We start from the raw sequence: 246,105 nt of genomic DNA on the forward strand, positions 1-246,105 counted from the left end.
GAATATCTCCAATTTTATACAAACTTCGGTTGCTGTGTCTGATTTCCTAAAGTTTTTATGATAATTGTTTTTCAATATGTATATTATTACAATAGTTATACCTGCAATTACATAAAGAATTATCACATAGGTATTATCTGTTGGTAGTTCATTTAAGATTTTTAAAAGTTTTAACTTTATGATTAAATGGTGCAAGTTTTCAAAAGAAAAGTTTACATTACTAGGATAATTTACATTTGGGTTTTCTATATCTAACAATTTGCATTCCCAATAAGTAAAGGGTTGAGGAATTACCCCGGTGAGCATGATGTGCGGTAATACATCATTACCCAACAGCAGCTCAATGGGCTGCGGATAATTAAAGGAGGGGTCTGCCAGGGGGGGGAGCTTGGAGATGGGGCAAACTGCAAGCAAAGGGCCGCGTGGGCAGCGGAGGAATGATATCCTCTAGGATGGTGGCATGAACCCGCAACAGGGGGGGGTCTCCGCGATGGGAGATAAAGAAGTGGGTTCGATACCGAGAGTGAGCGGTAATAGCGCCGCCGAGTGTGAGCAAGTCGGAGTAGCACTGGTGAAGGGGTGAGCGGAGGTGGTTTGCGAACCGGTGCGTAATGAGCGTTTGGTGGCTTCCGCGTCGATTAGAGCGCGCACGAAACCGTGAATGTTTTGATTCACAGCATGTACCGTGATGGTAGGCATAAGTGGGTATGGATACGCGGGGGGGGGTAAAGGCGAAAAGGATTGGCGGAAACCCTCATTCCGCGTCCAATAAGGGGCGGGGAACGCCGGAGCGGATATGCCTGCGAGAGGGGGGGAGTTCAGCCGGTTTAGGAAGAGCGGGCAAGGGAGGCGATTCATCTTCGGGCGTGGGGGGAGGGACAGTCCGCCCAGCTAAAGCGCGGCGGAGGAGACGTCAAGGCAGGTGAACGGTTTGGCGAGGTGGCAGTGGGGTTGCCCACAGCTGATACATATATGATACATTTAAATTTGTAAATATTTATGTATTTAAATAATTGTACATATTTATGTACTTGATAAAATTATAATAAATCTAAATGAAAATTATTAATAACATCTGTTGCTGTTTGTGTGTGATCCTCTTCTAAATTTGCATGCATGTATGCATAATCAGATCCAAAATCATATTCGATAATATCATCATCTGTGTGTGGTGGTACATTTGCAGTTGATGTATTTGTTAATAGCTGAAATAGTCCTAATGGATGTATTTCAGCTGTTAATTGTTTAATATTATTATCAATACGATGGGCCCAATAAAACCTACGAATGCGCGTGTGAAATTCAGGAGTTTTAGAAAATGGGTCTCGGTTACATGTGACAAAAACAGAAGTACGATTAATTAAGTTCTGAGATTCGTATTTAATATTTGCTGGTGTTGGTGTACCAGCAAATAGTAATTTAAAGTTTTGTAAAGCCATCGGTTCAACATTTGGTTCATCGAAAATCAGTAAATTACGACGTGGGCAATCCTGAAAAGGAAACTGAGAAAATCGATTGCTATTACCTACTTGCTATTATCCTGTATTAATCATTAGTTTTCCTACAATGTTGGCAAACCAGGTTTTACCAACACTAGGAGGACCACTAATTAATAGGCAATTACATTTTTGAGATTCATGTTTTAATAAGGAAAATAAAAAAGAAAGAAATGTAGCAGTATCGTGAGTAAACATTTGAAGTGATAGAATGGTGTATATGAATGTGGCTGAATCTGTAATGGACATTAATGTGTGTGGTGGTGGGTAATACTGAATATATTGAACAGAGTCAAGGTATTCTATCAGATATATTAATGTTTTCGTTGATAATGTGGTGCGGTGTATCTTTAGAGCATTTTGAAAGACAGGATCACGTTCTGTAATAAACTGAAATTCGCTTTCTAACCAAATGTTAGAGGAGGTTACGTCATGGTCTGGAACGATTACATGTGTTTGTAACCACCGGAAAATCGCCTCAATGGCATATTGCTTTCGAGACCAGATCCGGTGTCGGTTACTTTTTCCAGCTCTCGAAACAGTTGACGTAGTAAACGGACCGCACCTCCTTGCGAGGATCAAACAGATACCCATTCATTGAAAATCTTGAATGTTGGTTTATATAGAGTTTCACAGGGAATTTTTGTCCCTTCATTTTGTAAGATCCTGTATTTTGGACAAAAGAAATATTCCATACCTGTATAATTTACTGCTATCTCTTGATAACGATTCTCTGTCGTTCTAAATTGAACAGTTTTTGGTGTACACTTAATATATATATATATAACTTCACCGCGCGGCAAGGCTGTATATCCTTCACCACTTGTGTATTGGTATGCAAACTCTTGTGGTTTCGACTTAGCTATAGATAACATATTTAGAATAATCTTTCGGTTGGTCTGACATCGTGAATATTGTAATTTGTGAGACACAAAGTGGTCTCTGTCCCTCACTCCTCTTAACTATGCGCCGCTCTGCTTTTTTTTCCCTTCAGCAGTCCGAAGTACACCTTCACTCTATTCTATTGTTTTATGCATAAAAATACGTATTTCTTATTCTAGGCATGCATTTGATTTATAAATTAAATTATTTAAAATTAAAATTATTACTAAATTTTGTTAACCGAATTTTATTCGGTAACACCTCATTGGCTATAGACTACTTTTTCATTCTTTAAGTCATTATTATCTATTAGACCTATCTTACAATTATTATTTTTTACTTTTATTTCAATTATATTTAATCCTTTTTTAATTTTATATTTTCTTCTACTTTATTTATGTTTTCATTTATTTAATTTACTTTATCATTATTTTTATCCCTTATGTTAAACAATAAATTTTTTTGTCCCTTAACATACCTTAGCAAACTAGACTTAAAATCTATGGTAGCGTTAATGCTTTTGAGTGTTTCATAATCTAATAGTAAGTCATATCTGTCCGAGAAGGTGAATACGTAAAATTTAGTAGGTGTGTCAAGAGTATTGGGAAAAGTCTTGTCTAAAGCGTTCTGCAGGTCTACCCTTATTAATTCTTTCAGACACCCGTCTATTTAAATCTCCCTTATTTTGTACTTCTTTGGTTCCACTTTGATTTAAGCTCTCACATTCTTGCAAAACTTTATTACTATCTGTCTCAAGACATTGTAATTACAGTAATTTTATCTGTTTTAGTGTCCAAAACTAAATAACCCTTTGATTCATCAGCATTCCCTACAAATATTCCTTCCTTAGCATGATTGTTTAATTTGCTTCGTTTTACAGAAGGAACATAATAAAGGAGCTTTACTCCCGAATACTTTGAAACCACTCACATCAGGTTTTCTCTTATTTCACAATTCATATGGTGTTCTCTCACAAGTTCTTGTCGGAAGACAATTTTGCAAATATACAGCCGTCATTGCCGCTATACCCCAGTATTTTTGTTCCAAATTTGCATCATCTAACATAGATCGTATCATATCCAATAGATAGCGATTTCTCCTTTCAGCCACTCCATTTTGTTGAGGTGAGTACGGCACCGTTAATTCATGTTGTATTCCTTCCTGCATTAAAAAATTCTTCAAATTGTCATTTACAAATTCCCTACCTCTATCTGTACGCAATAATTTGGGGGTCTTTCAAACTTACTTTTTACAAAAATAAAAAATTCCTTTATTCTTTGGGCAGCTTCATCTTTATTTTTCAACATATAAATGGTGAAAAAACTAGATGCGTCATCAATTAATGTAAGAATATATAAATTATTACTAGGAGTAGGAACCTGCAACGGGCCACAAAGGTCTGCGTGAAACAGATCACCTACTGCTAATGTTCTATTTTCTGCTGTTTTAGGATATGCTTTATCAGCCATTTTCCCTTTCAGACAACTAATACATTTCATTTTTAACTGGCATTCTTTTATTGCTAATCCATAAACCAAATTTGTCTCGCTTCATTTTTTTAATAACTCTAGGGTCACGATGCCCAAACCTTCTATGCCACACATGTATGCGGTTTTCATGAATAATCTTTCACAGATTTTCTAGCCACGTCACCATAATTTAAAGCGTACAGTTCTGAATCTAGATATTCTTCTGCAACAACTTCATTACTATGTTTTACTTCACACACGCCATTTCCGAAGACTATGTAATAACTAAGGAACGGATTTTTATGTATTTAAAAATGCCAAATATTTAATTAAAATATGCATTTATTTTCGTCAATTATGTGGAAAATATGTGATTTTCTTAAAATATTTTCTGGAATATTTAAGTAAAATGGACATTTTTTTTTATGAAAATGGATTATTTTTTTGGGGGGGGGCAAGTTATAATTATTTATACAAGAAAAGAACATTTTTACAATTTATAATAATTTATTAGGAACAAAATAATTTGTTTTTACAAGTTATAATGATTTATACAACAAAGAACATTTTTACTATTTTTAAAAAGATGTGTTAAATTTTCAATTTTGAAAACTTCACTCTTCGAAATTGTTTGCAACCACATGAAATTTCAAATGTTGGAACGTAAAGTGACGACGATCTGGGCGTAAGATGGACTTGTAACGACTAAAAGATCGTTCAACATCTACAGATGTTATAGGTGCCTTGCTGAAAGAAGTTATCTCGTTGGTTGTAAAGGGTACACGATGTTCTGAGGTGACTTCTGTTCCACTGATAATATCAGAAATCTGGCAGATGGTCTCCCACCCTTTGTTCTTGCTCAGTACTTCTACCAGTTTTGATCTGATCAGATCTCCTTTACTCCCAGATATTCCTTCCACCTTTTCGATGACTTTTTTAACGTTGGACACGTTTTCTGTCAGTCGAACATTTTGGGACTCAAGTTGGGTAATGGCTTGTGCAAGAAATACGCAATTGTCAGAAATGAATGCAAGGTCGTTCCTTAAATTAGGTTTCTCGAATAAAGACTTGGCTGTATTTATCGCTACTGCTTCGTCTTCGAGATGTGAAAGGACATTCTTGATTTTATTGTAGTTTTCACAGTAATACTGAGCTGCTTCCAGCCAAGTACCCCATCTTGTCAATATTGGTTCTGGTGGAAGGCACAAGTCTGGATAGAGATCTTTTAGCATTTTAATGCGACTTGGTGCTTTTAAGAATACTTTTTTAACCGAGGAGATTAAGGAATCTACGTCACTGAACAAAGATCGGAAAGTTTCTGCTACTCGATGCAAGGCATGAGCAATACACGTCACATGAATTATCTTAGAATAAAATACCTGAATAGATTGCCCAGCCTTGACCATGTTGGGGGCAGCATCAGAGAGAAACAAAAGAACTTTTTCGTTCAAAACTCCTCTGGGCCATAGGATATGCATTGAGGCATCGAAGAATCGTGAAATGGTGGAATGTTTGCATTTTTCGAGAACTTCACAGTTCAAAAGGAATGGCTTTGAATCCACATCAGCATCACTGTCAAGTTTTCCAATAACTGCATTGGCAATATACCTGCCCTCAACGTCAGTGGTTTAAACAATTGACACCTAAATCTTTGATATGTTCTCGAATTTTGGTTAGTGTATCTTTATAGATATCTTCCAGGTAGTTCTTCCGCAGAGTGCTCTCGTCAGGCATTTTTCCCCAATATAGGTCTCTAACAATCCTTTGAAATGAGGATTTTTAAGTTTGTGGAAAGGGATATCTGCTCTAACCAAAGCCCGACACAGATCTGTACTCAGAGTAGACTTACTTGCTGATGGAGATGTAAGGAGGGCTTGATAGGACGTCCTCTCTTTCTTTCTGTTTTTATTCTCTATGTGCGATCCGGTGGCAATATGTTGGGTGACTTGGGAACGTTGAGAGCAAGAAACGCGCTTGTCACAAGCTGTGCAGTACAAAATGTCTCCATCACTTCGAAAAAGTTCTGCTGGAAACTCGCGAAGATATTTAGCAACCAGTTGTTTGTTTGAGGCCGATGTTCGTGGCATTTCACCCAAAAAAGAATACACTAAGTGACCGAACGAAATGAATTGGACACTTCAACGAACGAGCTGAAAGAACAGTCAACGTCAGACAACTTCAAAGAACTAACAAGTGCCCGTCACTGTTTAGCAGCATTCTGTGTAAATTACAATAAACATTGTACCCACTGTGATTCACAGCCCTACAGTCTGTGGTTCCTGTCAACCACCTCCCAATTATGAAAATATGCCCAAAATGAAAAATATGTACATATTTTGATTAAATATGTAGAAATACGATATTTATTTATTTTAATCAAATATGTATAAATATGCGATAACATCCAAATATGTGGAAATATGTGAAATAAAAGTAGACTCAAACTGCTTAAAAAGTGTAAGTATGAATACTTCTAGTTGAAAAACGTCTGTAAATTGGCTAGAAAAAAATATGTAAATACATACGAATCCGTTCCCTACTTATAACACTTATAACAGAAATATAATTCAAAAAATAAATTTTATCAGACTAAGACACGATAGCTAAAAATTACATTAAGCGAAGTGAAACATGAGATCACCACTTGGCGCCCTTTTTATAAATTTGATGACTCTATCTAAAGGTATTCTGAGTGGAGTCCCGGGTTTCGGCACCATGAAGAAAGTTTGAAGGGCTATTAAGACCTTCCTAGACAAGGACCATATCGGGGGGAGCAACAGGAGAATAATGGGAAACAGATAGATAAGGGGAGATCAATGTGGTGGACGCCACAGCCACTCAAAATACCTTCACCTTAAGGAAATACCAGTAATTTATTAGCAACACAATGTTCAACATAAAAGTTATTGTTGATTAACTCAGTTAGCTTATTATTCACAAATTATATACAGAGTTACAACTGACCTGCCTGGCAGTCTTTATAATATCCCTTCTTATTTTTTATTGGGGAGTTGGTTTATTAGTGTATGCACTAATAAAACATTAATGTTTGTTTAGTGATCTGAGGTTTAACCGTGTTGTCTGTGGATATAGACATGGGCACAACTTGGGTGTGATAATTTCTTGGGTGAATTGTCTTAAATGTTCTTGTAGGAGTGTATTGTTTAGGAATAAATTTTGGTTGTTGGTTAGGAATGAATTTTGAAATTTGATTTCGATTAAATTGGGGTGTATTTAACTTGCGTTGTGTGACAATTGGTGTTTTATTGTTTTCTATATTGTATTCATTTATTAATATCTGGTACGCTTCGTTTAGATTACGCGGGGTTCGCGCTCTTATAGAAGTGCCTATTGGTTCTTTAATACCTAAAAGGAATTGTCTTAGTGCCAGTTTCTCGAAATTCTCGATTAAAATTTGCCTCTTCGGAGTTTCTATTACCGATCCTACGATTTGGCTAGAATACTGGTTTGTTAGTTCTTTAATAGCAGAGTAGAATTCTAGGTGGGTTAAATGATTTTGGTTGAGATTACATAATTCTCTGGTGATAGTTAAGTCATCTTTACCAGTTGTAAAAGTGTTTGTTAGTGTCAATTTTAATTCTTCCCAGTTCTGTATAATTGAAGAACTGATTTGCTCTTTTGCAGGGGATTTTATTTTGTTTAAAATAATTCTCATTAAGAGTTTATTTTGAGGGTGATTTGGTTGAGTAGATGTAGCGAATAGAGCGATTATCTCTTAACATACTTCTATGAATTCTTTTAGCATTCGGGAATCTCCGTTAAACTCGGGGATGATATTGATGTGTAATTTGTCAATTTTGGGCAAATTGGCTCCTTGGGTTGGAGGGTTTGACATTACTGGTGGGTTAGGCATTTTATTTATTTAATTTTTTAATTATAATTGTTTAAGATTGATTTATACGAATAAGGATGTACCTTTAATTAAATTTTAATTTTAATTTGGATACGTGGTTAGTATCACATGCACATTTAAGGAATAAAAATGTTTGGCTACTATTACAATGATATAATTTTAAGTAACTCACGTAATTACTAGGATGGACTTCATTGGGCGAAGACCAAACGGCTCTTGATGTTGGTTGTCTTGCTGCTTATGATGTTGGTTGTCTTGCTTCTTATGATGTTGGTTTCCTTGTTGTAGACTGCTTTGAGAGTGCCTCCTTGTTCTTCAGATGCTCTTTCAGGATGTAGGCCTTTAGAAAGTTGTGGGTTGCCCTCGCCTTCTCACGATGTACTCAGCTCGGGGTCCACAGGATCTTCCTTTGTCGTCAAAGAGTTGAAACTCACGTACAGGAAAAGCGATGCCTTCTCGATGTACTACGATGGTTTGTACTAGGTACTACTACTGTGTATCCTAAGTACGGTTGCCTAGTCCTAGGTACTACTGATGTGTATCCTAAGGACGTTTGCCTAGTCCTACCGATTGCGCCAGTTATGTTTTTCTTTGGGGAAAAACCGTTTTTAAAAATTGCAACTTTATTAAATTACAAGAATATATCGGTCTACGTTAAATATCAAAACAGTACATACAACTTAAGGGTATTAAATATGACAGAGAACTGCCGGAAGCGACCTAATTAAGATGCAGAATCAGAGTGGAGCAGCACACAGCTGTAACCATAAACATAGCAACTAGTTCTATTGCCCAGTTACATTATCCTCCCCTTTGAAAAAAAAGTGGACTCCACTTTTCAAGCCCCGGGGAGGTAGTTGACTGTGCAGCTTCTGGTCCACGCCTATTCCACTCCGCATGGACAGCCGACCCTTGAATGTTCCTGGTCCATGTCTTCGCAGTTGATGAAATGTAGGTGTGCCCCGTTGGTGAGCAAGTTGCCCCATCTTGGTCCTGCGTGCTCTGTCACTGCCTTCCAGATTCGATTCTTCACGCGTCTCATCCTTTAGGTTACGTTTTCGGAGTTGAGTCGACTACGCGAGGCACTCTTCAGCACCATAACCTCTTCTGCTCAGAGACCTTCCTCCTTTAAATGGCTGGCAGATTAGGTACCTAGGCTGGATTCCTGGGTTGCCGAGACATTCTCTTTGCTGGAACTCCGCTCGCGAAACATTCCATTTCATCTTGATTTATGGGTCCTCTCATTTCCCCCACGGCCATCTCTCCGTCCACACCCCTACCGGCCGCACACGCCTATCCATATCAATACTAATAATCTGGCTTTTGCTCCATGCGCTTATTCAAATAGTTTTGGGGCCAATGAAGGTGATTGGTATGAGAATGGAATATAGTAGTTATTCTTCAGTCATCTTCATTCATCCTCTATGTGCTCTCGACGACGTCTCGGCCGTAGATTGACTCTGGGAGGCTAGAGTCGGCGGATAAACTGGAGGTGGTGATGAGGATGATAAAGGCCTCCTTGGTGGGCGGGGAACAAAACGTACCGATTTGGGTGTGTACCCTTTTAACTGCTTGGGAGAAGAGAGCGCCTCTACTTGGATCCCCTGAACGGGAGAAGCAGGACGAGGTTGAAGTAATGGGGAAGGGGAAGAAGAACTGTGTCTAGGAATGGGCTGTACAACAGGGCTGGACGAGGATTGACCAAAGGTCAATTTTGGCGAGAACCTGTCTTCCTGGTCCTTTAGAAAATCCAGGACCTGAGAGCTGGTAGGGAGTGAATCAAAGGATCCTAAATATTTCTTCCTAAATTCCTCTTGAAGGGCAGGGGAGAGGACGGAGAGAGTGACATGACAAAGTAGGAAGTCCAGGGGATGCGGAATCTCGCATTGATCTAACATGATCTGTCGGCGTGACAGCCATGCTATACAGTTGTCAATGCTAGGGTCCTCACCAGGGAACTGCAGGAAGGTCTCCATGATGGCACTGGCGATGCGCAGCCTACCCTCATATCGGGAATCGAGTATTTCCCACGCGTAGGCATAGCCTTCCTCGGAGGACTGAGCGTTTTGTATGATGGATAAAGGGGGGCCCCTCAAGGAGGATCTGAGGGCGTCAAGCCGCTTGGCGGCAGACAGGGATAACTTGTGGACCTCAGACGTAAAGGTCGATTTGAAACTTTTGTATTGCAGGACATCTCCATAAAAAGGGGTTATATTGGGAATGACCAATTCTCGAAGTTGCCGTCGGGCTAATTCAATAATAGACTCGTCCGTCACTGTCCGTCACTGAGGAGAACCTTGACACCTCGAGTCAGAGTGGCCAGGGGGAGCTGTGGCCAATAAGGGCATTATAATGGCTAGCTGCGCCGATTCAGCTAGCTCATGGCTTTCAGACAGGGATAAAGCGAGGGGACCACTGACTTCTGGGGGCAGGGCGCGCAGCCACTCCCATGCTTCCCTGTCCACAGTCTGGGACAGCAAGGAGAACATGGAAGAGTACTGACGACTGAGCTCCAAGGCATGGGGGGAACTAGGGGACAGGTCACGAACCTTTCGCGACCAACTATCTAATCTAGCTATCACATGTCTGCATCTGACTGCATGTATGTCAGAACTGCGATCTGACTGTGACTGAACTCGAGGCGTTTCTTCCAATTCGGGGGGACTGGGAGAGACTGGCGACAGTGGAGGAGTAGCTTGAATTTGTTCTTCCATTTTACACAATGGGGAGGTGCACGACAAAAACGGGCAACAGGTTGCAATAAGCTAGATGTAAACAAATAAAATTAACCAATGGCCTGACTACAGGCAACACGAATACCATAAAATAATGTATGATTACAACCAACGCAAAAACTATTTCTATTCAAAGATAGAAATAATTAAAAATAAGTTGAATTAAATGTGTCAACTAAACACATTTACATCCAAGGCTGACTGGGTCAATTATACAAATATATGTATGTATGTGAGCACACTTGAACTAATATTATAATTACAACCACTACAAAACAAAGCAAACTATCTCTATTTAAAATTAACAGTAATTTAAAAACAAAATGAATTGAATGTATCAACTAAACACATTCACGTCTGAGCCTGGCTAAATCAGATATATATATATACTTTCAAATAATAGTGGTTACTAGCAACACAAAGGCTGTTTCAGTCTATAAAATGACAACAGGGAAATTAAAAATAGTGTACATACGACAACAAAACGCACAGGCAAGTGCTAAGGCGACTTTTCGCTCCTTGGTATAACTGGCGACAGGCCAGACAAATAAAGGCGATGCTGAGGTATTCTGGGTGGAGTCCCGGGTTTCGGCACCATGTAAAAAGTCTCAAAAAGGGGTTATATGAAATGTCCAAGGCGAGGACGAAATGTGGGAGAGCAGTTCAATCTAATTATGTTGTATGGAAAAGAGGGGGAATGAAATGTGGTGGACGCCACAGCCACCCAAAATACCTTTGCCAATGCCTTACAAAAAATAACAAATATTTATTGATAATACACCACCAATTGGCTGGACAACACAAATAAGTACATATAATATTGTTTATCCTTCCTGACGGAGGGAATGTTAATGCTAACAACTTTACAATATTCTTGCCTGGCGACAAGGGAAATCTCTCCACATGGGAGTACAAATAAGTACGTATAATATTGTTTATCCTTCCTGACGGAGGGAATGTTAATGCTAACAACTTTACAATATTCTTGCCTGGCGACAAGGGAAATCTCTCCACATGGGAGTACAAATAAGTACGTATAATATTGTTTATCCTTCCTGACGGAGGGAATGTTAATGCTAACAACTTTACAATATTCTTGCCTGGCGACAAGGGAAATCTCTCCACATGGGAGTACAAATAAGTACGTATAATAATTGTTCACTTACTGAATTAAGACCTATACAAGTGAGGGGGCAATTATATGCCAAGACAACATAAATGACAATAATGGATGAGAGGGAGTTATTCTCCACTGACACTTGTATTAATATTTTTACACCAGGCTGGCTACGCTGGTTAAACCAGAAACACATTTACAATTTGTAAAAGAAAAAAAAAAAAAAAACCGAACTTGGCACTATGACGCTATATATATAAAACTTATATTTCACACAAAAAGGACGCTTCTAATTTCCTTGTGAAGTCAAGGACAACTGCCTGAGACCGGTCACGTACGCAGTCCCTCCTTCCAGACCTCCAATGCAGCCAACCCCCCACTGCATCACTCTGAATTTCCCACAAGGGGGGCCGCACCTCCTTACGAGGATCCAACAGATTCTGAGAACGAAATTTAAAGAAATAATTATTATTTTGTACAAAAACAACAAATAATCTATTATGCTCTGTAGCAAATCCCATTTGATTACAGATTCTTACATCTTCTCTTAAGACTAAGGAAAATATGTTCTTCTTATCAGCCACATTTAATATCCGTATTCCGGATGGTTTCGATTCCATGTGCGCAGGTCCATCATAAATTACTTCGTACTCCTTTTCCTCACATGATTTATGACTTAATTTCTTGGACCATGTTATATGTCCACTATTTTCCGTTAGGCAAATTTCAGTGCTATATTTACATTTGGCTTGTAAAGTAGGAATATGTATCTCATCTTTCTCCAAATCTACAACTCCTTCTTGTATAGACAGCAGTGTTTCAACTTGCACTTGAACTATTGCCTTATCGTATACTTTATCATTCAGTCTGTATACTGCACCTTCACAACTATCGTCACTATATATCACCCCTGCCAACATTACATGAAATCTCAAGCGTCTATTAAGCGGAATTTCTGAAGCAATAACACGACCAAATACAGTCGAACCTCGCTTAACGAGCATAATTCGTTCCAGAACCTTACTCGTTAAGCGAAATACTCGTTAAGCGAAACAATTTTTTTCATTTAAATTAAAATAAAAGGGGATAATTGGTTCCATGCAAAAAAAATATTGATAAAATTTTTTTTTATAACATTTATTTCGAAAAAATTATATACATACTAGCTGACCCGGCCACGCGTTGCTGTGGCTAAAGTTTTTGTTATATTACATTATAGTAAACAATCTAGGAGGAACAATAAGAGAACATCAGTCACGGAGTCCACTATGCTTTTTCACACAGATGGTATTTGTAAAAAAATATGGTGATCTCCTTATTTGACTTTCTACTACTATAACCCTTTAGTACAATGAAATTATTTACGAACAAAGACGAAAATGTTGATGTTGGTATACAAATTCACTGGATTGAGATTTGAAGGGGAAGTACGTTGAACACAATTAATTAAAATGTTCTTACACTTGATATTAAGCAGAAATCAATAGGTACAAAATAAAAATTTATCAGATTTATTATTTCCATTTAATTTTATAACAAATATAAGTATATTACAGTATAATACAGTAAATAACATGTGACGCTTAAACTCATGAATGAGGTAGGCAAGGCAGACAGTCTTAAACTTTTAAACATAAATATCTATTTTTTTGAATTATAAATACTTTCAATTTCAATTTAATTTAACACCAATCGGTGCCCAATGTTTTTGGTTAACCTGTCTTTAGCTAACACAAATAGATTCGACGGTTTCCCAACACGTGAACACGCAACATATAGTTGCCCATGAGAAAAACATGGATTTTCCAAATCTAAACCACAAATGGACATTGTTTGACCTTGAGATTTATTTATAGACATGGCGAAAGCTAAACGAATTGGAAACTGTAGCCTTTTGAAGGGTATGGTAGAATCTGATGGTATCATCGGAATACGTGGCAGCAGGACCACTTTTCCTTTAAACTTCCCAGCCAAAATGGTTGCTTCAAGAATGTTTCTGGTGATCTTTTTGATGACCAAACGCGTACCGTTACATAATTGAGGTGGATTCAAATTACGGAGGAGAATAATAGGGGAACCAATCTTTAATCGAAGATTATGTGGTGGCATTCCAGGGATATCTAATGAATTTAAAAATTCAATCGGAAAATTTACACTTTCATTTTCATCAACAACAGTATCGATTGATTTAAAAGACATCAGATCGCCTGGTAACAACTGTTGTATCTGGAAGTTAATTTCGTCAACATCAACGTTTTTGGCTGCCAAAATCGCCCGTTGACTAAGCCATTCATGATTCAAATAATTATTCTGTATATCCGGGAAAATACTCTGAATCAATTCATTTTTATCTTGAACAACAGTGCAAAAATTGTCTGGTAGTTTAATGCATTGCGTATTTGGTTGCAGTTCTATTTTACCGTTCCCAATATCTAGTAGTTGTTCGGAAAATATTTGTGCTGATGGATCATTTTGCAATTGTACTCGCATATTTATGGTCAATCGAAGTGTTTCAACACTTCGCCATAAGAATGATTGTTTCAAACATGCATTAATCTCATCCGCGAAAGTAGAGCGAGGTATAACCGGTAAGGTCTGCCGGAAGTCACCAGACAAAAGTAAGATAGCACCACCGAAAAGTTTATTATTGCTGTTTAAATCTTGCATAGTTCTGTTTAATGCTTCAAGTGAATATTTGTGTGCCATTGTGCACTCATCCCAAATTATTATAGAACTCTTCCGCAACACTGCAGCTATTCCACTATTCTTTTTGATGTTACACATTGCATCTGGTTTATTATGAACGTCCAATGGCAGCTTGAATGTTGAATGTGCTGTTCGCCCACCATCCAGTAAAGTAGCCGCAATGCCTGACGATGCTACTGCTAATGCGATTTTTTGTTGCGACCGTATTTTGGCAAGAATCAACGATATTAAAAATGTCTTACCGGTTCCACCGGGTGCATCCAAGAAAAAAAAACCGCCTTGTTCAGCAGCAACAGCCAGCATAATCCGATCATAAATAATTTTTTGTTCTGCTGTCAGTAATGGTTCACTGTTCATGATAATTGTTGCTAAACTTCCATGGTCATATTGGTTTTCTCGTTGTAAATCGGTATTGACTAAGTCGGTGGCTGGACGATTAGGTGATGGCATACCATAATGATTAAGTGGTAAATTTGAAATAAGAACACATAAATCCTCGATCAAGACCAATGCTTCATTGTACATCTCTGGTGTATAATCTATGTTTTGGCATTGATTTGTTTGTCTAATTCGGTGCAAGATGTCTTCTGTCATATAATTTTTATATTTTTCCCACAAAGTTTGTGCTTGCGAGGGATAACATGTCGTCAAAATAATTGCAAACAACTGACGAATGTTATTCGGTGTTGATGTCAACGCAGCATCAGCAAGCGTTAAGTCCCAATGGTTATCGTCTTCTAGCAATTGCAGTTCACGACATGCATCCTGGTATGTATTGAATACTCGACCATTAACTGTTCGTAAAAATTCAAAAGACGTTGGTCCGGGAACATTCACCAATAACAAACGTAAATAGAAGCACTCACGTTGCTTTGGATGTACCGTGTAAAGTCTCCCCAATGTCTTAGCTTTGAATATGCCTATAATGGAAGGATGTGGTTTTCCTTGTTTCCGTGGCTCCCATTTTTTACTGGATTTGTTCCATGTGAAATAACGTGGAACATCACCAAACACCAATGTCTTCGCGAATTGGCCAAAAACATCAGGTTTTTGACACAATGTAAAAAATTCAGTTAGAGTCGTTTTCGGAGCTTCGAACGCTCTTTGGAGAACATTTTCTTCAGTGAAGTATACACGTTGACCGTTTTCAAGATGTATTGCCAGATGTTGGACAGCAGGATCTCTTTCGTGGATGGGAAAGCTGAGAATATGCCAAATAGCTTCATTGCTGCTAATGTATCTGCCCATTTGGTATCGTGCTATTTCGTCATTTTTATTTATGTTTTGTACTTCAAATATGGCCAAATCACTGCCTTTGTTTACATATTTACAAATATACTTAATTGATTTAACAGAACTGCAAAGCTCAACATTGATATGAGCTTTGTAAGTTTTTGAAAGTAGTGGTGAGTATGGTACCACCCACTGATTATCAAACTCAACTTGATTTGGAAAGTTCGGCAGTCGCATTGTAAATGTGTGGCCACCATTCTCAGTACTTCTGCGGCGATACATTGGATAACCATCAATATCCGTGATCGTGTCATTCGTATGCGGCTTTGGGAAGTTTTTTTTACATTTTCCATTTTCCATGCACGGTGACGTCATGTTGAAAGCACCGCATGGCCCATGGATCATGTGTTTGGTGACAATATCAAATAATTCTTGATCAATTAATGGGTCTGGAATTTCGGCTGAAATTATTTGATCGATTTCTTCAGGACGGATTCTATCTTTAACCCTTGTGTGCGCACCCGGTTACCCGGGTGCCCACCACTGCTCATTTTTGCATGTAAGTGGATTAAAAATGAAAATTTCGCTTTGTACGCCTGGATCGTCGTTATTTAACTAATTTTTAAGCAAATGGTGCATTTGGAGATTTTTAAGAATGTTTTTAAGCATAAATAATTTAGTTTAGAGCATACATATGCCGCGGACGCACCCGGTTACCCGGGTACCCACCATAGAAAAATTCAATTTTGAGTGAACTATTAGCTTTTTTTATTAATTTATTTGATTTATGCACGTGAGATGAGTTGCGTAATGATAGAATATATGAAAATTTATGTAAAAAACCAAAAAAAAACATTTATTTATTGCATTCTATGCACTTGGCAAAAGTTATCGCATGTTCATCGCAAATAGGCCTATCACATTCGGAGCAGGCCTTTCGTGTTTTCCTTCTCTTCTTAATTGTTTGTTTGTAACAAATATGGCAGGAACCGATAACTTTCTTCCTTCCTGATGCATCTCGTTGAACTGACGGACCTGGATCAGCCTCCACTGGATTTACTGGCCGACCGATTACACTTTCAATAGCGATCTTGGTGCTATAATTTCTCATTATTTGCACGTTATGATATCGATCCTCAATCATTGGCGTTGCAAGTTCTTCGCTCAATTGGTGTAGAAATAACCGTCGCTGGTTGGTTTTTTTCGGCAGCATCTTATTATTTTCATAATAAATGAGGTAGGCAGCGAGTGAGGCAACGTCTAACATGTTGAAAACATAACTACCGGCCATCTCAAAGTGCGACGTTGTGTAGAGTATCTACTAATCATTTGGTCCATCGTGTCGACGCCAGCTTTATATTTATTGTAATATGTGATAATATGGGGTTTCTTCTTAGCATCATCGTTCACAGCCATGTCGGAATGCATCGTTGATATTAAAATAACTGCTTCATTCTTCTTCGGTACGTAGGAGCACAGCGTTACTTTTTCGTGGAATCCAAACATAGTAGAGTATAGTTCTCTCGATTTATTTCGAGCCATCGCACTTGGAATGTAAGGTTTATTTTTCTTCAAAGTGCCAACTAAAGTTAACTTCCATGAAAGTAAATGTTTGGCAAGTGGTAAGGTTGTAAAATAATTATCCATGGTAGTATTTCTACCACTGCCTCGGTACGCGGCTGCAAGTTCTTTTACTATTCTTTCTCCTTGATGTTTCTCTCGAACATTACCTGTTTTGCCTGTGTAAATGATGCCGTGCAAGGGATAGGCATTTTCAGCGTCGCAAACCCACCAAATCTTGATTCCATATTTGGCTGGTTTCGAAGGTATGTACTGCGTAAACTTTGTGCGACCGCGAAAAGGATAAAGTTGTTCATCGATCGTTAAATTCTCCGTCGGCTTGTACATCATAGATAAATTTGCGTTGAGCATTGTCCAGAGATCACGGATCGGAGCTGCTTTGTCTTCTTTTGCGCGTTGCTGGCGTGTATTGGCGTCGTCAAATCTAATAAAACGCATGATGTTTCGAAACCTATTGAGCCCCATTGTCGCTCGATAGAGTGGATATGAATTTGAATGCCACATAACACTTGTATGATCGATGTTAGAATTATTAACACCAGAGCAAATCAAAATGGCCATAAATGAGTACATTTCTTGTACAGTAACATGCTTCCATTCTCGCTTCGAATCTGGATGCGCTGCATTGAATGCTGCGTAGACTGACAAAGCCTTTTTATTTGTATGTCGAACGATAATATCTACCATACTAACTGTTCTTTTTCAAGGATTGCATTTATTCTAAACTTCCAGTTCGTGAAATTATTCGACGAGAGTATAGGAACAGGCAAAATAAGCTCTGACATTTTTATAAACAGCACTAATTGAAATGATTCAATTAATCACGTAACACTAATATACTTTTAATTTAGAATAACCTGTTATTAATTAATCGGTTTTAATACTTAGAAAACGTGTATCAAAGTTAAGCACAAGAGCACTGACACACAGAAAGTTGCACAGAAGAATAAAAGACCTCCAACAACGGCCAACATAACAATAATAATTTTTCTTAACAGTTACAACCTTGAAGTATTACGAACACAAAAACAATAGGCCTCTTTTTTACCACGATCAGAGCACACTGTAAAAACTCTCTCAGGTTATCCCTTGTTCACCTCAGAAAAGGTGATCAACATCGATAGCCATTAACAATCGATGTGCCCTAGTTAATATTCACGGGTTCTTCTGGGGGGCTAGACGCCATCATTGCTAGCGCTCTCTACAGTGCCATTGATGGCAAAGTATGATGGGGACTCTGTTTTATAATTATAAACCTTGTTTATTCTATCGTTTTTCAGGCTGTGGCTGATGCGAATTGCTAGTTTATCAGCAATGAAGTTGGTTGGTGGACACGGTATACCGAGCGATGAAGGAACATTTCGCCATTCTTCATTGAATTATTTGTAGGAACCAAGACGATTGTACATTCCTCAAGATACCGTGTTACCTACAACTGATATTTCTGCACCCTACGTTTTCATAGCAGATGATGCTTATCAACAATTTGTTGAAACCTTACAAAGGAAGAAATTTGACTGCAGAACAAGAATATTTCAATATAAGACTTTCGCATGCCCAACGTGTTGTAGAATGTGCATTTGATATAATTAATGCCAAGTTTAGTTTATTATGGAAACCTTTGAAACGTCACCACACTTGGCTGACAAATTTATTAAATGCGTATGCGTAACCTTATGTTAAATATGGAAGGTAACAACAATTAAGAGATAGTAAACATTCCCTCAGCTCCTTCACCGTCTCAGAATGAAAGAAGAACAAACAGTAGATCAACTAATAGCGCCTTTTTCGTTCGGGATGTTTTCAAAACACATGTTTGTAGAAACAGAATATGATTAGTTTATTGCCATATATTGAAGAGTTTCTAAAATAGTGTAAAAATACCCTACCGCTAGAAAGAATGGAGACCTACATATTAATAATCAATTATTTCAAGTATTTAGATGAAAGTTAGAATTAAGGAAGTGATCCTTAATAATAATTGGAAGATAATCCAATTAAATGTAGCAAAAATGACATGTATTTTACCTTCGAAAATGTGTACATAAAGAAGCACGTTTACTTTCACACTTGCTGTATTCATTTCTTTGGCAACATCCTCCCATTCCATATCCAACACAAGTTGTGATTTAGAGGATCCTTTTGGTCCCACAGAGGTAAAAAAAAAAGAAGAAAAAAGTTACTTTAAGTTAAAAATTAATAGAAATATATGCAATATATTATATATTGTCCTGACTCAGTTTTCTTGTTTCACCTTTGGCTTTGATTGTATTATTAGGACGTTTTACTCCTTCGCTGAAGTCGGCGTCCAAATTTTGAATTGCAAAGGGACCTTGACGTACCAGAAATACTCTTGTATTGTCGTCAATTTTGTTAGGCCATAATCCAATATCTTTCATAGAAATAGACGGAATAATTTGTGCAGCAGATTCTTCATCAGAACTTGATGAACTTTCTGCTTCTTCGCCAGTATGTGAAGCAGGTCTTTCCTCTTGAACAACATTGGAAAATGTTTTTTCGCCTTCGAGGGCTGCTTCTTCGCCCGTATTTGAGGCAACAATACTAAAAGAACTAAAAGTTGACTTATGGGAGATATATTTGAGTAGTGCTCCAGTATTTTTAGTCTGTATTTCCTCCCTTCTCTTCCTTTTCTTTCTAAATGACGCACCACTTTCTTTTACTCGTTTCATCCTAGGGATATATAATAAAAATATAACTTGTCGAAAGTCGAAATAAATAGTATATTATGTATAGAAAACGGCAAAGTCATTTTACTACTCTGAATAGCATTTAGAATAACATCTATATCTATAATACGTAATATAATATACTTACCTATAATAAACTCTCCAAATGCACTGGCACCCTAATAATTTGTTTCACTCTTCACTGTTAAAAGATTGAATCGCGAATGAACAAAATGGTTTATAAGCAATTTATCATTCCAAATACAATTCTTCAAAACGGACTGAGTATATTTATCTATTTGCGATTCCTGAAATTGTAACTTCGTCAGTATTTTTGTTTTGTCTCGTTTAGATTTTGTTGTTTGAAAAAGATAGTTCTTATGCCGGCGCCCTAATGCTTTGCAGACCTAGCAGACCGCCTTCCGCCGGCCCTGCTTTTCAAAAGAAAAATCGATCATCGATGATTTAAAAAAATATTAATATATCACTTCAAAGTAATCATATAAACTTTTCAAAAGAAATGACATTTATAAACTGATATCAAAAAATTTTAGTTAGGAAAAATTGCCGAACAAAATCGTAAAGATCCTTTTACGAATTCAACGAATTTTAATGAATACAATAAAATAAAATTATTATCTTGTTCTTGAATTAGAATTCAAAATTTACACTAAAATGCATTTATATACACCGAGGAATAATATTCGAAATCATATAGTTAATCATAATTTATATAAATCAAATATTAAACTTATAATAATCATAATAATCATTTATTATTCAAGAAAGAAAATAAATATGAAATGAATAAGTTGCTTTTTACAACTATAAGTAAATATAAAAAATGCCGCCCCAAGGTAAGTGCCGCCCGGTGCGGACCGCACCCACCGCCCCCCCTAGGTACGCCACTGCTTAAGACTAATTTAATTGATTTATTTACAATCCATTAATGATAAACTTGCCTGGCAAGAATCCAATACGTAAAGCTAATTAAATGGATTTATTTATAATCAATCCATTGATTCAATATTGACAATTGACACATTCATTTTATATGATTCACAATTGCTTACTTAACTCAATGACAAGTACACAGACATACAATTAGTTCAGAAAAACTTAGGCTAAGACGACCGATGCTTAGAAAACTTTCTATGACCAAGAAAAGTATAGCGGATATACGCACAAAAAAAAACGACACAACTACTTCGTCTGTAAAGTCAAGGACAACTAACTCTCACTCCGTCACGTACGCCGCTCCCCCTCTCCTTGCAGACCTCCAACGCAGCCAACCGACGATCGACCCAATCTTAAATTTTGGACAAGGGGGCCGCGCCTCCGTGCGAGGATCAAACATCTTGCAGACCCCCAACGCAGCCAACCGACGATCGACCCAATCTTAAATTTTGGACAAGGGGGCCGCGCCTCCGTGCGAGGATCAAACATAAGTAATGATCCCAAAACGGTGGAAGATTTTTATAAAACTCAAAAGTTATCTGGGCCAGGAGTTTTATTTAATTTACAAACTTACAAAGCTTGCTGCAATACATCTAAAGAAAAATACTAGTTTCCAATTGTGGATTAATATAAAGCGTTTTAGGTAAATGAACTATCTTAATAGGTGTTTGGTGGTGTATATCCTATTGGAGCTACCACCAATATTTTGATTAAGAAAGTGTAGAAAATTTATTAAAACGTTACCAGAGTAGCCAAAAAAAAAAGTTTATTTATTTAAAAGCACAAAAAATACATGAATTTTATAAAAACGCAAGTAATCAAGTCTAGAACATTCGGTGCTCAAGCGGGAAAACTGAACAGTAACTAAGAAGGTTGAGGTATGGTTATAAACCTGTAGCGTTGCCGCCACACACTCCCTTCCCAGTGATTACGGAAAGGTACTTAGCAGGGAAACGGACCTTTCTGCCCGATCTTGTGGTTGGCTCTGGTGGATGTGATGATGCAGGTTTAGCTTCTTGTGGAGTTGGTCTGTTTGTGGTTTCTGCAGAGGTCGAATCCGGAACTGACAACGAGGAAAGTTCACTGAGTGTAAAGGCTGGTTTGAGCCTATCAATCGTTACTTGTTGTTATTCTTTCGCTGTTTGTAAGCGGAATGTTTCAGCTGAACGTTGCAACACCTCGAAAGGACCATCGTATACAGGCTGCAATGGCTTTCGAGTAGCGTCGTGTCGAATAAAAACGTGGGTAGAAGTCGCTAGTTCTGGGTGAAGGAAAACCTTGCTGGATGAATGGTGACGTGTCTTAACTGGCCTGAGGGATGAAGCTGATGAACAAACGCCGGAACGTCCACCGTCTCGAAGCTGCAAGTGTTTCCGCTGAAATGTTTGATGGCATGTGAATTGCAGAAAGTCTAGAGCAGGTATCGGCTGGGACGTTGGCTGAACCAGGTATGTATTGGATATCTGTAGTAAACTGGCCAATGTAATCAAGATACCGTAGCTGACTAGGAGAAGCTTTATCGGGTCGCTGTTGGAAAGCATAGGTAAGGGGTTTGTGGTCCGTATGGATCGTAAAACACCTGCTTTCTTGGAGCAATCGAAAATATTTCACAGACATATACGCAGCAAGTAATTCTCTGTCGTACGTGCTGTAAGTTTTCTGTGAGGTAGATAGCGATTTTTGATACTTTTTGGCGCTTGGATTCAAAAGGATTTGGCGATACATCTTGACTATATCGGCAATAAAAACAAATTGATGTACGCGTAACTTGGTGATAACTTCGCCTATATCTAGCTGGAGCTTTGGGCCAGCAAACAGATGATCATTTAGCGATCCACCTCGAGTGCTGCATGATGCGTCAAATACAACGCGTAATTTCATCTGGCCATTTTGTTCTTTATATACTGCATGGTGAGGAATAGTGTAAAGAGAAGTGTCCGAGGGGGCTACCTTCATGTGGCCTAATGTTAGGTATTCCATCATGAAGGCGTGATACTGTTTCTTTAATGAGGCGTTTCTTGCGAGCTTGGCTTCCAAGTTAAAAAACCGGTTTAGCGCTTGCTGCTTGGGGTTAACCAGTTACAGATGGTATCTTTAAAGGACAATGACACTATGTAGCGTCTCTCACTTTCAGTAGAAAAGAGTCTACTATGAGTAGAAAGCAAGTGTTCTCTTCCTCTGACACAATGCGTGTTTTAGGTAGTTCATCCACTTCCCAAAACTTTGCCATGATGTTCTCCAGGACACTAATGGAAGGTGCTAATAGAGTGGATGACTCTTGGCATAAGGTGGAGGTTTTAGTGGGGCCTGCTGCCACAAAACCAAATATTGTTGGAAGGAGTTTGGGAGAATCAGGACTTAACGTGAGAGGCTTCCCTTTAATTATGTCGTAGAATAGATCGCCACCTAGCAAGAATTCGCTTGGGGCTGGCTTCCAGAATTCTTCGTCGGCGAGCACATATGATCTATACAGTGTTAACAATTCCAGAGGAAGGTGCTTATGAGGGAGAGGGCCAGTAATGCGCGAGACTACGATGACCTCTAGGGCAAAGTCAGCGCGAAGATCCGAATAGAGCGCTGAACGAATGTGGCAGGAAGGTTTGCCCAATATGCCACTAAGAGGTGCCTGACCAATGCAGGATATGCATTGTGCCCAGGGCTCCGGGATCAAGCCTAACCTTGTAGCGCAGTCAAGGGTCATGAAAGAATGCTGACTTCCGTTGTCGATGACTGCGCACACCCTTTGGTAATGGCCTTGGGCGGATTGAACTTCAATTACAGCTGTGCCCAATAGAACCTCAGTTTGACTGTTTTAACATTTACAACCTCCTATCGATTTCATCTACCGTTCTACTACACTCCCTTCTCAGATCTATCTCCATCGGAAGTTCATCCATTTTCCTTTTCTTTTTTTCCTCAAACCCATATTCACCCCAAAAATTTCAGTGGGGATATACGCGAACCGTAACATAGTTTTCAGCGAATGATTTGTCTGGCCTAGTCATGGTTGACAAATCCCTATCAACTCACGAAACGGTTTACCTTCAGCAATGGTGTAAGATATATCCTTCAAAGTTTCCATCCAGATTGAGTTTGCGTGATTCATGTTAAAGGTGTGAATAATTTTCTTCGTATATTAACTGTGGCTGATGAGAATTGATGTATCTTTCTACTGTGTTATTTCCATACCTATGTACTCGTAGTATTTACTGGCTTCTCCCCAGGTAGCTTCAAATGTTGTGTTTAATTCCAACGTTAGTTGTTCCATTTCATACACATTTTCTCCTATTAATAGCCCATCATCTACGTAGAATGCAATTATAATTCCTGATGACTTATTAAGAAATACACATGAATCAGACTTTAATACTTTAAAATTATTATTTTCAAGAAAAGATTTGAATTTTTCTCCCCATTTTCTTGGAGCTTGTTAGTCCATAAAGACATGTCTTTAGTAGGCACATTTTGTTTTCACTGCATTTCTCAAAGAAACCTCCAGGTTATGTAACATATACCATCTCTTCATCTAATTCTCCTTAGATCTTTAGATCAAACTGAAGTATTTTAAAAATTTTCTTTGAAGCACGAGCAATGAGAATGGCTTCTGTAAGATCGTTTTAGGGGCTAAATGAAACGTCCAAGGCGAGGACGAAATGTGAAAGGGGGGAGACCTCAGTAAATTAATTTTTTATGTTATATTGAAAAAGGGGAAATAAAATGTGGTGGACGCCACAGCCACCCAGAATACCTTCTCAAATGTTTTACAGAATAACACTGATTTATTGACAAATATATATACAAGTTCGTCACCAACCTGTCTAGAGCAGGGCTTCTTAAACTTTTGTCATTCACGACCCCATTTATGATTGCGAGTTTCTTGACGACCCCATACAAATATAAAAGAAAAATAAATTAATATTTTTTGATGATTTATTTATTAGGTAACAATATACATATAGGTACATATGAAAATATAATATAGTTTTAGAATTCGTTTTGAAACATACAAAAATCTAAAATTAAAAATTGCACAAAAAATTATAAAATTGTATTTATTATAGTTTCAAAAATAAAAGTGGATTCTGAGCGTCTTAATTCGCTCGAATATATTCAAGTAGTTGCGTGGTAAGTATTAAATTAAAATATAAGTAAAAAATTTAATGAGATGGATGTGCCTGTTTTTTATTGCATAACAAATCAAATCTTGGTGGAATGTTTGAAACTGCTGGACGTAAGACCTCTTCAACATTTTTTAGCGCTGAACGATATTGGGATTTAATATGTGTTAAAGCTGAGAAAGTAACTTCACATAAATATGTGGTGTTGAATGGCAGAAGTACATTTAACGCCATATCAGCGATTGTGGGAAATTCAGTTCTAGTTCCGATCCAGAATTCAGTCAAGGGCTTTTTTTGAAATTGTAGTTTTAAGTTTGAGTCACTCGAAAGCTCAGCAAATTCCTCTTGAGCTTTAAGTGGTAGGTGATCAATCTCACTTAAGCCAATCCAAAACGGCTTTTGAATCCAAACTATTTTTTGGAAATCAATATGTACGGAACTGTATTTCTAGCGCTTTTAAGTGATCTACAATAATTTTTGCAATAAAAGTTTTACAATGAATTTTCTCGATTATAAAATTGTCGACACTGGAAAACATTTCGAACGAATTTTTTTCGACCCTACTTTTCCAAATGTTGATCTTTTTAATAAAACTTTCAATTTTATCATTTGAAGTAAATATATCGCAATTTTTTCCTTGAAGAGACAAGTTGAGATCGTTTAACTTCGCAAAAAATATCTGACAAATAACACAGCTTGGATAGCCATAAGTCATTTTGAAAAAAAGCAGCAAGTTCACATTTTCATTCGGTTAAAAATATTTCGATCTCGTCCTTTAATAACAATAATCTTCTTAAACTTTGACCTCTTGACAACCATCTTACTTCTGCATGTAATAACAAAGTTGTGTAGTTGGAATCCGTATCCTTACAGAGATTTGAAAATAAGCGGCTGTTAAGGGCATGGCTCTTAATAAAATTTATGATCTTAACAGCATCCTGAAGCACATCGTTCAATTCTGGTGCTAATTTTTTTGCTGCAAGAGCCTCTCGGTGAATAAGGCAGTGAGTAAAAGTTATATGATCATAATGAGCAGCTTGAAAAAATGATTTAAAACCAATATTTTTGCCCGTCATCGCTCTTGCACCATCTGTGCATATTCCACAGCAATTTTTCCATTCTAAACCTTCTGCTTTTAAAAATTCGTCAACTTTACAATATATGTCTTTCCCTGAAATGGTTATCCAATTGACACTTGGAATAGTTTTCCGAGTCCGGACAGACTCACACTTTTTGACACCAAAAGACGCTATAAAAAATACACAGAAGAAAACTGGCGAACAGACGCTAAGTAAAATTCTGAACATATAAATTTCACACAAGTGTCTTCCTTTTAAAGTTAAGGACAACAGCCTGCACTTGGTCACGTACGCATAGTCCCTCTCTCCTTCCAGACCTCCAATGCCGCCAACCCTCAATTGCATCAACTTAAATTTCCCACAAGGGGGGCCGCACCTCCTTGCGAGGATCCAATAGCTTCTGTTGCGTAGAAACGCAGTTGTCACGTTTAGAGTTGAGAACAATTTTCCTCCATTCAACTTCACAACAACCTCTTCATACCCAGGGATGGGATGTTGCGGAAGTATAATCTGGAGATTTACCGTACTACTGAAAGCTGCGCATAGGCGGATATCACTATTTGGTTTCCGCACTGGCACTACTGGAGTTGCCCATTCTGAAAATGTGGTCTTACTGATGACACCTTCTTGTAAGGAGTTGTAACTCCTTTTTTACTCTTAGCAACAAAGTGAATGGAACAGGTCGAGCTCGTCTGCGTCGTTTTTTAGATAAATGTTATCATTTTTAACAGCCTTAACGCAAGTTTCAAATAATGAATCGCACTTATTTAAGAGTTCTTTCACGGTTGCATCGGTTTGGATACTATTGACAGTCGCGTCGTAGTTGCTGATTGGCAATATGTTTACTTGCCGGATCCAATCCTGGCCCATTATAGGAGAATAGTCCTCTTGAACAACGAATAACTTTAATTTTTTTGTGGTTCCCTTATGTTGTACCTTGACGGTGGTATCGCCCAGTGGTCTTATGATATCCTTATTGTAGCGTCTAAAAGATACTGCTGTTGGGTTAAGCTTGCCACTGCCTAAACTAGGTATCGTCTTAAAAATTGTATTACTTAAGGTCGTTGCCGCTGAACCGATATCTTAATCCGTTTAATCTTGCATCATTGGGATGAGTTAACGCATTAAGGACTCCATCGAAGAAAACAGGCCGGAACTCCATCAAGGTCTCGAAAGGAGTTTGGCTAGTTGTAGCGTTCTCTGAGTGGTTCAAGTGGCACTCTGCCTCTTCCATGCTTCGGTCCCAATTCCTCTCAGTCTTCGCTGTGGCTTGTATAATGGGAATCAAGGTCGCATTGACTCTTACCACTTGGCCATTTGACTGAGGGTGGCGGACTGAAATCACTCTGTGCACAATTTCATTACTCCGATAGTACTCTTCAAAAGCTTTCGAAGTGAATCCCGTTCCTCGATCAGGCACAATTTTAGTTGGTAATCCATAAGCCAATACGAAGGACCTCAAGCTTCTTCAAGATGTATTGCGCTGAAGTATTTGGTGTAGGGTACAACTTCACATACTTGCTGAGATTATCGATGATTACCAGAATGTAACTATTACCTCTTGTACTCTTCACCAGGGGCCCGATATGATCCAGATGTATCACACTAAATGGTTAACGTCCCGGTGGTATAGGGTTCAATTCGCCTGGCCTCTCGCATGTCGGAATTTTGTAGACTATACATTCTGGATAAGTGAGTATATGGTATCTCACAAATCATCTCATTCCGGGGAAATAATAACGTCTCGCTATGTTACTAATAGTCCTGTCAATCGAGAAATGGCCCACAAGGCCGTGAAATTTGACCACTATAGCTTTACGCATCCTCTTGGGGACCATCCACCGCAACTGCCCCGTCTCCCCGTGAAAATATAACATCCCCTCCTTCAGCCGAAAGTTCTTTAAGCGTTTTCTTCGATCTTCACTCAGTTCACTACAGGCATTCTTCATCTCCTCAATTGTTTGTCGCAATTCGGGATCACTGTACTGCATCACCCTAACGTAGTTTTCTTCACTCATGGTCAATACTACTTCTAGGCGATTCTCCAAAATTTCGTCCCATGTTGCGTGTGGTTCGTTTACTGGAGCTCTGCTCAGCGCGTCTACGTGTTCCATTCGCGTACCTGCTCGATGTTTAACTTCTATGTCATATTCCTGCAACAGTTCATAGCACCTCGCTATCTGTGAGTTCTTGGTTCTGAAACTGTTCAGGTAGACCAGCGTCTGACAGTCGGTCACGACTACGACATGTATTCCCATCACTAGGGGTCGTAAGCGATCCAAACACCATACCACAGCCATCAGCTCCAGTTTCGACGAGTGGTATGTTTTCTCCACATCCGTTGTCTTCTCACTCACGCAGTAAACCATTCTCATCTTCTCATCCTCTCCTCGATGTAGTAACATTCCAGCCAGACCAATCGCAGATGCATCGGTGTGCAGCTCCATATATTTCCGTGGGTCAAATAGAACTAGTATTGGTTCCCTTACCAGGACCTCCTTCAATTTTTGAAAACCTTCTCCTGTTGCTTTCCCCAGATAAATGGTTCGCTTTTTCTAGTCAGGCAGGTGATGGGCTCGGACACCCTAGCAAAATTTTGTATAAACCTCCGGAAGAATCCGACCAGTCCCATAAAACGTCGTACTTCATGCCCATTGCCTGCGGCGGATATTTGGAGAAAGCTTCCACCTTCTGGACACCAGGTTTGATCCCTTCTGCAGACAATTGTACACCGAGGTAGTTCACCTGTGACATTCCGAAGTAACATTTAGAAGGTCGACTTGAATACGTGATTGGTCTTTCTGCACCACTACATTGTGGAGTCAGAACCGCACCCAGCGCCACATTGGACGCATCTGTCGCCAGAATGAACGGCTTTGAACTCTGTTCCTTAGTAATGATGTCAAAGGTTTTGCTAGATCGGAGAACCCGGCAATAAAATGGCGATAATACCCCGCAAGCCCCAGAAATCAATCAATAATCCTTTATTTTTATAAACAAAACAAAATTATTACAAAATACAAAATATAGGAAATTGCGTGGCTTATAGCCGTCTGCAGGAGTTAGCCTTTAGGTCAAATAAGAAAAAAAATGCATTAATAAATAAAAATAAAAAAAAGGTACAGGCATCGTCCAAACACCTCTCCAAGTAACAAACCATGGAGAAGTATATTGGTAGATGATCGGAGAAAGATTGTGGAAGCACCTGAAAGTCACCGATTGTAGAAATGCAGCACAAATCATTCACCGAACACCCCAGACCACCGATGAAAGCAAACTGGCGTTCCCTGCCATTTAAAATAAGCAAGCCGAAGTCATCGCAACGCTCCAAAAATCTAGACCCATTTCCGTTAACTATTTCATCTCTTGACCGTCTAACTGGCGATCATAATGTAGGATCTAAAATTAGCTCTTCGGAAAGAGTCTGGAAGCTACCCATCGCATTTACATCTCCCACTAAGATAACATACTCCTGGGATAAAACATGTAAAAAATATTTAGTTCATTTAAGTTATTCAACCAGAAACTGGGATTTAAATAGACTGGTATTACATTAAATCATTCCTATTTATAGTAACAACTATTTTACCTTCTGAATAATTGTTGAATGAGGGACAATGATAGACCTTCCAAGGCAATTTGGGAGAGCAACACAAATAAAATAAAATGACATCAAATAGAGGAAAGGGAAGGGGGGGGGACGCCACCAACACTCAGAATACCTTAGCTGATTTAGACAAATACAATAAAATTTTACAATTTTGACTCATACAAAACGGATCGTGACCTATAAATTATATCAGTTCAAGTGGGACTAGCAGGGCATGGCTAGTTTACTATCATTCAAAACGATTTTCAGTTATCAATGAAACAATCATTATACCTACTAGCTTACACTATCCCCTCCACTGACAAACTCCGTTCCAAGCTTTTTTTTTCTTTTTTTTTTAGTAAAATTGATTTCTGTTCAATTAAATTTCACCACTGATTGACGATGGAATAAAACAAAATTACACAATTATACTATACGAAACCTAAATTCCAACCTCACTGTTAATACGTCGTAAAATTGAAGAGAGAGGCGACGGAATAGACTTTGAATTAAAACAAAAAAAAGGATGGGGCTAGGTGGGGGACGCCACCAACACTCAGAATACCTTATAGCAAAAAAAACAAATATTTATATATTTACAACAATTGAGATTCTTACAGTTTAATGGCACAGACTTCCTGACGTTATGTATTTACAACAATTTAAAATTCTTACTGTTTTATAACACAGACTTCCTGGCGAAGGGATTCTCTAAAGTTACTAATAAAAAATGACATACATAGAGGAAATGGCAATGTTAAACAAAAAGGGGTATCATCCAAATGACAGGTTGGAACGATTTCACTAGTCCAGACAGACTCACTTATTTTGTAAACCGAAAGAACGCTATATAATATTCGGCACACACACTTATACCCATGAGAACTCCTTTTCAAGTCAAGGACAACTGGCTCGTGAATAGTCCCCCTCTCTTACCAAGACGCAGTCCAGCACGCCGACCTGCCCTTGGTCACGTACGCCAAGTCCCCCCTTCTCCCTCCAGCTTTCCAGTTCAGCCATCTGACACCGGGCGCACAAGACACAACTTCGAGTCAGGGGGGGGCCCTTGTTCGGGGATCCAACACTCACCAATTTTATTAAACTTTAACTTATTAAACGAAAAATAACAAAATATACAGAGAGTTCTGTACACTACTACGACCAAAGACCAGCTCCCACAGAAATCCTTTTACCTCTTTTGTATTACCGGGAACTCTGTATCGCTTCACAGCCGCGATCTTCTCTGGATCCGGCTTTACTCCATCCGCGGTCACCAAATGGCAGAGATACTTTACTTCCCTCTGCGCAAAATGGCATTTCTCCAATCGAAGTTTTAAATTGGCTACCTACAATCCGTTCCAACATCTTTCTTAGTCTAGTGCAATGTTCTTTCAACGTAGTCGAATTTAAAGATGATTATATCATCTAAGTAGATGAAACAATTCTCCAATCATGTGGGCTAGTAGTTGGTCCATTATCCTTTGAAAGGTCGCGGGCGCATTCATCAGCCCAAATGGTAATTTGTTTTATTCGAAATGCCCTCCGATGGTAGAAAAAGCAATTCTCTTGTGGTCTTCGGCATGAATGGGAATTTGGTGGTACCCATACGCAAGATCCAACGTCGTAAAGTATTTGCAGTTTCCCAAGGACTCTAAAGTTTCCACAATTAAGGGTAATGGGTACGTATCAGGCGTTTTTATCCTATTAAGGCAGTTAAAGGTACATAATAAAAGGTTGTATACAAACAAAACTGTTATATTACATAAACATAGGAAACTCATATAGCATAAAGAAAATACAAAGAGCAAAAGTAACTACGCAAAAAACATGAGACAAACTAGTGAGATGTTAGAGGCAAGTTGACCAACAAGTACAATCGATTATATACTAAAACTTTTTCTAACACTCCCTCAGAGTTTTATTTATCACTTCGGTATAATCATCTTCATCGTCAGAGTAATGAATCGAGGTCCAGGAAGCGCTTTAGTTAATATGTCTGCTAACTGCTCCTCACTGCTGATGTGAAGGACTTCCAATTCACCATTACTCACTTTCTCTCTAATGAAGTGGTATCGTACGTCAATGTGCTTACTTTTAAAATGGAACTCTTGGTTTTTCGCCAGGCGGACTGCACTTTGTCGATATAGAGTTTAGGCTTGTCAACATTTGAGGTTATTTCTTTTAGTAATCTCTCAAGCCAAACAAGCTGTTTTGTAGCTTCACTTGCTGAAATATATTTTGCCTCCATTGTTGATACCGATACGCTCTTTTGCTTTTGGCTCGACCAAGTCAGTATTGATCCTGCATATACATCTTTCATTAGATACGAGTTATGTGGTTCCAATTGAATAGCATAAAAGACCTTTATGCTTAAATGGAGATTTAAGAGAATTTATAGAAGGACACTTAGCTGCAAAATGCCCAATTTTATTACATTTAAAGCATTTAACTTTTTTATGTTTGTCTTGAATTTTATTTTTATAAGACACAGCTTCAAGTGCAGTACCATCAGCACTATCTGAATGACTAGGCAACCTCATTTCAATAAGTCTGTTATGTCATTGTTTGGTAACTGGGTAACAAACTTAAAACACATATTGAAATATACAAAATATTTATTCGACTATGTTTTTATTGTATAAAATAACAACAGCTAGACGCAAGAAGTAATTGAACTAAGTACAAACATAAAATAACATTTACCAATGAAGGTTAGGTTGCAACCTTTAAGTATTACGAATACAAAAACAATAGGCCTCTTTTTTACCGCGACCAGAGCACACTGTAAAAACTCCCCCCTCGGTTATCTCCTGTTCACCACATAAAGGGAGGTGGTCACTAGTTAATGGCTATGGATGTGCCCTAGTCACTATTCACGGATTCCTCTGGGGGGCTAGACGGCATCATTGTTAGCGCTCTCTGCAAGTCTTAACCACTCTATTAGTAGATTACAATTTCTTTCTTCCATTAATATACTTTCCTACACATTTTTAAACTCAAAGTATTCTGGCGGTAGTGTACTCATTATTCTACTTAACAATAATATTTCAGGTAACTGAACTTTAGACAATTTGTTGAGTTCATCATTAATCTCTGCAAATAGCCTTTTCAGACGAGAAATATATGTAGCTACGTCTTCAGCAGAACCTTTCTCTATTGAGAAAAATGATTCTAAGCGCCTATTTAATTTCTGTCCAGAACTTTGCTCATAAATAGACAACAATTGTTTCCAAATTTCAAATGATGATTTACATGTAGCAGTAATATCATCATTGTTATCGTTCATATTGGTCACCAATATCAGTAGATATAAAGTGGGGATCCTGGCGCAGGGGCAAATGAGCCAGGCCCCCCAGCCGCCTCTGGTTTACAATATCCTTACCCCTCTCCCTAAACATTGTGCAGGTAGTCCCCCTCTACCCCCACCCCTAACTCTTCTAGACAGGGCAAGTAGAGGGCAAATGAGCCAGTGAGAAATAAAAAAATATTTTTACTTGGTGTATTCGATCCGACGACTCTGGGCACCAAAAGCCGACGCTTTACCATCCTTGACCATAGTGGTAGTCTTGTGTATGGTTATGAAAGATGTGAATCTTATGTTTTGCGGTCGGTTCTCTGTGGGGGATTCAAGTTTTGTGGGCCGGGGATCCGGTTTTGTAAATGTCAAGGTTACGTAGGCGACAGTGGCTGGTGGCAGGATTATTCCAGCAGTTATAATTTATAGTTTTGTTTACTTCAAAGTCTTAATTCCTTTACCGGCGAGTATAATAAACAGGATATATTTGGTTAAGATGATAAATATTGGAAGAACTTCAGGTAAATACGACAATTGGAGGAGAGGGGGTCGTTGAAACTGCTTCGTGGATAGCATAGCAATCTAAAATTTTACCTAAATGAGATCCGGTTTTGTAAATGTCAAGGTTACGTAGGCGACAGTGTTATTGCAGGTGTGCGCGCTGCTGGAACATGTCCGTGCACAGGAGGGTTATAGCACCGGTGGTGTTGAGATCCGGTTTTTAAATGTTAAGGTTACGTAGGCGACAGTGGCTGTTGGAAGGGTTTTTCCACCAGTTATAATTTATAGTTTTGTTTACTCCAAAGTCTTAATTCCTTTACCGGCGAGTATAATAAACAGGATATATTTATTTTATCTTAAAGAAACATATTTATTATAGTATGGTAAAAACTCTTGCCATTAGCAATAAATTTGAATCTTACGGCCGTCATGTGGCGGTAGTTAGATTAGAATTTAAATTGGAAATCGTTGTTACAGTTTTTTTTTTAAGTGGTTTGCACATCCAACTCTAAAAAGGTTGCTCCGGTTGGTTTTTTACTTTTATTCCAAGTCTTAGAGAGGGGGTTCTCCGGCGTGTATAAATAGGCCGGGTTTAGATGGAAGACATTGCACAACACCTGCTCATACCGGATCATAATGTAAGTAGAAATAATTTTCTTGTTTTTTGGTTTGTTTTTTTTTGGTTTAATTGTTCAGACATGTATAAAGTTCAATAGTATTTTGTTTTGTTTTTTGTGGCTAGGGATCTTTGTCAAGCACTCAATTCTGCGAGCACTAAAGGTGCAGTCTACATAAAACCAGCAGATTTAATATCAGGAAGGAAGTATAGAATAAAGGAGATATGAGTGCTGGACACCAGGTACGGGAAGTCATTGAGAGTGACTATAGCATACGACCAGGGGATCGCACATCTCTTCCTGCCCAAGAGGATTCTTCAGGCAATCGATGAACAGTTAATTAACAGTTATAAAGGTAATCTTAACCTCATTTATCTGGGGGGAAAAGGAGGGTCACAGTTATACAAATTTGTAACTGTGGCTGATAAAGAAACGCAGGCGGGATTGGAAGAAGAGGAAGAGGAAGAAGAAGAAAAAATTCTTACAGTTTAGATAACTCATGGTGTAGATGTTGTGACAAAACTGAACCGGAATTATTTAACCCGTACATATATATATATATATATATATTAAATGTTTAGGCTGTCATAAATTTCGTCCACAGAAGTGGTGGTGGTGGTGGTGGTGGCAGTGGTAACTTGTGTACTTTGCTTATACCATAATTTCTTGACAAGTCCATGAATATCATTTATGATATTATCTCGTTCATTACATTCAATATCGAATAATGATAATGGATTGTTTAGAGTGCCAACGGAGGATTCTAGAAATTCATTGTATATATAGAAAAGATCGTTTGCTTTAAAATATAAACAACCATCTATACCCTTAAAAGCGGTGGAAACGTTACGTGGTATCCCGGGGAAAACATTTGATATATCTCCCACATAATGACCCTTCAAATCATCACATTCGTTTATTTCATTTACAAAAAAACTATCATATATAACATACGTTTTTCCCTTATTCACGTTAATTACCGCATTTACATTACCATCTCTTAGCAAAGAATGATAACTAGGTCGTGATTTTAAACGTAATACCATATGATCTAAAAGGTAAACCTGACGGTTTGCGATTAAAACTATATCATTGTTAGAACGTTGGTAAATGGCAGAAACTTTGACAAAATTTTTAGGTAGAAAATCTAACCATCTCATTATGGATAATGGTCGTGTAAAGTCTCTAATATTTCTTAAATTCTTCTGCAGAGGTATACTCCATACTAATCGTCTGTAGAAGAAATAAATTCGTTTATTTATTACCAGAAAATTGTCAATTACATTTTTAAATTGACAAATATCGGCTAGTAGCGGTTGAAAAGGAGGTATTGGTTTAGGTGTCGTCGTCGTCGTTGTAGGTTTTATAACAGTCATCTTCTTCTTCTTATCACCATACAACAATTGTATAGCATCAATTTCTGGAGTTTGAAGATCAATATCGTCAATGTGTTTGATAAAATCTGGGAAATAATAGTATGGATACATTATGGAATTCTTATGCGATGTATGTTGTAAGCCTAAAGCGTGTCCAATCTCATGAATTAAAACTGAATATAAGGATAGCTCGTCATCAGCAGGTATCATCAGGGCACCATTCCAATGTTCATTTTCATCTACATGTATTTCCACTTGTTCTCGATCTTCACTGGGAAACTCAGCGTGTGCTAAGACACCGCCAAGTCCATCAAAATCTTTAAAACAGAAATTCCATCTATTTGTAGTGCAAAGATGTTTCCTACTGGCAAAGGAAATTGTAATGTTTGGTTTATGTTGATCATGGTGAAAACCTAGTCCAGAATGTTTTGACCAGAGAGAAAAGGCTTTCTCTGCTACTACAAAATATTTAACTGGATAAATTGTCCAAGTTAAATTTTGTCCACCCCATTTTTATTTACTTCTATCGACCATGAAGGGGGTGAAATTATCTTCAACACCGCATCTAGATCTATTCATAAAACCTATTGTTTCTTCATTCTGCCCATCTGCCGGTAGAGAGTGTATAGTCTGGAATAGTTTTAAAGCGCTGCTAGCTGCTGTTAAAGAACTATCATCTTGATTCAAATAACCATATATTTGTAGATAATTAATCGTAGAGTTGTTGTAGGATAATGCGTAAGGTAAACAAAACGTAAGAATTAAGTATCTTATCATGTTGACCGTATGCTGCGTGGTTTACAAATGAATGAGGAAACACACAAGGATCGATATAAATAGAAGACAATTAAGAGAGAGAAAAAAATATATATATTTATTTAACCGTACAAAGTGTTTAATGCTTGCGAAATTTCATGATCTAACATAGCTGCGTAACCACAAATGCATGTATCAGGCCCCTCTTCACAATCTTCATTTGCCCAGACACAATTTGTATAATGAAATCCCTCAGTTGTACTCCTTTGATTACATTCCTTGGCTATTTCCTCCAGGTCTTTAATGGCTGACTCAACTTTCACAAGTAAAGCAGCCTTATCGAAATCTCCAAGATTTACTTTGATCCTGTCTGAATCGGCCGTATAAGGGGTGTGAGATGATACTCTCCAGGGAATGTTCACCTCTCCAAGGTGTTCCATGATGATGATGTTAACTGTACGAAAGGAACGAGAAAATCTAGTATTAGTTGACTAAATCCTTTGCATTTATCCAAGATGGTTTGGGGAATCCCCACCATTTCACGTACACCTTATCATGTTTTCTACGCAATATCTTCTCCACAAGATATACATCTTTGAATTTAGTTTTCTGTAATTCCTGCGAATAAAATGCTCCTTGTATAGGTTGTTTGGACATATCTTCTAAAAGATAAGTGTAAGGTATTGTCCTGCGTACAGCTACAACTTTAAATATTTCAGCTGACCAATTTGGTGTAAAACCTCTGGAGAATACGGTTCTATTTTTGGAAATGCGAACATAATCTCCTTCCTTAAAACGTGGTTCACCTCTTTGCCTCTTCCTCCTCCTCTTCATCATCAATATCTCATGCGCGTTACTCTGATTCACTTCTGAAGGTTTCATTCCTATGGTACGGTGAACTGTATTGTTATACTTGTCTATTAGACGAGATAAATGACCAATATATTTGTAACTACCTTGGAGGCTGAATAAACGATACATTAATCCTTTAAATGTTCTATTAAATCGTTCAACAATGGCACATTTAATTTTGCTAAATGTACTGTAGTGATTAATTTGATATGATTTCATAAGCTGCTTGAAATGAGCATTGTAGAATTCCTTGCCATTATCTGTTTGAATATTCTCTGGAATGCGTCCACTACTGCTAAGAATACGTTCCAAAGCTTTTACAATATCCTTTCCTCCTTTAGACTTTACCGGCTCTACCCAGGCAAACTTGGAAAAACAATCAATCACTGTCAATATATACTTGAAACCCTTATTTTCACGCGCGTAAGGCAGGAATTCGATGAGATCCATTTGCCATAGATCATCCAATCCTTTTAAAATAGTTTGTCGTCTAGGATAATGCACTCGTGATGGTTTGTGAAGTTCATCAACTATTTCCTCTTTGATGTTTGCCATCACGTTTCTAGAACTTTTTCCAACAGAAAGGCTGTAACAGGTGTATGCGGCGGCAATAGACTTATTCTATTGTTCATAACTTCAAATATACGATTTACAAAGGTGGTTGTCGACTGTAGTCGAGATTGATCGTAAACATTCAACAGGTATGATTTTGTGACCAGATCTTCTCTATCATTCACTAATTTTGTAACATATACTCTCATATATTCCTCTAAATCAGCCAGTTTTACATAATAGTTTTGAAGGTGTCTCTTATTAACTGCGTCATAAATGTCCACTGGATCGTCTATTCCAGTGAGTCGTTTATGTTTAAATTCAACGTACTCCTCCTCCTCCTTCCTATCAACGTGTAATGGACTCTGCGACCACCGTCTGCCAAATTTATCTATTGTAGACATGTGACCTGTGCAGGCAAAACTAATGACAATTCCATAGTTTTAGTAGATTATATTAGCTTCTCTCAACTCCTCTACAATAGATTCTATTTCATTTTCATGCCCGCTATGACCTGCAAGTTTAGAGGCAAACAGAATCTGCCCCTGACCTGTTTTGGCGATTGCACAACTCCGGACCCAGTCTCTCGTACAGGGGAAACAACGCGAGGTTGAGGAGTAGGAGGAGGAAAAACTTGACTAGGAGTAGGCTGGCCTACGGAGACAGGTACTAACCAAGGGTCAATTTCGGTGCAAATCTGTCTTTTTGATCTTTGAGAAAATCAAGCACCTGGACACTGGTGGGTAGTACATCAAATGAACCTAAATACCTTTTCCTAAATTCCTCTTGGAGGGCAGGGGAAAGGACGGAAAGAACTACGTGACATAACAGGAAGTCGAGTGGGTGCGGGATTTCCAAAGAGTCCAGCATAATCTGTCGACGCGACAGCCACGCGATGCAGGTCTCTATGCTGGGATCGGCACCCGGAAATTGCAGGAAGGTCTCCATTGTGGCGCTGGCGACGCGGAGCCTTCCTTCATACCGGGAGTCAAGCATCTCCCAGGCATGACGGCAGCCCTCCTCAGAAGATGTGGCGTTTTGGATGAAGGATAAGGGGGGGCCTCGTAGTGAAAATCTGAGCGCTTCGAGGCGCCTGGCAGCACATAAGGACAACTTATGGATCTCGGATTCAAAAGTCGACTTGAAAGCTTTATAGCGAAGGACATCACCCTCGAAGGGGGTTATACTGGGAATGATCAACTCCTGGAGCTGTCGCCGAGCTAGCTCAATGACCGAGTCCTCAGTCCCTGGGACGGGGGACCTTTGACTTGGCGGGGTGGAGTGAGTTACGGGGGTTGCTGCTAATAAGGGCAATACAATAGCGAGCTGAGCTGACTCCGCTAGCTCGTGGCTTTCCGACAAAGACAGGGCAAGAGGGCCACTGACATCAGGGGGCAAGGCACGCAACCACTCCCATGCTTCCCTGTCCACAGTCTGGGACAGCGTGGAAAACATGGAAGAGTAAGTGCGACCCAGCTCCAAGGCCTCAGGGGAACTAAGGGGTAACTCCCGGACACTTCTCGTCCATTGCTGCTTGCACCTGACTACGTGCACATTGGAGTCATAGTCTGACGGAAACGGGACTCGGGGAGTTTCCTCCAACGCCGGAGGACTGGGGGAAGCTGGAGTGAGGGGAGGGGTGACTTCACTTTGTTCCTCCATTTAGTCTGAAGGGGATTGAACAGTAAGGGCCCACAATGAAGCTGAAAGAAAATAATAAAAAACGATAACAATTGTATCAGCAAACGCTGATGAATGTACATAAAATGAAGAGGATACAATACAAAAATGAGTACAATAATTAAAGTAATTTTAAGAGGAATTGACAGTTTCCTCAACAGAGGCAGCCCAAACAAGTAACTATTAAAAGAATACATCAAGCACAATGTGCTAACTAAATTACAATAATAGTACACACTATTGATAGCATAGAAACAATTGCAATAAGACCAAAAAAAAAAATATGCAATTCAAAAACATCAAAATTACACACTATACATTAAACCAAAACATAAACGAACAACAAAAATAAACTAACATGTGCCATGCACATCACCCAGAGGTGACAATCAACAAGAAAAAAATTTTTTTTTTTTTAAATTAAAATTCACTTAAAGGTACTCTTTTTTTATTATTATTATTTAAAGGTATCTCAAATGGTTCCCGGGTTTCGGCACCATGTAACACATTCGAAAGGACTAATTGGTCCTTCCAAGACCCTGACGATCTTTGGGAGAGCAAAAGGAGTAAACTATAATTAGAAGACAATAAAAGGGAAATTAATTGTGGTGGACGCCACAGCCACCCAAAATACCTTCAAAAAATAACAAATATTTATTTATTATAATAATTAAAATTCTTACAGTTAGACCTTCGAATAAGAAAAATATTTCCTGATTTAATAATCCCAGACTAGGGATACTGACCAGGGACTGCTAATTATTGCAACTATACAAAACTATTTTTTAAGAGATATGCTTCCTAATTATCAATAATACCTGACAAGGTATAATGACAAGGGACTGCTTAACTATTACAACTATACAAATTATTTTACGACAAATGTTTTATATTAATTATTAATCCCTGACGAGACAGGAGAGCTCTAGACTAAATACGTATTATAAATGTTCAGGACTTACATGAACTGGCATTACATAATTATTACTATGGTCATGACCAAATATGAAATTAAACATCCAATGAACACAAAAAACTATCTTAGTGACCGGATCACAAACACGAGGTTTTTCACATAACCGGAAGAACGCCGACAGTATATTCCGTTGTTGAAGCCCACAGACACAGACAACCATAAAAAACCAATTCCTTCGTCAAGTCAAGGACAACTGCCTGCACTTGGTCACGTACGCAGTCCCTCTCTCCTCCGTCCAGACCTCCAATGCAGCCAACCCTCCACTGCATCAACCTAAATTTCCCACAAGGGGGGCCGCACCTCCTTGCGAGGATCCAACAAATGCTTTCCTCTGCTTTCAACTCTTGCAGCAATAGAGAATCATGTTTTAGAGGCGTTTCCTCCTCCTCCTCCTCCTCCTCCTCCTCCTCCTCCTCCTCTTTCTTAACAGGTTCCACTTTAACCATTGCCTCCTTCTTCCTCTTCTTTTTAACTAATTCCTGAAGCGGTGCAGTAATAGGTCGAAAACTGGTTTCCAACTTCTCCTGAGATAACTGCAAACCACGTTTCGTACTTTTAAATTTATTACGCAATATTTGAGAAGTTTGAATAAGTTGTTTAGTAAGTTTAGGGTCCATGACTGGTACTGATGAAGAGGTTGTTGCAATCAGTCTATATATAGATAAATGTATCTAATCTTTTCCGAAATCTCCCCTTGTTTACATCTCTTGGCTTATCAATGGCTACAAACCCGTGAGGCTCATCTCAACAGGCGTGACATATTTGTTTGAATTTTTCAAGGAAATATCCGGCGAACTTATATGATCGCTATAGACATGTCTCAAATTTAAATCATCCTGTTTGAATAGCATAATAAAATTGGCATTATCACGTATAAGATGTTTTGGTATTCGAGCATAACTCTGTGTCAAGTAGAAACAATCAATGGATCTGTGCCGACTCATACTGAAATACTGTCTAATAACATCCTGCTGATCCATAGCAATGTCGTCGAAAATAATAATGGAGTTTGTTTTAGCCTCTTCAGGCGTGGGCACCTGGTTAGTATCGTTTACTGTGGAAAACCCCACTTCCGGCACCCGTTTACAAACCTCTTCCAAGTATAAATACTTTTCCTGTTGTAACGATCTGTTACATACGTAAATATTTTCAAATTTCAATCCATTTGGATGTAGAATTAAACAGGTGATTAGGTTGGTTTTACCCGAACCAGATGTTCCACAGATCAATGCTCTTATACTATTCGGCAAGAGGACACCATGACGACTGGCCAAGTTCTCAACATCAGGTAGTAGATTATAAATTGGTAATCGTTCACTTTGTTTCTCTAGGCGCATGACTAGCTCTATATATATAAACGCTCACGTAGCAAACACTTTTATCATTATGAGAAAGAAAACCGTCGGGAGAGGAATTATAAACTCAGTGATTGACAAACTACCATTTGAAGCACACATTCCCGGTTATAATTATTGTGGTCCCGGAACTAAACTAAAAAAGAGATTATCACGAGGTGATAGAAGAATCAATCTTTTAGACGAGGCTTGCAGAGAACACGATATTGCGTATTCTGAAAATAAGGATCTAGAGGTAAGACATACGGCTGATCGTATACTTGCGGAAAAGGCTTGGCAAAGAACAAGTGCTAGTGACGCATCTTTGGGCGAGAAAGCAGCAGCCTGGGCTGTTACAAACGTTATGAAAGCTAAAGTGAAATTGGGTGGTGGTGGTGGGAAACGTCGTAAAGGTGTTTCCGTTAAAGATGTGATAAATGCAGCTCGTATAACTTCACCGCTATTGTCCATTAGTGATGGTTCAAAGAAAGCGCTGAGAAAGGCTAAACGTTACATTAAAAATAAAACTAAAATAAGGAAAATTCCAAGAGTGTTACCAGTGCCTAGAACCGGTGGTATTCTACCATTTTTAGTGCCTTTATGCAAAGGACTTTCTGCGCTAGGAAGTTTAGCTGGAGGCGCTACGGCAATAGCAGTCAAGAACACTCAAGAGGCGAGAGATCGTTTGGAGGAAATGAGAAGACATAATAGAAAAATGGAAGAGCAGCAAGTTGGCAGTGGATTTTTTCTCAAACCCTATAAAACTGGTTATGGTTTAGTCAAGAAAGCAGAATGACTACTCCCTCCTCCTGACAGAGCACTCACAAATATAGATTTGTTAAAATTTGCCAAAGACATTCTTCATTTTAGAGGTGTATATATGCGCGACACCCTACCAAAGGATATTAAAGCGGATGAATGTGCCATTGTGAATTTAGATTCAATTAGAAACAGCGGTACTCATTGGGTTGCGTATAGTAAAAAAGGTAATGAAATCACCTATTTTGATCCATTTGGAAATCTTAGACCTCCATTAGAGCTTTTACGCTATTTCAAAAACTGTAAAATTACCTACAATCGTCAGAGGTATCAGCAGTGGAATACGCCTTATTGTGGACATTTATGTTTAAACTTTCTCTATAATAATGCCTAATCTGGTGTAGCGAGGTTAGTCATGTCGTTCACCTTCACGCTGACTGGTACATCCAGTGTAGTAATGACATATTTTCTCCCATTGATCTATCATCAGAAGGTTACAGCATCGGTCTCCTCAGCCTACAATCCTACAATTCTATACCGAATATAATTCAAGATGTAAACAATAAATTTCATTATGGGGATGATGGTAGAGTGATTGAAATTCCTACTGGTGCGTACGAGATTGACGCTATTGCGGACTACCTAAAGAGAAACATTAAATCTCCAGATTTTATCAAAATCAGAGGTAATGTGAACACGTTAAAGGTTGAACTAATGTGTTCGCAACCGATCCATTTCAACAAGGAACATTCCATTGGTCCGCTACTCGGATTCACTAAACATAGGGTGTTGGAGAAGATGGTGGTTCATCAGTCTGATGAACTAGTGAGAATACATAATGTAAATACGGTGGCAGTTAATTGTAATTTGGCCCTAGATTCCTATAGAAATGGAGAACCTGGACATACAATATATGAATTTTCTCCTACAGTTCCTCCAGGTTATAAGCTAGTACAAGAGCCCAGTCCGGTCATTTATTTCCCAGTCACTGGAGAGAGAATTGACAATATTACGCTAACTCTCACGGATCAAGATAACAATATAGTGGATTTTCGTAAAGAAGAGATTACCATACGTTTACATTTAAAACAGAATGGGCTTTGATTACCAAAGGAGAAAAAGTATAAAAAGCGGTAGCGATAGGAGTAAACATACAGTACTGCTACCCGCAGGACGAGGTTAACACCTGCAAATATCAAATTTCTTCAGAGAATAGGATTGGTGGTAAAGCGGCGGCGGCGGCGCAATGGAAGAGATATTAAACGTGAATGATGAAGTAGTTTTCGACGATCGCATCACCGACTACCAATGGCATAATCATATGCCCATTAATAGTTCAATGAACAATTCTGACGAGATCATCATCTTCATTCAACAACAGGACATATTCACCGTTCCTTCAAAGAGTTTTCTCTACATTCAAGGGCAGGTGAAAAAGAAGCTGATCAAGATGTTAAATTAGTGAGAAATGCCTTCTTGTTTCTCTTTGATGAAATCAAATATCAGTTGAATGGAGTTTTGATTGACCATGTCCCTGGAATTACCACCACTCTTAAAGGTTATGTATCTTTTACCAGAGTCAAGGTGGAAACATTGGAGATTGCAGGATGGAAACCTCCAAGTATAGATGTAAATCTAACTGACGAAGAGGGAAATTTCGATTGTTGCATTCCACTGGATACCGTCATGGGCTTCTTTGAAGATTACAATAGAATAATTCTACAGGGTAGGCATGAACTTATTCTGCATAGAAGTAAAATTGATAATGACTCAATGCTTGCCGCTCATGCGACTACAAAGGCTAATTATAGAGATCAAGTCTATCCAATGGAGGGTACCGTATGTGAAAGTGTCTGATCAACAGAAATTAAAGTTTCTAAACGTTGTCAATAGGGGAAAGACCATTCCCATGGCATTTAGATCTTGGGACCTTATTGAATATCCAACTCTACCTGCATCTACTAAACATACATGGGCTTTGAAAACTAGCACAAATTTGGAAAAACCACGCTATGTTATTGTAGGATTTCAAACAAACAGGAAACATAATTTCACTGCAGATCCTACAATCTTTGATCAGTGCAACATTACAAATGTGAAACTATTTTTAAATTCACAAGCATATCCCTATCACGACCTAAATGTAAACTATAACAAAAACTACTACAGTTCCATATATTACATGTACCAGGATTTCCAAAATAGTTACTATGGAAGAGAAAACAATCCTCTATTGTGCAAACATATGTTTAAGGATCTTGCACCCGTTATTGTGATTGATTGTTCACGTCAATCTGAAGCTATTCGCTCATCCTCTGTTGATATAAGAATTGAGATGGAATGTAGTGAAGCCTTCAAGGCCAACACCACAGCGTACGCATTAATTTTGCACGACACATTGGTCGAATACTCCCCTCTACAAGGACTAGTCAGACGTATTTAAAACCAGTTTTTTTTTTTTTGTGGGGTATTGCTGGATATATAATGCGGCTGCTTCCAGAGAGAGTCAGTCAGTCAGTTCATCAGTTACAGCAATGAACGGTGTAGTTATAAATTTTCAGGCTTTTCTTTTCAAGAAAAAGTTTATAGTTAAGGAGGTCACCCTTATCGATCTCCTTAATTACACAGTAATTGCGCATTGGCTACTCAAACCGCCAGAGGAGAAGTTGGAAGAGGGCAGAAGCTACCCAAACAAATGGCTGGAGAGCAATCTCCATGCCATAGAATGGACCAAAGAGGACGTAAGGTATGAAGAATTTACTACATTACTCCAACAAGTTACCCAAGATTTCAGAGCAATATTCGCAAAAGGATACGACAAGTGTAAACACTTGGGGAATATCCTGGGAAGAGATGTTCTAGACTTGGGCGAATTTGGATGTCCGTCGTTACAGAAACTGCCAGGGGCTACATTGTTTGAAATATGCGAGGATACTCATTCCTATAGAACGCAGTATTGCTCGCTAAAGCAAGCAAAACAGTTGGCTTTTTGGATAAATGCAAATCTGGACAAGGTGAACTTGGAGCAAATGGATGCAAGAATTGAAACCTTCAGCAATTATGATGGTGAACTGGATGGAAATCTACTCGCCATCCACGGATATTATCACTATCGGAAAACAGTTACATGCTTCTTTTATGGCAGTGAAGTAAACATCAAGAGGAGGAGAAGGAGGATGTGCCTCTGCTGCAGCCATTGGCAATACTGCGAGTGGAAGAAGACCTGTTTATAATATTTTTTTTTTTTATGTAAATATTTTTTTAATATGTAAAACACTCAAAGTCATTATTTTTAACATTGATGCAAGCCTTTTTCCTCTCAATCACTTCCGGTAATGCTATGTAGGAACTGCCCTTGAAGGAGAGCGGTGAATACTTGTTAATTCGTAACCGCAGGCCATTAACCTTTTTCAATGACCATCCGCTTTTCTTCATTTGAGCTTCCTCCTTTTCCACAATGATTGAGGCAAATTCCTCATCGATAAACTCTGCTACATCTGTTGCTTGAAACACCGGCTTGTTTTTCGTCTTAAACGATCTATCAGTTTCCTCATCGAGAGTATTTACAAAAACACATTCCACCATTATGTTAACTTTAATTGCAGTATAACTTTCAAGTAGTTTTTTAATTTTGTCTATAATTTTACCTCTAATGTTTGAGAGAAATTCATGCAGATCTTGACACGTAACGCAGCTAAAGAACCAAGATTTCAATCTATGTTTAAACGCAGTTTCATACTCAATCTCTTCCCGTTGATCAGAATATAATTCATCTTTTTTCGGTTCCCATAGGTGGAACTTCTTCTTCTTCTTCTTAGGTTCCTCAGGACAAGTTGTTTCATGTCTTATACCATTTGCATGGCTGAGAAATTTTTTCCTACAATATTTACAAGTATAGGATTTTGAACAAGTTAGTCTATGCCGTGTTAAATTTTTCCCACTACTAAAAGACTTTTTACATAGTTCACATTGAGCTGTTGCTGCAAGTTCCATGTTTTACCACGGACTGACGGTCAAAACTTTTTTTACTTTATTTTATTGTTTACAAACAATAACCCACCCTTCTTTAAAGGCACGGTCAAAAATCATTTTGTCTAATTGCTTATCACAAAAAGCACATGACTGGGCAAGCTGAATTGTCACCAACAAGGACTTACATAAGGAGCATTTTATATTTTCCCTTTTTTTCGAACGTTTACGTAAAATGTGAGTACTTTTGAGGTCTAAGAGGTCACAAACATCATACGATTCTGCACAATCGTCACATATGTTTCCGTCTTTTTTAGTTATGTACACACTATACCTAACACATACATAATTATCTACTTCTAATATGTTCTCTGAATTCATAATTGTTTTACAAGAGTAAATAAGAACAAAAAGAAAAACCCTTCACCTAATCGCGTCTAGAATGAAATATATATTTTTACAAGAATAAAATAACCCTTCACCTAAAACGCGTATATTATAAAACATGTCTTAAAGAGTCACTCCTAAACGCGTCTATATTTGACATCTATTCTGTGTCTTGACGCACCTACAATAGACATGTCTTATTACGTTTTAATTATTCTTCTTCTTCCTCTTCCCGCCTGCGTTTCTTTATCAGCCACAGTTACAAATTTGTATAACTGTGACCCTCCTTTTCCCCCCAGATAAATGAGGTTAAGATTACCTTTATAACTGTTAATTAACTGTTCATCGATTGCCTGAAGAATCCTCTTGGGCAGGAAGAGATGTGCGATCCCCTGGTCGTATGCTATAGTCACTCTCAATGACTTCCCGTACCTGGTGTCCAGCACTCATATCTCCTTTATTCTATACTTCTTTCCTGATATTAAATCTGCTGGTTTTATGTAGACTGCACCTTTAGTGCTCGCAGAATTGAGTGCTTGACAAAGATCCCTAGCCACAAAAAACAAAACAAAATACTATTGAACTTTATACATGTCTGAACAATTAAACCAAAAAAAAACAAACCAAAAAACAAGAAAATTATTTCTACTTACATTATGATCCGGTATGAGCAGGTGTTGTGCAATGTCTTCCATCTAAACCCGGCCTATTTATACACGCCGGAGAACCCCCTCTCTAAGACTTGGAATAAAAGTAAAAAACCAACCGGAGCAACCTTTTTAGAGTTGGATGTGCAAACCACTTAAAAAAAAAACTGTAACAACGATTTCCAATTTAAATTCTAATCTAACTACCGCCACATGACGGCCGTAAGATTCAAATTTATTGCTAATGGCAAGAGTTTTTACCATACTATAATAAATATGTTTCTTTAAGATAAAATAAATATATCCTGTTTATTATACTCGCCGGTAAAGGAATTAAGACTTTGGAGTAAACAAAACTATAAATTATAACTGGTGGAAAAACCCTTCCAACAGCCACTGTCGCCTACGTAACCTTAACATTTAAAAACCGGATCTCAACACCACCGGTGCTATAACCCTCCTGTGCACGGACATGTTCCAGCAGCGCGCACACCTGCAATAACACTGTCGCCTACGTAACCTTGACATTTACAAAACCGGATCTCATATAGGTAAAATTTTAGATTGCTATGCTATCCACGAAGCAGTTTCAACGACCCCCTCTCCTCCAATTGTCGTATTTACCTGAAGTTCTTCCAATATTTATCATCTTAACCAAATATATCCTGTTTATTATACTCGCCGGTAAAGGAATTAAGACTTTGAAGTAAACAAAACTATAAATTATAACTGCTGGAATAATCCTGCCACCAGCCACTGTCGCCTACGTAACCTTGACATTTACAAAACCGGATCCCCGGCCCACAAAACTTGAATCCCCCACAGAGAACCGACCGCAAAACATAAGATTCACATCTTTCATAACCATACACAAGACTACCACTATGGTCAAGGATGGTAAAGCGTCGGCTTTTGGTGCCCAGAGTCGTCGGATCGAATACACCAAGTAAAAATATTTTTTTATTTCTCACTGGCTCATTTGCCCTCTACTTGCCCTGTCTAGAAGAGTTAGGGGTGGGGGTAGAGGGGGACTACCTGCACAATGTTTAGGGAGAGGGGTAAGGATATTGTAAACCAGAGGCGGCTGGGTGGCCTGGCTCATTTGCCCCTGCGCCAGGATCCCCACTTTATATCTACTACTAATTTCACTTGTGCTAAAGAATCTAATTTTTTTCAGTTCTTAATATTAGTCTCACCTTCTAAAGGACATTTTGTTTCACCAATAGTGATTTCATTAACTTCGTGATGTTTTAAAAGTAATTCTATCTGCCACTTCCATCTCGGCCAGTTGAGTCTATCCAACTTTTCAATAGATGAACACTATATTACATTATAACTACATAATTCAGAGATTTCCTGGGCCCATAACCAGTTAAAGGTACATAATAAAAGGTGGTATACAAACAAAACAGTTATATTACATAAACAAACATAGGAAACTCATATAGCATAAAGAAAATGCAAAGAGCAAAAGTAACTATGCAAAAAACATGAAACAAACTAGTAAGATGTTAGAAGCAGGTTTACCATCAAGAACAATCGATTATATACTAAAACTTTTTCTAACAAAGGCCCCTGAAATCTGTACAAACTCCCATCTGTAGTCTTCTTTGGGAAAAGAATAACTGTGGCCGACCACGGGCTACTGGAAGGAGCGACCACACCTTTGCTCAACATCTGACTTAGATGTTCTGATACGATTTGGCGCTGATGGGACGGGACACGATAGGGTGATGTAGCAATGGGTCCCCCTTGCGTTTCAATACGATGAAACACCATTAATCGATACCCCTCGCTGTCAGGTTCCTCGAAAAGATGAATGTATTCCTCCAATACCTCCCTTTCAATTCAATTCCTTGCTTTCCCACCTTCCTAGATCCTTCGATTTTTGTTAGCATAACCTGCCTACCACCCAATACCCCAGTAGCGCCCAAACGTTCCCACGCACTAACATTGCCTCTTGTCTATACGGATCTTGCCCCCAGTCAGATTGACCAGCCTTACTCATATTTTCTGTCTCACCGGCCGATCCAGACTTCTAGCTATGCGAAGTCCCTTCTGAGGTATACAAAATTATACGGGTATTTAAAATACTTTTTTGTTTATTTATTTTTATTTTTCTTACCTATGTACTTATATAATTTTCTTTTAAGATGGTGATTTGTCCCTTATCTACAAGGGTGTAAGCAAGCCTAACAACTTTTACATGATTGCATTCGAATCATCCAAGCAACAGGAGGAACCAGCGAAGAAGAAGCAGAAGAAGAAGAAGACAAAAGATTAGTTTTTTTTTGTAAGTCCATTAAGATTATGCCTAATCCAGCCTGTGATAAATGTGGGAAAAGTTTCTCCAGACCGTACGATTTAAAGAGACATGTTGCGACATGTTCGCCAAAGAAATGTCCAAAATGAGGTAGTACATTCCCCAATTTGCTGGCATTATTAAATCATGTCTCTTTAGATTGTATTGCATATGACGATGATGATTCAACAACACCCCCAGTTAGGACTAGAGGAAGGAATGTCCAAAATAAAAAAAAATATCGTCTATTATCGGTTCCTTTACAAGATGATGTAGTGATTACTGCTTTATATAGATCGGCTCAAAATATCTGCATTAAAAATACTAATAGTATAAAAGACCCCATGCTATTTTTACAAGATAAACACGGATTACTTCTAAAGTATTTAACTAAAGCCAGAGAAGATCTATTGATTTTTAAATCATCCATCTTCGTAGAATGTGTTTATAGCCGATAAAGGAATTCCGATCTTGAACAATATACGGATGCAAATTTTAAAACCTCGATAGAAATTATCGACGTTAGTTCCAGCTTAATTCACTACCTTCAAAGAACCTTTGCAAAACTTATGAGTGAAATTCAGGAATTTGAAACTAGTAGATCAGGTTGGAAATTACATTCCGTAGATTCCCTTCTCATTAGATTGACTAAATATCGCCCGTTATGTGGAAGAGCGTATATTCCTTTACAAAGGAGAAAAAGAAATTGCCAATAAAGAAGCAATCGTCAATATATTTAATACTAACGATTTTTGCTTTAAATACGCCATTCTATCTCGTCAACTGGAGAAACCCCACTATAATAACCATGTATAAAAAACTTAACCATTATTATAATTTCGATAATATTTTTTTTCCCACGCCTTTAAAGGATATACTTAGATTTGAGAAAGATAACAATGTATTGGTAAATGTTTATTCTCTAACCGAGAAGGAGAATCAGGTTTTTCCTCTAATGGTTTGTTCAAATTTGGCGGCTGTAGAGCACTTCGACCTTTTATTTCTTCGCAATGGAAATACCTCTCATTATTGCCTGATAAAAAATCTCTCTCGGCTTGTGTCTTCCCAACTTCGTAATCATCATTGTTGTGTTGTTATGTGTAAACGTTGCTTTAAATCATTTAATCGCGATTATAGAACAGTAGATGGGAAAACACCTGAGAAACGATTAGCAGCACATAAATTTTTCTGTAATCAACACAAACTATGTCACATTCGGATGCCCTCGGAAAACACACAATTACAGTTTACAAACTATCATCATAAACAACACATATCCATAGTTATGGATATTATAAGTTGATTAACAACTCTGTTTTTGGTAAATGTATTGAAAACAAGAGGAAACGTTTAACCATTAAGATTGTCACATCTGAACAAGCGTTGCTAAAGTTGTCCAAAAGAGCAAACTTTAAGGATCGAACAATTTTTAATGATAACGCTATTGCTGTTCATCTGCACAAAGAGTCCATTTACTTTGATCGGCCCATTTACGTTGGATTTTCCATTTTAGAACTTTCCAAACATTACATGTATCATTTCCATTACCAGGTCATGTTAAAATACTATACTCCTAAATCATTAACCCTCCTCTATTCTGACACTGACTCATATCTCTATAAAATCGAAACCGACGATGTCTATGAGGACCTAATAGAATTAAAAGAGCATTTTGACACTTCCAACTACCCACCTACACATAAATGTTTCTCAAATCACAATAAGAAGGTGTTGGGCAAATTTCCCGATGAGACTGGTGGTGATCCCATTAAAGAGATGTTTGCATTAAGGCCGAAAATGTATAGCTTTAGAATATTTAAACAAGGAATTATAAAGAAGGTGAAAGGCATCAAACGAAGTGCCGTTAATAAGATCACATTTTCCGACTATCTAAATATTTTACATAATAGAGATTGTGTTCTATATTCCTCGTTTGAAACCATTCTGTCTAAAAAACGCCAACTATTCACATTTGATTGTAATAAGATGAGTTTGTCCTCTCTTGATGATAAACGTTTTATTTTAGGCGATGGCGTAAACACGCTTCCGTTTGGTCACTATTGACCAGACACATAACATGCACACTGTGGGAGAATGTAGGTGATTTATCAACAAGGCGATAAACTTACTCAGTCAACGTTTATTTCACAATAACTAGGCTTGCTAGTAAACATCAACAAAAAATGTTAGCAAAAAGTGTTATCTTATATCCTAAAAATTCGAATTCATCCTTCCCGAATAAGCACTTGTTCGGGTTTAAGACAATACCGTGTTCCTTTAATCTGTGAAAAACCTCTCTTGTATTGTTGTACGTTCTCTGATGCCACTGGGATGCCGTCGAGGTAGACAAAACAGTAGTCCAGGCCTCTAAAAATTATCTCAGGAAAATCCTTAACAATGTTCGCAAATGGTTGGTCTTCTGGAATCGCTGATATACTGGGTGAAATCACCTTTACGACTATCCTTTCGATGTCAGTCCCGTCTGCTGGTCGATAATTTGACGACCTTTAAGGTCCACCAAGAGTCCGTAATGGAACATTAAATCTGCGCCAATTGTAGGCTTGGGAACCGCCGCTACAATAAATGTCCACGTGAACGCCTTGCACAGTCCTATATCCAGTCTCATCTGTTTCTCGCCATGTGTATCACGGTGCCGTTGGCGGCGTACAACGGAAATTCCTGCGGCGTCCGTTTACCCGCTGCAGATGGAAGGATTACTGACATTGCTGCACCCGTTTCTATTAAGTAGGTCATTCCAGAGCGCCTATCTTTAATGAACAAGCGGGGTTGCGTTTGTGCGGTACTGGGTTCCGCCACTCCCAGCACCTCTTCTAGGTACCCGGGTCTTCTCCTCGTCCTTCCTTATTTTGCCAGTTGCAAGGTTTCTCACATTTTTGTGCCTTGTCCCCAAACCTATAATGGTAAAAGCACAACCAGGATGACTGCTGCGGCCCTCGTTGCCCGGATCTACAGCGGGACCTGTCCCGAGATCTCTCTCTTTTTCCTCTCATTTCGTTATGTTTTACTTGTAATTTCAGTTCAGCCACTTCCTGGGATAAGCGCTGCATTTCTTGAATCAAATCCTCGGTTGGGCTTGGTTTACGGACAGTACAGATATCCGCGGGGACGGCCACTTCATGAATTTTATCGGCTACGTCCGCCAATGCAAGCGGTTCAGTTTGTCCTGTTGCTTGTAAAATCGCTTGCATGTTTCATTGCTCAATCATTGCCTTGATCGGATCCACAACATTTTCACCATATCTTTTGCTACCGTATCCCCTGCTAATAACTGCATCTGGCGTAACAAGTGGGAAGGCTTCTCATCTCCCAGCTGTTTACCTTCGAGCAATTGAGTTATTCTCTTGTTTTCCGACTCTGCAAAGGTGTTAATTAGTCTTTCTTTTAAAACTTCATAGGGGTAGCTGGCAGGCGACTTGCTTGAGTACATCGAACTCTAAAATTGGCACGATTGTATGGAATTTAGTTTCACTGTCGGTTATATTTGCCTTTATGAACACGGATTCTACCTGTCCAAACCACAATTCCGGGTCGCTCTTCCAGAATGGCGGAATTCTGTTAGTAGCTGAAACTACTCCTATGTCTGGAGATACTGTTAGCCCTATTTCGGTGGAGACGCTTTTATCTTTAGAACCCATAGCTAATAATTAGAAGGAATAAAATCGTTAATGTACACTAATGTTTTTTTGAGGAGCCAATTAGAATGCAGGATTTCTTTTTGGCCACGCCCACCGGCCAATCATCGAATTCGACGAGGGTTTAGACCACGCCCCTCCCCCTCCCCACCATTGTTCCCTTCCCCTCTAAATCAGCGAATTCGACGACACTTCCTCTAACCCCCCCCACCAGATGGCGGACCTCATACCAGCTGTTGTGCACAGCTTGCTCTGACCAGCTGTTGACCACCACAGCTGTGCTCCGACCAGCTGTTAGCTCCAAGATGGCGGACCTCATGCCAGCTGATGACCTGACACGGATGGCAAATTAAAACATCCTTCTGCTGAAGTGATGTTGAGAGCATCGCTTTGAGGATAGCACCAGCCCCAGTTTGTAATATACTGGCAGCCTGCCTTAAGTGAAACCAGCCCTTTCGTATCTTATTTCATCAAATAGAAATGCAAAAGCATTATTGGTCATTTTGGATGAGACAGGAACTGCAGAGCCGTCTTCCTTTAAAAACTTGCCTTCCAAGTAGAACAAACTTTGACTAGGTAGCGTATATAGATCTTGATGTTGTACACTAATGCGTATTTCGCCGCCTGGTAGTAGTTTTGAAGAAGCATATGGATAATGGGAATGCAATTCTATGCACTCGATTGAATTGTCAAACTGACATTTCTCTTCCAAATCTAACAGTTCCATGATGATGATAGAACTTAGTAACCTGCAGACTGAAGAAATCGAATACTGCTGTTGGTCAGCGAAGTTCGCTCGGCAACTGTTCTCATTGGAATGATGCTCTTTTTCTCCGCAACTGTCCTTTTATCGCCTCTTCTAAAGTCTAAACCCATCTCAGTCTATTGATCAACTGACCAACTTCATTTGTGAGCCTCTCTCTTTTATAAGACATCCAGCAGGAAGAGTAGACAAAGCTGACCGCAGTTGTTAGTGCTAACTTTCTGATACTGCTTCCGGTTCCATGAAATTCGATTTCCCTTTACATAACGGACAAATTCAGCAGGGGGATTGGCACTACTGCTATCGAAGAATTGAACATATTCACCTCTCTTCTTGTAACAAACCCAGTGAGTACCACTGCCAACACTGCTATCCAAATTAAAAATGGCTCGTTCATTTTTCCATGGTTTCTTTGGAAATTCATCAATCATGAATACTCCTCTGAAATGAGGAATTTTATTTGATTTTGCCAACTTAATTAGATCAAAATTACTTAGCCGCAGGCGAGGTAGTGTATCCAGCATTCCTTTGGCTTTTACACTCAATTTTGAAGATTTGCCACCCATCCGTCTAGGAGTGGGGATGATTCTCTTCTTTTTCTTCTTATCTTTAGCACGTCTCATGATAAACTGAATCGTTGTTAGTTGTTTCTGGCTTTATATATGAACATTTTTAACATTCTCCCAACTGTTGTGTGAATTATCTAAGCCCAACCATTTCAACAAAATTCTATCACCTTTCCGTTTAATAACCTTCTCCACTAGGTAACTGTCGGGATGTTTGGCCAGCTGCAGTTCCTCTTGATAGAAACCTCCAGCAATCATTTGCCCCTTATAATCTTTCAGATGATATATGAACGGTATGGTATTTTTCACTTCAGCAACTTTAAATATTTCTGTAGACCACGAAGGGCAATAGCCTTTAGCAAATTGCGCTTTATATTTGGATATGCGTACATGATCACCAGCTTTGAAATTGGGAATACTGGCGTTTTTCAAAGTTTTCTTCCCATATACTTCACGTAACAGCTGTTCTTCTATTTCTTTTCCCCGTACTGAAGCCGGTGCCATTTTAATCGTTCTGTGTTTAGTGTTATTATATTTGCTCAATAGCGATTTAATGTCGGTTAACCATTCGTACGATCATTGGAGACTAAATTTTTTCCACATTGCCGCTTTCAGAGTACGATTGAATCTCTCCACTATTGAAGGTTTTAAGTTACTATAGGTAGAATAGTGATTTATACCGTTCACGTTCATCAGCCTGCCAAATATCTTGTTGTAAAACTCTTTTCCATTATCCGTTTGCAAATTGTTTGGCTTCCGATCGGCTAATACTTCCTCGAATGCTTGACTCACTTCCAGGGCTGTCTTATTCCTCAGAGGGATCGCCCATGCATATTTGGAGAAACAATCAATCACGGTCAATAGATATTTGTGACCTTTATTGAATCTAGCATAGGGTATTAGTTCCACCAGGTCGGCTTGCCACAGGTCATCTAAGCCCTTCAGAAGGACTGCTCTTCTCTTAAACACTCTTCTTGCTGGTCTACGCAACTCGTTAACGATCTGTTCCTTAACAGAGGCCATGATGAAATAAAGCTTGTTTATGCCCACAATACGCTATTTTATACCTCCATCTCTCAGCTGAGCTTCAATACTTTTTATTTCCGCGCTGGCATTGTTGGTACCAAGTAAGCTTCTTAATCGATCTACAAGCATGTTAGGATCTACAAATCCAGCACCTCTTTTTGCTGAAAACAATTTTGAAATCACATTCTTGTATTTCATGTTTGTGTTCAGAACTTAAATTGGTCCGGGAGGGCTGTGCCCTTCTCTATGAGCGTTCGTCTGTTGCAGGATACTCTTATAATTGATATAATCCGTCTTTTTCACCAGAGACAAGTTTGGGTTTGTCATGAATAATAACTCGAAAAGACCTGGTGTGCCGAAATAGGTATTATCACCAACAGATAGAATATCTTTGCTGATGGAGACCACTGTGTCACCAATACTAAATCTCCGCCCGTCATAAACCACACCATATATCATATCCAAGTCCTTGATCTCATTTTTGATAAAAAAATTTATATATTTTGAGAACATTTCTCCAACTTTCTTCAAATATTTTGCTGAAATTTCCTTCCCTTCAGGCGTTTGTGCTTGTTCTCGTACCTCTTGAAGCGGACTGGTTGCTTCAGCAGAAGCAGAAGAAGATAACTTTAGTACTTCCGGTCGCTTTGTGGTTGAAAGTTCTTCATGCCATATTTTTGATAATCTTGACGGTGGTGTAGTAGCCGACTCCAGCCTCAGAAATTTTAGTCTCTTTGGCGGTGGAAGGGGTGTTTCACAAGTAGCTACTTCCGGTTTAGGAGATTGTTTTAATTCAAGTGGTGACTTTTCCTGCTTTTCCACCAATGCTTTCAATGGACTCAATAAAGGTTGATATTTCATTTTCAAATATTCATCGGTCTCTTCTCTGTTTCTCTTCAATAAATTACACTTTTCTTGAATCGCCTTTCTGGTTTCGATTATTTCACGCATTACAACGTCACTAGTTGACGCCTCCATGGCTCAATGAACAATGATGTTCAAGAACGAGGTTAAGGTATTATATAGGCTTCGAAACCTTTACGATACCTTCCCTCAGTAATCTGTCTATCTTTGTCCAACACTAGAAAGCCAAATCTATTTTCTTTCCAGCACCTGTGGCAAATTTTTCTGAAAGTTTTGAATTCCATGTCGGAATTGATATGGTCATCGTAAATTCTTCTCAAATTTAATTCATCTTGCCGAAAGAGTATTAGAAAATTTGCATTTTCTCTTACTAAGTGCTTAGGAACTCTAGTATAACTTTGACTTAGATAAAATATATCAACTCCACTGTGGCGCCCCATACAAAAATAGGCTCTTACATTATCTTGCTTGTCACATGCTATATCATCGAAAATAATTATTGAATTTGGCAGGGCCTCTTTAGGGTGGGGGAACTTGAGAATTGTCTTCAAATTCAAAATAGCCAATATCTTTTAAAGGATCTAAAATTTGAGCTAGCTTCCGGTACTTGAGCTGTTGTAATGACTTTGCAAACAAATATATATTTTCATATCTCAACCCCTTTGGATCGAATATTAAGCTCAACATCAGGTTAGTTTTCCCACAATTAGACGGTCCGCATATTAAACATCTAATGGAATCTGGGAAAAGCGGACCGTGTTTGGAACATTTCTTGGAAGAGGCCCTGTAGTCAAGGTTTTGCACAGAGAGGGTATGATGTTGCTTTATCAAGCGCATGATGAAGAATAACAAGAATAATAAGTAAATATAATAAATAAAATAAAATAACAATAACAATAACAATAAAAAAAGTAAAAATAAATAAATAATATATTAAAATTAAGATAAAATATATACAAAGCATGCATACTAACTATAAATAAAAAAAGTATATAAAATAGAATTTCACGCCACCTTTTTTTGTATGTTTATTTATTTATTTTTTTGTTTCATTTTTTTTCTAAATTTAAAGTAAATTTAAATGAAAAAAAGTGAAATAAATGAACTTAAAAAATTTGAATGAATAGAAAAAAACATAATAAAAGGAATAAATAAAAATAATGTTTTATTAAGAAATTTAAATAAGTTAAATAAATAAATAAATAAAATAAAATGACCACCACCTTAAACTAACCTAACTACTTGACTAATATGTACACTATATACAGCACCTAGAAACGAGGCTACACAGGTACATTCGCTATAGCAAAGTGGCCATGGGCAAGAGTATGAACGCGATCGACTAGATGTCGTTTGTCGTCGTGGGGCGAAAGAGATACTTTTTTCTGTTCAACGGAAAAGAGTTGGTGCTCTTTTGAAATGATTGTTCTAAAAGAGGTGGTAAACTCTTTTCCGTCGAACAGGGCAGCCACATAATCATCAAAATTTATTTTCCTTTCCACAGCTGCCTTTTTTATCCCTTTCGCCCGTTTTAACTCTTGTCCCCGGATACGGTAAAGCGTACATTTTGGCGCGGAGGCCCACGAATTCAGTTACAGGCTCAGCAATTCAGTTACAGGCTGGCCTCGTCCTTGAACTTCCCCAACACTTTTTTGTTTTTTGTGCAGTAAAGTATATGTCCGTTAGGGTAGCCTGAAGTGTCCAGTTCGTTCATTATTGTTGTTAAGTCACTGTAAAAGTCTTCCGTCTTAATTTCGTAAATATAACTATCTGTATCAGAATACAGTAACTTAAGTTTGTCTGTATCGTACCTTTCGAGCATAGTTTTGTAGTGGAACTCGTACATCCGGACTTTGGACAGATCAAGTATGGACATTCCAACATAAATCGGTTTGTTCATCGTGATCTGCTCAAAGTCCAGATGCACTGCCACTAAAGTTTCTGTATATACTGTCCGGTCCTTAAAAGTTGGTTTTGCTATAAGTTTTCTCAGTCGTCTTTGATCAGTCACCAGTTCTATTTTCGTCCGTTTGCGTACGTCTTCCATAAATTTTCCAAAAACGGCGTTATTCATAAGTTTGTAAAAGTCTTTGTCAAAGTCGTTCGTCCCTGTTGTCTCATGTGAGTGTTGAGGTCGATGTAGGAACGAAGCCAACGGGACTGCCTGAATCGCAGCGCCCTATGTACGCGTACAAACCGGAGACCTAGGCCCATGGCTTGCTGCAAATTGACGAAGTGGACAACGTATTTCTCCCTGTTGGACAATGGAGCCAACAGTTTCTTGGTAACTTGTCCCGGAGGCACCCTATTCTCCGGGAGAAGGGGGAAATCGTTGTGCAGTTCGTGCAATTTGCTAGGATACTCTAAGTTGGCTTCAGCAATATACCCGAAGGGGCCATCTTCTTGCATATTGCCCCAGTCTAGAGTATCCGGATCCTCTACCCACTCGAAACCTCCAGAAGGAAGCGGCTTTGACATTGCCCACCCGTACAAATTATTTGCATCTAGGTAGGTAATGTATTTCGATTCCTCAAGGGGGTCGCGATCTGGGTTGAGGTATTTATTATCAGCTTTGCTATAGCGATGACTGCATTGGCAAATGCCGCCCCTTATGCCCCGCTCAATCATTAGGAGCTGGTCATAATCTGTAAGGAGTTCTAATTGTATCCCTATACACTTCAGCATGGCATCCCAAGCCAGTCCTGGGGCCGTGAAATACCAGGCAGGGTCCAGCGAATATGCTCTTATGCAAACATCTCTGAAATTTTCAAAGATGTCACATAAGAGCATTACGTCTACTTTAAGGTAGAGCTCGCTGTACCCCCCTAGGGTTCTAATATCGAAGGCCTCCCAAACTGACTGAGCATGCTGATAGTCTTCGTCCGAGATATGGCATTCATTAAGGGTGCTATAGAATGCCCCCTTAGGGGGTAGAACCGTCTCCCTAAGTTTCTCGAACGAGTCTGTGTAATCGTAGGGATACACTCCTTTTCTTATGACCAGATTCATCTTGTCTGCAGGGAAGAATTTACCCATATCTATAAATTTGTTCTTGGGCAAATTCTTGGACAACCTATCTAAGCTGGAAGACAAGAAGCGGAAGGTGTCCACAAATCTGACGGTTAGAGCGCCCACTTGTTTGCTAAAAGAGATATATTTCTCTTCGCTGTTGGGGATGACGTCAATGCGACTTGTGTCACACCCCAACTGGCGTAGAATAAAGTGGGCGTCATATCCGCTCAGATTGTGGGAAGGAAACGAGGAGTGCGGTATAGGATATTACAGGAATTGTGAGCAGGACCACGATACATACCACTGATGTGATCGTGATCCGCCACCTTAGGATTGGATCTAGAGAAGGATTTGTGACAAAGATAGCATGTTTGGGACTGTTTGAAGTCTTCCAGCTGAGATGGTGTCAGGGGTAGCATTGGCCTCTTTATGGAGTGTACTCTGGTGTACCAGAGCCACCTTCTCGGCCACTGCCTTTATGTATGCCATGAATTTCTCTGCAGAATCTTCACCTGTATAAATGTAGGGTTCTGCAGGGAAATCGGCAGGAAGACAGTGGCGTATGTCTTCTACAACTTTAATATAAACGCAGAAGCTCATTGGAAGGTGACTCTGATAGGGAGTCGTGTAGGTGCGACTCGAATTGCCATCACTGGGAATTTTTTTTAAAACAGATTCAAAATCAGCGTAGATTACGATGGGAATCCTCATCTGATTTTGCACTTTAGTAAAAGATACAGTTAGAGGAGACCCATCGTCATTGCATGTTGGCAGGACAATTCGAGTCGCTCTGTTCTCTCCACAGTACTCCATATGCGCCTTCACCCGCTCAACGATGTTCACGCTGTCGATGTTAAAGTGCGTGAAGCATCGCTTATAAACGTGTACCCTTTGATCGTGCTCAGTAATCTGACGGGCCACTAATTTATTAAAATCTTTAATATAGGTATAGTGGCTCCGTCCATTTTCCATCATTAGGAGAAGGAGGTCGCGATGGTCTTCCTTCTCCTGCTTCACCACCTTTAAAGGGTACACGTTTCCTTTCTCTCCAAGGGCGAAAACATTGATGCTTATGTTATTAAATTTCTCAAATTTGTTCACCTCATGGAGAGGAGTGGGGAAGGAAATGCAATTAAAATTGTACCTGTGTTCTAAATTTTTATATTTACTTTCACGTTCTGGATGAATAGTTACGAGACGGGAGAGAATGGCATACTTGAAACACTGATCATCATTATTTTGCACATTTATAACTGCTTTTCGATTCGCAATGTGGGGAGGTAAAGGGATGTAGCTGTTACCTCCCATGGACTGGAAACGGTTCACCCTTAAAAGGACCCCATCAAACCCTTTCAAAAACCACCCGCTCCCCTTTAATGTGGACTCCTCCATCTCAGTCACTAATTTCTTAAAACTTTCCTTTAAGCATTCTTCGATGAAGGAGTCTTCGTAAATTACTTTGTTCTTAGTCTTGAAGGCGCGATCACAAGTTTCACCTTTGATGTTTTCAAATGTCGCCTCCAAGACCAAGTTGTACTTGAGGGTAGCGTCTTCCACGCATTCTGTAAGTAACTGATGCAATGTGCCTAACTGGGCATTTAAGAATTCCATTGCATCGACTGCTTCAATACACGGGAGAAAGAAAGTTCTAAGAGTCCCTCTGTGCGCCGTTTCCACTTCATATATACTTCCTTTGGCGGCATCTATACGGGCTCTTTTAGACATGACGGTCAGGGTTTCATTGCCACAACGATACATGTGCGCAGTCAACGTATTTTTAGAAGAGAAACCCTCGCAGCAAATTCTGTAAAGATGGCGTTGACTGCGCGATATACATGTAAGTTCATGACAGTTCTTGTTATCTTCCCTTTTAAATACTTAACAACAATGTTGGCACTCCATAATTAGTAAAATAAGAATATAAAACTAGAATAACACAAAATTACTAAATAAATAATTGTATATATATATAAGTTATCTGATGAGTAACGTATGAAGCCTTTTTAAAAAAAGGCTTTATTTGATTTACAACAAATATTTCACCGTTAATACAAGTAGATATCCCTTTATGAAATACTATGATTGCTTACATGCAATGCACAGCTTGAACTACAATTTTCTAAGTTATTAAATAAACAATTATATCGACTAAGTTAATTACAATTTAATTTATTTAATTACTAAAATATTTAATATTATAAATTACCGGAAATACCTGGCAGAATAGCGATCGCGGCGGCACTCACTGAACTTGGTAGCACTGAGAAAAGTCGTGGACACGGCACTTGGTGAAGAACTGCACTTGACATAGAGATGACCTACTTTATAGCTAAATGAGGATGCTGCCTTCAGCACTCCTAAGTAGGTCATGCGTCAGTGGTTTACGTGCATGTAACTCCTCCACCCCTAAATGGGACTTCCGCGGGAAGTCGCTGAAGAGTGGCGGTAGTCTGTTGATTGGCAGGAGTCTCCCGGTTCCTGAAGATGCGGGATATGAGGATGTAGCCGCAGAGACTGAATGCCAAGAGGAGTATCCATGGATTTATTTTAAAGGTGTAGAAGGTGTGGTCTCCCTCAGGTGTGGCATAATTGGTAGCTAGCTTGGCGAGCTCCATGGTTTTCATTTTGAGGGTGATGGGTGATGTTCTACTAGGTTCCCAATGTATCTCGAGATCTTGGAGAACAGTTGGGTGTCCTCTCGTCTTAGCCCAGGGGAGTAATTCTTGATTTTTGTAGTAAACCTTGTGGCTCGAGTCTGGCCTTATTAAGAAGATTCCCTGGAGGGTTCTGTGTATGGTGGAATCATTGTGGAGGATCTGAAGAGACTCTTTCCTCAGGAAAACTGCTGCATATTGATTTGCTTCAGGGATCCATTGCAATTGATTTTCTGTTATGTCCAATCTGGTGTACTCACACTTAGTTGTAGTTTCGTGAGTCAGGATCTCTTGTTCGCACTCCAAATTGTGGTGATCCTTATCCTCAGCTTTACAGAGATGTAGGTTATTGGTGATTGGTCTGCAGGGTCGCTGCATTCCTTTGTTTACTTGTCCTTTTAATATGTACTTAACTTTAGGTATCACGGTACTGTATTCTGCAGGTATTATGCTTGGTATTGAGTATAAATAATATAACGAAAATTTTGGTTTCTCTACTATGGGTATATCTATCATATATACAATTTCGTTTTCTTCACTAAATTTACAGGATACAGTTACAAGTTTTATAATAGTTAACATATTTACTCTAGCTAGTTCTACTGGAAATTGATTGGTATATTGGTTAGCGATCTGCCTTAGACTTGTGTACAATTCGGTGCTAGATATTATGCTAGGGTGTAGCACATTGGTCTGACAAAATGCTATAGAATTTTCAATTTCCGTGACAGTAGTTAATATCATTTCGTATAGTATATTAATTTGGTTTAGGGTATCCAATAAGTGGTACAATTCTTGGAAATTATTTAATTGGTTATTGAACTGGTTTAGGTTATCTGCAACCTCTATACCGGTTTGCTTAATTACCTCAATTATATTGTTGTACTCACGTATTAGATCGTTATTTACACTGGCTTGTGCCTTGATTTGGCCTTGTAAGGCTTTATGCTCCAATCGTAACTCATCTAGTATGGCGTCGGTGCGTTCGCCATCCATGGCGTCCAAATTTCCGGTTATACCCTTAATCACGGTACCGAGGCCGTTAATGATTCCTCTTTTTGTTCTCGTAAAATTGTTATAATGCATTCCTACCACCTCGAGTTTTTCATATAAGTTATTTCTAGTAAAATTTATAAACTTACAGTGATTAATTACTGTACGCATGCGGTATGCGTTACTTCCTACTAATTTCTCTGCCCGTAGGGTGCTAATGCTGCTATTTTCCATAGTTTGCAAGGTACTGGTGTATAGCTCGTCCGCAAATTTTATTTGGTCTATCAATTTGTTTAAGTTGTAGAAGTGTACGAGCGTGTGGGTAGTCGTCTGTACGCGGGCTTCTCCCATGTTTATGGGTAGTATCCCTGGATTCCGAGTAATATCCTGTATCGTTAGTCCGTAGGCGGCTGCGAGTGACCTGCAACAGGCACACTGCGTTTTAGGTGTTTGGGTGGTTTTCGAGGCCTTTTTATGTTTGTTACATGTATCTTTGTTTGGGTGTTTGCGTGTTGTGGAATAATATTGGCGGTTTTATGTTGGGGATTTGTGCTGTGTATGGTTTCACGTTTGTATCTATCTTTCGTTTTGTTCATCTTCTGTCTATTACGTACGTAGACGTCTTTGGGTATTTCAGGAGGTTCTTCGCGTGTTTGGTTGCGGTGTTCAAGTGTTTTAAGCTTTGCTTTCTCGTTCATGTCGCGTATATGAGTGTATAGAATTTTGGCTTTGTCCTTGTGTCGGGTAGTGTAGTTGTTCGTAATTTAAGTGTCTAAGTCCATGGCTAGGACAGGGTTAGATCCGATATGTCCGTTGAGTACTTCGAACGGGGTTAATTTCGTTACTGAGTGGATACTGTTGTTGTAAGCTAACACAGAATAAACTATTTTCATCGCGGTGTCATCTTTATTGAACTCTTCGCGGTTTTTTAAGATTCTTATGTGTTCTATTAAAGTGGAATGAAATCTTTCGGCTATGCCGTTGGATTCAGGGTGCTGTGTACTGATTAAATGGAGTTGGATTTTATGTAACTCTAATATTTCTTTATCTATGGAATTGTTGAATTCGAGGCCATTGTCCGAAATTACTTGCTCGGGTAGTCCAAATTGTGAAAAGAACGTGATTAACTTGTTTGCAACCTCTGGTGCTTGTGCTGTCCTTAAGTGGTATACTTGTGCGAATTTTGAGAATGAATCGCTGATCGTTAGGAACTTCTGTCCGTCGATTGTGATGCTGTCTATATGCAAAATCTCTATGGGTCGAGTAGCTGTCGGTGTATGATTAAATTTTGGTTTTATCGGTGCTCGGTCATATTTTGTTCGTAAGCATATGTCACATTTGTTTATGTGATTCCTAATGGTTTCTCTCATATTCGGCCAATAGTATGTGAGTCTTATGTGGTTGTAGGTTTCGTCAGTACCTCGGTGGTTTGTCTTTCCCACATGATAATTTTCTATGATTTCCTCCTGTTCCTGAGCCGTAATTACGTCCAATAATTTTTTGTTGAATTTAACTAGTATTGTGTCGTCAGTAAAGTGTGCGGCTGTAATTGCGGCAAATTGGTTGTAGAAGTCTGTTTCAAAGTATAGTCCATATTTTGTGCGTGGTTGTACGTATTCTTTGACAAATTGTATTATCTCTGTTTCTAAATTTTGTTCTGAAAGTTCCACATGAATGCGGGTTTTTGTTCCAAATAATTTGGTTACTTTTGGCGGTTTCGGATTTTGTTTTACTAGTGCTAGCATTATTTGATTATTACTGAAGTTAATAGGTGCATCCATTATAGGAATAGTTAAGGAGGTGTTTCCTTCAAAGTTCGTGTGTATTGTGTTGTCTGTGTCTTCAATTATCTGTATGTCTGGATCCTCCGTCGGATCTACATTTACTGCTATGGATTCAGTATCTATTGGTGGTTCTGCTTGTTGTATGGCTGGTTCTGGTGTTGCACAGCCCTGTTCTATTAAAGCATTTTTTATTAGCTCATCTATTAAATCTTCCGTCTCTTGCGGGGTTGTGGTGGTTTCTTTCATGTGTAACTCGATGCGGGACAACGCATCTGCTACCTTATTGTCCTTTCCCCTTTTATAGGTGATCTCGTAGTCGTATTCCTCCAGTCTAAGTCTCCATCTCATGAGTTTGGAGTTAGGCTCCTTCAATGACATTAGCCATTGAAGCGGTCTATGATCACAATGGAGCTTGAACTTCCTGCCGAATAGGTAGGGTCGGAAATATTTCGTTCCAGCCCTTATGTATATAAGTTTTCAATGATGTGAAGTCATGATCGCATTCAGTCGCTTCTTTCAAAGCATGAATTTCTTCTTTAGGTATAGGTAAATATTCTTCCAGTGTGATGGCATGAACAATTTGTGTCATGTCCACATCTTCTGGTCCAGTTTCCTTAAGGCTGAAACGTGACAGCATGTCAGCGATGAACATTTGAGAACCAGGTATATATTTTAAGGTAAAGTCATATTTGAGAATTTTTAGCTGCATTCGTTGAAGTCGTGCAGTATTTTTATGAAGATCATTTTGCACTATCTTTAATAGAGGTTTATTGTCGGTATGAATGATTACATTGTCATGACCATAAATATAATTATGGAACCTATTAAGGGAAAATGTTAGAGCGAGCATTTCTTTCTCAATCTGGCTGTAGTTTAGTTCAGCGGAATTTAAACTGCGAGAAGCAAATGAGACTGGTTGTCCCTTCTGCATTAAACAACACCCTAAACCATGTTGACTACTATCAGTTTGTATCAATACTTCTTGATTAGGATCGAAGATTTTCAAAGTTGGTGCATTAGTAACTAACTTCTTAAGACTATCAAAAGCCTTTTGCTGTTTTAACGTCCAATTCCAAGGATTTTTCTTCTGGAGAAGTTCTCTTAACGGAGCTGTAACTTCTGAGTAGGAAGGAATAAATTTGTTTACAAAATTTACTGCACCAAGAAAGCTCTGAAGCTCCTTTATATTACATGGCTGTTCAACTTCATTAATCGCCTTTACTTTGGCATAATCAGGTTTAATACCTTGTGGTGTAAATACGAGGCCCATATAGCTAACTTCATTCTTTTTATATTGCAGTTTGTTCTTATTGAACTTCACATTATTTCTTCTTGCTCTTCTTAGGACAGCTTCTAGATTGCTATCATGTTTTTTTCCAGACCTTCCTGTTATTATTATGTCATCAAATAGAACCTGCACTCCATCTAGATCTCCAAATATTTTTGAGTTTTCTCTGTGGAATATCTCTGGAAAACTAGAAAGGCCATAGGGCATACGTAAATAAGAAAATCGTCCAAATGGGGTTATCATTGTACACATTTTGGAAGACTCTTCATCAAGTTCAAATTGATGAAAACCTTCTTTCATGTCTAGAACAGTGTAATATTTTTTCCCACTTAAGTTTGCAATTAATTCTTCTTGAGTTGGAATACCATAGTGTTCACGTTTGATATATTTATTTAAAGGTATTGGGTTAAGGCACAGTCTAACACTCCCATCTTTTTTTTCAACAATGACAATATCATGAACCCAGTCAGTGGGCTCGTCTGTTTGACGGATTATTCCAAGTTTCACAAGGCGATCCAGTTCATTTTTTAACTTCTTCTTAAGAAATTCGGGTATTCTACGAGTTCTTTTGACAACAGGTATAGCTTCATCACGCAGTTTTATTTTAATTTTAAATGGTAGTTTCCCTATTCCTGTAAATAAATCAGAGTTCTTATCTATAAACCTATCTTTATTTAAATTTATTACTTGTGGTTTCGCACTAATTTTATTATTTATTGGATTAGTAAACTTTTTATTAACAATTTTTGCTGTATTGCTTGAGTCATTATTATCGGCGTTAATTGTATAAAGTCTTTTGAGAAGTCCTAATTTTAGACATGATTTGGCACTTAAAATAGGAGACGAATCATAGTTCACAACTATAAAATCTAAACACTCATTTACTTGTTTATAAGTACATTTAAAGTTTACTTTACCTATTGGGTGTGTTGTAAAACCTCCATAAGACCTCAGTCGAACATTCGTCTTTTCAATTTTGGATGTATCCTGCAGATTATTATAAATGTTTAAAGGCAAAATATTTACGTCAGATGCTGTATCCAATTTAAAAGTAATAGGGTTCCCTGCAACAAATATAACTTCTTTCCATATTTCACTATTAGTTTTATAAGATGCATTAATATTATCGCAAGCGAGTTCAAGTTCCACACTCTCACAATTAAAAACTTCTGTCTCACTTGAAGATGTTTCGACTTCATAAACACTTTTCTTTCGGTTTTTTAAAAAACAACCTACTTCGAAATGATTTTGGCGCTTACAAAATGAACATGTTTTCTTAAAAGCCGGACCTGAACGAGGTTTATGTTTGGTACCGCATTTCTTACAATCATAATATTTTACGTCGGTGTTCTGAAGTTTATTTTTAATCTTTTTAGTTTGTTTATTAGCGAGTTTTCTGGTATAATTCACTTCACTTGTTAATTCATTATTATTATGATTAGAAATCTCTCTCTTATACGTTTTTCCCATTTCGGCAGCTCTACACAAAGCAATAATTTCTTCTAAAGATTGTTCTTTAGTTTGTTTTAAGAGATTTTTTTGCGCTTCCGCATCATTAACGTGAGCTATTATGTTATCTTTAATCATTCTCTCAGCATACGAAGTTTTACATATGCCATTTTCACAAACAAAATTACACTTTCCTGCTTGTTTTTTCAAGTCCGTCACATAATTATCAAAACTTTTCCCAACTTCATGTACAATCTTGTTAAATTTAAATGTTTCTATGGAGTAATTAACTGTAGGAACACAATACTCATCAAATGATTTAAGTACAATTTCAAGTTCCGTTTTTTTAGCCTCAGGAAAAGTATTAAAAACATCAACTGCCTCTTCACCCATATTTGTAAGCAATAATGCAATTTTATGCTCTTCATCCTTTGATTTAATTTTTCCTGATGCTTTCATATTTAGCATAAACATCTCTTTCCATTTAGGCCATCTGTGTGCAAGACTTGAGTCGAAAACTATCGGTTGCAATCGGAATGACTGGTCACTCATCTTGATTAATAAAGACCTTATTACTATTTCGTTTTAATTATTGAAACTGTACCGCACTATTTTCCGCACAACAAAACACCTGACACCATGTATTGTTATTACGTTATTATAATTATTAATAGGTGATGGGGAGAGCAAGTACACATGTAAAGACGAAGCGTTACTTTATTACTCCTATAACCTTCCAGGAAACCTACACAAGAGTTAGCTAAAATATAGATGGTGTTACTTTATATTACAGCTCACACTATCGCTAAAAGTTCACGTTCGATTGTGGATAGCCGTGTTTCTGTTTCATTTAGTGTTCGGCTGGCGAAAGCCACTGGTAGGTCCGCGTTGTCCGTCTTTTGGCTCAGGACGGCGCCTATGGCTACGCCGCTAGCATCTGTGGTCAGTGTGAATTCTTTAGTAAAATCTGGGTGTTGTAAGATTGGTTCGTTTGTCAGTACCTCTTTGCTGGCATTGAAACTAGTTATGTAGTCGGGGTCGTCAATGTTCATTGCGGCTCCCTTTTTTAATCTTTTCGTCATCGGTTTCGTGAGGGTCGCAAAGTTGGGGATGAACCGTCTGTAGTAACCCAAGAGTCCTAGGAAACTCTTGATTTGTTTTGTGGTTTTTGGTAAAGGAAACTTTTGGATTGCTTTTATTTTGTCTGGATCGGGTGTGACGCCTTGTGGGGTAACTTTATGCCCTAAATAGCCTATTTCTCTCTTTACGAATTCTGTTTTATCCGGCTGTATCTTGAGATTGGCTTCTTTCAATCGCTGGAATAATGCTCGCAGGTCGGTTACATGTTCTTTTAAACTTGTCCTGAATACAATTATATCATCAAGATATACTCGACAATTTCTGAGTCCTATTAGGACATTATTCATCACGCGCTGGAACGTTCGCGGGCTGTTTTTCAATCCGAAAAGCATTCTCAGGAATTCAAAATGGCCATGGTCAGTGCTAAAGGCTGTTTTCTCTGTACTTTCCGGCTCCATTTCTACTTGGTGGAATCCGGAAGCAAGATCTATAAGTGAGAAATATTGGCAACGCCCTAATTTGTCCAACAGTTCTGTTATGTTGGGAATTGGATAGGGGTCGTCTATAGTTTTCTCATTTAGCTTTCGGTAGTCTATTACAATTCGCCACTTCCTCTTTCCGGATGCGTCCATTTTCTTTGGCACGATCCATACTGGAGAATTCCAGGGCGAGTGGGAATGTGCGATTATGCCTTGTTCTAACATTTCCTGAATTTGTCTATTTATTTCCTCGGTATGGATTTCGGGATATCGATAGGTTTTTGTGTATACCGGGGTCTCGTCTGTGGTACGGATGTGGTGTTTTATTCGGTTAGTGAAAGTTAGGGGGTTTGACTTGAGGTGGAATATATCCGAATATTCCTTGACCAAGTTGCCTATTGCCTCGGCTTCCTCTGGATTCATATGTTCCCTTCTAATAGGTGGGAAGTCTACTTGACTTTTCTCTTTACTCATTATTATATTATTGATTTCAAACTCTCCTAGCGGGATTACTGGTAACGGGTGATTTAGCGTAAACGTCACGGGTATACATGCCGTGTTTATGGCTCTACACCACGTCTTATAATTTTTTATTTTAACTATTCCTTCTGGGATTACTATTTCTCCCACTCTTATTTCCGGTATCACTGCTTCTCCGGTTTTTATATTTTTTATCCGTATATTTATTTTTTTCTCTTCCTGCGCTTGTAAATTATAATTTTCTACGACGTCCTCCCTTTGGGATCCTTGGCTATGTACCTTAGCCTCCGGCCCTAGGGGTTCCGTTTTATAATATTTGATTTCTATAAGGTTTTCTCCTATCTTTAATTTATTTTCCCTGAAATTTATTATTATGCCTAAATCCTTAATTAAATCAAGACCTAATAGAAGGTCGAAGTCGTTATGAAAATCGAAAAGGAAAAACTCCGCCGTTGTCCGTTTACTTCCGGTGAGTTCCTCTAGCCCAACTTCTGTGCTATAATTCTCTTTCGTGCTTCCGTGACGCGTTGTGACTTCAAAAGGTTTCTTTTTTATGCTTTTCTCGTAATACTTTTTAGCTATGTCTTTTTTGATAAAAGATTTTGTGCTTCCAGTGTCGATGAGTATTCTAAAGTCGTTCTGTCTATCTGTTATATATGGTAATTCATTTTCTCTATTAGTTAAATTTAGAATTTGGAACTTCCTAAGGGGTACTTGCTGTCAGTGAGGCGGTGTGTCTCGTACTTGGACTGGTGGTATTTTCTCCTCTACGTCCTCAACCAAGGGTTCTACGTCATTTACGTCTAGTTGGTTGTACTGAGGGCGGTATGTATTTCTAGTGGAAATACTCATGGGTGTTTGGTCATAGTAGGCGGGGGCTGTTTGTCTGTGTGTGGCGTGTGGGCCGTATGGGCCGTGTTGCGGGTTCAGCTGCGTACTGGGGTACGGTGCTGCCTGGGGTGTCTGCTGTATTCGGGGTTTCGGTGCCTCTATCTGTGGCAACCGGGGTGTGAATTGTTTCTGACTGAAATGTGGTTTTATAAAGGTCTGTTGTGGCGGAAATCTGGGATTTGTGATTGGAATGGTCTCGCTCTTGGTGCGTTGCTGCGCTGATGAAATATTGACTGTTTGTTTGTTAAGTTATATTGAAAGTCGTTTGTGAGCGTGGAGAGGGCTGTGTTTAAGTCTGGTGGATTCTTTGCTTTTAATATTGATCCTATGGGCTCGTGTAATCCTTTTAATAGAGTCCGTAGGGCTAAGCCTCTCGCGTGCGTGACATTTTATGTCATATTCCATCTGGGTTCGATGATTCCGGAAATAGCTTAGTAATAAGTTTAGAATTTTCTGAATCTTTTGGTAGTAGTCTATGGGAGTGTCACCTAACTGTTTTAGGTTCACTAGCTCCGCAGTGAGTGTGTATTCGTCACGTTTGTCTGAGTATGCATTCAGCAAGATTGTCTTTAAGTCATTAAAAGTGTTATATTGTGAGTTATGAATGATTGTGGCTGCTGGGCCTTTTATCTTTGCTAGGATGGACGATTGAAGGTATTCATTCTGGAAGTCATTTGGGTTCACATTTAAAAATTTGGCTACTAATTTTTCTGATATTTCTATAAAGCGGGCTAATAATTCGGGTTCCCCGTGGAATTCGGGAATCATCTCTACGTATTCCTTTTTCAGTACAGGGACGGCCATCTTTGAATCTTTAAATTTCTATCGTTTAAAATTTCTATATAAGATCGCGTGCGTTTATTTAAACGTCAATTAACTAGTTACACAATGGGAAACTGAAAGGTAGTATATAATCACAAAAGATTGGGAGTGTGCTGGAATTGTGTAATAGGACACGATACCGTATAATGAGAAAAGGTTTTTGACTCCTTGGTTTTGGAACTCTCTGCCGTTATCCATTTGAATGGAGGCAGGTAGAGGAAATAAGGAAAAGTAGATTTGAAATTTCTCTTGGATTTCTATAGCGTTATGTGTTGATATAGGATAGACCGTTAATTTTTTACTGAAAAGGTTAATTATGGTGAGGAATTTTTGAGAATTAAAGGTGAATACATCAGCCGCTAATTTCTCGAAGGGTTTATTATTATTATTATTAAATAGGGATTATTTTATTATTTATGACATTTATTTATTTTTATTTGTTTTATTTATTCATGTAATTTTTAATTATTAATTAAATTATTAATTTTCTTAATTTATGAGTAATTATTTTATTTCTTATTACTTTACTGGTATCCAGCGCGTTTAAATAATTTAATTTTCAATATACTTGTATTTTGCGAGATTTAGTTATTTTATTTTATTGATTACCTCGTATTCAGCGAGTGTAAATCACTGATTTATTTAAATTTTTAATTTTTGTTTTTAACTCGTATTACGCACGTTTAAATAATTTTTATTGATTTATTTACTTTAATTTATTATTTTATTTATCCGTTTATTCCTTTTATGTAAACCTTATCCGGTCCGTCTCATTTTTTTCTCTCTCTCTCTAACCCTAACGTTTGGGTCCTGAATCCCTGGATCGAAAGGGTAATTTCTTCCTAGCTTATCTAGAGGGTCGGTTATATTATAAGAGTACTTAGCGTCAAGAGTTTTATTGTTTAATTTTCCGTAATCAATAGCTACTGTCCATTTCCGTTTACTGCTATTATCTAAAATTTTAGGTGTAACACACGCGTGTGCGTTCCAAGGGGAATGCGACATTTGACTTATTTTTGGTTCAAGCTTTTTGTTAATTTGTTTTTTGGTTCTTGGTAGTGGAAAGTTTTTTATAGTTTCTACTTTGTCTGGGTTAGGTGATATTCCCTTGTTAGAAATTATATGTCCGAGGTATAATAATTCTCTTTTAAAGAATTCGGTCTTATCTAACTGAATTTTTAAGTTATGTTCTTTTAATTTTAAGAATACTTTTTGTAAGTGTTTTAAGTGTTCTGTTAAGTTGTCGGAAAAGATGATTATGTCATCCATATAGACAAGGCTATTTGGGGAGTCTGCAAATAATATGTTCATTGCCCTCTGAAATGTTGGGGGAGCGTTCTTTAGTCCAAACGGCATTCTGAGGAACTCATAATGTCCTGTATCCGTACTGAACGCTGTCTTTGGGATTGAATCAGGATCCATCTCAATTTGGTGGAATCCTGAGGCCAGATCAATAGCTGAAAAATAAGTGGCTCTGCCTATTCTACCAAATAGGTCTTCTATGTTTGGAAGTGGGTACTTATCATCTATTGTCTTTTCATGACTTCATGTGCATAGATTAAACATTTAGCCTTACCGTTTTCTGTTTTAACCAACCCTTTACCTATTTCTATTTTATCGTTTTTAAATTCGTAATTATCTATTAGTCCGCATTCACAGCGATTTTTCACGGGTATTTCTACTATATTGTAGCCCTTTTTCAAATTTATTTTAATTTTTTCTTTTTTATTATTTAAATTATTTAATTTTTCTTTGTTTAATTTTTTTCCTTTATTTTTATTTATAATTATTTTCTTACCTTTCTTTAAGCCTGTTCATTCTTCATTTTCTTCCTTAATGCTAAATAATAATTCTTTTATACTACTGTCATGTTTTAGTATGTTATGTTTAAAATCTACAGATGCGTTTATTAGTTTGAGTGTTTCGTAGCCAAGTAGGAAGTTGTATCTTTGGGAAAAAGGAAATATATAAAATTTTATCATTAAGTCACGTTGGTCGGGGAAGATGGTGTTTAAATTTAATAGAATGTACTCGGATCCTGATTGTTCTCCAGTCGGAGTTTTTACCAGAAATTGTTCTTTGTATATCTTCGTGTTAGTTGGTACTGTTGTGGGGTTTATATAATTTTTTTGGGAGCCTGTGTCCACTAGCCATTTGTTGTTATCCGTGTCTAGGAAATAGGGTAGTGATTTGGACAGGTTTTTAACTCGAACGCTAAGGGTTTGGGGGGTGTTGGCCTGGGCCAATTTTTAAAAAATGGTCCGTCAGTTTAGCTACTGTCTGTGTTAGTTGCTCCACTTGTGTTTTTAACTCTCTTACTTCGTTGTTACGTCGTTTTTCTGTCACGTTTAGTTCTTGTGGTTTGATAGTTCTCATAGATACTGTGTTCTGCGACAGTGGGTTAAAAGGTCTGCTGTGGAAATTATTTGTATGGGACCTTTGAGGTGTCCACATAGGATAATTACTTTGAGGATTCTGACTTTGGTGGGAATTTTGAGGATAATGATGATAATTTTGAGGATAATGAGGAAGATTCTTAAATGTAGTGTTTGAATAGTTATTTCTGTTGTATTGTGTAGTGTTTTGATAATGCTTTCTTGGCTTGAGGTGATTATTACTATGTGTGGAGTACTGGTTTATGTCAATTTGTGTTAGTCAATTTTAGTTGATTTAGCACTATCCCGCAATCGTTGATTATTTTAGCCCTAGTGTCATCTAAGGTTTGACATTGTAAGGATTGTAGGTGTGCACCCAGGGTTGGGTGTATTCCGTGGAGGAATATCCTCACTAGGTGGGCATCTAGCTGTCTCGTAAGTTCCGTTAATACTATTCCTGAAAGTCCGTCCAATTTATATCTAGTTAATATTACAGTACGCTTTTCGTCTAGTCGGTTTAAAAATTCGATTGGATGTTCTTTGGGTTTTGCCCTCATTCGATTTAATTCTGAAAAAAGATCGGGTACGGATCTGTTATCTGCAAAGTTATTTCTCAACGACCTAATAATTTCGTTAATAGTCTGACAGTTGTTATTATAGATTACAATTTTCACAGGGCCTTTGATCTTAATTAATGCAGTCTTTACTAAGAGCCAATGGTTGGTTTCACGCTCGTTGATATTGGTCTTACAATACGTATCAAAAAGTTCTTCGCACGTGTTTATGAAATGGTACAAGTCATAACTTGTGCCATCGTATTCGGGAATACATTTTAAGATATCTTGGGTTATGGGCTTCGAAGTCATCTTGTTATTCTTTATTATAGGTATTGTATTTAATATACCTGTTCTCCAATGTTTAGTATGAGTTCGTGATGTTGACTGTTCTTCGTCGGAGGAGTCGTCAGTAGTCTGCTTAAGTTGCTTGTGTTGCAGCTGGGAGTTCACCAGAGAGTGTTTTCTTTCTTGAGTGAGACAATAGGTCGCACGTCTGCCAATGTGGTTTCACTTCCGCCGTGGGACAATAGGTCGCACGTTGATGAAGTTCACTAATGGGATGAATGATCACACTAGTTGACCGCAATAAACAGTTCCACCGTGGGACAATAGGTCACACGTTGATGAAGTTCGCTAGTGGGTTAAATGATCACACTAGTTAACCGCAATAAACAGTTGACACTGAAGCCAATGTTATTCTCTAAACTATTGACTTTGCAGGTCCCTGTTCGGGCGCCAGTTATGTTAAAGCGGTGAGAAATAAAGTTTTTAAAAAACAACTTTATTTCAGGGGAGTACACAATTGGGAAAGATTACAACACTTCCTTAGCAAAACTCACAGTACAATGTGTAATTAAAGAAGTACGTAATGGGAGTGTCTCTCATTCGTTGCTTCCAGGGGTATATATCCTATTAGCCAGCGTCTTATCTGTGCAGGTGGCTATCTGTATGAACAGCGTGCATAACTGTGGACGGAGGCGACTAGCAAACATACTTTACTGTAAATTTCTTTTATTAACCATTAAATAAAATCCAAGGCCTAAAGACCGGGAATCGAACCCAGTACCACAATACATATTAGCTTCGCAGGTCTTCTAGAAAGAAGTACGTTTACTAATTCCCCCATTTCCTGTTCAAATGACATGTTGTTTGCTAGTACAAGTGAAAAAATCCTCTTTAAGTTGATTTAAATAAACTCACTATTCAACAATACTGGTCGGAGCACAGCTGTGGTGGTCAACAGCTAGTCAGAGCACAGCTGTGCACAACAGCTCAGAGCACAGCTGTGCACAACAGCTCAGAGCACAGCTGTGCACAACAGCTGGTATGAGGTCCGCCATCTTGTAGGAGAAGGCCAACGAGTAGGAGGAGGAGGGGAGGGGTAAAGGTCAGTGCCATGTAGTAGGAGGAGTAAGGCAAGGGTGGGGGTAGAGAAAGTGTCGTCGAATTCGCAGATTGGCCGATTTAGAGGGGGAGGGGGCAAAAGTGGGGAGGGGGAGGGGCGTGGCCTAAACCCTCGTCGAATTCGATGATTAGCCGGTGGGCGTGGCCAAAAGAAATCCTGCATTCTGATTGGCTCCACAAAAAAGCGTCCCAGAACCGCCATTTTCCCTCTGAAAAATGGCTTGAGAATATAAAGTAATTCAATTGTCAATAAAAACCAAAATCAATCATTCGGAACAATAACTAATAATAGTATTAACATGGCAATAGCACACATATCAAAGGTAAACAAACAACGAAAAGTTCCTAAAAACAAAATTATTTAAAATACATATAAAAATAGGAAAAGAAAAAAAAAACCTTAACACCAATTTTTAACAACACAAATACTACAAAGAAATGATTCTTATATAATCCCTTATAAGTTATTTCTTTTATTTTAATAATAAAAATGTTTTTTCTTTTTTTTTTATTAATATTAAAAACCATATAAACCCTAATGTTTTTGTTACCACAAGATCACGTCGGGGTCACCAATGTGAATGTAGGTGATTTATCAACAAGGCGATAAACTTACTCAGTCAACGTTTATTTCACAATAACTAGCCTTGCTAGTAAACATCAACAAAAAATGAGCACAGTACCATGTAGACAAAACTCAATCAAGAACTGAAATAAGAAAAAAAGTAAAGGACATGTACTTAACTACACTCACTAATGAATACATATATCTCTGCACTGCGGATTTTTGTAGTGTAACCCTCTCCTAGGTTATATATCGATCTCAGGTTCGATACAGATCCTAGATGACGTTACTGATTATGGGGCTCCCCCACAACACTTTAGCTAATCTATGTTTACACTATACATGTGATGAGAGGTATTTTCAACCAATGTCCCTGTTTGATTTAAGTATGATTGAAATATGTAAGCATGTAAATAAAAGAAGCGACATTTCCTTATTGGAAATACCCAAAACTAACAAATGTAAATTAATCGATGCATACCCCTATTATTGTATAGATACTTATAAAAAATGTTTTATCGATTTGTATTGTTTTGAAAATATCGAATTCAATGCTGGTAAACGCATGTCTATGTCAGATTATATTGCTATATCGTTTTGTTTTCCAAATAATACATCTTTATTTTTACAACATTTTAAATCGATTAGAATAACTATTAAAATGTGTTATTATAATATATATAGGCTTGTAAAAAAAAAATGAAATAAATCTTATATTTAAAACATTTTTGTTTTTATTAATAATCGCCCCCAAATATTTTTTAGCAAGCGCAAGGTAAAGGTGTAGCGCACCGCCCTCTTACCATCCAAAAAAGTGAGGGCAAAGGTAGGTCCTAGTGGGAAATGCGCGTGTGTCGTCACATGCCACACCCTCCAATATTATTGTGACGCAGGAGGTGCGCATGCATTAGGACAGGACAAACATGTGACGTACGCGGGGCCCCTATCCTCCTCATCCAGTTGGACGGCATGAGGGGTATGCCTTGTGACGTAGGACTTGCGTTCCGTGTGACGTAGGAGATGCGCTAGAAGGAAAATATCTCTATCATTTTGCGTCATCGTGACGTATTGTGTCGTAGTGTTGACGTCACACCTCTATCCCCCTCACCCATTAGGACCACAAAATTACGATGAGGTGTATGACGTCATGATAACGCAATGTGAGGTCATCACTTCCGGCGCAAAAATTCATCCTCATATGCCCAAAACTATACTACTAGTGGTATTGTGAAAGTGCCAAGCTATAGAATGTATTGGGCAAGTGATACCAGGTATCCTCTAATTGCGGATGCAATGAGCAGAAATCGTTTTTACAAACTTCGCACATTTGTCCATGTGAATGATAATACAAACTTTATCTCTGACCCAAATCACCCTAATTACAATAAATTATACAAAACCTAGATGGTATAACCTTTCCTAGATGGTATAAAAGAGAACTTCTTGAAAATAGAAAAGAAGAAAATCTGTTAATTGATAAGGTGATCGTACCATTCAAAGGACATTCTCGTCTAAAGCAATACATAAAAAATAAACCTCACAAATGGGAATTTAAAATATTTGCGCTAGCTGGGAGAAGTGGCTTAATGTACGATTTTTTTGTTTATGTGGGAAAGGGTACTGTGCCTGATCATGAATTCGGGATAAGTGGAGATGTTGTTCTAGAGCTTTGCCAAAAAACTAAAACTACAAGTTGTTTTTTGATAACTGGTCTACATCCCATCAAATATTAGTGGCACTCAAAGAAAAAGGATATTTAGCTTCAGGAACTGCAAGACCTAATAGGTTGCCTGGGTGTAAATTTACCGAAGATAAAGCATTGCTAAAACAATCACGGGGAAGTTTCGAGGCTATGTTAGATAATTTAAATAAGTTTATGGCAATCAAATGGATCGATAATAAATGCGTTCATGTAGCCTCCAATTTTTCAGGAATTAATCCAAAAAGTACAGCAAGAAGGTGGTGCCAGAAGGAAGAAAAAAATATATAAAGATAGAACGCCCTAATATGATTGAAGAGTACAACAAAAATATGGGCGGAGTAGATTTGAATATGTTGGTTTCGTTGTACAGAACCAACATTAGAGTTAAAAGGTATAACCTCCGTATAGTGTACCATATACTGGATATTTGTGTAGTAAATGCTTGGCTACTAGACGAGATTGCGAAATAGAACGAAGCAAACATGTGTCACTCGTATCATTTCGAGCCGACATTGCTCATGCTTTGCTTTCTGCCGGAGCAACTTAAAAGAGAGAGGCCGTCTTCAGCGAACGAAACAGAACCTCAAAGGAGGAAATACTCTAAAGCTCCGCGCAGTGAAATTGTGCACGACCGTGTGGACCACCTTCCAAAATATCTAGCCAACAAAACGAGATGCAAACATTGTTCTAAACATTATAGTCGTGTACAATGCGTCAAATGTAATGTCGCATTATGCATCACTAAGGATAGAGACTGTTTTCATTCTTTTCATCTAGTGTAACATTTTTCATAAACGTACCTCGCTTTTTATGCCATTATTTCTAAATTTTTATAATTATAAAAGTATGTATTAGGTACATATATATAATTTTCTTTTTGTATTTTAATAAATAAAGGTCATACAAACTTTGCCTATTTGTGGACAAATGATGCCATATGTGCTCATTTTCTAAAATAAATTATTTTCATTCTTTCTAGCTGGTGCCCAATGATGCCATATGGAATCATTTTCCAAAAAATGTTCAAAACATTCAAAATGGAAAAAAATATTTGATTTGTTCATTTTAAGCATTATTTATTATAGTAAAAGAAGTTTTTTTCTCTCTCTCTCTCTGTGTAATAATTCGGTCCGGAAAGGGTTAATTTATTAATAGGTAATGTTTTACTTACGACTTCCATTTTACTTTGATTTGACTCAGTCAAAGTAACAATCTTCTGTAAAGTAACTTCGGGCTGATAATTAATATATTTTATTACAAATGAATTTATGAAGTTGGCTAGACTTCAGTGGGCTGGACATGTGGTTAGGATGAGGGACGAGGACATCCCAAAAAAGGTGATGTATGAGCTCCTCCGTAGAGCCTTGAGAGTTTGGAGGCCGAAGCTGCGCTGGACGGACGGTGTTGCTGGTGATGCGAGGTCGATGTTGAATATCGCCAACTAGAGAGCGGCAGCGCAGAGCAGAACTGACTGGGGATAACTGGTTGAGGAGGCAATGAATTGTGGCGCCGTTGGATTTCTGGGTCTATAACCTGATAGAAAAATCACAATGTTGTATTTCTGAATGGTTTTATTTTTTAAGGAATATTACGTTGGAAGTAAGGCATATTGATTCTATAAAACACTCGTAGGGTAACAGTATAATTAACTACTACCTTGTTTTTTTTTAGGATATATGTACCTTTTGTTTCCAATGCAATCTACTGACAAGAATTTAAGTTAAAATTTCTTTTTAACACTTAAACGTTAAGTTGCAACGTTATTATTATCTCATCAACATTACCTTTGAATTCCAAGAGATTCTAAGAAAACTTATTGGATTCCACTGCAGCCGATTTGGTAATTGAAATTAAAATCGATCTACTGTGAATCTATCCGACATATACTTCTGCAACTGAATACTTGCCAATAATTATACTTATCAATTCAGGTTTGTATATAACAAAACAATTTATTTGTTACAATTGTTATCCCACAGTCAGGGAAGAGTTTAAAAAGTTCAAACAAGAAAACAAACAAACAACTATACCACAACTTTATTTTTATTAAACAAGATAAACACCAGATACATAGATCACACTCATCAACGAAACCCAACCTTAAGACCGCTTCTCATAACGTGAAGATAACCCAACCATATCCTGCCTTCTTTCCCTTAACTATCGAAGGGATCTACCAATCGATTAGACAATATTTTTTATTTTAATAATGTTCGCCCCTTTAACATTCGGCCATTCTGCCCGCTAATTGTCCTCAATTAGCCTCGTGATGTCACTAATGGCCTATTACTCACTATACCTCCTAGGTTTGATCTTGCTCTTCTTTCCAGCTGAATTCTTCCTTCTTCTTTGTCAGCCTAGTAATCGGTTCAGCCATCCTTGCGAAATCGGGAATGAATCTCCTAAAATAGCTTACCAATCCAATGAATCGTCGCACATCGTGTACATTTCGCGGCGGGGGGTACTGTGTAACCGCCTCCATTTTCTGGGTTCCAGGTCGCACAACATCACTGGATAGCTGTAATCCGAGGTATGTCACCTCTGGCATAGCGAATTGACATTTGGAGGGTTTCAACGTTAGCCCTCCCTTTCTCAACGCCTCTAATATTTGACGAAGTCGCTCCTTCATGTCATCGTAGTCTCTCGCCGGAACTAAGAGATCGACCATATAACAGACAGCCACTGAGTTTTTCAATGGTCCTAGAATCGCATTCATCGCCCTCGTAAACTCATAAGGCGCGTTCATGAGCCCAAATACCATCTTTTTAAATTGCCTGTTTCATCTGGTGTGACGAAGGCCGTTTTCCCCTTCGCTTGGTCGGAGAGGGGCACCTGTAGATAACCGTGGGCCAGATCCAAAACGGTAAACATCTTGCTCCCGGCTAATCGTTCTAGAATCTCGTCTAGATGTGGCATGGGAAAAGTCTGCTTGACCGTCAGCTCGTTCAACTTGCGATAGTCCACCACAAGTCTATACTCTCCCGACTTCTTTTTTATAAGGAGTACTGGGCTTGTAAAAGCCGATTTCGTCTCCTCAGCTATTCTGTTTTCTTTCCATTCCTGAACAATTCGTTTTATTTCCTGTCTCTCACCCCAACTGGTTCTATATGGTTTACAGCATGGAGGTTGACTTCCAGGCTTCAGTTGTATGTCCATAGGGTCGCACCTCGCAGTTCCCAACTCAGTGATATCAATTGCAAAACAATCGCGGTATTCATTCAATAGAACAATTAATTCTTCTCGTTCTTCTGCAGTCAGTGTCTCGGATATATTTAGCTGCTCTTCCGTCAACGGCATCCTTGGTTTTACTATATCTTCGCTTATCTTGTTCACCCCAACTTCTGCATTTCTGGCAATCACTTGTCCTTCCACAATCTGCTTCTCATTCTCCGAATGGTTGGTGATAGGTATTTGCAAATGGAGATTATCTACCCTGGCTTCTATAAACATGCAGCTCTTGGCAGGCACCTCTACCGGTTTTGTGGCCACTACTTGGCTGCGAATCTTCTCCTGTAATTCTATTTCCAAGAAAGGAAATCTGCCTGACTTTCCGAAGCTGACCTTGTTTCCGAGTTTCACCATTTCCACTTCGGGGGCTTCAGTCCAATTTCTACCAACAATCAGCTCATATGGTTGGCATCCGTCGGCTACAATGAACAATTCCGTACCTTGAACATGAACATCATCAATAGAAAGCTTTACAACAGCTTTCCCCAAGGCGTACGACACAGAGCCTTCACCAAAGCCATAGACAGGAGCTTCACACGACGTAATATGCACTCTGCAACGAAGCGCGGTACTCGCCCTCATTATACAAACACTGCTGCCTGTATCAATAAAAGAATCTACTTGGTAGCAATCATCAATTACAGCTTCTTTTTTATACCTTTCGACGAAATCGTTTTGTGGCATCCTGGTTAATAATGCCTTTTCTGGACAGTCAGCCTTTAAGTGCCCGATTTTCTTGCACTTGTGGCATATTTTCTCTCTTTTGGGTGAAGGGCAATCCCTAGAGATGTGTCCTACTTCTCCACAATTGTAGCACTTTGATTCGGTCTTCGTGCAATTGTTCGAAAAATGACCAGTACCGCCACATCGGTAGCATCTAATTGTTTGTGGCTTGGCCTCAGCCTTATCTGTCACGGAATCCACTTTAAATGGCGGCCCATCTTTGTTCCTTCGACTTGTTCCAACACTGTCTCTAACGCTTCTCTCTTTTCTCACACGCTCTTCCCTAACCTTAGTCAATTTCTCCAAGGCTACAAGTGACTCCAATAGCTCGTCTTCATTTTTATGCTCTTTCATGAGTAAATGATTCGCTACATCCCGAGACCATAGTCCTTCAAGCATTAATTTCTTTACTTCGGCGAATGGTAGGTCTAAGCCTGAGCATAAATATATCTTCTCATGGAAGTATTCCACTGCGGACTCATTTCTGTATTGCATTCTATCGTACATTTTCTTCCAACGATCAACTTTGTCACATTCACGAACGAAAGTACTGTTAAATTGTCTTTCAAAATCTTTCCAGTCCTTAAACTCTCTTCTCAGGTACCAGAATTAGGCAGGTCCCGCTAGGTGAACTCTAGCAATTTCAAATTTCATACCCTCAGTCCATCCATGAATTTTACCAACGCCATTAATCGTACGCAACCAGTCTTTTGCACCGCTTGTTACCTCAGTACCCTCAAATTGAGGTATTTCTTTGTTAAGGTCTGGCATGATTTGTACGTCAGGTCTTCGCTCCACAAGTTGAGTCAGAATATTTTGCTGATTTACTAATATGCGAAGTAAATCCTTATTTTCATGCTCATCTTTTACCGGGATACAGTGTGGACAAAACCACAACACTTCCGGACTAGCAAGTACTTTCTATTTCACCTCCGTCATGCCAGGAATACATTTACTGTGCCACCAAAGGCTACACTTTCCATCACACAATATAGATGGTTCACCCTCATCTATTTTGTTTTTACAGCCTCCACAGTTTTCCATCTTCATTTAATTATTTTTATTTATTTCTCTATTTAATTATTATTATTATTATTATTATTATTTTAAACTATATATAACTTTAACGAATTTATAAATTTATCAACAAAAGTATCTAATTACCTGCCTGAAGATTTACTGGCACCAGAAACAATTTAATTGTAAAAGTCAATTGGTAAACACATATACGTAGTCAGTAATAAGTAATAAGTAATCCCACTTCTGAAATAATGTTATCTCACAGTCAGGGAAGAGTTTAAAAAGTTCAAACAAGAAAACAAACAAACAACTATACCACAACTTTATTTTTATTAAACAAGATAAACACCAGATACATAGATCACACTCATCAACGAAACCCAACCTTAAGACCGCTTCTCATAACGTGAAGATAACCCAACCATATCCTGCCTTCTTTCCCTTAACTATCGAAGGGATCTACCAATCGATTAGACAATATTTTTTATTTTAATAATTTTCGCCCCTTTAACACAATTGAAAAAGAAATCAGTTTCTACATTTAACTGTGATTCACTAAAAAAGTACAGTATTTGTGACCAATACTCTGCATACAAGGTGCATCGAACATCGAACATATTCTTCCCTTACTGATCAGAGGTTTAATGCTATCGATGTGCACACTACATCGATTTAAATACTCAATAGTGTGTAAACATTTTCATTTTTTTTATCCACTTTTATTTTTACCCTAATCCCCTTGGGTTGCAATATATTGTTTCAGATAAGAATGTAATTATTAACATTAAAATCTTAATAACGTTTAGAATTGGGGGAATTTACCTTCGAGGGCGCGGAATCTTAACTGGTTTACTTTATAACCGCTTATTACCTTCCTATGGTGCAATTACTTGGCGGTTGTGTGTACTCGCTGGGATTAGAACGTGTGGTGTACTGCACTTAATTCAGAATGAAAACTTTCTTCGGTTGGATAATTACTTTGATTTTTTCCATTTCTTGTGGGTGTGCATCAAAACTTAATGTTCCAAGAGTCCTATTACCAGTTTTTAGAGATATATCAGTAAATTTCACATTAGAAGTTACCGGCATTGGTTGTTACAAGTGGTAAGATGTTTTTTTCTTTAACCGTGCACAGGGATTTGACTATAAATATTAAGTGATCGTTTATTTGTTTGATTAATTATATTCCAGGTCAAGTTCTAGGCCTGATTTAGTTTCAGTGTCTATTGCACCTGGTCTTAAATGTTCACGAAATGCAGTGGTTAAAGTAGTGACTTCAGAAATGTGTAAAAATACGGCTGTAGTATTAGCTCAGGAACAAGACTTAGGACATATTTTACGTGCGGATGTCATCTTAGATGTTGTTAATTCCCTTACAATGGTTACAAAAACAAGAAAGCTACATCTGGATGAACCTCCAGAGTTATTTGAAGTTAGAGCTCTTGATAAATATGGTGAGCATTTTATTTTTTATTTCGTATAATCTTATCATTTCGCAGATTTAAGTTTCCAAAATCAATGTTGCAATCCAGTTTAAACTTTTTTTCTTACATCAACAGCGATGAAAAAATTGAGTTGAATTGGCTTATAGGGAAATAGCAAATTAGAGAACTTTCATATTTTATTTACTATTCAAAGCAATGAATTGAACATTTTCTTATTACTATTTTATTTTTATAGGAAACATGTTTACGTCGTTGCTTGGTGCAGAATTCCAGTGGTTAATTACTAACCTAAAGGGGTCATCGTCAACCATGGCGAGAGTAATGCCATTTAGAGAATCTACCTACGAAACTCCAGAAGCAATAAAAGAGTTTGAGAAATCTGGAAAACAGGGTTATATTGCACTACTGGAGGGGTTACACATGGGCTCTGCCAAAGTATGATATTTTATACAAGGTTTCCTTACAAAAATACAAATTTAAGTATTGTTATAATTAAAGTCCAGATTATTGGTGAATATATATAAATAGCATTAGAAGAAGTATTTTGGATCTTTTATTTCTTTTAATTAAATGTAAATTGATAATATTTTCAGACCACTTAAGATGGTAAATTTTTTATCAATTTGTTTCCGTTTTAGGTTTCAGTAAAACTGCAACATCCAGAATATGACCAAGTTCCGCCTGAAGTAGTACATATTACGATAGTAACCAGTCTAATTTTAGAACCAAGTCATGCGTTAATAATGAAAGGAGATATTATTCATTTCAGGTTGTTACAGGTAAAATTCTAGTTTTTAAAAATATCCATTAGCCGAATTACAAATAGTTGTAACCTCCCTTTTAGTGATGCGCCAAAAATTATTCTTACGTATGGCGAAAATAAATCCTCTGAATAAAAAAAAAAAAAAAAAAAAAACAGCATAAAATGCCATGTTGCGTGGAACTTGTACAAAAAAAGTTATATTTTTACCTTTTTGTTATATATTATATATATATGAACAAAACGAACAAAATATTTGGAGTTTAATTTTAAAACAACTTACTAATCAATAACTTTTTCCCTAACTTAACATTAAAATGCTGCTCCATTCTGCTCTCTGTAATTGCTCTAATCCTCTTGTGCGGTTCCTCGCCTCCTCTGACATCCCTAACAATCCTTTTCGCCGACTGAATCGCCAGTGGCCCCGCGACTTCCTTGCATTCTGAAGACCTAAATATACTCCTTAATAGCCTGTAGAGAGTGCTACCGCTGGGTAGTTTCTCTCCTCCTACCTCTCACCCATTCATTTATCTTATATATTCCTTTTTACTTGTTGTGTATACATATATACAGATTGTAAATAACGAATTAAGTTTAAAAAAAATACAATAAGGAGTATTAAAGAGGTCAATAGCAATTAATGTCAACTACTGTGAAATAAATTATAATTTTTTTGTAGGTGAAAGGTGGAAAACTAATTGAAATAGATACACTTCATACAAAATACTACCTGAAGAGTTTAGATGAGAGTATAGCCTCTATTTCTGGATTTGAAGTGAATGGCTTAAGATTTGGTCATGTTACCCTCGAATTATATGATTTTGCTGTAACTGAAAATATGCTTGCAATTGCTGAAGCCAAACTGGTAGTGGTTTCTCCATTAGAATTAACATTATCTGTAATTCCTGATTTTTCTATTATTACTGGAGAACCGGCTATCATTTTGTCAAGAGTATTCTCTAGGTTAGTGGAAAAAAAAAAATCATGTGGTTCTATTTGCTTGTAGAATATGTATATTTGTCTAAATTAAGAGTTTATGTTTCATGAGTATCAAAACAATTATTTATTGATAGTGCTCACACATTACTTTATGTGGGCTATTAAATAAAGAAAAGCATTTGAAAATAGAAATAAAAGAAAAAAAGATAAAATCAGGAGATGTTTAGGTTTTTGTTTTTCTTTTTTTAACGCCCTAGAAGACTCTTCAGAACAAAAAAGAGAATAAAGCCACATTTTCATGAAATGTTTACTTATAAAATATATCCGTATTATAGCATCCGCTTACTTGAATTCTTTTGCCAAAAAGCAAAGTGTTTACGAAGTTACATAAATTTTAACATTTGCCTTTCAGTGAGGGTCAGGAAATTCTGTTGGGAGATAAAGCACACGTTTCAATTGATCTACCTCTAGACATTTTTGTTGCTTCGTCACATTCTGTAAATGGATCTATAATTCATGGCAGAGGTCGCAAAGCTGGAAACGGTATAATCAATGCCACCCTAATAACACCTAGTAGAATTGGAAGCGAAGCACTTAGTACTTCCACTCATTTATATGTTTACCCAGAATTAAGTGTCTACCCTTCACCATTGATATTTCCCTGGCATCCATCACTAGCTGGAAGGTAAGGTTTACGCCAGTAATTTTTTATTTTTTTACCGTCTTTCGAATTACAAAATACTAATTGAAGGATTGATTTAGTAGTTCATATTTCGTTGAAAGAGAGAGAAAAAAAAAACTCATTTGAAGGTAATAATAATGTCTTATTTTAGTTATTCCACTACTTTGAAAGCATCTGGCGGAGATGGGACTTATACGTGGCAAACTGAAGAAACTTCTGTAGCCATCGTCAATGATGAAGGTACTGTAGTACCTACTGGTCTTGGCAGTACCGGTATACATGTGTATATGAAAAGTCATACCTATGGGTGGGCTAGTGCAGATGTAATTGTTATAGAACCAAGCAACTTAGAATTAGTGCGGCCACTGACCCAAGTTGAAGTAAGTTTGTGTATGATTACTATTATTTTAAGATCTGTTTATTTTGAAGTTCGTATTTAATGGGATATAGACAAAAAAATATATCTCGGTAATTTTTTGGTCTAAAGTTTAAAATCATCAAATTATAATCTTTAACATTAATTAATCTAATCTGCAGTAATTAACTGCTCAGTCGTTCTAAATCTACTAGAAAAACCAAATGCGTTTTAATTAAATCACTTACAGAGTTCATATTGCCGTATACATTCCAGAAATGGGGCCTCTCCCGTGCTGACTTACTACAATAGAAAAAAATGTCAGTTATCTTATTTCAAACAATTGCTTCATTTACCAACCAATTTCTGTGACATAGCATAAACCGCACTTCTTCATTTCTGAAAAAAGTATTTAAAACCTCGTTGGCTGGTGGCTTAAACTGCTAGCAAAGCCAAACGATCAAATTCCCAAGCTTTTTACAATAGTTTGGTTGAACTTATATATTGTAATACTATGTCCTACAATTGGTGTCCTTGTTTGAGAAATTATCTTATAATGATTTGAGTGGTGGGTATCTGGATTAGTCAGAGACATGAAGTAGTTTCTCTGAATTATTATAGATTGTTGGAGTCCTTTAAAATTATGGTAATCTCCAAAAAAATGTGGAACGAATTGTCGACTCATCATTTAATAATTACTATGGAAATATTACCACACTGGGTATTTCTGAACCACAATTTGTGTTTCCTTCTCTAATAAACGAGTTAATCACACAAATTTGTTTAGAAAGTAAAAATCTCTTCGTTTATTTGTAACAAGAATGAAGTATGCATTCTCAGATGTTAAATATTGGGAACTTTATAAATCTGACATTCATTTGACGAAATGCTGTTCCTGATTACTTGCTCTCTTTTACAAAAATTTATCGATACATATCTCACTCAAAGCACAATTAAATCTTTGCTTGTGATAAGTGATATAATTTATATTTTATTACCTGTACTGTAATAAATATTTTGTTGATCACGCATAAAAAAAAATCGTGTGAATTTTTTCTCCTGATTCTTAACCACTCTTGAAATAAACTTTTTTCATATTAGTCCTTTTATTTTATCAGTGCACTTAAAAACAAAAAACAACTTTTTTGTACATCTCCTTTTCTTTTTTTAACCTGTATAATCATTTAAGTAATTTTAACAAGTGTAATTTCTGTTTTCCTTTTTAAAATGACCTGAACTGTTCATATTTATGCAATAGTGGTAAACAAATAGGTGAAAACATTGTCAGTTTCTTGCTTCCTCCAGATCGATCCAGGAAACGTTTGAAACACATACGTGCCAAGGAAACGTTTGTTACACATAGAGAGGCCATAGAACCTGAGTTTATAAAATTTAGGATGTAGTGTGTTTAACCGAATTTACTTATTGCACATTATGTTACTAATATTTATTAAGAATGTTAATTTAAAAAATAAAATTGTGGCATAAAATCATTTAATTTACAAGGGATAGATAAAGCAAATAACTTATGAAACAAACATTGTAAATAGAGTTTTCAAATAGTTTATTTTTGCATTAAATTTCCTCATTATTTCTTTATTTTAGAACATAATTTTGTTTATATTTTAATATAAATATGCAGGTTGGTGAAATGGCCGAAGTTTATATAATTGTGACTGGACTTCATATTTTTCCGAACGGTACTGCCAAAAAATTTGCATTTTCAAATTGTCAACACATGCAGTTTAATATTAAAATTGATACTGGCTTTACACATGATTCTACCATTCCTAATGAATCTTTAACCCACGGAGCTTGTGCTGTAGTTAAAATAATTAGTGCTGAACCTGCAATTTCAACAGTAAGTATAAAGTGTAATAATTATTTTCTCCTTAGTCCATATTCGTGTATAAATGTAGATCTACCTAATTGAAATATTTTTATAAGAAAATTAGATTCGAAATTCATTAAGATATAATTTGCGCTATTTACTGTTATTTTAGTGAAATGTGTGCTTGTTTTATTTAATTATTATTAACTTATGGATTGAATTTATAGAGATCACAAAGTTATAGGCTAAGGCAAGACGGGAAAACAAAACTTTAAGTATAATTTGTGTTTTCTATCTCTTATTGCTTGTATCATGAAACTTCAGTAATGAAGACCAGATAAGAACCCAAACCTGTAGCTGGGGGAAGATTATTAAGCATATGAGAATATCAGTGGTCGAAATAGTTTATCTGGTTTTCAGATTTGTGTGTCATTTAAAAAAGAAAATGGAAATGAAATTGAAAAAAGAACCGTGGTTGCAGCTTACGAAAAGTTAAGAGTAGTTGAACCTATATCAAAAACTACTACACTTGCCGTTGGTTCTTCAAGACAGGTTGTTTTCGATGGGGGTCCGATACCCTTCCTTTGTAAGGTACGTGAAGAATTTCAACTCTCTAAGCTCTTTAATTCTGTAAGCTAATTTGATAAGTAAATTTATGTGAATTGTACATAAAAATTCTCTTTGTTTTTTCAGCTAACGAGATCAGTTACATTAAGCGCTCAAAATACTTGGTCATATGATTTTCTTGTGGATAGACATAATCATTATGTGATTAAAGTTACTTGTGAGAAACTTGGAATGGGGAAATTGACTCTTTCATTGAAGGCTGTGGAAAACTGTAAAGATACCACCGTTGTAGGTATGGTAGTTTATATTTATTTTATTAATAACAATCACGACGTGCTATTTTATATCAAGGAAAAAGATTTGTCATAAAACAAATTTAAAATTTAATTATTAAGGTATTAAAAATTTGTATAATTGCAATGAGTGCGATAGCTAAAAAATACTGTATAGGTCATCTGGAATAGAGAAAATTTGTATCACCTGGAGAAAACTTGTTTATAGCTTCCCTGACTTTCAACATGTTTAGATACTTTTTTCTGGAATAAAAATATTTAAAAAAAAAATTCTTTTACACAATAATGGAATTTTTAATTAATATAAAAGAAAAAGTGTTGGTGCAATTGTATCTGCTATACAAGTATCTTGTAAGTAAGGCACTGACTTAAACGCTAATGCCATTTAAAAAAAAAAGAAGGTAATATGGCGCTGGACTAACAGATTTAGAGCTTAGTTTAATTCCAGACATGCTATACTTAAATATCCTTATCTTAGAAGTCTATAACCTAGAGTCCGTTGATGAACATTTTCTTTGTATCTTGGCAGATACTGCGTAGAGATCGGTTGCGTACTGAAAACAACTGTGAACTTGTCTTAGATAAGAACTATAAAATATTGAGTGATATGAATAAACATTTCTGCTAGAAGCATATTTTCTTTCAGTAAGAAAAAAAAAATCTGGAAATTCCTGTTTCGCATGAAATAAAATAGTTTAAAATAGGCTAATTTTTCCAACTTTTTGAAACTTATTTGAAGGCTAATTTTATACTTTTCAAAATACTTTGGTATAATATGCTGTTTTGTTTGCCCGATAACGGTACTTTAGTGCAGCCAATTACGTTTCATCTGTGTTGCAATGTCAGTTTTTATTTTTATGTTATTAGGGTACTTTTTAGAGTTTTAAAATGGGTTCTCCGTAAATAATGTATATTGTACATATGTTATATGTATATATTTTGAAATTCTTTAATTTTCTTCTTCATAAGTTATTATCTTTTTTTTGAGGATGTAATCGAGTTTTATGCATTTATTTTAATTTTTATATTAATTACATATTATTTTGATACTCAGGGCAAAAATATTCTGCGTCATTAGAAGTTATGTGCGCTTCACCCTCTGTAATAAGATTAAAGCCGTTTGTGGTTACTGCTTGCCCTCGAACACACTCCAATGCTATATATGTAAACAAAAATTCAGTTGTGGAATTTATGCTTATAGTAAGTACATTTGTGTTTTGTTTTTTTTAATACTTAGTAGCATTGTTCGTTTAATATTTGTTTTATTAAGTTGTCGAACTTCGGCATTTTGTCCTTCATACATGCTTTTACTGCGAAGGTAATAATGAGTCACTGGCAGATTTCAGCATGACTTCCTTTACTGAGCTCGATCTCACAATAAACCATTTTCTTTTAATGAACCAGTTGTGTGAAAGGTTATATTACTATTATAAATTACTGATAAGCATTATTTGTTCTTGCGGTTACATCATAAAATTATTATTATTATTATTTGAGTTTGCGAACAATATAAACACATTTATACATTTAGTATAAAAAAGAAAGCTTCTGTAGTTGTTAAACTTTTTTTTCATTTCCTGATCGTTTATTGCAAAAACACAAGTGTCACATTTTTTGGGGGATTGCAAAAGTCCTATAATTATCATCACTACATCAGAAATTTTTCAATGAATTATGTTGTGGATATATTTGCCAAAACACAATCAGAAAGTTGCTTAGTGCTAGCTATACCGTTGAATATATATGAAAATATCTTTTGAGATCAATCAAACAATTTTATGAGAACAACCCAATGCTAATGGCCACAGATTTGGATCTTAATAATCACAGTCATAAAGTATGTTTGCTAGTCACCTCCGTCCACGACACCAAATTGGTAGTTGGACGTTAAGCCCCGCCTGAAAAAAATAGGCGATTACTTTACTTGCTTTACTAATAGATAATACTATAAAAAATGCAATTAGTGATTTACCGTTGAATGCTTAAAGTAAACAGATATACTTTATCGTGCCATACAAGTAGATACTAACAAGAAGATGTTTTGCTTTTTTAGATAATGGATGCTGATGGCCACAAGTTTGACAATGCAACTAGTTTACATTATAAATGGTCAGCGGATAATTCCCTCGTTGTCATTGATGAAACAGAGACTGTCAATTTGAATTACACACATAAGTCTGATTATATTGCAAGTATTTTTTTTTCTTTTTTCTTGTACTTCTAAATATTATTTCCTTATTTTAATTTTGTAAACCAATTATAGTTTTTCTTTTTTGTCAATAATATTAAACTTAATTTTAAGAAACATGTATTTCTGCTGTCCCAAAAACAAAAGTGGCAATTATTTAGTGTTAGTGACAAAATGACAATAGCAAGTATTTTGAAAGTAGCATTTTTAAATTTGAACACTTGAAGATAATGTATATGAAATATCCTTTAAATGTATTATAAAATGTTTTAAATGGCATACATGGAGACAAGTCAAAAAAATCCATTTTATTTTATTATTACTTCAATAAAATTTCTCTTCATCGTTAGTCCTATTTTATAGCAACTATTATTTTATCAATTTTATAGATACCCGGAGAGCATTATAAAGCTGTTGAAGCGCATGATAGAACAGGAATTGTCCACATACAAGTTGCTTGCCAAGAAAATCAGGTTGATGCTAATTTTGAAGTTATAGTGGTTAACGAACCAAAGATTGTACCAAATCAGGTGGTGATTTTTAACCATCCTGACAATCGTATCCGACTTACGGTTTCAGAAGGCTCAGGTACGAAGTGTTTTAGATCTTTAATTAGTCATTACTTATATAATATCTCCTTAACAAAAACTTACAGTTTTAAAAGTTAAGTATAAGGGTTGATTAAACGCCAAAAGGTACACAAATCAGCAGTTCCCAACATTTCATTAATACTTCATTGATATAATTTAAGTAATTTTACTGCATTAACTTTTCCTTCACATTTTTTAGAATTTATTAGATGTCACAGACCCTTATGCTGGCCATTTTCGTCTACAAAATATTTACTCAAGTAGCACACCATTTAACTTAGATTGACTGTAATATCTATTTATCTATAATAATCAAACTATTAATCACAGGTGAAAAAGAAAACGTTATAAAAAATATAAAAAAAATAAGAGGCTAAAAAATTCATAAACTTTTTTTACATCAATAATTTTATGTATTTATTTTTATTTTTAAATAAAAATCATTGGTTTAAGTTCATTCTTCGATTAAAGTAATTGTTATTTTATGTTGTAGTCAAACGTTTGTAATAATAAGTAATAAATAATCTGGCTTTATCGCAAATAATATAGTTTTCTTCAATTACATTCTCAATCTAGGTGTTCTTCCCACAATGTTATATATATGTAATATAAAATAAAGAAAATAAAGATATGCATATTTTTAGGACAGCTAATTATTCCAGTATTTTACCATAAGTAAAATTAGGGGGACTAAATTAAATTACAATTGAGAAATGAGTAAATATTGTTGAATAATCTACTTGTTATTAAATGTATGTTATTTGTGCTCACGAATATTTCGGTAAGGCGAATTTAAGACTGAAATATTGTTTTGAATCCTCCGTGATTGAAATTTAAAAAGTGGCCGACTCTAACTTTGTTTTTTTCTACTTTAACATGCATGTATATGTGACTACTCAGAATAATTCATCACTCATTTTATCATAATTATAATAAAAAAATGTTATGAATGAACTGGCCAGCATAAGGGTCTGTGACATCTAATAAATTCTAAAAAATGTGAAGGAAAAGTTAATGCAGTAAAATTACTTAAATTATATCAATGAAGTATTAATGAAATGTTGGGAACTGCTGATTTGTGTACCTTTTGGCGTTTAATCAACCCTTATACTTAACTTTTAAAACTGTAAGTTTTTGTTAAGGAGATTTTTGTACCTTTTGGATAGATTTTCCTTTTTGTCTATTTGCAAAGTTACGTCTGCTTTACAGATTTTTTAAAATTTGGAATAAGCTATTCTATCATTATAACCTGATAAGGTGTTAAATCGGAACCGTAACTACCACTGGAGAGATCTTTTTAAAGAATGATTATAGTTACGGTCCCCAAACCATCCTCAATAACCATTTTTTTGAGAAAGCGTTTTGAATAAAATAGGAAGGTATTTGTACGTAAATAGCAAAATTAAACTGCGATTTCAGTACTTCCTTTTAAGAGGAGCAAGAAAAATAAACTGCGATTACAGTACTTCTCCCTAAAAGGCAAAGATTTTGAATCGAACTACAATTCATTGATGTAAATCGGTTCACTCATTGAAAATTTTAACGATTGCAATACTTCCTCTTAGTAGGTGTAAGAGCATGATGGCACTTCACAGCCACGTAGAGGAGCTTTAACCACTTCTTCTTACTAAATTTTATCAAAATCGGACTAACCGTTATAGAAATATTGGTAATAATAGTTTTAGAAAGGGCCTTACTTGGGTGGGGCAAACTCCCCTCCTTATGAGGCACAGCGTCGAGACTTTTAAAGTGCAAATCTGTACAAAATTTCGATTCGAATGACACTTTATTCATGAAAATCGGTTTACGTTTCGATAATTTGAAACGATTGCTATACTTCCCCTTAACAAGTGTAAGAGCAGATCGTCGCTTTAATGTTAGGTAGGGGAGCCCAAACCCTGTCATCCTACCAAATTTTATCAAAATCGGGCTAAGATTTACAGAGTAATTAATGATAATAATTTTGGAGGGGGCCTTACATAAAAGGGGCTAACTCCTCTCCCATTCCATGTACAGCGTCGCGACCCCCAAAAGGCACATCTACATAAAATTCCGAATCGAATGACATCTCATTCATGAAAATCGGTTCACGCGTTTAGGCGCTACGTTGTTTACAAAAAAGGTAACAACAACAAGAAGAACAAGAAGAACAAGAACAAGAACATTTTTTGAAAATGCCGTTTTTGCTCATTTTGAGCATCTTTTTTCTCAATATCTATCAAATCTAGCTTGTTGGAAAAAAATTACAGTCATAAAGGAGGATTTGCCCTATATTTTAAAGAAAATTTGGGAATTTTATCTTTTATAGAAAAAGAGAAAAAAATTGTCAAAGTTGGGTGTTTTTAAACCTAACGCTTTTTCGTGCAGTTTTTGATGATCAACCCTTATACAACTGTCCTACCGGACAGTTTTAATAATCATTATTGTAAAATGTATTTCAATTCTTGTTTTGAATTTCACTTTTATAATGTTGGAGAAAAGGAATTTTAATAATAGTGACATAAAATAATTCATTGTGTTATTAAAACTGTCCGGTAGGACAGTTGTATAAGGGTTGATCGTCAAAAACTGCACGAAAAAGCGTAACGTTGAAAAACACCCAACTTTGACAATTTTTTTCTCTTTTTCTATAAAAGATAAAATTCCCAAATTTTCTTTAAAATAAAGGGCAAACCCTCCTTTATAACTGTAATTTTTTTGCAACAACCCAGATCTAATAGGTTTCGAGAAAAAAGTTGCCAAAAATGAGCAAAAACCGCTTTTTCAAAAAATGTTCTTGTTCTTGTTCTTGTTGTTCTTGTTGTTACCTTTTTTGTAAACAACGTAGCGCCTAAACGCGCAAACCGATTTTCATGAATGAGGTGTCATTCGAGTCTGAATGTTATGTAGATGTGCCTTTTGGGGGTCTCGACGCTGTACATTAAACAAGAGAGGAGTTAGCCCCCTTAATGTAAGGCCCCCTCCAAAATTATTATTACTAATTACTCTGTAAATCTTGGCCCGATTTTAATAAAATTTGGTAGGATGATAGGGTTAGGGCTCCCCTACGTAACATTAAAGCGGCGATCAGCTCTTACACTTGTTGAGGGGAAGTATAGCAATCGTTGCAAATTATCGACACGTGAACCGATTTTCATGAATGAAGTGTCATTCGAATCGAAATTTTGTACAGATTTGCACTTTAAAAGTCTCGACGCCGTGCCTCATAAGGAGGGGAGTTTGCCCCACCCAAATAAGGCCCTTTCTAAAACTATTATTACCAATATTTCTATAACGCTAAATCCGATTTTGATAAAATTCAGCTCGAATAAGTGGTTAAAGCTCCTCTACGTTGCTGATGCTCTTGCACCTACTAAGAGGAAGTACTGCAATCGTTTAAATTATCAATGAGTGAACCGATTTAAATCAATGAATTGTCGTTCGATTAAAAAATCTTTGCCTCTTTGCCTTTTAGGGAGAAGTACTGCAATCGTAGTTTATTTTTCTTACTCCTCTTAAAAGGAAGTACTGAAATCGCAGTTTAATTTTGCTATTTACGTACAAATACCTTCCTATGTTATTCAAAACGCTTTTTCAAAAAAATTGTTATTGAGGATGGTTTGGGGGAACGCAACTATAATCATTCTTTAAAAAGATCTCTCCAGTGGTAGTTACGGTTCCGACTTAACACCTTATCAGATTATAATGATAGAATTGCTTATTCCAAATTTTAAAAAAATCTGTAAAGAAGATATGTAACTTTGTAAAATAGACAAAAAGGAAAATCTATCCAAAAGGTACAAAAATCTCCTTAACAAAAACTTACAGTTTCAAATGTTAAGTATAACGGTTGATTAAACGCCAAAAGGTACACAAATCAGCGTGTACCCAACATTTCATTAATACATCATTAATAGTCAAGTAATTCTACTGCATTAATTTTCGTTAATAAGTTATTTTTTAGAATTTATTAGATGTCACAGACCCTTATGCTGGCCACTTCATTTATAATATTTTTTGTTATAATTATGATAAATCACATATATATGTACATGCATGTTAAAGTAGAACAAGACAAAGTTAGAGTAGGCTACTGTCTTGAATTCGTCTTACCGAAATATTCGTGAGCACAAATAACACACAGTTAATAACAAGTAGATCATTCAACAACAATTATTGATTTCTCAATTGTAATTTTATTTAGTCCCCCTAATTTTACTTATAGTAAAATGCTGGAATAATTAGCTGTCCTAAAAATATGTATATCTACATATATATGAACAAGCATGTTAAAGTAGAAAAATACAAAGTTAGAGTAGGCTACTATCTTGAATTCGTCTTACCGATATTACATATATACAACATTGTGGGATGAATACCTAGATTGAGAATGTAATTGAAACTATATTATTTGCGATAAAGCCAGATAATTATTATCTATTATTATAAACGTTTGACTACTTCATAAAATAACAATTGCTTTAATCAAAGAATGAACTTAAACCGACGATTTTTATTTAAAAATAAAAATAAATAAATGAAATAAACAAAATCATTGATGTAAGTTTTTTATAAAAAAAAGTTTTGAATTTTTTAGCCTCATAATTTTTTTTTATTTTTTGTAACGTTTTTCTTTTTAACCTGTAATTAATAGTTTGATTGTTATAAATAACTAGATATTACAGTCAATCTACAGTGCTACTTGAACATATTATATTTTGTAGACGAAAATGGCCAGCATAAGGGTCTGTGACATCTAATAAATTCTAAAAAATAACTTATTAACGAAAATTAATGCAGTAGAATTACTTGACTATTAATGAAGCATTAATGAAATGTTGGGTACACGCTGATTTGTGTACCTTTTGGCGTTTAATCAACCCTTATACTTAACATTTGAAACTGTAAGTTTTTGTTAAGGAGTCTATAATAGTAGTATCTTGGAATTTACTTTTTTAAACGCACTTATATTATTAAATATATTTAACGTAGATTTATTAATGCAAATGGGTTGGGTTTGCGGTACTGGGGAATTTCGTCTTCCATCTACACCTAACAGTAAACCTAACAGTGATGTTGATGAAGTTTGAAATCGATCAGTTAATTTATCGAGCAGAGTGGTTTAAACATTTATCTAATAAAATAATTAATAGTTCTTTATAGCAAAGTTATAATGATTGACTTAGGCGAAACAGGAAAATTCGATGATTAGGACACACATTTAAATTTAAATAACATTTTTTGATACTTTTTAATAATTTTTTTTATAGCGCCGGTTCACGCTTTAAAAAGTCATAAAATCATACAGTCCATTTGATAGTTGCATTTGACGGAAATACTTCTAATGTTCTTACCTTTAACTGGGTTTTTTCATTCGTCCTTATATTATTCACCAATGAAAGTATTCGAATTTTTTAAAACTTCGCGTCGACTTTACAAAATAAGGCACAAAACGCCTATTTTAGAAAAGAAATAAAGTTAGAGGACAGAGCAGTGAAATGAAATACTGTCCTCTATAAATGAAATGTATTGCTGATTTAGGTACCTTTATTAGTTTAATCAACCCTTATGCTTTTTTTAAAGTTTAAGTTAAGGAGATAAGGGTTGACCATCAAAAACTGCACGAAGAAGCGTAACGTTAAAAAACACCCAACTTTGACAATTTTTTTCTATTTTTCTATAAAAGATAAAATTCCCAAATTTTCTTTAAATCTTACTCCAAACCCTCCTTTATAACTGTAATTTTTTTGCAACCACCCAGATCTAATAGGTTTCGAGAAAAAAGTTGCCGAAAATGAGCAAAAACGACTTTTCAAAAAATGTTCTTGTTCTTGTTCTTGTTCTTGTTGTTGTTGTTGTTGTTGTTACCTTTTTTGTAAACAACGTAGCGCCTAAACGCGTGAACCGATTTTCATGAATGAGGTGTCATTCGATTCAATATTTTATGTAGATGTGCCTTTTGGAGGTCCCGACGCTGTACATGGAATGGGAGAGGAGTTAGCCCCCTTTATGTAAGGCCCCCTCCAAAATTATTATTACTAATTACTCTGTAAATCTTGGCCCGATTTTGATAAAATTTGGTAGGATGATAGGGTTAGGGCTCCCCTACGTAACATTAAAGCGGCGATCAGCTCTTACACTTGTTAAGGGGAAGTATAGCAATCGTTTCAAATTATCGACACGTGAACCGATTTTTATGAATGAAGTGTCATTCGAATCGAAATTTTATACAAATTTGCACTTTAAAAGTCTCGGCACCGTGACTTTTAAGGAGGGGAGTTTGCCCCCCCCCCAAATAAGGCCCTTTCTAAAACTATTACCTTAACAAAAACTTACAGTTTAAAAAGTTAAGTATAAGGGTTGATTAAACGCCAAAAGGTACACAAATCAGCAAGTACCCAACATTTCATTAATACTTCATTGATATTATTTAAGTAATTTTACCGCATTAATTTTCATTAATATTTTTTAAGAATTTATTAGATGTCACATACCCTTATGCTGGCCATTTTCATCTACAAAATATTTGTTCAAGTAGCACACCATTTAACTTAGATTGACTGTAATATCTATTTATCTATAATAATCAAACTATTAATTACAGGTGAAAAAGAAAACGTTATAAAAATAAAAAAATATGAGGCTTAAAAATTCAAAAAAATTTTTAAAAAATGCTTACACCAACATACATCAGTGATTTATTTATTTTTATTTTTAAATAAAAATCGTCGGTTTAAGTTCATTCTTCGATTAAAGTAATTGTTATTTTATGTAGTAGTCAATCTGGCTTTATCGTAAATAATATAGTTGTCTTCAATTACATTCTCCATCTAGGTGTTCTTCCCACAATGTTGTGTATATGTAATATAAAGTAAATAAGATATGCATATTTTTAGGACAGCTAATTATTCCAGTATTTTACTATAAGTAAAATTAGGGGAACTAAATTAAATTACAATTGAGAAATGAATATATAATTTTGAATAATCTACTTGTTATTAACTGTGTGTCATTGTGCTCACGAATATTTCGGTAAGACGAATTCAAGACTGAAATATTGTTTTAAATCCTCCGTGATTCAAATTTAAACAGTAGCCGACTCTAAATTTGTCTTTTTCTAATTTAACATGCATGTATATGTGACAACTTCAGAATAAAGGGCACATTAAAGAGAAATCAGAAGAATAATTTGGAATAGAGTTAAAATAAAGTACCTATTTATACGAAGATATAATATACATTTTATCACAATTATAACTATTATGAATGAACTGGCCAGCATAAGGGTATGTGACATCTAATAAATTCTTAAAAAATATTAATGAAAATTAATGCGGTAAAATTACTTAAATAATATCAATGAAGTATTAATGAAATGTTGGGTACTTGCTGATTTGTGTACCTTTTGGCGTTTAATCAACCCTTATACTTAACTTTTTAAACTGTAAGTTTTTGTTAAGGAGATTTTTGTACCTTTTGGATAGATTTTCCTTTTTGTCTATTAGCAAAGTTACGCCTGCTTTACAGATTTTTTTAAAATTTGGAATAAGCTATTCTATCATTATAACCTGATAAGGTGTTAAATCGGAACCGTAATTACCACTAGAGAGATCTTTTTAAAGAATGGTTATAGTTGCGGTCCCCAAACCATCCTCAATAACCATTTTTTGGAGAAAGCGTTTTGAATAAAATAGGAAGGTATTTGTACGTAAATAGCAAAATTAAACTGCGATTTCAGTACTTCCTTTTAAGAGGAGCAAGAAAAATAAACTGCGATTACAGTACTTCTCCCTAAAAGGCAAAGATTTTGAATCGAACGACAATTCATTGATGTAAATCGGTTCACTCATTGATAATTTTAACGATTGCAGTACTTCCTCTTAGTAGGTGTAAGAGCATGATGGCACTTCACAGCCACGTAGAGGAGCTTTAATCACTTCTTCGTGCTAAATTTTATCAAAATCGGACTAAGCTTTGTAGAAATATTGGTAATAATAGTTTTAGAAAGGGACTTATTTGGGTGGGGCGAACTCCCCTCCTTATGAGGCATAGCGTCGAGACTTTTAAAGTACAAATCTGTACAAAATTTCGATTCGAATGACACTTCATTCATGAAAATCGGTTCACGTGTCGATAATTTGAAACGATTGCTATACTTCCCCTTAACAAGTGTAAGAGCAGATCGTCGCTTTATTGTTAGGTAGGGGAGCCCTAACCCTATCATCCTACCAAATTTTATCAAAATCGGGCCACGATTTACAGAGTAATTAGTAATAATAATTTTGGAGGGGGCCTTACATAAAGGGGGCTAACTCCTCTCCCATTCGATGCACAGGGCCGAGACCCCCAAAAGGCACATCTACATAAAATTCCCAATCGAATGACACCTCATTCATGAAAATCGGTTCACGCGTTTAGGCGCTACGTTGTTTACAAAAAAGGTAACAACAAGAACAACAAGAACAACAAGAACAACAAGAAGAAGAAGAACAAGAACAAGAACATTTTTTGAAAAAGCGGTTTTTGCTCATTTTCGGCAACTTTTTTCTCGAAACCTATTAGATCTGGGTGGTTGCAAAAAAATTACAGTTATGAAGGAGGGTTTGGAGTAAGATTTAAAGAAAATTTGGGAATTTTATCTTTTATAGAAAAAGAGAAAAAAATTGTCAAAGTTGGGTGTTTTTCAACGTTACGCTTTTTCGTGCAGTTTTTGATGGTCAACCCTTATACAACTGTCCTACCGGACAGTTTTAATTACCAATATTTCTATAACGCTTAGTCCGATTTTGATAAAATTCAGCTCGAATAAGTGGTTAAAGCTCCTCTACGTTGCTGATGCTCTTGCACCTACTAAGAGGAAGTACTGCAATCGTTTAAATTATCAATGAGTGAACCGATTTAAATCAATGAATTGTCGTTCGATTAAAAAATCTTTGCCTCTTTGCCTTTTAGGGAGAAGTACTGCAATCGTAGTTTATTTTTCTTACTCCTCTTAAAAGGAAGTACTGAAATCGCAGTTTAATTTTGCTATTTACGTACAAATACCTTCCTATGTTATTCAAAACGCTTTTTCAAAAAAATTGTTATTGAGGATGGTTTGGGGGAACGCAACTATAATCATTCTTTAAAAAGATCTCTCCAGTGGTAGTTACGGTTCCGACTTAACACCTTATCAGATTATAATGATAGAATTGCTTATTCCAAATTTTAAAAAAATCTGTAAAGAAGATATGTAACTTTGTAAAATAGACAAAAAGGAAAATCTATCCAAAAGGTACAAAAATCTCCTTAACAAAAACTTACAGTTTCAAATGTTAAGTATAAGGGTTGATTAAACGCCAAAAGGTACACAAATCAGCGTGTACCCAACATTTCATTAATACATCATTAATAGTCAAGTAATTCTACTGCATTAATTTTCGTTAATAAGTTATTTTTTAGAATTTATTAGATGTCACAGACCCTTATGCTGGCCACTTCATTTATAATATTTTTTGTTATAATTATGATAAATCACATATATATGTACATGCATGTTAAAGTAGAACAAGACAAAGTTAGAGTAGGCTACTGTCTTGAATTCGTCTTACCGAAATATTCGTGAGCACAAATAACACACAGTTAATAACAAGTAGATCATTCAACAACAATTATTGATTTCTCAATTGTAATTTTATTTAGTCCCCCTAATTTTACTTATAGTAAAATGCTGGAATAATTAGCTGTCCTAAAAATATGTATATCTACATATATATGAACAAGCATGTTAAAGTAGAAAAATACAAAGTTAGAGTAGGCTACTATCTTGAATTCGTCTTACCGATATTACATATATACAACATTGTGGGATGAATACCTAGATTGAGAATGTAATTGAAACTATATTATTTGCGATAAAGCCAGATAATTATTATCTATTATTATAAACGTTTGACTACTTCATAAAATAACAATTGCTTTAATCAAAGAATGAACTTAAACCGACGATTTTTATTTAAAAATAAAAATAAATAAATGAAATAAACAAAATCATTGATGTAAGTTTTTTATAAAAAAAAGTTTTGAATTTTTTAGCCTCATAATTTTTTTTTATTTTTTGTAACGTTTTTCTTTTTAACCTGTAATTAATAGTTTGATTGTTATAAATAACTAGATATTACAGTCAATCTACAGTGCTACTTGAACATATTATATTTTGTAGACGAAAATGGCCAGCATAAGGGTCTGTGACATCTAATAAATTCTAAAAAATAACTTATTAACGAAAATTAATGCAGTAGAATTACTTGACTATTAATGAAGCATTAATGAAATGTTGGGTACACGCTGATTTGTGTACCTTTTGGCGTTTAATCAACCCTTATACTTAACATTTGAAACTGTAAGTTTTTGTTAAGGAGTCTATAATAGTAGTATCTTGGAATTTACTTTTTTAAACGCACTTATATTATTAAATATATTTAACGTAGATTTATTAATGCAAATGGGTTGGGTTTGCGGTACTGGGGAATTTCGTCTTCCATCTACACCTAACAGTAAACCTAACAGTGATGTTGATGAAGTTTGAAATCGATCAGTTAATTTATCGAGCAGAGTGGTTTAAACATTTATCTAATAAAATAATTAATAGTTCTTTATAGCAAAGTTATAATGATTGACTTAGGCGAAACAGGAAAATTCGATGATTAGGACACACATTTAAATTTAAATAACATTTTTTGATACTTTTTAATAATTTTTTTTATAGCGCCGGTTCACGCTTTAAAAAGTCATAAAATCATACAGTCCATTTGATAGTTGCATTTGACGGAAATACTTCTAATGTTCTTACCTTTAACTGGTTTTTTTCATTCGTCCTTATATTATTCACCAATGAAAGTATTCGAATTTTTTAAAACTTCGCGTCGACTTTACAAAATAAGGCACAAAACGCCTATTTTAGAAAAGAAATAAAGTTAGAGGACAGAGCAGTGAAATGAAATACTGTCCTCTATAAATGAAATGTATTGCTGATTTAGGTACCTTTATTAGTTTAATCAACCCTTATGCTTTTTTTAAAGTTTAAGTTAAGGAGATAAGGGTTGACCATCAAAAACTGCACGAAGAAGCGTAACGTTAAAAAACACCCAACTTTGACAATTTTTTTCTATTTTTCTATAAAAGATAAAATTCCCAAATTTTCTTTAAATCTTACTCCAAACCCTCCTTTATAACTGTAATTTTTTTGCAACCACCCAGATCTAATAGGTTTCGAGAAAAAAGTTGCCGAAAATGAGCAAAAACGGCTTTTCAAAAAATGTTCTTGTTCTTGTTCTTGTTCTTGTTGTTGTTGTTGTTGTTGTTACCTTTTTTGTAAACAACGTAGCGCCTAAACGCGTGAACCGATTTTCATGAATGAGGTGTCATTCGATTCAATATTTTATGTAGATGTGCCTTTTGGAGGTCCCGACGCTGTACATGGAATGGGAGAGGAGTTAGCCCCCTTTATGTAAGGCCCCCTCCAAAATTATTATTACTAATTACTCTGTAAATCTTGGCCCGATTTTGATAAAATTTGGTAGGATGATAGGGTTAGGGCTCCCCTACGTAACATTAAAGCGGCGATCAGCTCTTACACTTGTTAAGGGGAAGTATAGCAATCGTTTCAAATTATCGACACGTGAACCGATTTTTATGAATGAAGTGTCATTCGAATCGAAATTTTATACAAATTTGCACTTTAAAAGTCTCGGCACCGTGACTTTTAAGGAGGGGAGTTTGCCCCCCCCCCCAAATAAGGCCCTTTCTAAAACTATTATTACCAATATTTCTATAACGCTTAGTCCGATTTTGATAAAATTCAGCTCGAATAAGTGGTTAAAGCTCCTCTACGTTGCTGATGCTCTTGCACCTACTAAGAGGAAGTACTGCAATCGTTTAAATTATCAATGAGTGAACCGATTTAAATCAATGAATTGTCGTTCGATTAAAAAATCTTTGCCTCTTTGCCTTTTAGGGAGAAGTACTGCAATCGTAGTTTATTTTTCTTACTCCTCTTAAAAGGAAGTACTGAAATCGCAGTTTAATTTTGCTATTTACGTACAAATACCTTCCTATGTTATTCAAAACGCTTTTTCAAAAAAATTGTTATTGAGGATGGTTTGGGGGAACGCAACTATAATCATTCTTTAAAAAGATCTCTCCAGTGGTAGTTACGGTTCCGACTTAACACCTTATCAGATTATAATGATAGAATTGCTTATTCCAAATTTTAAAAAAATCTGTAAAGAAGATATGTAACTTTGTAAAATAGACAAAAAGGAAAATCTATCCAAAAGGTACAAAAATCTCCTTAACAAAAACTTACAGTTTCAAATGTTAAGTATAAGGGTTGATTAAACGCCAAAAGGTACACAAATCAGCGTGTACCCAACATTTCATTAATACATCATTAATAGTCAAGTAATTCTACTGCATTAATTTTCGTTAATAAGTTATTTTTTAGAATTTATTAGATGTCACAGACCCTTATGCTGGCCACTTCATTTATAATATTTTTTGTTATAATTATGATAAATCACATATATATGTACATGCATGTTAAAGTAGAACAAGACAAAGTTAGAGTAGGCTACTGTCTTGAATTCGTCTTACCGAAATATTCGTGAGCACAAATAACACACAGTTAATAACAAGTAGATCATTCAACAACAATTATTGATTTCTCAATTGTAATTTTATTTAGTCCCCCTAATTTTACTTATAGTAAAATGCTGGAATAATTAGCTGTCCTAAAAATATGTATATCTACATATATATGAACAAGCATGTTAAAGTAGAAAAATACAAAGTTAGAGTAGGCTACTATCTTGAATTCGTCTTACCGATATTACATATATACAACATTGTGGGATGAATACCTAGATTGAGAATGTAATTGAAACTATATTATTTGCGATAAAGCCAGATAATTATTATCTATTATTATAAACGTTTGACTACTTCATAAAATAACAATTGCTTTAATCAAAGAATGAACTTAAACCGACGATTTTTATTTAAAAATAAAAATAAATAAATGAAATAAACAAAATCATTGATGTAAGTTTTTTATAAAAAAAAGTTTTGAATTTTTTAGCCTCATAATTTTTTTTTATTTTTTGTAACGTTTTTCTTTTTAACCTGTAATTAATAGTTTGATTGTTATAAATAACTAGATATTACAGTCAATCTACAGTGCTACTTGAACATATTATATTTTGTAGACGAAAATGGCCAGCATAAGGGTCTGTGACATCTAATAAATTCTAAAAAATAACTTATTAACGAAAATTAATGCAGTAGAATTACTTGACTATTAATGAAGCATTAATGAAATGTTGGGTACACGCTGATTTGTGTACCTTTTGGCGTTTAATCAACCCTTATACTTAACATTTGAAACTGTAAGTTTTTGTTAAGGAGTCTATAATAGTAGTATCTTGGAATTTACTTTTTTAAACGCACTTATATTATTAAATATATTTAACGTAGATTTATTAATGCAAATGGGTTGGGTTTGCGGTACTGGGGAATTTCGTCTTCCATCTACACCTAACAGTAAACCTAACAGTGATGTTGATGAAGTTTGAAATCGATCAGTTAATTTATCGAGCAGAGTGGTTTAAACATTTATCTAATAAAATAATTAATAGTTCTTTATAGCAAAGTTATAATGATTGACTTAGGCGAAACAGGAAAATTCGATGATTAGGACACACATTTAAATTTAAATAACATTTTTTGATACTTTTTAATAATTTTTTTTATAGCGCCGGTTCACGCTTTAAAAAGTCATAAAATCATACAGTCCATTTGATAGTTGCATTTGACGGAAATACTTCTAATGTTCTTACCTTTAACTGGGTTTTTTCATTCGTCCTTATATTATTCACCAATGAAAGTATTCGAATTTTTTAAAACTTCGCGTCGACTTTACAAAATAAGGCACAAAACGCCTATTTTAGAAAAGAAATAAAGTTAGAGGACAGAGCAGTGAAATGAAATACTGTCCTCTATAAATGAAATGTATTGCTGATTTAGGTACCTTTATTAGTTTAATCAACCCTTATGCTTTTTTTAAAGTTTAAGTTAAGGAGATAAGGGTTGACCATCAAAAACTGCACGAAGAAGCGTAACGTTAAAAAACACCCAACTTTGACAATTTTTTTCTATTTTTCTATAAAAGATAAAATTCCCAAATTTTCTTTAAATCTTACTCCAAACCCTCCTTTATAACTGTAATTTTTTTGCAACCACCCAGATCTAATAGGTTTCGAGAAAAAAGTTGCCGAAAATGAGCAAAAACGACTTTTCAAAAAATGTTCTTGTTCTTGTTCTTGTTCTTGTTGTTGTTGTTGTTGTTGTTACCTTTTTTGTAAACAACGTAGCGCCTAAACGCGTGAACCGATTTTCATGAATGAGGTGTCATTCGATTCAATATTTTATGTAGATGTGCCTTTTGGAGGTCCCGACGCTGTACATGGAATGGGAGAGGAGTTAGCCCCCTTTATGTAAGGCCCCCTCCAAAATTATTATTACTAATTACTCTGTAAATCTTGGCCCGATTTTGATAAAATTTGGTAGGATGATAGGGTTAGGGCTCCCCTACGTAACATTAAAGCGGCGATCAGCTCTTACACTTGTTAAGGGGAAGTATAGCAATCGTTTCAAATTATCGACACGTGAACCGATTTTTATGAATGAAGTGTCATTCGAATCGAAATTTTATACAAATTTGCACTTTAAAAGTCTCGGCACCGTGACTTTTAAGGAGGGGAGTTTGCCCCCCCCCCCAAATAAGGCCCTTTCTAAAACTATTATTACCAATATTTCTATAACGCTTAGTCCGATTTTGATAAAATTCAGCTCGAATAAGTGGTTAAAGCTCCTCTACGTTGCTGATGCTCTTGCACCTACTAAGAGGAAGTACTGCAATCGTTTAAATTATCAATGAGTGAACCGATTTAAATCAATGAATTGTCGTTCGATTAAAAAATCTTTGCCTCTTTGCCTTTTAGGGAGAAGTACTGCAATCGTAGTTTATTTTTCTTACTCCTCTTAAAAGGAAGTACTGAAATCGCAGTTTAATTTTGCTATTTACGTACAAATACCTTCCTATGTTATTCAAAACGCTTTTTCAAAAAAATTGTTATTGAGGATGGTTTGGGGGAACGCAACTATAATCATTCTTTAAAAAGATCTCTCCAGTGGTAGTTACGGTTCCGACTTAACACCTTATCAGATTATAATGATAGAATTGCTTATTCCAAATTTTAAAAAAATCTGTAAAGAAGATATGTAACTTTGTAAAATAGACAAAAAGGAAAATCTATCCAAAAGGTACAAAAATCTCCTTAACAAAAACTTACAGTTTCAAATGTTAAGTATAAGGGTTGATTAAACGCCAAAAGGTACACAAATCAGCGTGTACCCAACATTTCATTAATACATCATTAATAGTCAAGTAATTCTACTGCATTAATTTTCGTTAATAAGTTATTTTTTAGAATTTATTAGATGTCACAGACCCTTATGCTGGCCACTTCATTTATAATATTTTTTGTTATAATTATGATAAATCACATATATATGTACATGCATGTTAAAGTAGAACAAGACAAAGTTAGAGTAGGCTACTGTCTTGAATTCGTCTTACCGAAATATTCGTGAGCACAAATAACACACAGTTAATAACAAGTAGATCATTCAACAACAATTATTGATTTCTCAATTGTAATTTTATTTAGTCCCCCTAATTTTACTTATAGTAAAATGCTGGAATAATTAGCTGTCCTAAAAATATGTATATCTACATATATATGAACAAGCATGTTAAAGTAGAAAAATACAAAGTTAGAGTAGGCTACTATCTTGAATTCGTCTTACCGATATTACATATATACAACATTGTGGGATGAATACCTAGATTGAGAATGTAATTGAAACTATATTATTTGCGATAAAGCCAGATAATTATTATCTATTATTATAAACGTTTGACTACTTCATAAAATAACAATTGCTTTAATCAAAGAATGAACTTAAACCGACGATTTTTATTTAAAAATAAAAATAAATAAATGAAATAAACAAAATCATTGATGTAAGTTTTTTATAAAAAAAAGTTTTGAATTTTTTAGCCTCATAATTTTTTTTTATTTTTTGTAACGTTTTTCTTTTTAACCTGTAATTAATAGTTTGATTGTTATAAATAACTAGATATTACAGTCAATCTACAGTGCTACTTGAACATATTATATTTTGTAGACGAAAATGGCCAGCATAAGGGTCTGTGACATCTAATAAATTCTAAAAAATAACTTATTAACGAAAATTAATGCAGTAGAATTACTTGACTATTAATGAAGCATTAATGAAATGTTGGGTACACGCTGATTTGTGTACCTTTTGGCGTTTAATCAACCCTTATACTTAACATTTGAAACTGTAAGTTTTTGTTAAGGAGTCTATAATAGTAGTATCTTGGAATTTACTTTTTTAAACGCACTTATATTATTAAATATATTTAACGTAGATTTATTAATGCAAATGGGTTGGGTTTGCGGTACTGGGGAATTTCGTCTTCCATCTACACCTAACAGTAAACCTAACAGTGATGTTGATGAAGTTTGAAATCGATCAGTTAATTTATCGAGCAGAGTGGTTTAAACATTTATCTAATAAAATAATTAATAGTTCTTTATAGCAAAGTTATAATGATTGACTTAGGCGAAACAGGAAAATTCGATGATTAGGACACACATTTAAATTTAAATAACATTTTTTGATACTTTTTAATAATTTTTTTTATAGCGCCGGTTCACGCTTTAAAAAGTCATAAAATCATACAGTCCATTTGATAGTTGCATTTGACGGAAATACTTCTAATGTTCTTACCTTTAACTGGGTTTTTTCATTCGTCCTTATATTATTCACCAATGAAAGTATTCGAATTTTTTAAAACTTCGCGTCGACTTTACAAAATAAGGCACAAAACGCCTATTTTAGAAAAGAAATAAAGTTAGAGGACAGAGCAGTGAAATGAAATACTGTCCTCTATAAATGAAATGTATTGCTGATTTAGGTACCTTTATTAGTTTAATCAACCCTTATGCTTTTTTTAAAGTTTAAGTTAAGGAGATAAGGGTTGACCATCAAAAACTGCACGAAGAAGCGTAACGTTAAAAAACACCCAACTTTGACAATTTTTTTCTATTTTTCTATAAAAGATAAAATTCCCAAATTTTCTTTAAATCTTACTCCAAACCCTCCTTTATAACTGTAATTTTTTTGCAACCACCCAGATCTAATAGGTTTCGAGAAAAAAGTTGCCGAAAATGAGCAAAAACGACTTTTCAAAAAATGTTCTTGTTCTTGTTCTTGTTCTTGTTGTTGTTGTTGTTGTTGTTACCTTTTTTGTAAACAACGTAGCGCCTAAACGCGTGAACCGATTTTCATGAATGAGGTGTCATTCGATTCAATATTTTATGTAGATGTGCCTTTTGGAGGTCCCGACGCTGTACATGGAATGGGAGAGGAGTTAGCCCCCTTTATGTAAGGCCCCCTCCAAAATTATTATTACTAATTACTCTGTAAATCTTGGCCCGATTTTGATAAAATTTGGTAGGATGATAGGGTTAGGGCTCCCCTACGTAACATTAAAGCGGCGATCAGCTCTTACACTTGTTAAGGGGAAGTATAGCAATCGTTTCAAATTATCGACACGTGAACCGATTTTTATGAATGAAGTGTCATTCGAATCGAAATTTTATACAAATTTGCACTTTAAAAGTCTCGGCACCGTGACTTTTAAGGAGGGGAGTTTGCCCCCCCCCCCAAATAAGGCCCTTTCTAAAACTATTATTACCAATATTTCTATAACGCTTAGTCCGATTTTGATAAAATTCAGCTCGAATAAGTGGTTAAAGCTCCTCTACGTTGCTGATGCTCTTGCACCTACTAAGAGGAAGTACTGCAATCGTTTAAATTATCAATGAGTGAACCGATTTAAATCAATGAATTGTCGTTCGATTAAAAAATCTTTGCCTCTTTGCCTTTTAGGGAGAAGTACTGCAATCGTAGTTTATTTTTCTTACTCCTCTTAAAAGGAAGTACTGAAATCGCAGTTTAATTTTGCTATTTACGTACAAATACCTTCCTATGTTATTCAAAACGCTTTTTCAAAAAAATTGTTATTGAGGATGGTTTGGGGGAACGCAACTATAATCATTCTTTAAAAAGATCTCTCCAGTGGTAGTTACGGTTCCGACTTAACACCTTATCAGATTATAATGATAGAATTGCTTATTCCAAATTTTAAAAAAATCTGTAAAGAAGATATGTAACTTTGTAAAATAGACAAAAAGGAAAATCTATCCAAAAGGTACAAAAATCTCCTTAACAAAAACTTACAGTTTCAAATGTTAAGTATAAGGGTTGATTAAACGCCAAAAGGTACACAAATCAGCGTGTACCCAACATTTCATTAATACATCATTAATAGTCAAGTAATTCTACTGCATTAATTTTCGTTAATAAGTTATTTTTTAGAATTTATTAGATGTCACAGACCCTTATGCTGGCCACTTCATTTATAATATTTTTTGTTATAATTATGATAAATCACATATATATGTACATGCATGTTAAAGTAGAACAAGACAAAGTTAGAGTAGGCTACTGTCTTGAATTCGTCTTACCGAAATATTCGTGAGCACAAATAACACACAGTTAATAACAAGTAGATCATTCAACAACAATTATTGATTTCTCAATTGTAATTTTATTTAGTCCCCCTAATTTTACTTATAGTAAAATGCTGGAATAATTAGCTGTCCTAAAAATATGTATATCTACATATATATGAACAAGCATGTTAAAGTAGAAAAATACAAAGTTAGAGTAGGCTACTATCTTGAATTCGTCTTACCGATATTACATATATACAACATTGTGGGATGAATACCTAGATTGAGAATGTAATTGAAACTATATTATTTGCGATAAAGCCAGATAATTATTATCTATTATTATAAACGTTTGACTACTTCATAAAATAACAATTGCTTTAATCAAAGAATGAACTTAAACCGACGATTTTTATTTAAAAATAAAAATAAATAAATGAAATAAACAAAATCATTGATGTAAGTTTTTTATAAAAAAAAGTTTTGAATTTTTTAGCCTCATAATTTTTTTTTATTTTTTGTAACGTTTTTCTTTTTAACCTGTAATTAATAGTTTGATTGTTATAAATAACTAGATATTACAGTCAATCTACAGTGCTACTTGAACATATTATATTTTGTAGACGAAAATGGCCAGCATAAGGGTCTGTGACATCTAATAAATTCTAAAAAATAACTTATTAACGAAAATTAATGCAGTAGAATTACTTGACTATTAATGAAGCATTAATGAAATGTTGGGTACACGCTGATTTGTGTACCTTTTGGCGTTTAATCAACCCTTATACTTAACATTTGAAACTGTAAGTTTTTGTTAAGGAGTCTATAATAGTAGTATCTTGGAATTTACTTTTTTAAACGCACTTATATTATTAAATATATTTAACGTAGATTTATTAATGCAAATGGGTTGGGTTTGCGGTACTGGGGAATTTCGTCTTCCATCTACACCTAACAGTAAACCTAACAGTGATGTTGATGAAGTTTGAAATCGATCAGTTAATTTATCGAGCAGAGTGGTTTAAACATTTATCTAATAAAATAATTAATAGTTCTTTATAGCAAAGTTATAATGATTGACTTAGGCGAAACAGGAAAATTCGATGATTAGGACACACATTTAAATTTAAATAACATTTTTTGATACTTTTTAATAATTTTTTTTATAGCGCCGGTTCACGCTTTAAAAAGTCATAAAATCATACAGTCCATTTGATAGTTGCATTTGACGGAAATACTTCTAATGTTCTTACCTTTAACTGGTTTTTTTCATTCGTCCTTATATTATTCACCAATGAAAGTATTCGAATTTTTTAAAACTTCGCGTCGACTTTACAAAATAAGGCACAAAACGCCTATTTTAGAAAAGAAATAAAGTTAGAGGACAGAGCAGTGAAATGAAATACTGTCCTCTATAAATGAAATGTATTGCTGATTTAGGTACCTTTATTAGTTTAATCAACCCTTATGCTTTTTTTAAAGTTTAAGTTAAGGAGATAAGGGTTGACCATCAAAAACTGCACGAAGAAGCGTAACGTTAAAAAACACCCAACTTTGACAATTTTTTTCTATTTTTCTATAAAAGATAAAATTCCCAAATTTTCTTTAAATCTTACTCCAAACCCTCCTTTATAACTGTAATTTTTTTGCAACCACCCAGATCTAATAGGTTTCGAGAAAAAAGTTGCCGAAAATGAGCAAAAACGGCTTTTCAAAAAATGTTCTTGTTCTTGTTCTTGTTCTTGTTGTTGTTGTTGTTGTTGTTACCTTTTTTGTAAACAACGTAGCGCCTAAACGCGTGAACCGATTTTCATGAATGAGGTGTCATTCGATTCAATATTTTATGTAGATGTGCCTTTTGGAGGTCCCGACGCTGTACATGGAATGGGAGAGGAGTTAGCCCCCTTTATGTAAGGCCCCCTCCAAAATTATTATTACTAATTACTCTGTAAATCTTGGCCCGATTTTGATAAAATTTGGTAGGATGATAGGGTTAGGGCTCCCCTACGTAACATTAAAGCGGCGATCAGCTCTTACACTTGTTAAGGGGAAGTATAGCAATCGTTTCAAATTATCGACACGTGAACCGATTTTTATGAATGAAGTGTCATTCGAATCGAAATTTTATACAAATTTGCACTTTAAAAGTCTCGGCACCGTGACTTTTAAGGAGGGGAGTTTGCCCCCCCCCCCAAATAAGGCCCTTTCTAAAACTATTATTACCAATATTTCTATAACGCTTAGTCCGATTTTGATAAAATTCAGCTCGAATAAGTGGTTAAAGCTCCTCTACGTTGCTGATGCTCTTGCACCTACTAAGAGGAAGTACTGCAATCGTTTAAATTATCAATGAGTGAACCGATTTAAATCAATGAATTGTCGTTCGATTAAAAAATCTTTGCCTCTTTGCCTTTTAGGGAGAAGTACTGCAATCGTAGTTTATTTTTCTTACTCCTCTTAAAAGGAAGTACTGAAATCGCAGTTTAATTTTGCTATTTACGTACAAATACCTTCCTATGTTATTCAAAACGCTTTTTCAAAAAAATTGTTATTGAGGATGGTTTGGGGGAACGCAACTATAATCATTCTTTAAAAAGATCTCTCCAGTGGTAGTTACGGTTCCGACTTAACACCTTATCAGATTATAATGATAGAATTGCTTATTCCAAATTTTAAAAAAATCTGTAAAGAAGATATGTAACTTTGTAAAATAGACAAAAAGGAAAATCTATCCAAAAGGTACAAAAATCTCCTTAACAAAAACTTACAGTTTCAAATGTTAAGTATAAGGGTTGATTAAACGCCAAAAGGTACACAAATCAGCGTGTACCCAACATTTCATTAATACATCATTAATAGTCAAGTAATTCTACTGCATTAATTTTCGTTAATAAGTTATTTTTTAGAATTTATTAGATGTCACAGACCCTTATGCTGGCCACTTCATTTATAATATTTTTTGTTATAATTATGATAAATCACATATATATGTACATGCATGTTAAAGTAGAACAAGACAAAGTTAGAGTAGGCTACTGTCTTGAATTCGTCTTACCGAAATATTCGTGAGCACAAATAACACACAGTTAATAACAAGTAGATCATTCAACAACAATTATTGATTTCTCAATTGTAATTTTATTTAGTCCCCCTAATTTTACTTATAGTAAAATGCTGGAATAATTAGCTGTCCTAAAAATATGTATATCTACATATATATGAACAAGCATGTTAAAGTAGAAAAATACAAAGTTAGAGTAGGCTACTATCTTGAATTCGTCTTACCGATATTACATATATACAACATTGTGGGATGAATACCTAGATTGAGAATGTAATTGAAACTATATTATTTGCGATAAAGCCAGATAATTATTATCTATTATTATAAACGTTTGACTACTTCATAAAATAACAATTGCTTTAATCAAAGAATGAACTTAAACCGACGATTTTTATTTAAAAATAAAAATAAATAAATGAAATAAACAAAATCATTGATGTAAGTTTTTTATAAAAAAAAGTTTTGAATTTTTTAGCCTCATAATTTTTTTTTATTTTTTGTAACGTTTTTCTTTTTAACCTGTAATTAATAGTTTGATTGTTATAAATAACTAGATATTACAGTCAATCTACAGTGCTACTTGAACATATTATATTTTGTAGACGAAAATGGCCAGCATAAGGGTCTGTGACATCTAATAAATTCTAAAAAATAACTTATTAACGAAAATTAATGCAGTAGAATTACTTGACTATTAATGAAGCATTAATGAAATGTTGGGTACACGCTGATTTGTGTACCTTTTGGCGTTTAATCAACCCTTATACTTAACATTTGAAACTGTAAGTTTTTGTTAAGGAGTCTATAATAGTAGTATCTTGGAATTTACTTTTTTAAACGCACTTATATTATTAAATATATTTAACGTAGATTTATTAATGCAAATGGGTTGGGTTTGCGGTACTGGGGAATTTCGTCTTCCATCTACACCTAACAGTAAACCTAACAGTGATGTTGATGAAGTTTGAAATCGATCAGTTAATTTATCGAGCAGAGTGGTTTAAACATTTATCTAATAAAATAATTAATAGTTCTTTATAGCAAAGTTATAATGATTGACTTAGGCGAAACAGGAAAATTCGATGATTAGGACACACATTTAAATTTAAATAACATTTTTTGATACTTTTTAATAATTTTTTTTATAGCGCCGGTTCACGCTTTAAAAAGTCATAAAATCATACAGTCCATTTGATAGTTGCATTTGACGGAAATACTTCTAATGTTCTTACCTTTAACTGGTTTTTTTCATTCGTCCTTATATTATTCACCAATGAAAGTATTCGAATTTTTTAAAACTTCGCGTCGACTTTACAAAATAAGGCACAAAACGCCTATTTTAGAAAAGAAATAAAGTTAGAGGACAGAGCAGTGAAATGAAATACTGTCCTCTATAAATGAAATGTATTGCTGATTTAGGTACCTTTATTAGTTTAATCAACCCTTATGCTTTTTTTAAAGTTTAAGTTAAGGAGATAAGGGTTGACCATCAAAAACTGCACGAAGAAGCGTAACGTTAAAAAACACCCAACTTTGACAATTTTTTTCTATTTTTCTATAAAAGATAAAATTCCCAAATTTTCTTTAAATCTTACTCCAAACCCTCCTTTATAACTGTAATTTTTTTGCAACCACCCAGATCTAATAGGTTTCGAGAAAAAAGTTGCCGAAAATGAGCAAAAACGGCTTTTCAAAAAATGTTCTTGTTCTTGTTCTTGTTCTTGTTGTTGTTGTTGTTGTTGTTACCTTTTTTGTAAACAACGTAGCGCCTAAACGCGTGAACCGATTTTCATGAATGAGGTGTCATTCGATTCAATATTTTATGTAGATGTGCCTTTTGGAGGTCCCGACGCTGTACATGGAATGGGAGAGGAGTTAGCCCCCTTTATGTAAGGCCCCCTCCAAAATTATTATTACTAATTACTCTGTAAATCTTGGCCCGATTTTGATAAAATTTGGTAGGATGATAGGGTTAGGGCTCCCCTACGTAACATTAAAGCGGCGATCAGCTCTTACACTTGTTAAGGGGAAGTATAGCAATCGTTTCAAATTATCGACACGTGAACCGATTTTTATGAATGAAGTGTCATTCGAATCGAAATTTTATACAAATTTGCACTTTAAAAGTCTCGGCACCGTGACTTTTAAGGAGGGGAGTTTGCCCCCCCCCCAAATAAGGCCCTTTCTAAAACTATTATTACCAATATTTCTATAACGCTTAGTCCGATTTTGATAAAATTCAGCTCGAATAAGTGGTTAAAGCTCCTCTACGTTGCTGATTTTCTTGCTCCTACTAAGAGGAAGTACTGCAATCGTTTAAATTATCAATGAGTGAACCGATTTAAATCAATGAATTGTTCGATTAAAAAATCTTTGCCTCTTTGCCTTTTAGGGAGAAGTACTGCAATCCTAGTTTATTTTTCTTACTCCTCTTAAAAGAAAGTACAGAAATCGCAGTTTAATTTTGCTATTTACGTACAAATACCTTCCTATGTTATTCAAAACGCTTTCTCAAAAAAATTGTTATTGAGGATGGTTTGGGGGCCGCAACTACAATCATTCTTTAAAAAGATCTCTCCAGTGGTAGTTAACACCTTATCAGGTTATAATGATAGAATAGCTTATTCCAAATTTTAAAAAAATCTGTAAAGCAGATATGTAACTTTGTAAAATAGACAAAAAGGAAAATCTATCCAAAAGGTACAAAAATCTCCTTAACAAAAACTTACAGTTTAAAATGTTAAGTATAAGGGTTGATTAAACGCCAAAAGGTACACAAATCAGCGAGTACCCAACATTTCATTAATACTTCATTAATATTTAAGTAATTCTACTGCATTAATTTTCATTAATAAGTTTTTTTTTTAGAATTTATTAGATATCACAGACCCTTATGCTGGCCACTTCATTTATATTATTTTTTTGTTATAATTATGATAAATCACAAATACGTACATGCATGTTAAAGTAAAGATAAAGTTAGAGTAGGCTACTGTCTTGAATTCGTCTTACCGAAATATTCGTGAGCACAAATAACACACAGTTAATAACAAGTAGATTATTAAACAATAATTATTCATTTCTCTATTGTAATTTAATTTAGTCCCCCTAATTTTACTTATAGTAAAATACTGGAATAATTAGCTGTCCTAAATATATGCATATCTTATTTACTTTATATTACATATATACAACATTGTGGGAAGAACACCTAGATGGAGAATGTAATTGAAGAAAACTATATTATTTGAGATAAAGCCAGATAATTATTACCTATTGTAATAAACGTTTGACTACTTCATACAATAACAATTACTTTAATCGAAGAATGAACTTAAACCGACGATTTTTATTTAAGAAATAAAAATAAATAAATAAAATAAACAAAATCTTTGATGTAAGTTGGTGTAAGCATTTTTTTAAACAAGGTTTTGAATTTTTTAGCCTCATATTTTTATTTTATTTTTTATAACGTTTTTCTTTTTAACCTGTAATTAATAGTTTGATTATTATAAATAACTAGATATTACAGTCAATCTACAGTGCTACTTGAACATATATTTTGTAGACGGAAATGGCCAGCATAAGGGTCTGTGATATCTAATAAATTCTAAAAAATAACTTATTAATGAAAATTAATGCAGTAGAATTACTTAAATATTAATGAAGTATCAATGAAATGTTGGGTACTCGCTGATTTGTGTACCTTTTGGCGTTTAATCAACCCTTATACTTAACATTTTAAACTGTAAGTTTTTGTTAATTAAAGTTTAAGTTAAGGAGATAAACCCCTAATGCGTTCTTCACTTTATACTTCTATAGAATACTGCTATTGTATTGTAGTCTACTTTTATATGAACAGTTGTTCATTTTCCCGCGATTAAAAAAAACTGTTATCCACTTATAAAAGGGATTTTAATTTAATCTAATTTCTTTTTTTATTAATTAAATTTGTTTTTCAGGTTTTTATAATATATCAGTAGAACCATCTCATATTGCAGAAGCAATTTATGACCCTATCGAAAAAACTGTTGTTCTATCCCCTTTATCAGATGGAGATGGAATTTTATCTGTCACAGATTATTGTATATCAAGATTTACTCTTTTGATATACTTCAAGGTATGAAAGTAACTTGGTTTGTTTCAATAATTCTACTTGATTGCACTTAAGAAATAAGATGTTTTAAAAATAGAAAACTGTCAGTCAGGAAAGTTATTGTAGTTTAGTTTTTCTTATGAGTTTGCAGTACCTGTTTTTCTTTTTCTCTTTTCAACGTTGAAGTGGTAATTTATTGAATAGTTTTCAAACTTAATCAACTTTGCCTCTGTCCAAAATCACTTTAAATCGAATGGGGGAAAGCCATAACTTGTAAGTGCTTGGCAAGCACTTCCTGCAGCAGTTTTCTGTGTTTTCGATGTTATTAATTTAGGCCTTTAGATTATGAAATCATCTGTGATAAATAATTATTTTCTTACATCTAAATATAGGAAGTATTTTTTCCCTTTCCATGAATTTACCAAGTTTTAGTTGTATAATTCTTCCTCTTTAATATTTTGGCCGTTGAATAAAAAGTAAGTGCATAGTTAGGACTCCCGAATTCGAAACCAGTTTACTGCTTTTAAATTCGTTTCTTCCTAGAAAAAGCCTCTACAACTTATGGTCTAGTGAGTTACAGTCTTGTCAATAATTTGGAAACCCTGCACGGTGGCCTGGTATCTCAGTATTGTTATCCTCGACGGAGCTATAATTACGTTTTTACTTCAGAAAGAGAAATTAATAAGAAGGGGAATTTTTCTAAGTTTATAATTATAATCTGTTGTTAGGGGATTAAATAAAATTATTTTTTATGTATGTATTTTTATTTTTAGGTTGTCAGCGTTGGATTTCTAAAAGTAGATATTCCCGAAAAAGTTGAACGAGGATCTAAATTTGAAGCTATTGTACAATTATTCTTTCGAGAAGATTTTCCGCTTAAATTTCCAGATTTGGATTTACAAGAAACTGAAATCTCATTAATGGTAAATTTGCCAAATATAGCGGAAATAATTCATACCAATGTTGACCGTAATGCTGACGTTGTTCGGTGAGTGGTTTATTTTATTTAGTTTTTCATTTTGAAATTAATTCAATTAATTCCATTGAGTTTATAGCGTTAAACTGAAAAATCATGAAATGATATTTTTCTGATTATTTCAGTACTAAACCTTTAATTCTAGGATTTTATAGTTTACTTTGTAGACTTGCTTTAATTTTCTTAACTGTCAGCTATGTATCTTCTAGATAGATTTTTCTAATCGCATCAGCTTGGACTCGGTTTTAAAAGTTTTAGTTCCCCCTCCTCACCAAATGATAGGAATTTTTCTGTTCACTACTCACGTCGTCGTATTTTAAATGAAATTAGCGTCCCAAGAAACAGTTACTCGTTTAATTTCTTCTCTTTTTTTCATTAAAGCTAATTCTGGTTAATTTGTCAGCCTTGTTGTTTCGATGCTTGCTTAAGTAGGCCCTTTCTTAGATTGTTGCAACCAATCCCTTGTCTTACTCCTCTCTTCTTTATGAATTCTGAATCAGTCTATCCATTTTAGCATGAATTTGCGAATTAGAGTTCATAGATTTCATAATTTTATTATTTAGGATGTTCATCTGGTTTTTACTGAGGCGATCTACGATAAGGATTTTATCCGTCATAGTAAGCATGTTTATATTATATGAGCCGTTTATTTTGAAAGTGGGGCAAGTCCATTTTTGAAAAAATGAAGATAATGGTAATTATAGATAAAACTTAGTATGAACCTTTTTACCTGTAAACAATTTAGAGTCAAAAAATTTCAGAATCCTAATATTTGGAGGATTGAAGTTTTAGCTCTTAACAATATTGTAAATATGGTTAATTTGAAAATGGTGCAAGTTCATCTTAAGTTAAAATTATTTGACCGTACAGCAAAATTTAACTCCGGTTGCTATATGGTGAAGCAAATGTGATGGTTTAATATCATGTCTGAAATGTAGGGTGTTTTTATCTATGTTTCTTTGATATTGGTAATCGGTGATTGTTCAATATTTCATAAAATTTATTATTATTTAATAATAATAAGTACATCTTAATTTTGTGATTCAATAATATCATCATCCGGAAATTTTAGTACTATTGGAAACACTCTGAAAAACTGTAAATTGTTTAACATTCGACTTATATTATCGGCTATCAAGTAAGCTGTGTTGTTTTGTGCTCGGTGTACGAAAAAGTTTCATTATTTGAAAATTAATAACGGATTGTGGTTTATTTTTTTAAAAAGAAAAAATGGCTGAAACCGATTACAACGGTAATTATAACTCTGATGCATCTGAAAGTGAATTTGGTAGGTAACAAAAATAAAATAAAAATACTTTTCTGGGTAATAACGCCATTTCAATAAAATCCTCATTTACAAGTAATTTTATTATTTTTATTATGTTTGTAGAAATAAGTCCCATGAGAATCGGTAATAAAGGAAGAATCTTGGAATCAGAATCTGAATACAAGGCAATTCGGACCAAAATGATTCAAAAAAAGAAGAAGAATAGTTGAACTATTGATTAGTATTTTGTTTGTATTGTTAAAAATACTGATACGACTGAAATATTATCCATTTAAATCAACGATTACAATAATTCATTAATTTTGAAAGTGCAAGTCCATTTAGTTATAATAAATCTTTATTTTTTTCTTAGCCAGCACTTGAAACACTATTGGATTATAAACTTACATTATCTAACACCACAAAATACAAAAAATATGTCTATTAATATTTACCAATATTTTTAAATTTATTGAACCGCAAAACCTTAAATATCTCGAAATAACAAAAAATGGACTTGCCCCACTTTCATAATAAACGGCACATATCTCGTACCGGTTTCAGACCTTGATCCATCATCAGAGGTAGATTAATCAGTTTAATGTAGACTTTTTTATTTCATTTATGTTTCCGGCTCGCACTGTATTGCCTGACTCGAAACCGGTCAATAAACTGGATACAATAAACATGCTTATTGATAATATAAAATTAATTTGTTAAAATAAACGATATTATCCAGCACTGCGAACTTAACCACATTTTTATTTTACCTATGATTGCCGTAGATATAATTGCTAAGCAAATTCATTTTCAGACACTACATTAAAATTATTGAGTGTATTTTTCTAAGTTTAAAATTTATAAGTAATTGTCTAACAAGTAATTACCATTTCAATTCTTCTTTCACGAGTTAAAATACCTGGATTGTGTTGTTAAAAATTAACTCAATTGTTGGACCTTCAATATCTTAATGAGATGACTATAATAATTTAAACTGCTGAAACATTCTTAGAAAATGTTAATGGAAAAATGAATCTAATTCCCTACAGATTTACTCTACGAGCCCTGGAAGTTGGAGAGACTTCAGTGGAAGCAAGGTGGAAAGAGATATTTAGTCAGCAGTACAGTTTACAGGTAATTAAAAATTTATTCACTTTCATTGGATGTTTCATATGGTATTATATATACATATATGATAACTTTCTAAAATGTTTGTATGTATGACTTTAACTTCTCTGAAAGTAAATATAATTTATTTATAAAGTTTATTTTCTTTTCGGATGGGTTTATCTTTTTCAATTTATGGTAATTTTTGGCATATTTAACTAAATATAACCTCACAACGTGCCTAAAAAATTACCTGAAGTAGTTTTAAATAAAAAATAAATAAATAATAGAAAATTACAGTTCAATGTCCGGTGAAGAACAGTGTTGTATATCCTGCGAGCATTTCCAGACACCTGGGAATGTAGTAAAAAAGGGTCCATTCGCTAAAGATTATAGAAGTTGACGTGCCCTAATTTTATATATAATTGAGATTTAAGTGCTAGGCAGTTCATTTCATTAATTTCATTAACACGGAGATCAAATTAACTTGTAACTTAAGGCTTATCTGCTTATCAGATTTCCCTGTTGTAAGAGAGGAAATTAAACTTAAATAAATGTGTTTTCCTTTCGTTTAGTAATGTAAATTTTTCTGAAAAAAAAACTTATTCTATTGCGATAGGTGTTTTCTCCTGTGAAACTATCACCAAAGCCTTTAGTACTAGCAGTAGGAGCTGAGATTCAGTTGACAGTTACTGGTGGACCTTCACCAGATCCTGGTTTACAATTTTCTTCGTCAGATACTGGAATTGGTATAATATCATCTTCTGCTGTCGTTAAAGGATTACATGTTGGTATGTGAGTTATTATTATTTAATTAACTAGTTATAAATTTCCATGTTTGCAAACTACGTTTAAAAACTACTTCAGACTAAAAAAATTATGGATTTATTATTTAAGAAATAAGCATTAATAAAACTCTAGTCCGTTTCATAATTTTGAGTACTCAATAACTAGAAACTGCTTTGTTCATTTTTATTTTTTTCTAGGTTCTGCAGTGATTACTGTCACTTCTTTTGCTAAACAAGGAAGTATTTGTAGTAAAGATAGTGTCGATTTGACGGTAGTATTACTTAGTGGAGTTCAAATCGTAGTGCCTATCTTGCAACTCGGAATAGGACGTTCAATGCCTGCTTGGCCATCTGGAATGCCTGCTTTTCTCAGTCCACTAGTACTTGGCTCTATTAATCCACCGCTTTCATTTAAATGGTCTGTGTCTCTACCAGGTGTTGTGCGTCTAAAAGATGTGTTACATTCAACTAACATAGAGGTATATGTTATACTGAAAGTGGAATTTTATATTTTATACTTGTAATGGTTGATAGTAATTTATATATTTTTGTGGTTTCAGTATTCTTCTCCCAATTTCCTTGAATATATTTAAACTTCCATATTTTAACATTCCTTGCGTTTTTGTTATTGTTTAAAATTCTAGATCACTAATGAAGACCGTTTGTCAATGCACATCCTGGCATTAAAACCTGGAAGGACCGCAATTTTCTTAACTGTTACTGGTCGAGGTCCAGATAGGAATCCCATTGCATTCAACTCTTCCGTTGAAATTGAAGTAATCGAAACTCTAGAATGGTACACACCACCTATTAGCCATGCTACTCTTCTTGTTGCTCCAAATACACATTTTACGGTCAAAACAAACAGAGACTGGGTATGTATTTCTTATCTATTTTTAAAAATTTATAATTGAAGAGAATTATTGACCCGGCATGAAAGTGTACTGTTTACACAGGTCCGTTCTAACACTCGAAATGGGTAAGGTGTCTGAATAGTTACCTCATATTATCTTTTCTGGGTTAAGAAGCAAATGGATATTGTTTTTAGTGGATATAGCAGTACGCAATACAGATAGAATCCCGAGACCCGAGACCTTACAGGGCCAGTTAGTTCAGCAGCTCCCAGGGGGCTACTAAATATTTTACCCTCGGGAACAAGTGTGGTCCTGTTGCTGCCTCCCTGTGTAGACACTTTACTAGACTTGCAGCACCTACCTTCCTACCTCTTCCCATGCTTTCCCTTCTTGTAACTCCCGTTTGCGATGGTCAGTGAAGTCCTCCGGTTTAAAGATTGATTTTTTTTATCTACACATTGTACTACCTTCAAGTGCCCATTTTTTTTCCTTTTCCCTCACAAGAGTTTTTGGGTCAGGTTTGAAACCACACATCGAAGATTATTTGGGTATCTCCTTATCATTTCCTGCAACTTTATTTTCCCAACAACTTCTGGTTTTTCTCTCTCTTGGTCCCCTTTTTAGCTCATTTTCTTTCTTAGTCCATCTACTCGATATTTTTCTGTTCGTTTATTTTAAAAAATAAAGTAAATTCCCAACAACTGTAAATATTTTAGTTTAAGGAAACCTCCATTCCTTAAATAAATAAACTTGGATTGGATGCTTTAGTTAAAACATAATGTTAAGCTAAAAAGCATTTCAATAAGCATTGTAAAACAAAAGCAGTAAAATAAAGCTGTTTTATTGTGTGACGTCGGCTCTTATTTTTCTCTCTCTCTTCCTCTCAGCATCCCTCCCTCACCATCCCTCTGAATTTGAGTGACGTCCCACAAGAATACCTCTCTGATCTGATCTGATCTCTCGGGTATCTATTTCATCAATTAAAAATTATTACATTTTAGAAAAGATATTTAGGTCGGCCCCGGGATCTCCGTGTGGGAATCTAGTTCGATAACCACTGTGCTAATCTCTTCCCTTATATTATTATATATAATTATTATTGTTATTATTATTATTATTATTATTATTACAGGAAGAAAGTATACTTTACCAAGATTTAACTGTGTCGGAAGCCAGTGGAACGTCATTTAGAAAGAAAACTAATACTGCTCTAGTTACTAAAGAGGACATTGTAGAAGTTGATCCAACAGGTACTGTAGCAGTTGGACCAAAACCTGGGTTGGCAATTATTATGGCCAAATCAGAGAGTCATGATACTCTTACTCAGCAGACGGTTGCCTTCATTCTACAGGTAATAAGAAAAAAGAAATTCCAGTCTAATATCAGTTAAAAAATTATCTATTGATGTAACAAAGCGAAATAATTATTACCTGATTGTTAGTTGGGTGCAAAGTCCGCCTGAAAAAGAGGCATTACTTCTTAATGTGATTTTTTTTTCTTTAACTTTTACTGTAATTGCAAGTAATTAAAAAGAGAAAAAGGAAACATCATAGTTTTTTTTAGAAAAGCTTGGACTATTGGTTTAATTGATGGTGTAGATTCTTCCTCATGAGAAAAGTACACTGCTTCTTAGTTAAATTCAAAATATCGTCGCAATGCCGAATCAATCTTTTGAAAAAGTTCAATTTAAAAAAATTTGAAGAGTTCTCTGATGGTTTACCGCCTCACCACTTCTTGGCTTGTCACTCTTCTGGTTTCAACGAGCACTACCGATACAGCAAGCACAAGTCCAGTCTCATCACCTGGAATATGTTAAAAATGTGATTAGGTCCGCAGTGCTGGAAATATCTTTGATTTTATCCGTCTTAGGGCATGTTTATTGTTTTCCTAATCGGTTTCTCCTCTGATGATAGATGAAAGTCCGATATCGATCCAATATACAATAAACATACGTCCTACTAAGATATAATCAAAGAAACCAGAATATGCTTCAGATTCCGTTACAAATAATAAATTTAGCCTTTCGCCCAAGGTTATCCATCCATCCGCCATTGACCACAAGCCTCCGTCCTTGAAAATTTATAAAAAAATTAACTATTTCGGTACAAATACCTACCTCAGAAGAGTGGTGGGTACAGATTGATAATGACATGCAAATCGTGCTTTAATAACTTGTTGACGAGGCCTAAAGCGCAGACGTCCACCTAGAGTTTTTTTCAGTGCACTTCCAGCCTCCGAAGAGGGTTCTCAAACAAGAGACATTCCCCGTGATTATGTATTTATTTATTTTTTGGTTTATACATATTTACTCTTGGTTTTTGTGCTAACTTCTCACTATTTTAGGTTAAACCAATTCACTACATAATGGCAAATGTAATTACGGAACTCGATGTATCAGGAGAAGCTTTGAATCATTTACCTCAAGGATTAAATCTTGTACTTAATATTACATATCATGATCAATATGGTACAGTATTCTATTCTGCACCTGCTTCTATCCATGGAAGAGCTAATCGCTTTGACAAGGTATACTTACTTTCTCATCAATTTGATATAGCTTCCATTTTGTTTTTTAAATGAATTATCGGAGCTATATTTCCAATGACTGTATTGCCATTGTATGATCTAGATCCTATACAGGTTATCCACTTAATTCAAACTTGGATATATTCTTGTTCGCAGAACAATCTTGAGCAAAATATGGACAGAACTTTGAGTGAACTCTGTCGCAGAAACAGGAACTTTAATTGAATTTACAACATGCATCTTTTGTTTCTTTTCAGATACATATTTCTCTCACTACCAATAACAGTTTAGACGTCAGCCTGCAGAGGAGTGGTTCGACGGTAATCAGTTTGTATGATGATTTAGCGCCCAGTATGAATGATTACATTAAACTTCCTGTCGGCAACCACATTCATCCAAATAAGGTTCTTTTATTTGATTGGATTTTATTTTTTTGCTTAATTATTTAACAGTTTCACAAGAATTAAATTATCCAAATTAAGAAATAACTAACGAAAATGCTTAGGTATATAATTGTGTGAATAGGTGACTTTATTTTTATCCCTGATTCTTCTTTATTTTGCATATTAAACATTATCACTAGATAATAAAGTAAGAAGGACAACTAAAGTTCTTTGATGGAAACACATTGGTAAAGTTTCGGATCATTTCATTAATAGGCGTGGAAGAAATCAGTCAAAACAAGTAAATCTTCATTTTGCTATTGTTTTTTAAATGGACAGTTTTGATAACCATTACAGAAGTAAGTTAAGCAACATAACATCGCTGCAGCTTTTGAAAAAAGTAGTAAAATTCCATTTTAACTGTTGTAATAATGATTACAACACTACCGGACGGTTGAAAATAATAAAGTAGGTTTTGAAAAAAGCAGTTGTGGTCTGCCCCATTTCTCTGTTGTAGAAATGCATCTAATTCTTAAAACATATAAGATTTTGAGCATATCTAACAAAGTAAAAAAAATAAATAATATCTAAAATATATTTGTTTAAGGCTTATTTCAAATACCAGTAGCATAAGAGGCTAAACCAAAAATACTATTAAAACATCATCAGGGTTAGAATTTAATATGATGCCGTTTAAATTAAGAATTTCTCGCTAGAATTGTAAGTTTTTGCAGGAATAGACGATTGCTTAGTAGCTTCAACATCAGAAGAAGAGCATAGACGGCTAGTTTTAAATTTCTTTCTATTTAGAAGAAACTTTTTTGTGTGTTCATTTATTTAGACTTGGATGTCTGTGGGTGAAATGATCTGCTTTTGGAGTCCTGTTGGAGGAGGTCAGGCAGGAATATGGACTGCAGATAGTGATGTAATATCTGTAACAACTTCTGGTCTGGTAGTTGGTAATCGTTTGGGGACGGCAGTATTAACTTTTTCATTCAACAAACCTCATGCGAATATTTTATCTTCCGTTGCCGTTGAAGTACTACCTGTTATAACGGTAACATTAATATTTTATGTTTTAACAGCGTTCTATTATTTATAACGTAACGATTTGACGATTTGAAAATTGTAATTTTATGTGAAACAATCTCATTCACTTATTGGAAACAATAAATTGGCAATGTAATCTTAATTATTGAAATTTTTATCCTCAGTTTTCTTGATATAATGTTTTATTTATTTATTTTTTCAATTCTCTTTATTTTTTTAGGTTCAATTTGGTTCAAATCTTCCGTCATTGACAAATTCAGAAATTGGTGCTACTTTTGTAGTACCAATTCGTTTGGTGAATGAAAGAGAACGTCGAGATACTGTTGGCTTGCGATCAGGAAAGTGCCATTCTGAAGATAAGATCGATACTACCACTTCACCTTTTTCTTGCGAACTACGTTTTAACTCTGTTTCCGTGCCATCATCAATTGACGATGTTTTCTCTGTTCGATATAAATTTGATACAAAAACTGGTTAGTTATCTAAGTAATTTATATGTAATCATAGTGGCAGCGGCTGGACATACAGAAATTTCCATATCACTGCAGTGTTGCGATTGATCATGCTGATAATGTATGTTCTAATATAATATTTTTAAAGAAGTCTTTTAAGTTATTAGTCTCTCTTTAAATCAGTTATATTATAATTCTCATGAAAATTGGTGTTTAATAATGTATTTGTACTACTCTATTTTCTGAAGAAGCAATAATTCTTGAAAACCTTAATCGCTATTAATCCATAAAATTTGATTGATAAGGTCCACAAAGAAGAAATCCAAATAATTATTATGTATATTATTAAAATATTTTAATAATATATTTATTTGAATAATTTAGGTTGTAAAAATATTGATTTTTTTATACCTCGGTATGCAGACGGACGAGGGCATTTATTATAAGTGATGTTTTGCCAGTGGCCAAGATCGCATTGTTGCGTTCTAATATTAGAATTTAACTTTTAAGATCTGTGGTCTCTAGCATTAATGGAATGTTATATTACTTGCTATGAATCAGCTTTCTACAAATCATTTTTTATCGTTTCAATTAAGTTTTCAATCCTGCGAGCAATCAATTTTTTTCTGGCCAGTTTAACATTTTTATGCCATTTTTCTTTTATTAGTTTTTTGAATGCAACTTATTGCTTCATAGGTCCTACTTTTTATAGGTTATCCTATTTCCTTTTTAAACAGTTAGGGAAATCGCCTGTAGCAAATTGTGACAATAATTTATTTATCTTTAATTATAGATTATCTACAATAGAATTTGGCCTACTTATTAAATCAATTTACTTTATAAATTATTAATACTTTTAGTAAAATAAAATTTTTTTTAGGTGAGATGGTGTGCGAAATAATGGTAGAAACAGGTCCAACTCATGAACAAAGCTTGTTGAATACAAATGTAACACTAAGAGTAACTGTTCCTCATGTAACTCCAGAATCTGCCGTATTACAATTCAATCCAGCATATTTCCTTCATGCTCATCATCTTTATTTAAGTCAGGATCTTCCGCAGACTTACCTTGTATTGACAGCTAACCCTCACATCATTCAGCAAATACAAGTTGGTGTTTTTTTTTTTTAAAAAAAAAAACAGTTTTAACGTGATAAGCAAGGAACCAAATATATATATTTTTATCATGCCCTTGTAATCTAATAATTATTTACTAAATATTTTTACTAAATAATTTAGTAAATATTAGATTAGATTATTACATTTTATTGTGAGACTATTTTTTCGTTATTTTTGGAAGTCTAGTCTCAATTTTAGAATTTTTTCTCAAGGGTTTATTGAAGAATGTTTCGGTCGTTAGTATATAACCTGCGAGAAAATAGTTCAAATAAAGTATGAGACTATACTGGTATCACACTTCAATTAACTATTTATTTAATGACAAGAAAATTTTACTTCTTTTAATCCTTCGATAACGTTAGTAATAAAAAGTGAAATTAGAATATTACTATGAGAATAAAATTTTAACTTTTAAAATTATTGTTTCAGATTGATTCATCTGAGCCTACTTTCTTAAGAGTTGGCGTCGCTACATTAAAATTCAAGCACACCTACAGTATTTCGGTTAGCGTTGATGGATCATATTGGGCTAGAAAAATACGCCCTTCCGATTTTTTTGTGACTATATACTCACCACTTACGCATCAACGATCGAAGGTATGTGTAAATTTTGCTACTTATCTAAGTTTCTTTAAAATCCTGGTTTAAGTATTATAGTAGTTTAGTAGTTTGAATAGAAACAATTTGTAGATTTTCAGATCAAACAGCTGTGAGTTCGGCAAAATATGCTAACTTCCCTCTCACATAATAGTTACCATGATTTTTTTGTTTTTAATTTTTAATTTTTATTATTCTCTTTTCATTAATTACATTATATTAGTTCCCTACATTCTTTTAATGGGTGGAAACAAAGCTGTCAACAATTTCCTGGAATAATTTCAATAATAAGGATTAATAAGAGGGGATGGATTAGCTACGTGGTTAGCGTACTCGATTCCCACGCGGAGGTCCCGGGTTCGAATCCAGCAGTTTTCATCACTATGCAATAAATAAATTTTATATTCGTAATTCCATTATAAAACTAGATACTAACTTTAATAAAAAAAATTATTAGCTTCGATTAACTTGTTCCATCTTAGCAGTACGCGTTCGGAAACGCTCAATCAATAGAGTTATGAGTAAGATGAACTCCAATGCTCTTTTAAGTAAAAGTAAAAGTAAGTAAAGGTATTATGTATGTCTATAAATAGTATACAACAAATTTCTTTTTAGTTAAGTTGATTTTATTCTTTTTATAACATTTAATCATTTCTGAGTTACTAATATCCGGCGTTTTAATCCAGAAAGTACATTTTATTTATACTTTTAATCTTAAAGTAACCTTGAAGTAAAGAACTTTCGTGTTAGAAGATGGGTTCCCTTAGAAAAGGAACCTATCTATTCATACTAATGGGAGCTGAAGTTGTGAATCGCTGATTAGCTTTTATTGTCGTTAGGCAAAACTGTGATAATTGAATTAAGATTTAGTTTCTGTGGATGTTGATCCAAAGATCATCCAGAGCAACTAGTTTTTGATTATAGTGAAAGATTATACTTGATTAGAATTTGACTATGTTCAAAGCGCTAGAGTGAATGAGAACTCAATAATAAGGACAATCAGTAGGGATGTAGAGTTGGTCAAGTCAGTATTAGGAATTCAGAAAATATTCACGCCTAATTTTAAAGTAAGCCCACATTTTACATAAGGATTTCTAACTGATGAAGAGGCCAAGTAAAGACTCGAGCCTTTCTACATGGATTCAGTATAATAGCTTAATGTCATCTACGACCATCTCAAAGAAATGAATATCTCATATGAGTAACCTCAGACTTGGCTACTTACAATCTTTCACTGCATTTGCGCTACAGAGATTGTACTTGTTATGATTCTGTGTGATGCGTGGAGTATCGTGAGCGGAAAATGATTTTAGTTCAAGAACCGTTTTGAGAAAACTATGTTATTCTTAAAAAATATTGATATGAACTTAAAAGAATTAATTTATCGTAATTTGTAACTATATTTATCGAGTTTTATGGTTTAGTTTTGTTATATTACATTATGTTTGAATACTGTTGTGAATACTAGTTCACTGCAGTCTGGAATTTATTCAAAATATTGATTTTTATTGTGTAAAAGTATAAAAAAAATTTTTTGCTCAGGTAACTGTCATCTTAGAAAAAGATGTGATGAAGAGTTCCAATCAATTTTCATTTTATATGGCATTAACTGAGTTCATCTCTCAGAGCAGATTCTTGTTGTTGTCAGCTTTTGCCACGATCGTGCTAACTATTCTCATTGGATATTGTAAGTTACATTATTATTATAATGCATTTTATCTGAAAAACAATAATATTCCTAATTAAAAAAAAAAAAAGTTTCAGATTTTCATAATTGTTTCGGTTTTAAGCTAGATCCAAATGAAAACATTTGGTGTGAACGCGAACATTGACACCACTTTTTCACATTATAATTCTCGAAGGTGCTTTTTCTTTCTTCGAGCACATATTTCTTCGAATCTTATGGATACTAACATTATCCAAATCGTAAAGCAGTACAGTAAATTGCATTCAAAGGATATCCTTCCTCTTAACTGACCCAAAAACTACTTTTTCTAGAAACAATACTTGAAATAGAAACTTTAATTTACAGGTTACGGTATGCGGGAAGTACAAAATACACGAATCCCAACATCAGATCGTAAGTATATCCTTTTCTTTTCTTTTTTTATAATAAAAAGTAATAATTTTGACAAATTCTAAAATCTGGATTTTTTTTTAAAGAGTTTTATTTAAACATAGTACATTATGTTTAAACTTTGTGTAGGATTTCCTCCCAAATCTTTAATTTTCTTTCAAGACATTCATTCCGCCTTTTAAAATAATTCAGCAGTGTATACAGTCAGCCATCTTAAAATTGCGTAAAATATCCTTACATTTTCTTGTACAGTTTTCTTTCCTGGTTGCTTTGGTTGAAAAGTAACTTAATTCCAATTGTTTCAGGAGTTCCCAAAAATTGCAAATTAAATAATTTTTGGGTTCCTATTATGCAATTTAGGTTCACCACTCGAATCAATTTTTATTTTTGTTCTTATAATCTTCGCTCACTACCCCAATCCTGAGGTGCCGAAAGAGGAAGTCTCCAGGGATATATATGGTGTTGGAGTGGCAATCTTCTTGGGAAGAGGAATCAAGAGGACGGCCAGCCTTATCACAGATTGTTGGTGCATGGATAGGGAGGTCCTTTGGCGAAGTAGATTACTTCGTTACCCAATTACTTAGTGGTCTCGGGTATTTCTGTGAGTTTTTTAAGGAAGATGGGGAAGAGGACCAGTGGTGAGTGCGGCTATTGTCCGGGAGTGCTAGACGATGCCCACCACACCTTTTTTGTGTGTGAGAGGTGGGGTTGTCTCAGGAGAGACTTGGAGCATTACCCCTGCGGGGATAATACCGACTATGCTCAATAGTAGGCGGTGACGGACATGTGTGGCACGCTTCATTAGGGAGGTGCTGATTGCTAAACAAAGGGAGCTGGTCGAGTTTGGCGGGAGGACCCTTTGATTGGGGATAGAATAGGAGCCTAGCCTGATGTAGTGCTGCATAAGCGAAACCAGGCTAGGCCTGGTGCGGGGGAGGTGTTTTAGCCGGAAGGCTGCCTCGGCGGGAGTCCGGCATGTACATGCGTTAAAAGCATAAGTACTATTACTATTATTATTAGTACTCATTTTAAAGGAACACATATGTGCATCTTATTTAAGTTGTGTAGTTCAGTTCTAAACATATAAAACTTATGGATACCAAGTATTTGGTATTCTAAGTATTTTCATCTCCATCAAGCTACATTGTCAATTATCTTGAATTATTGTGGTTCAAAGAAAAACTTCTGTGGCGTGTTGTGGCATTCCATAACTTAGGATGTGTCATTGTGAAGTTAATTGTCTTGTTTCATCTTAAAGAATTCTTTGGTTAATGATAGGTAACACTAGCTAGACATTGGCCTTGACCAGTTGTATTCATTATGTTTCCTTCACTCTACTTTCTGCATAGGAAATTACTCGTTCCTGTTTTCAAACTATTTTTTCTTGAAGCATCTTTTAAATGTTACCTGCCATTTGATTTCCTTTCAGGTCTTCACCTATCTAAAAAAACACATTACGTCTGTGAGATATATGAATGCTCCATTCCCTACTGTCTACTAAAGCCTGTTTTTTTTTTTTTCGCTCATTCATTAGTTTTAAGTTGTAACATCTGAGTTAAGAATAAAATTGAGTGAATGCTTTACATTTTTTCTTCTTTTTTTCAGAATGGTATTTTAGAACGCCTACTCACAATGAATTAAGAGAACATGTAATGGCTAATCTTAAACAATGAATCACTTAATACTGATAATTCAGTTATTTGTAAAAAGTGTAAATTAATATTTAGTTTTTGTACCGGATATTGTAAAGAATTAAATCTAGTTTTTATTTTATTTTCTGTCATTGGAAAATTTTGTTTCTAAAAACCTGAAAATTTTGAAGTAGGAATATTGTTTAGTGTTTATATTTCAGTGTTACATTGTTCGTTCTTAATGATTAATGTTTCTCAGTGTTCCTTAATATAATAATCGTTTAATTGATTTTCGTGATTGCTTTTTATGAAAACTAAATACTGATGTTAGGTTTCATTTTTTTTTTTGAGTCAAGGGACCACACTCACCCTAATTTTTGTTTGTTTGTTTTTTGTTTTCTTTTGAGCGATTAAAATTTTTACAATTATGTGTACTTACAAATTATGTGACTATGAAGCATGGTGGTGTATTTAACACCACCAAATTGTTTGAAATCATTAAAAAAAATGCTATCTTATAGGCGGTCAAAATTATCAGAAAAATATTACTACATAAAACTCTAATTGGAAGTTTATCTTTTTTTATTAATTAGCAAAACTGTAATAATTGGGTCTATTGAACCATTATACAGATTTATTATTTACTTTTTTTGGTGTTACTAGCGTGTACGTTGAGACTTGGGTTTTTACTTGAGACTGTATTAGGCGAAAATACAGTAATTTCAGCTTGCCTCACTTACTTCGCATAATGATTACTATTAGTACTTTTTATAAAAATGTCAAGTTCAGAGTCAATTTTGTTTTATTAATAATCATTAAGGTATTTTGTATTATGTAAATAGGTAATATTTATATAATTTTTAATATTGAAACAAATATTTAATTTTTAGTTTATTTTTGAAGTTCAGATTTTTTTTCTATGAAACGTTATGTCATGCCGCCTGTTGGGCATGGGAAAATGCGTCTCGATCACAGCGGCGTAGCAAGCATGATACGTATTTACCGTGTTATCATTTGACCGTCACATTGGTTTTCTTTTGTCGCGTAAAATGTGTCACATTTGCGCCTCTCAATATGCAGTTTATAGAAGGTTAAATGAAAAAAGTTTATTCTAACTTTGTATTTTTTATTGTAAAAATTGTACCTTTGTTTATAATTGTATATAGCAATATAAAAGAAATAAAATTTTTGTACTAAACAAATCTAATTCATTTGCCAATGCATCAATAATGCTACATATTGCTATCTAAAGTATATTATACCTAAAGTATATTTTATTATTAACTGGAACAGTGCTGCCCCTGGAAACATTCCTTTTTTTATGTTCATGGGCATTTTAAAATTGTTGGTCTCTCTACATAAAGCGCAGTTGACCTGAAATAATACAATAATTACATTGTTAAGCGGTAGTAACTGAACAAGAAATGTATATTTTGAGAGCCTTCTTTAATGTGACAAATTATTAATTGCTCAGTGACTCATGGGCATCTTTTAGCTGGTGGAAGAAGACCTAGGTGCCTTTTTTAAGAGAGGGAGGCTAACTGTGGCCTATATTCTTGAAGAGTGCGGAGGCTCTACTACCAGAGAGTCATCGAGCAGGCCTACACGTGACTTGCGCGCCGTTTTGAAAGAGGATTCTGTACTTATTGCGAGGTTATTTGCTTTTTAAAAAAAAAATTCGTTTATTCCACACGTTTAGGTTCTGATAGGTTAAACTGTATGTAAATAGGAAGTGGAATATCCAGTACCTCCTTATTAGAATGAATGCAATGAGTGAAAGTGATTGTTTGAATGTATTTATTGGCATGTATTTATTATGATAAATGAAGTTATAGGATGCCAGTTGTTTTTATGTAGTTTTTTAATATAGGTTTAGGTTTTAGTTTTTTTCTGAGGCGAAGAAAATTTAAACAAAGTACTTCACACAAATTACTAGTGACTCCAATCGATTAGGTGGATGGGTTATTCATTTATTTATTTCGAGCGATTGGCCTTTCTTTATGTAGTCCACCTAAAGTATACAAGAAAATAAAGGATGGTGCCAACATATCAGCAACTCTCTTCCCTTCGACAATTGGAATCGATGATCAAAGAACTGAAGAGTAAAAATGTGCCCCAGCAACCCTCGGCTGCTGATCAGTTACCTAGACAACCATGGTTTAAGGGAACTGTCACTAATAAATGGGTTGTTACGACAATAAGCAGGCTGAGAGCGAACCACGCGGTGTGCGGATCGTCTCTTCACAGGATCAACAAAAGGTCCTCTCCTCTTTGCGTAGATTGCAATGAGGAGGAGAATTTCAAACATTTAATAATGATATGTCTACGTTATGTGGTAGAAAGGAAACGAATGTTTGACGGCATGTACAGGTATTTAGATGCACCATTTCGCTACGAAATTCTCCACCAACATCTATGTGCTTAAATATATAGCAGAGCTAGTAATGAAATATGAATGTATTTAAAAGTTATAGAATGAATGCAAGAAAATGATTACAGAAGGATTACGAGACTTTAATTTCGGTTAAGCAATAAGGATGGCAGGAGCACAGAGTACTGATCCATCCATTAGCTGTAGTTTATGTAAATAGTTGTATATAGTATAGTAGAGGGTTGAATGTGTGAAGCGAATGTATTTATAAGTAAGAATGGAGAGTGAGTGATGTTCTAGTGATAAGCACCTAGACGATGCTGGCTGAATGGCGAAAGCCAATGCCAAAAAAAAGGCAAAAAAAACCTCGGCTCCCTACTACTTCTCAGTGGAAGCTGTAAAGGATGATGTAGCGGGGAAAGAGAGGTGCCATCTTAGCACGAGAAGTTAGTAACGAGGCGGCGCTAATGATCAAGCTGTCGATGCGCCGGAAAAAAATTTATTTGCTCAGTGTTGCTCGTTCGTAAAGGGAATATTACTATCTAATATTAACAGCGTGGAAAGCAAAAAACTGGATCATTGACTTTTATTTAATTATCAAAGGTCTAGCTTCAAACCCAACAAATCATTCAATAATTTATTCAATAATTATCTCAAAATCATATTTGTTTCCTTTTGGTTTCTAATTCGATCCTTTCGAAATGCCAATTGGCAATGCATTAGTTTCCAAACCCACTTTCATTGAAATCCTTAAATATATTCCTCACTATGACGGACCATCATATAAATTACCTAGTTTTATTACCACAAATAGAATACAAAATGGTTTAATTTGGTTGTTTGGTACTTGGCTTAATACTTGGACTGCTAGATAAAATGCTACGATTTCTGCAGTCTTACGCAAGGTGTGAGTTTAGTTAAAATTATGAATGTAGCATTCTTTATAAATTTCCAGTATTTTCCTCCATGAACATTTTTAACCCTTTCCCGGCTCGCGCCCAGTAATGCTCAGTTTTCATGTGAAATGATTACCTCTACGGTCTCTACTTTACATCCGGCACTTGGTAAATATTAGTGACTCCCAACCATTCCATCATATTGGAAAGTAAAGAAATATACATACCTACCACTGTTGTTCTGGTAGCTTATCTATTATTTTATATGTAAATACATATATTGAACTCGGGTTTCTAATAAACTTTTCCTTTGCCCTGAATAAGAACTTCCAACTTTTTTAAAAAAACAAAATTAAATTTTACTGAAACATTTAGTACTAACTAATTTAGGAAAGCAACATCTGATGTTAAGAGCGCTCTTTTTGCAAAGTAAATAACTACTTAGCAATAATTAGTTTTCAATTCTTCCGCTAGATCGCATTAACATGTAGATTTCATGTTTTTAAGTTCATACGAAATATATAATTATTTCCATTTTATGCCCCTAGTTTAAGTAAATTTTATATGTGCATAAATTAAATATAAAAATATTAAGAAGTGGAAAAGTATGTGGTTACATTATATTGAATCATTGGAGTACGTGGACAAGAGGAAGTCGTAGTGACTTGTAATCATCACTGACTACAGTTTAAGGTTAGTGGACGCTTTGGTTAGTTGCATCATCGTGTCGTTTTAGCATGTGTTAATATAAGTTTATGTTGGTAAACCAAAGTTTGAAATATTTATGCCTATTGGCTCACACTTTAACCATTTAGTTTCCTATTTTCATCTTTCAAAGGAAAATAAAGGTAGGGATTTAATTTCACTATATATGAATATTTCTAATAGAGTCTAGTCTTTGGGTTAGTTTTGAGAGTTCTTGAAATTTAGATTATCCTTACTATCCGATATTCAATTATGAGTCTTAAAACATTTTATTTAAACAACAGCTGCTTCTCTAACAATACCAGTTGTTTGGATATGTTATTTGAAAGTACTTTATTCTACCTTCGCTACCTCCATATTGAATTTTTTTTGGCAGTATGGTATGGCCGTCGGTTTGCTGTTAAAAGTTTGTTGGAAACAAGAATAAATACTTAACATCGGGCTTGAAATTGATTCCATAAAAACTAACTTTTAAAAGTAAAAAAGTACAAATTAGTTAAGAATGAGAAAGATCAAGTCGATATCCTTAAATTATTATCAAAATTGGGATTTGACTCTCTAGTAGCGAGTTTAAAACTAATTATTAATTTGGTTATTCTTGATTATGAATGTATATTGGTTTAGTGACCGTAAAAATATTATATTAAGGATTCAAATTGGCGAGGAATCGGTCCAAATAAGAGTACATATTTCTGTAACTCAACCAATACGCATAGCCACGCCCTGAAGAAGGCAATATATTTGTCGAAACGTTGGAAAACGAGTTATTGTTTTTATTTGTACCGATCCTTAATATTCTTGATTGTATGTTATTTTCTTAGTTTTTTAAAGTGTAATTATGATTAAATTATATTACCGTAATTATTTCATTTATAAGGACCTGGATCTAAATGTATGTAACAAAATGTAGTAAAATAATTTTTTTCTTTGCGATGAAATGCGTGGATTCATTCAGTTATATTTTCAATGAGAGGCATATTTAAGGTTATCATCGGCATGTGGTATCTGGATCAGGATTTGTTGGTCGAAGCAGATTGTAAGCATACATGAAAACAAAAAATACTAAAATAGAAGTATATGAGATAAGAGCCTCAAGTTTGAATTGTAGATTAAGCATTTGAATTGCAAATAATCCCTTCTCATATTTTTTCAATATTTTAATGTCCAGGTATCAGTCAATTGAAATTCAATGGATAGATAACTTATTCTGAAACAGGAGAGTTAAAGATATTGAAGTAATCCAACTGCTACCTAGTCAGTTTTCTAGTAAGACCGAGAAGTAAATTTAATTATGGTACAACAAAATCATGCAGAATTTCTAACCTGCATCAGTTTGGAAGCACCTGTAGTGGAAAACGGTGGCCAGAGGGTAAGTAACAGTTACATTTTTTGTGAAAATGAAGGTCAAAATTTACAGCTTATAATAATTGTGAAGAATTATTCTATAAAATATCTTTACATTCACCCAATTAGTAAAGTTTTATTTAACTTTTTCCCAAAATTGGGCCAAATTTTTAGCTGTTATATCCAATTGTTATTACATCTGGCACTTATCTTTCCCTTGTCCCTCAAGCAAAGTGGTTGAAATGAAACAATAATAGTAGGCACCACAATTTTCTTGAGTTCTTTTATCTTGTTAACAATGGAAATTTAGGTAAGTATAAAGAATAGGTGCCGGAGGTGTGGCCTAATTCGAAGTGATTCTGATTCGCTGTTACCATATAACCCGTCATATTCAAATCTAAATATAAACTATTTCTTTATTTTATATTTACATTTAAATCTGGCGGGTTATATGGTGACAGCGAATCAGAATCACTTCGAATTATTAGTTCAAGATTGAAAATTTTATTTAAAAAATTTTCCCTTATTTTTAAAGCAGTTGAGAAACATGATTCATAACAATTATAATACGAGGGTAAATATAACGGTAATTTTTTTTTTTTTTTTAAATTTATTTGATAACTTTATACACTTATTATTGTTTTAACATTTTTCAATATAGTCTCCTGCGTGATCTACATACTTTTGCTACTGATTTGGAAGTTTCAGTATTCCCTGGTCATAGAAAGTTTGAGGGCGAGTAGTAAGCCAATTGCGCACGTGCTCCTCGACTTCTTCTTTGCTCTCAAATCGTTTTCCTCCCAGTGATTCCTTCATAGGCGCGAACAAAAAATAGTCACAGGGGGACAAGTCATGGCTATAAGGAGGGTGCTCAAGGGTTTTCCATGCCATTTCTCCCTGTGTATCCCTTGTCAAAGCCGCGGTGTGAGGCCTGGCGTTGTCGTGGAGGAGAATGACATCTCTGATGGGCATGTCTCGTCTTTTGTTTCGATAGGCGGCTTTCGCCGACTGTAGCAACTGACAATAGTAAGCCGCATTCACTGTACGTTGATAATATCGAAAATTGTCCAATAAATCTCCCCTAGAGTCAAAAAAAATCGTTTCAAGGATTTTGCCAGCAGAGAGACAAGTTTTGGCTTTCACAGGGCAACCTTCATCCTTTCTCCGCCACTCCTTAATTAGTCCAACTTTGACTAGCAGTGAGTGTGTAATCTTGCTAATTAAGTGCTTCTTTTGTGTTAGTAAGTTTTGAGTAAGTTATCTATTAGTTTTCTAATTATTGATTTAATTTTTGGAGGAGTATTTTCAGAAAAATATTCATTACTATCGCTTTAAAATAGTAACTGTAACGTGATGTTAGTCCAGTTCTTAGGAATGTTTCTCTTATGTTACAGAATGGGCGTGTCTATTGCCTCTTCTTTACTGAGTTTGTAGAGAGTTAAAGTGCACACAGTACTGACAATCCAGCCGGCTACATTCCCCACCATACTGAATTCTTTTTAACTCAAGGTTGTTTTCCCCACTACTTGTTTACAAGCATTTTAAAGCTTACATCCCCTTCTTTAAGGGTTTTAATCTTTTTAAATCTCCTTATAATTAGTAACTTATTGTATTTCCTGTGCATTTATTCAATTTTTTTCAATAATTAATGCTTTTAATTATGTTTAATTAGCCTAATGTTTTGGGATTATGATAGCTAGAAAGAAATACTTTTTAAAATAATTTATTTTTACGTCTTTATAACAAAAAATTACAAAATATAAAATATGTCTTATAAATTATGAAAAATAGAAATAACTATAATGTTTTTTGTGTGTGATATATTTCAAAGCATGGGACCACACCCAGTCCTTCATTGCATTTATCACAGTAATATCTTGTATCCTTTCTTTTCTGCGCTTTTTACATACTGCGCAGGTTTTCCGTGGGCTTTTTACTTTTGGCGAGTCAGGTATTAGCTTTGGGAAATGTCTCTCTGTTAATCTAAATGGTGCGGATTCTGATGACCGTCGCCCGGATTTTTTCCTTTCTTTGTGGTGATTCTCTAAGATTTTTTATTAGAGGATCATTTGTAATATTGGTGAGAGTGTTGTCACTAAAATGAAGAAAACTCAACAGAAGCAAATATCTGTCTCTTGCCATTATTTTTGTAAATATTGGCGTCTCTAGAAGAGTATCTTGGGTCCAATATTCTGAATATTTTAATTTCTTAATTCTAGTCATAAGCATTGATATCGCCAAAAAACAATACATTTCATCTGTATCGGTATCAACCCATCTTTTTAGTCTGGATGAGATCCGACTCACTTTTTCTATGCACAAATTACCATAATTATTTGTTTCAATACAAATGATTTTTATTAATCCTAAAGTAAAAAAAGTAGTGAAATAATTATAAATTGAAGTTTCACTATCTACCTTAATTTTTGGACCAAAATTAGTGCCATCAAATTTGTGTATGGTTGGGTTCAAGTCTGTTACTTTCCACGAAAAATAATTTTCATAATCTGTCTGCCTACCTGCTGTTTCCTCATCAGTCTCATCAAAAGACTCGGAATCAGTTGAAATTGCAAGCGGAGACGGAGGGAAAGTTGATGGTCGCGGAGCATCCGGTTCCTTGGATGTAGATGGTCTAGGCTGATCATCAAAAGTTGATGGTCGCGGAGCATCCGGTTCCTTGGATGTAGATGGTCTAGGCTGATCATCAAAAGTTGATGGTCGCGGAGCATCCGGTTCTTTGGATGTAGATGGTCTAGGCTGATCATCAAAAGTTGATGGTCGCGGAGCATCCGGTTCCTTGGATGTAGATGGTTTAGGCTCTTCATATCCTTCTTCTGAAGAAGAAAATTCTTCTTCACTATCACTTACTGTCAAAAGTTTTAAAATTTCTTCTTCACTTAGTCTTTTACCAGCCATAGTTTCTAAACTGAAGAAATAAACTAAAATCTGAACTGTAATAAAATAATCGGAAATTCAAACTCACTAAAGTCAATAAATTCAAAGTAAAAACTATAATAAACTATCCGAACTTCTAAGAATAACTAGAAATAAAAATTAAAACAATAATACTAAAAATAACGCAATAGAAACTAATAAATAAACGCAAATAATAACTACTAAAAATTCAAAAAGTGTAACTAAAAAATTGCAAATAGTTGGTACTTGAACGAAAGCAAACGCAATAGTGATAAAAATATGTATGCAAGGGTGTTATCCACCCTTAACATGTGTTCATAGTCGTAAAAACATAAACAATACAATAAAAAAAAAAGGATCAGGTAGAAAAACTAAATCTAAAAAGGAAAAATAGGGTTCTAGCAGATAGTGGAAAAATCAGTCTGTGTACGAAACAATAAAATTTAAAAACACAAAGTTGCTATCTATTGCCATTCCAGTAAATTAAAAATATTGTCGATACCATAGATTGTATAGATGTCGTTGGGAGAATTAAAAAAATAACAACACACACACACAAAAAATGCCATCTATTATCATTGTAGTACATTAGAAATATTATATAGAATGTATAGATGTCGCTGGAAGCATTAAAAATTCATCCACATTTAACTGGGAATAGTAAACAAACGAAAAAGCACCAACCGGATAAATGGGTAGTTAGTACCAGGAGAAAGTCGGCCGGCACCGCATTAATGGGGTGTTAGTACCACCAGCACGTCAAGTCAAACCGCATATATGAGTAGTTAGCACTGAAGAGGAGTATTAGAGGAGGATAAATTTGAAAATTTATCGAACAAAGTATTGGCTATGATTCCCTAAACTAAAGAAACAATCCTATGGAGCAATCAGTGAAATGAGAAGCTATCTTTCTTATGGAAGGGAGCTCTGGTATGAGTAAAGAACAACAGAGAATATTCTCGAACTTGTTTATTGGAAGCGAACAGTTACAGAACTGCAGTATCCTGAGCGCGCTAGAATTGTGTACTCTATCGCTGTGATCCATTTATCTACTTGGCGTTACTACTCTTAGTGAACCCTAATCTCTTTAAGAAGTCTGGGCCTTTATTCTCTAAAGATATTGTTGTTTTATTTTCATACTCATCTTGTCGTAATGCTACTACAGTACTACACCATTAGTTATAGCATTCTTCACTGGTTGGTCACATGCTTTCCCACATCTATAGATGAATCGTTCATATGACACTAAATAATGTGGAACTCTAATTATATTTGATATTTTTTTTTTTTGGCGCATCGACTCTAAGGTCATTAGCGCCCCTATATTAGTTATTCTTGGCTGAACAACTTATAGAAAGACTGATTGGGTATTTATTATTGTGAAAACACATGTTTTCATATCTTCAATTGATACTGCTATTTTATTTTCTGTTGGTAAGGAATAATCAAAACCAGTAAGGGTTTAGGTCATCACAATTGATCAAATTTATAGGTTAAAAGCCAAATACTAAATATAAGGTGACCAACTATTTTTTGTTCAAAAAGAGTACACTTTGCAAGTATTTCATAGGTGAAAAAAAAGAAGAAAAAACGTTAAAAACTTTATTTTCTTTTAAAAACATATTTTTCTTCGGAGTGGATTTTTTTTGCTAAATGAGGGTGTTTAGTTAGTAGCATCTCTTGGAAGAACACACACCAAGTTTCAGCCAGATCGGTCTATTTCTTTGTGTTTGGCATTCGTTTGAATCGAGGAAGTCGAGTGATTTTCAAAAAATGGACGAAAAAGAATTTCGTGTGTTGATTTTAAACACTACTTTATGAAAGGCAAAACGCCTCAGGAGACTAAAGAGAAGCTTGATAAACATTATGGTGACTCTGCACCTTCGATTAGAACAGTTTATAAGTGGTTTCAAAATTTTCGGAGTGGCCATATGGGCACAAGTGACGCTGAACGTTCTGGACGCCCTGTTGAGGTTACTACTCCAGAAATCATTGATAAAATCCATGATATGGTGATGGATGACAGAAGAGTGCACAGCCATATGTGCGCGCGAAATTCAAATGACCGTCAAACTCGTGTCTGGTGTTTGCCCTGTCCTCTGACGTGCCGGAAATGGCAAGCAATATGCGCGCGTGAAATTCAAATCACTGTCAAAATAATTTTAAATATTTAATGATTAAAATTGAAATTAAATAATCTAAAAAAATGTTTTAGAAATACAAATGAGTATAAAATTATACAAATGAGTACTTTCAGAGTACAGGATTTGAAAAGAGTACGGTTTGCGAAAAAAGAGTACAAAACTCAGTAAATGAGTATAGTTGGTCACCTTACTAAATAAGAAAAAGTAATTAAAGATACGTAATTTAAAATGAATATCAAATAAAGCGCTAATCCAAAGAACGCTCTTACAATAAGCTTTGATAATATCGGTATCACTGTCGCAATCATACATCATATAGTTCATCTACTTTGTTATGATGATCTTAATCGCAACCACTAATAGGCGCAACACTCCTGCTAGAACTACAAAAACTAGTACGAAATTTTGTACCTCTCCGTAATTTGTAATAACGTTGCCTATAATATCGGGGACGATAGTAACTTCGAACTAAACGGCGACGACGTTGGTTAAAGACATCCGTATTAGTAGATGTAGTAGAAAGGTCTTACGAAACCTGAAAACAGGAATGTTCCGCATAAACAACTTTAACCCGATTTACAAACTCTGGTAATGTATTCTGATATTTATTTTCGATTATCGCAATACTTCCTATTTATTCAATCCATTTCACCATTTTCAAATCGAGATATTCTGAATCACTATCGCTATCTAATAGTGGTAATTCTGTAATACATTTTTTTAGTAATTGATTTATAACAAAAGTGATAACTGATAAGCATTGAATAGATGTTGTCAACGCGTAAACGCGGACACCCTAAAGCGGGGCGTTAGTTGGGGCGCTATGCGTCAGCGGATGAAGCGGAAATGGCGAAGCAAGGGAGAATAAATGGGAATGGGTCACCCGGAGGTGCCCACACCGGGGTAGAAACAGTAGATTAAAGATAAGAAGATGTTACACTTACCCTTGATGCCGGAAGTGAAGTTCCTGAAGCGTAGCGGGGGCCGGGGGGGGGTAGCGGAGCAGTCAGGAAGAGACAGGGTGGCGGAAGGGAAGGTAAGCCCCAGGATAGAGACAAAAAGGGGCGGTTAGAATAGTGGCAGAGGGAGGGGGGTAGAGAAGCAAGAGTAAAGGGGGTTAGCGGAAGGGCGAGAAGTCTGAGGGGCACTCAGGAAAAGGAAGTTCCAGGTACGTACCTAGCGTAGCGGGGAGGGCAGGCCAAGGCCCAGGGAGAGCGTAGTGGAAGGAATAGCAGGATCCGGAAGTGAGGACAGTGAGGGTCTCTGGAGCAGAGCGAGGGGGTTTTTGGGGGGAGGTAAATGCGTTGAGGTTACTTCCCTGGTGTCCGCTGGATGCGGGAAGACAGTTAACAACAGCGGAGCGACAGCGGAAGCGAAAAACAGCAAGTGCGTAGGAATCACAGCGTGGGCGTTGGATGCACAAACAAAGCAGCGCAGGTTGTCTCTATTACAGCAGAGAGCAGACTGACTAGGAGAGGTGAGGGAGAAAGAGTAGCCGTAGCAGCGAAGCACTCCGAGCCTCAACGGGGAGACTCGAGCGGGGCAGGGCACGCGGTGCAGAGGGGGGTATCACACACACAGACGCAGGAGCTCCCGACAATGTTGCCGGATTGCTTTCGATGCTGCCAGATGGCTTCTCATTCAAGCAATTCCAACCGAACAGATGTTATATTACGTCTTTTTCATTTTGGCTTAATTTGATGAACAGTCTTGCAGACAGTTCCACCACCATAAATATTCTTAATCGTTTACATTTGTTTTTTATTATTTTGAACATGCACGACTTGTATAATCAACGGTCGAGACGAAGCTACTTTTCTTTGACATCAGAAAAGAACATAGATTGGAATACCGATCTAAGTCTTCCAGAACCAATGCCCTGGTCGGCCATCCATCAGGAACGACTACATCAATATTGGTGAGTCGACCCTGCTCATAAACTGCGCCCGGAATGGGATTTGCAGATATGAAGGCAGCACTGTGAGGGGGGGTAAGGTCCAGCGGAGGGGAGGGGCAGTCCGCCCACTGGAGGGGACCGGGGGGCGAGGCAGACCGAGCCCCCTCGACGGACAGCGGGGATGTGGCCCGAGGCGGCGGAGTCGACGGAGCGGGCGAGGGCGAAGCTCGAGCGCGCGGAGGAGTAGGCGGAGCAGTCGGGGGCGAAGCCCGAGCGCGCGGAGGCGGAGACGCAAGGGCACGCGGAGGCGCCGCTGAGCGAGAGGATCCCTTCCCGGAGCCCTCCGGATGTACCAGCGTGTGATGTGGCCACGAGCAGTGCAGACACCGGTATGGGGATCGGCAGGCCTCGGTGGAGTGCGCGGCAGACAGGCAATTCCGGCACAAGGCCGTGTCCACTGCGAATGCGCGACGCTGAGGAACGGGTAAGGCCTTGAAGCCCGCGCATTGGCGGATGGAGTGCTTTCCGCCGGGGCAATACGCGCATTTGTACCCACTGGGGGTCGCGGTCACGGGAGGGGTTGGCGGAGCGCCCGCGTGAGAGGTGGACTCGCGAGGTGTAGCTGCGTATGCGGGGGGAAGCGACTTCAGGGGGGACTCGCGGCGCTGCGAGCGCGCGGAGACAGTGGGTCGGCGAGGGGGGGTCCGAGCCCGAGGAGACAGCGGTTGAGGGGGGGCCAGGCGTAGCGCATGCAAGGTGTTCCGGAGGAACACCTTGAGGTGGCCCACGGTGGGGAATTCCACATCAATGTGGGCTCTCTCGAATCTGCGGAGCGTCTCCGGATCCACGTGGCGCGTCAGCAGCACGAAAATGACGAAGGCCAGCAGATCCGGAGCTCGAATCTCCATGAGAGCCTCCGCGCTCGCCATCCCCTCCGCCAACAACTGCTCGAGCTGCTCCGCGGACGGTGTCAGAGGGGGGGAGGAAGAGACATCAACTGCGTGATCAGCTGCTGCGCCAGCCGTCGACGATTGTCGTAGGCTTGGCGCAACGCAGCCGTGAATTGGCCCTCCCCCAGGGGGATATGCTGGATGATGGCCCTGGCGTCCCCCCGCAGCGCGTCACGGAGATAGTGCAAGCGCTCCACGTCAGTGAGCCCCGCCTGCTGCATGACCAGCGCGGTGAAAGTGTCGCGAAAGGCCACCCAGCGGCGGAAATCCCCATCAAAGCTGGGGATCGATATCAGCGGCAGGCGGCACCCGTGGTAAGCGGTGCGGGGGGGGCAGAACCCCAGGGAGGGTTCCGACCAGGAGCTGTCGGATCTGTTGGTGAAGTGTCTTGATCTGCTGCACCCCCTCCACCACCTGATCCTCCGACAGTCCGTCGGGAAGAGGGTCAGAGTCCGTATAGGCCTCCGCTCGCTGGAGGAAGGCATTCAACTCCTCGGCCGCGTCCTCCCGATAGGCTGCGATCTGCTCCGCAGCCTGGGGATGCTCGCGGCCGACCTCCACGATTTGTGCGCGGAGGTTAGTGAGGTTGACCCGCGCACACCGCACCAATCGACTAATGGTGGCGGAGGTCAGGGCACCCGCCCCCTTGTCCCGCTTTGAAGTCATTCCCTTCAAAGCAGGCAAAACGAAAACAGGGGGGTTCAGCTAGCGTAACTCAACCACCTCACCAAATCCGGCCCGTAGGACCAAATGTCAACGCGTAAACGCGGACACCCTAAAGCGGGGCGTTAGTTGGGGCGCTATGCGTCAGCGGATGAAGCCGGAAATGGCGAAGCAAGGGAGAATAAATGGGAATGGGTCACCCGGAGGTGCCCACACCGGGGTAGAAACAGTAGATTAAAGATAAGAAGATGTTACACTTACCCTTGATGCCGGAAGTGAAGTTCCTGAAGCGTAGCGGGGGCCGGGAGGGGTAGCGGAGCAGTCAGGAAGAGACAGGGTGGCGGAAGGGAAGGTAAGCCCCAGGATAGAGACAAAAAGGGGCGGTTAGAATAGTGGCAGAGGGAGGGGGGTAGAGAAGCAAGAGTAAAGGGGGTTAGCGGAAGGGCGAGAAGTCTGAGGGGCACTCAGGAAAAGGAAGTTCCAGGTACGTACCTAGCGTAGCGGGGAGGGCAGGCCAAGGCCCAGGGAGAGCGTAGTGGAAGGAATAGCAGGATCCGGAAGTGAGGACAGTGAGGGTCTCTGGAGCAGAGCGAGGGGGTTTTTGGGGGGAGGTAAATGCGTTGAGGTTACTTCCCTGGTGTCCGCTGGATGCGGGAAGACAGTTAACAACAGCGGAGCGACAGCGGAAGCGAAAAACAGCAAGTGCGTAGGAATCACAGCGTGGGCGTTGGATGCACAAACAAAGCAGCGCAGGTTGTCTCTATTACAGCAGAGAGCAGACTGACTAGGAGAGGTGAGGGAGAAAGAGTAGCCGTAGCAGCGAAGCACTCCGAGCCTCAACGGGGAGACTCGAGCGGGGCAGGGCACGCGGTGCAGAGGGGGGTATCACACACACAGACGCAGGAGCTCCCGACAATGTTGCCGGATTGCTTTCGATGCTGCCAGATGGCTTCTCATTCACGCAATTCCAACCGAACAGATGTTATATTACGTCTTTTTCCTTTTGGGCTTAATTTGATGAACAGTCTTGCAGACAGTTCCACCACCATAAATATTCTTAATCGTTTACATTTGTTTTTTATTATTTTGAACATGCACGACTTGTATAATCAACGGTCGAGACGAAGCTACTTTTCTTTGACATCAGAAAAGAACATAGATTGGAATACCGATCTAAGTCTTCCAGAACCAATGCCCTGGTCGGCCATCCATCAGGAACGACTACATCAATATTGGTGAGTCGACCCTGCTCATAAACTGCGCCCGGAATGGGATTTGCAGATATGAAGGCAGCACTGTGAGCAGCACCTGCAGTTAAATTAACGCAAATGCTACGCAAATTGATCGCGGCCACCTCAAAAGCTGAGGTTTCCCTTAGACAATCAGTGATGCCAGGAGGCAGAACAGTCTGATATGCGCCCTGGTTGTGTTCGAACCAGCAAACACCAGACAAGACATTGCTCACTAGCGAGAACGTCAAACGATATTCTTCGACTAGTGATGAAACCGACGGATCAACATAGATGTTGGTTTTGTCGATCAATGAGGGAAACGGTGGGTAGCAAGTATTTCATCCATACTGATAACACTATGGATGCTGAAGTTCTGCTGATAGCATCCATGCTGATTTTATTATTATTATTATTATTTTCTTTAACATTAAATACTTAACACATTTAGACTTATGAAATGAAAGTATTTGCGGCCATGCCCAAAATACTTTACATCCTTGACATTGCTTAATCTCTGGGTTCATCTTTGAACATTCCCTAATATGGTCAGTTGTATTCCTTTGTCTATATTCCTTGGCTATTTCCTCCAGGTCTTTCTTGGCTGAGTCAACTTTCATCTGTAGAGCAGCCTTAACGAAATCTCCAAGAACTACTTTGATGCTGTCTAAATCGGCTGTATAAGGGGTGTGAGATTATACCCTGTAGGTGTTCCATGATGATGTTAACTGTACGAAATCCCTATGATCATCTACTTCTTCTTTCACAACCTTTAAAGGAAATAAACTATCATTCTCTTCTAGACCGAATACGTTTATGGAAATATTATCTGTATGCTAGAAAGCGGAGTTGGAAATGTTATGCAATCAAAATTATAGCCATGCACTAAATCATTGTATTTACTCGCGTGTGCAACATTCTTGGTCACAATTTTTCCAGAATGGAATATCTAAAACACTCAAAAGTAATTATTTTTAACATTGATGCAAGCTTTTTTCCTCTCAATCACTTCCGGTAATGCTATGTAGGAACTGCCCTTGAAGGAAAGCGGCGAAAAAAATTCTCAACTATATTTCTAATCACTGAACTATTTAAAAACTCTCTCCAAATGCATCCACGAGTTTAGCTACCGGTCTAATAGCTTGTCCCCTCTTTCCATCTCCATCGGAAATCAGAAGAAAGACGACCAACATGGCTATCTACATAAGCAACGGTTGAAAGAATTTTTTTTTCGCTTTTTTTTTTTTGCATTGGCTTTCGCCATAGAAAGAGTTTTGATAAACGAAGTGAGGTTTCTCTTCCAGATCAACCAACTCAATTCATTCTTTAAGGACTTCATTTTCTCTTTGGCTTCAATCGTGATAATGCTTTTGTTTTCGCTTTCAGGGGTAACTCCTTGTCACACCAGTGGATGTAACTCCACATATGACGGTTGCCTAGCGGATATTTCAACCATGGATCGGGGACCCCACTCTGGACGCGGATCTTATTCGTCACGATAAGCCCTCAACTCCATCGTCTACTACTTCATTTTATAACTACCTCCTTTTCCACAATTATATTGGCAAATTCCTCATCTACAAACTATGCTAAATTTGTAGCTTGAAACACTGGCTTCTTTTTCGTCTTAAACGATCTATCAGTTTCCTCAGCGATGGGTATTTACAAAAACACATTCCACCATTATGTTAACTTTAATTCGTAGCCGAAGGCCTTTAACCTTTTTCAATGACCATCCGCTTTTTTTCATTTGAGCTTCCACCTTTTGCACAATTATATTGGCAAATTCCTCATCTACAAACTCTGCTAAATCTGTAGCTTGAAACACTGGCTTGTTTTTCGTCTTAAACGATCTATCAGTTTCCCAGCGAGGGTATTTACAAAAACACATTCCACCATTATGTTAACTTTAATTCGTAGCCGAAGGCTTCATTAGTGCTGCACGGATCAAGATACGCTTCTGTCGCTGCAGTACCGCTTCGCGAATGGTGTAGAGCTGCACTAACTTTGTAATTCTTAATTTTGCTTAGTTCTAATGCAACGCGGCTCATCAACGGTGAACAGTAACAAAACCTACGATTTTGTACATCATATACACACCTATACCTAACACATATGTACATAATCATCTACCTCTAATATGTTCTGTTCAACTGAATTCATACTTTTTACAAGAGTAAATAAGAAAATAACCCTTCACCTAAACGCGTCAATAATAAAACATGTCTTAATGAGTTTATAACCCTTCACCCCTAAACGCGCCTATGTTAGACGTCTATTCTGTGTCTTAACGCGTTTCCAGTAACCCTTGAAACACTGGCTTGTTTTTCGTCTTAAGAGATCTATCAGTTTCTTCATCTTCATCACCCTTCTTTATCAGCACGGTCAAGAATCATTTTGTCTAATTGTTTTAGACAATCATAACATGACTAGACAGACTGTATTGTTACCAACAAGTACTTACATAAAGTGCATTTTATATTTTTTGTTTTTATCAAACGTTTTCTCTTTCTTATATTGGGGACATATATTCACGTTAGTTGCCAAATGGCTAGCACTGCCGCAATTCACACACTTAGGTGTGTTATCTTTACATTGAGATGCTTCATGATTCTCCCCACATTTCCCACATCTTACATTCCCTTTACATTGGTCTTTAAAGTGACCAAATCGTAAACACTGTTTACATTGTATAACATTTTGAACGTAATTGTGCACTTCGCATCTTACGTAATGTATATACACGTATTGTGGTAACTGCTGTCCCCTAACCGAGAACAAAACCGACTGAGTGGGAACGAATTTTGTTTCTTTCGTATCCCTGTCTATCACTTTTCGCTTTAATCTTCTGATTTCTATTAGCTGGTATTCAGCCCCTAATGGGCCCCTCATAACCTCCTTTATCTCCTCTTCTGTCAGATCCGTGTCTACATCCCTAATTACTCCCCTTCTCTGCAATAAATATCTGGGTATGTATACTCGGAACCCCTTTTCCTTTAGAATTGCGGAACTCACTAATCTGTTGGCCGCTACCCCATTGTTCATCTCAACTCTCATTCTATTTACGCCGAGCTTTTTAATTCCGTCGATACTTTTGGCAATGTCTATGTGTTTTTCGTATAATAGTTTCCCAACTGACATTGGGTGCACCCTCGAAAGCCCCTTTTTGTCCTTGTTAGTGCTTTCCACTATAACATAAAAGGGTCCTAAATCCGTACTTTGATATGCCATATTTGTGTATCCATTTGTACTTTTGTTCGCCTTGGTGTAAATTTGTTCATCACTTACCTTGTTTGCTTCTTGGTTGGTGCTTACCTCAGTCAGTTCCATAGCTACCTTCACATCCGGTTGGCGCAACATGCTTCTAGTGGTAGGGACCGATCCACTCTCCGTCCCTTTACGCTTTCCAGCCACGTTCACCACCTTCTTGACTGCCTTAGTAGGCATATTTGAGATTTTTATTAATATTTTTGAATTTTCAAAAAACGCTTTGTTATAGTTGCTAGTGTTTCCACAGTAACTGACATTAAACTTATCGGCTATCGATAAAGTTTCTAGCCCGACAAAGAATACCTGATTTCGGTTGTTAATCCAACCTACAGGTACGTCACGATAATGATTGAAGTCGTAGCATGCCCAACACGCTTCGTCATTTAGGTTATTCTTCTTAATACAATAACCCATGACGCGCATGGCATTAGCTAGGCGTACATCTAGCTTGCTATGGCTGGCTACACGTCCGACAGAGTCACAGTACATGCGGAGGCGGTTAAATTCTTCATTAGTGCTGCACGGATCAAGATACGCTTCTGTCGCTGCAGTAGCGCTTCGCGAATGGTGTAGAGCTGCACTAACTTTGTAATTCTTAATTTTGCTTAGTTCTAATGCAACGCGGCTCATCAACGGTGAACAGTAACAAAACCTACGATTTTGTACATCATATACACACCTATACCTAACACATATGTACATAATCATCTACCTCTAATATGTTCTGTTCAACTGAATTCATACTTTTTACAAGAGTAAATAAGAAAATAACCCTTCACCTAAACGCGTCTATAATAAAACTGAATTCTTCCAAAAGAGAAATTTAATCAGGGAAACGAGAGAGATAAAATTAGAATAACCTCTTTAAATAACACATACCGCTAGATCATCAATACGTAATAATAGTTGGGTAAGAATAGCAACGTTAACAAAGCAAAATCAAGGAAATAAGAAAAGTGCTGACCGATTAATGACCTGCTAATGATCGCTGAGTTGGCACCACGTGCGCTCCACGTTGTCCGGCTGACGGATTATTCTGCTAACAATTTTATTATTTGGTTTAATTTATTAAAGAAACAACGGCTAACTGAAAAGAAAGAAAATTTCCTCGAACCTCAAATTCCCACCTGTCTCGGAATTAATAGGGGTATGACTCGTCCACCGTACCACTGCTAACTAGGGTTCGCGGTGTATTCTTGCAACACCCCACACCTGACACCAATTGTAAGGAGCTGGCCGCCCTTGACGCGCGCGTTTTGAGGAAACGGGTAGTGGTCACTCAATTACAACTCCAGAGAATTACAGAATTTATTTAAAACAAAAAAAAAAAACACAAACAAATTATCTACAATTAACCAACTGAATTATACCCAATGCTTCATCCCTTACTTATTAGATAAACCAACCAAGTTGAATATTACCATACAATTATATATCTAACATCGCCTCTAACATATTCCAATAAGTATCTCAACACATCAATAAGTTAAAATTACATTCATACACATACAAGTAACCAATTCAGTCCTCGCAACCACTGAGCCGACCACTCTGGGGCTCAACAAATACCGCAATTAAAGTTCTACTGGGCTACAACTTACCAGCCACCAGCCAGCCGACGAACCCCTTTGGCAGCATGGGTCTTCCTTCCGCCGAAAACAACTGATCTCCTCCGCAAGACCACTGGCTCCTCCGCAAGGCGGCTGGCTCCTCCACTAGACAACTGGCTCCTCCGAAAAACAAGTGAGACCCTGGCCAGCCAGTAGCCCAGTTTTATATACGGTGTCGACTCAGCGGTTCCCACACCTTTAGTCCGCTGATCCACAAAGTAATTTAATTATTAATTCTCTTCCTTGAGAAAATTTTATGTAACTTTTCCCAATTCATAGATCTTAAAACAACTTACATATTTACATAACGCTAATTTTAAAATAAGTAATGAATCCAAAATACAAAACTAACCCTGAAAATCAAATAACTAAATTAAAGTTCTATCTGATACAAAAGCTGGACCCTTACAGTAAATAAGAAAATAACCCTTCACCTAACCGCGTCTATAATAAAACATGTCTTAACGAGTTTATAACCCTTCACCCCTAAACGCTCCTATGTTAGCCATCTATTCTGTGTCTTAACGCGTTTTAATTATTCCTTGTCTTTTTCTCCTTCCAATTCCAGCTGTGTTCTTTTATCAGCTACAGATTTAAATCTATATAAGTGCGACCCCCCTTTTTCTCCCGGATATACAAGGTTAAGATTACCTTTATAGCTTCCTATTAATTGCTCGACAACTGCCTGTAGAATTGTCTTTGGGAGAAATAGATGTGCAATCCCCTGGTTGTAGGCGATTGTTACTCTCAACGATTTCCCATATCTTGTGTCCAGTACACAATATGTTCGGTTCAACTGAATTCATATTCTTTACAAGAGTAAATAAGAAAATAACCCTTCACCTAAACGCGTCTATAATAAAACATGTCTTAATGAGTTTATAACCCTTCACCCCTAAACGCGCCTATGTTAGACGTCTATTCTGTGTCTTAACGCGTTTTAATTATTCCTTGTCTTCTTCTTCTTCCAATTCCACCTGTGTTCTTTTATCAGCTACAGATTTAAATCTATATAATTGCGACCCTCCTTTTTCACCCGGATATACAAGGTTAAGATTACCTTTATAGCTTCTTATTAATTGCTCGACAACTGCCTGTAGAATTGTCTTTGGGAGAAATAGATGTGCAATCCCCTGGTTGTAGGCGATTGTTACTCTCAACGATTTCCCATATCTTGTGTCCAGTACACAATATGTTCTGTTCAACTGAATTCATATTCTTTACAAGAGTAAATAAGAAAATAACCCTTCACCTAAACGCGTCTATAATAAAACATGTCTTAACGCGTTTTAATTATTTCTCGTCTTCTTCTTCTTCCAATTCCAGCTGTGTTCTTTTATCAGCTACTGATTTAAATCTATATAATTGCGACCCTCCTTTTTCTCCCGGTTATACAATGTTAAGATTACCTTTATAGCTTCTTATTAATTGCTCGCAACTGCCTGTAGAATTGTCTTTGGGAGAAATAGATGTGCAATCCCCTGGTTGTAGGCGATTGTTACTCTCAACGATTTTCCATATCTTTTGTCCAGTACATCTATTTCCTTTATTCTATAGTGCCTTCCGCAAATCAAATCTGTTGGTTTGATGTATATGGCTTCTTTGGTACTCGCAGAATTCTCAGAAATGAAACTTACATCTAAAAGTATGCGCTGGGAGTAATGTTCTATTGGAGGGTCAGCCAAAATCGTGCAGATCTTAAACTGGTATATTTACTTTTTGTTAATTTAAAAATTTACTCCGCTCGTGTACAAATAAATCACAGTCAATTGTTTGTGTCTGCAGAATGAGTTCAAAGTCTTCATACCTGTGATCCCCGTCGATATGTCCTATGCCATGATGGTTGTTTTCTAACCATCGGACTCTATTTCACACCGTACATTGCTATCGGCCGCTACCAGCCGTACCGTCAGCAGTTTAGCTTAACAATTGCATTATTTTTTTTTACTAATAATTCAATTATTATTTACAAATATTCACAAATTAAACGCCCTCCTTTTATTCCCCCCCCCCGTTAAAGTGGTTTCTACCGCCTTGCGGGGGACCCACCACTCACTTGACACTTTTCAACTCACCCACGTGCTATCCGGTGCTTCGCGTCTTCACGCTCGGCCGATAGGGAACAAATGGTGCCTCTGCATTCGCTGGTGGGTTGATCCCAGGATTTCTCTGGTCCACTGCGCCGATGGGTGCCCTCGTGCCATGGCGGTGCAATTCAGCTTGACTGGCTCGAGCAAACTGTATAACCACTGTTAAATCATCTGGTTTAATTTTATTGTGTCTTGATGGTAAAAACCTTCTAAATGAAGGTGTTGAAGTTCTACACTGTGTTTTACAACTTGGTGAATAACAGTGCGTAGAATGTTCATTGAATGTATGAGTTTTTAAATCTGTGGAAATTTGATAATCACCTATCATACGACTAACTGATTCTATATCTGATGCAGTTACTATGTATGCTGATTGTCTATACAATAATAGGTTTTGATGTTTATTTAAATATTCAGACATATAACATAGTTATAGGTATGTCATCCTTTATAATTTCAAATACATCTTTTATAATGTCAGAGGGGTTATTAATGTCTAAAGTCAACTATGTTGTATTTTTTTTTTTTTGTAAGATTTGACTATTTTAACCTCCCACGCTTCAGATATAAACTTCACCAGCTTCACCTTTAGGAACCAACCACCAATGTGTATATGTGCATGTTCTTATGAAAACACATTGATTCACATCCTATTGAATCTTGATTGCAATCATATCCATTAATTGCAAAAGTTCTGTTTCCAAATCTTCTGTATTTCATGCCTTTATAACATCCACCTTCCCAACATTCGCCACCACCTTTGCAGTTCCAATATGAATTTGTGTGTATGTCATAATCTGTGGTCAAGTACATTTTTTTATATCTTAATTTGGATACACTTTCATGTATTTTAATTTGTAAGATTTCTCCAGCTATATCTTTGAAACAGATAGATTCATCTGTTTGTATAGGAAAGCTACACATGCTCAAATCTTTACACTGTGTATTGTCACAAATCTTACCATTAGTCATTAAATATAGACTAGTATTACATCCAATACTAGGATCTATTACATTGGTTAATAATAATCCAGTTGTAATTATATTGCTAATAGATGTTCTTCTATTACCTAAATTATAATAATTTGATGCTGTTAAGTCATTATTATTGATACTAAAACTATCATCCTCTTAGCCATTTCTCTCATTTCATTGAAATAATTGTCATATTTCTTCAATCCGAGATATTTGTAATAAGTCTCTTCTGCCCATTTATGTAAGTAGCATCTATACTTTTAGAATCCAATACTAGAATCAGATACAAACGAAGGAAAACTGTGATAAAAGGCTTAGATGATTTACACCAAATAGACCTAATATATTTTAGGCAATATGCAAAGGTTAATGGAAATCATAATTACATTTTAACCGTAATCGATTATTTCTCCAAATATGCTTGGGCTGTGCCGGTGAAGACAAAAAATGCAAATGATGTCACTAATGCTATGAAAAAAGTATTCCAACATGAGAGAATACCTAAGAATATTCAATCGGATCAAGGTTTAGAATTTTATAATGCTAAATTTAAAGCGCTTGTGGAAAAATATAACATAAATCATTATAGCACATATACAACCATGAAAGCGGCCTTAGTGGGGAAAGATTTAATATAATCTTACTAGAAAAAATCTATAAACAATTTCAGTATAATGGTTGATATAAATATTTGCAAATATTACCACAAATTGTCGATGAATATAATAATACATTGCATAGAACGATCCATATGATACCTGCAGAGGTCAATAAAGGAAATGAAAAACTATTATTGAAAAATGTCTATCGAAAGGAAAGCGGTCGCAGCGCCAGGTGGAGCAGACGCTTTACATACGAGATTGGTGACGCTGTCAGAATATCCAAAACTAAAAATATATTTGCTAAAGGATATAAGGGTAATTGGTCAACGGAGATCTTTTATATTTATTCCGTACATAATACAGAACCTGTTACATACACATTACAAGATGAAAATGGTCAAATTATTCAAGGTAAATGGTACCGTGAAGAATTAATACCTGTAAAACATGATAAAGTTTATTTAATTGAAAAAGTATTGCAACGGAAACGACCTAATAACGTGTAAGTCAAATATCTTAAGATGAAGAGTTGGATTAAAAACAAATACCTAATTTTATAAGTGTTTATTGCTGTATATCTACACACAATTATCATTTTCCTCAACAATAGGAGGAAGAAGTTCATTTGTAAATGTATTTTCCATTGTAATTATTAACATTAAATTGTGTAAATAATCGTTAATTAACCATGCATTATGTATAATTGCCATTATTTGGGCCTTATTTAAATACATTTCTTGAATTACCGAATGTGTTTCCTTAAGCGTTACCAATTTTCTAGTTTTATGCGTAAGATACATGGTCAGGGTAGAGTCTTGTAAGAGCGGTACATCCACATTCCCAGCCTCGCTTTTCCTCCTCCTTCCAAAATATTGGAGAATTGCACCAAATTTCTACGGTAGTTGATATAGTTGATACCATTTTGGAAGTGATAGATTAATTTCCATTTTTTTTCTTCACAATTTGCACAACTGCATTATAGTTGTCCGCCTGTTTGGTTAGGCCGACGGAAACTTTAAAATGTAATAAATGAAAAGAAGACATGACGGCGCCTGCGTATTGTGATAAAAAACAGGCAAGTGTGTGTGTACAAGTGTGGTTTGCGGTTAGCGCATCCAGTCAGTACATAACAGGAAATTGTGTGGCCAACACTGCGCGCGACAACATGCCGTCTTTGATATTTGCCGCCAAATTGCTAGGGAACAATGTCTCTTAATAATTATTACAATGCTGGAAGAACACTGGACTTAATTGATTAATCATACAAGACTATAAAAAAAAGGGAAAAATGTCTTTTAATAATTATTACAATTTATATAACTTACATGTAGTTGTATAACAAGATGACCATGGTCATGACCATGAACAGATAAACATATAAACCAACAATGTGAGTTAATTTTTCAATACACCGAAGCGTGCTCGAGGTTTCTACCACAAAAACCGGAAAGACGCCAACATGGCGTTGCTATCACACATAGACACCCAGGCATATATATCACAGCACATATGTCTCCTTCGTCAAGTCAAGGACAAAGTTCGCAAGAGTGGTGGATTCAGTGCGGTGCGGAAGGCAACAAGCAACCATTATCCCTACGTAACGTCGGCTTCTTAAAAACTCTAAAATATAAGGTGAGCCGATATGGATTACGTATTAAACATTGATCAAGAGGTTGTTTTCAATGACAATATTGAAAGTTAAGAATGTCATTCCTATACACCATTCAACACTTCCGGTTTATCCAATAATGATGATATACGCATCACCATGTTCCAAACCGACGTGTACACATTACCCAGTGAAAGCTATCTCTTTATTGAGGGAAAATTGGAGAAAGGTGCGGCGGAAGGTGCCACCTATGCTAAATTAATAAACAACGCTTTAGCATTCCTATTCGACGAGCTACGATTTGAAATAAATTCCGTTGAAGTAGACAGTATTAGAAATGTGGGTATTGCTAGCACGTTGAAGATCTATTCATGTTTTTTCCCCAATCAAATTAGAGCTTTAGAAAATGCGGGAATAATATAATTAATATATTTGAATAATTCAAATAAATAATAAATAATAATTCAAATAATAATAATGCTGATAATATGACCGCAGCAGTCATTAATGAGAAGGACCAGAGATTTAACGTCTGTCTACCTATCAGCTATCTACTAAATTTCTTTGAAGATTATGAGAGGATATTGGTGAATGTGAAACAGGAGTTAATTTTGTAAAGATCACGTAATGATTTGGACGCACTTGTTGGTGGTGCAATAACTGCTAAAGATTGTACCATTAAATTGGAGAAAGTTATTTGGAACATTCCACATGTTAAATTGTCGGATAAGGCAAAATTATATATTTATAAAATAATTGAAAGCGGCAAACCCATACCGCTTGCCTTCCGATCTTTAGAATTGCATGAATATCCAAATTTATCTACAACTAATAAAATCTCCTGGCATGTGAAAACGTCAAATCAATTACACAAATCAAGATATGTAATTCTAGCATTTCAAACTGATAGGAAGGATAATATTACTAGAAATCGTTCTGCTTTCGATTCAGCGTATATTCGTAACGTTAAATTATACTTGAACGATCAACAATACCCTTATCATGATATGTAATTGGACTTTACATCGGGCACAATTGTTTCCCTACCTATGTTATTTTACCGAATAGGTCTTCTATGTTGTACTTGAATAGCGAGAGGTACTGTTGTACAATTATTCCATCTAAACTCAGCCACTTTGTACAAGCTTGCCATCCCCACTTAAAAAAAAGAATTCTTGAAGGAGTACGAAGTAGATAAGCCGTGAACCAACCTGTCGGTTGTGGCCAAATAACCCTCCTATGAACCAATGGGAGACTGGTGAGAGGCCTGGCTCATTTGCCCTGTGCTAGGGCCCCACTTAATGTCTACTCCCGTGTCCAGACAGGAGCCCAGTTTGTATACACAAAATCACCATTTTTGAATATTTTGAACCATTCGAAACACTGTGTTTTACCAAGAACATGTTAAGCTTCGACAAGCATTCGATGCGATTCTGCAGCAGTTTTCTTCAAATGATAACAGAAAACCAATGCTGTCCGCAAATCGTAGCTTATAGGCACAAAACTCGACATGTTTAAGGTTATTGAAAAATATACCGGTGTATGGAACTTTGGTTGTTGTGTGTTGAAAATCTTCGTCAGCTGTTAGAGGGAGGGAGATGATGGCGCTGCAGAAGCGGTGTTACGATCCCTCAACTGATGGCTAGCACTATCTAACTTCTACACCATAATAAAAGATAAAAGATATAAAAATAAACATTCAAAAAATAAAAATTGAAACCAATAAATGAAGTAATCATAAAACATAAACATTTTACGTATATTTGCAGTGTTTTCTACGTCTTTTTCATTTTCACTTCATTTGATGAATAGTTTTCTAGTATCGGCAATTTTAAATCTGAAAATGCAGCTGCAAAGGATTGCATAGGTAGTTTGGCTGGAATGTAGAAATGGATGCGAATCACCTCAATTTATGGTCTGCTGGAAGTAAAGTTTAGCTACCTGGGGCTATAAAGGGTAGCAAAGTAGGCGAAGGGCTTAAAGATCCTTGGCTCGACGGCACGGAAATTCAACTCCGCACGCAAGCTTGGGCGATTGGGGTTTTATTTTACAAATTTGAAACGATAGATACAAAAATACTAAGTAATAGATAGAGTAGCATGGAGCTCTATCCGTGTAAGTCTGAGGCCTTAGTTTTATTTTACAGTAAGTAACATTTCACAACTCACCTCTCAAATTAAATAACCACCGGAGTCCGGAGCTCGTTAAGAGCTTAAAGCTGGTAGATTGCAATCAGTCCTAACTAAATTCACGCGAAAGCACAAGCTAATTTGCAGGTGCCTTGGTAGCCGAGCGGTTAGAGGTGAGGCCCGTAAAGCTAATTAAAACTGTTGTTTAAGGCAGCTGCAATTCCCGACTGGCACGACGTGTTGATTTTGAAGGGCTACGTTGGTAAGCAGCTTGAATCCGTGCGACATTTTCTTCAGATACACGAGGGCGGCCAGGACTCTTTCCTTTACATACACAACCTGTGTCAACAAACTGACGGTACCATCTGCGAATGTTCCATCCATTCGGAGGATCAATTTGGTACCTCAACCGGAAACGTCTTTGCACTGTAATCACGGATTTACACTTCGCAAGCTCAAGAATACAAAAGCTTTTGTGCTGTGGCGTAGCCATTTTACAACCTCTGTGAATAGTATTCACTGAATACGTCATTGTAACCAAGCACAACTGACATCTGGGGGACATGGACACAAACTAGACAATGCACTCGTTCCTCCGATACCCGCAGCACACCGCTACTATCGATAGTTTACTAAATATATCAGTTTGAAATACGTATATTCTTTTTGGTCCGCCCTGTATTAATATTATTATTATTAGTAGTAGTATTATTATTGTTATTAATATTTTTAATATTATTAATATATATAGTATTAATATTATTAATACTTCCACCGCACAACATTAGTGGATACTATGCTGGTTAGCCTAGGACCTATGGGAGGAAGTTTCCTGCTTTGTTAGGGTCTGTGCTTAGAACCAAAAAGAAGGAGCTAGACCGTCTGTAAGATCTACGGCCCAGACAAGATGTAAATTTGGATAGTTGAATTCAATACGAGGCACCACCCTGAAGTAGTGCTTATGGCGGTTCCGGGGTGGACGCTTTTTTAGTGGATAGAGCCCCACACACTGTCTTTATCTGGCAGGTGCCTGTGGCATTTTTCCCCCTCGGATAAAAAAAAAATTATTAATATTGTCAATCAGTTATTTACATTAACATTATTAATACTACTGTTGTTATCAGTTACTAATATTAACATCATTATTGTCATTATTATTATCGACAATATTGTTGTTGTCAATCAGTTATTAATTTACACCATAGTGCCTGGCGAATATACTAAACAAAAAAAGGAAAAGTGGCAACAGCTATCAACAGCCGGAAACAATGCGTCATCCTAGACGGTTAGATTAACAAGCAATATGTACTTACAAATAGTCCAACAATTATGCACGGAATCTGTACTATTCTAGACTACTGTGCGGGTAGTTTTTGACCATGCACCACGCGCTCGCTACTCGCTACTTGCTCCCGGCTGCTACCAGCTGTGCCGTCAGCAGTCCAGCCTATCAGTTGCATTCTTAATAATAATTCAATATTTATTCACAAATTAAACACAACTATTTCACAATCCCTTTACAATCCTAACTTTCTTTCCATCTTTTTTTAAAATGTTTTTATTATATTTTGTTGTGTACCCTCCATTCGCTTCAATTTTTTTCTGAAGACCAAGGTCTCTGTTCTTTTCTATTTTACTCATTATTGTTCGAGCTTGCAACATATAAAAATTGCTGTGAAGAACGCTGTCGCGCTGAGGAGCACGAAAGTGGAAGAAAGTGCAAGTAAACAAGATACCAATATGTACATGAATAATACGTTTAATTATACTTCACGGTAGAAAATCTTAAATTACCCCATAATTAATAATATGTATAGCTAGATTAAAATGTAATTAGTATTCAATAAGATTGGGTAAATATGGTTATGGTAGCTGTTTGTCATCACCTATGTGTAATAGTCTCCTAGAACTTGGTGGCGTCCTTATTGGTGCGGAAGGGATCGGTGGATATAATGAGGTGGCAGGATTAATCTCTGACAATTCTTTATCAGTTGTCGGCTTCCCTGGCTCTTGACGTCGCGAGAAAATAAAGTTAACAATTCCTTCTGAAAAGAAGCAACATACTCTCCAATTACATTTACCAAATGCTCCCTTGAGTGTCAAATAATTGAATATCCAGTCCAATACCATTATAAAAAGTTTGTATATAAATACCACTCCTATAACAATTGATGTCCAGTCACCAACTTTTTGGAGACCTGTTGTAACTTTTGAGTATATACTGGTGGTAAATTTTTGAATAGTTTCACCGCTAAAAAGATTGTGTATGTCACCTTCCGGTAAGTTAATGTTTTCGCCTTTATATTTTCGTATGACAGAACTATCAAGCGATTTCTGCTCACCAGCAAAGAGCATTTGTTTCTGCAGAGCTTCAACTTCTTTTACACCATATAATCCGGCCTCCATTAGTTCATGCGGTGACTCATATACCCATGTGGTATTCGGATTTGGGTCGAGAACATGTGGGTTGTGTACTTTTTGCGGCTTAGGATATAAAGAGAACCAGTTGTCAGTTATCTTAAAAATTACTGGCAGTAAATTGTTACATTCTATCTCTGTACCTACTGTTTTGAGTATTCTGTTTCTTGGACTCAAGTAATAGGTGGTATTTTTATAACTAACCGCTGCCTCTGTATAACAGGTGGTTGTTTCTGTAACGCTAACCTCAACTGGAACACATCTGATTAAATGGATAACTTCGCCTCTAGTTAGGGCGCATAGCAAGTAAACGCTCCTACTTGTATGTTCATGGCGCCGCTGAGGCAAAAGTATTATGCAAAATTGTCCTTAATTCTTAACCCCGACATTGTTAAAGGCGACGGCTGCGCTGATGTAATCTGATTAGATTTAACAGGTTGTTGTGAGGAAAGGAAAGTAGAGGAAACTATTCCTGCTATATAACAGCATATTATCCTTAAATGGTGGGTGGAGTTTAGCGATGAAGCTTCATTGCAGCCACCATATTCTATGAGTTAAGTGAACTTAAAGGAAATAATTTAAATATGTTAACCGTGTGACAAGTGAATGTAAATTGCAATAGCTTGTGGTGGAGAATAGAAGAGCCTTGTGGATTGTTTGCTGTGTGTTCAGCACTGCTAAAGAAGTGGTGCTCGTGAGTGCAGAAGTTGACTGTTATAGAGTTTGTACACCTTTAAACCCGATTATCAACGGAAACGTCCGCAGAGGACATGTGAATGGAGGATGGTGTAATGAAAGTATGTATCAACTTAAGTGTCAGGCTGAAGCTTGCAGCCATTTATTAAAACATTCACCTAACACAAAAACTTCTTGTACAAATTTTTTTATAATTTTTAGACGCGTCTAACTAAAAAAAAATTCTTGTCTACACTTTAAACAGAATAGTTTTTAATGAATTAAATATTAACCGAATGAAAGTATAGTAGTATTTTTCGGGGGAAAAAAATGCACTGCTTTAATTTCTTTTATACTAGATACAAAAATTGACAAAAAATGAATGAAGGTCACTGGCGTGGTTTAACAGCCCCTAAACCATGAATGAAGGTCACTGGCGTGGTTTAACATCCCCTAAACCATGAATGAAGGTCACTGGCGTGGTTTAACAGCCCCTAAACCATGAATGAAGGTCACTGGCGAGGCTTAAATGCCCTTAAACCTGAATGAAGGTCACTGGGCATTGGTTTAACAGCCTCTAAACCGATTGAATATATTTTTGCTGGCAATGTTTAAAGTTTAAGATAATAATTTTAGTGCACATTTTAGATATTCACAATAGTAATGATTTGGTTAATGAAAATACACAATTTTTAAAAGGAATAAAGTAATTAAAATGAAATTTATATTTTTTTAAATTGATGACGTTTTTTTTATTGGTGGTATTCTCCAAAATTATTTAGTGTTAAGAAATTAAATTGGTACAAGAAGTTGAACCTTAAACAGCGTTGGATCAAACATACTTAAATTTTCGCATATAAAATAATTTACTTCGTTACAGCCGGTCGAACTTGCCTCCATGACCATTTCCCTGTGGTAAACCTACCTCAGATCAACCGAAGACAAATTACAGGCTTGCCCACTTCTTCCAATCGTGGCTTACTGGTTTCTACTACTTCACTTACTCTTTTATTCTCTAGACTAAATAATCTAGTTTTGCAAAGAATCTCTAAAAAAAATCCTTGCTGTTGAATATCAGGAATTAGGATTTCCTGAAACATTTGTTGAGAACCTCTATAAGCTGAGCAGTCGTCGCCCTTGCTGATATTAATCCAAGTTTTGAAGGGCCTTAAGACTTAAGTATGGATAATGAATCTATAGGCTGGAAGCTTTGGCATCTTTTGGATAAACGTAGTGTGAAATCTTTTCAAAAAAAAAAAAATTCCTGATGCAGAATTAGTTGTAAACACTGTATTATTAAGCGAAAGATACAGTGTTTTCCTAATTAAATCATTTTTTTAATGAACTTATTTTTCCGTAGTATAAAGTTTAAATCCCCAAGCCTTGTAATGTGCATAATAATGAAAACGAATGTTTTATGGCTTTAAATTCTCTTAATAGAAAGAGAAACCTTGGTCTTCCATAATCTGATATCAAAAAGATGTTTCTAAATAATTGTTGAATTCTGTTAACATTTAGGATTAAACTAGCGAGGATTCGGTCTAATTAAAAAACTCAACTCAGTTGTACAACGCTGTACGTGTATAATTGTATCTTTTTGTACTTTTCTGTGGCAAATCACCGGAATAAGAATACGCTCCAATGCTATTTCTTGGTTTCTCTCATCTGAAATAATATTATTGACAGTGGGGAATTCTAGCCGAAATTCATGGCTCTGAATAATATTATGGCGGGTTCTCATCAATTGCTACATTCGTCCTAAATTCTAGCAGACCTTCATAACTCTGTCGCTGGTGTTCATTTATACAAGTTTTCTAGAGATGAAACTTCTATAACTTCTATCACTACCCTGTCATCAACAGTTCCTAGAAGTTACCATCGGTGAATCGCAGCACTCATTAACGATATGCTTTCAGTAACCTACGTATCCAAACTGTCTTGGAGTTTACAGCTAGAGTTTCTCCTTGATAAATCGCACCTTGCTGCATAGCTATCTCGGATACGTTAACCGATGACTCGGTTTCCTGTCGACAAAACTACCTCTGCACTATAACATCATTGCATGTGAATTATGCTTTACATATTACCCAAACTTTGACTGGCAGTGAGTATGTAATCTTGCTAATTAAGTGCTACTTTTGTATTAGTAAGTTTTAAGTAAGTTATCTATTAGTTTTCTTATTATTGATTTAATTTTTGGCGGAGTATTTTCAGAAAAATATTCATTACTATCGCGTTAAAATAGTAACTGTATACGCGTAGGCGTTGATGCCCAGAGGCGAAGCGTAAGGCAGAGCGCACTGCGCACCACAACGGTTTAGAAGATAGTAAATTTAGCTGGAATAGCCAAGCTAAAATAATTCTATAATATAATATAGTCTAAAATAAGACTACAAACGACCGGAAATAATAGAAATTTCCTTTAATAAGAAAGTCTTGATAATATCCAAGGGGACGTCTTTCCGCCTATTTTCAAGGCCTTGAGAAACATAAGTACTCCAAGTAACCAAACATCTTTTGACAAGATTTTTAATTAAAATCATTATATTTTAAATAGATGAGAATACATTTCTTAAAGGCAGTTGTAAGTAATCTTGCTGTTGATTAGTTGTTACTATTATATTAGAAGTTTTAAGTAAGTTATCTATTAGTTTTCTGCAATTACCTAATACGTATATGGAAGAATGATTTCAGAAAAAAATAAAATTAGAAAAAAATTAAAATACAAGTATTATTAAATCTAAACATTATGAATAATTATCCTCATAATGATGTAATTCAACAAGATTTAGACAAAAATGCTATAACTAGCAAGATCTGTCTCGAAGTAGCATGTCTTTGAATCTGGCTCTGGAATCTACTTGAGCCTTTGGTAAACATCCGATAACATCCTCTTCTGGTACATAAGCAACTTCACGTGTAACAGTGAATCGGGAAGTAAATCCATGTTTCTTCGAAAATTTCACATCAAAGCCACTTTTCTTCTCAAAAAAAAAAAAAATCTAGCACTGCCAGGTTTATTACCATGTATTTTTGCCACAACATGACAATTTTCTGTAATAGCCACATTATCTAAATAGTTTCTTAACCTGTGTGCAGAAGGAATGAGACACAACATTTATCACTAAAATAGCGTCCCATCTCTCCTGCAATGCTCTGTCCCATTTCTCCTGCAATGCACTACCAGAATAAAATAACCTAAAACTAACAGTCTTTGATCATTTTGGCTTCACACTTATTCCTCCATATTTCAAAAAATCCTGATCTTTTAAACTATATAGTAATTTTTACTCTACCTTTAATACTTTAAAAATGACAATCTTACAAAGAAATTGCAAAATAAATCAAATGTACTTACAGATATAAAAAACGTTTGCTTGTCCAAAATGTTGTAGCTGCTCATCCACCTCAATGAACTGTACAACGAAATAACACTTTTGCCAACATCTGATCCAAAAAATGGAGGGAATTTAAATAGTAGATTTTGAATTTCACTAAATGTACCATCCCTCCACATCCATCCCTACATCACGGCAGTAGTAGGTAATCTTGCTGTTGATTAGTTGTTACTATTGTAAGGTTCGCTGAGGTTATACGGAGTTGATTCAAATTCAATAACACTTACGTTGTTGTTATTTATTCCCTTATACACAAGGACTAAATCACCATCCTAAAAAGAAAAATATATTTATATTTTAAGTACTTGGATAAGAAAAAAAAAGGAAAAAAATAATTTTGTCTACATGCCTTTATAGTTTTGAATATCTTCATCATCGATAGAGTTTATAAATCTTTTTGGCAAAAAAATTGAAGTCAACGCATTATCATTATCATGACTGATATCGCAGAACCATATTTGGTATTCTCAACTCTAGTAAATGATGAGATCATATATGGTCGATTTATCTCTAAATCAGGTAGTCTACTTGTCGATGGGTGTTGTAGTTTTTTTGTTCATCACTCATTCAATGTTCTACTGGTCTTTTTAATTTATGGTAAGAATTGGTTTATTTATAAGTTATTAGTAGTATAATTTAGGGGTTCCAAGGACGTTTTTTTGCGTCGGGATCGACGACCTCGCAACGCGTCACCATGACGTCACAAGCAATGTGTGGCATTAGCGAAATCCTCTTGTTGTTGGTGGGATAGTGCGTTCATTGGAATGATCACCTTATACATGGCTTCCACAACTTTAACAACGGAATGTAAATATTCCATAAATTGCTCGACCGCATCATCGCCCGTATATAGGAAAATGTCTTTTTGATAGCTGGCTAGCGTAGAGACCACCTTAGCCCCCACACTGCAAACCTGGTGTTTATGTATTTGTTTGGACCATGATGTGGATGAAAGTCCCGGTGCGCTGTGTACGGGTAAAAGTAGGCACTCAAAGTCTGCATAGATAACTACGGGTGTGTGTTATAACTATGTATGTGTATGTGTATGATAACTATGTATGTGTGTGTGTGGAAATATTATCGAAATTATAATAATGGTTAAGTTTTTTATACATGGTTATACGGTACGGGTTTCTCCAGTTGACGAGATAGAATGGCGTATTTAAAGCAGTAATCTTCAGTATTGCATATATTGACAATTGCTTCTTTATTGGCTATTTTCTTTGGTAAAGGAATGTACGCTCTTCCACCTAAAGGGTGATATTTAGTCAATCGGAGGACAAGGGAATCTACGGAATGTAATTTCCAACCTGATCCACTAGTTCCAAATTCCTGTAGTTCGCGCAAAAGTTTTGCAAAACTTCTTTGAAGGTAGTGAATTAGGTTGGTGCTAGCGTCGATAATCTCTATCGAGGTTTTAAAATTTGCATCCGTATATTGTTCAAGATCAGAATTCCTATATCGACTATAAACACATTCTAGGAAGATGGATGATTTAAAGGTCAATAGATCTTCTCTGGCTTTAAGTAAATACTTTAATAGTACCCCGTGTTTATCTTGTAAAAATAGCCCCAGGGTCTTTTATATTATTAGTATTTTTAATGCATATATTCTGAGCCGATCTATTTAAAGCGGTAATCACCACACCATCCTGTAAAGGAACGGATAATAGGCGATATTTCTTTTGATTTTGTACATTCCCTCCTCTAGTCCTAACTGGGGGTGTTGAATCATCGCCATCGTCGTCGTCGTCATAACAATCTGAAGAGACATGATTTAATAATGACAAGTTGACCATGAATCTGCAGTTGGAGGAGGAAGTGGAAGAAGATCAAGAAGAAGAAGAATAGAGTTTTGTTCAATATGGTGAAAACAGCAGGTGTTATCAGCTTCTGCAATCGAATAACTTATATCCCTGGTTAAACCTTTTGCCAACTAGGTATTAAATTGTGCTAAAATTTAACACAAGCATTTTAAATGTTCATTTCCTTGTAATTCTATTTTTCGTTTTACAATATGTTAAAGATTAACCTATTTGGGGGGGTAAAAACATTAACAAATTTATATATTTGATTTTTTCAATTATAGCACCCAATTGATTACTCTGTAATGATTTCATTGACAAACTTTTTATCAAACGTGTATATTGTAATCTTGATTACATCCGTTTATAGATTGTTGATTCATCACACAAAACTAGAAAGCCTGTTTTACCTAAATTAGATATTACTTTTGATAAAATTATATGATGAGGATTTTGTATGATAAATAAAACATTATGCCATTTAGAACGTAATTTTTATTGTATCACCTGTGGAAACAAAATAATTTCCCAATTAATATAATAGAGACAAACATACTTTAGTTTTATTTTACTAGATTATCCTCTCTCACCATATGTGTGTATTATAGAGGGCGATTTTGGCGGCGGGGGTCCACGCTGTGTATAAATAACAAACATAATTAGGAAAACTAGAAACATACACATATTTCAGCTTTAACCATTGTTAGAAACACTCACATGAAAGGCACCAATAACCCTAAACAGGCTGAACACCTCCTCGGCGGTGTCCAGCTTGCCGGAATAAATATCAACGCTCCGCACCTGGAGCACATATACTGTGCAAACATATGTTTGCTAATATTAGTAACTATTTGTTGGAAGTTTATAATAATAATAATAATATCAGAGGTACTTACAGTAGCCATTCGAGTCCCATCCATGGTTTTTATATTTACTATCACCTCCTCGGCGGTGTCCAGCTTGCCGGAATAAATATCAACGCTCCGCACCTGGCGCACATATACTGTGCAAACTTATGTTTGCTAATATTAGTAACTATTTGTTGGAAGTTTATAATAATAATAATATCAGAGGTACTTACAGTAGCCATTCGAGTCCCATCCATGGTTTTTATATTTACTATCACCTCCTCGGCGGTGTCCAGCTTGCCGGAATAAATATCAACGCTCCGCACCTGGAGCACATATACTGTGCAAACATATGTTTGCTAATATTAGTAACTATTTGTTGGAAGTTCATAATAATAATAATATCAGAGGTACTTACAGTAGCCATTCGAGTCCCATCCATGGTTTTTATATTTACTATCACCTCCTCGGCGGTGTCCAGCTTGCCGGAATAAATATCAACGCTCCGCACCTGGAGCACATATACTGTGCAAACATATGTTTGCTAATATTAGTAACTATTTGTTGGAAGTTCATAATAATAATAATATCAGAGGTACTTACAGTAGCCATTCGAGTCCCATCCATGGTTTTTATATTTACTATCACCTCCTCGGCGGTGTCCAGCTTGCCGGAATAAATATCAACGCTCCGCACCTGGAGCACATATACTGTGCAAACATATGTTTGCTAATATTAGTAACTATTTGTTGGAAGTTCATAATAATAATAATATCAGAGGTACTTACAGTAGCCATTCGAGTCCCATCCATGGTTTTTATATTTACTATCACCTCCTCGGCGGTGTCCAGCTTACCGGAATAAATATCAACGCTCCGCACCTGGAGCACATATACTGTGCAAACATATGTTTGCTAATATTAGTAACTATTTGTTGGAAGTTTATAATAATAATAATATCAGAGGTACTTACAGTAGCCATTCGAGTCCCATCCATGGTTTTTATATTTACTATCACCTCCTCGGCGGTGCCCAGCTTGCCGGAATAAATATCAACGCTCCGCACCTGGAGCACATATACTGTGCAAACTTATGTTTGCTAATATTAGTAACTATTTGTTGGAAGTTTATAATAATAATAATATCAGAGGTACTTACAGTAGCCATTCGAGTCCCATCCATGGTTTTTATATTTACTATCACCTCCTCGGCGGTGTCTAGCTTGCCGGAATAAATATCAACGCTCCGCACCTGGAGCACATATACTGTGCAAACATATGTTTGCTAATATTAGTAACTATTTGTTGGATGTTCATAATAATAATAATATCAGAGGTACTTACAGTTGCCATTCGAGTCCCATCCATGGTTTTTATATTTACTATCACCTCCTCGGCGGTGTCCAGCTTGCCGGAATAAATATCAACGCTCCGCACCTGGAGCACATATACTGTGCAAACATATGTTTGCTAATATTAGTAACTATTTGTTGGAAGTTCATAATAATAATAATATCAGAGGTACTTACAGTTGCCATTCGAGTCCCATCCATGGTTTTTATATTTACTATCACCTCCTCGGCGGTGTCCAGCTTGCCGGAATAAATATCAACGGTCCGCACCTGGAGCACATATACTGTGCAAACTTATGTTTGCTAATATTAGTAACTATTTGTTGGAAGTTCATAATAATAATAATATCAGAGGTACTTACAGTAGCCATTCGAGTCCCATCCATGGTTTTTATATTTACTATCACCTCCTCGGCGGTGTCCAGCTTGCCGGAATAAATATCAACGCTCCGCACCTGGAGCACATATACTGTGCAAACATATGTTTGCTAATATTAGTAACTATTTGTTGGAAGTTTATAATAATAATAATATCAGAGGTACTTACAGTAGCCATTCGAGTCCCATCCATGGTTTTTATATTTACTATCACCTCCTCGGCGGTGTCCAGCTTGCCGGAATAAATATCAACGCTCCGCACCTGGAGCACATATACTGTGCAAACATATGTTTGCTAATATTAGTAACTATTTGTTGGAAGTTCATAATAATAATAATATCAGAGGTACTTACAGTAGCCATTCGAGTCCCATCCATGGTTTTTATATTTACTATCACCTCCTCGGCGGTGTCCAGCTTGCCGGAATAAATATCAACGCTCCGCACCTGGAGCACATATACTGTGCAAACATATGTTTGCTAATATTAGTAACTATTTGTTGGAAGTTTATAATAATAATAATATCAGAGGTACTTACAGTAGCCATTCGAGTCCCATCCATGGTTTTTATATTTACTATCACCTCCTCGGCGGTGTCTAGCTTGCCGGAATAAATATCAACGCTCCGCACCTGGAGCACATATACTGTGCAAACATATGTTTGCTAATATTAGTAACTATTTGTTGGAAGTTCATAATAATAATAATATCAGAGGTACTTACAGTAGCCATTCGAGTCCCATCCATGGTTTTTATATTTACTATCACCTCCTCGGCGGTGTCCAGCTTGCCGGAATAAATATCAACGCTCCGCACCTGGAGCACATATACTGTGCAAACATATGTTTGCTAATATTAGTAACTATTTGTTGGAAGTTTATAATAATAATAATATCAGAGGTACTTACAGTAGCCATTCGAGTCCCATCCATGGTTTTTATATTTACTATCACCTCCTCGGCGGTGTCTAGCTTGCCGGAATAAATATCAACGCTCCGCACCTGGAGCACATATACTGTGCAAACATATGTTTGCTAATATTAGTAACTATTTGTTGGAAGTTCATAATAATAATAATATCAGAGGTACTTACAGTTGCCATTCGAGTCCCATCCATGGTTTTTATATTTACTATCATCCTTGCTTGCTTGCTTTTATATACACCTTATCAATGTAGACAACACCATGTCCCACTTATAGCCTGTCAGTGAAGACACTATTCCTGATACGTGCAATTGCTGTCATATGTCTAGTTTTTATTTCATCTAGTTTACAAGCCAAATAGATAGATAGATGAGTCTTTATTAATTTCCACAATATTACAAAACTACTTAAACAAGTGCATAAGACAGACTCAATGGCCTAAGCCGTCTGAGGAGTCTTATCAATTTACCTTAACAAACCAAAACATATCTTAAAACATAAATGCAATATAATAATAATAATAGAAATAAGATTAAAAAAAGAAAACAAATAAAAACTAAAAATATTTTATACCTCTTTGATGTAGATAATTAATAAGTAATATAATTGAAAAGTGATATTTGATAAGTAATATTACTGTTATATATTTAATAAATTTACAAGCCAAATATATACAACGCTATTTATGTAAAACTAAAATTATTTACCTTTTTAGACAAAAACACTTCGATGTAATTACAATGGTAAAGTTTATCTAATTTGCTAATAATATTAAAACACAATTTAAATAGCGAAAGTCTTTATAATCGCTTTTTTGCACAAATATCTACGATAATGTTTCCAATTCCTAGTTTAACGTATAATAGCATAAAGTCATTGCATTCTTCTTACTATTTGTTAAGCTGGAGAAATCCTGTTGAAATTGGCGATAGAAAGGGTGTGACATGACAAGCTTCCATTCTTCCATTTTGTTGCCTGTCTAAGTCGCGATCGTAATACAACTGAACACACTTGTGGTGTAGTTATAAAAACAAAAAAAAAAAAAAAGAACAAATTTATTTTTTTTATTATTTAATCATAACCCATTTTACTAACATTCTTAAATATGTTGCTAATAGATATACACGGGACATGTCCTTTGATTTAGCAGGCACAAGGTCAGGGTGTATTATTAATTATGTACACAAAAAGATCGGTGTGTGTACGATCCTTGTTTTTTTTTTAAAAAAAAAGACGTTATTCCCCAACCTTACTCCAGATAACACATTATTATTATTATTATTATTATTTCATCATTTTACAAATTTTTTACAACAGTACATTATCTATTTCTAAGTATATTTGTCATTATGTAGTTATTTAAATAATTATTGTTATACGGCGTCATAGATCTTAATGCAATAGAGATAGCCTTCAGTATGTTGCAGGATGACTCATTGCACCTTCTAACTGACCATGTTAATAGTTATCATCAAATTAAACACAATAATTATTCTGCACTCTTTTTTTTATATATTTTTTTTTTTTTTGTATGATTGACAATCACCCAACATACACGTGCGGTTTGTGTGTCACTCAACTCATCACCTCTAATTTATCTAAAACAAATTTCATTTATTGACATAATCGAAAGGAATAAAGGATCTACAGCATTTTTCACTTCGTATAGGAAAGATTTTAAGGACTTCAGGTAAAACACGACACTCTTAGGGTACGTTCACAACGGAGCTGTGAGCATAGATGATAGCGGAGATGATAGCAGTGATGCATCAGCGCTTATAGAATAACCTAGTACATTCTTATGTGAGCGTGCACAACGAAGCTTCGACTAGTGACTCATACTCGCTGGTATAAACGAGCATAGATGATAGAATTGAATTTTTCATTTTTCTGCTAGCTGAACTCCAGTATCGGAGCTTCAAAAATGGAGGTAGAAAAATTAATTAGTGCTGTCTTTACTCATTATTTTTTGTTATTATTTTATTATTTACTTTTAAACAATATTTTGTTTTTTAAATCGTGCTTACATTTATTTTTATGTGTATTTATTTGTTTTTCCTCAATATAACCTTACCTCAGAGTTATCACTAGTTTTTCTTCTATAGTTATAGGATTTCCATGACAATTTTTCCTACGTTTTCTTAATTTTGACCTTATTTTTTCTAAAATTTAGTCAAATGTGATTGGACCCATCCTCACATATTCAAAAAAAACGATCCGGATAATTTCTAAGTTCCTTATATAAATAGTGAAATTCGCCTAAAGAACTTCGTTTTTTATTTATGGAATGTACATGATATTTTCTAAAGCGTTTTTTCTTTAAAATATACCTTATTGTTGCTGATGAACATAAAAACTCTTCTTCACTACTCGGACATGTTGCATGTATCACAGCTCCGTTGTGCACACTAATCAGCGATTATATTTTACTCTATCAGTTATCATCTCCGCTATCATCTATGCTCACAGCTCCGTTGTGAACGTACCCTTAGGACTTCAATTCAATGGAGGAGAGTGGGTCGTTGAATCTGCTACGTGGATAGCGTAGCAATCTAAAATCTTACCTATATGAAGACGTTATTCTCCAACCTTACTACAGATAACACATTATTATTATTATTTCATCATTTTACAATAGTTATTTTTTACAATAGTACATAGGATGTACACGGGATGTGTCCTTGATTTAGCAGGCACAAGGTCAAGGTGTATTATTAATAATTTACAAAAAAAAAAAAAATAATTGGGATAAGGATAGATGCGCGCTCCTCGTGCATGTGCATTTTATTCCATATTATGTCTCTCTCTCTTCCCCTCACACTCTCTCTCTCTCTCTAGCAGAGGATGAGGAGGAGGGGTATACCTTGTGACGTAGGACTTGCGTTCCTTGTTACGTAGGAGGAAAATACCTCTATTAATTTGCGTCATCGTGACGTATTGTGTCGTCAATAACCCTAACCCCTCGTCCATCTGGACCATAAAATTAGGAAAAATGTACGTACATTAAAAGTGCGTACGCTGTTTAATTGATTCACTATTAATGTAATATGGGTAGGCTACTTTTTATTTAAATTGTTTCGAAACTTATGCTGTGTCCTTCGCTAAATGCTCTTGTAAATAAAAGTGTATCTAGTTCAATACAACACCAATCACAGTTTTCGGCGTTTGTTGTTACTGTTACTTCACAGTAAGAACAGTGATAATTCTTTAAGTCCTTTGATTTATGCTGAACTGAATGTTTGCTTTTAAACGATGCTATAAGATTAATATTCAAACTATTAGAGCAATGAAAATTAAGCATGAACGATTTATTATCAGGGTGAATTCCTTTATATACAAGATTATATGATAAAGGTTGATAAGTTTGAATCATTATGTCGGTTATTTTAGACGCAAACTGCAAGTAACATTTAATATTATCACTGTCTTCAAGAAGAACGTTAATGGCTAATCCATGCTGTGTGTTACCCTTATTAATTTCGATGATTCTACTGGGTGTCCCGAATTTAAATGTCATAACTTCGGGAGCGTGTAGGGGATCGATAAACTAAAAGAAAAAGTGGTATAGAGATATGCTCGTTTTTGCTTCGTTTTGTAGAAAATCGCAAAAAACATAAAACGTAGTTTTTATTTCTGTACTTATTTATTACTTTTTAATTCATATTTATTTGTTCGCGTTGTCACTTGCCTAATGTAAATATTGTTCAAAATGTTGCCCTCTTGCAGCAATGCAAGCATTGCATCTAGTACGGACAGCTCGTGTTGCAGCCAAACACTGATTTGGTGATATTTGGTGTACTGCAGCCACGATTCGGTCTTGTAATTGCTCTCTTGAGTTGATTGGTAACGAATAAACTTCCTGCTTCAGGAGACCCCATGCAAAAAAGTCCAGTGGTGTCAGATCAGGCGATCGGGGTGGCCAAGATACTACTCCTCCACGTCCAATCTTCGTGGATAATGGTTGTTGGATAATGGGATAATGGTCTAGCCAAGCTCGAGTAGCTCTGCCATAATGAGCTGGACACCCATCGAGCTGGAACCACATTTCGATGCGTTGCTGCAGGTTGATATCTTCTAAATAATTAAGCAACTCGTTCTCCAAAAAGTCTGTATATATCTGGCTGCATTTAATCTGCGGGGTAAAAAAAATGGTCCCACTACAGACTCGTTCAAAATTCCGAGCCAAACGTTAACAGCAATTCATGCTGGAACCTCCATTCCCTAACAGCCCGTGGATTTTCATCAGCCCATATATGACAATTTCTTTGATTCATAATTCCTCTTCTTGTAAACGTAGCTTCATCCGTCCACATTATTTTTGATGGAAAGGAATTATCATTATTAAATTGCTCAAGATACCAATTACTAAAATTCAACCTCTTAAAATAATCCTCAGGTAATAAATTCTGCACCCTTTGAATGTGATACGGGTGGCGGTTATCATCTTTCAAAGTTCGCCAGATTGTCTGCCGCGGCACTTGTAATGCAGCTGATGCTCTCCGAACGCTGGTCTCAGGGTTGTTATCAAAATGGTGCAGAATACAATTTTCTTGCAAATTGGCTCTTAACGGATCTTGATGAATTGAAAATGAGCCGGTCTCTCGCAGCCTATTAAAAGTCATCGTAATGACTCGCCGATCCGGCACTCTTCTATTTGGAAATCGGCGCGCATACTCTCGCACCGCCTCCACAGCATTACCGTCGCAGAAACCATACACGAAAACCATATCAGCATATTCAACGTTAGAATATGTACGCGGCATATTGTAACAGAAGTAATTCACTCGATGGCTTCTGATGAGTAACTGACGAATTTATAGGAGAAAGGCAGAAATGTAAACAAACAAAAAAGCTTTTACCAAAAAACGGAATATTATTGTTTCCGTGTACGATTTCAATGAATGCCAGAACGATGAGTCATTGCTGCAAGAGGGCAAAATATTTTGAACAAAACAATATTTACATTAGGCAAGTGACAACGCGAACAAATAAATATGAATTAAAAAGTAATAAATAAGTACAGAAATAAAAACTACGTTTTATGTTTTTTGCGATTTTCTCCAAAACGAAGCAAAAACGAGCATATCTCTATACCACTTTTTCTTTTAGTTTATCGATCCCCTACACGCTCCCGAAGTTATGACATTTAAATTCGGGACACCCGTATAATTTTTATTTATTGTTAGATCTCTTATAGATTTCACTACAAAATCTGATTTACAGCTGTTTAACGCAGTCATCTAAAACAACATTTCGCTACTATTAAATTAGCAAATTTTCATTTAAATTAAATATTCTATATTTAATAGTAAATAAATAGTCTTACCATATATGCAGGAAGTTCAAACAAGTTGAAAATGCACTGGCTTAATGTGATTTCTTGCAGTATATATATAGTAAATTGGTGGCCTTATTATATCTTATGAAAGCAAACTAGATTATATCATATAAAAAGCAAACTGTCGTACTTTATTAAAGTTACAACTGCATTTTACATTCTAATGTATGATGCAACAACTGTTTTAACATAGTGTATAATATACTCGATGAAATTCGTGTACTAGCAGTACATTCATTTTTTATCCTTTATTCGACGGAAGTTATAGATAAATTATTACTTTTTAATTTTTAAGTTATGTAAAATTGCACCTCGGAAACCTTCAACTTTTAAAACCTGTCTAATGCAGATATAATAAATTTTGTTTCAGTTAACACTGAGATAATGGTGGGGCGGGGGGTTCGATTCACACACACGCGTAAAACACATAGACTTACGTAAAAACAACAACAATCTTATAGTCGAAGATTTCTACCAGTTATATGAACAAGGTCCAGTTAGTGTAGTGGTTAGCGTGCGCAATTCATACGCTGAGGGTTGCCGGATCAAATCCTGGCCCAGAAATTTATTAAATTTTATTTTTCTAATATTTAATTTCCCCTCTCTTCCAGGCCTGGTCATCCGTGGGGGGGTGAAAGGGAAAAGTAAAATTTAATAATCCCCTCACCATCCCTCTCTACGTGGCCTGGATGGCGGCCATGTTGCGCAGAAACTGTGGCCAGGATCCTACTTTTCTCCCTATATTTTCATTGAATAAATGAAATTCATCTTTTTCACTTGGGCTTCTATTGATGAACAGTTTTGCAGAAGTGATATTGGCGGGTCAAAGACCCGCAAACCTATAATTTTTTTAATTGCACTGTAGAATTCTGAGATGAGTAGGTGATTGTTGTTAATTCCTACAAAATGCCTCACAAAAGAAAAGTGCGCGAATCAAATTTGACCTAACGATAAGAGTTGAGGGGTTAAAAACAAAACTTGCAACTTTGAAGTAAAATTCTAACATTAGATTGGAAAATAAAAATTAATTTTACATAGTTCTTATTTTATTAATTTTTTTTCCTAACAAAATTTGTGTGTATGTATATTTTCATTAGATAAATAAAATACATCTTTTTCACTTGGGCTTCCACTGATGAATAGTTTTGCAGGCAATATAATATAAATTGATTTGTTGCACTCCGTTTCGATTTTGTCCAGGGCATATGCGTCATTAAAAGCGTAAAGAGTTTTTACTTGGTCATTAACACTGAGTAGTATGTATGTGGCCGTTCTGAGACGAATTTTTGTGCAGCAGGAAGTGACATACCCCTCGCCCAAATTTTGTGGTCCAAATGGTTACACCTTTCCATTAGGAGCGTGCGTGCTTGTACTAAAATTAAAATATGGGGTAATTATTAATAAAACAAATTGTTTTAAATATATATATGTTTTATTTCATCAATTATTTTTTTTACAAGCGTATATATACAACAGTATTATGTAAAACTAAAATTATTTACCTTTTTTTTTAGACAAAAATACTTCGATGTAATTACATTGGTAAAGTTCATCTAATTTGCTAATAATACATATTTTTATTATTATTTATTAGTATGAGAAAAATGTACGTACATTAAAAGTGCGTACGCTGTTTAATTGATTCACTATTAATGTAATATGGGTAGGCTACTTTTTATTTAAATTGTTTCGAAACTTATGCTGTGTCCTTCGCTAAATGCTCTTGTAAATAAAAGTGTATCTAGTTCAATACAACACCAATCACAGTTTTCGGCGTTTGTTGTTACTGTTAATAATTCTTCACAGTAAGAACAGTGATAATTCTTTAGGTCCTTTGATTTATGCTGAACTGAATGTTTGCTTTTAAACGATGCTATAAGATTAATATTCAAACTATTAGAGCAATCAAGGCATAATAGTCCGAATTTAGACTATATAAATTTAGATTTTACACAAGTGTAATCAGATGCGCTATATACACCCATGATATTATATAATAATTACTATAAAACTTCTAAATTTAATAATAAATACAAAAATAAAATTTACTGAAGGTTAATTTTAATAATCAAAAATTAAATTTTTAAGTTACGTTTAATGAAAATTAAGCATGAACGATTTATTATCAGGGTGAATTCCTTTATATACAAGATTATATGATAAAGGTCGATAAGTTTGAATCATTATATCGGTTATTTTAGACGCAAACTGTTTGGGCAAGTAACATTTAATATGCTTTATTATCACTGTCTTCAAGAAGAACGTTAATGGCTAATCCATGCTGTGTGTTACCCTTATTAATTTCGATGATTCTATAATTTTTATTTATTGTTAGATCTCTTATAGATTTCACTACAAAATCTGATTTACAGCTGTTTAACGCAGTCATCTAAAACAACATTTCGCTACTATTAAATTAGCAAATTTTCATTTAAATTAAATATTCTATATTTAATAGTAAATAAATAGTCTTACCATATATGCAGGAAGTTCAAACAAGTTGAAAATGCACTGGCTTAATGTGATTTCTTGCAGTATATTTATAGTAAATTGGTGGCCTTATTATATCTTATGAAAGCAAACTAGATTATATCATATAAAAAGCAAACTGTCGTACTTTATTAAAGTTACAACTGCATTTTACATTCTAATGTATGATGCAACAACTGTTTTAACATAGTGTATAATATACTCGATGAAATTTGTGTACTAGCAGTACATTCATTTTTTATCCTTTATTCTTTGTGTGTATGTATATTTTCATTGGATAAATAAAATACATCTTTTTCACTTGGGCTTCCACTGATGAACAGTTTTGCAGGCAATATAATATACTCGTAAATTGATTTGTTGCACTCCGTTTCGATTTTGTCCAGGGTATATGCGTCATTAAAAGCGTAAAGAGTTTTTACTTGGTCATTAACACTCTTCAAAATGGATGAGAGGCATAGTAGGGGGCATTTCCCAAGGTCAAAGCCTGCCGTCCTGACGTACCTTAATTCGTCGTCCAGTAATATGGATGAGATTTGAGGCGGGACGTTACATCCTTCCATTAGGAGCGTGCGTGCTTGCGTGCGCGTACTAAAATTAAAATATGGGGTAATTATTAATAAAACAAATTGTTTTAAATATACGAGGGTGAATCAAATATAAACGAGACTTTTTTTTTCTGTAATTTATTTTTATTTTAAACGCAAAAAGAATATAGTTTATTTTTATACATAATCTCCTGATTTGGAAACACATTTTTCCCAGCGGATAGGCAGCTTTCCAATTCCTTCCTCGTAGAAAGATGCAGGTCGTGTTTGCAGCCAATTGCGCACGTAGGCTTCAACCTCAGCATCACTATCGAATCTTTGGCCTCCCAAAGCTTCCTTGAGAGGGCCAAACACATGAAAGTCACAGGGTGACAGGTCAGGACTGTAAGGAGGGTGTTCCAATGTTTCCCACCCCAGTTGCTCCAATTTTTCCCTAGTCAAGGCTGCTGTATGGGGGCGAGCATTGTCATGGAGAAGAACCACTTGCCTGATCGATAGGTCTCGTCTTTTGCGGCGATATGCAAGTCGGACCTCACTCAAAATATCGCAGTAGTAGGCCGCATTAATTGTCCTGCGCTCGTGCAAAAAATCGAAGTGCAGCAATCCACGCTGGTCAAAAAAAATGGTAGCCAAAACCTTGCCAGCCGACAAACGTGACTTGGCTTTCACTGGTCCAGGTTCTCCTTGTTTTCTCCACTCCATACTCGCTTGTTTAGATTCTGGGGTGTAGTGGTGCACCCATGTTTCATCACAGGTGATAATGTGAGTGAGAAATTGGTCTCCTTGTTTCTGGAATCGTGCAAGAAGACGCCCACACACCTGAAGACGTTGCAATTTCTGGTCAGCTGTGAGAAGGCGAGGAACCCTTACGCACACCTTACGGTACCCTAGTTCCTCTGTGACTATGGAGTAAGTGCTTCCATAACTTATCCCGACCTCACTTGCAATTTCAGAAGTGGTACGACGTCTGTCATCTTATTACTTATTACACAGTATTATGTAAAACTAAAATTATTTACCTTTTTTTTAGACAAAAATACTTCGATGTAATTACAATGGTAAAGTTCATCTAATTTGCTAATAATACTATTTATTAGTATGAGAAAAATGTACGTACATTACAAGGGCGTACGCTGTTTAATTGATTCATTATTAATGTAATTGGGGTAGGCTACTTTTTATTTAAATTGTTTCGAAACTTATGCTGTGTCCTTCGCTAAATGCTCTTGTAAATAAAAATGTATCTTGTTCAATACAACACCAATCACAGTTTTCGGCGTTTGTTGTTACTGTTACTTCACAGTAAGAACAGTGATAATTCTTTAAGTCCTTTGATTTATGCTGAACTGAATGTTTGCTTTTAACCGATGCTATAAGATAGCGCAGAAACTGGTGTCAGGATCCTACTTTTCTCCCTACTATTGCATTTTTCGAGAACTTCACAGTTCAAAAGGAATGGCTTTGAATCCACATCAGCATCACTGTCAAGTTTTCCAATAACTGCATAGGCAATATACCTGCCCTCAACGTCAGTGGTTTCATCAATTGACACCCAAATCGGTCCATCTTTGATATGTTCTCGAATTTTGGTTAGTGTATCTTTATAGATATCTTCCAGGTAGTTTTTCCGCAGAGTGCTCTCGTCACGCATTTTTTCCCCAATATAGGTCTCTAAGAATCCTTTGAAATGAGGATTTTTAAGTTTGTGGAAAGGAATATCTGCTCTAACCAAAGCCCGACACAGATCTGTACTCAGAGTAGGCTTACTTGATGATGGAGATGTAAGGAAGGCTTGATAGGACGTCCTCTCTTTCTTTCTGTTTTTATTCTCTATGTGCGATCCGGTGGCAATATGTTGGGTGACTTGGGAACGTTGAGAGCAAGAAACGCGCTTGTCACAAGCTGTGCAGTACAAAATGTCTCCATCACTTCGAAAAAGTTCTGCTGGAAACTCGCGAGTAACCGATAATAGACGATATTTTTTTTTATTTTGGACATTCCTTCCTCTAGTCCTAACTGGGGGTGTTGTTGAATCATCATCGTCACATGCAATACAATCTAAAGAGACATGATTTAATAATGCCAGCAAAGTGCGGAATATACTACCACAGTTTGGACATTTTCTTGGTTAACATGTCAAAACATGTGTCTTTAAAGTGAGCAAAGTGCGGAATATTCTACCTCATTTTAGACATTTCTTTGGCGAATATGTCGACATGTCTCGAATGCAATCATATAAAAGTTGTTGGTGTTGCTTATTCCCTTGTAGATAAGGGACTAATCACCATCTTTAAAAAAGCATTATTTTAAGTACATAGATAAGACAAAAAAAGAAAAAGAAAAAATTATTTTAAATACCTGTATAATTTTGAATATCTTCCTCATTGATAGAGGTTATATAAGTTTTAGCAAAAAAACTGATGTCAGTGCACCATCGTCATCATGTAGCATGACAGATATTGTGGGACCATGTTTAGTTTTCTCCACTCTAGCAAAAGAAGAGATCAAATAAGGTCTATTTACCTCTAAATCTGATACCCTTTTGTACAATCTGTTGTGGGTGCTTGTTGATGGGTGTTGCAGTTTTCTCAAGAGTTCATCACTCATTGTTTTCCTACAAAATGTTCAATTTTTTTGTGGAAAAAAATTGCATCACTAACAAAGCAACAGCCGAAAAGGTAAAAATGATTTACGTTTGGACATTTCTTTGGCGAACATATCGCAACATGTCTCTTTAAAATCTTATGGTCTGGAGAAACTTTTCCCATATTTATCACAGGCTGGATTAGTCATAATATTAATGAACTTACAAAAACTAATCTTTGATGGTCTACTTCGCTTCTTCTACGACGGTTCCTCCTGTTGCTTGGATGATTCAAATGCAATCATATAAAAGTTGTTGGTCTTGCTTATTCCCTTGTAGATAAGGGACAGATCGCCATCTTAAAAGAAAATTATTTTAAGTACATAGGTAAGACAAAAAGGAAAAATAAAAAATTATTTTAAATACCTGTATAATTTTGAATATCTTTCTCAGTGATAGAGGGTATATATCGTTATGGCAAAAAAACGGATGTCAGTGCACCATCGTCATCATGTAGCATGAGAGATATTGCGGGACCATGTTTAGTTTTCTCCACTCTAGCAAAAGAAGAGATCAAATGAGGTCTATTTACCTCTAAATCTGATACCCTTCAGTACAATCTGCTGCTGATTGTTGATGCATGTTGCAGTTTTCTCAAGAGTTCATCACTTATTCTAGAAAATGTTCAATTTACAAAAATTGCAATAGCCAAAAATGTAAAAATTACAGGGTGGGGCAAAAGGTATGAACCGGTTTTAAAGGGATGTAAAACAAAAACAATTCAACTTACAGAAATTATGTTTATATTGTTTAATTCAGTACAGAATCTAGTTTTTTACATTAAGTTTGAAAGATGATATCACGTAGGTGGCGGCCGTCAGCCGCGATGCACTCTTGAAGGCGAATTCTGAATTTTTCAACCGCTCTTCTGCACATTTCGATGGGTATTGCCGTAACTTCCTCTCTGATTCTGTCCTTAAGTTCTTCCTGAGTATGTGGACGATGTTTAAAAACTTTTTCCTTTATGTACCCCCAAAGAAAAAAATCACAAATGGGACGTTTCCCCCAACAAGGGATATTGAAGTGCTGTCGGAAGGCTCTCTGCGTGGCGATAACAGAACGGCCATTTTCAAAAAAAGTCCTAACAACCAACCCACGATGCTCTACCGTCCAAACCATGGTTGCTACTGAAAACTATACTCTCCCACTGCCACAACGAGACCCCTCCCCTTTAACCACCACCACCACAGGCCGAGCGCCAGCCGGTCAAAACCGGTTCATACCTTTTGCCCCACCCTGTATTTACGTGGTTCTTAAAAGATGTTTTGAAAAAAATACATAAAGTTTGTGACGTCACTATCACCAAGTAATGTATATGTTGTATCACAGCCGTTAATACATGTACTGAAGAATAATTCTCCAATATTCACCGATTTGAAACTATGCGCGCGCGCGCGAAAGAGAGAGTGATATGCGGGATGACAGTGAGGTGACACATCAAACCATCATCCAATTAAAAAAACCTTTCTTGTTAATTTATAATTAAATAGAAATCGGCACGCGCGAGAAAGATACCTGTTTCCAACTCATCTACAGCAGCTAATTCAAATGATTCTCTTATGTTTTCGTCTAAGCAGCGAAGAGCTAGTTCAAAAAGTATGTATTTTGTAGAATTAGGAATTTTTATTTTTTCAAATGAAGTGATAATCTCAATGACAACTTGTAAAAATTGTTGTAATGAAGCTGCAGTAGGTTTACCCGTAAGAGGCTTAAAGTTCAGTATTTGATCAAGGTAATAGGTCGCTAGTTTTCTTTTATCATCATAATGCTGAAGTAATTCCGACTAGACTTGTTCGTAAACGATCTCATTATCTGGAATATGTTTAATTGCGGAAAGGGCAGAACCCAGTAGGTTAGCAATAAGAAAATGATATTTTCCAATAGCCGTCAGCGAAGTTTCATCTCGTACCAAAGAACTGAAGGTATCTTTAAATAATGGTCAATCTTGTAATTTACCAGAAAATATTGGTATATTGTGATGTGACCGATCGCCGGTAAGGGCGATCAGGGCACGGGGAATTGCGCTCGTTCAGCAGGGGTACAAATAAACTTGTCAGGCTATGAACCCACTGATTTAATGTTAACCCCAATACACCAATTAGACAGGTACTAATAATCAATATACTACTAACAATCAATTTACTGCTAACATTCGATCCATACGTAAGCAGTGTTAACACCTAAACATTCTGACTACTATCAATTCTGCTAGTTAACATATTACTGTTGTTACTATGATTACAATTATTATTTGTCTATCTGTTGTTAATATTATCATTATTTATAACTATCGACAATTTCATTGATAGTTTGGCAACTGCTATTATAAACTTACTTCTTTGGCCGGACCTTTAATTCTTAATAGCGCGGTTTTTACTAGTAACCAGTGATATAATTCTCTTTCATTAATGTTAGGTTTACACTATATATCGAACAATTCTTCGCACGTATTTAAAAAATGATATAACTCGCAACCTGAACCGTCGTATTCTGGTATACACTTTAGTATATCTTGGCTAATTGGTTTTGAAGTCATTATGATTTTTATAGAGGTATTTGGCGTATAAGATACCTGTGGTTTCCAGTGGATAGTGAAACAGGATGTGGTGGACTGCTCCTCGTCTGATGAGTTATCGTTCTTCATTCGTTGTTGAAGGTTTGCCAGAGTTGCTTCTCTTGAGGTGGGGTAATTAGTCTCACGTTGTAGAGATTCTTCCTAAATAGTCACGCTGTTTTCTTTTCTTCCTTCAGTGAGAAAACTCGAAACGTCTGGAGGATCGTGGGGATAATATATCGCACGTTGATTTCTAGTGAGATAATTTGTCGCACTAATTTATATTGTTTGTTACTGCAATTAACAATTGAAACTGAAGTCTGTGTTTATGATCTGGACTTGACTTTGCTATGCAATTGGCCTTTAGTTCATTTATTTGATCAAACACCTGTGGACTCTTACAATTCTAGCAATTGGCCGCACTTGACTTTGCAGTCCCTGTTCGGGCGCCAGTTATATAATGTGTAGTTGTTATAAAGTTTTTAAAAATTAAAACTTTATTTTTCCAACTAAATTATTCTATTTTTGAAGTCATGGTGATATTTGTATAGGAATATTTGGCGTGTACGATACCTGTGGTTTCCAGTGGATAGTGAAAGTACAGGTAGGAAGATGTCTGCTGGTTAAAGGTGAAACTCTTACTGCACAGGCAAAGAGGATACGTCTAGCACTAAGTCTGACTTACTCTAGGAGTACACTGTCTGTCTATTGCTGTTTTCCTGGGGTTTAAATACGGTTGTTGGTTATGGGAATGTGTCTTAATCTAAGCTGACTTGCCGATGCATAGTTTAGAAGTTAGTGACTTACGATGTATCGTACGAATGATGAGAGATATTTTAACCCATGTCACTATTAGACATAAGTATAATTAAAATATGTATGAATCTAAATAAAAGGAGTGATATTTACCTGTAGGAAATACCTAAAACTATCATATGTAAATTATTTAAACTACAATAATAAACGCATTGGACACTTCAGACTACCCTAACGGACTTTCATTTTTTGCTTAAATCCTCGGAAAAATCTTTAAAGAGGATATTAATAATAACAATTACCAAGAATAAAACAAACAAAATATTTTTCTGTTTAATTAAGCAAAGACACATACTATGAAAACCTGACTGTGTGTACACCAATCCAGACGAATCAAAGTTATATTTTTGAGACAAACAAAATCTGCAATAATAATTGATGCTAGGGCACGGAAATGGCTGACAAACAACTCTGACTTATTCTATAATTAAGACACCTACTAACACTGACACTTGTTTCGGGAATCATATACAGTTTTTAGTTCTTTTTATAATTAATACACAGACTGACACGCTGATATTTTATAGACACTGCCACTTGGAAAAATTGCTGGCATGGACCGTGGTTGTTGAGTTCTGACCCCGTGTAAAACAGACACTCGACTCCATATTGGATGAGCGTGGTTGGGTGGAACCCTTCTCCTTATAAATATGTGGATCGAATAAAAAAGCGCAGTGGAGCTTTGGTCAAATCTATATGAAACAATAGACTGGTTACACGTGATCATTTGTTTGGCAAATCGGAAGGTATGAGATATATCAGGTCTATATTTCGGGAAAATAAAAATAGCGATGTCCAAAACCATGTTAAGAACTAAAAAAAATATTCCGGCGAATTCCACGAATTCGCCAGGCCATAGGGGTTCTTAAAAACCTGGTCGACACTTTAAAACTCTTTATTAGTACGGAATACACAATGCCCTGCAGTTAATGGTCCATTACAACAATTATATAATAACTAACAAAACTACCTATATAAACTCATGTAAACCCATAACCAAATAATAACGTAAATGGCTACTACTATAATATCATTATATAATCCCTTAACTCAATACCCACTAAAATAAGAACTAAAGTAGAAGTACACCCAGGCTTCCTACCGCCCGTCATGGTGCCTGCCAGGACCCAGAGAGTGGCAACCCCCAAAGACAATCAGAGTTGGTTGGCTTATCCACTGCTATCACCTGCAGCTCCAGCATGCCCTCACCAAACTTTGAACTGTCTCGGGTAGTCCAGGTTCTCCTCTCATACAGCACCAGTCACCACCCCTTGTTACATTCTGCCGACGGCGCGGACAATGCATCCAGAATTTATATGACACTACATTCTTTTAATGTTCACCTACATTATCCTATTCCCTACATAATTCTAGGTGTACAATAATTATATTACAGTAAAAATATAATTTTGTCCCCTGATACGAAAACCACTCCCAATTAGTATACTAATAACTTATGAATGAGTTATGAGGCACTTACCGTAGCTGCCGGAAGCGAAGTTGTTGAAACCCTGTGGGAGAGGATGGTGAGTGACTTTCAGAATAGAGGATAGAGGAGAGGAATATAAAGCGGAGAAACACTGGAAAGGGCCCCTTCTGTCTGAAGGGGCTGTCGGAGGATCAAGTGGTGGAGGGTGTCCAACAGATAAAGACCCTCCACCAGCAGATCCGACAGCACCTGGCCGGGACTCACCCTGAGGTCGCTCTCTCCCCTGCACCGCTTCCTCCCGGGGGCCGCCTTCCGCGGATCTCCCTCCCTAGTTTTGACGGGGATTTCCGCCGATGGGTGGCCTTTCGGGATATTTACCGCGCTGGTTATTCAGCAGGCCGGTCTCACCGACGTTGAGCGCCTATATTACCTCCGAGATGCGCTGCGGGGGGATGCTAGGACAATTATACAACATATCCCCCTGGGGGAGGGACAGTTCACTGCTGCTTGGACCGCGCTGCGCCAATCCTACGACAATCGTCATCAGCTGGCGCAGCAGTTGATTACCCAACTGATGACCCTACCTCCTCCTCCCACGATTCCGTCGACGGAACAGCTTGAGCTGTTTGGCAGAGGGGATGGCGAGTGCGGAGGTCCTCATGGAGGTTCGGGCTCCGGATCTGCTGGCATTTGTGATTTTCGTATTGCTGACGCGCCATGTGGATCCGGAGACGCTCCGCCGGTTTGAGAGGGCCCACATTGACGTGGAATTCCCCACTGTGGGCCACCTCTCCCACATGCTCTACGCCTGTCTCCCCTCCATACGCCGTCCCCTCGGCCTCGAACCCCTCCTCGCCGAACTACTGCCCCCACGCACTCGCAGCGCCGAGAGTCTCCCCCGGTTCTTCCCCCCCGCGTGCGCGTCAATGTGCTACATGGGAGGTAAAAACCAGAATTGAGTTACTTACCGATTATCATCAGAATTATATTCATAATTCCTTATATGGTCCTAATAAGACTCCATTTGGTAGTAAACCATTTGGTATTGGTATGATGTACAATAATAGTATTTTAGGGTTTGCACCAAGTTTAAATTAAAGTCATATATATACACATATCCATTTATTTTGATCATTATGATACAGTATGTATTTATATAGTTTATAATAAATCCAAATTAAAATTATTAATAACATCTGTCGCTGTTTGTGTATGGTCTTCCTCTAAATTGGCATGCATATATGTATAATCGGAGCCAAAGTCATAATCAATAATATCATCATCTGCATTAGGTGGTGTAGTGGCAGTTGATGTATTTGTTAACAACTGAAATAAACCTAATGGATGTATTTCAGCTGTTAATTGTTTAATATTGTTATCAATACGATGGGTCCAATAAAACCTACGAATGCGCGTTTGAAATTCAGGAGTCTTAGGGAATGGATCTCGGTTACAGGTAACAATGACAGGAGTACGATTAATGAGATTTTGGGATTCATATTTAATATTTGCTGGTGTTGGTGTACCAGCAAATAATAACTTAAAGTTTTCTAAAGCCATCGGTTCAACATTTGGTTCATCGAAAATCAGTAAATTACGACGTGGGGGGCAATCCTGAAAAAGAAACTGAGAAAATCGATTGCTATTACCTATATATCCTGTATTAATCATTAGTTTTCCTACAATGTTGGCAAACCAGGTTTTACCAACACTAGGAGGACCACTAATTAATAGGCAATTACATTTTTGAGATTCATGTTTTAATAAGGAAAATAAAAAAGAAAGAAATGTAGCAGTATCGTGAGTAGACATTTGAAGTGATAGAATGTGGCTGAATCTGTAATGGACATTAATGTGTGTGGTTGTGGGTAATACTGAATATATTGAACAGAGTCAAGGTATTCTATCAGATCAATGTTTTCGTTGATAATGTGGTGCGGTGTATCTTTAGAGCATTTTGAAAGACAGGATCACGCTCTGTAATAAACCGATATTCGCTGTCTAACCAAATAGCAGAGGAGGTTACGTCATGATTACATGGGTTTGTAACCACCGGAAAATCGCCTCAATGGCATATTGCTTTCGAGACCAGATCCCGTGTCGGTTACTTTTTCCAGCTCTCGAAACAGTTGACGTAGTAAACGGATTTGGGGGGTGTGTTGTAGAGGATTTAAAACTACCTGAGCATACTTCTTCGTACATTTGTAGCGTTGTGTTGGATCCATCGTTTTGGCTTGTTGGTACGGCATAATTCGTATTTGTACAAGACTCGACCCAGGCGTGGCCATCGACCGACGTTGCGAGCCGTTGGCGCCCTTCCAACGTTGTATAATGTTGTAGATTCCTGATGTAATGGGATAGACGTTGGAAGTTCCCTCGTCGGACGACTCGTCTGTGATAGTGTTGTTTGCGGCCTCTTTTATATTGCTGTTGAATTGAGCTGATAGGTCCGCAACGACAGCTTTTGTTGGAGTATGCGCAGTCATGGACGAAGTGGATGTGTGGGGTCTCGGAGTTATGCCTGAAGCAGTACCAGAATCCATCTGGTCGGATGAAGTTAAGAAGTGTTGCAACGACGTCGTCACACATTGAGTTAAAAGATTGAGCTCGTCTGGTTCGTCGGAAAAGTAACTTTGAGCATCTGTGGAATCCAGATTGGTATTGGACGAATAAATCTCCAACATCTGGTTCCATAGAGTCTGAAGTGTCGGATAATTGTTCAATACCTTCAATGAGATGGTCTTTAACAGTGCTGGCATTTGAAGATGCGTCAGAAGTTGAAGGCGGATGTATGTTCGTATGAGTGTCCATATTGGTTTCATCGATATTTTGCGTTTTGGAGATGTTTTCATACGTTTGACCGGCGGTTCCAGAGCCTCCAGAATCGCTGGTTCCTTCATCTGAGAGTTGGGCATACATGTGTCACACTGACAGTTGCTGGTATGAACTTCGTCAATATGATCGGATGTCGACATATCTATAAATATACACTGCATGAGTACATAGTCTAATAATACAATATAGCATTGTCAATACGTATATAAACATAAAGTGTGTACTTACCAGTACCAAAGGCCCTGACAATGCCCAGCGTCGCGCATTCGTGGTGGATACGGCCTTGTGCAAAAATTGCCTATCCGCCGCGCATTCCACCACTGCTTGCCGATCCCCATACCGGTGCTTGCATTGCTCGCGTCCGCACCACACTGGTCCATCCGGAGGGTCCCGGGAGAGGGCTCCGCACTCAGCCTCGCCTCCACGGTCTCGGGCTTCGCCACCACCCGCTCTGCCGACTCCTTTGCCTCAGGCCCCCTCTTCGTCTCCAGTCGAGGAGGCTCGCTCTGCGTCGCCCCCCGGTCCCCTCCGGTGGGCTGACTGCCCCTCCCCTCTGCAGGACATTACTCCCCCTCTCGCAATGACGGAGACCCACCGCGAGTCCGCTCGCGGGCGTATTCGCACTCGCATGCTTCACCCTCGCTCCGCTGACTCCATTATTGATACTTCAAAAAATTAAAATAAATATATGTTAAAATTCAAAACCCTGTCGTTATTCTTTACCGCTCCCTCGTTTCCTTCCCGTCTTCTCCACAATCTGAGCGGCTATGAAGCCCACTTTATTGTACGCCAGGTGGGGTATGACACAAGTCGTATTGACGTAAAAAGGAAAAGCGAAGTTATTACGATCTGTCCCACGACCAATTATAAGCCGAAAAAAGAATAAAATTATAAAATAATGGTAAGAAAGAGCGTGGCAAGCTTTACATAATCCAGCATCCGGTTTACAAAATGTTAAATACCGAGCAAGATCATCTTTTTGCTAAATCTGGCTAAATGAATAGGTTAATTTAAAAGATTTCAGGACATCATACCAAGAAGCGTTTGAACATTATTCCGCGGAATTAAAAGAGGCCATGACATTTCACGATAAATTAATTATGATTGTAGACAAAATCGAAGAACTCCGCAGTAAAATTGCCGAATTTAAAGAGGAAAATTTTATTGTTTAGAAAAAGATAATATTTGGATTTAAAATCTTCTAAATGAGACAACTTCACAAATCTTATTAGTCAAAAATGAATTTGAGAAAATAATAGAGTAAAGCGATCAAATTGCTGGACATTCGTCACTTTTACGTTAGGATATAATTATATTTAAGTCCAAAAATGCTGCCATCATAATATTTAACCAACTTTGTTGTAATATATAAGAGTAAAAAGGAAAAATAAAAAGGAACAAAAAATACTAAACTTTGAACTAAATAATTGTCACATACATGTGGCAGTATCCAGCTCGATGTGTCTTCATCCATATTTGCTGTAAGAACGAACTCCACTCTTCTGTTTAAACTGCCCTCTCCTACCTCTTCAGGGTATTCAATATTACGTCTAATGTAGAGTGCGCCTCACTCTTATACTGCTAAGGCTTGCAAGAACATGTGGAGAGCTTTATAAAGATTCTTGTGAAGATGGAGGTGTTCACACTAAAGGGGAGCCTTGAAAGAATTCCTCCTGAAAGGAGTCCTCTTAAAAGTGACTAAATTTACTCTTCGTGGTGACTCCTGCTTTATTCCTCATCCTCCAGCGATTGCCAACAAGAAGGCAGTTATTTATGTTCAAAATACAGATGACCGGTTTCCAGTACACAATTCTCTCACACTTCTTCACAAAGGATCCATAACGCTTTATTAATTAAGTATGCTAATCTTACACAGTTACACAGTTACAATTTTGAATGCATTTCCTTCCCTCTCCTCCCTTCATGAAGTGAAATGGCTGGGTTTTCGTTATATTGCGATCTACCAATTTCTGTACACACTCCAGCAAAAAGTGTAAGCGATCCAACTGACCCTTATCTTTTTTGTATAGAATGTACGCATTGAAGCAGCATATATCAATCAATCGAAGAAAAACTTTTTTATAAATTTTTTTTAACCTATTACGGGCAGCCGAGTAGGCCACCATAGCTCCATCTCCCAAATCTACGCCGCCCATATTCTTGTTATAATCCAGGACAACATTCGGTTTGTCCTCCTTTCTTCCTCTCTTTTCAATCATTGTCTTTTCGTCATTATGAATCGAACTGAGCATCAATACGTCTTTTTTATCTCTCCATTTGAAAACCATAAGTTTGGCTTTGTATCTTACTATATGTTCATTTTTTTGTAGTTTTTTTGGTTTTATTTCACTAGGGATCCCCACTCTATTTATCCTCATTGTTCCAACAATGTCTGTATTGTTTTGACACAAAAGTTCAGCCAAACGAATTGACGTATAGAAATTATCTAAGTAAATCCTATACCCTTTATTCAGTAAGCATGTGCTAACTCTAAAACTATTCTTGTTGATTGTTTTTCTTGTGGGTAGTTCGAACCATAATTTGTGCCCTTGCCGGTGTATAAAATTATGTTTTGTACGTATCCAGATTGGCTTTCACTCAAAATAAACAACTTCATTCCAAATCTAGCTCTTTTTGTAGATATATATTGTTTCCAAGATAAATTACCTTACCATAATAAAAGAGATTCATCTACGCATATTTCTCGTTCACATACATAAAAACTTTTAAATTTTTCGGACAAATTATTCATGATTGGATCAATTTTATATGTTTTTTTATTAGATGTGTTAGGATCAAAACTTAGATTGTCTGCAAAATGCAAAAATTTACATAATAATCCAAACCTGCTTTCGCTCATAGCTTCATAAAAAAATGGTGTTTCAATTATTCTTTTTCTTGAAAAATAACTTTCCAAAGACGGTTTTCCAATTATTCCTTGTAAAATTAGGAGCCCTAGAAAAATCTTCATTTTAGCTTCATTTGTATCCTTCCATTGACGAATTCTCGAACGCGGTTTCAAATCAGGATTATTATCAAAATATTGGGCGGCGTACAAATTTGTTTGCTGAGTAATTAATTTGATAAGTTCCTCATCTAGAAACTTCTCCAGATAAAACAAAGGAACTTTTGTTCGAGGAGTAGCGAAAGTTTTTCCAGGCTGTGCAGTAAAAGGAAATGGTGGTCTTTCTGCATTTTGAGGTAGCCATCCTTCAGAAACAATGCTGCTGCTAGGACCAACTTCATCAATTTCTACACCATCTTCACTTTCAGTATCGCTCAATTCCGTGTTATAGTCAAAATTACTATCAAAGGATTCAGATGACGAGCTCATAATACATCTCCTTTTTGTACTTGCCGGTACATGGATTTCGTCTTCACTTTCATTCATTTTTGATGGATTCTTATAAAAATGTATTGTAAAATAAAAAGGCTGAAAATATAAAAATAAACAGTAAAATAAACAGCTAAAATATAAATATAAACAGTAATGCAAAAATAAAAGATATAAGTAAATAAAGTAGAATACGAAATTAAGTAGGTAAGTGTAAGTACGTACTCGTCGCTGCTCACCAAGAATACGTCCACCACTCTCAATAACATTGATACTGACCTCCCCCGTGTCTTAAACTCATGTCGAGGCATGCATCGATGACGTATACCTTTGTTGCAAGCAGTTATGCGCCCCACCTGTCCCAGGAAGGAACATATATTTCGAGGACGTATTCATACGTCCTCCCCGTACGCGCTACTGTTTACGTTGACGTATATATACGTTTCGCCCGGTTAACAGGTTAAAGGTGATAAAGCAGGAGAAAGAAGACCATCGCGATCTCTTCCTGATTTTAGAAAATGGACGGAGCCACTGTACATACAGTAAAGATTTTAATAAATTAATGGTCCGTCAGATTACTGCGCATGAACAAAGGGTACATGTTTGCAAGTGGTGCTTTAACCATCTCAGCATCGATGGTGAAAGTATCGCCGAGCGGGTGAGGGAACATGAGGAGAATAGTGGAGAGAATAGACCAACCCGCAGCATATGTGCAGTAATGAGACATTGTACAACGATGATGAGGCGCCTCCAACAATATCTTTAACAAAAGTTAAAAACCAAATGCGGGTTCCCTTCGTCGTGTATGCCGACTTTGAGTCAATTTTGAAAAAAATAGATACTAATTAAAACACTCTGGGCCGGTCATACACAACTCCCTACCAGAGTCATCTTCCTATGAGGTTCTGCGCTTAAATAAAGTTTAAATAAATGTAAAAGTGCCGAAGACATACGCCACAGTCTTCTACCGATTTCCCTACAGAACCTTATATCTATACGCTGCTGAGAAATTTATGGCTCACATAAAGGCGGCGGTGGCCGAGAAGGTGGAGGTTGGAGGAAGACTTTAAATAGTCCCTAAACTGCTCCTCTGCAATCTTCCATTCAATAGAACTGATCCCAAAGTGGCGGATCACGCTTACATCAACTGGAATGTATCGTGGTCCTGCTCACTTCCTCCAACATCCTTTACCGCTCCCTCGTTTCCTTCCCGTCTTCTCCACAATCTGAGCGGCTATGAAGCCCACTTTATTGTACGCCAGTTGGGGTATGACTCAAGTCGTATTGACGTAAAAAGGAAAAGCGGAGAGAAGTATATTTTATTTAGCAAACAAGTGGACGCTCTAAGCGTCAGATTTGTGGACACTTTTCATGTCTTCCAGCCTAAACAGGTTGTCCAAGAATTAGCTCAAGGATAAATTTATAGATACGGACAAATTCTTCCCCACAGAAATTCCCAAATGCTGGATCTAGTCGTAAGAAAAGGAGTGTACCGCTACGATTACAGAGATTCGTTCGAGAAACTTAGGTAAAGCAGATAATGACTGTACTCAGATCGAGATCCCCACAAGGAATCATGCTACATTGCCTACCTAGATGCCAATCATTTGTACGGGTGGGCAATGTAAGTCCTCTTCCTTTTGGAGGTTTCCAATGGGTGTCAGATCGGGATACTCTTGACTAGGGCAGTATGAAGGAAGATGGGCCCCTTCGGGTATATTGACGAAGCCGATATTGAGTATCCGGCCGAGTTGCATGAATTACACAAAGATTTCCCCCTTCTCCCTGAGAATAGTGTGCGCCTCCGGGACAGGTTAATAAGAAACTGTTGGCCCCTTTGACCATCAAGGAGAAATACGTTTTTCATTTCGTCAACTTGAGGCAAACTATGTGCTTATGTCTGCGGTTGGTTCGCGTATATAGTGCGCTGCGATTCAGACAGTCCCGTTGGCATCGCCCCTACATCGACCTTAACACCACATGAGATGAACAGGCAAATAACGGCTTTGACAAGGACTTTTACAAACTAATGAACAACGCCGTATTTGGTAAATTTACAGAAGACGTACATAAACAAATAAAAACAGAACTGGTGACTGAATAAAGACGATTCAGGAAACTCATAGCAAAACCAACTTTTTAAAGACAGGACGATATAGTCGGAGACGCTGACTGCTGTACATCAGGACTTTGAACAGTTCACGATGAGCCAACCAATTTATGTTGAAATTGTCATTCTTGATCTGTCCAAAGTCCGGATTTATGAATTTCATTACAACGCAATGCGGACAAAATACGGACCTCACAGGCTAAAACTGTTATATACAGACACTTTTCAGTTTCCTGTATCTAGTAGAGACTAAAAACTTTCACGACGACATAACTTCGATGATGAACGAATTTGACATCAGTGACTACCATCCTGTCGGACATCCTTGCAAGAGCAATAGAAACCAAAAGGTACTGGGGCGCACTACATTAGCTAGTTAAAAATGACGTATTACTGAAGAAGTTGGAGAGGGGAGTTTAAACAGCAGAGCGCGGTTCATTTTTAAAACAAATATGGATCAGTCAACAAGCACCAATTTCACGCAAGTAAGTGATTACTTGCCGTATTACTTTCTCTTAATAGGTAATTTTCAATTACATAATAGACAAATAAAATACTATCTATTGTTAGTAACATATATCTCAGACATTTTATTATTAACTCTTAAGTTTTCATTCATCAATATCATTTTCGTCTTTAATCCTCAGAAATAAGGTGACCTAAATATAAAAGTTCACCTTTAAAGAATTCTTGTCTTGTCGAGTTGTATTTTTAAATTGTGCTATTTAAGTTTGTCAAATACTTCAATTGCTTTAGATGTTTGACTAAACTATCTGAAAAAATAATTATATCGCTCATGTATATTGATAAATTGGGGATACTGGAAAAAAAATATATTCATTGCTCTTTGGAGAGTTGGTGGTCCATTTTTCAAACCAAATGGTGAGCGAAGAATTTCATAATGACCAGTTTCGGTAGAGAATGCCGTTTTTGTGAAAGATTCTGGATATACTTCTATCTGGCTAGATCTATGGCCGAAAAATATGGGAGTAGTGTATAAAAGGCACGTTCTAGCCAACCGCCATGAAGCAATATGGCGGCCGTCTAGAATTTGCCCAAAGAATTATTTTTTAATAATAAAAATAAATTTTAAATAATCTGCAGCTGGATTTGAACCGAGAACTTTGCCTACAGAAGTCAGGTGTCTTATCCGCTACACCATAGAGACCTTGTTGATATACTATGTAAAAATGTAGCTGATATATAAATGAATGCACGTGCGTGCGTGTGTGTGTGTGTTTAGCTGCCGCGCCGGTTGACCTTGAACGATCGCCTTCCTCCCCTTTAGGCCGGGGGAAGGGGTATTTAGTTCTATAACAAATTACATCAAGCAAAGCTATTGATTGTAAAATTATATTACTAATTTTCCTCCTGCTCCTCCTCTTCTGGAAATAATTTGTTCAAGTCACAATGAATTTTGTAAGATAAAAAACCTATTATAACACACATACACGTATCTGGACCATCTTCAGTATCAGGATAAGACCATACACAATTATCATAATGCCCCTTAACAGGTCTTGTATGAAAAGTTCTAGAATAGTCCTCTAATCGATTCAAGTTTTTATATAAATCTATATAAGTCTTCGCTAAATCTGTATCAGATAAAGTAATGTTCGGAAATGTAGCCATAAACTTTTTATATTTGTTACTAAGTTCAATATCATTTAATTCAACTGCCATTGTATATACTAAATAATTATTAAAATGATCGTCTGATTTTATAATATAACGCTCAGTTACTGATGAGGTTTGAAAGTATAAGGAATGGCCGATTACTGGAAACGAATTTCATTAAGTAAGGAATATAAAGAGTTTTGTTTATCATTTCCTTCTGTTACATTGGATGATTTGGATTTAGTGCTCGAATATGTTACTCTTTTAAATGATTTAAAAGAGTTAGAACAGTATTCTAAGACACATAGTGCAAAATCAAACAATCACCACTATATTAATTGTATATGGTCAAATCCTAAAGGTGCTGATACTTGCATATGTTATGTAATATGTGCGTTAGCTTACCGCGTTCAAAAACGATTGTACAGTTTATATGTTAAAAAAGTGGGGGGGGCGAGGCCTCAGGAAAACTTGGGCTGTTTAGATGTAGTCAGTTCACATCAAGATGCAGAGTGAAACAGGTTTACAACTCATTACCAGCTATCCGTTAAACAGCAGCAAATCGAAGAATTTAATAACTGGTTTGACAGATGATGGTAAACCAATCGTGGCATTGAAAGCAGGCAAAAAAGGGATCATATATTTAGACATCGAAGACTGGCGCACAATTCAGAATAATAGTAATATATTTAGCAATTTCTTTAAAAAGAATAGCGAATATTCTTTAGATGAAATATCAATGCATAATGCAATAATATTTTTTGAGAAATTTACCCGCAAAAGTATTAGAATTCGGGAGCGACCAACATGGCTGGAAAATCTACTGAATTATCAACCTCCAACGGTTACTTTAATAAAAAATGAATATTTTAAATTAGAAAGTTTGAATCCAGTTATTAACAAACAGTTGAATTACTTGGAAAAACTTTGTACGCCCATTGTATCAAAATTTTATACTGAAAATGTAGAAAAAAATCAATAAAATATAATTTTTCAAAAAAAAAAATGTATTTATTTTATTCACATTTTAAGCTATAAAAAATAACTATATTAGCAAATCCTTTTTATTTATCCACGATGGGGTTTGAAACCCTAACCACTTTACATAAAGTTTATTATTTTTACGTTTCAATATTTTCTCTACAAGATACACATTTTTTAAATCAGTTCTTTGTAATTCTGGTTTGTAGAAGGCTCCTCGAATTGGTTGTCCATTAAGATCTTCTAATAAGTAAGTATATGGGATTGTCTTCTGAACACTTTTGATTTTAAATAATTCTGTACTCCAATTTGGCGTATACCCTTTAGTAAATACAGTTTTACTCTTTGAAATACGTACATAATCTCCTTCATTAAAATGCTGTCTATCTTTACGTTTAGATTTAGAAGAGTAAACTTCAGCTAATAAGGATGGTGCATTCTCAGCATTTACTTCAGATGGTTTCATTCCAATAGTACGGTGTACTTTGTTGTTATAGAGACTTATCAGTTCAGCCAGGTGCTTGGTATAATTATAGTTTCCATTTAGGCTAAACATTCGATACATCATAGATTTGAATGTTCTGTTGAATCGTTCTATGATAGAGCTTTTAATTTTGCTAAAGGTACTATAATGGTTGATGTTGTATTTCTGCATTAACTTTTTAAAAATAGCATTATAAAACTCTTTACCATTGTCTGTTTGAATATTATGAGGTACCCGTCCACTTAAGTTTATGATCTTCTGCATTGCTTTAGTAACATCTTGAGCACTTTTTAATTTTACTGGTTCAACCCAGGCAAACTTTGAAAAACAATCAATCACTGCCAGAATGTATTTATTACCATTATTTTGACGAGTGTAAGGAATCATTTCAATTAGATCTGCTTGCCATAAATCATCTATTCCTTTCAGCAGAGTGCGTCTTCGAGGATAATGCACGCGAGCTGGTTTGTGCAGTTCATTTACTACAGCTTCCTTCATTGACATTTTGTTTTCTGTTCTGATCTGTTACTAGGTTGTGCTTAAAACTTCTTTAAGAACTTCTACAGTCAAAGGAATGTTTGGTCTTAGTAAATTTAATCTATTTCTTATAACTTTAAATATATTCTGCACGTAAGTATTCGTAGTCTTGATTCTAGCCGAATCATAAGTTTTTAAAAGATAATTTTTGGTAACAAATTCTTTATCTAAATGTGGCTTTGTGACTAAGTCCATTTGCTTTATATAATCTTCCAACTTTGTTTTTGTAATAATTCCCTTTTTATCGACTAAGTCGGCTATATATTTCACAAGATATTTCATATTAACTGCCTCAGAATCACTCACTGGATCATTGATTCCGTGTAAACGTTTGTTTTCAAAGTCTATATAATCACCATCTTTGTCTTCATTTACTTCAAATAATCTCAGTTGATGTAGAGATCTTCCAAACTTATCGACAGACATATTGCTTGTTGAAAAATCAAACTACAAATAAACATTTCCTCACAAATTTTGTTAATAAATAATATCAGCCTCTCTTAGCTCTTCAATTATAGATTGCATTTCATTTTCATGACCTGTATGGCCGGCCATGGTTGATGCATGTAATAGTCGAAGTCTATCAACTAATTCATTAGGGTCATCCCAATATTCATAAATACTTTGTCCTTCCCACATACCTGAACCTGATGAAGGAAATTTTGATCTTGTTTGATATCTGGTTGGTTTTGTTGCATATAAAGTGAGTGGTGTCTTACTATAAGATGAAGAAGATGGCGGGGTGAATCTAGTTTCAACTAAAGTGCTACTTTTCTTGGTGGAAGAAAATAAAGGAGCAATAATATTATTGTATTTCCAACCTTTGCTAGCACTAATATTTTTCTCATAACTGAATTGTTGCTTATGAGCCTGACTTCTATTTAGAATGTCTCGATATTTTTCCAAATCGTCTTCAGTATACATGGTAGGTTTTTTTAAAAACAATAATTGAAATAAACCTGGAGTACCTACATACATTTTATTATTTACAATGATATTATTACCATCAATAGATGCTTGAGCATTTCCAACTACCATTCCACCTGTAGGCAATATTCTAATACCATATCTGTCATCCATATCCTTAGTGTCAGAATTCGTAACTTTAAGTAAATATGGTTTAAATAAAGGACCTATACCTTCATACTCTTCCATGCTTTTTTGTAATTTATCTTTGTCAAACTGTATTATCCGTTGTAAAGGAGTCATCTCTTCTTCTTCTTCTTCTTCACTTTTAATTGATTCCTGTTCATTTCCTTCTTCATCCTCAAAAGTTTCCTCTTTTTCTCGTTTGATAGGAATAAATTTTTTTCTCTGAACAGGAGTTGAAGTATGCACCAATGTTTCCGTTGAAGTTGAAACATCTTTTTTCAAGGGAGACTGAACAGGAGTTGAAGTATGCGCCAATGTTTCCGTTGAAGTTGAAACATCTTTTTTCAAGGGAGATATCTTAATTTTTTTAACTCTTGGCTGTTTACTTTGATCAACTAATTCCTGCAGGGGTTTGGTGATGGGCTTCAAATTTCTTTCTAGCTCCTCCTCAGATAATTGAAGTCCTCGCTTCATACTTTTAAATTTTTGGCGTAGTGTTTTAGAAGTCTTAATAAGTTGTTTTGTCACTTTGGGATCCATGATAGTAATGATAGAGTATGTACATAATAAAACTTTATATATAGATAAATGTATCTAATCCCATTCGATATTTACCATTGTTTAAATCTCTGGTTTTATCAATAGTTATAAATCCAAAAGGCTTTTCCCAACAGACATTGCACATCTGTTTAAACTTATCAAATGAAATATTTGGTGAACTTACATGATCCTTATAAACATGTTTTAAATTTAGATCATCTTGTTTGAAGAGAATAATTATGTTTGCATTATCACGAATAAGATGTTTAGGTATTCTAGCGTAACTTTGACAAAGATAGAAACAGTCAATATGTCTGTGACGACCCATGCTGAAATACTTTCTAATATTTTCCTGCTCATCCATTGAAATATCATCAAAAATAATAACAGAGTTTTCTTGAGCTTCATCAGGAGAAATAATATCTTGAGTCGTATCTACTGTCCAAAAACCAATTTCTGGAACCAAATTAAAAATCTGTTTTAAATAGATATACTTTTCTTGTTGAAGAGATCTACTGCATATATAGACGTTTGTAAATTTTAATCCATTTTTATGTACAAGCAAACATATTATTAAATTAGTTTTACCAGATCCTGAACTTCCACAAATAAGTGCGCGAATATTATCTGGTAATAGCACACCATGGCGAGTATCTTTATCTTTGTCCAATAAATTATCTAGTAAGTTATAAATTGGTAATACTTCACTCTGTTTTTCAAATCGCATCGGAGAGGAGGGCGAATTATTATATAAGTACCTTTCTTAAACACTGGTTTTATCATAATGAGAAAGAAAACAGTAGGAAGAGGTCTTATAAATTCAGTGATTAATAAACTGCCTTTTGAAGCGCATATACCTGGTTATAGATTTTGTGGCCCGGGTACTAAATTACAAAAAAGATTAAAACGTGGTGATAGAGGTATCAATCCTTTGGATGAGGCTTGTAAAGAGCATGACATCGCATATTCACAGCATAAAGACATAGAATCAAGACATAAGGCGGATCTTATACTTGCAGATAAAGCTTGGCGAAGAGCACAGTCCGGTGACGCATCTTTCGGTGAGAAAGCAGCAGCTTGGGCTGTCACAAACGCTATGAAAGCTAAAGTTAAATTAGGCAGTGGTGGAAAGAGACATAAGGTAAAATCTATAAAAGATGTTATAAATGCTGCACGTGTTACATCTCCTTTATTATCAATTAGTGATGTATCAAAAAAATCTTTAAGAAAAGCTAAAAAGTATGTAGGAAAATCAAAAAAAGTTAAAGTTCCACGAGTTCTACCAATTCCAAGAACTGGCGGTATTCTCCCATTTCTAGTACCACTATTTGCCGGGCTCTCAGCTATTGGGAGTTTAGCCGGCGGAGCATCAGCTATAGCTAAAGCAGTTAAAGAAACACAAGATGCTAGAGATCGTCTAGAAGAAATGAGAAGGCATAATAGAACGACGGAGTCTCAACAAATTGGACAAGGATTTTATCTTAACCCTTACAAGAAAGGATATGGTCTTTATATTAAACGAGATTGACTACTTCCTGATAGAGCACTTACAAATATAGAATTGATAGAATTTGCCAAAAATTTACCACATTTTAGAGGCGTTTACATGCGTGACAATTTACCAAAATTTCCTAAAATTAACGAATGCGGAATTGTCAATTTAGATTCTTTACAAAATATTGGAACTCATTGGGTTGCTTACATTAAAAAAGGTAACAAAGTTAATTATTTTGATCCTTTTGGTAACCTCAGACCACCATTAGAGTTACTGCAATATTTTAATGGATGTGATATAGAGTATAATAGAATGAGATATCAAGAATGGAATACTCCTTATTGTGGGCATTTATGTTTAGAGTTTCTATATAAAAATATACGTTAAAGAAAATCACGGCTTAGTCATGTCGTATACTTTCACATTGACTGGAACGTCCAGCGTTCTAAGTGCTGATATTTTTCCACCAATTAATTTATCTGATGGTGATTACAGTGTTGGATTACTTAGTTTTCATTCATACAACTCAATACCGAACATTATTGAAAATGTGAACAACAAATTTTATTATGGTGATCAGGTGATTAACATACCTACGGGTACGTATGAAGTTGATGCTATAGCAAATTACATTAAATTACATATGAAAGCATCAGATACAATTAAATTAAAGGGGAATTTAAATACTTTAAAAACAGAGTTAACATGTACCAAACCTGTATACTTCAATAAAGTCCATTCTATTGGAGCTTTACTCGGATTTGCCAAGACAGAAGAATTAAAAGAAATGATCAAACATAGATCAGATAATATTGTTAATATTCATAGTGTGAATACAGTGGCTATTAATTGCAATATTGCCTCAGGATCGTATAGAAATGGAATACCTGGACACACTATATATGAGTTCGGGCCGGCCGTACCACCGGGTTATAAACTTACCCACGAACCATCACCAGTTATTTACTTTCCAACTAACGTTCAGTTAATAGACAACATTACTCTTACTCTAACTGATCAAAACGGCAACATAGTTGATTTTCGTGACGAAATTATTACCATTCGCTTGCATATCAAGAAAGATGGGTATTGATTTCCAAAAGTATAAAACAAATTCTATTAAAGTAAAACAATCCAGTATTAAACCGCACAGAGGATTAACACCATCAAACGTTTACTTTTTACAACAAATAGGACTTTTGGTTAAACCGCAATGGAAGATATATTAAATGTAAGTGCCGGAGTCAATTTCGAAGAAAGAATAATTGATTATGAGTATCACACTCATCAACCTTTTACAAGATCTCTGGAAAATTCTGACGAAATAGTTATAGCTGTTCAACATCAGGATATTTACACCGTTCCATCTAAAAGTTATCTTTACATTCAAGGACAACTGATTAGAGAAGGAGCTACAGAAGCAACAGCAGATCAAGATATGAGATTAGTAAGAAATGGCATATTGTTTCTGTTTGATGAAATTAAATACAAGTTAAATGGAGTTTTAGTTGATCAAGTTCGTAATCCAGGAATTGCCAACACTCTTAAAGGATATGTGTCACATAATAGCGCTAAAGTTACTGCGCTAGAGGTTGCTGGCTGGATGCCCCCTCATCAGCTAGCTAAAATAAATGATAAAGATGGAAACTTTGATGTTTGCATTCCAATGGACACTGTTATGGGCTTTTTTGAGGATTATAATAAAATGCTTTTACAAGGAAAACAAGAACTAATTCTAAACAGAAGTAGGAACGATACTAATGCAGTGATTCTGGAAAAAGATGAAGAAAATGCTACAGTTAAACTTAAATCTGTACAGTGGAAGATTCCTTATGTTAGAGTTTCTGATGTACAAAAGTTGAAATTTTTAAATTTTATTAACAAAGGAAAAACCGCACTAATGCCTTTTAGATCTTGGGATCTTATAGAATATCCAACATTGCCTGCAACTAAAAAACACACCTGGACTTTAAAAACAAGCACAAATCTTGAAAAACCACGATACGTTATAATCGGATTTCAAACTGATAAAAAGAATAATAAGAAAATGGATCCATCACTGTTTAGTAATGTGAATATTACAAATATAAAACTGCATCTAAATTCAGAAATTTACCCCTACGACGAATTAAATATTGATTTCTCAAAGAACCATTATAGTATTCTATATTACATGTATCAAAGTTTTCAACACAGTTATTATGGAAAAAGAAATGAGCCTCTTCTGACTAAAGAGCATTTTAAAGATTATGCCCCAATTGTTGTAATTGATTGCTCTCGCCAATCTGAAGCTATTAAATCTTCCACTGTTGACATTAGAATAGAGATGGAGGTTTCTGAAGAGTTCAAAGCCAATACTACTGCTTACGCTTTAATATTACACGATGCACTCGTAGAATATAATCCTCTTTCTGGATTAGTTAGAAGAATTTAACAAGTTTGTGGAGGGGAGAAAACTTATTTAAACAACATTTTCAACAATAATGCCTAGTAGTAGTAGTAGTTATTGTTTACAATGAGCACCGCAGTAATCGATTTTCAAGGTTATTTAAGTTCGCAAAATTCCTTTATCATAAAGGAATTATCAATAATAGACGTGGACCATCCTACACAGTTGAGGCAGTGGTTGTTTAAACCGCCCACCCAGTTTAATGGAAATCCAAATTCACTGGCTAATAAATGGATCTACAAAAATTTACATGGAATCAGTTGGGAAGCTGGAACTGTTGATTATTCAGAATTGGAAAATGTATTGCAAAGTGCTACTTCTTCTTATGTTTATCTGTTTGCAAAAGGACTTGAAAAATGTAAATTCTTGGAGCAACTTACTGGCAAAGACGTCTTTAATTTGCAAGACTTCGGATGTCCATCTCTTAAGTGTTTGCCGGCTCTAGAGTTTACAAAATGTGATTATCATAGGGGAGTTAACTATAGTTGTTCTCTAAAGTTTGCTAAAAAATTATCATTATGGATATGTCATAATCGATCAAATGTTGATTTTAATAATGCTAAAGTTCGAGAAAAAACATATAATCAATATCATGGTATTATAAATCCGGAATTTCTAGCATTTAATGGATTTATCCATAGCAGAAATCATACTATTAAATGTATTTATTGTAACGCTGAATTTGATGATAGCATTGTTGAATGTCCATGTAATTTACATAAATTGTATAACTCTAATTGTAGGTGGTTCGTAAAACAAGGTTTATTTCAATAAAAAAATTATTTTTTAAATTGTTTTAATTGAATCCTTTACCACTATTATTTTTATGGGAGAGGGTTTTTGTTTTTTAACAAGAAAAAACAGTTCAGAAAATATATTTAAAAAAATTTTAATATATACAAATTAGTTTTTATAATGTTTTACAATAATGTTTAATTATTTTCTAATCTCTATAATACTCTAAAGCTTTAGTGCTTACACCATCTTCTAATACTAATCTCTTATTATCTAAAGGGCATAAGGAAACTTTATTTTGTTCTATAGTGAACACATCATGTTTGGTAGATCTAAACATTGGCATTTCATTTCTGATTGGCGAATTAGTTATTAGGCAGGCTACATAATCATCAAAAGTAATTGTTTTTTTAAGAACACTTTTTTTTACACCTTTTGCTTTCTTTAGAATGTGATCATCATCTAATCTAATTGCATACATTTTGGACCTTAAGCCCACAAATGCTGTAATTATTTTCCCAGCGGCCTCATCTTTAAATTTACCTATAACTTTTTTATTTCTATTTGAATAATTTGGATGTTTGGTTGGGTAGTTAGATAAATCTAAATGTGCGTTCAAATCGCCCATATCTTTATATAAATCATCAGTTTGGATTAGATGGATAAAAGAATCGGTATCTGTATAACAAAGTTTTAATCTATTATTGCCGTAGTAGGGAAGCATTACATCGTAATGGTAATAATACATATGCAATTTAGAGATATCTAACACCGAAAGACCAATATAAATTGGTTTATTAAATAAAATTTTTGTCTTGGCAAAATGAATTGCAGCTAACGATTCATTGTAAATGGTCCAATTTATACAATTAGGTTGTAAGATCAATTTTTCTAGTTTTCTTTCATCAGTTACTAATTTAATATTTATTCTTTTTCTTACATTTTCCATTGTTTTACCAAATACAGAATTATTATATAATTTATATAAATCTTTTTCAAAATCATTATTTGCTATTTTTCTGAGCTCTGTATTATGGTTTATATAGCTTGCCAACCACGAACTTTGTTTAAACTCTAACACCCTATTTATTTTAACTAAATTTAGACCATGCTCAAGCGCCTGCTTTAAAATCAAATAATGACAAATGTAATTTACTCGTGATCCGAGATGTGGGACTAGCTTTTTCTGTCCTTCAACCATAATGTTTTCAGCCAAAAAGGGTAGATCATTGTGAAGATTATGAAGAGAGGTGGGGTAATTCAAAGTTACATCTAAAATATAACCCTTTTCACTCGTTTCATTTAAAAGATCAAGATCAATTTGCTTAGGATCAACCCATTTAAATCCACCATAAGGTAAATATTTACTCATTGCATATCCGTAAAGATTGTTACAGTCTTGATATGTAATGAATGTAGATGGTAATAATAGATTATAATTTGAAAGGTACTTATTATTGGCCTCGGCAAACCTATGGCCAACTTGACAAATACCCCCTCGTATTCCTCGTTCTATCATTAAAATCTGTTCATAATCTGTTAATAGCTCTAAACGGCAATTTGTAAATCGCAACATTGCATCCCAAGATAAGCCCGGCAATGTAAAATAATGAGCAGGATCTAATTTGTGGGATTTTATTGTAATAGTTCTAAAATTTTCAAATATGTCGGCTAGAAGAAGAGTATCGGTTTTTAAATAAATATCGCTGTATTCACCTAGTGAAGAACATGAAAAGGCTTTCCATACTTGAAGAGCATGCTGATAGTCGTTTTCACTAATGCTTTCTCCGGTAAGACTGCTATAAAATGCGTCAATTGGAGGCAAACATGTTTCATCTAAAACGTCCCAATTAGATACATATTCATATGGAAAGACGCCTTTTCGTTTTACCAAATGAACAAGATCAGCAGAAATAAACTTTGTAGTTTCCGTCAAATGTGTTAAATTTTTTGACAAGCTATCCAGACTTGAAGCCATAAAACGAAAAGTGTCAACAAATTTGATTTTCATTTTATGGGATATAATTTTAGAAAATGAAATATACTTTTCTACCGAATTAGGTATTACTTCCACCAGTTTTGTATCATATCCCAGCTCTTTAATAATAAAATGTGAGTCATAACCACTAAGATTATGACAAAATACCGGAACAAAACGTGGTATTTGAGATCTATAATTACAGCTATTATGAGCAGGGCCCCGATATTTCCCAGTTAAATGGCAATGATCTATAACCTTTTTATCATTTTCTATAAAAGGTTTTTCGCACATATAACATGTAGTTGCTAACAAAAAGTTATTTCTTTCGTCAGTAGATAAACAATGTGGAATATTTCTATTGTAAAGAATTTCAATTTTTTCTGCTACTTCCTTTAATTTCATTATACAATGCTTAACAGCGTCTTTACCCCTGTAAAGGTATGGAGCAGTCGGTAAGTTATGCTCTATGTCTTGGATTTCATCAGATATTTTTACATATACACAGAAACTCATTGGCGTGTGCAAGTGAGTAGCCATTGTGTACGATTCATGTAAATTTGGCTGGCATGTAAACAGGTTTTCTAGAATTACCTCAAAATCAAGGTATATTACAACGGGAACTTTATGCATCCGCTCAACATTTACAAAATTAACGAACGGTTTTTTAAATGGAAGTTCTACCCGAGCAGGTTTATGGGTGCCACAAATTAATTTATGCTGCTTAAAACGAGCTTTTCCATTATAACGCTTATCAAATTGTGAAAAGCAGCGTTCGCATATTAATTTTAATCTTCTGTTAGGCGTAATTTGGTTGCATATTAGTCTATTAAGACTTTTAATGTAAACAAAGTGATATTGATTATTTTTGTTTAAAATTAATAAATTTCTATGATCACGAAGTCTACTTTTACAAATCTTAAGAGGATAAACTTGATCTCTTTTATGTAAACCAAATATGTTAATAGATACATTATTTACTTTTTCAAAAATTGAGATGTCTTTTAATCGAGTGGGATACTGAATACAATTAAAATTATACTTCGATTCAAGCAAGCTATACTGATTTGAGGGGAGTTGAGGATTTCTTTTAACAAATTTAGCCAACATAGCATACATAAAACATTGATTATCCTTATTTTTAACATTTATACAGGCCTTTTTATCTTTGATTGTTTTTGGTAATGGAATGTATGATGAAATTTTAAGCGGATTGTACTTACCGATTCTTACTCTTAAACCATCCACTGAAATCAGAGTCCAGCCACTTTTAGACATGACCGCATCTTCCATTTCACGTCTTAGTTTTGCAAAAACTTCTGCAAGATATTCATTAATATCGGTGGCTTTATAGATTGCTTGATTAGATGTCTTGAGTGCCTTAGTCATCTTTTCTCCCAACATATTTTTAAACGTACAATCTACCCATAAATTAACTTTAATACTTGAATGCATTGCGACCATTTTCTGGATTATGTCCTTAATTTTACTTCTAACATCTTTTAAAAACATTGATAAATCCATGCAGCAAGGAGATCTAATAAAATATGATGCCAGACGTCCTTTAAATGATGTCTCATATGGTGTAACATTATCATCGCTTTGTTTTAAACTTAAGAGTTGATTTCTTTGAGGCTCCAACATCTTATCTTCGGATTGTAAAGCCAGTTGACATACTGCTTCATGCAACTGTCCATTGTGAATATCAGAAAAAATAGATTCACATTTACTGCATCTGGCATTAAAAAACTTTTCATCAAAATAAAACAATATTTATTATAAAAATTAACATTAATGTGGTAAACATTAATTTACCTGTAAGAACCACGTGCAGTGCACTTCTTTTGATGTTGATTTAAATTTTTTTTATATAAAAAATCTTTTCCACATGTACATGAGTATTTGCGTCTTTCTTGATGGGTCAAAGCTCGATGTATTTCAAACTGTGATTTACTGGAAAATGCAATTCTGCAATCTGAGCACTATTAAAATAATAAAAAACTTTTTACCAATATAATAAATGTACTAAATAATTGATATAAAAACAAAAAAAAATACTTACATTTAACTTGTCCATTATTGGCTCCTCTAAGAACTAATGATTTTCCTTTTTTTGTAGATATATTGGTTTAGTCTGGGGGTTTGGGCTATTCCTTAATGCCTTTTAGAGAATGCCTTAATGATTTTAGTAAAAATTAAACTTAAAATTCTTATAATAAATTATTTAATTATAGGCTTATTAATTATCTTATGAATATAACATTACAAGTAATTTACGAAAAAAATTAATCAAATTCTAATATAAAGGCATTATTATTTTTGTTTACCCCTTTATATATTAGGGATAATGACAATGGTTGATAATCCTTAATCATTTCGTCTGTTACTTCATAACAATACGATTTTGGTAAGTAACATTTAAGCGGCTTATCAGAAGGATTATCTAAAACTAGGGAAATAGATTCACCGAATTTGGTATTTCCTTTATAAAATTTAATTATTTTGTATTTTTTATTCTGTTCTAAGTCTTTTATAGACGTACTTATGTAATTGGAAATAGTTTTATTTAAAGCAGATTTCAATGCAGAAGCCATCTGCAAAAAATAACAAGTATAACATGATCTTAATAATAAACAAATTATTAAGTTAATTAACTGTAATAGCTACTTACCTCAATACGGTATTTTGTTGCAAACTAGTAAGGCGCATTAAAATGACCTGCATTTTATACTAAACTGTTCAAGGATTTGTTATTTTTTTTTATTACGATAACTGGTATATAAGCACTGAGCAAAATATATTATAGAACAAAGTAATTGCTTCAGATATCAACCGCGTAAGTATGTTGTTATATATATAATATAATAATATGTTTAACAAAAAATAAGATATAAAAACATTTATTGCTTTGGATTCAAGTCCGTCTGCAAGAGTTGCACATATAATATTCTAATTTAATTAGTTTATGTTGTTAATATATAGTTTTAAAATATTAATTATTTTTAGAAATATAAAATGAGCGCCATTCCTAAATTACAGTTTGTAAAACTACAATCAACGGCGTTTGTTCCCACAAAAGGAACAACCAACTCTGCCGGCTTCGACTTAAGAAGTCCTTGCGATTGCACTGTTCCCGCTCGAGGCAAACGTCTAATTTTTACAAATCTACAAATTAAATTGCCCGACGGCTGCTACGGCAGAATAGCTCCAAGATCGGGTCTGTCTTTACATCACCATCTGGATATTGGGGCTGGAGTTGTTGACGCCGATTATACGGGTAATGTGGGAGTTCTAATTTTTAATCACGGGCCGGCTGATTTTCAGATTAGAGTGGGTGATAAAATTGCTCAACTAATCTGCGAAAAAATTTGTTACCCAATAATTGAAGAAGTAGCAAATTTATATTTAGTTACAAATCGTGGAGAAAATGGATTTGGTTCCACGGGATAATTTTATTTTTCAATTATTGGAACACATTTTTTTTCCTCCGCCATTAGCCGATCCTTTGCTTATAATTAGAACTATATTATTAACCTTTGATACGAGCAAAATTGAAGCAACAGCTATTAAGGAAGATGAAAAAAGTTATTGTATTTTTGTTAACAGAAAAAATTTTTTGTCTGGGAAATATTGTCAACTGGTTACAAATGTAATTGGTAACATAAGTTTAGAGGAGAGATTTGCATACAATAAGATTTGCAAATGTTTTTCTTTAAACAATGTACAATATACATTTGTTTTTGTTCCAAGAATGCGCTGTATCGACAATTATTCTTATGCCAAAAAAATTTGGTTTTTGAATAACAAAGTCAAAGTATACATAAAAGGAAGCTGTCTAGTCCCTATATTCCCATTATCATTTGGAAAAATGAAATCTTTAAAAATTTTATCTGTTAATAAAATTTTACAGTCAATAGCTTTTTGGGTAACATGTAAATAAACCAGTATTTTTTAAAAACACACCTCATTAAATTGTTAATACAGAACTTGTATTTTTTTTATTACCGATTATATACACATATTTAAAAAAATAAAAATAATGCGTTAAGTACGTATAGTATATATTCTTGTTTATAACCCAAAGAATTAATCATTTTATTTAATAATACACACACACAAGCATTTACTTAACTACAGACATATATAAGCGGAGGAATGCAGTCGTTCAAGGTCAACCGGCGCGGCATCTAAACACACACACACACACGCACGCACGTGCATTCATTTATATATCAGCTACATTTTTACATAGTATATCAACAAGGTCTCTATGGTGTAGCGGATAAGACACCTGACTTCTGTAGGCAAAGTTCTCGGTTCAAATCCAGCTGCAGATTATTTAAAATTTATTTTTATTATTAAAAAATAATTCTTTGGGCAAATTCTAGACGGCCGCCATATTGCTTCATGGCGGTTGGCTAGAACGTGCCTTTTATACACTACTTATGGGGGCTCTTCCTATTTTCTCAAATTCATTTACCATGTTGGGTTAAGGGTATTTATCAGCTCTTGAGCTTTTGAGGTTAAACACAGTGGCATTTTAAAACCAATGCTTCAAAATGCAAAAAGATATTAATAAGATTAACTTATTAAGGTTTAAATAAATGAAAAACATATTTAAAAATAGGTGAACCTCAGAGTCTAGTCTTCTTAGTTTTCTTTCATTGGTTCAATGTAAGGGAATGGTCCATTATCATCATCTTTATTTTCAGTTGTTTTCAAACTCTTAAAAAAGTCCATGGTACACTGGTGGGGTATGAATTTTAGTAAATCCAACATGTCCTGTTTTTTTTTTTGTACTCACTGGCCTCTTGCTAGAGTACAAATGTTTTTTAGGAACAGCTTTCAAAGACAACAGTGGACTACGCTTTCTGTTACTCTGAGTAATGTCCAAAATTTCAAAATCAATGAATTCCTGCAAATTATCTTTGTATTTTATTTCAAAAGGAAAAGTTTTCTTCACTCTGATCCATTGAATTTTCAGCCTGTACAAACCTGAACATGTCGTTGTAGCCTCAATAGGATGGCTCATATTATTTCCTGTTATATTTAATAATTTACTTTACCTTAAGTCTGAACATGTAACCATCATACTTAACCCACATAAACTTTCTTGTAATATGGGGATAATTCAAGTGTAAAAAGGAAAAAAATAAGAATGAAGCAAAATTAATTAAAAAACATTGTATTTATTAATTATATATCAAGATCAATATAAATAATAATGCATTTATTATTATATTGTTATTTAATTACTTTTTCAAACAATTCCTCCTCTTCACTGACACCGCAATTTGGCCTAAGGGCCCCTGAAGGTTGAATCCCAATTGGATAGGTCCTGGGCATAAGTCTGAGAAATATTAATAATAATTAGTATTTTATTACTATTTGTCTATTACGTAATTAAAATTACCTGTTAAGAGAAAGTAATAATTATCACTTACTTGCGTTAAATTGCTGTTTGTTGATTGATCCATATTTGTTTTAAAAATGAACCGCGCTCTGCTGTTTAAACTGCCCCTTCTACCTCCTATTACGTCATCTCTAACTAGCTAATGTAGTGCGCCCCACTCTTACTACTACGACTTGCTAGAACATGCAATGTCTTCTCCCACCCATCAAGATTCATACCACCTACCGGGCAAGTTCCAACATGTTTGGAACTGACTTATTGTCTAATTTCATTTAACTTTGTGAGCGTATTTGGATACTTGATCAATTTTTATGTTTTATTATTATTATTTTTTTTTTATCATGAAGTTAAAAATATATTGAACTTCGAAGTTAACAATAGAAATTAAATTTTGCGTTTTTAATAAACTTTATTGTTTTTGTTTTGTTTTTTCCGTTTATTATTTATTTATTATTATTAACCCCATTATTTATATGTGGCTTACTATTATTCAACTTGCACGTCCGATCATGCCGTGTTTGCATTGGTCAGTAACTAACTTTGATATCCCCTACCCTTAGCATGATGCCAACCACAAGAGTAAAGTGACCACATTTTCGTTGAAAAAAGGCGGGACAAATGGGATGAAATGAGAATTACAATTTAGTTATATATATTTTATAGTATACATTCATATACTTGTACAAAAATGAATTTCTTATTAATTATTTGTAACTATAAAAATATTTGTAAAAAATAATAATTTTAATCAAATTAAATTTTTTATTTAAAAAAAATTATGATTTTCTTTCACGGTCATATTTTTGATCCGAGTGAATACTTCGCAATAGATTCGGATCATTTATTAAAATATCGTGAAATATTTCACATTAATTGGTCAAATTATATTTTACACTTAATATAGATTTTAAAGTTTTAATGTTCAACTGCGTTTTTTCAATTGTCCATATTTTATTGATTCTAGAAAAAACACGTTCTGTTGCTGCATTTGTTCCTGGAAGGGAGAGCGCGAACTCTTCAATTTTCAAAATATTTTGATAAGAATATTATTCTGTTTAAAATGAAGCAATAACTCCGTCCATTTTTTGTCTGTTTCCAAATTTGCAGTCAACCAATAGTTAATATTTTCATCTGTAACATATCTTTTTGCCAATGACACCTCATCAAAAAGATCATTTTCGCAAATATTATTTTTCGGAAAATGGTTACTAATATATTCAAAAGATTTTTCCACATATTCCTATAAAATCTCCTTTTTTAATGTCACCCAATTAGACGATCCTAATGTACGAGACGTAACGACAATGATCGAACACCACCGAGTAAATCTAACTCGGTAAATTGCCTAATTTACGTAGTTTTATGCATTTTATGTATTTTTTTTAATTGTATTTTTTATTTCTTTATATTCACCATAATACTTAATAAGTAAGTAATAGGTAATACATTTTTACAGTACATTTAAAATAAGAAATGCAGATATTTTTTAAAAAGCGGGACATTTTTAAAAATCGGCGGGACGCGGGACAGTCCTCCAAAAAGCGGGACTATTATTATAATCGATTCTCCTCGTTCCGAGGACACCGTCTATCCTATCTACTTAAGACCAGTTCCGGTTATTATTTTTGGAAATTGTTGTTCTGTTGTCACACTAGTTTCATCTAAATTGTAAATTCTATCAGCAGATATTTTATACTTTTCCAAGGCAGTATCTAAGTTGTCAAAAAATTGATCCACTTAGGTTTTATTGAATCCAATTGCTCGGTTCATGCTTGTATTTTCTGGTTTCCTTAATGTCAAAGGAAATCGCTTCATGAAAGATAGCATCCAGTCCTTGCCAGCTTTTTCATTTGTCTCCTAGCTCTGAAGAAATTTTCGGCAAAGTTTCTTTGCATATTGACAAGCTAATCTTTGGGCTTGTTCATATTTTAGCCCATAATTTATCTTTGAAGAATGCAAAAAATATTTGTAAAGCAAATTTTCTTTCTCTGCAGTGAATACTTGCTGAGTGGAATACTTTGACTGAAACTGCCCACTAACCTGACCATTATCTTTGCCCTTGCCATTTTCATTGTCAATTAATTTTCCTGCCTCTTTGTCTACTAGTTCCAGTTTTTGCTTCTTCCTTTTCTTTAGTCTATTTTCTGTAGTTGATTTTTTCAGATTATAAGTTGCTGCAGCAGCTCTAATTGATATAATCTGTGTTCCATCACGGCATTAACAGCAACAATCATATCCTCTTCAGAAATGAAAGCCCTGTCTGTTTTCTTTTTGTAAGTTCTGACCTAATTCTTTAGAACTGAAAATAAAAATATTAAATAAATAACTTCATAAATAACATCAAATAACTTCAACCACTGGGGGAAAATTGGGACACTGTCTTAAAGTGCCCCATTCTCTCGTCCCAAAGAGCCCCACTTTCTCATTATGGAGAAAATAAATTACTGTGATATTTTAGATTATCTTTTGCAATAAGTTATGCCATCAGTGAAATACTGAATAATATACCTTTCTTTAAAAAAGAGAGAAAGTTATTTATTTTAAATATAAATGTCAAAAATGAACTTACCAATTTAACTTAGAAAATCTTCCACAAACACAATGGAACATATAAACTCAACACCCATTTATAGAGTATTATAAAATCTGGAGGGAAAAAGTAGTTCCACAAGATGGAAAATAAGTTTGACGTATATGATGAATATCAAAGCATTCTTTAATCCAAAGAACGCTCAAAAGTTTAGCTTTACCATACAATTTAGACAAAGCACAAATAGTATCTGTATTATTATCGCAATCGTATAACATATAATTTATCCATTTAAAATTATGGTGATCCTGGTCACAACCGCTGATAGTTGCAACACTCCTGCTTGTACTACAAAAACTAGTGTGCATTTTAGTACCTAGCCTCATCTTGTAGAACCTTTGCCTATAGTACCGGGGACGACAATATCTCCGAACTATACGGCGGCGACGATACGTAATAGGCATTCCTAGTAGAAATAGTAATAGGGTCGTCGTCCGATTCCTGAAAGCAGGGATGTTCCGCATGAATAATTTTTACACGATTAATAAATCAAAAGAATCTAGAGGCCAATAATTCGATACCATTATGATTGCAAGTTCATTCTGATATTTACGATTATCACAGTACTTACGATTAATAGCAACGACATCACCGGCCAAAAGTTTTTTTAAAAAGTCTATATCCCAATTTTGAATATTGAATTCTTCAAGTACAATTAGGGAATGCAATACCGTTAAAAATTTTCGATACCGGTATTTCGGTATTTTCTCTTTTAGAACCGGTAATACCGGTAAAGTACCGGTATTAGTATTATTTTAAAAAATGTAAACAAAATTAAAATTTACTTACTATAGGTTATGTTATTATTTAGGGTTAGTACAAATATATGTCAAACACAACTGAACAACAAAACATTTATTTTTAAGAATAATTTAATAAAATTAAATCCAACTTTTTTAATATATATTACATTAATTCGTACAAGTGATTATTATTTTTGATGCAAATTGAAATATGATTTCAAAAAAACATATATGATCCAACGTACCGTCGTCTAACCTCGATCTTATTTTTGTGGTTATATATTGTACATAAATTTACAATCAAAATTAACACTAATATCGTTCACCAGTGCATGTAGATATTTTTGAGAACAAAACGTAATTGCAAAATGTTGCAAATCGAGCAACATATTAGTTGCTCAATTTACAAGACAAATATTTATGTAAAAGTCCCAGCCAGTGCCATCAGAGGGGGCTGCCAACAACACCCCACACAGCCTGAAGGTTAGGGTTATAGTCTAGGAAGGTTTAGCATCATTTTAGAAGTGTTTACATTAGTGGTCGTAGCGTCATTCTAGAAGTGCTTAAGGTACAGTTTTTATAGTGTTTAACGACGGGAAATATAACTAGTAATTTAATTATTCTTTACAGAATAATAAAATCTGTTTTTGAAAACCGTCTTACATTTATTTAATCTTATCTAGGATACACATATTTCATGATTCTTAAACTCTAGGACTACCAAATTTACTTACATATATTAATTATTGCACAAGCACAAAACTAACAACTTTCACTCTCAATTTGTGTCTACGTACTGAAAAAAACACTCCGCACTGAACTAACAGCCTTTAGCTACAGTGGACGGGATCTCATTTGATTCTAAGTAAATGGGAGATTCCCCGAATCAAGCTTCCGTGTAACGTCTATCAACTAGCGCTAATGTTCCAATACCGAAAATACCGGTATTTTTAAGGTGAATACCGGTATTAATACCGGCGAAAATTTGGACGGTATCCCGGTTTTCGGTATACTGGTATACCGGTATTGCATTCCCTAAGTACAATAAGCTTATGAATATTCAACAACATATCAAACGGATATGCAATACGACTACTAGGACCATAAAAGACCAAATCACGCAACCCTCTAATCAAATTAGCAATTATACTACTCTTACCAACATTATTAGATGGCCCGTATAAATAAAAATGCTTCTTTTTATAGTAATAAGTGGTCGTAACAAATGTATCATACCATTCATAAACCTCATTGCACCATCCAAAGTCAACTCGAATATCCGGATATATTATATGAATAAGAAATTTTTACTTTTGAGCGAACTTCTTCATACATATTAATTAAAAATTTGTAATTATTCCAATCAATAACAAACCGATGGCTAAAACTGAATTTTTCCATTTAAACCCTTCGTTAGTCGCAATATGTTTTCCTATTTGAGTGATCGCAATGTATCTGGTAGATCCCTCGCCTATTTATATCTCTTTATTGGTTTAATATTGTAGTATCTCTCTATATCTTGGAGAAGGCAATCATTAAGAGTGAAATTCAAGAATAAAACACTTTATTTTATAGCAAAAAAATTTGACTTCTTAATTTTAGAAAATTATCCAAAAATAATGTAGACATTTAGTGTTTGTGAAAAGACTTAAAAAGATTCATTCAAAAATACACGGCAGACTTCATGTTTTTGTTAGTCTGTTTTTCTGTATATAGAACAATTTTTGCACACATTTATGCAATGTTCCAAACAAAGAAAAGTTGAACATTTACAGCATTTATATTTGGTGAATCTAGTTTTTTTTTGTTCCTGACATGGTTGGCAACGTTTTCTTTTTGGTTCTTGTCTTTCATCTCTTGAAGTACTTAGTTCTTTCTGATCAGGCTCTGTAAATGTTTGTAATTTTCTTTGTAGCTCCTTCGGAATCCCGACTGTTTTGCTACTTCTTCTCTGAACTTGCTCTCTCACAAGTTCATCCGAGAGTAATTTGAGGAATTCTCGTCTACTTTTTATTCTATTTCCTTTGCTGGTATAAATAATCTGTGCATTTATTCCACTTATGTTTAACATTGCAAAGAATATTACCAATGGCCATCGTTTTGTGTTTCGGGCAACATTATAAGTAGCCGTCAGATACTGTAGGTCTACAGTATCAACACCTGATTTTGTCCTATTGTAAAAAGTGATTATATCTGGCTTGCATCGGTCACCACTGTCTTCGTCTATTTTATTATCAAAATGGAGGCTCGATACCAAAATGACATTTTTACCTCTTTTTGGAACATAGGACACTAGTGTTGAATTTCTCCTGAAACCAAAGACAGTAGAATTTACTTCTCTATATTTTATATTTTTGAAACTATTAGGCATCTGTGGCTTATTTTTTTTTAGTGTACCCACAAAAGAAAGTCTGTTATGAACCATTTCTTCCACAAGAGGAATGTCGCAAAAGCAATTATCAACGGTTACATTGCGACCACTATTAAAAATTGGTCGGCAAAGTCTCCTTACTACATCGGTAGGCCTATTGGAAAGTTTGTAAGGGCCGTCTGGCTGAGCTCCAGCATATATTTCTAAATTATAAGTGTAAAATACTCTCGCATCTGCTAGGGCGTAAATTTTAAGCCCATACTTATTGGGTTTTGACGGAATATACTGCTTAAAGCAACGTCTTCCTCTAAAGCTTTCTAACTTTTCGTCAAGGGTAACACAATCACCTAAAGAGTAATTCTTCTGACAATTTCTGATAAACATCTCAAATATTTCTCTAACTGCAGCAATTCTATCAGTTTTTTTTCTTTCTTCTCGGCTGTCCCTATTATCAAATCTTACAGTTCTTATTAAAAATCTAAATCTAATTTTAGTCATTGTTAACCTGAATTTATCAATGCCGTTCACACTATCCCAAAGTTCATCAATGCAAAGGCGATTTGCATGCAGAACACCAGCATAATAAAGGAGCCCTATGAACGCTTTAATTTCTATTTTATCTGTGAAATTTGCATCCCTCTCTCGGCTAAATTGTTTCTTTATTGACGTGATAAATTGGTTTGTCCATGTTACAATTAGCTGTAACATCTCATCATCAATAATGCAGTTCCATATTCCAAAGATATCATTTTGAAATTTTGCAGGCCCTACAACTCCTGGAAGATGCATTACGACATTTTGTTTATATCGCCTTTTCCTATTCATACTCGGAACTTTTGCCCACTTCCAAACAGACTTTGATTTTTTGTCATATACTTCATAATTATCAATAGATTGGTTTTCTTCATCACTCTCACTTTCACTTTGCAAGCTGTTGGAATCTTCCGATCTTTCTTCTATGTGATCCGATTCTTCAGTATCTGTATCTTCATTGAAATTCTCGTCGTGAAATTCACTTTCTTCTGTGAGCAGTAAACGTCTTACTTCTTCCATATCCTCTTCTTTTTGTAAGTTATACTTTCTGGAAGGATCAGATCGACTCATCCTATAAGGACAGTAAAAGTAGAGAGCAGTAGTAAACTTGGTTAATCGCAATGTATCCGCCAGATACAGGGTTTGTGTTAAGAGATGAAAATTAAAAACAAAAAAAAGTAACTTAAAATACTTAAAACGTTTTTAAAATAATATTAGGTAACAATAAACATAAGATTTAAAAAAATAAAAAAATTACCTGAATGGTCGCAATGTATCTGTCAGATAATTTGATGTTGTAAAAAATCACAATTTCACCCACCGGTTTCCAAAAGTATACTGAAGGAATGAAGAAGGGGTAGCAGGAAGCTAGAAGGGGGTGAACTCTGTACTTCCCACACAATGGCGGAAATAACAGAATAACACTCCGCATGTATCTCACAGATACATTGTGATTAACGGAGGGTTAAGAAAGCAATAGAAACATTGCTGTTGAAAAGTCTTAAGAGGGGTTATATGAAATGTCCAAGGCGAGGACGAAATGTGGGAGAGCAGTTCAATCTAATTATGTTGTATGGAAAGGAGGGGGAATGAAATGTGGACGCCACAGCCACCCAAAATACCTTTGCCAATGCCTTACAAAAAATAACAAATATTTATTGATAATACACCACCAATTGGCTGGACAACATGCAATTGGCAATTACACAGTTTACCCTTCCTGACGGAGGGAATGTTAATGCTAACAACTTTACAATATTCTTGCCTGGCGACAAGGGAAATCTCTCCACATGGGAGTACAAATAAGTACGTATAATATTGTTTATCCTTCCTGACGGAGGGAATGTTAATGCTAACAACTTTACAATATTCTTGCCTGGCGACAAGGGAAATCTCTCCACATGGGAGTACAAATAAGTACGTATAATATTGTTTATCCTTCCTGACGGAGGGAATGTTAATGCTAACAACTTTACAATATTCTTGCCTGGCGACAAGGGAAATCTCTCCACATGGGAGTACAAATAAGTACGTATAATATTGTTTATCCTTCCTGACGGAGGGAATGTTAATGCTAACAACTTTACAATATTCTTGCCTGGCGACAAGGGAAATCTCTCCACATGGGAGTACAAATAAGTACGTACAATAATTTTCACTTACTGAATTAAGGCCTATACAAGTGAGGGGGCAATTATATGCCAAGACAACATAAATGACAATAATGGATGAGAGGGAGTTATTCTCCACTGACACTTGTATTAATATTTTTACACCAGGCAAACTACGCTGGTTAAACCAGAAACACATTTACAATTTGTAAAAGGAAAAAAAAACAAACCGAACTTGGCACTATGACGCTATATATATAAAACTTATATTTCACAAAAAAAGGACGCTTCTAATTTCCTTGTGAAGTCAAGGACAACTGCCTGAGCCTGGTCACGTACGCAGTCCGTTCCCCCTTCCAGACCTCCAATGCAGCCAACCCCCCACTGCATCACTCTGAATTTCCCACAAGGGGGGCCGCACCTCCTTACGAGGATCCAACAGCTGTCTCATGCTTAATTTAGACACAGAAACATTGTATAAACAACACTCATCTTCTTTTGTAATATATTTTAGTAAATTCCGTTCTGACCTAACAGACTGAACATCAAAATGAGTAACGTCAAAAACGGAACGAAAATATTCACTAATCTCAGTGAGCAACTACTTTTCATCGTGGTACTCACTATTGCGTCCTGTTTGTCCGTGTTCAAGAAAAATACAATAACTCACCACTGAACAAAATAACTTAAGGTTCAATAGAAACAACTCGCGTATGTAGCTTGACGGTTGTTCAACCCCAAGTGGCAGCGTCATAAAAAACTGGTTGCTCCGCCTTGACCGTTGGATAACACCCTCATTCGTCCGAATGGTGTGAAGTGGACGAATCAAATTCTCATATTCTGGCAATTCTCCAAATAGATACAACATGCCGCGAGCTTTTTCTACGTCGTTCAACTTCTCTAGGCTCCAGAAGTCGTAGATGTTGCCTTTTGATTGACAGCGAAGATAATAATCCGCTAAGGTCTCGTCCCCCAGGCGCGAATCTAAGCGCAACAGATGAACTGTTTCTAAAAGTTAGACAGGGAACATTATTCACTATTTCTCTTCCTCTATATTTTAAAGAGTTAATTGTTGATACTAAGTATGGGATAAAGCTCCCTGAATAAAAATTCTTGTCGTTTACAAAAATGTGATATTCGTTGACATTCTTCTCGATGGCCAATAATGCTATCTTAACACTAGGTTTACGGACGTTTCTTACATACCTATCTCTACGGCCCCCGTCAAATTGACGGGTGAATAAAAAAACGCCTTTCTTTAAAAAACAGATTTATTCAAGTCAACTCCAAATTGTTTAAAAAATATCATGGAAATAATAACAATAATCTTACTTATTTAGTACATTTTTTACAGGTATATTCCGCTTTGCCTGTGCATTTTCCGCATACCACTTTTTTTGCAAGATATGCCACAAATGCTGCTTTTATTTTTGTTGCAGTATCCCAGTTGGCAACTTTTTCGCTCTTGTAATATTATAGATGATGAAGAAGCGGCTGATCGTTGGCAAATGTTCTCCTTGTTTTCCGCATCTAATTCCTCGGCTAAACTAAACATGTATTGTTTCCTGGATATTGTGGCTCCGGTGCACTCTTTATATAGTATCAACCAGTTTATTGCTGCCAAATCTAATAAATCTAATAAAGATTTTGAAGAGGCCGTCGGAAATTGCCTGCTTTTACGCTATATTTGCGTGCCATCTGGTCAACGACGTCCACTCCCAACTCCATTTTATTATAATATGAAATAGATTCTGGAAGACGTTTGTGGTTGTCTTCTATTTGTACACCTGTATGTCTAGTGCTTAGAAGGAGAACTTTTATGTTCGGCATACATTTATATACAGTAAATTTTCTGATTTATATAAATCTGAGGAAAACAAAGTCATTTTATCTTTTTTTCCTTTACGGGTTTTGGCAGTTCTCGTTTGTTTGACCGGATGGTCCCAACCAAAGTTGTTTTTCGAGCATAAATACGCATTTTCTTGCTCCGACGGAGTGTAAATAAATTCTCCTCTTCACTATCTGAAGATAAGTCTGTCCATCGACTTTCAACAGATTGTGTATTTTCACTTTCGGGTTCGCTTTCGCCTAATTCACATTCATTTTCTTCGGAGGTATCCTCGGAACAATCCGCATTGATCTCGAGGATTTTATCCAATATCTTATTACATCTCCTGGATTTACGCATGGTTACTAGAAAAAGGGAATCGATAACCATAAAAAAATACTGTGCTCTAATTCCATTACCCTACTGTAAATATGTTACCTACAATAAGCGGAGACTCTCTACAAGAGCCGAAACTTTTTGACACTATCTTTCTGAAACGTTCGTACACTGTAAATGCAGCATTCATACTGAAGATCATTTCTTGTTTTGGAGTTCTTTTCGGCAAGAAGAAATAACAGTTCCGTAGCAGACCAAAATAATCACTCAGGTAATACGACCCGCTTTAGTTTACACGAGACGCTATTGAGATAACGAATTGGAAACGGAGAACATAAAGACATTGCTTTCACTCTTATATTTACTACTGGATGAATAATGTGACGAACAAAGCAAAAATATAAGGATTATTTACGAGATAAGCGTACCCGTCAATTTGACGGATCCCGTAGAGATAGGTATACCACATATGAATCTCAAAAAGTAGAAGGCTTAGGAAAAAAAAACAGTTTGTTTAAATTCTTTGGAAGAAATGATTAATTTATTATGCAAACGGTTGAAATCGATCAAGCGGTTTTCGAGATATTTCATTGCAAAGTTTGAATTCCGTCAAATTGACGGGGTCCGTAAATCTAGTGTTAAAGTCGTCAAACATTAGCAACATTTTTTTGTACTGTTGCAAAATTTTCTGTCAGCGGATGAAAGAAAATTCTTTCAATTATCTGAAAAGGCGAAAAAATTGTTAGCCAGGTTACGTTTTGACTTGTTATTTGAACCCTTCTATTTTTACCCTTACTTACTTGATACTTCTCATTGATGTTTGTTGAATCGGTCATCATCATAGGACTTCTACAATTTTTTTTTTTTTCTAAGTTTGCTACTTTTCTTGGATTAATATTTTTAGCAAATAGTAAAGAACAGATTTTATATCTATCTAATTATTGCACTCTATACATAGATTATAAAAGAGTGAATAATTATTTTTAATAGATTTATTACTCTGTTTTTAACAAGAATTATTACTTAATATATAGCAAAATAATATTAATTTAAAAAATATATTATATTTACTTTTTTTCAGAAGATTATATACAGTTTTTTCGATAACATTTCCCAAGAATGTGCTCTTTTCAACTTCTTTTGCATAGAGGTAGTTGTAGTTTTTAGTTTCATTCTTTAATTCTCCGTTGTCATATTCAGAATAATCCATGCCACCATCTTCTCAACTGATTCCATGAAGGTTTCTGTACACCCATCTGTTGGGAGGGGGAGTACGGATTTCTACAAGAGGGTGGTTTGAACATCCACTGTTTCTGTAGACCACTGAAGACAACAATTGCCAGCTCATTTACGATGAAAGTGTGATCGTCGTTTTTTGAAATTTAACTGCCAGAAAAGTTATGAGTTTTTTTTTGAAAAGTATATACAGCAACTGTGTTGTGCTCTAAGAAGTCAGACACCATTACATAACTAACATGCTCAATTTTGTTTTCCTCTTTGAAATATATAACAAAGGGATGCATTGTGACTTGCCCAGTGGTAAGCTCTATACTTCATCCTGAAGGAATATGCTGTAATTTTCAGAAAAATCACAGGTTACAACGAATTTTTTTTTGTTTTTCTTTTGTGTAGTTAAGGAAAGATCCCTGCTGCTTGGCAATGAAGTCATGCTGAACCAAAGAGGACAATTTGTTACAGTATAAATCAATAAGTTCATCTGACTCTTTCTCTAGAGTCTGTAGATCACAACGATCTACTGAAATCCACAGGCGGAATTGTACTTTTTCTAATGAAATACTCAGCAAAGGATTCTTCCAAAATTCTGCATATTTCAGTTCCACCTGAACAGTATGCACATTTCCCCCATGTTGCAATCAACAGCCGATGGGTTATAAAGCATTTTTGCGAGGCACTGCTTGTAATTGACCATTTGTTACAGTGTTCAGTTTAGCATTTTCTATCATTAGTTTCACATTCTGGTGAGTTGTGCGCACAAACACAGAGTGTGTGCCACTTTGGTCAGCTAATATGCATTGTTTCGGTCTTAATTCAACGAATTTAGAGAAACCAATTTTTATGTAGTGAAATTTGTCTTTAAAATGTTTGTGTGCTTCTTTGTGAGGTTACACAATATAAGTCTTTTTGATATCTTTGATTTACTTCCGTCTGCTCCAGTAACTGTCACGCAACCCGAGTTATATTTCTATAATATTTGGTCTACAGGTTACATTATAAACGTCTTCGACTGTTTGAGTAAAATATAATAATTCATAAGGATCTCCACTAAATATGGGGATATGGTCATGATCTTCTTTTCGTAAAGGGTGACTAATACGTGGTAATGAGGGACTGTATGGGAACAAGGAGTCTGAGTATCCGTTTGGTCATAGGGGTTAAGGACTGGGGGTTGCAGGTCGGAAGTGTTAAGATTGGCGTGCATTTTATACAGCTCAAGTGATTACAACAGTATATGATTAAAATATGTTGATTTGCCTTCTTCTTATCTATTAAAGAAAAATATTTATTCAACTTTGTTGATTTGCTTATTCTTTATCTTATAGGTTTTTTATAAATTCTTTATATCAATTATACTTCTTTTTTATTATAAGGATTGAGATAATTAATAATTATATGGGGACTTATTTTATTTTTATATCAATTATGCTTCTCTTTTTGGGACTGGGATAATCAATACTGCCCTTGCCTACTTTATATGTTTTTAATTTATTGTTTCGGCAGGGTAATCAAGGGGATTTTATAACACTTGGGAAAATATATAAATATATGTATAGGGACTTTTTTTTATAATTATATAATTCTTATTTCTTTTGGGACTTATAGGGACAATAAAAAATGTATATACTATTTGTATGGGAAATACAAATTCATAAAAAGGATTGATAAAAAGTTATAAGACAAATTCATAAAAGAATTAATAAAAATAGGAATAATAAATATTTACAGAGTGAGTTCTGCTCACCTCCAAGGTGATGTTGAAATGTTGAATGATGAGTTGTTGAGCCAGGAGTCTTCTGCTCTCTCGCTCTCAATCACTTTTGTACGATGTTGGTGAAATTCTTGAATTGCTTATATCACTTCGAGTCTCTGCAATCGGGGACCGTTTTATTTATGTCACTTCGAGTCTCTGAGGTCGGGCGCCAGTTATATCTTTTGCAACCGTTAGTGACTTTTTAAAAAGATATATTTTTATTTTAAAAGTACAATTCTTTATTATAATGTTAATAGTTCATATAAAATAACAGTTACAAAAAAATATGGTCCTTACGGCCCCTCAAGCTCTCAGTTCCCCCCCCCCCGCCAATACTTGACGCAACGTCACAAACTTCATCATTTTGATAAAATGAGCGCATGTCTCTATTGGCAAGCTTTTCCCTGGTTTTAAATTTTTGGAGTTTTTCAAAAAATCTTTTTCTTTAAGAATTCTTTTTGATTGCCTGATCATGTAGTTTGGATGCACCAAATTCACGCATAATCTTTTTAATGCTCTAGTTTTTCTGGTAAACATGTTAGAAGCATTACCTTCTTCGTCCTACTCTTACAACTGGAAAATTTAATTTTCAGATTTTTGTCAACTTCAGATTTATTCTCAAATATTGTAATGATTTCCTTCACCCTGGCTTTCGGGGTTTCAATTAAAGACCATGGTTGAGGCTTTTAAACACTAAATACATACTGCCCAGCAATAAATGGTCCATTACAGCAATACTATAATTGCTATAATAACTACAAATATCTAATAATATAATCCCTTTAGTAAATACCCTCAAAATTACATATAAAATATAAATATATTGTACAAAATTAACTAACGATGTTATGTACAGGGTGTCCGGGCTAAGTTGTCCACTTCCTTTATTTTTTTAAATTCCACCTATTAGAAACAACGTTATTGGTAAATTTTGCCTTGTCGGTCCATAAAATAAAAGATAAAAAAATCTGGAATTTCCTCCGGACAATGCACTCATATGAGCCAAAAAAGTAAGTCGGCGCTCTTGATCCCCTTCACGAAATCCCTGAACAATGTGGTACCTAAATGGCTTCATTTGATAGTGCCGGAGTATTTCCCACTAGACGGTTTTACTAATGCCCAGAGCTCTAGCCGCATTTCGAACTGAAGTGTTAGGATTCTCTTTCTTGCACCTACATCAAGTTCAGTATCGAAATTACGAACATTCCTAGCCCTATTCGCTTGGCCCTAGGCGAATGACACTACCAAACAAGCGGAACGTTGTAGCAATACGAGCAATCGTTTTCCGGCTTGGGTCCGTAATTAAAAATCGCAGGATAAAAAACTGGAAACATCAAAGGATATCCAATCTTCTACTTCGTCCGTTGGTAACCTTTCTTCCAATCTTTCACATAATAAATTAATAAATTTTAACATATAATCTGTTTTTATAGTTATATTTAAATCATTAGCATTTTTTAAAAGTACGCTTATTTTATTGTTTCATGCCATGTTTCCAAGATATTTTTCCTTGATTGTATTAATTTTTTCACGAGCAAATTGAAAAGCATCTATGGGTGTTAATTCAAGGCGTTGAAAAATTTGACATAAGCACTGAATTCTTCTTAAATTGAAAACAAAAGTTCTAAATTTATTTGAAATTCAATGTAGTTTAATTTTTTTCAAACAAATTTGGGAAATTGGATTATCTTTAACTTGATTAAAATATTCAATTAACAATTCATAATTGCTTTTATTGCAAAATTTCGTGACAACCACCTCACCTCATTAATAGCTTGGAAAGCTATAGATTTATTTTGTGAAGCTTCAATGATCTCTTTAAATTATAATTTATCTTTTTTCGGTTCCCATAGGTGGAATGTGTTCTTCTTATTTGTTATCTCAGGACAAGTTGCTTCATGTCTTCTACCATTAGCATGGTTGAGAAATTATTTTCCACAAGTATAGGACTTTATACAAGTTTGTCTATGTCGTGTTAAATTTTTCGTACTACTTAAAGACTTTTTACATAGTTCACATTGAGCTGTTGCAAGTTCCATGTTTTACCATGCACTGACGGTCCAAAATTATTTTGTTTTAATTATTCCATGTCTTCTTCTTCTTCCAATTCCACCTGTGTTCTTTTATCAGCTACAGATTTAAATCTATATAACTGCGACCCTCCTTTTTCTCCCGGATATACAAGGTTAAGATTACTGTCAACGCGTGAACGTTGACACCCCAAAGCGTAGCGTTATACGGGGCGCTATGCACCAGCCCTTAAAAACCGGAAGGGGCGAAGCGAGTGGAAATAAGCGTGAATAGTTCCCCCGGAGATACACACCCGGAGATATTTATGTATTTAAATAATTGTACATATTTATGTATTTGATAAAATTATAATAAATCTAAATTAAAATTATTAATAACATCTGTTGCTGTTTGTGTGTGATCCTCTTCTAAATTTGCATGCATGTATGCATAATCAGATCCAAAATCATATTCGATAATATCATCATCTGTGTGTGGTGGTACATTTGCAGTTGATGTATTTGTTAATAGCTGAAATAGTCCTAATGGATGTATTTCAGCTGTTAATTGTTTAATATTATTATCAATACGATGGGCCCAATAAAACCTACGAATGCGCGTTTGAAATTCAGGAGTTTTAGGAAATGGGTCTCGGTTACATGTGACAATAACAGGAGTACGATTAATTAAGTTCTGAGATTCGTATTTAATATTTGCTGGTGTTGGTGTACCAGCAAATAGTAATTTAAAGTTTTCTAATGCCATCGGTTCAACATTTGGTTCATCGAAAATCTGTAAATTACGACGTGGGCAATCCTGAAAAGGAAACTGAGAAAATCGATTGCTATTACCTATATATCCTGTATTAATCATTAGTTTTCCTACAATGTTGGCAAACCAGGTTTTACCAACACTAGGAGGACCACTAATTAATAGGCAATTACATTTTTGAGATTCATGTTTTAATAAGGAAAATAAAAAAGAAAGAAATGTAGCAGTATCGTGAGTAGACATTTGAAGTGATAGAATGGTGTATATGAATGTGGCTGAATCTGTAATGGACATTAATGTGTGTGGTGGTGGGTAATACTGAATATATTGAACAGAGTCAAGGTATTCTATCAGATCTATTAATGTTTTCGTTGATAATGTGGTGCGGTGTATCTTTAGAGCATTTTGAAAGACAGGATCACGTTCTGTAATAAACTGAAATTCGCTTTCTAACCAAATGGTAGAGGAGGTTACGTCATGGTCTGGAACGATTACATGTGTTTGTAACCACCGGAAAATCGCCTCAATGGCATATTGCTTTCGAGACCAGATCCGGTGTCGGTTACTTTTTCCATTTCTCGAAACAACTGACGTAGTAAACGGATTTGAGGAGTATGTTGGAGAGGATTTAGAACTACCTGAGCATACTTCTTCGTACATTTGTAGCGTTGTGTTGGATCCATCGTTTTGGCTTGTTGGTACGGCATAATTCGTATTTGTACGAGATTCGACCCAGGCGTGGCCATCGACCGACGTTGCGAGCCGTTGGCGCCCTTCCAACGTTGTATAATGTTGTAGATTCCTGATGTAATGGGATAGACGTTGGAAGTTCCCTCGTCGGTCGACTCGTCTGTGATAGTGTTGTTTGCGGCCTCTTTTATATTGCTGTTTAATTGAGCTGATAGGTCCGCAACGACAGCTTTTGTTGGAGTATGCGCAGTCATGGACGAAGTGGATGTGTGGGGTCTCGGAGTTATGCCTGAAGCAGTACCAGAATCCATCTGGTCTGATGAAGTTAAAAAGTGTTGCAACGACGTCGTCACACATTGCGTTAAAAGATTGAGCTCGTCCAGGGAACCAGACATCATGAACGATGAATCGTCTGGTTCGTCGGAAAAGTAACTTTGAGCATCTGTGGAATCCAGATTGGTATTGGACGAATAAATCTCCAACATCTGGTTCCATAGAGTCTGAAGTCGGATAATTGTTCAATACCTTCAATGAGATGATCTTTAACAGTGCTGGCATTTGAAGATGCGTCAGAAGTTGAAGGCGGATGTATGTTCGTATGAGTGTCCATATTGGTTTCATCGATATTTTGCGTTTGGGAGATGTTTTCATACGTTTGACCGGCGGTTCCAGAGCCTCCAGAATCGCTGGATCCTTCTCGACTTGCAGTATTTTTCGGCAGTTTAAACAATTTTTTTCACAAAAAAACCGTTGCAATTTGTCAACTATATTTTTTAAATCCCCAAACCTGGGCTGCATATGTCATTATCGAGCGGGAAGTTGCATAAAACCTTTTAACTTGGAATTAATAGGGGTATTACAATTATTAATTAATTTTGCCCAAGTGCAGTTGAGGGCGAATTTAAACAAGCGCAGTTTATCGTTAAGGTGAGGCTCAAAAGAGAGAGACGGCTATGACATATGTGTACTTCTAAAAAATGGGTCATAATCAAAGTTTTAAGATGGGTAGTCGTTATAAAGTTTTTAAAAATTATAAAAACCTTATTTCTTACTACAAAATGTTCGTGTTCATAATGGTATATTGTATACAAGAACTTACAGCTAGGAAGATGATTGCTGGCTGCTGGTTAGAGATGGAACTCACACAGGCGATACGTCTTGCATAGACTCTAGGAAAAATCTACCCTGGTTGTTGTTTTCCTTGGGTTTTAAATACTAATGCTACTTGTTTACTAGTTTTGTGTTTCTTCTCTGCTGATCAGAGGTGAATGAATTTTTGCGGGTTTACAAGTGAATACAAAATAATATGGAAACAACACCGTGAAAACTTTTAATGTTACAGATACACTCAATTAAACACAATATAAAATAAAAGGAACTTCTAAATTTCTTTTGCAATAAAAAGAAACAAGTAAAAAATGGTACACAGTTTGAAAGAATATTATATCAGATACTAGCTACATAGGTTACTCTATAACCTTACGTTGCATATTGATATGTCTACATCGACCCGTCATTACTAGATCGATTATTTGTCACTACACTAGTTATTGGAATGTGGCTTATCTATGCTGACTTACCGATGCATAGTCCTTTGTTTAGATGTTTGTAACTCCTCCCTCCTTAAGATTGAGCCGTCCTCGGCCAAGGGTTGAGAGTTGGTGCGGTGGGAAGTTCGATTTTTATCCCAACTTCTGCTGGTTCGGATATCTTCTTAAATTTTTTAAATGTATTTCTATTGATGAATATACAATATATTATTGCGATTGTTATGATTATTGTGAATAAAATATATAATACAATCGTATGTATTTTATTTTATCCATTATTATTGGATTTAATTTTCTAATGGTTCAGATAATATATTTGATTTATGAAGTTCTTCAAAGTTACATTTATATTACAGGGTTATTAATGTTTAAACTAACTATATCTAATATATTACTTTCCCAAAAATATTCTTGGTTTATATATACGTATGGTGGATATATGTGGCATATCGGTTGTATGCAGTATTTATTTTATCGTTTGTAAGGCGGTTGTCATATTTATTTGATGTTCCTTGTTTGCCTGGTATCATTTTGGGGAAATCGGTTAAATTTCCAATTGTCCATGGTTCATATAGATAAGGGTATTTTAATTTGTGTGGTGTGTATGTTATTGTTTTAGTTTATTGTTGTAGGGTTTGTTGTAGAGTCAGCTTTTGTTTTACTCATCTGTAACATGGTTGTTTAGTATAGCTTTTAGTTTTTCATTATTATATGTTATTACATTTGTTATTAATGTTGATGATTGTATTGTTAATAGATAGTTATGTATGTTGTTGATATGCTTTTTTATTAGCTGTAGTATATTCGTGTTTGTTATTTGTTGCGGTGGTTGTTCAATTGGTCCGTCTTCTATTATGCTTGATATTTTATGTACTAATTCAAATTGGAAATATCTTTCTTTTAATGGTGCACTTTCTGAATTGTCGACCCATGTGTCTATACTATGATTGGTTGTTATAAAAATGGTAGTCGTTCTATTATTTCTTTTGATTGGTTCTTTATATCTGTTGTTAGTTCTGATCCTTCCATTAGTAATTTCCATGTGCCAATATTAGTGTTATCTATTATTGGTTCTTCAAATAGTACATACCCGGCTGTAGGTAATTGGTCTAAGTGAAATCCGCTTCTGTCTCGTTCTCGACTAATTAATGTTGGTTCTAATGGTTTTAATAGTGCGTTTATTAATAATGATTTTCCTGTATTTGTAGGTCCTTTTATTATGAATGTATTAATTTTATTTAGTTGTCGCGATTGTATTAAAATGAATTTTGCAAAGAATTCATTGATATTTATATCATTTGATATGAATAATTTTTCTAACCAGTTTATTATTGTATCGTTGGTTTCGGTTGTTTCTGGTAATAGATCATAGTAATGTGTTTGTTTTAATAGTTGTTTTTGTAAGGTTTGTTTATTTTGCAGTAGTCGTTTTATGAATGAATCAGCCTGTAGACCTATTTGTCCCATGTAATATATTAGTTTGGTAGGTATGTACTCAATAATTGAGTTATTTCTTCTCTTGTTTTGCGGTTGCTTATGTTGTTTAAATGGATTAGATATGTGTTTTCGTTTGTTACTAGTTGGTGGTATGTTATACTCCTTTTCATATTCTTTAGAGGTTCCTGGTTGTGGTGAGCTCTCACTATTGTTATTAAATTGTTTTTCATTTCTTGGTATGTTGGTATTGGTTGTTGTTTCATCATTCGTATGATATATCGTCTTGCTTTGATTGGTACTGTTTTGTTGTTTAGTCGTTGTATTATAGGGTCTTGATGTTCTTCCCATTCTTCGTCCTCGTCGCTCATTTCTTCTTGGTTCATCGTTGTCTGTATTATAGTCGTCTAATGTTTCTGTGGTTTTGAGCGATTCATATAGCTCGTTGTCACTGTTTTCTGTTAGTATTTATATTTGTTATTATTTATTTTGTTTATATATTGTTTATAATACTAATAGTGTACTTACCTTCGTTGTATGTTGTCTTGTTCATTTGCTTTACTAGACTAGTTTTATTAACTGTGTTTGTTCATTTATATACTTGTGGTGTTTAGTCAGTTGTGCGTTTATTAGTATAATTGTTTGATTAGTGTTAATTGTTCAAGTGTTTGTTGTTATTGGTGTCATATGTTGCATATTCCACATATTTCCTCCGTATATTTGTTGTATATGTTGGCTTCCGTATTTCTCCTCCGGTTGGTACTACATGATGGTAGCTTCCATAAACTCCTCCGGGTGGTATTACATGATGGTAGCTTCCATAAATATCCTCCGGGTATTGTAGGTCATCCATGTTGTATTTACGCGTAGTCAAGTACTCCTTATAGTCCTCCACTCCGGGTACTCCGGGTGCGGCACCCCAAAACCCCCCCGTTCAAGGTCAAACTCAAATCCCACACTCCGGTCACAGGCTGTCGGCAGTAGACCACCACACTGTCACCATTACTTTTTTCGGGTGCAGGCTTGGTTTCGCGAAATGTTTTGGTGCTTCATCCTTGTCCAGCCACTGGCCTGACCGTCTCCTGTTGTCGTATTGGATCCATTTTTCATCACATGTCACGATTCGATTAAGAAATGGTTCATTTTGGTAGCGCAACAGAAGAGAATTGCAAATTTCAAAACGCCGATGTTTTTGGCTCTGGGTCAATTCGTGAGGTACCCACGTGTCGAGCTTTTTAACTTTACCAATTTGTTAGAGATGGCGAACGACTGTTGAGTGGTCAACACTAACTTCTCTCGCAAAGTCCCGAGTGGTTTTGCGAGGGTTATCTTCACCAATGCCCTAAGATGGTCGTGATCAACAACAGATGGCCTACCGCGACCTTCCTTGTCTTCGAGATCAAAATCTCCAACACGAAATTTTTGGAACCATCGCTGCACTGTACATACACTGATGCTTCCTTCACCCCAAACAACATTGATGTTACGCGCAGTTTGAGCCGCACTTCGACCAAGTTTGAACTCGTAAAAATAAATTTGACGAAAATCTTGTTTTGACATGGTGAATATCGGAGGTCTTAACTCATACTAAATGGAACACAAACTAAACTGATATTTGAGGAAAAACAACATTAATAAACATTGTTTATAATCCATTACCTAGACTGGAGGATTATCTTTGTTTACTTGGCAAGCAGAAGTAAACAAAAGATGAAAGTTCAAAAACCTGCATTATTTTTGCACCAACCCAATAACTAGAAAAAAACAACTTTACAGGAGAAGGAAAAAACAGGATATAAAATTCATTTTAAGGCACACAGTAATTCTTCTTTCAATATGGAGAGTTTGTTGAAGAGGCTGTGTATCTCAAATAGTCACTGGGTAGGTAGAAAGGATTGTGTTTTAGTTTTCTCTCTATGGTGGCATGGACAGAATCCACTTCCATTTGAGTGTGTCCCTTGTGTAGAAATTTTTTTTCATTCAGTTACATACTGTAACTTAAAAGGTCATTTGACAGCACAGCATTTCTATTCTGATACCCACAACTATCACTCCAAATGATGATAGGGAGTTCAGAATTGCAGTTGGTTGTTATTAAATAGTCAATGATACAACTTGCAAATGTATTAGCTGTCAAATTTGATTCTGTTTCTGAAAACCAATAACATCTACAGTGCTTATTGATGTTAAATACAGTGAAGTTTTGGAGACATAATTTTGTTTTGTAATACAGAGCTGAGGCATTTAACATGGGACAAACTTTTAACTGCCTGCAAGTCTTGGGTCAACACGATACAGTTTACCTCAACAATGATGATGCATTCCCAGAATACAGTCATATTCTAGGCGTTGCTGCATATGAAATACACATCAGCATTTACTCACTCTTTATCGGGATAATGGACATTTAAGTGAAAAACAAAAAAAGATTGTCAGTATTCCTCGATAAAAAACCAGTGGATGATGCCACTGCATCTGGTTTGCACCAAGCCTTTTTGGCAAAATTTTTCTCCATTATATAGAGGAAAAAAATATATGATGCATTGAGAGTATTATACAAAATAAAACTTATTAAGTAGAATATTTTAAAATTTAAACAAACTTCGTAAAATTGCCAGTTTCTTTTGTCGTTACCCGTTTTGTTGTTATGGTCTTTGACGGATTTATACGTTTTTTTTAAGCTGCGAAGTATCGCTGAGCATTGCGGTCCAGTTACGTGATATACTTTTTGTGTTATATGCTTCGCTATTCCTTCCCATACTTTTTTTTGGGACATTTTTCCACTTCTAAGGGTTTCTTCCTTTGACCTATAACTTTCTAATAACAGTAACACACAGGGTACACTCCACCTGTATAAAGAAACTGAAATATGCAAGTATATAACTCACATCCTCGCGTACTAAACATTAAAAGAAGGATGATTATGGAATTAATAATATTTAATGTACCTTCACCTCCTTCAGTTGCACAGTTCACCTGTGTCTTCAGCATCAACAGTTACTTCGCTGGTAAAAATCTCATTATGTATTTCATTTACAAAATTCTAATGATAAAGCGATATCATTTATCTTATTCATTAATAACATTATATTTGAATATAGAATCATATATGTAGTATTGATTGAGTTCTACAAAGTTACTATCTAGTGTTAATAATTTTTTAACCTTGGCATTATTTTGGGAGATTATCTATAAATTTTGATTAAATTCATTTATAAGTTTCTTATTAATAGCGATTTGTTGTTCTATGTTATGTTCTAAATGGTAATCATTAGCCTCGATTTTATGAATGATCCGGTCATAGCGTTCTTTGTCATTTGCGTCCATATTTCCTGTTATCCATGAGATGGCAGTACCTAGGGCGTTAATTAGGCCTCGTTTGGATCTTTGGGGGTTAGTGTTGACGTAAATGTGGTCTATTTTGTTTTGGGCGTAGTAAATGTGATTTTTGAGGGTTTCTTTAATTATCTCATTGGTACTTAATTTTAGGGATTCTGAGTAGTTTTGAGAAACTCTTTTAGGTTTGTCAACTTGATTGAGTGTATGTAGGTGAAGTAATCTTCAGTTATAAATATGAAGACCGAAATAAAGTTTTTAAAAAACAAACTTTATTAGAAGATACACTGGAGAACAATTACAACACTTAGAGTAATCAAACTGTATAAGGTGTAACGTAAAGAGAGTGATATGGGTGTGTCTGCCTCCTCGTGATTCAAGGAGTATATATATTATTTGTCGGGGGCTTATCTCTGCAGGTGGCTATCTTGTGGGAACAGCGTCTGTAACTCCTCCCTCCTTAAGCTGATGCCGTCCTCGGCGAAGGTTGAGTATCTCTAACTTTATACCAACTTCGGTTGCTGCGTCTGTTTTCCTAAAGATTTTATGATAATTGTTTTTCAATAATATGTATATTATTATAATAGTTATAGTTATACCTGCAATTACATAAAGGATTACCACATGGGTATTATCTGTTGGTAGTTCATTTAAGATTTCTAAAGGTTTTAACTTTATGTTTAAATGGTGTAAGTTATCAAAAGAAAAGTTTACATTACTAAGATAACTGTAGCGTGGTATTGGTTTTTGATAAGGTTTAGAATTTCGATAAAAGTGGAGTGGGCTTTATTAATGAGCCCTTGTGAGTCATGGTGATGAGGTGTGTTAAAGTATAATTCGATGTTATGATATTTGAGGAAGTTTTCTAAGTACTTTGTAAAACCGTCGAAGAGGGAGGAGAGAGGCAACTATATAGACCTTGAATTAAAACAGAAAAATAAAGGATGGGACTAGGGAGGGGGACGCCACCAGCACTCAATATACCTTTTACAAGAAACAAATATTTATTTATTATAACAATTAAAATTCTTACAGTCAGAATTATGTATAAGAAAAATATTTTCCTGATAATTAAAAGTCCCTGGCTAGGGATAATGACAAGGGACTGCTAAATTATGACAACTATACAAGACTGTTTTTCAGGAAAAGGCTTCCTAGTTATTAATAATACCAAACGAGGTCTAAGGACCAGGGACAGCTTAAGTATTACTACTATACAAATTGTTTTACGACAAATATTTTCTATCAAATACTAATCCCTGACGAGATTGGAACGCACTAGACTAATGGCGTATCATAAAGGTTCAAGACTTACATGAACTGGCATTACATTATTTTTACAATGGTCATGACCAAATATGAATTCAAACATCCAATGGACACAAAAAATTATCTTAGTGATCACAGACACGAGGTTCACATAACCGGAAAGACGCCGACAGTATATAGCGCTGCTGAAGCACTTAGACGCAGGCAAACACATTAACAACCAATTCCTTCGTTAAGTCAAGGACAACTGGTACAACTACGGCACAGCGAATAGTCCCCCTCTCCTGGCCAACCACCAATGCAGCCAACCAACAATTGGCACAAAATTAATTGACAGACAAGGGGGGCCGCATCTCCTTGCAAGGATCAAACATACTTGTTAGCAAATTCTTTTCCGTTGCCTGGTTGCAAGGTTATGGGGGTAGGATAGTTGCTTACGTAATCCTTTAGTTTGTTGATGACTTCTACACTATTAGGGGTTTGTATAGGGTAGGCGAATAGTCGTTTAGAGAAGCAATCTATAAAGGTGAGGATTAATTTATTATCATAGAATAGGGAGTCTGCTTGTAGTTTCTCAAAGGGTTTATTGGGTGTAGGGGTTACGAGATATTTTTGTTTTGGTGGGTTCCTTTCGTATTTTACCTTTTTGCATATCTCACAATTGTTTATAATTTTAGAGATATTTTTTGTCATGTTGGGCCAGTAATATCTTTTTTTGAGATTTTCTAATATTGTATTTATTCCTCAATGGGCTGTTTTACCCGTACGTTAGTTGTTGATGAGTTCCTCCTGGTCTTCTTCAGTTTTAAGGATTCCGAGTAGTAACCAAACAATGTATTTTATAAAAGGGTTTGGTTTATTTATATTTATTTGTTTACATTCATCATTATTATTGATGTTAATTATGTTTTCTATGCATTTGTTGTTTATTTTGGTAGTTTTCCTGCAATAATAATATTCTAGAATAAGTTCACAATCTCCGGTAAGGAGGTCGAATGTTTTAATGATGAAAGGAGGATTGGCATGTACGGTTAGGGTTTTCTCATCTTTGTCGTAAGGATATGATAATAAAAAGAATGTTTCTATGGCAGGGGTTTCAAGGGGTAGTTTGAGGAGATAATGTAGGTGTGTGGATGTTATGGAGCAGTGTAATTGACTGGTTTTCCATAAAATTTCAGAGGAATTGGAAATTAATTGAATGAGATTATGTTGTCCTAACTTTGGCAATTCTTCTTTTGTTATGTTTTTTATTATTGTTAGTGTCTTTTGTTATTGTTATTTATATTAAATTCTAAAGATAAAGAGACATCATTTATCTTATTTATTAATAACATTATGTTTGAATATAGAATCATATAGTATTGATTGAGTTCTACAAAGTTACTATCCAGTGATAGTAATTTCTTAACCTTGGCATTATAATGGGAGATTATCTTTATATCTTGATTAAATTCATTTATAAGTTTCTTATTAATAGCGATTTGTTGTTCTATGTTATGTTCTAAATGGTAATCATTAGCCTCGATTTTGTGAATGATCCGGTCATAGCGTTCTTTGTCGTTTGCGTCCATATTTCCTGTTATCCATGAGATGGCAGTACCTAGGGCGTTAATTAGGCCTCGTTTGGATCTTTGGGGGTTAGTGTTGACGTAAATGTGGTCTAGTTTGTTTTGGGCGTAGTAAATGTGATTTTTGAGAGTTTCTTTAATTATCTCATTGGTATTTAGTTTTAAGGATTCCGAGTAGTTTTGGGAAACTCTTTTAGGTTTGTTTTGGGAAATGGAAAGGTAGAGTTCATTTAATTCTTTTTGTAGGGTAGTTAGATTGATTGAGTGTACATAGGTGAAGTAATCCCTAATAATAAAGGAGTTTTGGATTTTGACTGGGATTATTCCGGGTCCTTTATCAAGGTTCGTTATGTTGTATGTTGCTGCTTGATTGTGATCGTGGCTAGGAGGATTGTTATCCACTTGATCATTCTATGGACATATAGTTTCATATTTGCGAGGTCTTTTAAGTTGGTTAGGATGTATTTTTAGTTGTTTATTAGTGGCTGTTCTGATTCTCTTCGTTTCAGGGTTAAACGTTACTTTTTTGTATCTGGGTTTGGCTTTATTCCTGGAGTTTGTTTTACCCATATGTTGGTTGTTTATGAGCTCCTCTTGGTCTTCTTCATTTTCGACATCGATGCATAATTTATGATATCTTTTGATTCGGACATTGGGGTATTTTTCTTGTATGATAGCCTTAAATTTGTCATATATTTGGTTCAGAACTTCATTTTCTGGGGTATTTTTCTTGTATGATAGCCTTAAATTTGTCATATATTTGGTTCAGAACTTCATTTTCTGTTAGGGCTTGGTTTGAGCAATAAACTCCGTAGGTGGCGTTTGGTTTTAGGGATTCAGTGCATAGGGTGTCTAGGTCTTCTATGTATGGCCAGGCTGTAAGCCAGGTTAGGCGTTTTTATGTTCCGAATAAGTTTGTTCTTTTGCTAAGATGGGGGTTTCCTCTGCTGATGATGATTTGGTGCTTTTCTGGGTTTACGCACTTAAGTGGATCTTCTATGTCTGTTATTTTTTCCGTCTCCTCGGAACTAGTTTCTTCTTGGTTACTGCTATCTGGATATTCTTCCGGTTTTTGAGTCTAGATGTCGTTTTCGTTGATGCTAAGTTCTCTGATGATTTCATCTAGTTGGGTAGGTGAGGTTGGCTGCCTTATGATCTGTTCTGTGTCTAAGTCTTCTCTTAAAAATTGGTCAATTACATCGTCGGTGTTAATATCCTCGCCGTTAATATTTTCACTAGCTGTTACTTCTTGTGGTGGATTCCTTGATAGAGCATCTGCAACTTGGTTAGTCTTTCCTTGGACATAGTTTATTTTAAAATCATAGTCGGAGAGTTGACATTTCCATCGTAACATTTTTGCATTAGGTTCCTTCATATTGTGGAGGTATTGCAGTGGTTTGTGGTCCGTTTGGATTATGAATTTTCTACCGTAGATATAAGGTCTAAAGTATTTACATGCCCAAATGATAGCTAGTAATTCTTTTTTAATAGTGCTAGCGTTTTCCACCTGAGCAGTAATTGTTCTTGAAGCATATGATATTGGTAGGTCTTTGCCGTTTGTTTGTTGCGATAGTATGGCGCCTATTGCGTAATTTGAGGCGTCAGTAGTTACTGTAAAGGTTTTGTCAAAGTCAGGGTATTGGAGGATAGGATTGTTCTGTAGGATTTCCTTCAGTTGGTTTATAGCTTGAAGATATTCTTTGTCAGTAGGGTCTATTTTAGAGTAATTTCTTAATAATTTTGTAATGGGTTTCGCTATTTTGGCATAGTTTCTTATCATTTTTCTGTAGTAGCCAGTTAGGCCAAGAAACTGCTTTATTTGTTTAGTGGTTTTGGGAATAGGGAAGTTCTTTATGGCAATAAGTTTATGAGGTGTTTATTTCCTTGTTTAATATTAAGGTTTCAGCTGTGCCCGTAAGTCTGTACTTAATTTTTTCTAATAGTTTCTCGTGGTTTAGTTGTCTCTCTATTATGTTATATTGGCAGACATAGTTGTACACTTTTGTTATCGACTGAGTAAATTTTAAAAGTGTTGTGGGAATGCCATCAAAAGTGGGGCTATGGTCATAGTCATCTTTTTGCATATAGTTGCGCATTTTCGGTCTATGTGGAGGATTTTCTCCGGATGTGGAGGGTATGAGGGGTTGCCTAATTACGTTCTGAGTTTCTGGGTTGGTATTTCCCGTATTGAGAGGTATTTGTGCCTCATTTCTGGGTATTACCATATTGGTGTTTTTTTTTGTGAATTTCTTTTTAAGAGGAATGTTTGTTATATAGGGGATACTTGATTTTTAATAAAAATATAGCAAGTAGGAGTTCCCCAAAAATGCCAATGTTATTGCAGGATTTTAAATGTTTAGTAAAATTAATTAAAAAAAGGTGTTTGTTCTTTTGCCGCCTAGTCCTTTTCACACTAGTTGGATTGGTTGCTTTTAATTGTACTTTTTAATGTTGGACTTAGAGGAATTTTTCTAAAAAGGTCTAATTGTAAAACGGTCAAATTGAGTAGTGCTACCTGAGTCCTGTCGCAGCCTGTGATGTGAGTTCTGTTGCAGAGATGATTGCTGATGTTGCCTTAACAGTTCTGGATGGAAGTGGTGAGGTGATTCAATGTACCCACTATATGGTCGAGTGGTGTTGTACTATTCACTTATACACTTTTTTCACCTTTCCCACAAACTTTCCACTGTTTTATAAGAGTGGTGTTTCGTTTTATGAGAGTAATCACTTACTGTTAATAGGTATGTTTGAGGTTCCTGCAATCGGGCGCCAGTTATATGTTTATAAGCGGGAATTGAATTTTTAAAAACAACTCTTTATTCACGGCTTACAAACATATGGTATAAATAGAGTAGAATATTACACAACACTTAAACTTCACTTAAAAGACTGGTTTACAGTTATAATTGTATACAGGACAATGTCAGGGTAGCAAAACTAACTAAGGTGGGGAGCATGGGATTTATATAGGTTATGATCAGGAAATGTGTGGGTAGTAGTCTTATAAGCAATATCAACGATATAACTCGGGTGATATCTGGAGAGGCAATTGACACACAGATGACCTTCCGTAACGAAATTTCGCCTATCACTTACAGACAAATGTAAATATCCGTCAAATCTGGACAACCTACGTGCCCCCTCACAGAAATAGCATCGGACTAAAGGGGCTGAGGAAGCCGGGGCACGGGAAGTAGAAGGTGTCGGCCGTTGGACTGGAGGCGGTGATGAGGAGGGTGAGGACCTCCTCGGTGGACAGGGAACAAACTGGACCGATTTGGGTGTACAGGGCTTGAACTGACGCGGCGAGGGAACTCCTACCGCCTTAGGTTCTGGGACAGGAGAGGTAGGACCTCTCCTGTCCTACAGGGGCTAGACTGGACAGTGTGGTGGGGAACAACGATTTTATAAAAGCCAGTTTGGGGGAGAACCTGTCCTCCTGATCCTTCAGGAAGTCCAGCACCTGGGCACTACGAGGTAACTCATCAAAAGACCTCAGATACTATTTTCTGAACTCCTCCTGAAGGCCAGAAGACAGAACAGACAGGGTGATGTGGCATAAAAGGAAGTCCCAAGGGTGCGGGATGTCACATTGGTCCAGCATGATTTGCCTGCTAGACAGCCAGGCTATACATTCCTCTATGCTGGGATCCCTTGCCGGAAACTGAAGGAAGGCTTCCATCATGGCGCTAGCAATTCGTAGACTTCCTTCATACCGGGCGTCCAGTGTCTCCCAGGCATAGAGATATCCCGCTTCCGTCAGTTTAGCATTCTGAATTATTGACAAGGGGGGCCCTTCAGGCAAGACCTGAGGGCTTGAAGCCGTTTGGCAGCAGGGAGAGCCAATTTATGGACTTCGGACTGAAACGTCCGCTTGAACTTCCCGCTCGAGGAGTTTCCTCCGACGAGGGGGAAATTGACGGGACTGGCGACACAGGGGGACTGACTTTCTCAGGTGGCTCTTCCATGTTTATTAACCTCTTCTTTACTGAGTTTGTAGAGAGTTAAAGTGCACACAGTACTGACAATCCAGCCGGCTACATTCCCCACCATACTGAATTCTTTTTAACTCAAGGTTGTTTTCCCCACTACTTGTTTACAAGCATTTTAAAGCTTACATCCCCTTCTTTAAGGGTTTTAATCTTTTTAAATCTCCTTATAATTAGTAACTTATTATATTTCCTGTGCATTTATTCAATTTTTTTCAATAATTAATGCTTTTAATTATGTTTAATTAGCCTAATGTTTTGGGATTATGATAGCTAGAAAGAAATACTTTTTAAAATAATTTATTTTTACGTCTTTATAACAAAAAATTACAAAATATAAAATATGTCTTATAAATTATGAAAAATAGAAATAACTATAATGTTTTTTGTGTGTGATATATTTCAAAGCATGGGACCACACCCAGTCCTTCATTGCATTTATCACAGTAATATCTTGTATCCTTTCTTTTCTGCGCTTTTTTACATACTGCGCAGGTTTTCCGTGGGCTTTTTACTTTTGGCGAGTCAGGTATTAGCTTTGGGAAATGTCTCTCTGTTAATCTAAATGGTACGGATTCTGATGACCGTCGCCCGGTTTTTTTCCTTTCTTTGTGGTGATTCTCTAAGATTTCTCTAATTAGAGAAAGTTGAAAATCGGCGAAAGGCATTTTCTTTCTCGTTGTAATTTTATGCAGGATATAGGCATTCATTATACTCAAATCTAATATGTGTAAAAAATACTTCCTATACCATTTAGACGATTTTCTTATAGTTTCCACAGTTGACAGTATCCTATCTGCTATATCCACTGCACCCATATTTTTATTATAATAAATTACACATGCAGGCTTCATTTTTTTCAACCCCGTAACAAAATCAAGAGGTTAAACTAAACACAGACAATGAATCTTGACAAAATAATACAAGTAAAAATATAGATCAGAATTAAATAAAAGAAACAAAATATAAATACAAGCAAAGGCTTAATTCAATTAAAATGTGATTTAAACTAAAAGTTGAAACTTTATAACAAAATCAAACAATGAAAAAACCTGGTGACATTAATGACAAAATGAATATATCGTTACCAAAGAAGTTTTAGGTCAGCACCGCCCCCCTCTCAAAAGCCGGTATCTTTGGAGTAATCAATTCCTGTAATTGTCTTCTGGCCAGCTCACACACAGACTCGTCGGCTAAAACGGCTTTAAAGGGTTGCTTCTTCTAGTTCTTTTAATTTGCTGAAGGCTATATCTAGAAAGCTGTTTTCAACGCCTTTTCCATTTTCTCTCCATGTATAGTTTCAAGAGTGGAGTCCACCCACAGATTAAATTTTATGGATGAATGGCGTTACCAAACTTTGATGAATGATGTCTAGAATTTTTGAACGTAGGCTTTCTAGAAATATTGGAAGATCCATACAACTTGGTGAGCGTATAAGATATGATGCAAAACGTTCCTGAAAAGCGGTCTCATACGGTGTTATATTATTTAGCCCTGTAGATAATGGCAAGAGCTCCTTTCTGGAAGGTTCTCCCAATCTTGATCTTTTACTTCCACAGACAGCTTCATGTAAACGGCCATTGTGTATATCAGCTTGTATACAGTTACAATGCCTGCACCTGAGAAGAAAACAAATTAATAATACGTAAATAATTACAACTTCATTTATTTTTTACTTACATGTAGCGTCCTCTGGCTGTACACTTCTTCTTACGAATTTGAAGATCTTTTTTGTAAAAATTCGCTTTTCCACTTGTGCAGCCCTATTTTGCATGCTCACCGTAAGTTAAAGCTCTATGAAGTTTAAACTGATAGGAGTTTTCAAAATTAATATTGCACTCTTTGCACTGAAAAGATAAGAAGCTTTGTTTTTTACTTTTGACTTTGATATGCTAATGCATGAGTAATAGTAATAGTAAAACTCATATGAACCATGATGATGAGAGCTGATGAAAAGAGCTTATTTATTTTACTTGTTAGAAGACAAATGCGTAGTCTAATGTAAAAGAATTTTAGTGTTCTAATCATGAATTTAGCAATTTAAGAAGCATAAATAACTATTATTATGAACTATCATTTTTTTAAAGTACGGACACGCTAAAATCAATAACCGCTTAACAAATAAGTGATTTTTTTAAATTTACAAATAAGTTTTTTTAAATTAATGAAAAATTGATGTTTATTCAGACTGTAATTTAAAAGAAATATTTACACCGATTCCTCGGTATATTAAAGACAGTTCTAACGGTTTATAATTAGTTATCATTAAATCGGTTATTTTTAAACCGTAAGCTCTTGGTAGAAAACATTTAATACATCTTAATTCCTCATCTTTCAACTTAACAACTATTGCATTGCCTACTTTGGCATCTACTCGAAGTATTGAAACGATTGGATATTTTTTATCTATTTGAAGTTCTTTTATAGATTTTGTTTCAACGATATCATATTTCACAGAATTTAAGGCTGATTTTAGATCAGACATCTGTGAAAAAAAAGAATGTATTACATATTATTAGAAATTACATATAGCAAGAATGAAGAAGTCATCACGTAGATCATCAATATCATAATCATCAGGATAAAAGTCCTGAGGATTCATGAGTATGGGCCATCCGGGCGGCCTATCGTCTCGACGGCG

The 246,105-nt window shown here is 35.7% G+C and overlaps 13 protein-coding genes and 1 pseudogene across 23 annotated transcripts; 7 read left to right on the forward strand and 7 right to left on the reverse strand.

The window, feature by feature from the left end:
* Positions 1–13,250: 13,250 nt before the first annotated feature.
* On the reverse strand, positions 13,251–15,917 carry LOC141452277 (uncharacterized). The gene has a single exon (XM_074124250.1). It carries the CDS (start codon positions 15,915–15,917, stop codon positions 13,251–13,253), a length of 2,667 nt encoding a protein of 888 aa, XP_073980351.1.
* Positions 15,918–27,649: 11,732 nt separating this feature from the next.
* LOC141452278 (uncharacterized) lies at positions 27,650–28,381 on the reverse strand. Its single transcript, XM_074124252.1, has one exon. The coding sequence runs from the start codon at positions 28,379–28,381 to the stop codon at positions 27,650–27,652; it is 732 nt and encodes a 243-aa protein (XP_073980353.1).
* A 12,136-nt stretch (positions 28,382–40,517) lies between these two features.
* Positions 40,518–42,261, forward strand: LOC141452323 (uncharacterized). Its single transcript, XM_074124342.1, has one exon. The coding sequence runs from the start codon at positions 41,467–41,469 to the stop codon at positions 42,259–42,261; it is 795 nt and encodes a 264-aa protein (XP_073980443.1). The 5' UTR covers positions 40,518–41,466.
* Positions 42,262–43,470: 1,209 nt separating this feature from the next.
* LOC141452331 (uncharacterized) lies at positions 43,471–76,083 on the forward strand (annotated as a pseudogene).
* On the forward strand, positions 44,134–44,667 carry LOC141452282 (uncharacterized). Its single transcript, XM_074124253.1, has one exon. It carries the CDS (start codon positions 44,134–44,136, stop codon positions 44,665–44,667), a length of 534 nt encoding a protein of 177 aa, XP_073980354.1.
* LOC141452306 (uncharacterized) lies at positions 61,795–63,411 on the reverse strand. The gene has a single exon (XM_074124303.1). The coding sequence runs from the start codon at positions 63,409–63,411 to the stop codon at positions 61,795–61,797; it is 1,617 nt and encodes a 538-aa protein (XP_073980404.1).
* On the reverse strand, positions 71,968–82,394 carry LOC141452304 (uncharacterized). The gene has a single exon (XM_074124299.1). The coding sequence runs from the start codon at positions 82,392–82,394 to the stop codon at positions 80,679–80,681; it is 1,716 nt and encodes a 571-aa protein (XP_073980400.1). The 3' UTR covers positions 71,968–80,678.
* Positions 82,395–83,682: 1,288 nt separating this feature from the next.
* Gp210 (nucleoporin 210) lies at positions 83,683–133,377 on the forward strand. Its single transcript, XM_074124289.1, has 29 exons — positions 83,683–84,011; positions 84,099–84,361; positions 84,588–84,787; positions 84,991–85,131; positions 85,792–86,075; positions 86,464–86,736; positions 86,885–87,113; positions 88,731–88,949; positions 89,340–89,510; positions 89,613–89,778; positions 90,834–90,979; positions 91,833–91,967; positions 92,357–92,555; positions 118,270–118,427; positions 119,177–119,391; positions 121,696–121,780; positions 122,373–122,544; positions 122,740–123,020; positions 123,186–123,416; positions 124,528–124,746; positions 125,739–125,921; positions 126,179–126,325; positions 127,146–127,361; positions 127,575–127,827; positions 128,687–128,916; positions 129,355–129,522; positions 131,065–131,209; positions 131,555–131,602; positions 133,205–133,377. The coding sequence occupies exons 1-29, from the start codon at positions 83,857–83,859 to the stop codon at positions 133,270–133,272; spliced, it is 5,400 nt and encodes a 1,799-aa protein (XP_073980390.1). The 5' UTR covers positions 83,683–83,856; the 3' UTR covers positions 133,273–133,377.
* On the reverse strand, positions 124,826–158,829 carry LOC141452318 (uncharacterized). 9 transcript variants are annotated; one of them, XM_074124329.1, is made up of 4 exons: positions 144,551–149,353; positions 134,493–134,604; positions 132,700–133,040; positions 131,112–131,241 (listed from the first exon to the last, which is right to left on the reverse strand). In XM_074124329.1, exon 1 carries the CDS (start codon positions 146,430–146,432, stop codon positions 145,371–145,373), a length of 1,062 nt encoding a protein of 353 aa, XP_073980430.1. In that variant the 5' UTR covers positions 146,433–149,353; the 3' UTR covers positions 131,112–131,241; positions 132,700–133,040; positions 134,493–134,604; positions 144,551–145,370. The 9 variants fall into 9 exon arrangements, 6 of the variants coding, with proteins under 6 accessions (XP_073980432.1, XP_073980431.1, XP_073980430.1 ...); XR_012457321.1 differs by lacking the exons at positions 132,700–133,040; positions 144,551–149,353 and adding an exon at positions 136,725–136,895 and having other exon boundaries at positions 131,104–131,241; XM_074124330.1 differs by lacking the exon at positions 132,700–133,040 and having other exon boundaries at positions 131,104–131,241.
* On the forward strand, positions 137,184–212,370 carry LOC141452339 (uncharacterized). 2 transcript variants are annotated; one of them, XM_074124374.1, is made up of 3 exons: positions 137,184–137,345; positions 138,371–138,571; positions 211,473–212,370. In XM_074124374.1, the coding sequence occupies exons 2-3, from the start codon at positions 138,494–138,496 to the stop codon at positions 211,881–211,883; spliced, it is 489 nt and encodes a 162-aa protein (XP_073980475.1). In that variant the 5' UTR covers positions 137,184–137,345; positions 138,371–138,493; the 3' UTR covers positions 211,884–212,370. The 2 variants fall into 2 exon arrangements, with proteins under 2 accessions (XP_073980475.1, XP_073980476.1); XM_074124375.1 differs by lacking the exons at positions 137,184–137,345; positions 138,371–138,571 and adding an exon at positions 211,131–211,269 and having other exon boundaries at positions 211,440–212,370.
* LOC141452321 (uncharacterized) lies at positions 182,624–191,446 on the reverse strand. Its single transcript, XM_074124337.1, has 2 exons — positions 191,310–191,446; positions 182,624–191,223 (listed from the first exon to the last, which is right to left on the reverse strand). Exon 2 carries the CDS (start codon positions 191,219–191,221, stop codon positions 190,280–190,282), a length of 942 nt encoding a protein of 313 aa, XP_073980438.1. The 5' UTR covers positions 191,222–191,223; positions 191,310–191,446; the 3' UTR covers positions 182,624–190,279.
* On the reverse strand, positions 201,618–210,634 carry LOC141452299 (uncharacterized). 2 transcript variants are annotated; one of them, XM_074124292.1, is made up of 4 exons: positions 210,496–210,634; positions 210,249–210,415; positions 209,657–210,168; positions 201,618–202,232 (listed from the first exon to the last, which is right to left on the reverse strand). In XM_074124292.1, exons 1-4 carry the CDS (start codon positions 210,508–210,510, stop codon positions 201,811–201,813), a joined length of 1,116 nt encoding a protein of 371 aa, XP_073980393.1. In that variant the 5' UTR covers positions 210,511–210,634; the 3' UTR covers positions 201,618–201,810. The 2 variants fall into 2 exon arrangements, with proteins under 2 accessions (XP_073980393.1, XP_073980392.1); XM_074124291.1 differs by lacking the exon at positions 201,618–202,232 and having other exon boundaries at positions 206,580–210,168.
* On the forward strand, positions 202,251–204,032 carry LOC141452327 (uncharacterized). The gene has a single exon (XM_074124350.1). It carries the CDS (start codon positions 202,561–202,563, stop codon positions 203,302–203,304), a length of 744 nt encoding a protein of 247 aa, XP_073980451.1. The 5' UTR covers positions 202,251–202,560; the 3' UTR covers positions 203,305–204,032.
* Positions 204,368–206,187, forward strand: LOC141452312 (uncharacterized). The gene has a single exon (XM_074124312.1). The coding sequence runs from the start codon at positions 204,485–204,487 to the stop codon at positions 205,703–205,705; it is 1,221 nt and encodes a 406-aa protein (XP_073980413.1). The 5' UTR covers positions 204,368–204,484; the 3' UTR covers positions 205,706–206,187.
* Positions 212,371–246,105: the final 33,735 nt, after the last annotated feature.

This window comes from Rhodnius prolixus, unplaced genomic scaffold (genome assembly GCF_049639745.1).
Source record: "Rhodnius prolixus isolate KJV_2025 unplaced genomic scaffold, Rpr scaffold_3, whole genome shotgun sequence".
NCBI lineage: Eukaryota > Metazoa > Arthropoda > Insecta > Hemiptera > Reduviidae > Rhodnius > Rhodnius prolixus.

Bases quoted from the DNA above. Each gene is read 5' to 3' on its own strand.
- LOC141452277 (XM_074124250.1), bottom strand. From the start codon at position 15,917: ATGATCCATGGGCCATGCGGTGCTTTCAACATGACGTCACCGTGCATG.
- LOC141452278 (XM_074124252.1), bottom strand. From the start codon at position 28,381: ATGGAGCTGCACACCGATGCATCTGCGATTGGTCTGGCTGGAATGTTA.
- LOC141452323 (XM_074124342.1), top strand. From the start codon at position 41,467: ATGACTAGCTCTATATATATAAACGCTCACGTAGCAAACACTTTTATC.
- LOC141452282 (XM_074124253.1), top strand. From the start codon at position 44,134: ATGGCATTTAGATCTTGGGACCTTATTGAATATCCAACTCTACCTGCA.
- LOC141452306 (XM_074124303.1), bottom strand. From the start codon at position 63,411: ATGGGAGAAGCCCGCGTACAGACGACTACCCACACGCTCGTACACTTC.
- LOC141452304 (XM_074124299.1), bottom strand. From the start codon at position 82,394: ATGTACGATAGAATGCAATACAGAAATGAGTCCGCAGTGGAATACTTC.
- Gp210 (XM_074124289.1), top strand. From the start codon at position 83,857: ATGAAAACTTTCTTCGGTTGGATAATTACTTTGATTTTTTCCATTTCT. The intron at 122,545-122,739 runs GTATGTGAGTTA...ATTTTTTTCTAG, and splicing joins CGTTAAAGGATTACATGTTG to GTTCTGCAGTGATTACTGTC. The intron at 127,828-128,686 runs GTTAGTTATCTA...AATTTTTTTTAG, and splicing joins TAAATTTGATACAAAAACTG to GTGAGATGGTGTGCGAAATA.
- LOC141452339 (XM_074124374.1), top strand. From the start codon at position 138,494: ATGGTACAACAAAATCATGCAGAATTTCTAACCTGCATCAGTTTGGAA. The intron at 138,572-211,472 runs GTAAGTAACAGT...CCTAAATTACAG, and splicing joins TGGAAAACGGTGGCCAGAGG to TTTGTAAAACTACAATCAAC.
- LOC141452318 (XM_074124331.1), bottom strand. From the start codon at position 146,432: ATGGCGAGCGCGGAGGCTCTCATGGAGATTCGAGCTCCGGATCTGCTG.
- LOC141452321 (XM_074124337.1), bottom strand. From the start codon at position 191,221: ATGTCGACATCCGATCATATTGACGAAGTTCATACCAGCAACTGTCAG.
- LOC141452327 (XM_074124350.1), top strand. From the start codon at position 202,561: ATGAGAAAGAAAACAGTAGGAAGAGGTCTTATAAATTCAGTGATTAAT.
- LOC141452312 (XM_074124312.1), top strand. From the start codon at position 204,485: ATGGAAGATATATTAAATGTAAGTGCCGGAGTCAATTTCGAAGAAAGA.
- LOC141452299 (XM_074124291.1), bottom strand. The intron at 210,169-210,248 runs GTAAATTAATGT...TTTTAATGCCAG, and splicing joins ACTGCACGTGGTTCTTACAG to ATGCAGTAAATGTGAATCTA.